This window comes from Schistocerca americana, chromosome 5 (genome assembly GCF_021461395.2).
Source record: "Schistocerca americana isolate TAMUIC-IGC-003095 chromosome 5, iqSchAmer2.1, whole genome shotgun sequence".
Taxonomy (NCBI): Eukaryota; Metazoa; Arthropoda; class Insecta; order Orthoptera; family Acrididae; genus Schistocerca; species Schistocerca americana.
The window spans coordinates 687,684,865-687,973,222 of NC_060123.1; the positions used below are offsets into that span (position 1 = coordinate 687,684,865).

Consider the following 288,358-nt stretch of genomic DNA (forward strand, 5'->3'; position numbering starts at 1 on the left):
CCGAGCACTGGTGGCAAGCGGCGTGAACGCAGCTCTTGTGAGGCAAACTGAGGAGATACTTGATTCAGAAGTTGAGGCTCCAGTCTTGGAAACTGACATACAGCGGGAGAGCAGTGTGCTGACCACATGCCCCTCCATATCCGCCTGCAGTGACGGCTGCGGTCTGAGGATGACATGGCGGCCGGTCGGCACCGTTGGGCCTTCAGGGCATGTTCGGAAGGAGAGAGTTTCCTCTGGTATATCCCCCAGTTCCCCTACCCTCCCCCACTTGGAAACTGGCGGGAAAAAGACTCAGTCTGTCCTGGAGAGAAAGGATCTCATGACAGGAAATTCAAATCAACGTCAGTTACATAGCAAAAGATATACTATGTAGTTATAAAATTAAATTCACAGGGGTTGGATCTCTCTTTTATTTGGTGCGGAAAGCTCATCATTCTCTGCTGTTTTGGAAAATGCAGGACATGTAAAATACACCAAAAAGAAGTAATTAAATAAATCGCTTCATTTTCAATCAAACAATGAATATAGTCACGAAATCGATGTCAACATAACTCGACGCACGTAATTATACTGTTAGCCGGCCGGGGTGGCCGAGCGCTTCTAGGCGCTGCAGTCTGGAACCGCGCGACCACTACGGTCGCAGGTTCGAATTCTACCTCGGGCATAGATGTGTGTGATGTCCTTAGGTTAGTTCAGTTTAAGTGGTTCTAAGTTGTAGGGGACTGATGACCTCAGAAGTTAAGTCCCATAGTGCTCAGAGCCATTTGAACCATTACACTGTGAAAGGTGGCTACACTGAGCCACTGCGCCAGAGATTGCGCCAAAGAGTATTATTAAGCCGCCTCCACAGTGCTTGGGGAGAGCTCGTAGTAGACAGTGCTTGTCGAGGACTCGTGGTAGTCTGTGCTTGTTAAGAACTCGTAGCAGGGAGTGCTTGCTGAGATGTGATACTGAAGAGTCTTGTTGAGATGTGGTAGTAGAGAGTCGGTGCGGAGATATATTGTAAGGATTAGAGTGATTTTCATCAATATAAATGAGGTAACAAACTCCGTTTCTTTTTTTTTCTCATTATTTCAGTGTCCTAAATAATGCGTCATTACAGGTTCAGTCAACAAAGCATCTGGCGTGTGTTCTTGTATTAGAGTGTAATTCTGGTTTTCTTACGCAATTATAGTATTTTTTCATTACATCAGTATAAATGATATTTAAAAATTCTTGTCTTGTTGAACAAGAACCGTGCCAGATGTGCGTTCCGTCATACTTCCACATACAGAACAGTTATAATTGTGCTTTGGTTTCGTAGGTTTCATAGTTGCTGGGGACTTAATTAATTAATTGTGTTAACGAAAATTTTCATTTCATTCTTTGTTGTTGTTCTTTGCAGTCAGATAGCGTAATAATACTAGTCAGGGCCAACCGTTTACGAGACACAGCGTAATCGGACATACAGCTACTAAAAATATTTGCATTTTATTTAATTAAGCCCCCATGCACGTGGCGACCGCTGCTTCGGATCGTCCCTTGGAATTCTTCTGATTGTAAAAATAGTAGACAGTAGTATTGTTGTAGTAATTTGTAGTTTAGTAATTGTAGTCTATATTGCATGTGTAGATTTGGTAATTGTCATTCTTCTAATGGTATTTTTTTTCAGAATTTAGTTTTGCTGTCTTGTATACGCGTTTGACAATTTAGTGCAATTATTTCAATTGTTCGTTAATCGTGTTTGAGGGCAATATTTCGTGTGAATGGTATTGTTGAAGATAAGGAGTCATTGTGTATAATTTTCGTACAGTGACGAGTTTTGTATATTTTGTAAATGATTACGCGATCGATGAAAAAGGCAAAAATGATGGATAGTGAGAATGACGAAATTGTTAACATGGCGAACTCACCGACAGAGGAAAACAGTATCATGAATAATGAAGTGGAAAACAATTTAATAAGTCGGGAAGATAGGCCGGAACCATTTCAAAATTTTTCTCAATTAGAAAATTCACAGAATACGAGATTAACGATAGAAGATTCTGGAATAGTATCGAACTCAGATAGCTTTACAGCTATGACGAAGGAAACTGGTTTCGCGGGAAATGTTAGGGGTGAAAAGAATTTTGAAACAGTTAATATGGAGCAGTTGATGTGTGTAATATTAACTTTGGGATCTGAATTAAAAACAGTGACAACACGGTTAGACTTACAAATGGGAACAATGGAGCAGTTAGGATCTGAATTAAAAACAGTGGGATCACAGATACGATCTGAATTTAAAACAGAGATGGGAACTTTACGATCTGAATTAAAAACTGATATGGGAACAATGGAAACACGCTTTGGATCTGAATTAAAAACAGAGATGGGAACTTTGGAAACACAGTTAGATTCACGAATAGGGACATGTTTCAAAAATATGAAAGATGAATTAAAGAAAGAAATCAGAGAAGAAGTACAACCGATTTTGAATGCTCACAATAATAGATTAGTTGCAGTAGAGATTAGACAAAGGGAACAGGATAGAGAACAGGAAGAAAGAGATCGCGTGATAGTATAAAAATTTTCAGAGTTAAATTTACAACGTGCAAAAGATAAGGAAGAAATATTTGAGAGAATCGAGGAATTCGTACCAAATGACAGATTAAATAACCTAACACAACAGTATGAACAGTTAACTACTAAATGTGTTAATACTGAAACGAGAGTCGCGACACTTACGGAAGACGTAAATAAACAGAAAGAACAAATAGGTGATTTATCGGAAAGAGTTGAGGAGACAAATTGACAAATCTTAGTTTAAATAGGGACAGAGATTCAGATGATACAGCACCATTGCCATTTGCAGAAACCGAAGAATACCAGAACATAAATATACATGTTGAAAATCAGGGAAAATTTAATGAACGCGTTAAAAGGGAAGTTGAGGCATTACGAAAGCAAGTCAAACAAATTGAAGGCGAAATCGTAGGAAAAGACAGCAGATAAAATTTAGAATCACGGATAGCAGAGGGCTTTGAAGAAAATAATTTGTTTCATTTACGGGATGCGACAAGAGAGCGCCAGGCGCGCGAACTTGACAATAATCGTCATTGGGACTGGGACAGACGCGGTAGGTCTTTGTCGCCACGAGGCGAAAACTTTGACTATAAACACTTTTTGACTGTTCGGAAATTTAAGATCTTCCGTAACTCTAAGAATGACATACATCCATGTTCATGGTTAGATCAATTTACGTACGCACTTCCGCCAAGTTTGCCACTAAGTCACAAACTGGAAATTATGTGCGGCTATTAAAGTCCTCAGGGGATTCACTACTCTAAGTGAATATGTGCCGTAGCGAGCACAGGGCCCCGAGCTGTAGTGGTGCTATTTCTCTTTTAGTTTTCTGCACCGCTGCCTACTCTTTTACTATTCTTTGCATCTGTCAAACCAACTCTTCGACTATCAATCTATCTAGAGAGTAAGTAAACATTAACCGGATATGACTAATTTACCCAAAAGTGATTTCGGAAATTACCGTTTGGACTTACTGTATCGTAGTTTAAACGAAATTTTACCTGTTTATCTTCATGACAATATTACTTCATATGTTGACGATATTCTTATTGCTAAACATTCTTGGAGTGAGCACAACAAAATTTTGGATTCATTATTACGTATCTTTGCAAGAGTTGGCATTACTGTGAACTTGGAAAAATCTGAATTTGGTCGTTCACAGGTGAAATTTCTACAGAAGGTATTCTTCCTGATCCAGAGAAATTAGACGCTATTCGTAGTTATGCTGTTCCTACCACAAAACGTGATGTTCGTAGTTTCCTTGGTGTCTGTAATTTTCTTAGACGCTTTGTTAGATTGGACAATTTGGCCACACCTCGTTTATGTGAACTATCTGGAAAGAATTCTAATTGGTGTTGGGACGAGGAAGCTCAGTCAGAATTTGAACAACTTCGTGATGCTTTAGTTGCTGCTCCACTTCTTTCACATCCGGATTTATCTAAAGATTTTTGTTTGGTGACGGACTCATCATACAAGGGCCTAGGTGCACATTTATTTCAAGAGACAGAAAAAAACGGCGTTGTAGTACAGAAAACTATTGCATTTGGAAGTCGTGTTCTCTCTAAATCAGAAAAGAATTATTCGATTACGGAACTTGAAGCTTTGGCGGTTGTTTGGGCTTTCACAAAATTTCGCACATTTTTGTATGGCAGACATACTAAGGTTTATACCGATCATCGAGCTCTGGAATTTCTTATGTCAACAAAATTAACTCACGGCAGATTGTCACGATGGGCGTTGTACCTACAGGAGTTTGATTTTAGTATTGTTTACATACAGGGTTCTTCAAATATTGTTGCTGATGCTTTATCACGTGCACCTATGGGTTTGAAACAAAGTGCTGAAGAGGACTGCAAAGAAAACAATTATTGTTTGATGTACGAGGGCAGTTCAATAAGTAATGCAACACATTTTTTTTCTCGGTCAATTTTGGTTGAAAAAACCGGAAATTTCTTGTGGAATATTTTCAAACATTCCCGCTTCGTCTCGTATAGTTTCATTGACTTCCGACAGGTGGCAGCGCTGTACGGAGCTGCTAAAATGGCGTCTGTAACGGATTAGCGTTGCAAACAACGGGCAGTGATCGAGTTTCTTTTGGCGGAAAACCAGGGCATCTCAGATATTCATAGGCGCTTGCAGAATGTCTACGGTGATCTGGCAGTGGACAAAAGCACGGTGAGTCGTTGGGCAAAGCGTGTGTCATCATCACCGCAAGGGCAAGCAAGACTGTCTGATCTCCCGCGTGCGGGCCGGCCGTGCACAGCTGTGACTCCTGCAATGGCGGAGCGTGCGAACACACTCGTTCGAGATGATCGACGGATCACCATCAAACAACTCAGTGCTCAACTTGACATCTCTGTTGGTAATGCTGTCACAATTGTTCACCAGTTGGGATATTCAAAGGTTTGTTCCCGCTGGGTCCCTCGTTGTCTAACCGAACACCATAAAGAGCAAAGGAGAACCATCTGTGCGGAATTGCTTGCTCGTCATGTGGCTGAGGGTGACAATTTCTTGTCAAAGATTGTTACAGGCGATGAAACATGGGTTCATCACTTCGAACCTGAAACAAAACGGCAATCAATGGAGTGGCGCCACATCCACTCCCCTACCAAGAAAAAGTTTAAAGCCATACCCTCAGCCGGTAAAGTCATGGTTACAGTCTTCTGGGACGCTGAAGCGGCTATTCTGTTCGATGTCCTTCCCCATGGTCAAACGATCAACTCTGAAGTGTATTGTGCTACTCTTCAGAAATTGAAGAAACGACTTCAGCGTGTTCGTAGGCACAAAAATCTGAACGAACTTCTCCTTCTTCATGACATCGCAAGACCTCACACAAGTCTTCGCACCCGAGAGGAGCTCACAAAACTTCAGTGGACTGTTCTTCCTCATGCACCCTACAGCCCAGATCTCGCACCGTCGGATTTCCATATGTTTGGCCCAATGAAGGACGCAATCCGTGGGTGGCACTACGCGGATGATGAAGAAGTTATTGATGCAGTACGACGTTGGCTCCGACGTCGACCAGTGGAATGGTACCGTTCAGGCATACAGGCCCTCATTTCAAGGTGGCGTAAGGCCGTAGCATTGAATGGAGATTACGTTGAAAAATAGTGTTGTGTAGCTAAAAGATTGGGGAATAACCTGGTGTATTTCAATGCTGAATAAAACAACCCCTGTTTCAGAAAAAAAATGTGTTGCATTACTTATTGAACTGCCCTCGTATATTCAAGGTGTTGCGTTTGAGAACTTTATTTCGTCTTCGCTCCAGGACATCGCTAAGGAGCAAAATAAGGATCCAATCTGGAAGGACATTAAGGAGAAGTGGAGGAGAAAGGAAAGCGTAGCGATTAGACAGCATTATTTAGTTCGCAACGACATTCTTTTTAAACGAAAATCGGTCGACAACTCTGTTTGGTTAGTTTGTATTCCTGATGAGTGGGTTAATAAGCTGATTTGGTATACGCATTTCAGTTATGCACACTTTGGACCCAGAAAATGCTTTCACAAATTACGAGAAAATTGCTACTTCAGTAATATGGAAAAACGTATTCGATCTGTTCATGCCAAATGCAAATTATGTCAAAAGGCTAAACCACCAACAATTTCTCACAGAGCACCGTTGTTTCCTATCATTCCAGCGAAATTAAAGGAGATGGCTGCAGTCGATTTGTTCGGTCCAGTGGTTCGATCTACTAATGGTTTTGCGTACATTTTCGTAGCAGTGGAGTTGACATCAAAATATGTGTGTTTTACACCTTTACGCAAAGCAACAGCTCGTTCAGTATCTAATGCTTTCATTAACCATTTTCTTAAAGAAGTTGGTCATGTTGATAAGGTTATATCAGATAATGGATCACAGTTTCGTTCTAAAATTTGGCTTCGTACTCTACGGCGTCGTAAAATCAAACCAATTTTCATTTCACTTTATCACCCTCAATCTAACGCTTCAGAAAGATGGATGAAGGAAATCAATAAATTGTGTCGTCTTTATTGTCATCAGAATCACAGAACTTGGGATCAGTATCTTCATATTTTTCAAGACATTCTGTTTGAACTCCCTAATGATTCAACTTCTTTACCGCCTATATTGATATTAAAAAACAAAGCACTGACAAATCGCATATCTGAAATCGTTCCTTTTCCGCCTTCACGGAAACTGCGGCATTCTGAAGTTGTCAACCTGGCTCTACAAAATATTGCATCTGCGGCTGCTAGAAGAGAGAAATCAGCTAAACATCCTGGTCGTTTAAAAATTTTGTCAGTTGGTCAAAAGGTGTTAATTAAGTCTCATCGTCTATCTCACAAAGGAAAAGGCTTGTGTCGCAAATTTTTTCTGCTTTATAACGGTCCATATAGAATTCGCAAAATTATTCATGATAACACTGTCGAAGTAGAAACTCTTAAATCTCGGCGCTCTAAAGGAATACATCACATATCAAACGTTAAAATTTTTGTGGAATGGTATACTTTTGAAAAATTTTTGTAGAATGACATACTTGTGAGAAACTAACAGCTACATGTAAACATGCGGAGAGTACAAGGATACCGCGCTGTGTTTTGGCGGCGACACATACTCAAAGCAACAGTCAAGTCTGCGCGCCGCACAGGGCAGTCGTTGACCGCAAACAATTGCTTCCTGCCCGCATCTCGTGGTCGTGCGGTAGCGTTCTCGCTTCCCACGCCCGGGTTCCCGGGTTCGATTCCCGGCGGGGTCAGGGATTTTCTCTGCCTCGTGATGGCTGGGTGTTGTGTGCTGTCCTTAGGTTAGGTAGGTTTAAGTAGTTCTAAGTTCTAGGGGACTGATGACCATAGATGTTAAGTCCCATAGTGCTCAGAGCCATTTGAATTGCTTCCTACGTCACGCGCCTACAGCTGATCGAGCGCTCAGTGCGAATGCACTGACAGCCGTAAACAAATACACAGCTTAATTTCTCCGACTAAATTCAGTATAAAGCTATAGTGACTTGATGAATTATGTTATTAACATTCAGTATTTTTCAGGATACGGTTGTATAAAATATTTAAGAACTTCAGGTAAATTCTGTGCGTGTTCGACGTTAAGACGACTTGCTATCGAGAAATTTTCAGGAAGAATGTAATTTCGAAGAAGAAACTAATAAACTAAAAAGGTAACTATTAATTGAGTTCATTTCTCAGGTAACATATTTCCACTTAGGTACGTACTTTAGACGTAATTTGCTGCTCGCGATTACGTGATTCATACTTTGTGCTAAATTTCATGTTCTATGAAATTACTTGTGAAGCGACGTGCTTGCGTACGTTAACTGATTTTGACAATGATTATTAATGAACTGGGTTGTAACTTGTGTATATTATGCATCGCTTGGCTGCTATGCTTTTTCACTGATGTCGTATTTTTTTATTATGTGCCTGCTGTGCTCATTTATTTAAATTATAATTGTAACCTGATTAATTGTGCTGACTGTGATTATGTATGTAAGTTATACTTTGTGATTTATCTGCTTGCGCCTTCATGTTTACTTATTAAGATTACATATGAACATTTATTTGCTTATGCTGATATGATGCTAATGACCTGTCTATTACGCAAGATATATGTTTACTGCTATGCGTATGGATTGCATATTTATACATTTCTGTTTGTCGTCACAACTACTCTTTAATTTGGTATATAGAAATGCTGATATACTGTGTATAAACATAGAGTTTAGGTCATACTATTGCATTAATTATAGATTGTTCGCTTGGCAGAGCCTCGTTGTAAGAATTGTGCTGCATCCACTTGTTGACATTCTGTTCACTACTGGTATATTTACTCGCTATTGCATGTTTTGCTTACGCTCAGTGCCTTATATTTTGAAGATAGGAAAATGAACTGCTATAATTCGACATAAACGACATTAGTACAAGAAACTTCATAGAAGTCACATGAGCTGGAGGTTTTATGAAAGCTGTATAAATGTATGCTAATAGGAAGGAAGCTAACGACATGACATACCAAAACTAGGTTTAGACCATTGACAGTCATTACACTGCATTTTTCGTGAGCAATTGAAATAGGAAGTGACACTTGACACAAAAAATACTCCACATGTTTGCTTCTGCCATAATTCTTGAAGTGGTGTACACACTGTGAAATACGAGGGCAGTTCAATAAATAATGCAACACATTTTTTTTCTGAAACAGGGGTTGTTTTATTCAGCATTGAAATACACCAGGTTATTCCCCAATCTTTTAGCTACACAACACTATTTTTCAACGTAATCTCCATTCAATGCTACGGCCTTACGCCACCTTGAAATGAGGGCCTGTATGCCTGCACGGTACCATTCCACTGGTCGATGTCGGAGCCAACGTCGTACTGCATCAATAACTTCTTCATCATCCGCGTAGTGCCTCCCACGGATTGCGTCCTTCATTGGGCCAAACATATGGAAATCCGACGGTGCGAGATCTGGGCTGTAGGGTGCATGAGGAAGAACAGTCCACTGAAGTTTTGTGAGCTCCTCTCGGGTGCGAAGACTTGTGTGAGGTCTTGCGTTGTCATGAAGAAGGAGAAGTTCGTTCAGATTTTTGTGCCTACGAACACGCTGAAGTCGTTTCTTCAATTTCTGAAGAGTAGCACAATACACTTCAGAGATGATCGTTTGACCATGGGGAAGGACTTCGAACAGAATAACCCCTTCAGCGTCCCAGAAGACTGTAACCATGACTTTACCGGCTGAGGGTATGGTTTTAAACTTTTTCTTGGTAGGGGAGTGGGTGTGGCGCCACTCCATTGATTGCCGTTTTGTTTCAGGTTCGAAGTGATGAACCCATGTTTCATCGCCTGTAACAATCTTTGACAAGAAATTGTCACCCTCAGCCACATGACGAGCAAGCAATTCCGCACAGATGGTTCTCCTTTGCTCTTTATGGTGTTCGGTTAGACAACGAGGGACCCAGCGGGAACAAACCTTTGAATATCCCAACTGGTGAACAATTGTGACAGCACTACCAACAGAGATGTCAAGTTGAGCACTGAGTTGTTTGATGGTGATCCGTCGATCATCTCGAACGAGTGTGTTCGCACGCTCCGCCATTGCAGGAGTCACAGCTGTGCACGGCCGGCCCGCACGCGGGAGATCAGACAGTCTTGCTTGACCTTGCGGCGATGATGACACATGCTTTGCCCAACGACTCACCGTGCTTTTGTCCACTGCCAGATCACCGTAGACATTCTGCAAGCGCCTATGAATATCTGAGATGCCCTGGTTTTCCGCCAAAAGAAACTCGATCACTGCCCGTTGTTTGCAACGCACATCCGTTACAGACGCCATTTTAACAGCTCCGTACAGCGCTGCCACCTGTCGGAAGTCAATGAAACTATACGAGACGAAGCGGGAATGTTTGAAAATATTCCACAAGAAATTTCCGGTTTTTTTCAACCAAAATTGGCCGAGAAAAAAAATGTGTTGCATTACTTATTGAACTGCCCTCGTATTATGATCATTCACACTCCGTAATCGTACTTAATTACTGAGAGTTATTCGAACTAAGTCTGTTAGAGGTCATGTATGCATTTCTTTGTTTATAATTCATAATGAGTAGAAGATTTGGGTCAGATGGATTACACAGAGGTTGTGTGTTGACAATGTGTCTTCGGATTGTATGGGATGAACTGAAGTTTGCACTAGGATTTTATCTGTACTTGTTCGAGGAGACTGACTAGAGGAAAGAGTTGTTATGGAAGTGAAATGATATTGACGATAAGCTTTATGTGTGTCGACGTATTGAAGAGGTATTATTGAGGTATTGAGATTATATGAAGTTGATGATTATTGGAGTTTTTGTGGACAAGAGGTAAGGTAAATAATATTGATGATAAGATTTATATGTATCGACGTAAGAGGTATTATTGAAGTATTGAGATTATGTGATGCTAATGATTATTGGCGTTTTGGTGTATAAGAGGTAAAGTAAGTGAGGAGCATTTTTTTTTTTTTGTTGGTCTTATGGAACAAGGAGGATGAAGATAGCAGACTAGAACACTAAAGTAGAAGGAAGATAGTCTATACACACACTTTGTTAAATCACTAAGCAGTATATACTTTTTTTTTTGAAGAGAGGAAGTATTTGCATATCTTGGCTCACTGACAGTTGTTCAGCAACAGTACATTTGATCTGGCTTGCCAAATATTGGTCTTGACATGATGACTATGACGTTGACTTAACTATTATTGACTGTTATACATTGCTGCCACTACTACTTGATACACATGATGAACATCAAATTTTGACAGAATTGCATTTACACAGTTAACACTATTCAATTACACAGTAGTACTTAATGTGGATGAAAGATGAGTGAGTGTGTTTTGTGTGTTTTCCTTTCCTAATCCTACCCACCTATCTCCTAAATATTATTTTATTTGTTTGTAGTGGCTTGCACTGACACCCATAAATATTATAGGTTTACTGATATTTGTGTATTTGTAATAGTTAATATGACAATTATCTGACATCATTTGTGTGTTGTTATGATTTGTATGTTTAGTGTAAAAGCATTTGTATGTGCATTCAAACTATTGTTCATGCCTGAACTGTCTGATTAGTGATAGTGAATATTATGGACTGTTACTTGTACTTTTTCTACATGATTGGTGCCACTAGGACATGTTTAATTTCTGCTAATAAACTCTGATGAACAGTGTGATCAGTGATAGTGAATATTATGGACTGCTCTCTGGAGCTACTCATCATTGCTAGGTGCAACTGATGGACTGCTTTTATTGAAATGATGTCTCTTGTTGGTGTTTGCACCTGTTGACTGTTGCTGGGTGCCACTGATGGACTGCTTCTACTGACATAATCTCACTTGTTGGTGTCTGCACCTCCTCAACTTTACTGGGTGCCACTAATGGAACTGCTTCTACTGAAATAATGTCACTTGTTGCTGTGTGTACCTGCTCAACTTTACTGGGTGCCACAGATGGAACTGCTCCTACTGAAATGATGTCACTTGTTGGTGTCTGTACCTGTTCAACATTGCTGGGTGCCACTGATGGAATTGCTTCAACTGAGAAGATGTCACTTGTTGGTGTCTGCACCTGCTCAACATTACTGGGTGCCACTGATGAACTGCTTCTACTGAAATAATGTCACTTGTTGCTGTGTGTACCTGCTCAACATTACTGGGTGCCACTGATGGACTGTTTTTTTACTGAAATAATGTGACTTGTTGCTGTGTGTACCTGCTCAACATTACTGGGTGCACAGATGGAGCTACTTCTATGGAAATGATGTCACTTGTCGGTGTCTGCACCTCCTCAACACTGCTGGGTGCCACTGTTAGAACTGTTTCTACTGAAATGATGTTACTTCTTGCTGTCTGCACCTACTCAACATTGCTGGGTGCCACTGATGGATTGCTTCTACTGAAATAATGTCACTTGTTGGTGTCTGCACCTATTCAACATTGCTGGGTGCCACTAATGAACTGCTTTTACTGAAATAATGTGACTTGTTGCTGTCTGCACCTGCTCATCATTGCTAGGTGCAACTGATGGACTGCTTCTACTGAAATAATGTCACTTGTTGCTGTGTGTACCTATTCAACACTACTGGGTGCCACTGTTAGAACTGTTTCTACTGAAATGATATTACTTCTTGCTGTCTGCACCTACTCAACATTGCTGGGTGCCACTGATGGATTGCTTCTACTGAAAAGATGTCACCTGTTGGTGTTTTTTTTTTTTTTTGTATAAACTGATTTTTTGTGTATTGTGTGAACTCTTATGTAAAGCCACATGTATGAAAGAATTTGTATTGCCTACTGTATTTTATATATTAGGTTATTGAAAGGTCAGTGCAAAGCCAAAATTTTAACTAATTATGTGATATTTAGGTATTAATATTATCTTTTATTTTTGTCTGTATTTTTGTGGACGAATTTGGTGGTATTTTCACCACCAATGCTGGCAAAAATACCATCAAATTCTGGCCTGTGGAGGAGGGGCATATGAAAGGTGGCTACACTGAGCCACTGCGCCAGAGATTGCGCCAAAGAGTATTATTAAGCCGCCTCCACTGTGCTTGGGGAGAGCTCGTAGTAGACAGTGCTTGTCGAGGACTCGTAGTAGTCAGTGCCTGTCGAGGATTCGTGGTAGTCTGTGCTTGTTAAGAACTCGTAGCAGGGAGTGCTTGCTGAGATGTGATACTGAAGAGTCTTGTTGAGATGTGGTAGTAGAGAGTCGGTGTGGAGATATATTGTAAGGATTAGAGTGATATTCATCGATACAAATGAGGTAACAAACTCCGTTTCTTTTTTTCCTCATTATTTCAGTCTCTTAAATACTGCGTCATTACAGGTTCAGTCAACAAAGCATCTGTCGTGTGTTCTTGTATTAGAGTGTAATTCTGGTTTTCTTACGCAATTATAGTATTTCTATTTTTTCATTACATCAGTATAAATTATATTTAAAAATTCTTGTCTTGTGGAAACAAGAACCGTGCCAGATGTGCGTCGAGTCATACTTCCACATACAGAACAGTTATACTTGTGCTTTGGTTTCGTAGGTTTCATAGTTGCTGGGGACTTAATTAATTAATTGTGTTAACGAAAATTTTCATTTCATTCTTTGTTGTTGTTCTTTGCAGTCAGATAGCGTAATAATACTAGTCAGGGCCAACCGTTTACGAGACACAGCGTAATCGGACATACAGCTACCAAAAATATTCTCACTATAAATAATTAAGCCCCCATGCAACTGTTAAAAATCTTCCAGTCATGTCTTTGGATAGACAATAGGGCAGATGTGCCATGAGCTGTGCCAGCCAGGACATTGCGTGCTCACGTGCCAGCTGTCTCCTGGAATTAGCACGTCTCAAGTGTCGACATCCTGTAGTGTGCAAATGCATGGCAGAATTCCGTCCAGCCAGTCCAGACGAGCAGACCATGGTGTCTCAGAATAACGTGCTCATTTTTTATGACGTTCTCGTAGCCACATCAACCCACAGCCAGAGTTTTTTCTGTGTGTGGTGACGGCCTTTGTCACCTCAAGTGGCTACTTCTATGTGTGCATGTGTGAACCAACCCATCCAAACATGTCGACCAAGGTATCGCCGAATACTGCAATCTTATTGGTTCCCACCAAATTAGTGGGCAGAGCTTGAGTCTATATAGCCTACCCCTTCCTACCGTGGCCTCATTCTGCTATCATTCACGGTCTGGTCAGTTTCATTTAATTCCTCCATCGTGTGTTACTACTCTGTTTGGTTCGTCGTCATCTTCTCTGTACCAACATGAGGTGTGCTGCAGTGCCATCAGGCAATAGCAGTGGCAACACCAGTGGCGAAAAATGCCTGAGGAAATGGGAATTACATGCTAAGCTAATCAGCAACTGTAACTTTTTATACCACTACGAGCTTCATAGTAGCTATATTAAATACATTTCATCTTATTGTTTCAGTATGAGTCCTCCAAATAGTGGATGAGTTGGAGGTGGAGAGGCTTCAGTGGCAGCAACAACAGCAACAGCATTGAAAGTAGTATATATATTCTTATATATATATATATATATATATATATATATATATATATATATATATAATATTCTGCTGTTATTTAGAAGTCAGTCTGCGAGTCTTTGCTGGTGTACATGATTTCGAACATAAAAATCGATAACTGCAACTTTTTCACTAAGAATTTCGTAGTATTGAATACAAGTACATATTCAATCAGCAGCAACATCAGCCCAATAAATAGTATACATATTTCTCTCCTCAGTAGTGATGTGTATGTGTAATATGTTGCTGCTTGACAAAAATGTTATTGTACACTATTGGCCATTAAAATTGCTACACCAAGAAGAAATGCAGATCATAAACGGGTATTCATTGGACAAATATATTATACTAGAACTGACATGTGACTACATTTTCACGCAATTTGGGTGCATAGATCCTGAGAAAACAGTACCCAGAACAACCACCTCTGGCCGTAATAACGGCTTTGATGCGCCTGGGCATTGAGTCAGAGCTTGATTGGCGTGTACACGTACAGCTGCCCATGCAGCTTCAACACGATACCACAGTTCATCAAGAGTGGTGACTGGCGTATTGTGACGAGCCAGTTGCTCGGCCACCACTGGCCAGACTTTTTCAATTGGTGAGAGATCTGGAGAATGTGCTGGCCAGGGCAGCAGTCGAACATTTTCTGTATCCAGAAAGGCCCGTACAGGACCTGCAACACGCGGTCGTGCATTATCCTGCTGGAATATAGGGTTTCGCAGGGATCGAATGAAGGGTAGAGGCACGGATCGTAACACATCTGAAATGTAACGTCCACTGTTCAAAGTGCCGTCAATGAGAACAAGAGGTGACCGAGACGTGTAACCAATGGCACCCCATACCATCACGCTGGGTGATACGCCAGTACGGCTATGACGATACACGCTTCCAATGTGCGTTCACCGCGATGTCGCCAAACACGGATGCGACCATCATGATGCTGTAAACAGAACCTGGATTCATCCGAAAAAATAACGTTTTGCCACTCGTGCACCCAGGTTCGTCGTTGAGTACACCATCGCACGCGCTTCTGTCTGTGGTGCAGCGTCAAGGGTAACCGCAGCCATTGTCTCCGAGCTGTTTGTCCATGCTGCTGCAAACGTCGTCGAACTGTTCGTGCAGATGGTTGTTTTCTTACAAACGTCCCCATCTGTAGACTCATGGATCGAGAAGTGGCTGCGCGAGCCGTGACAGCCATGCGGATAAGATGCCTGTCATCTCGATTCCTAGTGATACGAGGCCATTGGGATCCAGTACGGCGCTCCGTATTACCCTCCTGAACGCACCGATTCCATATTCTGCTAACAGTCATTGGATCACGACCAACGCGAGCAGCAATGTCGCGATACGATAAACCACAATCGCGATAGGCTGCAATCCGACCTTCATCAAAGTCGGAAATGTGATGGTACGCATTTATCCTCCTTACACGAGGCATCACAACAACGTTTCACCAGGCAACGCCGGTCAACTGCTGTTTGTGTATGAGAAATCGGTTGTACACTTTCCTCGTGTCAGCACGTTGTAGGTGTCGCCACCGGCGCAACCTTGTGTGAATGCTCTGAAAAGCTAATCATTTGCATATCAGAGCATCTTTTTCCTGTCGGTTAAATTTCGCGTATGCAGCACGTCATTTTCGTGGTGTAGCAGTTTTAATGGCCAGTAGTGTATATGTAATATGGTGCATAAATTTTGTTATATTGTAGACAATTTCTTGGCAGAATAAGAGGAACAGGGAGAGGTATGTGTTTTCTCGTAGTTTGTGTGTGTGTGTGTGTGTGTGTGTATGTATGTTTTTATTAGTAAAAAAGTTAATTTGTGGTTTTAGGTGATATCAGTGAGGTGGACAAATGCCAATTCAGGTGAGGACGAAATGCCACAGTGAGTGGAGGAGATTTGAGATAGAACTTCATTGTCATGAGGAGGCGTTGGATGATCTGAACGAGATGTTAAGGAGACAGAGCGAGATGCTAAGAAGAGAGAACGAGATAGGTGATTTATAAACATGTTCTCATTCTATTTACTAATTGTAATACTCTCCATTCTCTCTTATCTTGCAGCAGCTGCAGCTGCAGCAGCAGCTGGTGATGTATGGAATGTCATACTTAGTTTTCGTCATTCCCTCTCTCTTCGACAGCGGCTGCATGAGGGGAAAAAATCCTGCAATATGCCGTGGCGCGGGTACCGGCGGCAATGAAGCCTGCTTCGCCGAAGTGGTGCCCAGTGAGGTATACCTCGCTGGCAAGGGCTCCTCTGGTCACTGTGCGGGAAGCTGTGGCTGCTGCCGCCACCGCCACGACCACCATAGCCGCTGCTGCCCCTGCTGCGCCACATCAGCACTGTTCTGGCCTCCATGGGCCACCCTCAATCTGGCAGGCAGGTCAGGGCTGTAGCAGCAGCAGCCACTGTGGGGTTGCTCGCACAAGCCCAGTACTGCAGCATCTCCTCCTCCTCCTTTTCATCCTCACTGGTCTCGCAAGGTACAGCACATATCTCTCTGATCAACCCTGCAAGCAACTTCATCATCATCGTCATCTAGTTGTAGTAACTAGTATTAGTAACAGCAACGATCCTGTGGCTAGCGGCAGTTCCCTCTAGTGAAGGACATGAGGTCAGTGACACCATACCACAGTTAGAAAGAATACTCAGGGACTGTGACCGAGGAGCGAATCTCGTGCACTAGGATGGAGTGGGAGGGAACCGCAACCCTGTTGGGTTTCTAAGGGCATACTTTCCTGTTGTGGAAACTGAGCAGATTGTTAATGATCTGTGGTATCCCGCCATTAAATGCGGTGGAGTGCTGTGTATTGAACTGTCGTAACCCCCATAGTTGCCTCTGACGTTAAAGAGACCAGTCTTCACCAAAACGGCATGATAACGCGGAGTTCATAAAACACCATGTAGTTTCTTGAATCCACCATGAGAGCTGTACCGGCCTGGTTTTCCGAGATGGAAGTTAGGGGGTCAGCTAAAGCACTCAGCGGAATACCACGCCTGGACATCCATATGCACATCTATCATCCAGTAATCCATCAGCATCAGCACCATTATTTCCAAGACTATACCAGGAATAATGATATGTGACTACGTGCCAAGGCCAGTGAGTGTACGTGAACGAAGTGGGACACAATCATGTCATATCAACATCAGCACTTCCTGATCTCCAAGGCCATTCCAGGAACCATGACATCAGCATCATCACATCTGCCCACATGCTAAAGCCATGGAGGGAAGTGCCCCCACTCCTCAACTGCCCCCAAACAGCAGCCAAGTACGATACAATATTTGATTTTCCAAATAATTTGTCAGTTATGTTTGGATTGCTGACTGCCAAAAACTCGTGTAAGGACTGGCTCTTCAGCCACGCTGGCAAATTTCATTTGAGGCTATTCAACGTGGAATACTGGAACGGAAGATATTAAATTTCTCTACAAACAGATAAAAACTAACATTTAATTATAAAATATAAGTAACGAATTAGGAATTATTCTGTGTTGTCAATGAGTTTTACACCATCCAGTGAAATTTGAAAACACGAAAAACAACTCCTGCTTCACATCTTGCTTGCTCCAGTCAGAATCAGATTGCTTAACTATGGGAAACAAGTATTTACTGCCGTCGGCAGTTGGCTGCACTGTATAATTGAGGGACGTTTGATCGTTTCTTACTGCCACCAACAGATTTCCACACAGTTAAGAAATTCAACAAAGTCGTAATTTAATAAGGATACTGGAAACATTCTAAAACGTTTGCAAATTACGTCAGCGTGAGAAGTGCAATGTTTAGATTGCTTGTTGAGGTTAAAATACGGAAAAGCTCTGTAAGATTCAAATCATTCAATGTGACGTCACATATATCTACAATATGAAAGAAAGCATGAGTTAACTTCCACATATATAAGTGTTTGCCAAATTAGTGTCCAAAACTCTGAAGTATGTACCCCTATTTAGATTACATCATTAATAAGACTTGAATTTCAAAATGTAGACTTAATAATCTGACGTCAGAAACAAACCTGACGAGACTTGTAACTCCACAAAAAACTATGTTAACTCAAAATACTACTCTAAGCAGGCAAGCAGACAGGCTGAACGTAACTAATATACATCACAACACAAGTTATAATTAAATATTACAACATTTAAATTGTCCTTAAGCTAAAGATAATGCATTGTGGTATTCACTAGAAAAGCTGCTATGCCATTGATTGCTAATTATTGCTATTACTACAAATTACACAGGCCTGCTAAAGGCTATGTAAAATAACAGTAGTTTGCAGTCAGATCTATGGTGGCAAAACACAACAGAGTCGTAAATTAATTATTTTCCACATCTAAGACATTGAAAAATTCTAAAATGTCTATAAAATAGATAGAAAGCACACGAAGTATGAAAAATACATGAAAAAACGTTTTAAGACTCAAATCAATTACTGTAATGGTTGGGTATGTTTGCAATGTAAAAGTAAGTGTGAGTTTAAGTTTCGCATATACACTGGTTCGGCAAATTAGTTCCCAAAGTTCTAAGGTATGTACCCCAATGCTAGATTTCCATGTCTGATAACAGCTGACACATTAGGACGCGGGCCTAACAATTCAATCGGGATACAGCACATGTTGTCCTTTCGTGAGTGAGCCATCGTACTGTAATCTTACTGCGTTTTTTCACTTATATTGGCAATTATGGTTTTCAGAAGTACCGTATGTCAAAGCATGTATGACATGTGATAAATCTGCGATGAGTTTTCTGCCTTTGAAGGTGGTTTAAGACCAAAACTGGTAGCAAAATAAGCATCATTATTAAATACAGCACAATGTAATTGTGTTGACCAGCGCCTAAACAAGTGATATAAGAACCACTTGCATCCTTCTACAGTTAATATTAAAAATCGGTACATTCATATTCGCGCTCACATGTTAATATTATGGTAACAGAGTAGTTGAAAAATTTATTACTCATTGTGTAGATACTTAAGATGCCTTGTACCGGGATGAAACACATGATACATTCTGTACAGGTCTGCAGCCTATACTACTATGTTCTTTAGGCAATTAAGATGTAAAAAGTTTCCTTTAGGCACATGTCTGGATACTTTATAAAACCTATAAGGTGGTTACCAATAACATCGCCCAACAGCTGCAGATCATTAACCACTCAGTCCCATCTGTCTTATTGTATAGTATAACCTTAGGTTTCGCTGTATATGCGAGATGTCATCTCCAAGCGAGCATTACGCTCCAGCTACGAAAAACTTGATAGAACTACTGTTAATGATGCTTTACATTGCAGATTCATGAGTTACAATAGTGTCTGAATCAACGATGCATTTGCATTAATTAATGATATCATAGTATATTCTGCAAAAAAGGTCGATGAATAACAATGCAACAGGATAACGTAAAGGTACATCCCGCGATTTGTATGTGACTGAGTACCAAATCGCGATAGACAGACTGTAGCACTGACAGTATTGTGGAGACCAAAGCTTCTCCTGATTTTAATACAGCACTTCTGCAGTGTATTTAGCTTACTAAAGCCACATGCAGCACACAAGAAAAAAGGTAAAATGCAACGTAGCTACAAAATCATAGTCACTAAACAATCAAAAGTCAATAAACTTCTATAGTTCCTAACTGTGTGTATACAGAATCAAAATACAGTGACCTACTGGACTCCCTGTTACCATTAGATATGTTAACAGTAACAGAGTAATATATTACTGTATATTAAAGTGGATACTAAATCTAATTTTTGTCTAATGTTCACATTTATGCAGTAATGACAATCAACTAATGAACTACTGGTAAATCTTTACAATGTCTTAAATGCTTCATTGAACAATCTTTGACCCCCTCTCTTCAGTGCATAAGTAAATCACACACAAAAGCCTATGAGGTTAAATGGACACATATCCTATGTATACACAACTGCCATTAATGATCAAGCAATGTTCATCTGATATTGAGATTTCAATTACACAATTGCATAGCTAAGGAGATCTCTAAAAAATATACTAACACAGCTGTGTATTGCAGAATGTATTTGTTTATATTTACATGACCACCAACACATACTACTTATGTGACATAAACTGGCAGGCATACTAAACTGATATATTAACATGCACACACACACACACACACACACACACACACACACACACACACACAGTGGATCACAGTTGATCACCAAAACTTGACCTGCAAATGCTGTGGAAATGGAAAGAGCTATTGACATGCATTTTTCAGAGATTGGTTTGATAGTCAGGGGCTCACATTGTTAGACAATAAACAGATTATAACAATATTTATGAAGTAGATTTTTTGTGGAAACAAACACTTTTTTAAATTGAACTATGGCTATTGACATTAAAAAACTAAAAGCGGGTAGTTTGGAATGTCAGTGATGTTTGTTGCAGGATTCTAGTGTGAATCGTTTATGAAATATTGTATTCTGCATAGTTTCCACACTGGCACTTGTGTGCGCCATTTAACCTGCGTAGTTGCTAGGCACAATCTTATATTTGCTTATAGTTTGCTTGTGTGTTCCTTAAGTGCACTGCGACTTGCTAGTCAATGTATGACAGTTCAAACACTAGGTCGTGAGTGGACGATGGGATTTACCAATGCAGGAAAATCCAGTGCCCATGGTGTATGGAGAATGTGGCAAGAATGCAGTTCGCTCTTGTACAGAGTATGCGGGAAGATACCCCCAATACATGTCAACCATCTCCGCAATTATTTATCAACTACTTCAACCATTTCCCTAAAACTGGTAGTGTAATAGCTAGAAAACGCAAAAGAGGGAAATAAGTGACGACAGAAGAGAGGAAGTTAACGTTCTTGCTGCTGTTGCAGTTGATCTACACATTAGCTCCTGTGCAATCGAATGAGGAAGTCATGTGAGTCAGTAAAGTGTCTATGCAACCTCCTTTGACGTAGGCTCCATCAGTATCACATCTCTCTCCATCAACAGCTGCATGAAAACGATTATGAAAATAGTGTTAACTTCTGTAAATGGGCATTAAGGCAGGATACTGTAGATGTGCCATTTTTCTCGGTTAGTGATGGAGCCACATTCACCAGTCGCGGCCATGGAAACTGCCAAAACATGCAGTATTGGTCTGTTGACAATTCCCGTTGGCATTTTTAGCTGGAACGTTAGCATCCACGTAGTATGAACGTGTGATGTGGATAGTGAACCATTACCTCAAAGGCCTGTTTTTCATAAACGGAACACTGGACACACACAAGTATCGCAGCCTCCTAATAGACCATTTACCACAGATGTTAGAACATGTTCCTCCACATCGAGAGGAACCTGTGGCATCAACAGGATGACTGTCCAGCCCATAGCGCACGAAATGCTACAACATGTCTTCATGATTATATCCAAATCGTTGGATAGGACGCAGAGGACCTGTCTGTTGGCAGGCCTGTTCCCTGGATTTGACGCCTGTAGACCTTTTTCTCTGGGGAAATCCGAAATATATTGTCGACAAGGACATATTACCTACAACCGATGATAAGCAACGACTATTTGCGCAGCCTGCTCTGATGTCTCTGCTGAAATGCTAGTACGTGTGCAGCAGTCGTTCCATACCAGACTGGAAGTCTGTATTGCCGCTGCCGATGGTTGTTTTGAAAGAACCTGGTGATGGAAAGTTGTCTCGTTACTGGTCAGAATCTACGTAACTTGCGTATGCACTTGTGTTGTTCCTAAGTGTGTGCTCCCAAAGGTGTAAAAGTAACTGAGTGGGAACTTTTCAGAATACGATGTCTTAGAAACGGCTCGCACTAGAATCCTGCAACAAACACCACTGACATTCTAATACCCTACTTTTTAGTTTGGTAATGTCAATAATCTTTGTTCCACTTCAAAAAGTGTCAGTTTTTTGGCTAACAAAACGAGCTCTTGACTACCAACCCATTGCGTGAAAACTGCACATCATTAGCACTTTCCATTTCTGCAGTACTTGCAGTACAGTTGTAGGTGAATCATCGAATAGCATGGTGTAAGAGCACGGTGTTAGATCTTTGATGATTGCTAAAAGCTGCAGTCAAATCGTTTACAAGACATGAGAACTGGATATCAGTTGACAATTAACTGCCACTCGGTTATGACGGGTGGAACCCATTGCATTCAAGCACCCAGTCCGGTAATGTGTTTCCTGCACTTCCGTTCTGTGACTCCATTGGTTCTGCTAGTACTGCAAGCCCCTTGTGCTGCCATGGTTCAGACTGTTATTTGTTCATGAAACTACACTCCAAATATATGGAGCGCTATATTGGCTTTTAGGTGACATCTCGCATATACAACGACACTTAGGGTTGTACTATACGATAACATAGAAAGGATTCACTGTTTAAAGTTGATGACGTCCAACTGTCTAGGAAAATATATATAATATTATTTTTTATGCCAAATCGTAAGTGCAGCAGTGGTCAATATTTTTGCTAAATAACTTGCAGATTTTATGAAGTATCCAGATATGTGACGACGGGAAACCTTTTCGTCTTCCTTGTTTGCAGAAAATGGTACTACCAAGCTGGAGGCCACTACAGACTGGATCGCGTGTTTGGTCTCTGTGCAAGAGTGTTTAGGCATGTAAACAGTGACTTTGATCTGTCTTTTCAACTACTGTGTTATGGAATATAATTACATCACTTCGGGAATTATTGTTAATTCCTTAACGCTACTGCTGCTGCGACCACATTATTTCATCTCTGTTTTCTGTGTATTACGACGTCGATATCTTCGTCTCTGCAAACAGGTACTGTCATGCTGTCGCACTGCAGTGTTGAGGTATCATGTAATATTTCCAGCCTTTTGCTTTAAGCTTTGCTTTCTGGAAATCCAAAAATGAACGCAGTGGTTGAGAGCCTATATTAAGCGTATACACTGAAATGAAAAAAAAAAAGGTCATGGGATAGTGATATGCAGATAGACAGATTTCTATGCCATCAGTGTTTGCAAAAGTTATTGGAAAGGCTGTGTATGTAAGGATAATTGATCATTTTATATCATATCATTTGCTATCAAATGTACAGTTCGGCTTTATAAGTCGTTTAACAAGTTAAACTGGTATATTATTTTTTCTCTGTGGGGTACTGTAAGGGTTAAACAAAAGGTTTCGAACGCTTGGCATATTTTTTGATTTAACTAAGGCATTTGATTGTGTTGATCACGAAATATGGCTCCAGAAGTTGGACCATTAGAGAATACGGGGAGTAGCTCACAATTGGTTCACTTCTTTAGCAGCAGACAGCAGAAGGTCATTATTCACAATGTTGGTAATGGCTGTGATGTGGGGTCTTAGTAGGGTACAGTCAAGTGTGGGATGCTGCAGGCATCAGTGTTGGAGCCACTCCTGTTCCTTATTTATATGAATGATATGTCCTCTAGTATTAAGGGTAAGTCTAAAATATTTCTGTTTGCTGATGACACTAGCTTGGTAGTAAAGGATGCTGTATGCAACATGGGCTCGGTTTCAAATAGTGCACTACATGACCTAAGTTCATGGCTTGTAGAAAATAAAATAACGCTAAATCAGAGTGAGACTCAGTTTTTACTGTTTTTAATACACGATTCAACAAAACCTGACCTTTTAGTTTCATAGAACGGGCATAAGATTAGTGAAACTTAACAGTTCAAATTTCTAAGTGTTCAGATTGATAGTAAGCTGTCGTGGAAAGGTCACGTTCAGGATATTGTTCAAAGAGTTAATACTGCCATTTTTACTATTGAAACGGTATATGAAGTGAATGACCGTCCGACACGAAAATTAGTCTACTTTGCTTACTTTCATTCGCTTATGTCGTATGGTATTACATTTTGGGGTAACTCTTCCCATTCTAAATGGGTATTTTTGGCTCAGAAACGGGCGGTTCGGGCAATAAGTGGTGTAAGTTCATGAACCTCTTGTCGACCCCTGTTCACGAGTCTGGGTATTTTGACATTGGCCTCTCAATATATATATATTCCTTACTGTCACTTCTTGTTAACAATATCAGCTTATTCCCAAAAATAAGCAGCGTTCACTCGGTTAATACTCGGCAGAAATCAAACCTGCATTTGGATCGGACTTCCTTAACTCTTGCGCAGAAAGGTGTGTATCCATTTTCAATAAGCTACCACTCGAATTCAAAAATCTTAGCAGTAATCCACATGCTTTCAAATCTAAACTGCAAAGTTTCCTCATGGGTCACTCTTCCTATTGTGTCGAGGACTTTCCTGAAAAATTAAGCTGATTCTTGTTGTATTGTTGATTGCGTTTACTTAAACTTATGGAGTGACTTTTTTCCGGTTGATAAACATTTATTTTAATCTGTTATTACTTTTGTTTTATAATTTCATGTACCGACACGTTCCATGATCTTGGAGACTTGCTCCTCAATTTTTTCCTACGGGACTTGACGTGTAAATAAAATAAAATAAAAGATGGTAGTAGTATAACGTACACAAGGTAAAAAAGAGCAGTGCATTGGTGGAGCTGTCTTTCGTACTCTGGTAATTCATGTGAAAAGCTTCCCGTCGTGATTAGGGTTGCACGATGAGAATTACCAGACTTTGAATGTGGAACGGTAGTTGGAGCTAGACTCATGGGACATTCCATTATGGAAATCGTTAGGGAATTCACAATTCTGAGATCCACAGCGCCAAGAGCGAGCCTAGGATACCAAGTTACAGGCGTTACCTCTCACCGTGGATCACGCAGTGGCAGACGGCTTTCACGTAACGACCAGGATCAGTGGCGTTTGCGTAGAGTCTTCACTAATAACGGACAAGCAACAACACCGCGTAAGGTAACCGCAGAAATCAATGCGGGACGTACGACGAGCGTATCTGTTAGTGTGGCGAAATTCAACGTTAATGGGCTGTGCAGCAGACGACAGATGTGAGTGACTTTGGTAACAATGAGACAACGCCTGAGGCACTTCTCCTAGGCGCGTGACCATAGCGGTTGGACCCTAGACGACTGGAAAACCGTGGACTGGTCAGATGAGTCTCAATTTCAGTGGAAAGGAGCTGATGGTAGCGAGCGAGTGTGGCCTAGACCCCAAAAAAGTCATGGATCTGTGTTGTGCATGGACTGCATGTACCAAAACAACGATGGAGTTTTTATGGATCGCAATGCGTCTTCTAACTGGGTCATAGTTGTTCATAACTGATTTGAAGAACATTCTGGACAGTTCGAGCGCATGATTTGGACACCTAGGTCCCCAGATATGAATCCCTGAACATTTATGGAAAGTAATCGACTGATCAGTTTGTGCTCAAAGTCCTGCAACGGCAACACTTTCGCAGTTATGGGTGGCTGTAGAGGCAGCGTAGCTCAGTATTCCTGCAGGGGAACCCCAATAATTTGTTGAGTCTTTGATACGTCGAGTTGCTGCAGTATGCCGGGAAGAAGGAGGTCCGACATGATTCTCGGAGGTGCCCCATGACCTTTGTCACCTCAGTGTACAGGGTGATTCAAAAAGAATGCCACAACTTTAGGAATTTAAAACTCTGCAACAACAAAAGGCAGAGCTAAGCACTATCTGTCGGCGAATTAAGGGAGCTATAAAGTTTCATTTAGTTGTACATTTGTTCGCTTGAGGCGCTGTTGACTAGGCGTCAGCGTCAGTTGATGCTAAGATGGTGACCGTTCAACAGAAAGCTTTTTGTGTTATTGAGTATGGCAAAAGTGAATCGACGACAGTTGTTCAGCGTGCATTTCGAACGAAGTATGGTGTTAAACCTCCTGATAGGTGGTGTATTAAACGTTGCTATAAACAGTTTACAGAGAATGGGTGTTTGTGCAAAGGGAAAAGTTCTGGACGGCCGAGAACGAGTGATGAAAATGTAGCACGCATCCGGCAAGCATTTGTTCGCAGCCCAGGAAAATCGACTCGCAGAGCTAGCAGAGAGCTGCAAATTCCACAATCAACTGTATGGATAGTCCTACGAAAAAGGTCAAGTACCCGAGGCGATGGATCGGCCGCCAGGCAGCCCGTGACAGAGCACTTCATCACTGGCCTCCAAGAAGCCCTGATCTTACCCCCTGCGATTTTTCTTATGGGGGTATGTTACGGATATGGTGTTTCGGCCACCTCTCCCAGCCACCATTGATGATTTGAAACGAGAAATAACAGCAGCTATCCAAACTGTTACGCCTGATATGCTACAGAGAGTGTGGAACGAGTTGGAATATCGGGTTGATATATTTACGTATTTATACAGCGCTGCAACGGCAACATCGTACTCTTCACGTAGCTGACCTACTTTTAGGGTATTGTGAGCAACAACACGGGACAAATACTGTAAAAGATTTAGGAGAGTGCAAACTGCTGTTTTCAATGTAGCCTTCAGTAGGCCTGTGTCATTTATAATAATAGCAGTAATTTTCAATCAATATCATAGGTTAAATTTCAATTGCGAATAACGTATCTCTGCTGGGCCTCCTAAAATGGCGCAGAGAACAATTTAAATCCGCGAATATTTACTTTGAAGGTGTGTTGTGAGCAATATCAAGAGAAGGCTTAATTGGTATGTGGTGTCACACTCATTGATTTGCATCTTACAGCGTTTTTTTCGGTTATTAACCTCAACTTGCAATGTAAACATCGTACTTTTTGCGCTGCCTACATAATTTGCAGACATTTTAAACTTTTTCCGATATCTTAGAGGTGGGAAATAATTAATTTATTACTCTTTTGTGTTTTACCATCTAATGTGTTCTTATTGTGCATAGCCTTCAGTAGACCTGCTTTATTTGTAATAATAATACCAATAATTGGCAGTGAGTAGCTTACTTTACATTTTTCCCGCTGAATAACATGATGCATTCTCTTTGGTTCTCCTAAAACGGTGCTTGGGAACACTTTAAATGCGGAAATATTTAATTTGGGGGTGTGTTGTAACTACTGTCAAGAATTCATCAAGAGTAGGTCTAATTAGTTACATTTGGTCTGTGTATTTACCCGCTTAGCCTAGCATTTTATCTAATACGTATTTTTCTGCAATTATAAGCTTGGCCAGGTTACTTTCACGAAAATGAAATATTAATCCTACATTATCGATTGTCAACTGTTATTAGACGTGGAAGTCTAACACTGGGTTCATAATTTAGAATTTTGGACACTCATTTGGCGAACACGTTTTTACGTGGAAACGAACTCATGATTTCTTTTACATTGTAGGCGTATGTGACTTCATATTGACTGACTTGAGTCTTAGAGCTTTTTTGTGTATTGACCTCAACAAACAGTATAAACATGTCACTTTTCGGACTGCCAACGTATTTTGCAGACTTTTAGAGTTTTTTTCAATATCTTAAATGTGAAAAATAATTAATTTACGACTCCGTTGCGTTTTTTGGCAATGGAGCAAATTATTGGACGTAATAAGAAATCGTATACAAAGATCAAATATCTTCGATTAAACAATGCTGGTGGCAGTAAGCACACCTCTTCTGCAGTGCAATCACCTGTTCGTGACAGGAGCAAGCAGACTGTGCAACAGGACTTGATTTTATTTCGGGTTTTCAGTATTTTTACATTTAACAAAAATCTCATTTTCAGCTAATATTAATTCCTAATCCATAATTTATATTTTATATACAAGTGATCCTTCTTAATTGTTTAAAGAGAGACATGGTATCTACTCGTTCCAGTATACCACGGCTAGAATATTTCATGGCCTTGGCATGTGACCAGAGGCGATGATACTGACGTTGTGAATCCTGGAACGGTCTTCGAGATAAAATGCTGATACTGAAACACGGTCACTCCTCCCCCCTTCCGTTTGCGTGGTTTCCACCTTCTCAAATGGCCAGATGTCATGAATTCTGGTATGGCCTTGGACATATGGAAGTGCAGGTGCTGATGTCAGTACAATATGACACGCGAAATTGTCTCATACTTATACTGCATCAGCGTTTTAGGCAGAAACGGCAGTGCACTGCTAATATGAACTGGGTCCCTCATTCACTATCTTTCATCAAAGCTATACCAACTATGAAACCTCCAGAGATCACGTGGTTTCCTGTAGCGCCTATTGTCTCAAAACTTGGAGTTGCTTGTGTAATAAAATATACTTGTGGGAAAGTGTTCCTGTCAGAAGCACTTTCTTGGATGCTGTTAAGAATGATGATTTTACCATCAGCTGATTACCTTTTGACCAATAATTTTGTAGAATGCTTCTCCAAGTTCCATATAACTTATGCAATCTTTGGAGATTATGCTGATCCACTACGCCTTTTGTTATAAATAGAAAATATAAAGTTATACTCTCACCTCTTGGACTGCATTTCTGACTGTTTTGTAAACCAAACTGGAACGTAGCCTTCCTGGTAAGATGAAGTATAGCAATTAGTTTACGTTGCCAACGTTTAACAACAAAATAAATGAGCAATTTCTACTTCCTTGCTTCATAACGCCCTCACGTCTTCGTGTATTTTTAGTTTAATTTCTGGTGTGTGTACTTGTTGAAAACAATTTTCTACTTTGCAAGCAATTCTGCCTGCTCTGCAGCATTTTCTTTGCATGCTTCTGCTCAATTTAAGTAACAATTCATTTTTGGCTTAGCACTCATATCCCCTTTCAACAGTATGGACCCCAGTTATACTTTGATTAACGATGTCATAGAACAAGGTAAGGATAAATGGTATAAAGCATACTACGACAATCATTCCATTAGTCATCCGAGCAGGACCATTATTTTTGTGTCAAGAATTAGGCAACAGATCATTTCCGTGTATGTGGCGCTTCATCTGACCGATACTTTTCTAGCAAGTACGCTTTATTTGTTTTACTCGTAAAAGTGTTTTAATTACAGAGTACACGAGGATAGAAAATCAGTCAATCGACACTGTGAGATTTTAGACCCACTGTCAAACACCTGCATAAAGTATTTTACAGGCAATCTCATAATATTATTGGCAGTGCTCCAGAATGTCATCGGAAACTAGTTCAAATAAATTAACACAGTTATTTTGTACAGCTCTGCTAACATATCTACGACAGTCCCAAATACAGCCTATCCAAAGATGCGACGGTGGGTGGTACATTTAACTGTTATCGTGGGCTGTGGTGTGGATCGTCTCAGTTCCTCTTCTTCCCCTTTGGCACGGGGCAAGAGGCCCCCACCAAGCAGGACGATATTTTGCGAATGACGAGGTACAGTACGAGCAGCGCCGCTGCCATCGTGGCCACTACGAAGGCAGCGACGTCTAGCAGCAGGTACTGGTACCAGGCCAGGTCCAGCGCGGCGGACCTCAGGTGCGGCGCCCCCTGGTGCCTGATGACGTACTCCACCCAGTAGACCGCCTCCTCCAGCGGCGGCCGGGGGCGGTCCCGGAACAGCCGAGACAGCTGCTTGGCGCGCTCGTAATACCTGTAAAAGAGGAAAGGACAGAGCATAGTTAGAACAACATCTGACAACATAATACTTCTGAGAAATTATCCACTCCTCAGATCCTAAAAACAAATTATCGTCACTAGGTAAGAGGCAGTTACGTAATTGTGCACAGCAGGTAACGATACGCGTTCAGTATTTGAACCTTGCGATGAACCTGACGACTTTCTTTAGAGTCCTATATGTAACGAACATATAGGCAACTGGAATTCTTCAATACGAGGCAAATAAAACTGGCCGCCTATTTTCAGAAGACAGAAAATAAGACGATAAGCTGACAGATATTACTGATTCACTTTGTTCGATTTACTTTCATCTGAATATCTGACTGAAATCACCGTATATCTTTAATTCATTCATCCTAGTTTGAGTCAAGTAGTTCAGTGCCTTCACAGAAAAGTATTTGCGAAATTTTGTACCTGGCTGCACGTTCAGAGACCGTTGAAAGGAAAACAGCCCTCGTGCACTATTTTCAACAAATTAACCTGGTTTCAACACTGCTAGGAGTGCCTTCATCAGAATTTAAATCAATGAATGGTCTATATTCTATAACATGGTCACAGAATTATGACTAAAAACGTGTGATAGGGTTAAGTATGTTATAAATGACATATAAGTACTGCGAGTCTTTCACGATGATTCCGTACTTATACCATATCATACGATTTTAGTCATAATTCTGTCACCATGTTATAGAATATAGACCATTTTTTGATTTAAATTCTGAGGAAGACGCTCCTAGCAGTGTTGAAACTAGGCTAATTTGTTAAAAATAGTGACCGAGGGCTGTTTTCCTTTCACTTGTGAAAATATTTGCGGTTGCCTGTGTGGAACATCATAGTACACAGGCATGCAACTCTCTATCCGAAGTAAATTTTTGAACGTGGGTTGGACGTTCTTCAGGGTTCCAAAATATCACGTGGGGAGAAACCGGGACTGCACGGAGGGTGTGGATGGGCCACGTGTCCCCAAGGTTGTTTTCGAATATGCAGCAGAAGTCTCGATGGAAAGCTGGAAAGCCCTTTCTCACACTCCACGCGATTTCTATACTTTTGGAGCCCTGAAGAGAGACACTGGTGGCCGTGGATTAGTTTCAGACAAAGACCTGCACTGAAGAGTCAGTTTTGATTACAGCTTTTTTATTTATTTATTTAAATCTGGTTTGATCGGGATGTTCTTAGCTAACCTCTGCTTTTTTTATCGTTCGGGTGGCGCCAGACGGTGGTCGGTCGCACTCTGATACGGAACACTTTCGGATGTAGAAGTCACAAAGCAAGCACAAGAAATGCAGTCCTATGCCAGATGGTTATTGTATCCCCAGGATGTCCGGAAGGGATGGTGAACTGCCGTCAGAAAATGAATCTATCTCAGAGGACCTGCTGTTGAACGTGACTCTTTCTCCACTTACCTCAATGGTTTGTCTTCCCACAGCCTGTGTCGTTTTCTCCTCCACCATCTGCAGTCTCTTTTGGCAAACCGCATACGGAGGTCACCGCCACGTGGTAGTGTCTTGATGGGTCTACCACTGGACAACGCGCTGCTTCTGTTTCTTTGGCGGACGACGTAGTGGAGAAATTGGAATGCGTTGTGTATTCCGTGGGTTGGCGCGTTCCACCAGTTGTACCTCCCACCATCTTCATCAAAGTAACCACCACGCTTGGACTGTCTTTTGCGGTCTACCTCGGCTGTCTGCCACTGGTAGACCCCATGTCTCGGCTGTAGGAGTGCCAGAACAGACATATCGCCTATCTACGGTCTGTCATCATCACTCCTGCCATAAATAAACTGGAGATGCTCAACGATATACTTCGAGCGGCGGACTGAGAGGTGGCTCTCTTACAAGAAGTGCATATCAGTAGTTTCGTTGACCAGTTTCGGAAAATTCCTTTCGTCTCCCATGAGTCAGATACCGGTAGCGGTGTGGCGATCCTCACCCATGAAGGATTACCTGTCGGTGTCCAATATCTACTGGATACGAGGGGCATATCTTTCACACACTTCTGTGTCCGAATTATTAACAATTATGCTCTTTGAGGATTGGGAAAGAGTAGGAAATGCTCCACCTTCTTTCTGCCGGCAGTCTTACCTCTTTTTGTAGGGCGGCATGATGCGTTGGTGCTGGATGGTAATTTTAATTCCACCCTCCACCCCAAGGATCAACTGCTGCGACATTCACCTTGCACAGAGTTTGGCAGGATCGTCAGCCGTCTCCGACTTGTGGACACGTCGGAACAAGTTCAAGACGACCGCCTCAGTTTCACGCAGTACACCACACATTCGTCGCTTTTATACTTCTTGCTCGCTGGTGGTAGAAACCCAACTGACTGAGATTTGCCCCGTCACACTTTTACGATCATGAAGTGTATGTCTGCACGTTCACACTTGACCACCAGAGGATGTGGCATGGAAGGGGTATTTGGAAGCTGAATGTGGCCCTATTGGCGTCTTCCAACGGTCTGCAGCTTATCGAGGTGACTTGAGATTCATGTGGTCGCTGCGGCAGTGCTTATCCATCCTTGTTGTTTGATGGCGTATAGTACAGACTTGGCAGTTTGGAGGAGGCAATCCCTGAACTATTATTACTACCTTGAAGGGATGGTGGTGCTAGCACACAGTTATAACCATTTGTTATTGGAAACTGTTTTGATGTACCACCTTCTAGCAGACAACTGACGATGGTTCTGAGCTTTGATTCACTGATGACGATGGCAGGCAGCACCTGCTGGGGCATTGGACGTGCCCTTCACGTCCAGTACGTTATGTGGTGCACTAACAACTCCCATTCACAGCTGTTACTGAAGAAGTCTCTTGGCTCACATTCAGTGCAATACCAGAGGAGGAGGCATTGGCATTGGAGGCACCATTAACACAGGATGAAGTCCTCAATGCTATCCAATTGGGAGCTCCAAGACGGTCACCTGACACTGCCAGCATCCCTCTCGAATTTTAACGTGTTTTCCAACGTTCCTAAACGCCCACGTTATCTGTGGAGAACTGATGTTCCCCATGGTGAGGGTCCCCGATGTCTTCCTGCAAGATCCAATTGCCGCTATTCACAATCCCCATTGAGGTCCACACATCAGACACTATCGTTTCTTGACCCTGCTAAATAGCGACATGAAGATTTTTATACATCTTTCGGCAGCTTGACTCTAGAGGATGGCCATTCAAGCTGTGTCCTATTATCAGGCATAGCTAGCTTGAGCTACTGCTGCTACAGAGACCTGATTGCCTACTTCGAGATCAACATTAGCGTGCAGCTTTGGCATCCTTAACCTTCAGCAAGGCATCTGATCGAATCGATCATTCTTTTCTTACAACTGTCCTCTGTCGAGGTGGTCACACGTCTCCGGCACAGTGCGACATCCTCGCACCAGTTCCTTCACAGTGGGATAATATGTGCGACTTCAGAAAGTTTACAGTTTGTACCACCAATTCCTTCATATGCTCCATGCCTGCAAATTTAGCACAAAGTGCTTCTTCCTGCACAGAACAATGAATCCTATCATTCGTTGTAATTTTTTGCACTTTCATTATCAAGTAAACCTTAAAATTCTTTTGGCATTTTTTAATGTAATTCCATAGCAAATTTGCATTGCGTGTTGGTTATGCAACTGTATGTTGGTTGGTTGGTTGGTTCGGGGTATAAATGGACAAAACTACAGGGTCATCAGTCCCTCAACTGTATCTCATAATAGGTATAGAGAATTTTTAGACTCATCTTCTATCGTTCATGTTCATTTTTAAAGGTTTGTGACGATAGACAATTTTCTGCAAACAGCCACTGGATCTGTAAACTTCTTTTACACCACAAACAAACAGCAAAGGCAAACAAATAGCAAAGGGTAAAGAACCACGATTATACCGAACTGAAGAAAGCTGTGCCGACAGAAGAAAGTCGCGATTCAAAATGAAGCGTCGCGCTTTACTGAGTGCTGCTGAGAAGTGCCAGACAAAGCAGAGAGAGGCCGGTCGTCAGTCTGCACAGACCCGGCACATTGGGCTCGTGTGCAGTTTGGCAGGCCATGGCCAGCCCTGATCTACTGGATAACTATGGATGCCGGTCGGAGTGGCCGTTTGTGGGCGGTGGTGTTGTCTGTATCAACGTTGCCCTTCCAGACGATTGTGGTGAAATACAGGAAGACATGCAGAACGTTGACAAATGGTGCAAGGACTGGCAGTTGACTCTGAAGGTAAGTGAATGTAACTTATTGCGCATAAAAAGACGAAGAGATTCTCTAGCGCTCGATTACTCCACCAGCAATGCATCACTGGGACCAGCATGTATCATAAAAATACATAGGAGTAAGCTTTCGGAGCGATCTGAAGTGAAATGATCACATAAAACAAACTCATAGAAGAACGGATGCCAGGTTGACATTCATTGCAAGAATTTCAAACGTAGTTGTACCACTGAATAACGGGTTTACGAAATTCTCGTTCTACCGATTCTCGACTATTGTTCCTGTCTTGGAGGTTTACCAAGTTGGATTAATAGACCGAGAGCATTACTAAGATGCTCAAAAAACTCAAGTGGCAGAAGCTACAAGGGAGGAGTTGCACAGTTCGGAGAGGTTTATATTTGAAATTCCGAGACAGTGCTGCTTCCTAGCACATACATCTCGCGAAATGATGACGACGTGAAAATCATTCAACTACATGCCATACGGTGCTTTATGAACTGTCATTCTTCACAGGCAACATTCCCGACTGGAACAGGCTTTGAGCACTATGGGACTTCTGAGGTCATCAGTCCCCTAGAACTTAGAACTACTTAAACCTAACTAACCTAAGGGCATCACAAACATCCATGCCCGAGGCAGGATTCGAACCTGCAACCGTTGCGGTCGCACGGTTCCAGATTGGCAGTGGAACAGGAAAGGAGTGAAAAGTCAGTGGCAGCAGAAGTGTCATCCGTCACAGACTGCTAGGTGGCTTGGGGTGTATGGAGGTGTATGTAAATATCCAGATCTCATAATGTTATCGCATTTGCGAGGATGGTTATCGTTTAAGCCCCATTTTCTAGGCGCTGTTCGATCACTTGTCTCTCTCTGTGTTCCCTCGGTGTTACTTATCTCGACTTTCGCAACAGGAAACTCGTACAGAATTAGAAAACATTTCGTTACAGAGAAGTGTGAAGGCGTGCCAGATTGGAGGCGGCTCACCTCGGGTCGTTGAGCAGCTGGTTGAGGGCGGCGGCCAGCGTGCCTCGGCTGAGGTCTCGGTAGAGCAGCTTGAGGCCGCTGCCGCCGGCCACGACGCGGTCCGCGTTGAGGAACTGGTCGTCGAACATGGGCGTGGCGAGCATGGGCACGCCCGCCGCCACCGCCTCCTGGGTGCCCATCAGGCCGGAGTGCGTGATGAACACGCGCACGTGCGGGTGGTCTGCAAGCGGGAACACGTTCACTGACCAACTGGAGCGAGTTGCAAGGACTTTTAACAAACACTTTCTATATCTAATAACACAATGTGGTTTTATATTATAAAGTGCAATTGGAGAAGCAAGAGAATATGTTAAAAATGTCACTCCATAAAGCTTTAAGCAACTAGAACTAGGAGCAACATCCTTCACCGAAATTAATAAATCTCTAAAAAACCAGAAGCTCATGTGATGTTGATAGAATTTCAAACAGAATTACGAAAACTTCTTTACACTTCATAAATAATGTCCTTAATAAGACGTGTAATGCATCACTGGCAAAGTAAAATTTTCCAGACACCTTGAAATATTCCATTTCTAAACCTCTTCAATAGAAAGGTGGCAAGAAAGACACAGTTATCTCCCAGTTTCCTTACTGACGGCTTTTTCCAAAATATTCGGGAAAGGAATTTACACAAGAGTAGGCTAACAATTAGCAAAAAATTTACTTAGCGTATCACAGCTAAGATTCCAGGAAGGTGGCTCGACTGAGAACGCTATTTATACATTCACTCATCAAAGCCATAAATAACAAAATATCGTCGGTTCCTATTTTCTGTGCTCTTTCCAGACGTTGTTACAGAGACTACGGCCTAATATGTACTGTACTACGCAGCCACAGTTACAGCATGTGTTGAAAATGTTTACCATGTGCCTCAATACATACATGTACTCGCTGTAGCATATTCTGTCTCACACATTCACATTAAAAGTGTCAAGGGCAGCATGAATATGCTCCTCCAGTGTCTCCACAACCTCAGTGGGCTCTCCATACATGATACTTTTGAGACAGAGTATGATTGAATAAATGGTCTCTAGGATGGTAACCATGAATTTCCAGACATAAGTCCATTAGACCTTTTTTGTTCCGTACCATCTCATCGATCAATCCCTAGACTTTGTACATAGTGGAAAAAATCACCCTATATATGTCAATAGTCTTCCACTTAACATTAAACAAGAAAAACAGATACTTTTTGCAGACAATACCCCACTGGAGGAACAGCAACAGTAGAATTATTAAGTCGTTCTGAGAAAAGTAACTCTCTCCAAATTGTAAAAAAAGAAACACTATATTCAATTCTGTGCAGCCTATACAGTCATACAAAAACTGATGTAGCATATAACCAGGAGTCAGTAAATACGGTAGGATGCTCCAAAATTCTGGATTTAGATGTTGATTGCAACTTGAACTGGAAGAAATATGTTACTAACTTTTTGAAATATTAAAGTTCAGCTAATTTTGTTCTTTGCATAATTGCTAACCTCAGAAACACACTAATTAATCTTGTGACATAGCTTGTAAGGTACTGATTGTACAAAAGCGAGCACTAAGAATAATATGTGGTGTTCATCCATTGAGATCATTTAGGTATCTAAGCATTTTAACTGTGCCATATATTCCACAATTACATTCATCATAATTAATCCAACACAGTTTAAGAAGGATAGTGAGAGCCATACTGACAGCACTTTATGGAAAATGATCTTTATTATCCAGGAGTGAAGGTGTCATGGCTCAGAAAGCTGGTCGATGTCCAGCAATAAACATGTATGCCCAGCAACATAAAATGTCTGGCAGGTTGCAAAGAAATTTTTATAGCTAACCTAAAACCATATTTCCAGAAAAATGCAGTTAACTAAAAGAAGAAAAATTAAAATAAATACAAGAAAGTCATAAGTATCAATAATATTACTAGAAAAAATCTACATAATTGAGTTCCAGATTCAACACATTAATCTCCCAAATATTAATCAATTAATATCAATCAGTAACACAAAAATATTTTATCCACATGGTCCTTTCATACGAATGTGGATAAATAATCTTATGATAGAAACCGAACTGGCTCACACCAATCTGAACTCAGATCATATAAGAATCTGTCAGTATGAGCTCTTGAAAACAAATATGCTGTTATCCATAAGGTAACTTACGATTATTATCATAACTTATCGATCATGATAACACATATAAATCAATGATTTAATAATGAAGAGTTTATTTATTCTTCATGTCACCTGAAAAATATTATCATTGAATATAGAAAGACCAACCAAAAACTATATACAAGTAAAATGTTAAGCTCTATAGAGTCTCTTCGTCCTAAAGATAAATTTAAGCCTTTTTACTTTAAAGTTACATTCAAAAATTTATTATGAAGCAACTGATTTCTCATCAAGCCATTCATTCCACTGACTAATTAAGAGACTGATGATTATGCTACCTTTGCATAGTCAAAATACTGTGGATCTTTAAAAAAGTACTCAAGAAGCATGCCGAAGCTTGAAATATTATCAAAAGAACATGTTTTTTATAAACAGGTGGATATCGATTTTGCCTAGTTCCTTACAACAAGTTAAGAGCAGTGGATATTCAATACAAGTAAATACACTAATTTTATCAGTATTACAAAGCTTATTAAATTAAATCTAAAATCTTAATAAACCACATAATTAAATAATGAATCAAATTCTAAAATAATAAACTAAAGTGTAATGTGAAGGATAGATGGTTTAAACCTTTCTGTTATATTCTAAAATAAGTGAATTATAGGTTAATAAGTTTAAAGCTTATCCCTTAAAAAATAAATAAGTTAATATTTGTAATTAAAAAATTAAGTATAAACATATCTACTTTCAAAAATTAAATTTTTTCTTAATAAACTAGATATCTTAGAAAACGATTAACATATCATTTCTACAATTAACAATAATTATGACACAAAAACTATAAGTTATTTGTAAATCGTCCTAAAATGAGTCAAGCAAAATACTTGCTAAAATTTTGATAAATCTTGATACAAAAGATACAACAAATTAAATCTACTCTAACACATTTAATGTAATATTTCATAAATCACTTACATTATCAATAAACTATGATATAAAAATAATAAGACAGTATAATACAATATAATTATTTCCTTTAAATAATTAAATAAACTAAAACTCAGTACAATAAAATCTATAATCAAGACATTCTGATTTGCGCAGAAAAATTTTCAGTGCAAGTGAAGCACCTTGCTAATAAGTTATGTCTTGAATCTCTTCCTAGACACAATACATCTATTATGTTACAACCTATTTCATCTGCATTGAAGCTATCTTAAATATTCTACTAAAATAATCCATTTGAGAGCTATGGGTGATGTGTACACACCTCAGAGTCAATGTCAATTGAATTAACTAACTAACATCACTATCAAATCCACCTTCATTAACAGTATTTCACCATCAAATGCTTTATAAGCAAAAATCTATATTGGCTTTAAGTGTAATTCTACGAGTAGAAACAAAACATCCCCCCACGTGTTCATTGTGTTAATACCAATAGTGTATACATGTCCTGTAAACTTACTCATCACATATTGTTTCAATAAAAGAGGTCATTCAAATCATGTATCGAACATGCAATGAAATAACTAACTAATATATATTTAAAGGGTTGACAATGATTCATGCGCCTTGGCATATGAAGATGCAAACAGACCAAAGTTTACAATCTGCCCAGTTGCCTTATACAGTGCACAATGTCAGCCCTCAACGAAAGAAGAAGAGTATGGTGTTGCTGTTGTGGAAACATAGTAGCTTTGGTGGATGTCTGCTCAAGAATTTCGTTATCATGGAACTAATGATGAAATTCCATGGTGGTATGGAATTGTACCTATGGTTGAAAACGAAGGGGAAACCATCTTCATTGGTATCGACACACACTTAGAGCAGATCAAGAAACAACAACAAATCGTTTGTTTTGGCTGAAAGACGTCTGTAAACGACGTATCGGGTGACCAAAGCAACGATGCGGAGATACCCTTCATATTGACCTCAAGATGGCGGGTTTCCAGCCGTAAGAAGAACAAGATGGCGCCACATGAAGACTGGCAGCCAGAAGAGCGGAGTCCACCACATTGAGGGAGAAACGATGAATAAGGGGAAATCTAATTGTACACATATTTCTATAACATTCTTCTCTTTTTATTTATACACCGGGAGAGTTTCGATTCGCTATAGCACATGTCAACAACAAGAAATACTTTTTCATAAAAGTGACTTACTTGTATATGTAGCACGACACCTTGGCAACAGGAGGATAGCGTCATAGTGGTGAATGCACAGAGTGTCACAAGAAAGCCCAGATCAATCTTAAGAGCAACTACTCATTTACCGACACAACACGAAAAAACATCTGAAAGGCAAAGTTTAAATTCTGAAGCGACCTATAGAGCTAACCAAATGGGAAAGCCAGGACGCATGATATCATTGCTCCCTCACTGTACCAGGCCACACAAGCGCACGCACCATAGACACTACTGCTGTCCTTGTGGATTTCTATTCAATTGTAGAGGTCGAGTCAACAGGTGAGCCTTCTGTTGGTCGACACTGCTTGACTATAGTTCAATTCTTTTATCTTGGCGGTTCGCGCATGCCCGCCCAGGCGCGGGATATTGCTGCGTTGCCAGTTGCAAACGACTCAAGCGCCAAGAGAAGCAGCGCCATAGTATAGTAAGGAAACTTAGGTTTAGGGGGGGAGCTCGCAATTTATGAAATAAAGCCACCACGGCCGCATGAACCCTTTCTCTGCTACAGAGACGTGCTCTCCGCATTCCGCGCTGTGTGGGATTTTACACAAAACTGAATTGTGGACGTAATAAAACACAGAAAGTAAAATATATTGTCAGTGAGGCGCAATGCGCAAAAAACTTGTGTTTGTCACAACGGACAGTAAATACTTGCCAAAACATAGATCAGTTGACGAAAACATTGCGTCAGACAATCAAGTAGCTCGGCAACGTACGAGCCGAAATTCTGCTCTAAATAATACTTTTAATACTGCCGCAAAGAATATATTTCAATACGAACAGTAAAAGAGCGACTGCGGAAGAGGAGATATACAAACAAAACAGATAACATGAATATTGTATGCGTGCCTTTTCATTGTTTTTAATTGCTGTGAAAAGAAATATTGGAGGACAAAATTAGAAAAACCGAAAACTTATTATGATTATAATGAAGACACAAAGAACTAGAAATTTCAAAAAATTACATTCAAACGAATAAAATTCATGAAGTAAGGCACTTCGATACTGTTTTTAAATAAACAAAATATTGATCACCTAACAAGGTTTGAACTCAAAACCCTTCTCTTAGCAGTCAGACAGCTTAACCCTTACACTAAGGCAGCTCGTCTACAGCTTAACCATACGCTAACACAGCTCGTCTACAGCTTAACCCTTACGCTAACACAGCTCGTCTTTCATACCAATTCCTGGATCACGCGCAATATCAACAATCACTGTTGGTATGACTATGAATTATTCACGTTTCATCGAAGTACAATAGGAAATAAACAATTACCGCCGTTCTTTATTGCGAAAAAGCGGTTCGTGAGAATGATCCAAACACCTTTCCTTGCTATCGCCTGAATTAGGAGGGTTATTGCTTGTTTGGTTTAATTAATTAATAGAATATGAAGCAATTGGTATAAAGAATGCTTCTTCCAAACTTCTATAAAAGAAGTCTGCTATCAAGACATTGCTTTTGTTCATTTACTTTATTTATAACTGAACGTTTCTAAAACTGAAGACACTCGTCAATGCTCTGCACTGCAGTCAAGCTCTGGCAACGTCGTTTTCTGTTCTTTGGCTGACTGTCATAAATGACGCGCACTTTAGTCGCATTTAGACTTCCTTGAAGCACCATGTCCTGTTGGAGGGACGTTTTCTGCTGTGAGTTGCAGAGCTGTAGTGTGTACTACTGAGCCGAGACTGATGGGGTACTGAGACTGTCACCAACCAGCTGTCATCTTGAGGGTGAGCTATTTCTTCCTGGTATCTGCAGCAGGCACGATGCTGACAGCATTTCTGTCCTCAAGGGAGGCTGCAGCATTCCTCTGCATAACTACACACACTCCAAGCACAGCTGGAGGTTGCCACACCTGGGCAATGATCTTCGACTTCAACAAGAATGTTCTGGAGATCAATTAACAGAGCTGCATGCTACCGTCCTTCCTGTTGGTAGCACTACTGGGATCGTAGTCCACTTGGGACGCAAGAGTTGCCACTTCGAGCTTGCAAAGCGTGTGTGCTCCAAAAGCACGCGTAAGGTGCCGATTTACTGGGGGAAACCACTGTGTACTTCTGATTAATACATATATTCTTTATGCTTTCGAGCGTCTGACAGATCTTCGCCAATGTCCCAAGCCTGACGACTGTGGGTAACATGGATTGGCCCTCTACAGCGTATAAATGTGCTGGGCAGCATGAACAGTGTTCGCCATGCTAACGCACCGTGGTGCTTTGGATATCATCACACTGCCTCTGTTGATATCTACTCGCCTTTCTCCAAACATTTCCCGACTTTAAGTTCGCGACACGACTGGACGACCCTATCTGTCCTCTCATACTGTGCCGTTTGGCATGTCTTTGCCTATCGATAGGTTCGTGGTGGTCGAAGGGCTGCATGTCGTGCACCACTGGGAGGATGGCGACGGCAGCCAGGAAGGTCGTTACATGGGGGATTGCAGAACGATAACAAGGAAGCGAAGGCTGTGCGTGTGGCAGGATGTAATGGAACGTGTGTGTAACAAGTGAGGCTACGGAAGTCGTTCTTCTGTGACTGTCGTGGAAATTTGCAGTGGTTGCCGTGATTAAATCTGTGGAGACTTTGAGTCACCGCCTTCAGAGAGGAATGAGGACTGTACAGCATGGACGTGATGGTATATTGCTTTCCGTTAATGGGGCACGTAGGAACAACCTCTTGTTCTCTGGTAGAGAAAACCTGATACAAGGCACTGTTATGTGGTAGTGTTTGAGAGCAATTCCATGTGTAAGTGAATTGGCTGTGCTGAAATTGCATTACTCATTGCTTGTAGTCATTGTGTTTTACCGCAAACACAATGGATGGTATAGTTGGTTTTTGCCTTGTCGCCCCCTAAGTATCTCTCACATAACGATGAGACGTTATTGGTGATTGTTTACCTATCGCATTAGTAAATGTGCTGTGATGTGAGTATAAGTCCACAGTGTTGTAAAAACTAAACTGGGTTATAGTGCATTTCCCGATATCAAATCATTTTCACCTAACGCTAACCTAACGCTAACTGTGTCATTGGACATGACGTTGATTTTTCTGTATCCTGCTGGGGAGCAGGAACTATATTGTAGAGTATCTACCTGTTATCTGTGTGGACAATAAACGGAAAGGTCCGAATAAGTAACGGCAGCTAAAGTGGAACTGTACCATACGTGATAGTAGATGATCTTTACATTCTACGAGCATATTAATGTGCTTTTAAATTTATTATTGTATGAAGATGTAGTTTTGAATTTTAGTAATGCTACTGGTTGTTTCAGATTTTAGTAATGCAGTTGCTGATCTTAAGTGAAAATTTTCAATTAAGAGTGTAGGGGGCCCTATGTACAAAATTATAAAATCGTGCTGTGTGGATACAGAACGACTGGGAGTAGCTGAAAGGTTCACGCTGAAATTGTGTTGGAATAGTCCTGAGTTGGGTTCGATTTGAAGCCATATATTTCCTGTCAGTATTATGGGGTTGTTATTGTCACTATGAAATGGGGGCTAACTTATTTGTCTGCAATTAATGTTTGAATGGAGCTGACGCATCATGAACTTTGTCTTTCTGTAACAGCTTGTTGCTCATAAATTAATCCTGCTTCGTAAACTACTCGTGTTAGTTTTTCTATGAAGGAAAAATAATGTGACCAGTGGTAGTAATGGGATGGTTGTGTTTGATGGTCAACAACGGAGGTGAAGCATGTGTCGCGCTTGACTGTGCAAGTTCAGTGCGCACTAGGCATTCGTGCAAGTTGTCTACGAGTAGTGCACACTTCGTATTTGTATTCAGACGCCGAGGTCGACGTACAATGAAAGATCTAACAAAGTTTCAAAGAGGGCAGATTGTGGGGGCCCGATTAGCTGGAGCATCAGTAACCGAGACACCCAACTTATTGAAAGTTTCAAGAGCAACTTCTTCAACATTCATGACAACCTGCACAAAACATGGAAAGACATCATCGTGTCAACGTAACAGTGGGCGCAAATGAAAAGCAGATGTCAGAGATCGTCGTGCGCTAACACGAATTGTGTCAAACCATCACAAAACTACGGTAGCTAAAGTGAGTGCAGAGTTCAATAGCCATCTTCGGGACCCAGTATCTATCGACACTGTCCGCCGAGAACTCCATAAAGCGAATGTTCATGGACGAGCAGCTATACCTAAACCATTAGTGACCGAGCAGCGTAAAACATGATGTCAGAAGCATAAATCCTGGTCGGTTGATCAGTGGAAACATACCACATGGTGCGACGAGTCAATGTTTTCGTTACTTCCAACATCGGGCCGTGTTTATGTCTGGAGAGTGCTAAAAGAAGCCTACTATCCTTATTGCTTGATTCCAGTGGTTAAGCATGGAGGGGGAAGTGTGATGGTGTGGCAATCATATAATGGCATTCCGCTGGTCCCATCATTACTCTCAAAGGCCGTGTAGTTAAGTAGTTGAAGTTCCATGGCCCAGTACGCAAGTCTCGTGGGGTCGTTATGTTCTTACATGGCGTTGAGATGGCTCTCCTTGCCATCGACTCCACATTTGTAATTACAATTCCAAAAACGCTGCTACGTCAGATCGTTTCAATCATTGCAACAGGCCTGTCGAAAAATAGTAATCGTCATGTTATCTGTAAGTAAACGGTACAATAATTCTGGTACAATATTCCCTAACATTACCAGTAAATGCTACCTAGGAAACATTAATTTCTTAGATACTTCTGATGGGTTTGACATCCATACGTTATGTTGGTTCCGTCACTGTGTCTTTATTTTAATTACACTCTATTAGTGTTCTTCGAGTAATAACGGTTGATTGTACTAGATTTGACTCTTATCAGATGTAATTTTCAGATTGCCGTCACTTTCTATAGAGCTACGTCTGTTAATACTAGATTTCTTAAACCCCTTAAAAATCTATAAATTATTTCAGCACTGCCGGTATTTCAGATAAGACACACTATAGTATATTTATTCACAGTTACAAACAGTACAAAAACAAAAATAATAAGCTATTTCTAGTTATGCTTGCATTGAGACATGTTCCTTTCCTTGTATCATCCGTCTGCTGTACGAAAAATTACAGCCAAACACCTTATGTCAAAACTCTAAACGTAACGTAGTTATATTAGTTTATCCCCATTTTGATGACTGTTTTATCGGTAAAGAAACAGATATTTACACGTCCTTTGCATTCGCCGCCACACTTTAATTCTTTGGTGACACCAGTGATACTGTATAGGATAAAGCCAGTCTAGTAATGTATGTCTGTGCGTCGGTGGTCTTGCGTAATCTCTGATTATTTCGTAATATTTTGGGTCTCTATCCGTTTTATTGACTGATAATTTGAATGAAGTCGGATCCCTATCAGCGAGAGCAGCAATATAGCGCAACGATAGCTCGTAATCTCGACAGGTCCAGACGCTGCCACTGTGGAATTCGAACACGTGCTGGTGGACGCATCTCCTTCATACACGAGGCGTAACACGAGCTTCTAGCACGCAAACAATATTCAAATGGCTTTTCTGAATACGAAAACCGCTTCGTAATGTTTCCTTACGTGCAGAATGTAGACAAGGTCACTCTCACCTACTTCGTGCAGCTACTGATCATTTGCATATTCAAACATGTAGTACGCAAGGTCGTCCAGTTCGACTTTTCTTGCGTGACTCCTTTGTGGTGTAGCAACTGTCATGGCTAGTAGCGTATAGACGGAGGAAACTGGAGGTAGAGACAGAGAGAGAGAGAGAGAGAAAGAGAGAGAGAAATTTTTTTTTATTAACTATGGGACTCAACTTCTGAGCTCATTAGTCCCCTAGAACTTAGAACTAGTTAAACCTAACTAACCTAAGGACATCACACACATCCATGCCCGAGGCAGGATTCGAACCTGCGACCGTAGCGGTCTCGCGGTTCCAGACTGCAGCGCTTAGAACCGCACGGCCACTTCGGCCGGCGAGAGAGAGAAAGAGAGAGGGATATGGCGAGGGAGAGAAATAGAGAGAGGAGAGAGAGGGGGGGGAGAGGGAGGGGGGAGGGAAGGAGAGAACTGAAACAACAGGACATGATTATGAATATTAAATACATGTTAGTACAGATCTCATAATTTACCAGTTAATACTAAAATTACAGAATAAGAGAATGTTGCTGAACGTTAAACAGTGAAAAGAGTGTGTTGAATTTATCATCTTCATTCTGTCGATTTGGCTAGGGTTGTGGTTGGCAATCCGCGGTTCGCGAACCGCATGTGGCTCATTGGCCCACGGAGCGTGGCTCATTCACGAAGTACCATGTGAGGGCGTGCACCTAAAGTGCGGCTGAAACTTGGTGGCCCATGAGCAGAAGTAGATTGTCGGCTTGAGCGAGTCCATTAACTTCGTTGTAGACTTAACGTCTCGTCTAAATCTGCTTATACTTCGCCAGCAAGAGTATTTGGCATTGTTAAAACTTCACCTGCCATTGCTGACCAAGAGTGGCTGTTGTTGGTGGGCAAGAGTCGAGCTCGTGGCCGCAGATTGCGCCAACGTCCAAGGGATTTTCCGTGGTCATTTCTGTTGTGGTTCTCCTCTTGCTACCTGCAACGGTCCTTCGCTCTAGCACGGGAATCCAGGATACGTTCGCCTGAGGGTTTCTTCTTTCATGATGAGGCTGCTGTCATGTTTGTGTGTTTGCGTAACTTCCGTGAGCAAACAGGTGTGATAGCTCTTCTCTGCAGCAAGAACTTCCGTGTCGGCAAATTTTACTATGTGGTCGGTCTCAAACAGCGCGTGCTCGGCCACGGCCGATTTCTGCACCAGCCGCAAGCTGCAACGTCGCTTACGTTCGGTGATCCTGGCATTGACTGGTCGTCCAGTCAAATCAACACAGACTTTTGCACATGTACATGGCGTGCGGTATGTTCCCGGCATTTCTCCTTTGCCGATCACGGACACTCTTTTAATTTCTTGTCGGTTTATAAATAGTCTTCACGCAGTGTTTGCACAATACATGGCCGATACCCTCAGTCGCTCTGGGAATGTATGGCAGAAAGGCCGCATTCAACATATCTTTTTCCGATGTGTCACTTCGTCGAGTACTTGGTTCTGTGACTACCACACGTTGCGTAGAAAGAGTCGCTCTGGCGCGCAAGATACATATAAACTGCGACCGCGACCTACACTCCAGTCCACCACCAGCTATGGAGGGTGAAGTTTTCAGAATGCCAGCCATTCGAACTGGCAAAACGTCAGAAAAACCGTCAAACAAACGTCTGCTGAAGAACCCGTGAGGAAAGCCAACAGGCAGTTTGCTAGCGAGTGGCCACGAAAGCCTTAACACTTCGCAATTTTGTTGATGTTAGAAGTTATTTCATTCGAAGTTAATTTGTCTCTTTTTGTTTAAGATTTAGAAATTGAAACTTTGATTAACTTTCTAATCCTTTTGGGACGTCGCCTAGAAAGTAATTCCGAAATTGACATTTACTAATTCAAATCAACACTTTTAAATATGAGTGGCCGCGCGGTTTCAGGTGTCATGTCACGGACTGCGCGACCTTTCCCGCCAGAGGTTCGAGTCCTCCCTAGGGCATGGGTGTATGTGTTGTTCTTAGTATAAGTTAGTTTAAATTAGTTTAACTAGTATGTAAGTCTAGTTTGGTCCCTTAGGAATTCACACAGATTTAAACATTTTAAATATGAGTGAAACTATTCTCATCAGCTTTCAGCAATTGAGAAACAGCAAAGCCTGTCCACTCGTTACTCGCGCCTACTTAAGTTGACGATTCCCGTATGAATTCGGGCAACCTGTGCGCACTCGCACAGGTGAAGGTCAATGGCCTGGTAGCCATTAAACTATATATGAAGATAGTAACTGTTCTGGAACTGTTCACGGGAAGCGTGCAAGGGATAAGTCCCTGCAGTCGCGCTATTCATTTGTGTCCTCAGTGGCTCAGATGGATAGAGCGTCTGCCATGTAAGCAGGAGATCCCGGGTTCGTGTCCCCGTCGGGGCACACGTTTTCAGCTGTCCCCTTCAAGGTATGTCAAAAACACCTGTCGGCAGCTGATGGTTTCAATTAATTATCGTTTCCCGTTTACTTTCTACAGTAATCGTTGAAAAATATTGGTACCAGATCATGAAAATGGAATACTCATTGATGGGTATGTTGGTGGACTTAGATAACTTGACGAAGGTATTTCTCATTCACTATTTTCAAACATCCCCACGAAACATGGAGCGTGCCAAGTTGGGTGGCCTGTGCACACTGAGATGACGAAACCCGTGGGATAGAGATATGCACTTATACAGATGGAAGAAGCATCCCGTACACAGGGTGTAGAAGGCTAGTGCATTGTTATTTGCACTGAAGTGATTCATGTGAAAACGTTCCCTCGTGATGGTCGCACGATGGGGATTAACAGACGTCGAACATCGAGTGGTACTTCGAGCTAGACGACTGGGACATTCAGTTTCGGGAATCGGTACGAAATTCAATACTCCAATATCCACTGCGTCAAGAGAAAGCCGAGTGTACCAAATTTCAGGCATTACCTCTCACCACGGACAGCACGTGACCGACGGCAGCGGGGTTTCCGTAGACTTGTCCGTGAACTTACCGCAGACATCAATATGGAACGTACGACGGGCGTATACGTGAGGACAATGCGCCGAAATCTGGCATTAACCCCACCTTGGTAGCAGATGACCGACTCGAGTGCCTTTGCTAACACCAAGACTTCGGTTGCATACGGTCGCAGGTTCGAATCCTGCCCTGGGCATGGATGTGTGTGATGTCCTTAGGTTAGTTAGATTTAAGTAGTTCTAAGTTCTAGCGGAACGATGACCTCAGGTGTTAAGCCCCACAGCGTTCAGAGCCATTTGAACCATTTGAACTTGCAGCGCCTCTCTTGTGCTAGTGATCATATCGATTGGATTATAGAAGACTGAAAAATCGTGGGCTGGTCAGATGAGTCCCAAATTCAGATAATAAGAATTGGTGGTAGGGTTCGAGTGTGGCGCAGGAACCACGGAGTCATGGAGCCAAGTCGCCAAGAAGGCACTGAGCAAGATGGTGGTGGCTCCATAACGTGTGAACTCTGTTTACATGGAATGGACTGGATCCTCTGGTCCAACTGAATCTGTCATTGATTGGAAACGGTTATGTGTAGTTAATTGGAGACCATCTGTAGCGACTCACAGACTTCATGTCCCCAAACAACGATGGAATTTTTATGGAGGACTGTGCGCCATGTCACTGGGTCACTACTCTTCGAAATTGCTTGAAGAACATTGTCGACAGTTCGAGTGAATGACTTGGCCAACCCAGATCACCCCAACATGAATCCCATTGACCATTGTGGGACACAATGGAGAGGCGAGTTCGTGCACAAATTTCTGCACCGGCTATTCTTTCGTAATTGTGGACGTCTGTAGAGATAGTATGACTCAGTATTTCTGCAGGAGGGCTTACTACTTGACTTCTGTCACCGCAACCACATCTACATCTACATTTATACTCCGCAAGCGAACCAACGGTGTGTGGACGAGGGCACTTAACGTGCCACTGTCATTACCTCCCTTTCCTGTTCCAGTCGCGTATGGTTCGCGGGAAGAGCGACTGCCGGAAAGCCTCCGTGCGCTCTCGAATCTCTCTAATTTTACATTCGTGACCTCCTCGGGAGGTATAAGTAGGGGGAAGCAATATATTCGATACCTCGTCCAGAAACGCACCCTCTAGAAACTTGGAAGGCAAGCTATACCGCGATGCAGAGCGCCTCTCTTGCAGAGTCTGCCACTTGAGTTTGCTAAACATCTCCGTAACGCTATCACGCTTACCAAATAACCGTGTGACGAAATGCGCCGCTCTTCTTTGGATCTTCTCTATCTCCTCTGTCAACCCGACCTTGTACCGATCCCACACTGATGAGCAATACTCAAGTATAGATCGAACGAGTGTTTGTAAGCCACCTCCTTTGTTGATGGACTACATTTTCTAAGCACTCTCCCAATGAATCTCAACCTGGCACCCGGCTTACTAACAACTAATTTTATATGATCATTCCACTTCAAATCGTTCTGTACGCACACTCCCAGATGTTTTACAGAAGTAACTGCTACCAGTGTTTGTTCCGCTAACAGATAATCATACAATAAAGGATCCTTCTTTCTATGTATTCGCAATACATTACATTTGTCTATGTTAACGGTCAGTTGCCACTCACTGCACCAAGTGTCTATCCACTGCAGAACTTCCTGCATTTCGCTGCAATTTTCTAATGCTGCAACTTCTCTGTATACTACAGCATCATCCGCGAAAAGCCGCATGGAACTTCCGACACTATCTGCTATGTCATTTATATATATTGTGAAAAGCAATGGTCCCATAACACTCCCCTGTGGCACGCCAGAGGTTACTTTAACGTCTGTAGACGTCTCTCCATTGAGAACACCGTGCTGTGTTCTGTTTGCTAAAAACTCTTCAATCCAGCCACATAGCTGGTCTGATATTCCGTAGGCTCTCACTTTGTTTATCAGGCGACAGTGCGCAACTGTATCGAACGCCTTCCGGAAATCAAGGAAAATGGCATCTACCTGGGAGCCTGTATCTAATATTTTCTGGGTCTCATGAACAAATAAAGCGAGTTGCGTCTCACACGATCGCAGTTTCCGGAATCCATGTTGATTCCTACAGAGTAGATTCTGGGTTTCCAGAAATTACATGATACGAGAGCAAAAAACATGTTCTAAAATTCTACAACAGATCGATGTCAGAGGTATAGGCCTATAGTTTTGCGCATCTGCTCCACGACCCTTCCTCAAAACTGAAACTACCTGTGCGGTTTTCCAATCATTTGGAACCTTCCGCAGTGTGCAGCCACGACATATCTGTGGAGAGGTAGACATTCACCTGTTTCCTAAACAGGGGCAGCAGCCTTTTCAGCAGCTGTAAGGGCAACAATCTCGTTGGTTGACTGAACTAGCCTTCTAGCGAATGGTGGAAACTAACGAGAAACTTTTCAAGAGCATGCAGCTGTACTGTATGGCTAAATGTATTTGGTTCTCAGGAGGACATTGTTATCGGGAAAGATATTTTTCTGGAGTGTAGCGTTGAATGGTAGTGAAAGGTGAACGATAAGCAGTTCAGTCAAGAGACAACACAAGGTTTTGAAATGAGGTGCCACAGAAGAATGATGAAGGTTAGATGGGTATCCTAAATAACTAGTGAGGAGATACTGAACGTAACTGGGAAAAAAATCAATTTATGGCACATAATGACTATGAGTAAGGCTTTGTTGACAGAACACACCATGAGACAACAAGGAATTGTCAGTTGGTAATGAAATACCAGCAATACGCCTCATGGGCTGGGGATCGTGCGGACGCAGAAGCATCGCCTATGTGCGCGCCTCCGACGCGTTGCCCTCCAGAACTGGGGCCGGCGGCGAGTATCATACCGCTACCAGAGGTCCTGCTCTCTGGGGATCTACATGCCGATTTATTGCTGGAGCAGACGAAGTGTTCTGGACCTATGCCTATGGATTGGCTACTGCAATTGTATAATAACTGTCTAATACGACGGCAGATTCCTAAAAATTTATCTGAAACCGCGCGACCGCTATGGCCGCAGGTTCTAATCCTGCCTCGGGTATGGGTGTGTGTGTGATGTCCTTAGGTTAGTTAGGTTCAAATAGTTCTACGTTCTAGAGGACTAATGACCTCAGCTGTTAAGTTCCATAGTGCTCAGAGCCATTTGAACCATTCTTGAACTTAAAATCTGGACTCAGACCACTATCATCGCTGTACTGAAACCCGGCAAGCCAGCTTGCGCTGCCAAAGAACTTTAGCCCTATACCTTTATTGTGCTGTTTTCTTATGAAATCTTCTGAAGAATGTTGCTTAATCGTCTCAGGCCTATCACCGAACCACAACTGCTGCCACAATATTTGGCACAATGATTTTATATAGAGCAAATCCTCAATCTGACACAGAATATCGAGGATGATTTTGAGGGCATTCTGGTGGACATCTCCGCGGCTTACGATACTGTGCAGCACAATATCGTGTTGCACGAATAGTATCAATTAACGACGATATTTTGATTTTTGATACTTGTAACACCTGAAAATAGCCTAAGGCTATACCGTGAAATTTAAATTGTGGAATAAAACCTGTTTTACAATCAAATAACGGTTATATTTTTTAAAAAATCTTTCAAAAAATTCACGAAAAAAACCTGACTTTACCGACTTCCTAGTAATTCTCTTTCGAGACCGTACATTTTATGTCGAACTAGACGGCAAGAAAAGTAGATGGAGAATACAAAACAGCGTTCTGCCCCAAGGTAGCGTCATAGCACCAATGTTGTTCGATGTCTAAAAGTAAAGGCCAGCCACAATAGCTTCAACAATGCTGTTGATCTGGCGCTAATATCTCTATTCAGAAAGTGGAGAACGTTTCCGTCTGACGCCGCTAGGTGCGCGCCGATCGCGTATATTTTGGGATGTGCCTGCTCGGCAGCTCAGTCGGCGTCCATCCGTGACAGCGGGAACGTCTCTGCGAATGTGCGCTGCAAACGAAAATCCCGCCAGTTGTGAGGTGCGGTTTGCGATGTAGTCTTTGTTGGCAAAAAACCTAAAACCTATAGAAATTTATCATGAACTGTGCAAAGTCTACAGAAACAAGGTAATGGGTGATGGCCGAACCACCGTTCATGATGACAAGAGTGGACGCCCGAGCATTGTGACACGATTTTGTCGCTAAAGTTGATGATACGATTCGTGAAAACCGTCGCTTCACAATAACTTTCACTTTCTTTTCCACAAGTTTCACGGACTTTGTTGTTTGAAATTGCCACTCAGAAGCTAGGCTACCACAAATTTTGTGCACGATGGGTGCCCAAAATGCTTACAGAGTACCATAAAGAACAGCGAATGGGGGCAACGTTCACATTTCTGGAAGCCTACCACAAACATGGTGATTCATTACTGGATCGAATCGTAACCAGTGACGATACGTGAGTGAAACACGTCAATTGCGAGACAAAATTACAGTCCATGGAGTGGGGGCACACAAGATCCCCCTAAAAACCAAGAAAATGTTTGCAAACCTTGTCAGCAAGGAAGTTGATGGCGGCAGTGTTTTAGGATAGGAAAGGTGTGCTTCTTTTTGATTTTCTCGAACGTGGAGCAACTATAAATTCTGCCCGGTACTGTCAAACTTTGCACAGCCTTCGAAGAGCAGTTGAAAGCAAACGCCGAGGAAAGCTGACGTCCAAAATTTTGGTATTGCACGACAATTCCCGAACTCACACGGCAAACCGCACTAAAGAACTCCTTAATTCATTCAAATGGGAAATTTTCACTCATCCGCTCTACGGCCCCTATCTTGCACCAAGCGACTTCCACTTGTTTCCGTAGATGAAGAACTGGCTTGCAACGCAGCACTTTGATGACGACGCGCAACTCCAGGCGGGCGTGACTCACTTGCTGAAGCCTCACGCGGCAGAATTTTACGACGAAGGTCTTTCAAAGCTTGTCCACCGCTGTGACAAGTGCCTCGGATAGCTCTAATTGCTTCAAATTATATCTATATTTCCTTTGTATGTATTAATGTTATATATTTAGTCTTATTTTCTCTTTTTATCTATTTTGTATAAAACGCTATTGACACGCATAAATTAGCAAATTCAGTACGCCTAGTCACGTGCTTGAAAATAAATGCAGAAGTATAGCTCCGCGTACAGGCTATTTACCGCGGCGCAGTTCCACTCTGCAAAAACAGACATAATGTCTGCAGGGAAACCGCAATCTCTTTTTTATGCAATGTTACTTATAATCCGTCTTGATTGCAAAATATTTATTCACATGACCGGTTTCGGTGACGCAGCATGTGAAGGTTGCTGAGTATGGACAGGTTACTCCTGTAACCGAAATTTGCAGGTCTGAAGATGGTTCTAGAGGAACCGAAACCGGTCTTGTGAATAAATATTTTGAAATCAAGACGAATTATACGAAACATTGTAGTTCCACTCATCGTCAGTTCTCCGCCGATGCTGTGAGCCAACTGATGTGCCAGCTAAACCCATACTTTCAGTCAGAGACCAGTAGGACCCACGGACGCGGGACCTCGCACCTCTCTAACGTCCCCTCCAAGAAGTATCATCGGCCAGTTGCTGCCGAGTACACTCTACTTCCCTCCAGTGGGTAACTTCGTTGAATTTGTCTTTACGTCTCTTAGTGTTAATTAACTTTAGGTCATACATGAATGACTGACAAGGTGAGCTAGGGGCTTCCCTAGCTCACCTTCCGTCAGTCCCAAATTCTCAACTGAACCACACACGAAGAATGCAGCGCCCATTGCCCGTTATGCTCATCGCTTGCGTCATTTCGCCGATTCCCGTAAAGCGTCCGAGCCTGATATGCACCCGCAATGAAGAAATCGTTGGCCGTCTTTGGCTTAATTATATATATGCGTCGTCTATCTGAAAGAACAGACACTAAATATATTTAAGTAACTTTTCCAGGTGAATGCCTGATAGAAGTCTGTGAGAGTTTGGTATTAATTATTGTAAGCAAATGTTTTTTGTTTAGCTGATATCCTATTTTGTTGTAATAAACCTTCCTCTTGTGGACTTGGAACGTGTTGTTTCTCAGGCGTGAGATATACCAGAAAAAAGTGTGGAGAATAAAGCAGAGTGGATCCAAGGCATGAGATCAGAAAGCAGATTCAAATGGATGTAGGTAGCGACAGTTACGCAAAGGTGGAGGGGCTCCCGTAGGATAGAGCAGCACAAGGAACTGCATCAATCTAGTCCTCGGTCTAAAAACCACAACCAAATTTTCAAGGAAGTGGACTAAAACTGCATTCCAGCGTTTCTCATGACTGAAAAAGGTGAAGTGTATAGCAGCGTAGCAGTTTTCACCGCCTATGGGCTCGGAGTTGAGACAAGCAGAGGCGTACTGGGGACGTCGTTCTGCGGCATCCACTTGCTGGCCATCACGTTGGGCGGCAGGCGCGGCACCTTGGTTGGGTCCACCTTCCAGAGCACCCTCTGCGGCAGCTCGTCGAAGACGTCCAGCAACGCCTGGAGCTTCTCCGGCGCGAACGTGTCTGGCCGCACCATGGTGCCCAGGCTGAAGTACACCACGCCCTGCGGGCTGCCGTCCAGAAACTGCTTCAGATCCTGCAGACACGCCCCAGCCGCGAAGATGAGTGGGGAAGGCGCCGAGCTCTCGCCACAGCACAGCGGGTGTTGGCACTTTAGTGGATAGCCGGCGACTTCATATAAATTACTAATGAACAGAGTGGGTGAACTAATAAGATCCCGGAAAGTATTCCATGCGCCTCACGATAGGCAACCCAGCGTACATAATTTGCTCTGGGTTCCGGCGATGTCGGTTGGGGTGTCTGTCTTACGCTGCGTGAAATATCTCCCGGGACACTTTTGTTTTAAATACCCTGCACAAAAAAATCAATTACTATATCAAACTTACTACGTAATACATTACGTAGAGAAATGTCATTTAGCCTGTTTTGCATTTGAGTCGAAATCAAATATTTGCTTTACGAGAGTACCATCTGAATCATTTAGCATGTCACACAGTCCAATCCATTGCTTCAGTCTGACTGAATTACAATCGTAATTTCTCATTTTTATCTTTGATATAACTAACCAACATGCTACGATGTACATTTATTCTGTGCTTGAATTTTATAACGACCATTCATAAGAAATTCTTCTCTGCAACAGTCTCCACATACTTCGAGAACCTCTCTCTCTCTCTTGTGAATTTGAGTACGTTTTCTTTGCACTTGATGTAATGAATGTAGTTAAAACAAATGAATTTAATTCCTTTTAATGGCTGAGTGACTTAGGATACTTCGCCACGTTACAGGATGATACCGTGACGATGTTTCAAACTTTTAGGGATGATACAGAAGGATAAATGTATCAATCAGAAATGAGGGACGCTGGTATAGAAATGACCGGGTCGTAAGTTATAAGCGAAACTTTGTCTGATACCTCTGACAGTGGATCAGATGTAGCGATACTGTCGTTGCTAAGATTGTATGGTAGGCAACTTTCAAAGGTGGACCAAATGAAGGAAAAAGAAGTTTGGTAAGTAGGGGCTTTAAAACGCACACCTTAAAACCTTGTTCACTGGCGATACTGTGAAACATGTCTCTTCTCCTGCTAGTTTTTGTCCTCTATGTTTCTGCAGGAGGTAGTATGGACAAAAGTAAAAATTAAAAGTCTATTAACTATGGGGGTCTTAATGTATGCATTTTACTACACTTTCCTTTTTTTGTTTTGGTTCATCTCTGGAAGTTGCTTAACCTACAGTCTTAGCAACAACAGTGCCCGTACACGTATACACGATTTTCGCATATAGCTTTCGAACCGGTCATTTCCGGACCACGATTCCCTACTTCAAATTGATGCATTCAAAGCTGCTTGCTTTTAAAAAGTGAAAAGTTAAGGAATTTACAGAAATGTAAATTGAATTATGAAAATTCCAGTTAAACTACAAGTGGATTGAACAATTATCACGTTACACAACTTCCTCGCAATTAGAACAAATAAACGACTCAGAACATATACCCACACTCTGTATCGACACACCGTTGTACATCATGCTCAGCCGCATGACAGGACCTGATCCTTTCTATACCCTTTGCAATACCATAATTCCTGAGCTACTTTTCTCTTTTGGATACTAGTAGTCTCATACTGGTTTTCCACGCAGTTTGTTCCTTTAGGATGAGAAGTTTTGTTTTTTTCGTAAACACACTGTTCTGGTTTTGGCTTTGAGCCACTAATATTTTGAGGGGTTCCTTTTTCCACAAACAAATACTTCGAAACAATTACTCCCTCGGTATTTCTAACCTTGCGTCATGGTCCTGTTTTTTTGACACAGGCATAGAGTAAATAAAAAGTCTTGAAATCTTTTACAGGCTATTAGCTCCATCATTATTCATTGCCAGTGTTTTCTAAATGTTACGACAGAAGGATTCCCTCACTTTACATCAATAACTTCGTGAGGACTACCAACTACTGCATCATCACATATAGTTCCCTATTCGTTTCAAACCGGAAGGAAAATTATACTTTCATTGTTCTCAGCCTGCCTCTTACGAACAGCTCAAAGAACGTCAAAGGTATGATAGTTTTGACTCCTGTATTTGTCAGTAATTTAGGACAGCATAGTTCCAAACATCTTCAAATGGCTTGAAAAAGTACAATGGAGGTTTTCAATGCCGGTACTTGCTTTTAAGGTGATATTTCTTTTATAGGTGTTAGGACGTGGTTCAAAACATGTTTTTCTGCGTAACGTTTCGTGCTCCAATGCTGGAGAAATCCTCAGAGACTATAACGTCTCAGAAAAGAGCTACGAAGTAGAGCAAACTCAGCAAGCCGAATTGTCTGTATGCATCTACGCAACGGTCTGTTCGTGACGTCATTAGGCCGCCGCCTAAGGTCCCGGAGTGTTATGTAGCTTTATTTAATACTTAGGCCCACAACTTGTCTAACTTCAGTACTACTCTTCTGACTTATGACGACTTCAGCATCGGAATGCTTATAAAATAATTATCACAAAAAACGATTTGAAAACACTCTTGTCAAGTGTTTGAACAGCATGTCTACAATTGCTTGGTAGGCAGCAGAGCATTGTGTTCTTATCTTTAGAAACAACAACAATGTTAGCGTCCGGACGCACTTTAGCTCCCTCAAAAATTATGATGCTTTTGCGAGTGCTCTTATGTCTGGAAAAATACTCAATCCAATTGACAAACGTTGCCATTAAATCTTTTTCTGTCATCTAAAGAAAAGGCCGGTAAATTTCCACCCCATTCATCCCTACATCGCTTTCCTTTTAATACTTTCCACAACGAAGCTCTGCCTCTAAATCTGGCAGAAAATTCGAAGAGATTCAGGTCATATGTAAAGTACACCAGCGGAAAGGCGCAATCAATACCATTAATGAGCGATAACAATGGTGGCGATGTTGATGACAGTGTCACTAAAGCAGAGTTACTGAACATAGTTTTTTGACGAAGACTAAGTAAATATACCAGAATTCGGATCAAAACCAACTGTCAGCAAGAATAACTTCGAGGTAGATATCCTCGGTGTAGCAAAGCAGCTTAAATAACTTTATAATAGCAAGGCCTCCGGTCCAGACGTTATAACAGTCAGGTTCCTTGTGGAGTCTGCTATTACAATAGATCCATACTTAACAGTCATATACAGCCGCTCGCTCTTCGAAAGATCCGAACCTAAAGACTGGAAAGCTACGTAAGTCACACCAGTATCAAAGAAAGGCAATGCAAGAAATCAGCTGAACTACAGAACAGACCCATTTCGGTAACATTGAATTGCGGAAGGATTTTTGAACGTGTACTGTATCCGAACATTATGAGTTACCTCGAAGAAAACGAATTATTGACAATCAATTAACACTGACTCAGAAACTAACATTCTTGTGAGACACCACCAGCTCTTTACTCTCACGAAGTAATGAGTGCTATCGACAGGATACGCCAAATTGATTCCATATTTTTAGATTTCCAGATGGCTTTTGACACCGTTCTTCAAACGCGACTTCTAATCAAATTGCGTGCCTCTGGAGTATCCTCTCAATTGCGCGACTGGACAAGTCAGGGTTCACAGTAAATAATGGGAAATCATCGCATGAAACAGAAGTAATATCTGGGGTTCCGCAAGGAAGTGTTGTAGGTCCTGTGCTGTTTCTGATCTACGTATACGATTTAGGAGACAATCTGAGCAGCCATCTTAGACTGTTTGCAGATGATGCTGTCATTTACCGTCTTATAAAGTCATCAGATGATGAAGACAAATTGAAAAACTATTTAGACAAAAACCATTCAGCAGCCAGATCGTATTAAACACTTTTTTTCGGTTTAGTTAAGACAACTGATTTCAAAAGGCTATGCTGCCTCTTCAGGTCTGTGAGAAATTGCATACACGTGGAATATGTCTCGTAAGTTAAGATGTAACCTGACCTGTACATTTACATACCTTTAAATCTTTTTGTTGTAAAACGTGTTCATTCTACGTCCACCTCACATGTTTTACACCTAAAACAAAAAATTTAAAACATTTGATGTGGGCGTAAAACGAACATGTTTTACAACAAAAAGATTTTAAGGTACGTAAAAAATGTATAGGCCCACTTCTTGCTTTTATAATACCAATCAAAAACTTTTATATCAAATGTTACATCTTAACTTATAAGACATATTCCACATGTATGCAATACGTTACAGACCAGAAGATGGTCCGTTGAAACCGGTTGTCTTACAAAAAAAATATTTTATGCGGTCATGGCTGTTGAAAGGTTTTAAACAATTAAACAGTTCGCCCTTCAGGGCTCTCAAAATGAGAAGATTTAGACAGAGTATCTGTATAGTGCGGAAAGTCAAAATTGACTCTAAATAACGAAAAGTATGAAGTTATCCAAATGAGTACTAAATGGAATCGCCTAAATTTCGGTTGCAGGATACAACATACATATCTAAAGGCTGTATATTCAACAAAACACTTAAGGATTACAATTGTGAATAACTTAAGTTGTATCCATCACGTAGACAATGTAGTGGAGGAAGCAAACCAAAAACTGCTATTACCCGATTGAACTCTTAGAAAACGCGACAGATCTCTAGACTGCTTACGCTACACTTGTCCGTCCTCTTCTGGAGTACTGCTGTGCGGTGTGGGGTCCCAATCAGATATGATTGACGGAGGATATAGTAAAAGTTCAAATAAGGCCAGCTCGTTTTGTACCATTTGCGAAATAGGGGATAGTGTGTCCAAGAGAAGATACATAAATTGGTGTGGTAGTCATCGAAGCAAGGGTGATTCTCGTAGGAGCAGAAGCTTCTCATAAAATTTGCGGGGCTAACTTTATCCTTTATAGTGTGACAATATTTTGTTGGGGCCATCTACATGGGGAGAAATGATCATCATTATAGAATAAGAGATATCAGAGATGATGCTTGTTCGTTTTCCGGCTGGAACGGTAGAGAAATAGCTTGAAGGGTTTTTCGATGAAGCCTCTGCCAAGAACTTGATAGTGAATTGCAGAGTAACCATCTTGATGTAGATGCAGAAAGGTGATTTAGTACTATTTATTTCGCTAATTCTGAACACTGATCTTTTTTAAGTTTCCTCGATGGTTGCGAAGTTAATATGGTAGTTCTACCCGCTTTCCGTTCACGGCTACCACTCTGAATGTGATTCTATAAAGTACGTCAAGTGATTCGGAAATTCTTAGTAACAGTTCTAACCCTCGTTGCTTCCACTATGCCATCTAACGCTCTCGCTATAAAATCTTGTACCACATACGTCGCCTTTTAGCTTTCTTATTAACACCTACGACATTTTTTCTGAGACGAGGAACAAATGGTCTATTGATTCTGGCTTATTTATTTCTCTGACATATATTAGAGTCGTTAAATCTACTCTTCGTAATGATCTCTCGTCAACAGTGTGTTCACAGGAGCCAAATCTCACATAAACCACAATTAATTACGGCAGGCGACGCTATAATCTGATTCTCATAAAAATAAAAGAAGCTTATCACTCTTATTAGTACAAAAATGTATTAAACTAGCTGCCTTCCTTCGCTCCTATTAGAGACGTACTACTTTTTCTCGTTCAGTTACTGATTACTTCCAGACCAACAATAATTCCGTAAATTTAATTACAAAAATATAACGACAAGTAAACGACCCTTCAATGCGTAAATTATACGTATTAGGTTACCTACAAATTACTCCAGATATATGGAAATGTCACACCCGTCGAATCTGGTACAATGTAGCACTCAAATGCAGTAACTAAAGTGAGTTAATAGTGCCGTCGTGTACTCACTAACAAACGCTCAGTAGGTGCTGATACCTTCCATGTCCTGCTCAGACTTTCAGAAATGCAAGCAGTGTTACTTATTTAAAACTAGGCCTTATATGGTACATCTATTTTATCTGATGAACTGCGCACTAATCAGAAGATACCGAGCGAGGTGGTGTAGTGGTTAGCACACTGGACTCGCATTCGGCAGGCCGATTGCTCAAACCCGCGTTGCCGCGTTCGGCCATCCGTGATTTCCCTGAATCGCTTCAGGCAAATGCCGGGATGGCTCCTTTGAGAGGACACGACCACCAACCTTCAATAATCCTATGGGAGCGATGACCTCGCTGTGCGGTCCCATCCTCCGAATCAACCAACCAACCTAAACGTAAGACATAAATAAAGTGTAATGGAGCCACGAAGATCTTATTTGCTGTATGGTATGCCGAAATTCATCTGGTGTGTTTTCTTCGTAAAAGAAACCATTTTAGCCGTTTCCATTACATTTATCGTTGCAAGAATGCATAAGGAATACATGAAATGATGACATTTACGGATCAAAAGCGGAAGTGGTTCTGAGGTACCAGGTATCAACCCAAGCTGAGACACCCATATTAGTACGTGGTGTGACCACTGGCAGCAGTGCAGGGGCTGACTCTGGCATTCAATTGATCGTACGGATGGCGTATACTGTACTGGGATACGTTACGCCACGCCTACTCCACCTGCTCACATAGTTCTGCGAGAGCTGTCGGGTCACGAGTCGCTCGAGTATCTCGTCCCACCATATCCCACACGTTCTCGATTGGACACAAGTCCAGAGAGTCCGGAGATCGTGCTGGCAAGGGAAGTTGCAGCACGACTTGCAGAACGCGTTGAGTTTCATAGGCAGTGTGTGAGCGGACATTATCCTGTTGGAAGCCCACATCACTTTCCTGTCGCAAAAAGGGCAAAAGAACGGGTCTAACAACATTTTGCAAGTACCGAGCGCCGGTTACCGTCCCCCCAGAAACACCAAAGGGGAATGAAAGTTGTAGCTTACAGCACCCCAGACCATAAGGCCTGGGTTGGGGCCAATATGACTTGGACGCGTGCACTCTAGGAGACAGCGCTCACCAGCTCTACGTCGTACTCGCAAACGACCATCACTTGCATGCAGGCAGAATCTGCATTCATCGCTGAAGACCACTGCGCTCAATTCCATATTCCAAGTGATCCTCTGATGGCACCGGTCGAGACCTGAGCGTCTGTGCTGTGACGTGAATGGGAGACGGTCTAGAGGTGTGAGTGCCTGCAATTCCACTGTTTATAATCGGTCCGCAAGAGTTCGTGTTGACACGTATGGGTTCACAAGCCCTCCTATCTGTGCTCAGTAACTGTACGATCTGCCACTTTTGCGCTTACAATACGACGATAACCTAAATTATCCTAAGGACAAACACACACACCCATGCCCGAGGGAGGACTCGAACGTCCGCCGGAAACAGCCGCACAGCCCATGACTGCAGCGCCCTCTACCGCTCGGCTAATCCCGCGCGGCGTACCGTGTGGACGTCCAGAACCTCGTCTGTGAGTCTAAAGCCGTCTGCACACGGACCGTGCTGTCGAACGTTAACGTTGAGCGTGCCAAGTTCAACGTGCTGCTGATCGCTCAGCCACGATGCGACTTGTGCATACGGTACGTGCGCCCCAACTTGGTATACGCGATCGCAACGCACTCCAGTGGCAGTTGCGGGATGTTTCTAGTTCCTAAATCACACTGTTTACTTAGCGGGCGCGCGTAAAATTCCCACGTTAGCTCTATTGAAACGCACATTTCCTCCATCGTCCACGAAAAGGAAAGTACCATGTCCAATCAATAAGGACACAGGCTTATAAAAGTTCCATTACAAACAGTCACATACAAATTTGGACTACTTCTCCGCATAAGATAAACGTTATTTCGTCATTCCCACGTTATAGGAAAACCCCAAGGTCAGTCTTACATAATCACTGTTCCTACCTAGTAGCAGAATTTTGGCAACATGTGAATTACGAAGCGTAAAAGAAAAAGGAGCAAAATATGTTTATACAAGTAGCGCAAGCTGTCCTGTAGATTAAGCCAATCGAACAAAGTCACCCCTCAGAAAAAGGTGAACTTATATTTACATGACATCAAATATTATAGTATATACTTATATTAAACTAATAATACAGTATGAGAACCTAATAAAAACGAGAATGTTAGGAAATAAAATCTAGGCGAGTCAAGACGCGAACCACCGCTCCTACTATCATTTCAATCGAAGGCATTTTGTTCGTTATGTTTTGTCGTTCTGGACGTCACATGACATCCGGCCAAGTTCGTTTATTGTTCCTTCCACTCAGTTTTTTATTACAGAGACCAACCGGTTCTCTGACCGAACACGCTGAGCTACCGTGCCGGCAACTACTCAATACGCTAAACCAACAACACAACCCTTCTAACTAATCATGGTATGTTACCCTTGCAGAAAACCTTATCGTAGATACGTTACTAGCTGAAATTTAGTTATAACAAATTGTACCAAGGACAATGCGTTCTGTGTGGATCTTCAGTGTGTCGCTGCCTTCAAATAGCCTCATCTCATAATACGCAAGTTACAATAATTCTTTTGCCACGAATATGATGTTTCTTTTTATTTTATTGGAACGAATCACACAGTTAACAACGGGTTTTCCAGTGATTCTCAATTTGCTGGTGCTCAGAAACGGCATATATACATATAAGCTTGAAATGAATGCCAATATGGCGCCTCACAACTCTGTACTGAAGGGAGACGGCGTGCTTATGACGTAGGTGGCGTTGTGCCATCTCATTGGCCAACGCTCAGATGCACGCTCAGAATATCTGACATGCCGGATATTGCTCTGCACGTTCGGAAAGACTCCCGAACGTGCTGTTCCATCCTATGACGTCAGACACTCGCACGCTCAACGTTCGGATTCACGGTCCGTGTGCACGTGGCTTAAGAATGTTCACGTGGCCACTGATACCAGTATCGTTGCACAAGTCACGCAGTACGTCCAACGTGGTATCAAATGTAACTAAGAACCTTCATTAGAAATAATGTAAAAAGTTCTTAAAAAGTCGCCTTCCTTTATCTTTCATTTGTACTTTAAGAACTTCATCGAATTTTTTTCATTCATAGCTATTTATAAATCTTCTATCATGTTGGTTTCTTTCCAGGTGCAGGATATCTAAGTCATCACCACCTTTCCTATAAGAGGTGGCCAGTTTCCTGCGCATAGTTAGCTACTGCTCACTTATCGCAAATCGTCAGTCAAAAAGCAGGTTGCTGTTGCTTGTATCTCACCGAAAACTGTCTTGCTGTCCGTCCTACATGCTTTGCATCATATGATGTGCATTGCATTGAATACTCTTGAGACTTTGCAAATTTCTTCACACTGTCACCGCCATCGTGTTTTAGTTCATACCTATCTGATTTATTCGTGTGGAACGGTGCTTTAAAGCTGTGAGGTTTAAAAATGGTCACTATCTTTTGCGAGGCTATTCTGTAATACATCACAGTGACCATTTTCACATTTTATTCAGATCATGTCTTCTTTTCTTTCTTATTTTGTTGAGTGCAAGATGGTGGTGAGTGCATCGTTCCCATCACGTGGAAAATTTGTGGCACATGCTTTTAGCATTTATAGGAAAGTGACAACGATTGATGCTACACTTGTTAATGAGTGATGCCATTCACAAGCTCATAAAGAGGATTCTTTTCGTAGCTTAATGTACAGGGCGGTCAATGCAGAAGTACTTTACTGTAGGTGCGTTTAATACACGACACTAGAAAAGGGTAGAGTAATACGAATTAGCTACATGTAGACAGAACTGCATCAGAGTGTCGATCAATAAATAATGCTCCACAATTTTTGTATCACATCATATTTGTTATTATGAGATAAATTTTTGTGATATCAGTCATAACTTATTTACATGTACTGTTTTTCTGCCTAGTCTCCAGCAAGTTCTGTGGCATTTCGCCAGAGTTGTGTAAGACAAAGTATCGCCTGTTAGTAAAAGCTTTTGTTCTGTGTTTTCAATCATATTTTCACTGCATGAGTTGCGCTCTCATCATGTTCGAAGTGTGTCCCACGTAGAGGATCCTTAATCCTTGCAATAACAACGCAGTTTCCATAACGCGCATTACCAACAGGGTGGTGGGCGGGGTGGGGATGGGTTCATTCTGCAAACAGGCAAATTTAATTAAAAAAGGTAAAATTCGTTAATTTTTGCTAACTTATAGTAACAACATACCTTCCGAAGAGGTACTGATGTGTAAGTACGGTCCACAACGTGAAAATATCTTTTAACATGCTCCTACTAACATATCAACACACTTTGAATAACGCGTACTATCGTGGAGAGCGAGGGTAATTTATGCCCAGGCTAAAAAAATTTATAAATGCAGATTTCGTTAATGGTTGTTGACTTTCACCCACAACATATTTTTAAAGAGATACCAATGCGTAAATAAGGGCCTGAACCTGAAAAATACTGAATATGACATTCATCAGAGAAAGTGACATCTACTACTAAGACTTAAACTTTTGTGTTAAGGTTAACTGAAAATTTTAAAACATTTATGGAATCTTATAGAGTAATTCATTAGAAACAATCAATACTTTTTTGAAAATTTTCAAAAGCTGAGCATACAGTAACTTCTTCCCCCCCACTCCCCACCCCCTCCCTTTTGTAACTGCGAGGGTTAAGTGGCCCAATCTGATGGAAGTTCGATGCCGCCAGGTCTGGGCTATGGGATGAAAGAGGAAATGATATTCACATCATATTAGTGATACATTTCCAGGCTCTGAGACTTACGTGTCTGTATGCATTGCCATGTTGGAGTCATATTTCTTTAGGGTTCTCGTCATACTGAAAGTGTCGGAAACGATACTTGAGCTGTTTTAGAGACTTAACACAATCATTTACATTAATGGCTGATCCTTTTGGTTAGAATACATTAGAATGACAACGTCGCGATTCCAAAAGGCGGTCATTATGACTATGCAACAAGGGAAGCTGCCTCGAGTTTCTTCTGTTTTTGCTGACTATTGGAGGTCCAACAACAGCGACATCTTTCTGTTTCCGGCTCAGAGTGTTGACTGCAGGTTTCTTTACTTGTATAACAATGCATAACAGAAAGGCCCCAATGGCCTCAAACTGCTCCAACAGTTCAGACGAAACCACTCTTCTTTGAATCTAGTGTTCTGTTGTTAGTATTCATGGAACCCATCTGGAGCACACCTTTGAAGAGTCTCACTCTTCCTTCACGCAATTCCACTCTTCACCGGTAGCTGTAGACTTAGTTGTCGAGTTGTGATGGGCGGATCTACAAGAGTATCGACACGTACGCGACTCACTCTTCTTTGAATCTAGTGTTCTGTTGTTAGTATTCATGGAACTCATCTGGAGCACACCTTTGAAGAGTCTCACTCTTCCTTCACGCACTTCCACTCTTCACTGGTAGCTGTAAACTCAGTTGTCGAGTTGTGATGTGCAGATCTAAAAGAATATCGACAAGTACGCGACTCAACACGTCGGGAGCGATAGCTGTGGCAGAACGCCCAGAACGTGGACGATCATGGAGTTCAGTTTCTGCGCTCCCTGTCGCTTCAGCTCACTCTAACCGACGCCCAACACTGCTACAATCAACTGCATAATTACCATACACTGCACACGGACTTTTGTGGATGTTCTCCATATTTATTTTTCCGCAACCAAAAATTCAGTTATATCACGATGCTTGTAAAGAGTGTCTTGCGTAGACGGCATTTTGGTTGTTGACTAAGGCTTGTTCGAAAGTTCGCAGACGTACAGAAGATACATAAAATTAAAAGCGTCTGAAACGAAGGTTCAAATGATTCAAATGGCTCTGTGCACTATGGGATTTAACATTTGAGGTCATCAGTCCCCTAGAACTTAGAACTACTTAAACCTAACTAACCTAAGGACATCACACACATCCACGCCCGATTCAGGATTCGAACCTGCGACCGTAGCGGTCGCGCAGTTCCAGACTGAAGCGCCTGAAAACGCTCGGCCACACCGGCCAGCGAAAGGAAGGTATCCAGTACTTAGTAATGGTTGTAAAAATAAATTTGTATCATTGTTTACTGAAGGACCCTCGCATAGACACGCCTGCAGGAATTAAAAATTAAGAAAACCAGCAACTGGTAAAAACGGAGCTGTTTCACAAAGAAAGAGGGGAAGATATTTATGCCGTGTACTTAGTGCGAGGAGCCCAAATTTATACGAAATGAACGGATCCACATGTCAAAAGCCTCATCGCCAATTCATTTCAACACCCGCAGTTTTTTCTTCACATTATGTGGCACTGATCATTCCCTTGTTAGAAATATAGGCTACGCTTCTTCTTTGGTTTAAACAAGTTTTAGCACAGATGCGAAAGAGTAACGATTGAGTTGCAACATGCGTGCAGTGCAACAGCGAAACGAACACACCGATTTTGTATAGGTCAGGAAATATGTTACATCAGATCTTGTTGTTCATGAGCATACATATGTACTTGACTTATTTTACATTGTGTGTGGCCTGTCAAAAGAAACCAGCCATAGGTCTAAATAAATACACCATGTCATTTGCACACATAGGCATGCCTGGACTGCATTTTCATTTAGAATACAGCCTTTCAAGTGCACATTCCGGTATAATCGTGGCATCCGTCCCTATTAGATTTGCCATTGCTGTACTTTACTGAGCTGTGGCTGTTTTTTCTTCTGTGCCTGCCAAATGTGTTTTTCTGTGCATTTAAGGGTTCCGAGTATCTTTTCTGAAATTTCTACACGTGTGTTCAGTACTATATACTGTAGTCAACCCCCGTCTTTTGACTTTTGCTGACGTACCTGCCCCGTTGATTTTATCTATGATGGTGTTGAGTATTTTCAGTTCTTTCTGCAGTGTACTGTTTGTTCTGTACACACGAATTCCTTGTCTTCTCGTAATGTTTCCTGTTCTGTGTGTTATCTTTTTGTCAAATGTCAGCGTGTACCACGTTTACCGGTTGTTTGTGATTTCTTCATCTTCTCGGTTGTAAGGTTTTTTTGTGTGGTTTTTACTGGTGTAATACTGTAATACTGTTCTGCATGTTTGGTGCCAGCTGTGATTTAATTTTTTGCTTCAGTTTGTTTACTGTGATTATTTTGTGTCCGTTTTCTGTGGCAATCTTATTATGTATAGTTTTATTGCGTATCCTTGTGCACTTGAATTCTGTATAGTCTGTGCAGAAGGTATCTTAGGCTAGCCTGTTTGTGGGTTGTAAGGTGCTTTGACCTGTTTGAATTATCGTAATGGTTGGTGTAGGCTTTCTGTATACTGACAGCTGTTATTTGTGGTTTCTGTTTTTGTTGTAATGTCTAGGATATGTACGTACTTGTTTGTCTGTTTCGGTTTCATGGATGGGCAGTATTGATGACTGCGTAGCTGTAGAATCTGGTCATGTGTGTAATTGGTCAAGCAGATAATGCCATCATCATTGTGGTAGTGCTATATTACATTTCTACTGTACACAGCTCTCTCTCTCTCTCTCTCTCTCTATCTCTCTCTCTCTCTCACACACACACACACACACACACACACACACACACAAATGGACACACGCTTACACCACAAAAATAAAATAAAACACATAGGAACAAATTAAAATTTCACAGCCGTCAATCGTAAACAAAACAGTGGAACAAACGACTGTCAGAAGCGTCAGCATCTAGATTGTACAGTGAAACATTTGTGTGCGAGCCACAGCAACAGAACAAGAGCTATAATTCAACAGTGAGCAAGACAAAACGTAAATAAACGTTGTTAAAATGCACAATTTAATCTACAAATAAACCATTCCAAATATTTCTCCAAACCAAACCCTGACAAATTTTTACCGATATTCTCAGGTCATTCTAAATCCACTAATAACAATAAAATCTCGTTTAGCACGTACAGTAAAAACTAGCTACAGCTCAGGACAAGTCACGTATAGCAATGGAAGGCCGAAAAGAGGCATATGCCACAATTTTAATAGGGATATGTATTACAAATGTTGTATTCTAAACGAAAATCCAGCTGAGACTTCCTTAAGTTTTCGGATGACATATTGTACTAATTTAAACCTGTGGCTGATTTCCTTTGGCAGCTGCAGGGCACACACTCTCTAAAATAAATTTTACGTACCTATGTAGTTTAAGAAACAACAAGCCACATAAAATCTGTTTGTATGTATTTCAGGAACAGTGAAACGAAACAGATCACTGAGAACTCCACAACTGTTGTGACGTATGATTGGGTATAAATGCAAAATAATAATTGTACCGTTGCAAAAGGAGGACACTTTGATTCGTTACTGCATACACGAGAACAGAGCTTAAAATTCCAATTTTATAGCAAATTGAAAAAAGAGAAATGACAAACCACAGCTTCTGCTATACTGCGTAGATAAGAGATATCCACACATTATCCACATGGCAAAATACTCTCTTTTTTACGTGCCATCATTTGCTAAAACCTCGTTCTGGTATCTCAGGTCAGTAATGAGATATGAGGGGTACTATGAATATTTAATTCTGGCTTTATCACTGGCACACGCGATCGGAATTTGGTTCGCTGCATAAAATCAATTTCTCGAGAATGATGGGGGAGACATCCTCCCCAGACTAAAGAAAAATTAAATACGTCAGCTAAATGTCATGTGCAGCCACGTTGTGATGTAATGTGCACCAAATGCAAAATCATAGTGACCCCTATTTTTCATTGCAAATTTCTCTAATTTAGCGCAGTGCCTTATTTAAATGCGAAATATGATGGTAACTATGACGATTAACAAAATGTGGAGATGTAACTAACGCAAAAATCAATTTTTTTACCCAACAGTTTCTACGCTGACAGAAAAAATCACAACAGGAAGGAGTTGTACGACGTAAACGAAAGTTGGTAGGCGGGTCCCTACATCCTGAAAGATGATGTCTACTTAAATTTGGCACCAGTCGCGTAAGAGTCTCACTGGTTGCTATAGGAACGGTACTTCGTGGCACAAACTGGCGTGCCACACCTGTACAGCACCATGGATGCACGTTTCTTAATGTACCAGAATTTCGTATTTTCGATGGCTTATCTCACGCTTACATTAACCTGTGATCTTGCAACGTTAATCACTAAGATATGCTACCAAGACAACTGTGAGCGTGGTATTTTAAATTGCGATTAATGTAATGGTACATATTTAGATCAGACGGGGAGAAACTTAGCAACCTGTTCAAGAGAACACGTCAACGATTCCAGTTCAAAGTCGGTGATAAGCACACATTAGTGGGAAACTGGTAACCTTATTACCGACATCCGAAAGACTATATACAATAATGGCCATTAAAATTGCTACACCAATAAGAAATGCAGATGATAATCGGGTATTCATTGGACAAATATATTATACTAGAACTGACATTTGATTACATTTTCACGCAATTTGGATGCATAGGTCCTGAGAAATCAGTACCCAGAACAAACACCTCTGGCCGTAATAACGGTCTTCATACTCCTGGGCATTGATTCAAAAGAAGCTTGGATGGCGTGTACAGGCACAGCTGCCCATGCAGCTTCAACACGATACCACAGTTCATCAAGAGTAGTGGCTGGCGTATTGTGACGAGCCAGTTGCTCGGCCACCATTGACCAAACGTTTTCAGTTGGTGAGAGATCTGGAGAATGTGCTGGCCAAGGCAGCAGTTGAACATTTTATGTATCCGGAAAGGCCCGTACAGGACCTGCAACATGCGGTCGTGCATTATCCTGCTGAAATACAGGATTTCGCAGGGATCGAAAGAAGGGTAGAGCCACGGGTCGTAACACATCTGAAATGTAACGTCCACTGATCAAAGTGCCGTCAATGCGAACAAGAGGTGACGGAACGTGTAACCAATGGCACCCCATACCATCCAGCCGGGTGATACGCCAGTATGGCGATGACGAATACACCGCTTCCAATGTGCGTTCACTGCGATGCTGCCAAACACGGATGCGACCATCATGATGCTGTAAACAGAACCTGGATTCATCCGAAAAAATAACGTTTTGCTATTCGTGCACCCAGGTTCGTCGTTGAGAACATCATCGCAGGCGCTCCTGTGTGTGATGGAGCGACAAGGGTAACCGCAGCCATGGTCTCCGAGCAGATACTCCATGCTGCTGCAAACGTCGTCGAACTGTTCGTGCAGATGGTTGTTGTCTTACAAACGTCCCCATCGGTTGACTCAGGGATCGAGACGTGGCTGCACGAGCCGTTATAGCCATGCGGATAAGATGCCTGTCATCTCGACTGCTAGTGATACAAGCCCGTTGGATCCAGTACGGCGTTCCGTATTACCCTCCTGAACCCACCGATTGCATACTCTGCTAACAGTCATTGGATCTCGACCAACGCGAGCAGCAATGTCGCGATACGATAAACCGCAATCGCAATAGGCTACAATCCGACCTTCATCAAAGTCGGAAACGTGATGGTACGCATTTCACCTCCTTACACGCGGCATCTCAAAAACGCTTCACCTGGCAACGCAAAATGGCTCTGAGCACTATGGGACTTAATTCGAAGGCCATCAGTACCCTAGAACTTAGAACTACTTAAACCTAACTAACCTAAGGACATCACACACATCCATGCGCGAGGCAGAATTCGAACCTGCAACTGTAGCGGTCGCGCGGATCCAGACGGAAGCGCCTAGAACCGCAGGGCCACTGCGGCCGGCAGGCAACGCCGGTCAACTGCTGTTTGTGTATGAGAAATCGTTTGGAAACTTTCCTCATGTCAGCACGTTGTAGGTGTCGCCACCGGCGCCAGCCTTGTGTGAATGCTCTGAAAAGCTAATCCTTTGCATATCACAGCATCTTCTTCCTGTCGGTTAAATTTCGCGTCTGTAGCACGTCATCTTCGTGGTGTAGCAATTTTAATGGCCAGTAGTGCAGGTACTACATTTAGAAAGCAAAGGCAACACCCTGAATATTTTAGAAGAGTTCGAGATTTACCGTACTCTAAAAAGATACCCTGATTCCACATTGAATGCGCTGACACATCTGCGACACAAAGATATTTTGGAAAATTTTGAGTGTTCATTAGTCCCATAGCCCACTATTTTTTCAGATAGTTCAAATGGTTCTGAGCACTATGGGACTTAACTTCTGAGGTCATCAGTCCCCTAGAACTTAGAACAACTTAAACCTAACCAACCTAAGGACGTCACACACATCCATGCCCGAGGCAGGATTCGAACCTGCGACCGTAGCGGTCGCGCGGTTCCAGACTGTAGCGGCTAGAACCGCTCGTCCAAACGGGTGGCCACTATTTTTTATCGGAAAGAAACTTTACTTTCTCAGACTAGCCCGTTGCGTTTGTGCACTATATGGGATTGTAGTTGTGAAAGAAGGAATTTGTACTACCACTCGGGTTTTATTAATATTTTACATTTTAACTAACTACTTTCAGTATTGTATAAATTGTATTTGTGTAGCAGGGAATTTGTGTTTGCCCTCAGGTTTTATTAATACGTTGCTTTTTAATTGTGCAGTTTCCACACTTTATAATGGCATTTAAACTTTTTACCAGACTTCAAGAAGAATATAATAATTCCAATCCCAAAAAAAGCAGATGTTGACAGGTGTGATAAATACCGAACTATCAGTTTAATAAGCCACGGCTGCAAAATACTAACACGAATTCTTTACAGACGAATGGAAAAACTTGTAGAAGCCGACATCGCGGAAGATCAGTTTGGATTCCTTAGAAATGCTGTAACATGTGAGGCAGTACTGAACCTATGACTTATCTTAGAAAATAGCTTAAGGAAAAGCAAACCCACGTTTCTAGCATTTGTAGACATAGAGAAAGCTTTTGGCACTGTTGACTGGAATACTCTCTTTCAAATTCTAAAGGTGTCAGGGGTAAAATACAGGGAGCGAAAGGCTATTTACAATTTGTACAACAACCAAATGGCAGTTGAGGGGCATGAAAGGGAAGCAGTGGTTGGGAAGGGAGTGAGACAGTGTTGTAGCCTATCCCCAATGTTATTCAATCTCTATATTGAGCAAGCAGTAAAGGAAACAAAAGAAATATTCGGAGTGGGAATTAAAATCCATGGAGAAGGAATTAAAACTTTGAGGTTCTCCGATGACTTTGTAATTCTTTCAGAGACAGCAAAGGACCTGGAAGAGCAGCTGAACGGAAGGACAGTGTCTTGAAACAAGGATATAAGATGAACATCAACAAAAGCAAAACGAGGATAATGAAATGTAGTAGAATTAAGTCCGGTGATGCTGAGGGAATAAGATTAGGAAATGAGACACTTAAAGTAGTAAAGGAGTTTTGCTATTTGGGGAGCGAAATAACTAATGATGGTCGAAGTAGAGAGGATATAAAATGCAGACTGGTTATGTCAAGGAAAGAGTTCCTGAAGAAGAGAAATTTGTTACCATCGAGTAGAGACTTAAGTGTCAGGAAGGCGTTTCTGAAAGTATTTGTATGGAGTGCAGCCATGTATAGAAGTGAAACGTAGACGATAAATAGTTTGGACAAGAAGAGAATAGAAGCTTTCGAAATGTGGTGCTACAGAAGAATGCTGAAGATAAGGTGGATAGATCACGTAACTAATGAGGAGGTATTGAATAGGATTGGGGAGAAGAGAAGTTTGTGGCACAACTAGACTAGAAGAAGGGATCGGTTGGTAGGACATGTTTTGAGGCATCAAGGGGTCACAAATTTAGCATTGGAGGGCAGCGTGGAGGGTAAAATTCGTAGAGGGAGACCAAGAGATGAATACACTAAGCAGATTCAGAAGGATGTAGGTTGCAGTAGGTACTGGGAGACGAAGAAGCTTGCACAGGATAGAGTAGCATGGAGAGCTGCATCAAACCAGTCTCAGGACTGAAGACCACAACAACAACAACAACAAGCGTATGTTCCTTACTGGGACAAATCTTGTTGCATGTATTGTGCTGGGCTATGTTTCCAAGCGAAGATTGTGCTTACATGGGTGAGGTTCATCGGCCGAGAGTTCACGTCTTCTTTTCATCTACGTTTCCCGTTCCGCACAGCGTTTAAGTATTATACCGTTTCGGGCTCGGGGCATGAGTCTGTGTTTGTGTGTGTGGTTTGGGATCTTATAGACGCCAAACGGCAAGGTTATCAGCGCCCTGACATTGATTAAAACAAACGAATGTGGATAAGAACGAAAACTGTAGGACGCGCATGCACACGAGACGACCACACAATGACTATTGCACAGGCACTCTCACATGCACTAGAACCAATGAGGAGGGTAGATAGCTAATCAAGAAACTGAAACAGAGGGGAAAAAAATACAAAAGAGTTAAAAGAACAGCACAGGGAAATGTGACTGGCTGACCACTTAGGAAAAAATTTGGGTGAGCCAGCCACCCCGTTGACACATTAAAAATATCCCCCCAAAATCTTGTTAAAAACGTGGGACAATTCAAAGAACTTTAAAACGAGAAACACATTCGTTTGAGCGTGGCATAAAATTGCCTGCAGATCCGCCGGCAAATCCGCTACAGTCCGCTGGTCAGCAAATAAAATGCAGTCCAATAAAATGTGGTGCACCGTGATCTGCACGCCGCAAGCACCACACATCGGAGGGTCCTCTCGCCGGAGTAAATACCCGTGCGTCATAGGGCTCTGGCCGACTTGAAGCTGAATCTCGATTGGTGTTAGTGGGGATGGTTTTCTTAGACAGTTACCTTATATTTTAGCGACTTTTCACAACTTCTTGTCTACGCTGCCAACGTTCTAATATGATGGCCTAACTTTTTAATTGTTTAACTTAAAAATCACTTCTCTGTTAGTCAGGCTATCATTGTATGTTTGTGCCTTGAGCGTGGCCGGCCGTTGTGGCCGAGCGGTTCTAGGCGCTTCAGTCTGGAACCGCGCGATCGCTACGGTCCCAGGTTCGAATCCTGCTTCGGGCATGGGTGTGTTTGGTGTCCTGAGGTTAGTTAGGTTTAAGTAGTTCTAAGTCTAGGGGACTGATGACCTCAGATGTTAAGTCCCATAGTGCTCAGAGCCATTTGAACCATTTGAACCTTGAGCGTGTCCCCACTGGTCACTTAGAAAAGGAAGAGTCTGGCGAGCAGCTTGTCGGACCTGACATAAGCAATTTCTGGTTTGTTCGACTGGACCACACTGCTTGACCTGCGGTGGTTTTGTATCAAGCACTTTTAAATGTTTTTGTTTCCTTTTAAAGAACTCCATTTTAGGTAAGCCTGAATTATCAGTTGTATTTTAGTCAAACACATTCTTAGATTGTTTATGACCTGCCTGTTTTGAAGACTGTTTCATTACAACATTTGAAGACATTGTTAAGTAACTTCAGTTGCTTCTCTTACTGAAATTTTCAATTGAGAACAACAATTGTTGTAAATTTAAACTTACATAGCTCATGTTCCTATGAATGACATTCGGAGAGTTGAGAGCAAGTATTTGAATTAAAGCTCTAACCTTTTTGTTATTTGATCTCACTGAAATATTTGATAATATTATTGATCGATTGCCAGTAATGTCTCTTAAATGGTTCTATATAACTGCATAGTTTTTGTCTTTATGTGCCTAGGTCCTATGGACCCAATTGGTAATTTTTCTCAGGAGTGTTAATAAAAATCTGGATACAAATGATGTTCAGTCCTTAATTTGGGTGGTCCTTTCATTCCCAGGCATCCTTACACCAGTAGTGATTACCACAAACAATATCTAATACCTTCCTATTTTATACCTTAGACATATATACAGGATGTAATGGATATAATCACAGATATTTATATAAGTGGTACCTTATTATGCATACACATGAGTTTGTTGATAGTTTTTTCTCCGCAGCTAACAGCTTTCCCACTAATACATCACAAACTTTATGACCTAATGTTTTCTGCACAGTCGTAAATGTATCACAAAGAGAACTATACCTGTCAGTATCGATTAACCGTTTCACGTCTGTGCTTATACACACTTCAGCACCTGACCTGCTGCATAGGGGAAAATACGCAAAAATGGCTTGCTCTTGCCACGTGTGCTTGTAGGTACTAAGCAACCCACAAACATACTACTCCTTTTTTTTTTTTTTTTTGGTCATCAGTCTACTGACTGGTTTGATTCGGCCCACCACGAATTCCTTTCCTGTGCTAACCTCTTCATCTCAGAGTAGCACTTGCAACCTGCGTCCTCAATTATTTGCTTGACATATTCCAATCTCTTTCTTCCTCTGCAGTTTTTGCCCTCTACAGCTCCCTCTAGTACCATGGAAGTCATTCCCTCATGTCTTAGCAGATGACCTATCATTCTGTCCCTTCTCCTTATCAGTGTTTTCCACATATTCCTTTCCTCTCCGATTCTGCGTAGAACCTCCTCATTCCTTACCTTATCAGTCCACCTAATTTTCAACATTCGTCTATAGCACCACATCTCAAATGCTTCGGTTCTCTTCTGTTCCGGTTTTCCCACAGTCCATGTTTCACTACCATACAATGCTGTACTCCAGACGTACATCCTCAGAAATTTCTTCCTCAAATTAAGGCCGGTATTTGATATTAGTAGACTTCTCTTGGCCAGAAATGCCTTTTTTGCCATAGCGAGTCTGCTTTTGATGTCCTCCTTGCTCCGTCCGTCATTGGTTATTTTACTGCCTAGTTAGCAGAATTCCTTAACTTCATTGACTTCGTGACCATCAATCCTGATGTTAAGTTTATCGCTCTTCTCATTTCTACTACTTCTCATTATCTTCGTCTTTCTCCTATTTACTCTCAAACCATACTGTGTACTCATTAGACTGTTCATTCCGTTCAGCAGATCATTTAATTCTTCTTCACTTTCACTCAGGATAGCAATGTCATCAGCGAATCGTATCATTGATATCCTTTCGCCTTGTATTTTAATTCCACTCCTGAACCTTTCTTTTATTTCCATCATTGCTTCCTCGATGTACAGATTGAAGAGTAGGGGCGAAAGGCTACAGCCTTGTCTTACACCCTTCTTAATACGAGCACTTCGTTCTTGATCGTCCACTCTTACTATTCCCTCTTGGTTGTTGTACATATTGAATATGACCCGTCTCTCCCTATAGCTTACCTCTACTTTTTTCAGAATCTCGAGCAGCTTGCACCATTTTATATTGTCGAACGCTTTCTCCAGGTCGACAAATCCTATGAAAGTGTCTTGATTTTTCTTTAGCCTTGCTTCCATTATTAGCCGTAACGTCAGAATTGCCTCTCTCGTACCTTTACTTATCCTAAAGCCAAACTGATCGTCACCTAGCGCGTTCTCAATTTTCTTTTCCATTCTTCTGTATATTATTCTTGTAAGCAGCTTCGATGCATGAGCTGTTAAGCTGATTGTGCGATAATTCTCGCACTTGTCAGCTCTTGCCGTCTTCGGAATTGTGTGGATGATGCTTTTCCGAAAGTCAGATGGTATATCGCCAGACTCATATATTCTACACACCAACGTGAATAGTCGTTTTGTTGCCACTTCCCCCAATGATTTTAGAAATTCTGATGGAATGTTATCTATCCCTTCTGCCTTATTTGACCGTACGTCCTCCAAAGCTCTTTTAAATTCCGATTCTAATACTAGATCCCCTATCTCTTCTAAATCGACTCCTGTTTCTTCTTCTATCACATCAGACAAATCTTCGCACTCATAGAGGCTTTCAATGTATTCTTTCCACCTATCTGCTCTCTCCTCTGCATTTAACAGTGGAATTCCCGTTGCACTCTTAATGTTACCACCGTTGCTTTTAATGTCACCAAAGGTTGTTTTGACTTTCCTGTATGCTGAGGCTGTCCTTCCGACAATCAAATCTTTTTCGATGTCTTCACATTTTTCCTGCAGCCATTTCGTCTTAGCTTCCCTGCACTTCCTATTTATTTCATTCCTCAGCGACTTGTATTTCTGTATTCCTGATTTTCCCGGAACATGTTTGTACTTCCTCCTTTCATCAATCAACTGAAGTATTTCTTCTGTTACCCATGGTTTCTTCGCAGCTACCTTCTTTGTACCTATGTTTTCCTTCCCAACTTCTGTGATGGCCCTTTTTAGAGATGTCCATTCCTCTTCAACTGTACTGCCTACTGCGCTATTCCTTATTGCTGTATCTATAGTGTTAGAGAACTTCAAACGTATCTCGTCGTTCCTTAGTACTTCCGTATCCCACTTCTTTGCGTATTGATTCTTCCTGACCTATGTCTTGAACTTCAGCCTACTCTTCATCACTACTGTATTGTGATCTGAGTCTATATCTGCTCCTGGGTACGCCTTACAATCCAGTATCTGATTTCGGAATCTCTGTCTGACCGTGATGTAATCTAATTGAAATCTTCCCGTATCTCCCGGCCTTTTCCAAGTATACCTCCTCCTCTTGTGATTCTTGATTCTCCTAACAGATACAATCATTAGCCTGAAAGTGAAGCAAATACTGATGTAATGTTGTTCAGTGCACTGACACCAATCACCAATAGAAACATCTGCATTTATACGTGTCACACACTGTATAAGTCACTACAACTACACATACATAGAAATTTGGGGAGGAAAGTGGTACTTTTATACTGCTATTCAAGGCTGAACGTAAACAAGATTTCGCAACCTTATAATAAGTAAAGACACATGTAAGGCGATTTGTTGGAAGGCAGCAGGCGTAATTCTACAATACTACAAAATGTCTCAGAATTTATTAGTTTATGCAGTACTGTACCCTGTTGTAGGCGCTTGGGAACGCCATACTGGTAACGATGCTAACAGGAGGAGCTCGGAACTTGTGCGCGAACACGGCCATGCAGTCGACGTAGAAGATCTCAGCGATCACCAGGTCGTAGTGGTCTTGGGAGTGGACCAGCTTCTCCACCTCTGGGTGTTTGTAGACTCTGCGGCAAGAATCCAGACTGAACGGCCAGTTGTACAGGCGCCCCAATCGGGCTGGACACCATGTCCACAAGATCCATAGTGACGTAAAAAGGTAAAAAAAACATCAGTATAAAATCGCAGAAACGTAATTGTATCATTATTTTTTCAGTGTTAAGAATAAAGCCATTCGAAGAGACAAACAAAAATGCAGCAAGTGGGTCCTAAGTGAACACCAAAGCAGAGTGTTTCGTACTGGAATCCAGTTTGCATGTACGAGATATCTATTGCTCGTTTGTTCTCCCGAAGCACCTGTAGGACAAAGATTAGCCCCGAGAAAACCTGACACTACCGTGTGGGATAAAAAAGGAGATACATGAGTAGCCACCTCGGAAGCACAACTAAAGTGTATGCGGAATGAACAAAATTCGTAATAGGGCAGGCCCCCCACGTAAAACGGCTGTAATTTAGTGAAAGTGAAACAGAAACATGCTACCCAAAACGTAATTAGAAACTGTTGCATTCAGTTGTAAGAATCACATGAAGGATCTCCAGAAAGGCACACTACATGAACGCCGCTGTCAGTCGATATCTATCTCGATTCTGAATAGTCAGATGAGCGTGGTACATTACGAGCTTCATTTAAGCGTCGTCAGCTGAGATGTAATATTGGTACTTTTCGCCTCACAAGCACTAGTAAACGCTCAATAGTAAACGCCTGACGGCCTGAAGTTACAAACAATTGTAATGTAAAAGAAATGAACCGTCGCATAGCAGCGACAGAATCTATTATTCCTTATCTTTGCCGCTCCTGCGCGGCCTCTGTAAATCTCTATCCACACGCATCGATTAATGTTATAAAAAGAATTTTGTTGTTTCGAGGCAAACGAGGCCCTGAGCGCTTCACCTTTTACTGTATCTGTTCCATGAAATGCGGACGCGGACTTGCTGCGTTCCGCAATCTGTGTTTTATAATTTGTGGAAAATATTCTGTAAATGTGCTAATTGTCTTCTCAATCAGAGAACGTTTATGTTTACGTAATTAATTACGAGCACATACGATCAAGAGGACATTAATCTCAAGTATTGTGTGTTATGTGCAAAGCTTTTGTCAATACGCACCAGCTATTGTAACTGTAATATGAAAAGGTATGTAGCATTAAAGCGTGTGTTATATATGGAGTGTGATTATTTAGACAAATTATCCTTACGTATGTGGCAGGAGGAACATCATCGTTTTCCTATCGTTTCCGAATCAGTCCTTTCTAATTGTGTAGTGTTATTTTTCTTTTAAAGTCAGTAAATCTTTTGGTCGCTTAGTGTCGATCCCAGTATGACTGCATCGCGTACATGAAAACGCGCGGAAATGATAATGTTGCTTTCTACCAATCTCAAAGAAATTAATCTGCTGCTTTATGTCCAGAGAACGTCAGGTATTTAAAAATATTTATCAGTTGAAATAATCATTACGGTAACTTCTTACGATAAGACAATACAATCAGTCTTTGATTCTGTTGCCAAGTTACAAACAAAATTTCATTATACATTCAACACCATATTTCTTATAACACTACACTTGGCGCCCGAACAGGGACTGATCAAAAACCATTTCATGACTGTGTTTAAAAAAATTGAGTGCTTGTTCTAATAACTGTTTCATTTTTTCATGTGGATACAGTTCATCCGAGAAAGAGAAGTGGAATAAACCATTTAGTCGACCTGGAAGAACGAATGCAGGAAATACCAAAAAACGCGAGTATCCAGCCGTACAGCTATCAAGACAGCAAAAAGTAAGAGAAATTTTCATACGCGGTAGCCAAGCTTTCGTAGTGACGTAGCTTCTTTTGAGTTGATCAAAACTTTACCCTGTCGTTTCCCGCCTTGAAACTGCTTTATTCCATTTTTTCAATAGTCAAGTATTCGGTTGTTAAATTGAGTGAAAGTGTACTATTGTTGTTAGTGCTGCGCAAAAAAATTTACAATATGGCGGATAGCTACACTGAAAAGTGGTAAAACGTGTGTAATTTCATTTGTTTGTAATAAATATGAACCATCTTGTCTTCATGGCGTACGTGAACGTCAGTTGTTATCCGCAGCTAAAATTTCATCTGATGTCCCTGCACTACGTCACAGACAAACGACTGACGGCAGTGACAGTAGCCTCTTGACGTTTGACAAATAATTCGCGAACGTGGCTGACGGTAAACAGCGGACACAGACAAAAGCAGATAACGGCGGTGATTCGAATGGACCTTCCTACCCATTACGATCATGCACAGTAGATCCAGGTGCGGAGGCAGAAGCAGCCACGATCGAAGTTTTAGAAGCCGGTCCTAATGTGCAAACTATTCCTGTTTTTGAAAAAAGTGACCTGGCTGCAATGATCGAATCAATAATGGAAAGCAAGTTCGAAAGTCAAAGAAGGGAACATGAAAAGCAGGAAAAAATATTTAAAAAGGCCCATGAAGAAAATGAGAAGGCCGAAAGATGGCGTAATAAAGACCAGGTCCTTGCCACACACATCCATGCCTGAGGCAGGATTCGAACCTGCGACCGTAGCGGTCGCGCGGTCCCAGACTGTAGCGCCTAGAACCTAGGGGCCACCTCAGCCGGCTAGCACAAAGTGATAAGTGTATAATGAAGACAATATTGTATTATGAAAATGTTTTTCTTAATTCATCTCAAACTGATTGTGATTGATCGTGTTTGAAATAATTTCGCAATGCTTACTTATTCTTCCTTTGTTTGAGCCACTGAGTATGAACTTAATTAAAACTAAGAGCTGAGTTAAAATTGAATATGTCCTAAAAAGGTACTTGTTAACAATAAATATACAACATATAATCTGTATAAATTGACTGGTCATATGCCACTGACTTTAGTCAGAATAACATATGTTTGTCATTTTACGTTAATATGCTATGTTGAAATTGTAATGAAATTTAAACAAAGTTGTATACCCTTAGATCGAATATATATATATATATATATATATATATATATATTTATATGTATATATATTGCATATTGATAGGACTTGTTATTTTATGAGTGAAGGGAAATTTAATTCATAGACTACAAAATTGTAATCTCAATATTAGCGCTGAATACGACTTATGAAGCTTTGATATTTATGTAAAACGAAACGTGGCTTAGCCACAGCCTGGGGGATGTTTCCAGAATGAGATTTTCACTCTGCAGCGGAGTGTGCGCTGATATGAAACTTCCTGGCAGATTAAAACTGTGTAGCAGAACGAGACTCGAACTCAGGACTTTTGACTTTCGCTCTACCAACTGAGTCACCCAAGCACGACTCAAACCCCCCTCCTCATAGCTTTACTTCCGCCAGTACCTCGCCTTATGTAAAATATTCGCCAAAGATGGATTCTACGTGTAAAACGTTTTTCAGTCAGATTGCAGCAAATGTGTTAACATTTATAACAAGTCCCTTTGATTGTTAATGGTTTAATAAATATTCAGTTTGTAGCGGCTACTCATGAAATATGTTTTTCTCAGTTAAAAGACAGTATGGGCTTATAGCAAAGAACAAAACTGTCATCTCTATGACGAGTATATCATTTTCTGATTATTATAAACGTAACGTATAGCGTCACAGAATTTCCCAGTTTAATGGTTAGTTCTGAAAAAAATTGGTCATTTTTTTATCAGATCTCTCTTTAATTGCTGTTTCTAACAATAAAATCCCACGATCCTTGAATTTTCATAATTGTTTTCCATCAATTAATTTCTGTCTATATTTGAGTAAATTGTTATTGTGTGAATCTGTGCTATAGACAGAGAAAGCATTTCTTTGGTTATGCTCACTGCGGGAAGCAAGATATTGAAAGATTTAAATTAAATGGCATTTTCTACAACTATTGTTTTCGTGGGTGCGTATTTTATAGTCAGGCATGTTGTAACTTAGCTGCATTACAGTTTTGTATTAGAAGTAATTTTATTTAAAATAATTTCTGTGGGGTCATAATAGCCTGTGTTCTGTGTTTACAATAATGTATATTCAATAGCCCGAGCAGAACAAAAGGTAATGTTTATTGAACGACTTGGTAGACAGTACTGACAATAGTTGAATACAATGTTTTGACGTCGCGCGGCGTCACAACAGCAGTTAGGCCTACATTCCGTATAGATTCAGAATTACTTTCCAAATTACAATGCTTAACATGTTTCACTGGCATTTTCAAGCGCACTTCATGTTTTAGTTTGATTACAGAGAAATAATCAGTAAATGCAGAAACAAAGAGACGGAACTGACTTTTTGAGGTAAGTGCAAAAGGCCTCTCCACACGACACCGCTGAGAATCGGTTGTCTGGGCGCCACAGCATTCAAAAGGCACGGATCAGTATGCCATCACTGGCAACGTGTGCTGCTGTTCCTGTGAGCGGTTTTAATGCCGCCGCGACCAGCTTTGATGCTGCCGCCATTGTTACTACTATGCTGAAGTTACGTGCCGATTGTTCATATGGGGCGACCCGCTGCTTGGCCCTGTCAGCGGCGTCACGGAGTAGAGTTGTGTCAAGGCCGCCAAAAATTACAAACAACAATAGTGGTTTTTCAGTTCAATTTTACACGTAGTCTCATGTTAATTAAATTGTAAAGGTCTTTCTCTTTGGCTAGTAACATGGGAACTATTTAATTATTTTACGAATGTAAAAGTAAGTCATCACTTGACTACTATCGACCGTCTCTCAGACCGCTACAAATTTTTGTGTCGAGATATTTCTCACACCCCTGCAAAGTCAAATGGACTCTTCCGGGTACCTTCCTACTGGCTGTCAAGCTACACGTACCAGCATTCTTGCATTGTTGCTGCTCTTTGTTTCGCAATTATTAGCCTTGACAGGTCTCACAGACGTACCATAGTGTTTGCGTGCCGCATTTTTGTTGCATGCTACTGTTTCTCTATGGCGGGGGAAAGCTGGGCCTTCAATGCAACTTGTGTTATGTGGACGTTCAAGATCGCCCCGTTGAATCTTCGGATGAAGACTTCGATGACAGCGATAATGGCCCTGATTTTGAGGCATTTAGTGATCACGACACTAATTCAGAGGAGGAAACTGAAAGTGATGAAGATGTGACAACTGGTGACGATGGAGCTTACTTCTTCGGTAATAACAGATGTTTTCGATGGAGAAAAAGGCAGCCACCAGCTATCGTAAGAACAAGGCAACACAACATCGTCTTCGTCTTGCAGCTTCCTGGACCGTGACCGATGGCGAAAAGCCTTGGGGAAAACCCTGCTGTTGTGGAGGTATGGAAACTGTTCTTTACACCAGACATTCTACACGAAATCATTCGATGGACAAATCTGAAAGTATCTAAGCTTAGAGCACAGTATGCTAACGATCGCTTATCCTATCTACAAGATGTTGATGTTATTGAATTGAAGGCTTTAATTGGTCTATTAGTGTATTCAGCCATTTTCAAGGCCTGCAAACGAGTCTGTTTACGGCTTGTTTGCAACCGATGGAACAGGCAGAGATGTTTTCAGATGCACTGTTAGCAAAGAAATATCTCTGTTTTTATTGTCTGCATTACGATTTGATAATCCAGATGATCGGGTGGAAAGAAAGAAAATAGACAAATCAGCAGCAATTTCACAAATCTTTTTGCGTTTCATCGAAAACAGTCAACTTTGCTACTCTGTAGGTGCAACAGTGTGTGTCAATGAAATGCTTGTTCCTTTTCGTGGAAGATGTGGTTTTAGAATGCACATGCCAAACAAACCGGCAAAGTATGGCCTGAAAGTTCAGTGTTTGACTGACGCACGTACAAATTACTTGTAGAGTGCATACATTTATTCTGGAAAAGGCAGCGACGGTCACACCCTTCCCAGCCATGAGAAAGGTCACAGTGTTCTCACACAGGCTGTTCTTCGATTGGTGAAACCCATTGAAAACACAAGGCGAAATGCTACAGGTGATAACTGGTACTCATCAAGAGAACTAGTCAATGAACTTTCAAAAGAAGGTCTCACATACGTTGGTCGCTGAAAAAGAACAAAAAGGAGATCCCACAGAACTACTTACCTAACAAGAAACGTGGTGGGAAGACATCTGTTTACGGTTTTACAAAAGACATGACTCTGGTTTCCTTCGTGCCCAAGAAGTCCAAAGCTGCAATACTGATCTCTTGTATGCACCATTCCGTAAACAATGATCCTGAATCAGGAAAACCTGAGATCATCCTGTTTTATAACACATCAAAAGGTGGTGTGGACTGTCTCGACCAAAGGTGTGCAGCTTATTCGTCAAGTCGCCGGACAAGAAGATGGCCTTTGGCCATTTTCTTCACGTCAGTGGATGTTGCTTGCGGTACATCAAGCTTACGTGTTACATCAAGCTTTTCCAAAGGCAGAGTTAATGACGAGATTCAACTTCATGAAGACTCTAGCAAGAGACCTAGTTGAACCTCCTATGAAGCGTAGAATTTCTATTGGACGCTTGCCACGAGAGTTGAGTGGCACCATCAGAAGAATACTTCACTTACAAGATGAGCGTCAGACACCGAAAGAAGAATTCGAAAATCGAGAAACGTGTGCCTGTTGTCCTCCTCATTTGAAGAGGAAAACAAGGTATCCAGGTCAACAGTGTGGTGTTCCGATTTGTTTGGAGTGTTCCAGGAAGGTTTGCGTGAAGTGTTTGCAGATGGAAATGGATGGTTCAAATGGCTCTGAGCACTATGGGACTTAACATATATGGTCATCAGTCCCCTAGAACCTAGAACTACTTAAACCTAACTAACCTAAGGACAGCACACAACACCCAGCCATCACGAGGCAGAGAAAATCCCTGACCCCGCCGGGAATCGAACCCGGGAACCCGGGCGTGGGAAGCGAGAACGCTACCGCACGACCGCGAGATGCGGGCGATGGAAATGGACTAAAGTATGATTCAGTGGCACATGAGAGAAAGTATTTAGTTTTTACTTGAAATTTTAGTAGTAAAATGTGACAAAGTTTCTTCATTCATAGATTTATGAACTGAAATATTCGCTCTACATCGCAAAGATGAGAGTCGTAAACTGAAAGCTCAGTTCGCACACAATTTATCGTATGTCAAGTTGGATTTTTCCACATAGTTATATTGCGAATTTGTAATATAATCCCTCTGATGGAAATCTGTGTGTGAGTAGAGAGCTAACTATTTGCTGTTATTTTCGTAACTCATAAAATAAAAATACACTCCAGATTTCGCTTTGTTTTAATTGTCGAAGTGTTTAAAATACTGCATTGTTTGAAAAAAATTTTTCTACAAAGGCCACCTCTAAGAAGTGTAATGAATGACAGAAAGTCAAGAAACTATATATATATTCTGCAAAATTCTCGTTTGATATATAAAATATAAAAATGCGGTCTGTGACACCTCTCCATAGTAATTGTGTTCCTGTGAATGACCATAGTAGTTAAGGGTCATAGATAGTATTTATTCTATTAGTGACATTTTACATTTAGAAGAGAATTTATTTATTACCTGTATAAATAAAACTTGATTTCTTTTTCACTCACTATCGTGAAAATTTCAAATGACAAAATCTGATTGAAGAACATAACATACAGTTTTTCTCCATGGCAGTGTTAACATGGTGTGGGGAGAGGAGAGGAGGAAGATTACTGCAGCCTCAGGGTGAGGCGGGTGTCATGTTTTAACTTTATCTTGCAACTGAAACACGACGCAACGATCAGCTGCTACGGTACAAAATGCACACGGAATTAACGTTTCGTGAAGACGTGGGAAATCGGAATTGCACGAGACCTAGAAAGAGCACGAATATCTTCATCGTCATTAACCGCTAAATGCTTTGTTGAGTAATACTGAATACACGTTCATAGAGCAGGTACAAAGCAACTGTTCGAACTTTGCGGCTGGCAGCATCTGAAAACATGTCATTGTCACGAAGACTACCGACTTGTGCCAACACGTATGCAGGAGGTATACATGGACAAGGAAAAAAAAATTCCCGGGTTTCTCGGTTGAAAATATACTTTCTCCCGGCTGAAAATACATTTTTCCCCGTGTTATGTGAGAGTGTAATTTTCCTCTGCACTGTAAAACTTACCAGTCTTTTGAATGTTTATGGTTTTATACCACGACGTAGAATTTCCCTGCATTTTACAAAACGGAACTCAGGGGGGGAAACACGTTTTGGTAAGATATTTGATGTGCAGCAGCAACATGTACGCTGCATATTGTCGTGTTACGAAGATATAAATTCGAATTCCACAAAACATCGCATGTTACTTTCCAAGGCATTGAAATCGAGATTGCGAAGCGCTTTTGTAAGCCAGTCATAGCTCATGGCATGTGATCTCGCCAGCTAATGACAGCATAGGACACGTGATGTAGTCAGACAACAGCAAGATCACTCTTAAGTAGCGCGAATACACAAATAAGAAAAGTTGATGGTTTAAATTAATATACATAGTGTTGCTACAAGAAAAACAGAGGTTTCACATATAATCGTAGTCTCGAAGATTAAGACGCTGCAGGAGAAGCTAAGCTTCCCCAGGTAATGTTGATCTCTTTTGCGCGTGCTACACTTTAAGATATATCACACAAATGTGCCAGTAAAATTTTTATAACGACGTAGATGTCTGATCTTCTGGGCACGAAATTATTCTAGATGGTCGTCCTCAAAGAGTTTATTTTTAATTGAGAGTCAAACGCTCTGCGATTATAGAAATTAATCGTACATTCTCGCATATAGTTCATCTTGTGTAAAAGGAAATTTACTTCGAAAGTAACGCTTTTCAAACCACCATCCGCAATGTTTTCCCGTGCCCTGTTAGAAACTGATTAGTTTCAGTAGTTGCCAGACAGCGCCAGATAACAGGCGCCACCGCTCTTGCGCAGCTACGACGACACAGGAAGCCCGTCTAAAACATTAAATGCTCTTGCACTATGTCACAAAAGAAACAAGACATCAGAGGACACTTCAAGTTCATACGAATTTCGTGAACCATGCTAAAATGCATAATTGGGCTTAAAGTATGTCCAGATTTGGATGTAAATTTTCTTGAGTACCAGTACTGTATTATCTCATGTTTGGTTCTTTATTGTGGCATAATGACATGCGAGTTAGAAGATGGAAAACGTGCACTTGACATGCAGCGAACAGTTGAAACGAGCCAACAGTGTGAAATTAAAGACATCATTTCAAATAAATTGACTGCCTCAGCGCAAAAGATTAATAAAAGCCAAATCTCTTTAGCAAAGCGACAAAAATAACTTCATTGTTCTGCTTGACTGTCAGAAAGGTGGAAATAAAACCTGAAAATAATAACATATTTTAGCCTTCCGTAATTATGCGAACGTATTTTAATTCATTTGATAGCTCCCAGCCACAGAAATCCGTTTTGTTTTCATTTGATGTGAGATTAATAAATGAATAGGAAACAGCAAAATCACTAAACGTAAACACAGGTCACGTGGAGACTACCCACCTCCCCACCACAACTCACACTGCTCTGCGCATCAGCCCCGGATCTACGATATTTCCGAACCGGGGCAATACTAGATAGTGGCGCCTAGCCACACATCCGTAGCCAGGAGGGGGGTTGTCGTTATGAATCACTGCATAGACTTTCTAAAGCTTTGACACACTTTGCTGTTGGCAGACACTTGTTTGAGCACTATGTTTTGTTGTTGTATATGGCGGATTTCCTTTGCGACTTAAGTTTTGTTTTCGTTTTTTCTTTTCTTCCTCTTGTTAATGTTTTGTTGCTGCAGTATTATCCTGCAGACGCGGGATACAGTAATATCCTTTGTTGGAGTATTGGTTCTTACCAAAAATTTAACTGAAAATTAAAACAATGAAACATTCCCGGAATTCTAAAAAAATCCCGGGTTTTTCCCGGATCTCCCGGGTCGTATACACCCTGGTATGAAGCAGAACTATGGAGCAAAGTGACACTGGTACGGCGGCAGGGGGTATCAGCTGTTCTTTCTATTGGTGATGTTATGAAACGTCCCCTTTGAACAATTTATATATGGCTGTGCTTAACCTGACACACAATATTTTGTTAGCGCAACGCAATCTGACTTTCAAAATTCCCTGCAAAAGAATGGCCCTGACTAACATTAAACTATACCTTTCACAAATCACTTACCTCACAAAAATCTTCGCTGCTCAAGCTACTGCAATACAGCGAGCGCCACTACTGCCAGCTAAATAAAAGATTCAAACTATGGAAGGCACTAACTACTGATAGGGATAGTTAGCAAATGAAAGATATTAATTGAGAACAAACAATGTATTTACCTTGATATCATCATATATAAATATAGCAGTTCATGACAAATTTCAAAACTCCGCCATCTCTCTCCCCACATCCACCACTGCTGGCGGCTCACCTCCAACTGCGCAACGCTACGCGCTGTTCACATCCAGCTGCCTAACACTACAATGGCGAGAATTACAACAATGCAAAGCAGCCACAGACTGCACACAGCACAGCCAGTGATTTTCATATTGAGCGCTACGTAACGTTGCCAATAAGAAAACATAAACAGCCTACTTACATAGAGAAAACATAAACAGCCTACTTACAATGTTATGTTTTTGATAAGATATTATGGTTTACCTCCCCATGAACCATGGACCTTGCCTTTGGTGGGGAGGCTTGCGTGCCTCAGCGATACAGATAACCGTACCGTAGGTGCAACCACAACGGAGGGGTATCTGTTGAGAGACCAGACAAACGTGTGGTTCCTGAAGAGGGGCGGCAGCCTTTTCAGTAGTTGCAGGGGCAACAGTCTGGATGATTGACTGATCTGGCCTTGTAACACTAACCAAAACAGCCTTGCTGTGCTGGTACTGCGAACGGCTGAAAGCAAGGGGAAACTACGGCCGTAGTTTTTCCCGAGGGCATGCAGCTTTACTGTATGGTTAAATGATGATGGCGTCCTCTTCGGTAAAACATTCCGGAGGTAAAATAGTTCCCCATTCGGCTCTCCGGGCGGGGACTACTCAAGAGGATGTCGTTATCAGGAGAAAGAAAACTCTCGTTCTACGAATCGGAGCGTGAAATGTCAGATCCCTTAATCAGGCAGGTAGGTTAGAAAATTTAAAAAGGGAAATGGATAGGTTAAAGTTAGATATAGCGAGAATTAGTGCAGTTCGGTGGCAGGAGGAACAAGACTTCTGGTCAGCTGACTACAGGGTTATAAACACAAAATCAAATAGGGGTAATGCAGGAGTAGGTTTAATAACGAATAGGAAAATAGGAATGCGGGTAAGCTACTACAAACAGCATAGTGAACGCATTATTGTGGCCAAGATAGATACGAAGCCCACGCCTACAAGAGTAGTACAAATTTATATGCCTACTAGCTCTGCAGATGACGAAGAAATTGAAGAAATGTATGATGAAATAAAAGAAATTATTCAGATAGTGAAGGGAGACGAAAATTTAATAGTCATGGGTGATTGGAATTCGTCAGTAGGAAAAGGGAGAGAAGGAAACATAGTAGGTGAATATGGATTGGGGTAAGAAATTAAAGAGGAAGCCGCATGGTGGAATTTTGCACAGAGCACAACCTAATCATAGGTAACACTTGGTTCAAGAATCATAAAAGAAGATTGTATACATGGAAGAAGCCTGGAGATACTGACAGGATTCAGATAGATTATATAATGGTAAGACAGTGATTTAGGAACCAGGTTTTAAATTGTAAGACGTTTCCAGGGGCAGACGTGGACTCTAACCACAATGTATTGGTTATGAACTGTAGATTAAAACTGAAGAAACTGCAAAAAGGTGGGACTTTAAGGAGATGGGACCTGGATAAACTGACTAAACCAGAGGTTGTACAGAGTTTCAGGGAGAGCGTAAGGGAAGAATTGGCAAGATGGGGGAAAGAAATACAGTAGAAGAAGAATGGGTAGCTTTGAGGGATGAAGTGCTGAAGGCAGCAGAGAATCAAGTAGGTAAAAAGACGAGGGCTAGTGGAAATCCTTGGGTAACAGAAGAAATATTGAATTTAATTAATGAAAGGAGAAAATATAAAAATGCAGTTAAGGAAGCAGGCAGAAAGGAATACAAAAGTCTCAAAAATGATATCGACAGGAAGTGCAAAATGGCTTAGCAGGGATGGCTAGAGGACAAATGTAGGGATGTAGAGGCTTATCTCACTAGGTGTAAGATAGATACTGCCTACAGGAAAATTAAAGAGACCTTTGGAGAAAAGAGAACCGCTTGTATGAATATCAAGAGCTCTGATGGAAACCCAGTTCTAAGCAAAGAAGGGAAAGCAGAAAGGTAGAAGGAGTACATAGAGAGTCTATACAAGGGCGATGTACTTGAGGACAATACTATGGAAATGGAAGAGGATGTAGATGAAGATGAAATGGGAGATATGATACTGCGTGAAGAGTTTGACAGAGCGCTGAAAGACCTGAGCCGCAACAATGCTCAGGGAGTAGACAACATTCCATTAGAACTGTTCCTTCTGGTGGGCAAGATGTATGAGACAGGTGAAATACACTCAGACTTCAAGAACAATATAATAATTCCAATCCCAAAGAAAGCAAGTGTTGGCAGATGTGAAAATTACCGAACTATCAGTTTAATAAGTCATGGCTGCAAAATACTAACACGAATTCTTTACAGACAAATGGAAAAACTAGTAGAAGCCGACCTCGGGGAAGATCAGTTTGGATTCCGTAAAATATCGGAACATGTGAGGCAACACTGACCCTACGACTTATCTTAGAAGCCAGATTAAGGAAAGGCAAACCTATGTTCCTAGCATTTGTAGACTTAGAGAAAACTTTTGACAATGTTGACTGGAATACTCTCTTTCAAATTCTAAAGGTGGCAGGGGTAAAATACAGGGAGCGAAAAGCTATTTACAATTTGTACAGAAACCAGATGGCAGTTATAAGAGTCGAGGGACATGAAAGGGAAGCAGTGGTTGGGAAGGGAGTGAGACCGCGTTGTAGCCTTTCCCCAATGTTATTCAATCTCTATATTGAGCAAGTATTGAAGGAAACAAAAGAAAAATTCGGAGTAGGTATTAAAATCCATGGAAAAGAAATAAAAACTTTGAGGTTCGCGGATGACATTGTAATTCTGTCAGAGACAGCAAAGGACTTGGAGGAGCAGTTGATCGGAATGGATAGTGTCTTGAAAGGACTATATAACATGAACATCAACAAAATCAAAACGAGGATAATGGAATGTAGTCGAATTAAGTCGGGTGATGCTGAGGGAATTAGATTAGGAAATGAGACACTTAAAGTAGTAAAGGAGTTTTGCTATCTGGGGAGCAAAATAACTGATGATGGTCGAAGTAGGGAGGATATAAAATGTAGACTAGCAATGGCAAGGAAAACATTTCTGAAGGAGAGAAATTTGTTAACATCGAGTATAGGTTTAAGTGTCAGGAAGTCGTTTCTGAAAGTATTTGTATGGAGTGTAGCCTTGTATGGAAATGAAACATGGACGATAAATAGTTTGGACAAGAAGAGAAAAGAAGCTTTCGAAATGTGGTGCTACAGAAGAGTGCTGAAGATTAGATGGGTAGATCACATAACTAATGAGGAAGTATTGTATAGGGTTGGAGAGAAGAGAAGTTTGTGGCACATCTTGACTAGAAGAAGGGATCGGTTGGTAGGACATGTTCTGAGGCATCAAGGGATCACCAGTTTAGTATTGGAGGGCAGCGCGGAGGGTAAAAATCGTAGAGGGAGACCAAGAGATGAATACACTAAGCAGATTCAGAAGGATGTAGGTTGAAGTAGATACTGGGAGATGAAGAAGCTTGCACAGGATAGAGTAGCATGGAGAGCTGCATCAAACCAGTCTCAGGACTGAAGACCACAACAACAACAACATTATGGAATGAGATTTTCACTCTGCAGCGGAGTGTGCGCTGATATGAAACTTCCTGGCAGATTAAAACTGTGTGCCCGACCGAGACTCGAACTCGGGACCTTTGCCTTTCCCGGGCAAGTGCTCTACCATCTGAGGTACCGAAGCACGACTCACGCCCCGTCCTCACAGCTTTACTTCTGCCAGTATCTCGTCTCCTACCTTCCAAACTTTACAGAAGCTCTCCTGCGAAACCTTGCAGAACTAGCACTCCTGAAAGAAAGGATACTGCGGAGACACGGCTTAGCCACAGCCTGGGGGATGTTTCCAGAATGAGATTTTCAATTCAGGGTACCAGCCCACCAACTTTTGTCAGTTTTATGCAGAAGGAAAGCGTGATCAAGCATCGTGTTTTTCCGAATTTTCACCCACAGAAAACAGAAAATCATCCTATAGTATTCCTCCGAAATTTTTCAGGAACTTTTCGAATAGCTGGAGTGACCACCAGTGAATTCAGTTCGTTACTGGGTTTATTGTAGGAGACGCTGCCTTATGGGGAACCGAAATGGTCGTTACAAGGAGTTCAAACAGATGTTTCTAGCGAAATTCTGGAGTTCGGGGTTGCAGCAACACTTGAGAAAAGAGGTTTACAACGACGAAGTGTTTAACAGCCAGCGCGATAGCCAGAGTTGATATTGCCAGAAATATTTAGTAAAAATTAAGTTCTTCGATTCACCGATCACCGCCAAAGACGTTATTATGATCCTAAAAACAAAGCTACCAATATCGATCAGAGAAAAGTTAGTAAACGTCTCTGAGGAAGTTACTGACACCTTCCTATCAGCGTTAGACTCCTTACATCTGATTTATGAGGACGCTAGAGTTAATGTTGGCAACGCCTGCTTCAGTGCAGGCAGCCAGCACAATACAGAATACGCAGGCAACAATGGTAGCCGAGTAGAGATGAGCAAACTGAAACACGTAACTGTTTCGAAACACATGAAACAGTACAATGTAATGTTTCGATACGCTGTTTCGAAACAGTGAAACAATTTGTGTTTTGTAATCTAATAAACCTACACATTTTATCACCTTGAATGTCTACTGTATAAGTATGCCCATATAAACACAAATGAGGTGCGAGAGCACTAATCATGTCGCAGAAAGTATGAAACTATCACTTAGGCGTCTTGGCAGTTTCGTGTTTCCTGCAGCAAATGCACTGCTTTCGTGTCGCGTGACTTACATACTTTTCAATTGGCTGAGGACAGCCATAGCTGAAGACAGAAGAACCACCACGAACGGAACTGGAGGTGGGAGCAAACTGCAGAAACAACGGATATGCTACTGGGGTTCCCACATTCCATTAGTATGGGTAATATACCCATCCTGCTTATTTCCATGCACACAAAGGGAATCATTGAGGATAATAGTCACAGTCACTATAGACTCACAAATAACGCCAAATAATTCGAATAAATAACGAAATATAACAAAAAAATTTGTCTTTCAAGGTGTTTCGAACCGTTACTATACATTCACCATGCTTCCTAGTCCTTCCCGTTCACCATTACACTATCAGTGACATGTCAAACAGATGCTTGCAATTATACCTACATCAAATTTATGTGTATGTCTAATAACTGTCACTCTACGCCTTTTTCTTATTCAAAATGTTGTAGGCTTACTTGCGTTTCTTAATATGATTACAGTACATGAACAGAGAAGAATATGTTATAAAAAAGTGTAATTTAACTGAATGATTTTCACATATTTATTATTTTGAATGTGAATAGTATGCGTTGTTTTATTGTTTGCCGGCCGCGGTGGTCTAGCGGTTCTAGGCGCGCAGTCCGGAACCGCGCGACTGCTACGGTCGCAGGTTCGAATCCTGCCTCGGGTATGGATGTGTGTGATGTCCTTAGGTCAGTTAGGTTTAAGTAGTTCTAAGTTCTAGGAGACTGATGACCGCAGAAGTTAAGTCCCATAGTGCTCAGAGCCATTTGAACCATTTTTTTTTTATTGTTTGGTTAGTGTTTATAAAGCAGATGTTACGCCATTTCGGAATAGGATAGTCAGCTAGAAACGAAGCTTTATTTTCGGACATCTTAAGCTTCATGCTATAGCTTGTCAAAAAGATTTCGACACTCTTGAAAGTGTTTCACGAAGTGGTATGTTGTATTTCAGTACCTGTGCCGAGCCCGAATCTCGTCCGACACAGAGCGGAATGAAACATCACTGTTTCTATACAATCAGTCCGTTGCAAGCACAGGTGGACTGAAACAGCCTTATTTTGAAACAACGATATAGTTTCTGTGTCTGGCTCGAGATCGAGACAAGGGCGGAATGAAACACCGCTGTTTCGAAACAGTGAACCACAGCCGTTCCGAAACACTTAAACAGTTCCACGTGTCGATACACTGTATCGAAACATAGAAACAGTGCCCAAGTCTATTGCCGAGTGGAAGCGCGCCGCAGCGACAGCCAGTACCAACCCCGCAACGATTTCAAAAATAAACACAGCACGTACTCCAACAGAAAATACAAAACTAAGTACAATAACAGGCAGAGATACAATCCAATATGTAATTCGTCACCACAGCAGTACGGAAACGCACATTATAACACACAATCCCAGCAATATGGAAACACGCAACTGACCAACGGCAGTTATCGAAACAGTCAGTCTTACAGTTCACATCACCAGTGGAAAGGAAATAAATGGCCAAGGTGGAGGCCAACATACATCTTTCAACAACGGTTACACTCTACACAAGCCACAGCAAAACAATTTTCAGCCACAGAGTGTACACTTCACGCAACAAGCGAATGGATCTTCGGGAAATCTGAAACCTAAACACCAGCATAATACGCAAATTTATTATGTGCAAGCGAATACACCACAAGAACAAGACCCAATTCCGTCCGAGTTCGTGCCACACCAGTTGAGACGGAAGAAACTTTGAGAAACATGAACGAGCAGGAAAGTAAACGCCGAGCGGAAAATTAAATGCAGCACCTTTGAGCCTCCTAGAGGATGCTGCAGGTTTGAATGGAGGCACCATGTTCATTAGTTCACACTGAATTAATGCAATCAGGTATGACAAAGAGATAAAGTTACAGGATGATCTAGTAGCAGACACTAAGAGGAAAGACAATGATGACACTTGGAATTAACAAGTTCAAGCTTCCATACGAATATCAATTGCCAACATACCGGTAACAGCCATCGTAGATACAGTAGGTAATACAAATCTCTTATCTTTATGTTTATTTAAGCAAATATCTTCTGTGCGCAGAATTTTATCACTTACATTTCAAGGTTGCACCGTTTCGGGAGCAACTGGTCCACTAACACAACACGGAAATCTTCAAACTCAGCTTCAAATTAAGACAGAGTCTATTTCAGTACAAACATTTTTCTCATTGTTAAAAACCCATCAGTGCCATTCTCCTGGGCATGGAATTCTTGAGTCAGACGAAAGCTAAAATTGACATCGAATGTGGAACCTGTACTCTAGTAGTAACTCAGCAACAGGTAACAGTGAATTTGTTTTGAGAGGTAAAGTGAGGACAAAGTTTAGCGCGCATCAAATAATAGTACTACAATAGGCTAACATACAACGGTAACACATGACAGAGTTTGAAAGCGTTGATGACGATGACAATAAAGACCTAATTCCAAATCAGAATGAATTAAACGTCAAAGCTAGGGAATCCGCTGAACTGTCCGAACAACAGAAAAATGAACTCCACAATTTGTTAATAGATTACGTTCAAATATTTTCTAAGAAACATGGACTAATAAAAGGCTTTGAATATCGAAGGGAGGTGCTGTCCCATTCAACCTACTGTAAAACAATCCTTTCAATCCCATGTGAAAGACGCGAAGCTGTTAAGAGCGAGATTAGGGAAATTTTACGTTGGAATGTGTTAGTATTATCTCATTCACCTTATTCGAGTCCTTTATTGTCTGTACTGAAATCAGATGGTAGCGTAAGACTAGTCTTGGACGCAAGATTAATAAATAAAATCATAGTACTCGTAAGAATTAGACGTGACGCTCTTGAAGAGTTTCGTGGAGCTAGGAATTTGAGTACCCTTGATCTGAAAAGCAGTTACTGGCAAGTAAAACTTGCGCAGGAGTCTAGGAAGCACACTGCGTTTATATCTGCAGGCAGATCTTACCATTTCAAAGTCGTTCCGTTTGGACTAAATGTGAGCTCCGGAATTTTTATTTGAGCTCTTGACTATGTACTAGGTCCTGAACATTCTTGAAGCATCGAAAAATTGGGAACATCATGTGACAACTTTGAAAAAGATATTTCAAAGATTCATAGAGTATAAAACTTTGAGTTCTGCCTTACGGCAAGTCTTGTCATGGGGGAAGCCTCGTCAGGGAGGTCCACCGCATGAGCGTCTAGGGAACTGATTCCAGTGGTGGTTTCCCATTGCCTTCCACTGATGAGGATGAAATGATAATGAGGACAACACAACACCCAGTCCTTGAGCGAAGAAAATCCCCGGGAATCGAACCCGGGCCCCTTGGCGTGACAGACCGCCGCGTTGACCACTCAGCTATCGGGGAGGACCATAGAGTATGTTGTCACAGCAAATCTCAAGAAATCCAAGTTCGGGAAAAGCGAAATTAAACTTTTAGGACACATCATCTCACCCCTCAAGGAATTAAACCTGACCCGGAAAAATTGTGTGCAATAAAGCACTTTCCAACCACTGTTACAAAAAGGCAACAGAAAGGATTTGTCGGTCTCACGTCATTCTTCAGACGTTTTGTCTCCAATCAAGTAATGAACAATTCCGCTCTTACCAACATTTTGGAAAAGAGCTCACATTGGAATTGGACCCCGGAATGCCAGGACGGATTCCAGAAAATTAAAGACAGTCTGATTAACAGTAACATTCTCCATCATCCTCAGATGGATAAGAAATTTTGCATTACATCTGACGCTTCCTTCATGGGTATCGGCGCTTGTCTCTTTCATATTCAATTAGTAGATGGACGCCGGCAAATCCAAGTGATCAGCTTGGCGAGTCGAGTATTATCTGAATGTGAAAAGTCTTATTCAGTTACGGAGTGGGACGCTCTCGCCGTTGTATGGGCTTTAAGACGATACAATTAAGGAAGTAAAGTTAAAGTATATTCAGACCATCAAGCCTTATAATTTCTCCTCACATGCAAGTTGCAACGTCCTTACTCGATGGTGCTTATTCCTACAGGAATACGATTTTGATGTAGTATATATAAAAGCTAAAGATAGAGTTATAGCAGACGCACTGTTTCGTTCACCTGACGACTTGCCAGAAACCAGTGAACTGGTGAAACAAATGCCTAATTATAAAATTTTGTTAATGAAAGATCCAATTCACAGAAAGTATTTTCTTCAATTATGTAGGCAGATTCAGATTCTTCAAAACACAGATCCAAAATGGAGAAAGGTTAAACAAATTCTTCACGAAAATCCAGCCCACAAGTTGTCAAAGTGCTCTAAAGTTCATAACCAAGTGCTATTTCATAAGACGTCGAAGTCATCTGAAAGATGATGTGTGTGGATTACTCGAAATTTCATTAAACATCTGTGGTACACCCTCATTTCATGAGGCCACTAAGGACCAGAGAAATGCAAAAGAAAAATCTCGACTTACAGTTATGTTCTGAATCTACGTCAGGGAATCCATCAATTATTAAGGAACTGTACCATCTTTCAAAAGGCAAAATCCTTAAACATTTCCACTTCAATCCCATTAAATCCAATAATTGCTGAAAGGCCAAACCAGCCTCTTAATATCAATTTGGCAGGTCCATTACCCACCGGTATGGGAGGCGCTAAATACTTAGCAGCACAATTCTGGACAATTTTATTAAGCACATAAGACTGTACACAGTGAAATCTACCTGCGCAAATAATTCGTCGCATTGAAAGTGATTATTTCCCACGATTCGGTGTTCCCGAGTCTATCCTGTCCGATAATGCTTCAAATTTCACATTACACCAGTGGGGTGCATTACTTGCTCGCCATGGGATTAAACAAAGTTTGATATTCCGATTCCGGCCCCAATCGAATCCGACAGAAGAATATTCACAGAGTTTAACAGGTTTATTCCGAATAAGCAGTCTAAGTGGATAGACTTCGCAAGACCTTTCGAACAGATCGTAAACCATCTTCCCTAATCTATCGACCGGATTCACGCCTCATGAGTCAATGTCAAGATTAAAAGAAAGGAATGAGTGGACAGACCCTCTTCCAAAGTTACAAGACAACGGGTCGGACCTAGAAGCAAAAATCTGGCAAGTTTTAATGTCATTGACAACGTATGCTAAACTCCGAAAAAAGGAATTTGATAAGAAAGTAAACAGAGTTATCGTTTTCAGAGAAGGAGTAAAGGTATTAGTCAGAACTCATTTTAAACCATCCCTGTTGTTAAAGAAGAATCGTAAGTAGCAACACGTTTATGAAGTCGTTTTGTGATAATGAGGAAACTACACATAGGTAGCTATTTGTTATCTGACCCTGCCACGAATAAAATCAAAGGATTGTTCCACCATCATGATTTAAGAAAAATTTATAACGCCAGGAATTAAATTAATTAAGCTCTAAGAAAATTCTATGGTATTACAGACCAGGATAAACCAATGAGTGACAAGAACTAAACTGAACCGACTACGGACGTTATTTGGTGCTAAAAGGAAACCTTATGTATTAAAATAACGTGCCTGGAAAATAAAATACAGAATAGGCTGTAGACAAGTATTTATTTTAATGAACTTAATGCAAGCAGGAAAACATGTCCCTGAGACGATTTCCAATTTTAGTTGTAAGTTAGTATGGTGTACTCGAGAGGTATTGGCCTCAAGATACTAAAATGAGGAAAGAGGAAGGAGCGAACAATGCACTTCTCTCGCCAAATAGTAAAATGAAAATGATGATTATATGCTCGAAGTATTAGAAAGTGAAATTTAATCGAGGACAAATCAGTGACCTATTTTGAAAGAAAATACTCAACGTCCAGTCAAAGAAGGAAAGTAGTGTGAAAAGATTCGATTCCATGAGGTTATTCCCTAATTTAAACAACGAAGTCAATAAGGCACCACCCATTAGCACAAAGCAGTCGCTACATTTAACTTACAAGTTCCAGCACAGTGCTGTGCCAGCGATAGAATACCATCTCTTTTGAAAAAAACCAATACCTAGGATTAAGTATGAATAGATAGATAACACAGCGCAATCATTAAAAAAAAAGACCTGACGATAACCAAAAGTAAAAGAGTGATGAAATAAAAAGGAAGCTAATTATATAATTAAAAATAAGGTGAGTCCAAGCTGTAAACAAGCTGAGAAAAGAATGCATGTGTAACATTGTTTATTATGGCAACTTCACGGTACTATATAGCATCAGTGCAAACTCACAAGCTAGCAGCAAATAGATTAAGAATCTCACCCAAGCTTCACAGATCGCCACAGCAGCAGACAACAATGCTCTAGTGAGAGGCTTACATAAATATACAAATGATAATTAATACCCAAATGCATAATGCATGAACTTGACTTAGTCTAATAAATGAACAAGGAGCAGTAAGCAAGCTGCAGCAAGGTGCATGTTAAATATACATATTGAGGTGATAAAATTATTTTAAGTGTGCAATATTAATTGTTTTCTCTGTGATTATGTGAATAACGAATCCCTTTCCTAAGTGCAAATCCTCTGTGAGCCTATCCACTCCCAAGGATCACCTCGTAAAAATGCACGTGTGCTTGGCAAGTGAGGCACTACTTAAGAAAATGAGTAGGTTAGCGACGCGTAAATTGCTTTTGCATTGTGTAATGTTAAATTAATCTTCGACCCCGTTTGCCCACTATTCTTTCTCGACTGTTTGTATTTCTACACGAAAGCAAGAGGCGGATCTGTTGTTTCCAAGTCTGTCCTTGAATTTTTTTAAATACAAGCACACACGAAAGAAACTTTGAAGTAAATGTGGAACTACTCACAAGACACTAAGTAAGATGAGCATTAAAAAAGTAATCGATATTCAAAATGAATAAACAAGCGTGATAAAGATTACTATGAAAGAAATTAATTTGTAAAGGAGATTGGAATGAATTTAGTCCAAGAAAAAGAACTTTTGAAAGCTTACATGTGACCGTAGATGTAAAGGGTAAAAAGACGAACTAAGAAACAGTTGTTCTGATTCAAAGTGACCAGTTGAATTAATCCTCGATTTTAAGTGAACTCTTGTAAATACACTCCTGGAAATGGAAAAAAGAACACATTGACACCGGTGTGTCAGACCCACCATACTTGCTCCGGACACTGCGAGAGGGCTGTACAAGCAATGATCACACGCACGGCACAGCGGACACACCAGGAACCGCGGTGTTGGCCGTCGAATGGCGCTAGCTGCGCAGCATTTGTGCACCGCCGCCGTCAGTGTCAGCCAGTTTGCCGTGGCATACGGAGCTCCATCGCAGTCTTTAACACTGGTAGCAAGCCGCGACAGCGTGGACGTGAACCGTATGTGCAGTTGACGGACTTTGAGCGAGGGCGTATAGTGGGCATGCGGGAGGCCGGGTGGACGTACCGCCGAATTGCTCAACACATGGGGCGTGAGGTCTCCACAGTACATCGATGTTGTCGCCAGTGGTCGGCGGAAGGTGCACGTGCCCGTCGACCTGGGACCGGACAGCAGCGACGCACGGATGCACGCCAAGACCGTAGGATCCTACGCAGTGCCGTAGGGGATCGCACCGCCACTTCCCAGCAAATTAGGGACACTGTTGCTCCTGGGGTATCGGCGAGGACCATTCGCAACCGTCTCCATGAAGCTGGGCTACGGTCCCGCACACCGTTAGGCCGTCTTCCGCTCACGCCCCAACATCGTGCAGCCCGCCTCCAGTGGTGTCGCGACAGGCGTGAATGGAGGGACGAATGGAGACGTGTCGTCTTCAGCGATGAGAGTCACTTCTGCCTTGGTGCCAATGATGGTCGTATGCGTGTTTGGCGCCGTGCAGGTGAGCGCCACAATCGGGACTGCATACGACCGAGACACACAGGGCCAACACCAGGCATCATGGTGTGGGGAGCGATCTCCTACACTGGCCGTACACCACTGGTGATCGTCGAGGGGACACTGAATAGTGCACGGTACATCCAAACCGTCATCGAACCCATCGTTCTACCATTCCTAGACCGGCTAGGGAACTTGCTGTTCCAACAGGACAATGCACGTCCGCATGTATCCCGTGCCACCCAACGTGCTCTAGAAGGTGTAAGTCAACTACCCTGGCCAGCAAGATCTCCGGATCTGTCCCCCATTGAGTATGTTTGGGACTCGATAAAGCGTCGTCTCACGCGGTCTGCACGTCCAGCACGAACGCTGGTCCAACTGAGACGCCAGGTGGAAATGGCATGGCAAGCCGTTCCACGGGACTACATCCAGCATCTCTACGACGTCTCCATGGGAGAATAGCAGCCTGCATTGCTGCGAAAGGTGGATATACACTGTACTAGTGCCGACATTGTGCATGCTCTGTTGCCTGTGTCTATGTGCCTGTGGTTCTGTCAGTATGATCATGTGATGTATCTGACCCCAGGAATGTGTCAATAAAGTTTCCCCTTCCTGGGACAATGAATTCACGGTGTTCTTATTTCAATTTCCAGGAGTGTATTAGTACGTAAGTCAACTTGTAAACAGAGTATAATGTTATGAAGCGAGAATTTCACCAAATACAACGTTTACACAGACACTCACCACAGTGCAAGTGAAATTGTAAAGTTTGACGATTTTCAATGACAGTATTCTATTGCACAATACGTCTGTTCATCAATGTGTGCGACGACTCATGATTCGTGTCGTTCCACACATGCTGTTGCTGCGATGGCTACCACTTACCCGTGAATCCGTAACTGGATAGTGGACAGAAAGTGATGCGAGGCAGCTGCAGTGGAAGGAGCTCCCTCCAGCAATTTAAAAAGCTCGAAGCCACGATCCGACGAACAAAAGTGACGCACGGTACATCAGATGCTATATTGACGTACCGCAAGCAAGCTCCGGTAATGTGCACGTGCAGACTGAATTATAAGACAGTTCGCAACAATGGAGGCCGAAAGCCACCATGTGATGAAATAATGCAAGCGTTCAACTGCCAACAGCTGCAGCTGTGTACTACACCCTGTAGCAACAATTTCTTTGTATATACCATGAACATTCTGAGAGACTCTAAGATAGAGAAATTAGCGTAATTAGTCCAATGACTGATCATTCACAGAAATAAGTCACAATGTCACCATAGAACACTGTTGAAATGCAAACTTTGACGAAAGGTCACGATTCAAATGAAAAGAAGTACACGATAAAACGTCAAAGAATCCGATCATTTCTATATTCCATCGCATATGTACATAAAATTAGTTTTGTAAGCTATTCTAATATAAGATATTTATCTGTTTCATATGTGAAATAATTCGGAGAGCCACTCTAGAGCCCTGAAAGTGAAAGATACGGACTTCCTTGTCGAAGCCATCAGCAGTGGCCGCTCTATAATCCAAGTCTATGATAAATAGTGTATGTGCGACAGAAACAAAAGCATAATTAAATGCGACCTAGCTAATGAAGCTTGGCAAAACGACAAAGCAGTAAACTGATAAGATGATGAATATACAAGGAATACTATTAAAAATTTTATGTACCAGTTGTTATTGTAAAATTACTTTTGCAGTGACGAAAGATGAAGTGTGATAATTTTTTTCTTGTAACATTTTTAAATATGTATACCTATAGCTTTAATTTTAAGAATCATCAAGAAAGACTGAAACCATGCAGAGGCTGAAAGAAACCCGGAACAAATTCACACTGATCAACGGTCAGTAATTGCAAATTCTAACACCAGGTCTTATGTTATAGAATCAATACGAAATGAAAATTCTTTTTAATAACCTGTATGTTACACCCGAAAATTACAAATATTCCAATGGGCGTTAGTATGAAAGTAATACCTTCGGTATTCCTTCCCTCCTCATGGGAGGCAGTGTAATATTGGTAATTTGCGCCTCGCAAACATTACTATACGCTCAATAGTAAACGCATGATGGCCTGAAGCTATCAAACAATTGTAATGTAAATGAAATGAACCATCGCATAGCAGAATCTGTTATTCTTTATCTTTGCCGCTCCTGTGGGGTGGCTGTAAATTCTATGTACACGTATCGATTAATGATATGAAAAGAATTCTGTTATTGCAAGACAAATGAGGCCTTGAGCGCTTAACCTTTTACCGCTTCTATTCCATGAAAGGCAGATGCGGACTTGCTGCGTTCCGCGATCTGTCTTTTATAATTTGTGGAAATTATTCTGTAAATGTGCTAATTGTCTTCTCAATTAGAGAACTATATGTTTATGTAATTAATTACGAGGACATTAATCTCAAGTATTGCCTGTTATGTGCAAGGCTTTTGTTAATACGCACCAGCTATTGTAATTGTAATATAAAAGGTACGCAGCATTAAAAACGTGTGTTGTACATGAAGTGTGATTATTTAGACGAATTATCCTTAAGTATCGCCATCTATTTATTTATTTATTTATTTATTGTTCCGTGGGACCAAATTAAGGAGAAGCCATGGTCATGGAACGAGTCAATACATTAAATTATAACACGATAGTAGAAACAGATAAAATGAAATGTAAGAAACATATTCAGGCGACAAGTCGTAAGTTTAAATAAAGAAAATCAACAATGTAACACTGGAATTTGCTTAATTTTTCAGCTCTTCCAGGAGCTCTTCGACAGAATAGAAGGAGTGAGCCATGAGGAAACTCTTCAGTTTAGACTTAAAAGTGTTTGGGCTACTGATAATATTTTTGAGTTCTTGTGGTAGCTTATTGAAAATGGATGCAGCAGAATACTGCACTCCTTTCCGCACAAAAGTCAAGGAAGTGCATTCCACATGCCGATTTGATTTCTGCCTAGTATTAACTGAGTGAAAGCTGCTAACTCTTGGGAATAAGCTAATATTGCTAACAACAAACGACATTAAAGAAAATATATATTGTGAGGGCAATGTCAGAATTCCCAGACTATTGAATATGGGTCGACAAGTCTCGAACTTACACCACATATAGCTCGAACAGCTCGTTTTTGAGCCAAAAATACCCTTTATGAATCAGAAGAATTACCCCAAAAAATAATTCCATACGACATAAGCGCATGAAAATATGCAAAATAGACTACTTTTCCTGTTGAACTGTCACTTATTTCAGATACTGTTCTAATGGTAAATAAAGCAGCATTCAGTTTCTGAACAAGATCCTGAACACGGGCTTCCCACAACAGCTTACTATCTATCCGAATGCCTAGGAACTTGGACTGTTCCGTCTCGCTTATAATATGCCCATTCTGTGATCAAAATATCAGTTCTTGTTGAATTGTGAGTTAGGAACTGTAAAAACTGAGTCTTACTGTGATTTAGCATCAAATTATTTTCCACAAGATACAAACTTATTTCATGAACTACATTATTTGATACTGTTTCAATATCACACACAAGATCCTTCACTACCAAGCTGGTGGCATCAGCAAACAGAAATAGTTTTGAATCACCTGTAATACTAGAAGGCATATCATTTATATAAATAAGAAACAGCAGTGGCCCCAGCACCGACCCTTGGGGAACACCCCACTTAACAGTGCCCCATTGGGACTGAACATCACTACCACTCTCAATATTGCGGAGAACTACCTTCTGCTTTCTGTTCTTAAAGTAAGAGACGGACCAATTGTAAGCTACTCCCCTTACTCCATAATGGTCCAACTTCTGCAGTAATATTTTGTGGTCAACACAGTCAAATGCCTTCGTTAAATCAATGAAAACACCTAGCGTTCGAAACCTTTGATTTAATCCGTCCAAAACCTCACAGAGAAAATGGGATATAGCATTTTCAGTTGTTAAACCATTTCTAAAACCAAACTGTACATTTGACAGCAAATTATGTGAATTTAAATGATCCAGTAACCTTGTATATACAACCTTCTCGATAACTTTAGCCAACACTGATGGCATAGAAATTGGTCTGAAACTGTCAACATTATCCCTGTCTCCCTTTCTATAAAGTGGCTTCATTACCGAGTACTTTAATCGGTCAGGAAACTGACCACTCCTAAAGGAAAAGCTACAGATATGGCTAAGTACTGGGCTAACATACATAGAGCAATACTTCAGTATTCTGCAAGATACCCCGTCATATCCATGAGAGTTCTTGGTCTTTACTGATTTAATTATTAACTCAATCTCCCTCTTGCCAGTATCATGGAGGAGCATTTCAGGTAACAGTCTCGGAATACTTTTTTCTAAGAGCGCTATATGGTTTCCTGTTGGGACTAGGTTTCTGTTTAGTTCACCTGCTATATTCAGAAAGTGATTATTAAATACTGTACATATATGCGACTTATCAGTAATATGAACATTCCCTCTACGCACTGATTCTATATCCTCGACCTGTCTCTGCAGACCAGCCACTTCCTTTACGACTGACCATATGATTTTAATTTTATCCTGAGACTTGGCTATCCTATGTGCATACCACATATTTTTTGCCTTCCTAATAACATTTTAAGCACCTTATAATACTGTTTGTAATGGGCTGCTGCATTTAGATTTTTACTGTTTCTAACGTTTTGATACAATTGCCACTTTGTTCTACAAGATATTCTTATCCCTCTAGTCAACCACCCAGGCTGCCTGTTTGTGCTAGTACCCTGTTTTCAACGTTCTAACGGAAAGCAACTTTCAAAGAGCACGAGAAAAGTCTTGAGGAAAGCATTATATTTATCGTCTGCTGTATCAGCACTATAAACATCTTGCCTCTCTTGATCCTTGATAAGGTTTACAAAGGTCTCTACAGCAACTGGATCAGCTTCCCTGAAAAGTTGATTGATAACTATATTTAACATGTGTTGCGGCACAAAAATCTTTTAGAGTTAAAATTTGTTCAGCATGACCCGAAGGTCCATTCACCTTTTTGTTAACAGAATGCCCTTCTAGTAATGAGGAATGAACAAAAATGTTGTGTATGGTTGTTCTACTGTTCCCTTCCACTCTCGTTGGAAAGAATACGGTTTGCATAAGATTATATAAATTAAGGAGGTCTACCATCATCCTTTTCCTTGCACAATCACAATGACTTCAATATTAATTGTATGTCACCACATATAACTAACTTTTTGTATTTCCTATAAAGCGAACCAAGAACCTCCTCTGGCTTTAGCAAAAATGTTGTGAAATCGGAGTCTGGAGTTCTATAAACAACAACAGTTAGAAGTTTAGCTCCACTAAATTTAACCACACCTGCACAACGTTCAAACGCCTTTTCAGTGCAGTACTTTGAATCATCAATTGACTCAAATGGGATGCCGTTCTTCACATACATGGCTACTCCCCTACACCGCAAAGAGCTCCTAGAAAAGCTGCCAGCCAACGTGTATCCTGGTAAAGGAAGCCTCTGAATTATCTCCTTATTTAAGAAGTGTTCAGATATACCAACTATTTCAGATTCAGCGTTTATAAGCAGTTTACTAACTTTATCTCTAAGTATATTTTGATGAAATATACTAATTCCCTCATTACTCGGATACCTAAGCTTTGTCGAAAGTGGTTCCTTTGTTAGAGAGACTTCCCTTAAGCAGGAATACCTATCAGCTGACTTCAATCTAAAAAAGGTGCAGCTCTAACACCCACTAGTACAGGAATTTTCCCATGAGTGATCCCACCATCCCCACCTATGCTGTCACCTATAAGCTTTGCCAACCTCCCCTTGCCATGCCTGTTGAGGTGCAGGCCATGTCTAGTGAAACCCGTCCTGCTGATAGACTCCACCGACACCTCATTACTTGTATGTTGATCATTTTGTATCAGTTTATCTCCAGAACTTATGATTACACTGATGGACCGAACACAGCATTGTGGCAGGAGGTACATAATCGTTTTCCTATCATTTCTGAATCATTGCTTTTTAAATGTGTAGTGTTGTTTTTCTTTTAAAATCAGTAAACTTTTTGGTCCCTTAGTGTCGATCCGGGTATGACAACATTGCAGTCATGAAAACGCGCGGAAATGATAATGTTGCTTTCTACCAATCTCAAAAAAATTAATCTGCTGCTTTATGTCCAAAGAATGTCAGGCATTTAAAAATATTTATCAGTTGAAATAATCATTACAGTGACTTGTTACGATAAGACAATGCCATCAGTCTTTGATTCTGTTGCCAAGTTACAAACAAAATTTCATTTTATCTTCAATACTATATTTTTATTATTGGTTAAAAACAGTCTTGGTTGCAATTTTAGTTTTTTATTTTTCAACGACGCGTTTCGCCTTATTTAGGCATCTTCAGGTTATCTACATAGAAAACAGAGAACAAATACATCTATTTAAGAATCGCGATCGCGTTGTGGAGACTTGGATAACCTATAAGCATGTATAAACAGATCAACTATTGAAAGAGCAAATACCTTAATTTGGTATTTTCTAGAAGAATCCTTCAGTAAGAGTAGCCAAAGGGCATCCTAGAATATATCAGACCAACATCGCCTTCGTTAAACTCAGTAAAAACTATAAATATAAAATAGTGAAATCATTACCTTTCCTAGATGGACGCGAGAGGCACCAAGATCTGCATTACGCGTTCCCGTTCACAGGGGCGAGTAACAGAGTAAGATGGGGGCTCAGGTAGTAAGCGGAATGCACCACAGCGTTGTGTAGCACAGGTGCATTATGCTTATTAAACAGATAGGACAAAAAATATTTGTTTTTTGAATCTGAAAGTTTAATTTGCTTTTGCAAAACTTGGTTCACCTGTCCATGTTAGGCATTCTCAGTTATCAATAAAATAAAATATAATTATTTAACAATACAGAAATTATTTTGTTATTTTCGGAAAAGAACAACAGCGATAATGGTGATCATAGTGATACGGTTGTAGAGAGTTTCAACAGAGATGTTGTAAAGACTTGTGAGAAAATGAATATTTATCTACACATTCATGTACGAATCAAAACATTGCTATAGTTAAGTCATTTCATATATAAGAATTCGTTATCTTTTGTAGGCCATCAGAGTTTTGGGTGGTATCCATCGTAAAATCATGAAAATATAATGCAGACTTACGCAAAGTACATTTTATGGATACCACTTTTCGCCACACACACTTTATTTTTAATAATGTCAGCAGAAAACACATCTCAGTAACATTCTGAAATAATTTTTGAGGTAAACAATGAGTAATTCAGCGTAGATGTTGGCAACTGACCCTAAATAATGAAACGTATTAGGTCATCCACATGACTGCTACAACGAATCCGTTAAACTTCGGTTGCACGATAAATCAGTCAAATGTAAAGGCCATAAATTCAGCTAAATACGTGCGAATTAGTTAAATTGGAAAGAACATATAGAGAATGTTATGCGGAAGACGTACCAAAGCTGCGTTTCATCGGTAGAACACTTAGAAGATGCAACATATCTACTAAAGAGACTGCCTACGTTTGTCCATCCTCTTTTGGAGTGGATGCTTACTAGATTGGATTAACGGGGTCATAGAAAGTTCAAAGAAGAGCAGAACGTTTTGAATTATCGAGAAATAAGAGAGACAGTGTCACTAACATGATACAGGATTTAGGGTGGACATAATTAAAAGAAAGGTGTTTCTCGTTGCGGCGGAATCTTCTCGCGAAATTTTCATCACCAACTTTCTCCTTCCAATGCGAAAATATTTCGTTGACCCCGATGTACATAAGGTGAAACGATCATCATAATTAAATAAGGAAAATCAGAGCTCGCATGAAAGATACGTGCGATCGTTTTCCTACGCGCTGTTCGATGATATTGAAATAATAGAAAACTATTGTGAAGGCGGTTTGATGAACCCTCTGCCAGGCATTTCGGAGTGATTTGCAGAGTATCCATTTAGATGAAGATGAGGTACGAATTCGAAAATATCAACATCTGCAGCGCTATGCAGTGAAATACAATAAATTTTTCACGATCAGGTAATTCTTTCTGGCCCTTCAGCGATACAGAAGCATTCGGCAATCCGTTCATCAAATTTAGGAAATGCCGCTATGATTATCGTTGTTATTGTTGGTTCCTTCCGAAGAAAAATGATTCGCTGTAGCGATACAGGTGTGTGTTGGATTGGTAGAAAACAATCGTAAGACTGGAATGCAGTAGGGGGAGGCATACAAGGGAATGGTCCAATTCGACATATCAAAACATGCCCTGAATTTTTTATAGGGGAGGAACGTAGCGACAAACAGGCCCTGTCAAAATTGTAGCTGCTAAGACGCACTGCAAATATTTGAAAAGAACGTTGAGAATTGCCAGATTCGTGGCTCGCCAAGCAGATGGAGGAACGTACACCCTTGAGGGAGCTGTATAAGGCTGCTCAGGGGGAGGCATACAAGGGCAATATGGCGGGCGCGTGTCCTTTGTTGACGGCGAATCGATTAACAGCTGACAGGTAGCGGTTCAAATGGCTCTGAGCACTATGAGACTTAACAGCTGAGGTCATCAGTCCCCTAGAACTCAGAACTACTTACACCTAACTAACCTAAGGACATCACACACATCCGTGCCTGAGGCAGGATTCGAACCTAACAGGACGCTGCGCGATCCTAATTTGTACATTGAATTTCAGTTGTTGTTTACAGTTTCTCTGATACAATTGTCTACAGCAGGGCTTCCCAACATTTTCAGCTGGTGGACCCCTTCTTCAGTCGAAAAACCATGGCGGACCCCTACTCTGTTCCCTGTGACCCCCTCCCCCCCCACCCCCCCCACCACCGAAGTATCAATAGTCTTTGGTTTAGAGATGAATGAAAACAACTTGAAGGTCAAAAGTCGACTTATGAAATAGGTAGTGCATTGACAAAGCAGGTTTAACATTTAATGATGCCTGGGGCCGCATACGTGCCAGCGAGCGCTGTGACTGGTCGACAAAGCTCGCTCCGCGCGTGCGTAAAAGGTTTCAGCGCATCTATCGCCGTGAGCCGGCGCACAAACGACCCCCGTTTTGTTGCGAAACAGTCGATCAGAGAAGCCACATTCTCCGGCACTAAACTGTGTATGCGTTCTCACTTAGGAACCGCAAAGGCTGCTTGGGAATACGACCTGAAGTAAAAGTACACATGTTTTTCACATGAAAAATTAGTGATGAATTTGACTTTCTCATTTTTATTCATTAATTTTACTCATTATTTTACACGATTTGGCGAAGGGTGGCCGCGGACCCCCTAGAAAGAGCCGGCGGACCCCCAAGGGGTCCGCGGACCACACGTTGGGAAGCCCTGGTCTACAGTTAATGTTCACTCAAATTTGCAACACATTTAATATTCAAAATAAATACCGTTTGTTATTGTGGTAGCATAAGAACTGGAAGTAAAACTTAATTAACACATTGATGCGTCAGTTCGTAGCGTTTTTATTTTGCATGTGGTATTTAAGTTGCTATGGTTTTTTTTAAATCAATTGTCGTTTTTTAATTGTAGTCCACTGTTGCTATTTGAGTTTACACTTGTCATTTTGTTTTTGGGAGATAATGCGTTGAGCGGCGGACGCTAGAAAATAGAGTTCCAAGTGAGGAAACATTTCCGGCATTTTCCTCTGTTTGAGTTCAGTAGAGGGGCGACGGCAGCGGAGGCAGTCAGAGACATTTGCACCGTTTATGGGGATAATGCCACTTGGCACAACAAGGCACGGAGATAGTTTTCTCGTTTTAAGGAGGACCGTTTTGACATTAATGGCACTTCACAATCAAGAAGACCTTCGGGACTTTATGAAGCTCGTTTAAACGCATTAAACCACACTCGTCCACGTCAGTATCCTCGAGAGTTGGCAGATGTGATTAAAATGGCTCTGAGCACTATGGGAGTTAACTTCTGAGATCATCAGTCCCCTAAAACTTAGAACTACTTAAACCAACTAACCTAAGGACGTCACACACATCCATGTCCGAGGCAGGAGTCGAACCTGCGACCGTAGAAGTCGCGCGGTTACAGACTGTAGCGCCTAGAACCGCTCGGCCACCCCGGCCTGCCAGATGTCATGAACTGTGATCATTGCACCATTGTGCGACATATTCTTGTAGTGGGAAAAGTTTAAAAATCGGATGTATGGTTACCACCTCACACACATCAGTCAAAATGAAGAAAATCATCAGATGGACACTTGTGCATCTCTGCATGCCTACCATCTGTTGGCTCGTGAACAACACCTGTACCGTTACTGATGACCAGAAATGGTATCGTTATACTAAAGTAAGGAAAGAAAGGGATGACTGAGGCCAAACTAAGCATTAAGTCCCCATACAAAGACCTGCGCGCTTCTGCAGAAGATAAAGTTATACATCTGGTGGAACGGCGACGGTGTGGTGTACTACGAATTGCTTCCTCGAGGTGTAACCATCACTGTTGCTATTTGTTATCAATAACTCAGATGTCTTGCAAATGCAATCCAAGAACAACGAACAGGAAGACAGCGTGAAGTGATGCTACTCCACAACAATGCCCGCCCGCATTCTGCTAGACTGACGAAAAACGCAATAAAGGAGCTGGGTTGAGAAGTCATTCCGCACCCACATTATTCACCAGATCTTGTGTCCTCGGATTTTCACCTTTTCCACTCTCTGTCGGACGAAATTCAACGAACTTCCCGTACGGAAGAAAATGTGCTCCGAAAATGGCTCGACGCGTTCTTCGCCTCAAAACCACGTGATTTTTTATGTCGCGGAAACGGTAAGTCCCCCCAGTGTTGGCAGACTGTTACAAATTGTGAAGGAGAACATATGATTGATGACTAAAGTCTTTGTTATGTGTATATGTTGTGTCTATTAAACTTATGGAAAAATGCTACAAACTTATGCACCAACCCAACAATATTCATTTTGTTTAACGCTTAATATCAAGTATCGTGCAACCACGCTTTTTCTTTGTAAGCTCTGGTCACGAACTGTATAAACGCAACACAGACTTAAAAATGAATACTCGCAAAAATGAAACTCGCGAAATGTTACAAGTAAAATGTATCAGAAAGATTCACTGTACAGGGTAGCCATGAAGTCCCCTTAGCATCATTAATAACCAACATAAACTTTTAAACTTAAATAAATGACTCGAACAATAATTTTTTGAGGTGTTTGTTTGAGCTATGGATGGTGTAGAGGCTGCTCGTGTGAGGCAATGCACCGTTATCGATGGAGATTACGAGACTAGGCCCTCCGAATCGCAGTTGACATTAAAATTGCTGATTTCAAGTCTTCTTCGACCTATTTGAGGAAATTCAAGAAATCAGACACTATAGGAATTCGTAAAACAACGCAATTTTGCATCAAGTGAAAGTGTAGAGGATATGCTATTGATTCGGAGCTGACGTGAGGACAAAATCTGCACTTACCCCACCGGCCGCTGGTGGCCGAGCGGTTCTGGCGCTACAGTCTGGAACCGCGCGACCGCTACGGTCGCAGGTTCGAATCCTGCCTCGGGCATGGATGTGTGTGTTGTCCTTAGGTTACTTAGGTTTAAGTAGTTCTAAGGTCTAGGGGACTTATGACCTCAGCAGTTGAGTCCCATACTCCTCAGAGCCATTTGAACCATTTTTTGCACTTACCCCCCCCCCCCCCCCCCCCCCCCCCCCCCCCCGCCCCCAAGGTTTCATGAAAAAACTGGCAAACCGCACTTTACCATTTCGAGGTGAAGAAAAGGAGGTTGTTGTGCAACTGATTAATGCTGTATGACAATCAGACAGAACAATAACAGCTATAAGTATGGGTTTCTGCAGCTTCATATCTGTCTTCAGGCCCTCAAGACGTATTGCGACCAAAATTTATAAAAAAGGAAATGTTCAGAGGCAAAAATCTTACAGTGGATCTCTCAACACCTGGAAAATTGAGAAAGAATAGCCGCACGGAGTGGCCGCGTTGTTTGAGGCGCCATGTCACGGATTGCGCGGTCCCTCCCCCCGGAGGTTCGAGTCCTCCCTCGGGCATGGGCGTGTGTGTTGTTCTTAGAGTAAGTTAAAGTAAGTTAGTTTAAGTTGTGTGTAAGTCTAGGGACCGATGACCTCATTACTTTGGTCCCTTAGCAATTCACAGACATTTAAACGTTTGAGAAAGAATAATTTTTTACATTTCATTCGAAATTGTTTCCAACCAACCGCATAAAGTAATTTGTTGCTTTTGTTGGGCTTTCGGTCTGGACATAAAGATATCTCTGTCATTCAGAAGGACGACGAAAAGAGTTGACGCAATTTAGTGGAACACGCAATGTATCTCGTGATAAAGAAATTTTTCCACTTTGGAAAATAACTTTAAGGAAATTGTCGAACAACATAATTTCCAATAGCTCCGTGCCGTTTGAGGTTGAGCAGGAGAAGAGTACTAGCAAATATTTCAGTCGTTACTGCATTATCAGCTTAATCTATACGTTTTACGAATCGCTTCATGTACGTTCGGTAAGCACAATACACAGAGCAACGGCGAAGACCACTTCTTAATCCAACGCAATTCGGTCTAAACAACACTAGTAATTAGTGTGAAGTCCCCGAAAGCATTAATTTTTCTTTTGTCAGACGTGCCTGGTGTAAGAAAAATGTTTGTTTACGTCATTCAAACGACGCTTCCTTCTGTTGTGACAACTACAGGGAATAAACGAGGAACTAATTCTACATTATTTAAAAATTACCAAAGGAACTGTGCCACAGCAAATGTAAAATAATGTACGCATAAGAAATATTTCAGCTCCATGAATTAAAGTCACAACTGATGCAGCTTGTCTATAATGTAACATCAAACACTGCCTTGGTTTATTTTCTTCTGTCAGAATTACGTATCCAACAGTTTAACTGTCATTACTAACTCTCTCTCTCTATTTGAGTCATTTGTCTACTGAATGCTTTGACGCGGCCCACCTTGGATGAGTCTCCTGTGCCAACATTTTTATCTCACATTAGCACTTGCAATCTACGTACTCAGTTATCAGCTTGATGTATTCCAATATCTGTCTACCTCTACAGTCTTCACCCTTTACAGTTTCCTCTTGTACAGTAACACGGAAATTATTCCCACTTAATGCATTTCTTATCGTCCTGCCCTTCTTCTTGTCAGTGTTTTCCATATATTCCCTTCGCCGACGTTTCTGTGGAGAACCTCCTCAGTCCTTACCTTAACACTCCACCTAATTTTCGACATTCTTCTGCAGCACCACATCTCAAATGCTTCGATTCTCTTCTGTTCAGGTATCCCCACAGCCCATGTTTCACTACCACACGATTTCTTTCTTGAATGAAGGCCCACGTTTGACAATAGTCGTCTTATCTCGGCCAGGAATGCCCTTTCTTTCTAGTGCCAGGTTTTTTTTATGTCCTCCTTCCTCCGTTCATCATGCACTATTTTGCTCACTAGGTAGTAGAATACCTTAACTTTACATGTTTCTTGATCACCTATTCAGTAAATCTTATCATCGATACCATTTCACCTTTAATTCTACTCTTGAAAGTTTCTTTGATTTCCGTCATTGCTTCTGCTATGTACAGATCGAACAGTAGGGATGAAAGACTATATTCCAGTCTTACATGCTTTTTAATCCGTGTACTTCGTTGTTGGCCTTCTACCGTTATTGTTCCCTCCTGCCTCATGTACACATTGTATACTACATTTCTTTTGCTACAGCGTACCTCTATATTTCTCACAATTTTGAACATCTTGCGCCCCTTGACATTGTCGAACGGTTTTTCCAGGTCAACAGATCCTATGAACGTGTCCAGTCTTCTGTGTATTATTCTTGTCAGCACGTTTGATTCATAAGCTGTTTAAGCTGGTAGTAAGATCATTCTTGCCCTTTCCAGATCTTTTAGTCTTCGGAATTGTGTAGATGATGTTTTTCCGAAAGCCAGATCGTATATCGCCACTCTCATGTGTTCATTGTGAACAGTCGTTTTAGTCTCATACGTTCTACACACCATTGTGAATAGTCGATTTGCTGCGACTTCTCTCAATGATTTTAGAAATTTTGATGGTACGTTATCTATCGCTTTACCTTATTTGCTCCCAGTTCTTCCACAGTTCTTTTAAAGTCTGGTTATAATACTGGTTCCCCTAACTCTTTTCTATGGACGTCTGTTTCTCTTTCTATGACGTCATCAGACAAGTTTTCCCCGTCTCGGACGCTTTCCATGTACTCTTTCCATTCATCTGCTCTCTCCTGTGCATTTAATAGTGGAATTCTCACTGCTCTCTTAATGTTGCTTTTAATTTCACCGAAGGTTGTTTTGACTTTTCTATATGCTGAGTCAGTCCTTCCGACAATTATTTCTCTTTCGATTTGTTCACATTTTTTATGCAACCGTTTCGCCTTAGCTTCCTTGCGTTTCCGAATTATTTCATTTCTAAGTGACTTGTCTTTCTGTGTTCATGAATTTCCCTGAACTTTTTTGTACTTCCTTCTTTCATCGATCAGCTGACGTATTTCTTCTGTTACCCAAGATTTCTTCAGAGATACCTTCTTTGTATCTATGTTCTGTTTTCGAACTTTGCAAAAACCTCCACTCATACTGAAGATGCAGAAAAGTCTAAGTTTAGTCGGTGAGTCCGTAGATGGTGGTATAAGGGGCGTATAGTATAACCCGTCACGATTTTCCATCATGGTTTTGTGATAATAAGCCAGCCTGTCCTTGAACTGACTGAGTGAGTCGCCACGTAGGAATTGATCTTACCTGTTACGTGGAAATGCTCTCGTAATTTCATTTCCGGTTGCAGAGCCATGGCAACGTCGGCGGATTCAGAAAGTGCAAAACTGGTGTCTGTGTTTCACGTAATCAAGCGGAAAGAAATTTTTTTTTTGGCGAATTATTTTTACACGGAATGCCATTGCGGGGCTTTCATTTAAGAAGCACCATAGAATGAACTTGTTCACACTGATTATAAGATAACCTTTAACGGTACGAGATCATGGTCTACCGTATGACTAGATCAAAAGGGCTCCTATTGACGACTGCTGACTATGGTGCACAGTCTGTAACTTGAGCGTACAATCGCTGTGGTTCGTATGACATCGTTCATCTTCGGTTATGCCAAAGTTATTCATTTATTTATTAATATCAACGTTTCCTGTCATTGTAGAATTACTGAAAAATGTTATTTGTGGCCCGTAGACTCCTTCCCGAGTGAAAAAAGGCAACTTCTTTCAAACAACTTACGGGTATTCATCCAGGTAATATTTCCTCGGTCGCTGAAAATATTACCTGGATGAATACCCGTAAGCTTTTTTGAAAGTTGTATACGCCAGGAGAAACTCAGGTCTCACAAAGGCAACTTCTATTTGCAAATATTCCTTCCCACGCCCGGGTTCCCGGGTTCGATTCCCGGCGGGGTCAGGGATTTTCTCTGCCTCGTGATGGCTGGGTGTTGTGTGCTGTCCTTAGGTTAGTTAGGTTTAAGTAGTTCTAAGTTCTAGGGGACTTATGACCACAGCAGTTGAGTCCCATAGTGCTCAGTGCCATTTTTTTGCAAATATTCTCTAATAACATTTCCTTCATTCGCGCCTGAATAAATATACGTTCCTTTGTATCTCCTTGCTGACGTCACGAGCGAAATCTGTACCGGCACCTCATCTCATTGGGTCTGAAAGCGCCAGCTGGCCAACAGTCTTCGCTAGCCAGTGAGAGAACCTACTGCTCGCTGCTTCCACTTCTTCCGTACCAACTGCAGCGCTGATACATCCACTTCGCGTATGTGATATTGAAAACTGGAAATAAAATAAAATGCACTCTTATGTGTAAATAAGGGGTACCTTACAATTTCTGTGATTGCCCTTTTTAGAGATGTCCATTCCTCTTTAAGTGAACTGCCTACCGAGATATTGGTTCAAATGGCTCTGAGGACTATGGGACTTAACATCTGAGGTCATCAGTCCCCTAGAACTACTTAAACCTAACTAACCGCAGGACATGATACACATCCAAGACCGAGGCAGGATTCGAACCTGCGACCGTAGCAGTTACATGGGCCTAGAACCGCTCGGCCACCGCGGCCGGCTTACTGAGATGTTCATTATCGCAGTATCTATAGCCTTCGAGTACTTCGTATCTCTTCATTCCTTTGTGCTTCCATATCTGACTTCTTTATGCACGAATTGTTCCTGACTTGTCTCTTAATCTTCAGCCTACTCTTCGTCACTAGTAAATTGTGGACCGAGGACGTTTTGATTACCTATCAATGAGACAGTCTCCTTTTTCGCTCGATTTACGCAAGCATTCTTTCCTTTTTATGGACAACAAAGATCGGACACAGTCAGCCTTAGGCTGGGTGGAGACAAGGTGTACACGGCTTCTGCCACTTATAAAAAGAAAGTTTCGTTTAAAGTCGTTGTCTGCGACTATTTTTTGTTTATTTTTATTAACGAAAAAGAAAATCGGACAAACAGAGCCAGAAAATGAAGTAAACTGTGTAACAACACACCTGAAGAGGGGCCATGACGAGAATACATACGAGGAACGGTTAACTCAACCGATATCCTGACGACGAATTACAATGTTCAACATACTGGCGAATAAGTCGTGATACCGTGGCAGGCGCAAATGCTTCCAACACGCAGTGGCTATATATTGGCGGAGAGCCAGTGGGACCTTATCGCCACCTCCACCAACAGTGTAATGAACATTGTGACCTAACAACCATGCAATAATATTTCACTTTGCCATAGGAAAGTAGGAGAGTCTGGATACAGTAGGCTATCAGCTGAAAAGGCAGTCTCAACGGATCGATTTAGAAACGCTAACTGTTTTTTTAGCCAATGCCAGTTTTATTCGTGACCATGACAGATAAATCTATGTTGTAGCGTTTCTATGGCAACTGCACTACTGGCTATTAAAATTGGTACACCAAGAAGAAATACAGATGATAAACGGGTATTCATTGGACAAATATATTATACTAGAACTTACATGTGATTACATTTTCACGCAATTTGGGTGCATAGATCCTGAGAAATCAGTACCCACAACAACCACCTCTGACCGTAATAACGGCCTTGATACGCCTGGGCATTGAATCAAACAGAACTTGGATGGCGCGCACAGGTACAGCTGCCCATGCAGCTTTAACACGATACCACAGTTCATCAAGAGTAGTGACTGGCGTATTGTGACGTGCCAGTTGCTTGGCCACCATTAACCAGACGTTTTCAATTGGTGAGAGATCTGGAGAATATGCTCGCCAGGGCAGCAGTGGAACATTTACTGTATCCAGAAAGGACCTTACAGGACCTGCAACATGCGGTCGTACATTATCCTGCTGAAATGCAGGGTTTCGCAGGGATCGAATGAAGGGTAGAGCCATGGGTCGTAACACATCTGAAATGTGACGTCCACTGTTCAAAGTGCCGTCAATGTGAACAAGAGGTGACCGAGACGTGTAACTAATGCCACCCCATACCATCACGCCTGGTGATACGCCAGTATGGCGATGACGAATACACGCTTCCAACGTGCGTTCACCGCGATGTCGCCAAACACGGATGCGATCATCATGATGCTGTAAACAGAACCTGGATTCATCCGAAAAAATGACGTTTTGCCATTCGTGCACCCGGGTTCGTCGTTGAGTACACCATCGCAGACGCTCCTGTCTGTGATGGAGCGTCAAGGGTAACCGCAGCCATGGTCTCCGAGCAGATACTCCATGCTGCTGCAAACGTCGTCGAACTGTTCGTGCAGATGGTTGTTGTCTTACAAACGTCCCCATCGGTTGACTCAGGGATCGAGACGTGGCTGCACGATCCGTTATAGCCATGCGGATAAGATGCCTGTCATCTCGACTGCTAGTGATACGAGGCCGTTGGGATCCAGCACGGCGTTCCGTATTACCCTCCTGAACCCACCGATTGCATACTCTGCTAACAGTCATTGGATCTCGACCAACGCGAGCAGCAATGTCGCGATACGATAAACCGCAATCGCGATAGGCTACAATCCTACCTTTATCAAAGTCGGAAACGTGATGGTACGCATTTCTCCTCCTTACACGAGGCATCACAACAACATTTCAACAGGTAACGCCGGTCAACTGCTGTTTGTGTGTGAGAAATCGGTTGGAAACTTTCCTCATGTCAGCACGTTGTAGATGTCGCCACCGGCGCCAACCTTGTGTGAATGCTCTGAAAAGCTTATCATTTGCTTATCACAGCATATTCTTCCTGCCGGTTAAATTTCGCGTCTGCAGCACGTCATCTTCGTGGTACAGCAATTTTAATGGCTAGGAGTGTACACTTACCCGTGTCTCCCCCAAGTCCAGTACGAAACAGACAGTCATTGGTGGATAACAGGTTGTGTACCACTGGATACCACGAGTACGCCACCACCATTGGTAGAACGGGATAGGTAAGAAGAAAAGACACCGTCTTCCAAGAAGTTTGCTATGATGCCCGTTCAGCCAGCCGTACAGTCAATCCTTCTTCCGCCCAATTAAAAAAATGTGGTGTGAGACGCTGTCTCTGTAGAAAAACAGCCGCCAAATAACTGATAGCAATATAAAATTGATGGACATGTTTTATCTGGAAATTCACTCGACCAACATCGACAGACGAATCAAGACTTCCCGGCGGCAGATAGTAAAATATCCGAGACGTGAATGTGTGGACTGTGTTGTCAGATATGGTCAGCACGGAGCACGGGACAAACAACACGCCGGGTTTCCTTTGTCTGTCGGGAAAGCACACGCACGACCACGTCGTATAGTTGCCTAAAAATGTGATACTTCCATAATAAAAGACTAGACAGCTGTTTTAGTTTCATAGCCATCATCTCAGAAAGGGGAAAGATCTGATTGATATAATATTCTTTGCCCAAGACGTAGGAGTCAAGAATGCGAACTTTACGAAGCAGGTTAAGGGAGCGTGGTTCATGTTCAAGAACTGATACTTGCATCGTCACCGACTTTCAGTTAAGTGTAGCCATTTGGAGCAGAGAGCAATCAATTATGCCTCCCAGAGATTTATGTGTATCGAAGACAGTCGCCCACGGACAGCATTATCGAAACCCAGTAATTTCATCAATCGACATTTGACTATGTTGATGCGGCCACAAAAAACAAGGCAAAAGACGTCCAACATAGCAGTGAGCAATGGAATCACAGCGTGAGAACGGAGTAAAACCAGCACATCATCCGCGTACGTGCGCACCGAGATCGTCTCGACCGAGAGTGTCCATCCTTGTAACTGTGCGACGATTCTTCGGAGAAGAAGTTAAAGTGATAGAACAAACAATGACAGCGAAAGTGGACTTTCCTGAAGAAATGTCATTGGCCATTGACAGCCACAGAGGCCTGGATACCCGAAAACAAACTATGCAAGTCCCTGCAGATTGCCGTACTGTGCACATACAACAGGAAACCACGGCTAACACGGACGAACGCCTTGTCAAAATTAAAAAAATGCCGGAGCACCAGGAACAGATACCAGGAACAGACTTAACAGCGGCTACGGATATAATTAATTTCCTTGAGACAGAGAAGTTGCTGTCCATGCATCAGCACGGCTTTAGAAAGCATCGCTCCCGCGAAACGCAACTCGCCCTTTTTTCACATGATATCTTGCGAACCATGGATGAAGGGTATCAGACGGATGCCATATTCCTTGACTACCCGGAAAGCGTTTGACTCGGTGCCCCACTGCAGACTCCTAACTAAGGTACGAGCATATGGGATTGGTTCCCAAATATGTGAGTGGCTCGAAAACTCAGTAATAGAACTCAGTACTTGCCTTCGATGGCGAGTGTTCATCGGAGGTGAGGGTATCATCTGGAGTGCCCCAGGGAAGTGTGGTAGGTCCGCTGTTGTTTTCTATCTACATAAATGATCTTTTGGTTATGGTGGATAGCAATGTGCGGCTGTTTGCTGATTATGCTGTGGTGTACGGGAAGGTCTCGTCGTTGAGTGACTGTAGGAGGATACAAGATGACTTGGACAGGATTTGTGATTGGTGTAAAGAATGGCAGCTAACTCTAAATATAGATAAATGTAAATTAATGCAGATGAATAGGAAAAAGAATCCCGTATTGTTTGAATACTCCATTAGTAGTGTAGCTCTTGACACAGTCACGTCGATTAAATATTTGGGCGTAACATTGCAGAGCGATATGAAGTGGGACAAGCATGTAATGTCAGTCATGGGGAAGGCAAGTCGTCTTCGGTTCATTGGTAGAATTTTGGGAAGATGTGGTTCATCTGTAAAGGCGACCGCTTATAAAACACTAATACGACCTATTCTTGAGTACTGTTCGAGCGTTTGGGATCCCTGTCAGGTCGGATTGAGGGAGGACATAGAAGCAATTCAGAGGCGGGCTGCTAGATTTGTTACTGGTAGGTTTTATCATCACGCGAGTGTTACGGAAATGCTTCAGGCACTCGGGTGGGAGTCTGTGGAGGAATGGAGGCGTTCTTCTCGTGAATCGCTACTGAGGAAATTTACAGAACCAGCATTTGAGGCTGACTGCAGTACAATTTTACTGCCGCCAACTTACATTTCGCGGAAAGACCACAAAGATAAGAGAGATTAGGGCTTGTACAGAGGCATATAGGCAGTCATTTTTCCCTCGTTCTGTTTGGGAGTGGAACAGGGAGAGAAGATGCTAGTTGTGGTACGAGGTACCCTCCGCCACGCACCTTATGGTGGACTGCGGAGTATGTATGTAGATGTAGATGTAGATATTACGACATTTCATCTACCGTGGTCAGAACATTACGACCAAAATACTACTTTGATGGTCAGCAACAATTTTCCCCAGCAACGCAGACAGCCGTCTATTAAGCGCTCTAGCCACCGTCTTGTAATCAGAATTTAATTAGGTAATCGGACGAAATTTATCAGTTGCTGCCCGTCTAGAACTTTAAGGAATTAACACATTTTTTGCCAACTTTAAACGAGTCAGAGACAAACGTTGCTCTCAACTCTTGGTTCAAAAGCAATGTAAAAGTGGTACGCAACAAAGGCCACAAACTCACAAAAGTCGCCTTAGGCAGACCATCCAATGCCGGCGTATTGCGAGAAAGCGATCTGGCAATAATGTCATTGACAACGTCACGTTGCACAACTTCTAAAATACAGCAGCATTACGAGCAGGTATAAGTCTCCGGTCCAGAGACTCGAGAAATAAATCGGATGTCGTATGGACAGTAACGGGTACTTCATACAACCCAACATACAATTGATGTAGAGAATGCAACATGTCCTTTTGTGCCATTGTGACAATGGCGTCCTCTGTCATGAGAGACGTGATACACGCAGGTCGACGACGAGTCTAATGTAGAATCGGATGATATAGAGAAGTCAGTTCATCCGCTACCTCGGAACGTGGTCTCGATCGCACTCTTCCCCTTTCCATTTGACGCTGCGTCAACCATAAGAAGAACCCACCACTGCAAAATAGAGGCCTCTCACTCAGTTGATGCAGCAGACTTCCTTCACCACCTCATCGACAGAGTGATCATCCAAGTGCGCCACGTTCAGCATCCATCGCGATCTAAAGAATTTCACCGACTGGCGCATGTGATTTAAAGCAACAGTCATTTCCCTATGTACACTGAAGCTTGCAGCGATGACATCGACGGCCATAGAAGTAGCAGAGAAATAGGTATATTTGACAAGAGTCGGATACTTTGTAACCTCCCAACCTCAGAATGTGACGCGAATCAAGTACGAGACGAAGTGAACCATCCTTTTTCTTAACAATATGGGGCGGGTTTATGTACGGACTAACTGCCGGTTCAATAATTCCTTGGTCAAGCATAGCTTGCAATTCTTTCTTAACTTGCTCTCTGTGAATATACGGAATGGGATAATGTTTCGCTTTAAACGTGTCGTGCTGTTTAACTTGAAATTCATACATAAAACCGGACATAGTACCAGGGACGTTGTCAAAAACTGGAGCTTGCTGTAAAAGAATTGCGTGCGTTCGTCTGTATTTGCACTGCTCTGTTTAATTTTATCAGAAATCATTTGCATAACGTCATAGTCGGCTTCGTCTGGAGTATTATAGTTGTGTACGTACGTATCTGTGAACAATGTCAAATGACAGTCTATGTTACGTGATGCAGAAATGACCTCTGTCCGATTAATTGTTTGTTCTTCTGCAGATAAAGAGTGTTGAAATTCTAAAGTCAGATGTACATTTTCATCCTTTAACATTAAATAGGAATTTTGAAAGTCAATAATTGCGTCGTGTTGTACCAGAAAATTCGTACCTAAAATAACGTCTGTTGTCAATAAGGGAACAATCCAAAAATTTGAATGAAACGTATGACCTGCAATACAAAATGATAAGTGTGTCTGTAATTTTACATCTACTCCTTTACCAGATACTGCTCCTTTTACTTTAATTTTGCCTAATGGTAACGTAGGATAGGTATTCTCTTTGTTACCCTCGTTGAAAGTTTCCTCATTTATAACTGACATAGGTGATCCAGAATCGATTACTGCTGAAAATTTGGATGATCCACTCTTTATTTCAATGACAGGGTGTGAAATGGTTTTTTGAATAGCTGGTTTTTCCTGCAAAAGAGTGTCTCGGATGTCGTCAAAAGTAATAACATCTTCGTGAACAAGATTCTGTGTGTCAAAAGTATTGCTTGCGTTGCTGGAAGATGCAACCTGTATTGTATCTAGTCAAATTCTTTCTTACGTGCTATTATTTGCGGGAGGATGCTGTGGCATTTCGACTATTTGTACTGTTCTGTTATTCCGTCCTGACGCATTAGGTTCGGGCTGATACCGAATGTCTGGATCATTGATGGTAGTCTGTTGTTGCGGATGATTTTGCTGCTGGTAAGACCGACTGTTATTAAACGTACGCTGGAAATTGTGCTCATTACTTTTACGTCTGTCATAATAGTCATTTCTATACGGCGCATTGCGATATGAGTTGAAATGATGTTTTTTCTGTACGTACTGATTTCCTTGCTGCTGTGCGTTACTATTTGGTGGAGCCGACGCTATACGTGTAGGCGGCGAAACATTAAAGCTTGGTTGGCCTTGCAGACTACATTGTTTGGTAGGTATGCTAACCGGATGGCTTTGATACTGTTGCGGAGAAAAGCCTCTATTGTTACGAAAATGCTGTTGCTGATAATTTTGACGATTGCTGAAAATGTTGTACATACTGATGACTACATTTCTGTCTTTCATTAAAATTACGCTGGTAGTTCTGGAGTGTCTAATGAAAATTATCACTTTCTGTAAAACTTGCCATATCAGGTTTTCTTTACTCATTCCTAATTCTGGATAAATCGATAGTTGAAGAGCTGTTTTGATAGATATAAAGGATAGTAAAAGAGAAGGCAGCAGTGCAGAAAACTAAAGATGAAACAGCACTACTACGGCTCGGGGCCCTGTGCACGCTACGGCACATATTCATCGAAGTGTAATGAATCCCCTGAGGTCAATTACGCGCTGCATATAAATTTTAGTTTCTGCGTTACAGGCAATGCCGGTGAAAATTCAAAAACAAATTGTCGTACCGAGTCCAATTCTAGTTTCTGCATTATAGGCCAAGCTGATGAAAATACAAAAGCAAATTGTCGTATCCAGTCCAAAGCGTGAATCTGTGTTCCGTCATTATTAAATACCTTAGATTTTTTTACGGATAAAAATTGCTTACAATCAACGTTATCGTCTCTGAATGTGTGAACAGGTTCAGGATTGCATGAGAATCTGTTTGTCTGTGTCTCTTCGGAATTTAACTCACGTACTCTCTGTAAATTACCTAAATTATACTGGCTGTGTGAGTCTGACAAATGTTCGCAAAGTGGCGTATGCTGTGATTTGTTAAAGGCTGAAATATTTTTCATCTCCGTCACCTCTTACTGTAAAGACGACAATTTATTACGTAATGTATTGTTGGACGAACCTATCTCACTGATCGTCTGCTGTAAATTTTGGAATTCGGGTGTTTGATTAAACGAAACAGGTGACGTATCGTCTGATTTGGTGTCATTATTACTTTCGATAATGTCAACACGACTGGCCAATTCATCATATTTTTCAGTCAGTGCTTTTACCTGATGATCGTTTTTAGTATCACAAGCATTAATTCGTTTTTGTATTTCACGTGTGATTTTGTTCAATTTTTTAACGTCTGCTTCGATGGCATCGGGATCCTGTATTAGTTCCAACTTTTCAAGTCTGTTGGTCATTGTCTGAAAGTCTAAAGTGTGTGTATCTGTTTTTGTTTTAAGATCGGAAATTTCGTCATGTAATTCGGTGTTCAACTGTTTGATAGTATTAATTTCGTCTGATACTGTAGCAATATTGTTGTCTACGTATGTTTTTGCTTTCATAAACAATTTACGCTTATCTTCCTGTCTCTGTGCAGTAATTGTTTCCATGACTTGTTGCTTTACTTTATTCTGTTCCTGTATAAATTTACTATAACGCGTTTCACTATTTTGTAGGTGGTGATTAAAACGTTCGTCAATTTGGCTGTTCTGTTGGTCACATTTCCCCTCTACTTTTGCATCCAGTGTACGTGAAAGTTCTGCTGACATTAATTTAAACTCGTCGCATAACTGTGTTGCGTTTTCAGAGCATTGTTTAGCGACTGCACTAATTTCATCTCTAAGTAATTTAGCTGTGGCTGCACGTGTATTACTTAATTCTTGAGCCACAGATCTAATTTCTTCACTACTACTCCTAGCACAAGCCTTAATTTCCTCACGTAATTGTTCTTTAATGTCATGACATTGCACGGCAACGGCTGTAATCTGTTCACTAAGCTGTTTGGAATTGTTGTCCAGTTTTTCATTAATTTCGTTAATTTGTTGTTTGAGATTTTTACTAAGTTGTTTGTGATTGTTGTCTTGTTCTTTCTTCGACTGTTTGAAATTTTCATTAAGTTGTTTGAAGTTGTCGTCTTGTTCTTTCTTAGACTGTAGCAATACTGCCATAATCAGATCCAAGCCAAAATTAGCGATTCTATTTTCTATGCTGTGTGATGGTGTATCTACATGTGTCACATTTTGTGTAACCATTTGGTCATCCTCTGATTCTTGAATAGGTTTCCTAATCAAATGTGCACTATTGGTCGCTAAATCGTAATCAAATAAATTTGACGTACTTTGAGTACATTGTTCACCTTCGTTAGAAACAATTATTTGCTCACAATTCAAATTTTGCAAACCGGGTGTGACAAACTGAGCAGCGTTCATTGTAACGGAACGTGCCGCGTCATCAATTGTTACATTTACTGTGGACATAGTTGAATTTGTTTGCTCATCATTAGAATTAAAATTATGACTAGTGATCGGTACGCACTGATTGTCTGTAAATGGAGGACTATCATTAAGACACTGAGTGTCGCAAGTATTATCGGTCAAATTATTCGAGTCGGCTGTTTCACTTACTGTACAACGCGATGTACTGTTAACAGTTTCTCGCGGCATTTTTCACAAATCAAAAATAAGGACAAAAATGAAGCAACGACAAAGCAAAAAAAAAAAAAAAAAAAAAAAAAAATAGAACAAACGCAATTACAACAAAGAGCAATAAATTGCCGATGATCTGTGAAAGAAAAAGTGACAAATCAGTAAAAGCGTTGCGCCAGATGCAAACTACATTTAAGTAAATAAGAGCAGTTATATGACTACTTCTCAGAGATTCACAAAGAAATACGATCCTGGCCGGTTGTCGCCAAGTGTAACCTCCCCGCAAAAAATAATAATAATATAATTTTAGTGTAACCTCAGAACAAAATTGGTTCCCATTTATAACCTCCCTACAGGAATTCATTCACATTTAATGTAAGCTCGAAACAGAAAAATTCCTAAACCTCGTAATAAAAAATAAATTCCGTAACCTGGTAAATTTTGGACGACAGCAATGCTGCGTCATGGCCCTGTAAGATCATTCTGAATAAAAAAAAGGAAAAATTCTCACCTCAATAAAATTGCTGAATATATCTGCTCTTACAATAACATTTTCCGACACAGCTCTGTGCAATGCTGGCCGATAGATTGGTCATTTATGAAAGGAAGCAACTGATTTTTCTTTTGCAACAATCGGAATGATCATGGATTGGAGAAATTAATAAATTCCTTAAATTGAAATGAATGCTTGTTAGAAATTACTTTATATGACAAAGATTATTATTAAGACATTTTTAAAAGATTTACATGGGAGTTCACATAACATTACTAGATATGCGCGAGGCTGCTTTTACCTTATACAATAATACTCAGGCTCCGGCACCGCTGCACCGCGACCGGCCCAGCCAACACGATACACCAGACCAGACCAGACCAGAGCAGACTCCAGACAAGCGCAGACTAGCAACAACTTCCTGCTACAGCTGCACAGTTCCTACTGCAGTCAACACAGCTCTCTGGTCAGCGATTCTCTTATGCCTTGCATATCGCAGGCAGCGCATGAGCAGTACATCTAAATTACATCTGCTCGGACCTCTTACAACTTACAGACCCAAACATGTTACAGTTTAAAGGTAAACAAAATTTCGAGGTTGATCTACAGAATGCAACACGCATTAAAGTCAGCACCTATCAAAGTATTCTGCGGACTTTTTGTGAATAGCAAAATTATCATTATAAAACCAGGAGCGGTCCAAAGTGCGTCCTGTATCGGACGGTGCATAAAGGAGAATTAAGTTCAGGAGAAGAAAAGTACATCCTAATCCTCTACCATTATTAAGTACTTCAATTCCTTCAATGGTACTGCCCTTCCTAAAAAGCAGTCTCCGTGGGACTTTCGGGAGCAACGTTACACACTGTGCAAAAACCACGGAGAGAATCAAGTAAACTGAACTTCTTGTAAGAATACGACATCCGCACAAGAATTGTAGATAAATTTACTCAACGAAGGGAGCCGCAGGTCCGATTCCAGCATATTACCATAAAGAAAGAAATGTATAAACCTGCGTACTTTAACAACAAGAAACGAAATTCGAGCTGTTGACCAACTGAATTACGTAATCAGTGTGTGGTCAAGATCCACTGCTGAGTCCAGTGACGAATCAGATGGTCTGGAATCTTTATGTGTCTTCTTTTTACGAGTCACCGCCCCCTAAGGTTGGACGTGGTGTTTACATTGACTACCAGGCAATTCAAACATTAACCGAAGTAGGTGGCAAACGAATCCTTACAATTCATATCGACGTGTAAGACAGGTAGGATTTTATGGCCACCAGTCGCATCCTCAGTAGTAACAACAATTGGGCATTCCGACAATACCTGAATGGTTCAAAATGGATCAAATGGCTCTGAGCACTATGCGACTCAACTGCTGAGGTCATCAGTCGCCTAGAACTTAGAACTAATTAAACCTAACTAACCTAAGGACAGCACACAACACCCAGCCATCACGAGGCAGAGAAAATTCCTGACCCCGCCGGGAATCGAACCCGGGAACCCGGGAACCCGGGCGTGGGAAGCGAGAACGCTACCGCACGACCACGAGATGCGTCCTGAATGGGAGACGTCAATTTTATGGACGCCTCAATTAGCAGCTGTTGAATCATTGGAATATCAGAAGGTTAAACGATTTCCCCACCGTCGAGTGGTTCCAGAAGTGTTACCTGAAGTACGAGAGGAATACTAGGAGAAACACTAGAGACTTCAGCATGTTACTTCAAGGAGTATCTGACTCCTCACCATCCTGCGTACGTCGTCTCCTATTTTGCACTGCGGGTGCGGACAGCTTGGCAACATCAGTTTCAGAACTGTACCGCGAGGGTGAAGGCGGAAAGTCGGGAGCAGTGAACCAGGCAGCCCACTGCTGTGCCATTGTACCCAGGGAAGACGTGGCACCAACGTCGTCAGCAGTGGAACCGAGATCAGCTAACGTCAATTTCCGACGCCGTTCAGACGAAATTTCAGCATAAATACCCGTCGTTGGCAGTTAGATCTAAAATGTCCATTTTCATTGCAGAGAAAGCATGTCCCAACTTACCCACTATACGTTATATGAATGCGGTAACCACAGACCTGCAGATGGGAATGGATATCACGTTTGACTACCATCTCCGCAGAACGGATTCCGTTGAAACATTGCAGCTGGTGCTGAGTGCACCAGCGTTCGCGTCGTATAGCCCACACATCACCATAAGGGTGCAGCACATCCGTAAATAAACTGTTGTCAACTCCCGAGAGGAGATTGAACACTCGTACATTGATATAATCCATTTCCACGTCAGCAAGAAGCATCTTACTTATGGAACCATGACATTCCTTAAAAGGAACTTGAGAACCATGACGCAAAGCAACCTATTTATTTGTAGAGGACCCAAAGCTTTACAAAAAGGTATAGTTATCAGAATGAAAATAGGCATTATGAAGCTGATAAGATCTTTCGTGAATTGTTTCAACGGGGCTGCACGGAACTAGTGGATTTGCCGAAACTGAGGCTGACTGTATCTATTCTTGAAACACAAAAAAAAAAAAAAAAAATGGTTCAAATGGCTCTGAGCACTATGCGACTTAACTTCTGAGGTCATCAGTCGCCTAGAACTTAGAACTAATTAAACCTAACTAACCTAAGGACATGACACACATCCATGCCCGAGGCAGGATTCGAACCTGCGACCGTAGCGGTCGCTCGGCTCCAGACTGTAGCGCCTAGAACCGCACGGCCACTCCGGCCGGCTCTTGAAACACACTTGGAACCTACGGCGGACATTACGAGCGGACTACGCTGCTGGCAACGTACATATACGAAAACTAACGCTATGGACTAAACAACGAATCGACACACACGAAGATACAAACGAGACCGAGGGAAAGCTGTCCAGGCGCGCGCGGTGAGACGATAAACTAACAACTTTCCCGCTCGGCGCTCGAGGCGGAATGACCCTTAGACAACAGATGGAGACTGCCTGTTATTCAAAACGTTAAGTGATACGTCACATTAATTGTATAGTTTAGATGCTTCAAATTCGCTTGTGTCACTTCAGATGGTAGCACTGCGTGGCGCTACGCTCTCTTGTCGCGAGCGATTGCACAATAGGCAGGAAGGGCTTTACAAACTACAGTCTCAAGCACTTCTTCGTGCGATCGAAACGAGTAACTTCAACAATTTTTTAAAAAATACTTGCAGTGCTACTTAGCAGCTGAAACTTTATAAGTGATTGCTTTCGCTACATTCTTCGTGTCGATATGACGGACTGAACCATTCCCTTGTTAGACCCCCACTTCAGACGATTTCTCTTATCACAGCTGGTGCTCTCATGCTATATGCAACAGGCAGGTGAAAATAAACACTAGAGAAGTATATCGAGCTGGAGCAGCAATGCTACATCTATATGTAGAGTAGAATCATGTGAAATGGGGTCGAAATCAGTTGCCTTTTACGTATACGCTTCTCTTGTTTCTCCTGCTTTACACCAGAGCGAGCGAAAGCGAACACTAGCGAACGAGCATTCGCAGAAAATTCGACAGTGATCACTACTGTTCGCTTGTGTGTGCAGACGAGCGTTTACGTTAGAGGGAACGGAAGGTACCAGATATTGAGAATAACGTACATCGAGGTGACAAATGTCGTGGAATAGCGACAAGCACATATACAGATGACGGTAGTATCACATGTACAAGTTACAAAATGGCAATATATTGGCGAAGTTTTCGTTTGTAATCGGGTTATTCATGAGAAAGGCTTTAGGGTGATTAGGGTCACACGACGTAAGCTTGTAAGTAGGCTGTTCAGGTTTTTATATTGGTAACGCCACGTAGCGCTCTGTATGAAAATCACTGGCTGTGCTGTGTGCAGTCTGTGGCTGGTTGCCATTGTTGTAATATTCGCTATTGTAGTGTTGGGCAGTTGGATGTGAACAGCGCGTAGCGTTGCGGAGTTGGAGGTGAGCCGCCAGCAGTGGTGGATGTGGGGAGAGAGATGGCGGAGTTTTGAGAGCGGATGATCTGGACGTGTGTCCATCAGAGACAGTAAATTTGTAAGACTGGATTTGTTAAGCATGCCTATCAATAGTTAGTGCCTTCAGTAGTTAGAATCTTTTATTTAGCTAGCAGTATTGGCGCTCGCTGTATTGCAGTAGTTCGAGTAACGAAGATTTTTGTGAGGTAAGTGAGTCTTGAAAGGTATAGGTTATTGTTAGTCAGGGCCATTCTTTTGTAGGGATTATTGAAAGTCAGATTGCGTTGCCCTAAAAATATTGTGTGGCAGTTTAGTGTTGATCAGAATAAGTAAAGAGAGAAATGTCTGAGTACATTCAGTTCAGCTCAGCTGTTTGAAAATCAAATAACGTAAGAGGTTTATCAGCACAGTAATTCAATAATTTTTCTAAGGGGACGTTTCAAACTAACAGACTTTTAAGCCGGCCGTTGTGGACGAGCGGTTCTAGGTGCTTCAATCCGGAACCGCTCTGCTGCTACGGTCGCAGATTCGAATCCTGCCTCGGGCATGAATGTATGTGATGTGCTCAGGTTAGTTAGGTTTAAGTAGTTCTAAGATCTGACCTCAGATGTTAAGCTTAGAGCCATTTTTGAACCGACTTTTAATGCGGAATGATAGTTGGAGCTAGGTGCATGAGACATTCCATTTCGGAAATCGAAACGGAATTCAATACTGCGAGATCAACAGTGTTAAGAGTGTGCCGCCGAGAATATCACATTTCAGGCATTACCTCTCAACACAGAGAACGCACTGGCCGGCGGCCTTCACTTAACGACCGAGAAGAGCGGCGTCTGCTTAGAGCTGTCGGTACTAACAGACAAGCAAGTCTGCCAGAAATAACTGCGTAAGTCAATGTGAAACGTGCGGCAGCGCTGCTAAATTTGGCCTTAATGGGACATGGGAGCTGATGACCGAAAGGAGGGCCTCTGCTAACAGCACGATATCACCTGCAGCCCTTCTACATCTACATCTACATCCATACTCCGCAAGCCACCTGACGGTGTATGGCAGAGGGTATTTTGAGTACCTCTATCGGTTCTCCCTTCTATTCCAGTCTCGTGGAAAGAAATATTGTCGGTATGCCTCTGTGTGGGCTCTAATCTCTCTGATTTTATCCTCATGGTCTCTTCGCGAGATATACGTAGGAAGGAGCAATATACTGCTTCACTCCTCGGTGAAGGTATGTTCTCGAAACTTCAACAAAAGCCCATACCGAGCTACTGAGCGTCTCTCTTGTAGAGTCTTCCACTGGAGTTTATCTATCATCTCCGTAACACTTTCGCGATTACTAAATGATCCTGTAAGGAAGCGAACTGCTCTCCGTTGGCTCTTCTCTGTTTCTTCTATCAAACCTATCTGGTATGGATCCCACACCGGTGAGCAGTACTCAAGCAGTGGGCGAACAAGCGTACTGTAACCTACTTCCTTTGTTTTCGGATTGCATTTCCTTAGGATTCTTCTAATGAATGTCAGTCTGGCATCTGCTTTACCGACGATTAATTTTATATGGTCATTCCTGTGACATTCTCCTCGGCTTATGGCCGTAACTGTTGTACCTAGACAACTGAACAACCGTGGCCTGGTCCGATGAGTCCAGATTTGAGTTGATGGTGTGGTTCAACTGTGGCGCAGATCCCACGAAGCCAAGGTGTACAAGTTGTCAACAAGGCACTGTGCAAGCTGGGTGGCTAGCTCCATAGTGGGCTGTGTTTTCATGAAATGGTCTGGGTTGTCTGGTCCAAATGAACGGATCATTGACTGAAAATGGTTATGTTCGGCTACTTACAGACCGTTTACAGCCGTACATGTTACCAACCAACAATGTCCTGTCATCTGGCCACAACTGTTCGCAACCGGTTTGAAGAACATTCTGGAAAATTCGAGCAAATGATTTGGCCACCCAGATCGCTCGACATGAATGCCATCGAACATTAATGGGACATAACCGAGAGGTCAGTTCCTGCATCAGCATCAATTTCGCAATTATGGACAGCTACAGAGACAGCATGCCTCAATATTGCTGCAGGGGTCTTCTAACGACTTGCTGAGTAAACTCCACGTCTAGTTGCTGCACTACTCCGGGCAAAAGGAGGTCCGACAAAGGTATCTCTGCGACTTTTGTCATCTCCGTGTATAAATGCTACATTACTGTTTGTTGGCGCTAATCATCGGCACACGAGATGCAACACTATACATTTAGAGCCACATTGCAAATGGCTCTGAGCACTATGGGACTTAACATCTGAGGTCATCAGTCCCCTAGAACTTAGAACTACTTAAACCTAACTAACCTAAGTACATAACACACATCCATGCCAGAGGCAGGATTCGAACCTGCGACCCTAGCAGTCGCGCGGTTCCGGACTGAAGCGCATAGAACCGCTCGGCCACAACGGCCGGCTAGAGCCACATTGCAAAATTTTGATACTCAGAGAGGGCTGTTTTGCATGCCGACAGTACTGTTTTTGACGAAGCAAGCTAAACGAGGTAGAGAAGAAAGAATTTACGTGGCTGAATCTGTACATATGCGGTAAATGAGTGGAGGTAATGTACTTAATACTGAGTTTGAAACTCCAGCTCTCCTTTGCATGAATTCAAAAGTTAACACACATGTCGGTTAATGGTTTTCGTTGGTTCTTCCTTACAACTGAGGAGGTAATTTAAAAGAAGAATACTTATTACCGACGACCGACATAACCTGAAGAAAGGCTGGCATTTACACTCTAATACTTTGCAACTGCGGACATGTGGACATTTACGTTACTGTAGTGACTGTTAGGATTTCAATAACTGTTATATCAAAGACATCTTCAGTACCATACTTGAAGAAGTTCAAGGATTTTATTGCAGTACATACGAAGAATACAGTATCGATAAAATGTGAATAATGAAATGTGACATATACACACGGCCTGTCACACTGCCTACGTGATAAAACCTGCTATACATTCAGTCAGAGGGCAAATTGCATTATTTCGCATAACTTATTTTTATTTATGATCAGAAATATCTAACATAACAGTGACACGTCACCCACGTTATTACAGGTACCATGAGTTTAAACAAAGAGTCTTTCGTATATTTTCAACTTTAATCAGCATAATAGATACATATGGATACACCGGTTCCCGGGAGATCACCGAAGTTAAGCGCTGTTGGGCGTGGCCGGCACTTGGATGGGTGACCATCCAGCCGCCATGCGCTGTTGCCATGGTAGCGCCTTTGGTCAAGAATACCATCCAAACAACTGGGAGAGCGGTGTGCTGACCCCACGCCCCTCCTATCCGCATCCTCCTCTGAGGATGACACGGCGGTCGGATGGTCCAGGTAGGCCACTCGTGGCGTGCAGACGGAGTAATAGATACATATTCTCATTCATTAACTTTGAATAAAATTTGTTGTACAGCTCCTTTTTACTGAAATCACGTGCTAAGCTTCACTCTGTTTCCCTTTGAAGCAAGCGTATAATGAACTTACCGTCTGTCTCACATCTCCAGCTGCACACTTGAAAGCTACAGGGCAATATTCTATCAATCAGTTTTCTTTTTCTTTCCCTCTTGCGCTGTGGATCTCTTGGGCCCCGGATACACCTATGACATTTACATTTTTTTTATACGCAACATTTCGTTTTTTCAGTGCCCTGGATCCCTCACGCAACTCATGTCAACACCAGAAACAGACAAGGCAGCAGGAGAAAGCCTTCTGTGCTTCTAGTGGCGAAGTGAATAGGACGCGATCTTCCTTTGATGGTTCGTCAAAGGATCGACAAGCACCGGAAGCCGAGCAAACAAGTAGTGAACTCGAGCCGCACGCGAGCGAATGCTATTCGCTGATGTTCGGTCGGTTGTGTTAGCAATGTAGCCGACGACGTAAGAATACCCTTAATTTAGCTATCCAGATAGCCTCTACGTACGCCGCTGAATGTACCTAGAGAAATACACTCCTGGAAATGGAAAAAAGAACACATTGACACCGGTGTGTCAGACCCACCATACTTGCTCCGGACACTGCGAGAGGGCTGTACAAGCAATGATCACACGCACGGCACAGCGGACACACCAGGAACCGCGGTGTTGGCCGTCGAATGGCGCTAGCTGCGCAGCATTTGTGCACCGCCGCCGTCAGTGTCAGCCAGTTTGCCGTGGCATACGGAGCTCCATCGCAGTCTTTAACACTGGTAGCATGCCGCGACAGCGTGGACGTGAACCGTATGTGCAGTTGACGGACTTTGAGCGAGGGCGTATAGTGGGCATGCGGGAGGCCGGGTGGACGTACCGCCGAATTGCTCAACACTTGGGGCGTGAGGTCTCCACAGTACATCGATGTTGTCGCCAGTGGTCGGCGGTAGGTGCACGTGCCCGTCGACCTGGGACCGGACCGCAGCGACGCACGGATGCACGCCAAGACCGTAGGATCCTACGAAGTGCCGTAGGGGACCGCACCGACACTTCCCAGCAAATTAGGGACACTGTTGCTCCTGGGGTATCGGCGAGGACCATTCGCAACCGTCTCCATGAAGCTGGGCTACGGTCCCGCACACCGTTAGGCCGTCTTCCGCTCACGCCCCAACATCGTGCAGCCCGCCTCCAGTGGTGTCGCGACAGGCGTGAATGGAGGGACGAATGGAGACGTGTCGTCTTCAGCGATGAGAGTCGCTTCTGCCTTGGTGCCAATGATGGTCGTATGCGTGTTTGGCGCCGTGCAGGTGAGCGCCACAATCAGGACTGCATACGACCGAGGCACACAGGGCCAACACCCGGCATCATGGTGTGGGGAGCGATCTCCTACACTGGCCGTACACCACTGGTGATCGTCGAGGGGAGACTGAATAGTGCACGGTACATCCAAACCGTCATCGAACCCATCATTCTACCATTCCTAGACCGGCAAGGGAACTTGCTGTTCCAACAGAACAATGCACGTCCGCATGTATCCCGTGCCACCCAACGTGCTCTAGAAGGTGTAAGTCAACTACCCTGGCCAGCAAGATCTCCGGATCTGTCCCCCATTGAGCATGTTTGGGACTGGATGAAGCGTCGTCTCACGCGGTCTGCACGTCCAGCACGAACGCTGGTCCAACTGAGGCGCCAGGTGGAAATGGCATGGCAAGCCGTTCCACAGGACTACATCCAGCATCTCTACGATCGTCTCCATGGGAGAATAGCAGCCTGCATTGCTGCGAAAGGTGGATATACACTGTACTAGTGCCGACATTGTGCATGCTCTGTTGCCTGTGTCTATGTGCCTGTGGTTCTGTCAGTGTGATCATGTGATGTATCTGACCCCAGGAATGTGTCAATAAAGTTTCCCCTTCCTGAGACAATGAATTCACGGTGTTCTTATTTCAATTTCCAGGAGTGTATATGATTTGACGACAGATAGTTCCGGAGATATGACTTTATAAACACTGAGATGCGTGAAAAGTTGCCAAATCATTGACGACGTTTTGACTTATTACTTCGTTGCTATTAACTCTATTGAGAACACATTTCGCAAACAGTAGCCACACATAACACTGGATGTACGTGAAATATACGTCAGTGTTTAGCATATAGTACAGAACATACGACGTCGTAAATATTGAGCTGCGTGAAAAGGAAACGGCAGGGCGAAGTTCGCTAGAGATGCAGCTGAAATACGTGTACAAATACGTGTGAACGCTAAATGTAAACAAAATATGAAACCTTCTTGGCAGATTAAAACTGAGAGTCTCGAACTCTGGACATTTGTCTTTCGCGGGCAAGTGCTATATCAACTTTTATTATTTTTTTTAATCTCATTTTGTTCGTTTTCGTTCGTTGCATCTGCTCGTGGCGGATGTCGCAAGACACGCGTTTCAGTTCGTCGTTGATCCATTAACTCAGTTCTTTTATTACAGAAGGCAGCTAACCCTCTAACCGAACACGCTGACTTACCGTGCCGGCACCAACTGAGCTACCCAAGCACGACTCACGCCCGGTCCTCACAGCTTTAATTCCGCCAGTACCACGTCTCCTACCTTCCAAACTTCACAGAAGCTCACTTGCGAACCTTGCAGAACTAGCAATCCTGGAAGAAAGGATTATCATCAATATCTACGCTCCGTCTGGCTCCACGAACCGTCGGCAGCGGTCCACTTTCATCGGACATGACGTGGCGGCCATGTTTTCTGGACGCTATGATCGCCTTATCATGGGAGGCGATTTCAACTGTGTCCTCCATACGCAGGACCAAGTGCCTGGTTATCCGCCATGCCCGGCGCTACTCACCTTAATCGAAGATTTTCATCTAGTAGACGTTTGGGAGAAAATTCATGGCAATAACCCCGGTTTTACCCATTATACAGCACATTCTACGAGCAGACTGGACCGGTTTTATGTCTCTGCCCACCTTGGCAATGAAGTCGCCCAAGCTGAACGATGGCCCCTTGCATTTTCGGACCACTGCGCCGTCATTTGCTTCCTGGCTCTGCCACCTCAGTCAGTGTGGCGCGGCAGAGGTTACTGGAAGCTTAATACCTCCCTCCTTAATGATCCACACTGCCGACAATGTATTGCCACTACATGGGCGTCTTGCGAAAGACGCCTTCCGCAGTACACATCTACGTTCCATTGGTGGCTCAAATGTGCCAAACCTGCGATCAGAAAGGCCTTCCTACAATGTGGCAAGGAAGCAGCAGCATGGCATCGAGACACCACTACGCCGTCCTCCGTGAGCTCGATGCGCTCCCTCCATCACCAGACACCCATAGGGAACGACAGCGTACTAAAGCTCGTCTCCTCTCTCTTCAACGTGCACGACTGCATGGTGTCGTGGTGCGTTCCCGACGACAAGACCTCCTCCACGACGAAACCCCATCCACAATCCATGCCGCATCCGACCATAGTCGTCGACGTCGACTTTTTGTCCCCAACATCACGACCTCCGATGGTGTTCACCACACAACACAGGCGGCAGTGGTGTCTGCCTTTGCTGAACATTATCGCCAATTATGATGATCAACCGATGGCGACGCCCATTCCTGATGATCTCCGTCCTTCCCCTGATCGGACCCTCACCGTAGCGGAGTCAACGTCCATGATGTCTGCAATCACCGCAGAAGAGGTGGTAGATGCGATCAACAAAGGGGCCAAGAACAAATCACCCGGACTAGATGGTCTCCCAGTGGAGTTTTACCGGGCGTTCACTACGTTAATGCTTCCTCGCTGGACGGAAATGATTCAGGAACTCTTTACTCCGTCCTTCCCATGCCGCATCCGACCATAGTCGTCGACGTCGACTTTTTGTCCCCAACATCACGACCTCCGATGGTGTTCACCACACAATACAGGCGGCAGTGGTGTCTGCCTTTGCTGAACATTATCGCCAATTATTATGATCAACCGATGGCGACGCCCATTCCTGATGATCTCCGTCCTTCCCCTGATCGGACCCTCACCGTAGCGGAGTCAACGTCCATGATGTCTGCAATCACCGCAGAAGAGGTGGTAGATGCGATCAACAAAGGGGCCAAGAACAAATCACCCGGACTAGATGGTCTCCCAGTGGAGTTTTACCGGGCGTTCACTACGTTAATGCTTCCTCGCTGGACGGAAATGATTCAGGAACTCTTTACTCCGTCCTTCCCAATTCCACCCGAATTCGTCACTGGCATTCTTCTACCTGTGCCTAAACCGAAGGAAGGGTCTCACGTCTCTGCATATCGCCCCCTTACACTATTGAATGCAGACTATAAAATCTATGCACGCCTCTTAGCAGCGCGCATACGCACCGTCTTACCTACGGTCCTTTCACCTGAGCAGACTGCACGTGGTTGTGGAGCTACCTTACAAACAGCCCTAGGAGAATGCCGTGACCTCATTGCACTGGCGTCCGTTTGTCGCCTTCGTGCAGCACTGGTATCCGTCGATTTCACGAGTGCCTTTGATCGCGTTCGACACCCATTCTACATCTACATCTACATTTATACTCCGCAAGCCACCCAACGGAGTGTGGCGTAGGGCATTCCTCCTCATGGTGGCGACACGTATGGCGTTCCCATTGCTTTTTGTCGATGTCATTTGCCGGTTACTGCTTCCCGCGGTCTCGATGGTACAAGTCAATGGGAGGCTTGTAGGACCGATTCCTATACGCCGCTCTGTGCGTCAAGGATGCTCTGTGTCTACTTTACCATATGCCATTGCACTTGAGCCCCTCATCACTGGACTTACCTCTAAACTGCAGGGCCTCACTTTGCGCGCCTACACCTTTCACTGTAGGGCTTATGCGGACGATCTCCTCTTTCTCACCTGCTCCTCCACGGAACTCAATGACGTCATCCAATGGATCCACCAGTATGGACGTCTTTCTTGTAGCATTCTTAATGTCCGTAAATCGACTATGATGCACATTGGGCGCGGCCTCCCGGCTATGGTGCCGACCCCACTCCCAGTCAGTACCACCGTTCGTTACTTGGGTATCGAATTTACGAGCTCCACACACCGCACAGTGGCCCTGGCTTACCGGCGGTTTTTGCAGTCGATTCGGCACCACGTCCGCGGTCAAGTGCACCGTAACTTAAACCAACTCCAATGTGTGTCCTATGTCAACATGTATGTCGCCCCTAAACTGGTACACCTCACCCAGATCCTCCCAATGCCGTTACTCCTTGGCCGCCGCATCCAATCAGCCTTTGGATATTTCGTGTCAGCAGGGGCACTTTTCAAAGTCCGCTACAACACTCTAACACTGCCTCCTGCAAAAGGTGGCCTCGGACTCGTCAACGTGCGGGCACGCTCTTCTGCACTCTTCGTCCACACTCTGTTGCGGCACTGGCAGGGGCCGGTCCCGTCCTTAACACGCAGTCTCTTAGATATCCTCCGACCAGCTTCTCTCGATCCACCGATCAATGTGGCATCTATTTCTCCATTATTGTACCACGTCGCCAATTGTTTCATAGAACTCAGCTACGTTCGGGCCGATCTTCCTATCACCCGTCCTCACCGTACAAAAGATTATTATCGTTTGTTTATGCTGTCCAACCCTTGCGACCCCATGGTGCTACAGCATCCTGACATTAACTGGCGCACGGTTTGGGGGTGTGTGCATACACCCTTTTTACCGTCGTCTATGTCTGCACTCTGGTATGTTTTAGTCTATGGAAAATTCCCGACTAATAGTCGACTTTATCGCATAGGACTGGCCACCTCCCCACTCTGCCCTGACTGTCAGCTCGAAGACACCGACGAGCACCGTCTTACGTGCCCTCTGAAACGAAACATATGGCTCCTCATCCAACGAATCGTGGGCTTTTACCTCCGTGCCCCGCCAACGACGGTAACCCCGGATTTCCTGTTGTTGCCCCAGACATTTCACTACACTCTTGCTAAGCACCATACCCTAATATGGTTTCGAGGACAGGCTTTAGAAAACCTCTTTCAGAGTGGTCCGCATACAGTCCTTGACTTCTGGTACAAAGTTGTGACCGCGCATAGCACGCTCACCCGAAAACCATCTTACCGACAAACTTTTGCCGGTTTTCTCCGCAGCGTCTTCCTTGACCCCCCTCAAAGTTGAGGTGTAGCATGCCTACCTGTCACGTGATGCAACACCCTTATCCACGTTCTCATGCATTGACCAAAAACAAAAAATAACTTAGAAAAAGGAAGAAGACAGAATATGTTATATTTTGTTGTATTTAATGTTTTTCTTTTCAATATTTTTTTGTTTCACTAACAGTCATTTGTATATGTTTCAATGGTACCTTGAAGAACTCTTGCATAGTGAATATATATGTACTTTTAGTTTGTTCAATAAAAATTATTAAAAAAAACAAAAAAAAAGGAAAACAGGATATGTTATATTTTGTTGTATTTAATGTTATTCTAATAATTTGTTTACCTAACACTCATTTGTATATGTTTAACTGGTACCATGAAGAACTTTTGCTTTGTGTATATACACTCCTGGAAATGGAAAAAAGAACACATTGACACCGGTGTGTCAGACCCACCATACTTGCTCCGGACACTGCGAGAGGGCTGTACAAGCAATGATCACACGCACGGCACAGCGGTCACACCAGGAACCGCGGTGTTGGCCGTTGAATGGCGCTAGCTGCGCAGCATTTGTGCACCGCCGCCGTCAGTGTCAGCCAGTTTGCCGTGGCATACGGAGCTCCATCGCAGTCTTTAACACTGGTAGCATGCCACGACAGCGTGGACGTGAACCGTATGTGCAGTTGACGGACTTTGAGCGAGGGCGTATAGTGGGCATGCGGGAGGCCGGGTGGACGTACCGCCGAATTGCTCAACACGTGGGGCGTGAGGTCTCCACAGTACATCGATGTTGTCGCCAGTGGTCGGCGGAAGGTGCACGTGCCCGTCGACCTGGGACCGGACCGCAGCGACGCACGGATGCACGCCAAGACCGTAGGATCCTACGCAGTGCCGTAGGGGACCGCACCGCCACTTCCCAGCAAATTAGGGACACTGTTGCTCCTGGAGTATCGGCGAGGACCATTCGCAACCGTCTCCATGAAGCTGGGCTACGGTCCCGCACACCGTTAGGCCGTCTTCCGCTCACGCCCCAACATCGTGCAGCCCGCCTCCAGTGGTGTCGCGACAGGCGTGAATGGAGGGACGAATGGAGACGTGCCGTCTTCAGCGATGAGAGTCGCTTCTGCCTTGGTGCCAATGATGGTCGTATGCGTGTTTGGCGCCGTGCAGGTGAGCGCCACAATCAGGACTGCATACGACCGAGGCACACAGGGCCAACACCCGGCATCATGGTGTGGGGAGCGATCTCCTACACTGGCCGTACACCACTGGTGATCGTCGAGGGGACACTGAATAGTGCACGGTACATCCAAACCGTCATCGAATCCATCGTTCTACCATTCCTAGACCGGCAAGGGAACTTGCTGTTCCAACAGGACAATGCACGTCCGCATGTATCCCGTGCCACCCAACGTGCTCTAGAAGGTGTAAGTCAACTACCCTGGCCAGCAAGATCTCCGGATCTGTCCCCCATTGAGCATGTTTGGGACTGGATGAAGCGTCGTCTCACGCGGTCTGCACGTCCAGCACGAACGCTGGTCCAACTGAGGCGCCAGGTGGAAATGGCATGGCAAGCCGTTCCACAGGACTACATCCAGCATCTCTACGATCGTCTCCACGGGAGAATAGCAGCCTGCATTGCTGCGAAAGGTGGATATACACTGTACTAGTGCCGACATTGTGCATGCTCTGTTGCCTGTGTCTATGTGCCTGTGGTTCTGTCAGTGTGATCATGTGATGTATCTGACCCCAGGAATGTGTCAATAAAGTTTCCCCTTCCTGGGACAATGAATTCATGGTGTTCTTATTTCAATTTCCAGGAGTGTATATACATGTACTCTCCGTTTATTCAATAAAGATTTTAAAAAAAAAAGTTGGTAGAGCACTTACCCCGGAAAAGCAAAGGTCCCGAGTTCGAGTCTCGGTCTAGCACTCAGTTTTAATCTGCCAGGAAGTTTCATATCAGCGCACACTCCCCTGTAGAGTGAAAATTTCATTCTAATCGAAATATATTTGACATGTGCGTACGCAGGCAGAAAGCTCATCTCCTGGAATGATTTTAACCAGTTTGGTGCATATACTGGTTACAATTTGGAAAGAAATACTTTGGCGGTAAGAACCACCAGCTTCCTATTGGGGTGAGTGTGAGAACATGGAGAGAGTGGGAGAGAGGAGCAGATGGACAGATAGATAGGGGGAAGGAGGAAACGGACACAGACAGGGGGAGGAGGATATGTGAAATGGACAGAGAGTGGAGAGGAGGAAATAGACTGATAAAGGAAAGAGAAGGAGATGGACCGGGAAGGGGGGGAGAGAGAAGGAAATTGACAGAGATATTGGGAGGACGAGCTGAGCATAGAGAGGTGGGAGGAGATTGAATTAGAGGAAGGAGGAAGAGATGGACAGTGTGGGAAGGAGCAGGTGGACAGGGGGAGAAGCAGATTGACAGAGAGAGTGGGGGAGGAGGAAGTGGACAGAGGGGGTGAAGGAGGAGATGAACAGAGAGAGAAGAAAGGAAGAGATGGACTAATAGAAGATTGTAGTATATATTTACGTGGGCAACGCCGAGTACTCAGCTAGCGGATAATCAAAAACAACTGTAAGTGTCCACTACAGCGGGCTAAGTCACTTGTTGGCATAAGAGGGCAGACTGCTGGCGATGCTGATGTCGGTGTAGTTGGGCTGGAGCGCCTGCCGCGGGAAGTGGCTCAGCACGGTGACGTTGTGGCCCCTGGCGGCCAGCTCCGAGAACAGCTGGCCCAGCATGGAGAAGTGGCTGGGCGAGATGAGCCAGACTACGGCCAGGATGTTGGCGGCGTCGCAGACCGCAGCGTTCTGTAGCAGCAGCGGCAGCAGCAGCAGCAAGGAGACGCCGCCGAGCCTCATGGTTACGAAAGAGTGCGGCTTCTGAGACTGACAGGCAGAGTCGCCGAGTCCAGTGGTAACCTACCGCGATAAGCTCTCCCGCCTCTTTTATCGCTGTCAGTGTGATAAGCTATCTCGAGACGCAGTCGTTACGAAATCGAGAGTAAGGCAGTCTACAGTTACATTCGTGCCAACATCCTCCATCTGCGGTATATTGCGTCTCCCAGCCGGCGCTGACGAATCAGATGGTCTTGAATCTTTACGTGTCCTTTTTATGAGTCACCGCCCCCTCAGGTTGGGCGTGTTTACAATGACTACCAGACAATTCAAACATTAACCAAAGTACGTGGCAAACGAGGAACCGCGGAGGCCCACTCTGTAGGATGTGATCGTTACTATTCATATCGACATGCAAGAGAGGGCCGGCATAGTGGCCGAGCGGTTCTAGGCGCTTCAGTCTGGCACCGCGCCACTGCTACAGTCGCAGGTTCGAATGCTGCCTCGGGCATGGATGTGTGAGATGTCCTTAGGTTAGCATGGTTGAAGTGGTTCTAAGTTCTAGGGGATTGATGGCCTCAGATGTGAAGTCCCACGGTGCTCAGAGCCATTTTACGTCTCCCAGGCATATCCTGCACAACCTTTTACTTTAAATATCTTACAACCTAATCTTTGTCTTGCAACTTTGTAAGAGATCCATGACTGAGGAATTTATTGCTAGCGCATTCGAACAGATGTGACTTCGATGGATTGCTCACGCGTTGCCTGCGATATGTAAGCTATAATAGAATCGCAGACCAAAGAGCAGTGTTGGCTGCAGTAGGAGCTGAGTCAGTAGTAGTGGCAGTATCTAGTAGTCTGGTGTATGGAGTTCGCGATGCCGGTCGGGAGGAACGAAGGCGATGCGTGAGCGATGTAGTATAAGGTAAAAAACAGCCGCGCGCATGTGTAGTTTGTTAAACTAAATTTCTACTATTGTTATATCAAGTCCCATGTAAATGTTTCAAAAAATTTTTTAATAATAATCTTTTTTTATATAATTAACTTTTCGGCAGTCATTCATCTAAATTTAAAGAATTTACTAATTTCTGCAACCCATGGTCATCCCGATTATCGTAGAGAAAAATCAGTTGTTTCTTTCTATACATGACAAATCTAGCGGCCAGCATTGCACTCGGCTGAGCCAGAAAATTTCTTATAGGAGCAGATTTATACGCGTTATCCGGCGACTTCATTGAGGTAAGAATTTTCAATTTATTCAGAATGATCTTTCAGGGCCATGACGCAGCACTACTGACGTCCAAATTTACCAGTCAGTTCATTACTGAAAGGTTGTATAGGAGTCACATTTTTTATTGGTAGGTTAGTCACGTTATTATTGCGAGGTTACGGAGAGTATACTGAATGTGAAAGATATACTTATTTTTACTGTTGGGAGGTTACAACATTAAGTTTAATGTTTACTTACAATTCTGGAAGTCCTTTCTAATCATAATGTGGTACTATATTGGAGCTGAATAGGTCGCTCCAAAAAAGTCATATTGATTTTATTACTGAAATTGCTCACTTGACGCGATTCTGAATTATTTCTATTTTATTCTGCTACATATCCAGTAATGGATGTTTGCGATCTTACTTGCCCAGTCTTCTCTATGGCTTCCAGCATGGATCAAGTCGCCGGCGTTTCTAATTCCTGTCCACTGTCTGTTGTTGCGGAGCCATGATATTTCTCTCCTGCCAATTCCCCAATTCCTCTTTTGCCTTCAGTCTTCCCGTCGATTATCAGTTTAAGAAGGTGATAGTTTTCACTTCGTATCACATCGCTTAAGTAAGCTGTTTCCTTACGTTTGATTGTGGTTAGCAGTTCGCGGTCTCTTTCTACCATTCTCAAGATCCCTTCGTTTGTTTTCCTCGCTGTCCATGCAATTTTAAGTATTCTTCGATATAACCACACCTCGAATGCTTCGAACTTGTTCACGGTGTTCACTCTCAACTTCCAACTCTCTACGCCATACAAAAGCACTGACCACACATAGCTGTTCATAAATCTGACTCTGATGTTAACACCAAAGTCAGTGCTAGTGAACACTTTTGTTAAATTTCATGAATACACTGCGGGACTTCTCTATTCTTCTTCTGATTTCCATGTCCTATGACCAGTTTTCTCACAATCACGTCCCCAAGTATTTAAATCAATTCATCCTGTCTATGGGTTGATTACTATGCATCAGTTCTGCATTTTGATGCTCATCTGACTTGCGTCGCGACTACCAGAAAATTGGTCTTTTTGGTGTTTATATTGAGACCCATATTCCTGTTGTCTTCTCCCACTATAGTCAGAAGATCTTGCAGATCGTTCATGTTATCCACGACTAAGACTGTGTCATCTGCATATCTTATGTTTTTAATCCATACTCCATTTACTTTTATACCTATCTCACAATCTTCAAGTGCCTCTAAGAATATATGTTCTGAGTACAGAGGAGTGGTGAGATTACACAGCCTTGGCTAACTCCTCTACAGATTTTTTATGCTTCCATCAATAGGCCGCCAGTTCTGACCTCAGCAGTTTGATTCCAGTACAGATTTTGTATACAACGAATATCTATTCTTTCCAAGTCCAGTCTTCTCAAAATTTGTACACGTTTATGGTGTTGCACTCTGTCAAACACTTTTGTGAAGTACAGCATTATTTCCATCACATAGCAAAAATGTAAGATGAGAACAAATTTGTACATAGAATATGAAAAAATATAAGAGGCATTCACAATGTACAAAGTGCAGTATATGGAAACCTATCCAAGTTCACAGAGGGTCACAGGGTACGAGCGTTTCTAGAAGTGAATGCAACGTAAGCTGCCACACTACTAGCTATCGTGGGGAGACGGAGGGGCAAGGAAGACAAGGGTGGCCACCAGAGGACAGGGCTACATGATGCCGCCATGGGCCTCATATCTGAGTTATCATATATTAAAATATCAAACTATTTTTACAAACGTTACGCACTGTATTTTAACAATAAGAATGGTATGTACAGATATCAACTGAAAATCTCGTGACTGGTAAGCTGTACATATTCCTACGTAACAATCGTGAACAAATCTTTCGTTACACATAGTAAGGCTGCATACAGCTTACAAACCTACTGTATACAGAAAATTAAGTGGTGTCACATATTGCAAAGACGACAGTGATTCATTACTGATTGATATATATAATAGTTACAAGGTAGTTGGTTTACAAAAGTAAGCAAGAAAAAAAACACTTGATATGAACACAAGTTATTTTTAATAACAATACTTAAATTATGTTTACTTGGACAACACAGATGGTCTAGAATAACAAAGTGTAATCCACTAAATGGACCAGCTTAACTAAAAATTTATTGAGTGGGGTGAAGGTACTGGGGCATCATGGCGTGCAGGTAAGAAACAGGGAGGCATGAGAATGAAGAGTGTGGAGGAGGAGGGGATAGGAGGGAGAAACAGAAGACAGAGTTGAGTGATCGTCGAATCAAACTATTTGGCTCCAACACAGAACTGTCGTACAGTATGATACAACCATGGTCACCTGTTTCCTACGAGATTTAATATCTGAAATATATAATCATTTTAATTGACTTTTAGCCAATTTGCAGGCATGCCCTTGTAATAAAGCAATCCCAGTGAAAATATTCAGTGACAACGGTTAAACTTTCTTTCATGAATTTCAGAATTAAGCATATCCATGCACATTATAAAAATGTGCCTATGTACAGTGTAAGTAGGCTGTCTAGATCCTCAGGGGGGTACACGCTTACTTTGTGTACCATGTGTTTAGCAAGCACAAGGAGCCCTAGCTAATATGGTATTTGCTTATACAACTTTACACATCGGTACCATATTTCTCCAACACAGAATTACACAGCTATCTGATTATTTAACAGAGAAACAAAACTTTTTTTATGTCAGTGACACATATTTACGCAATTACACAGTTGGATAATTTCACACTTATGAAATCGTATTTTGTCTGTACTTTGTGAACTGTTCATATTTTTTCGGAACCATTGTGATAATATGAGAGCTTAGAATGATATATTTGGTAAGGGATCATGATTTTTGAAGTACGTTTGACTTTATTGAAGGTCTTGAAATTATTGAAAGAAGCTGCGACGATTCTGAGATGTGATTGATCTGTTATGATGTTATTATTACGATGACGATGTGTATTATGCTGTTGAGGTATGTTTATGATTAATAAGCTGAGAATCGTACTTTAAAGAGTTATGAAATGCGTGTACATGCGTGAATGTATCACAATGCCGCCGAAAATTTTTTGGACTCTCTTATATTTATAGGATTTTGTTTCTACACATTCGTAACGCAAATTCTCGACCTGTGAATTTTTTTTTTTTTATATATATGAGACTGTCACTGCTATCGTAAATATTTCGGTAAGAAAGTTAAATGGCCTTCGTGGCCATCGTGGACGCCCAACTGTGCCACCTGCCTGGAGAAAAAGCCATTAGGTAGAGAAAAAAAGAGAGACCATTAACCTCGCTATTGATATTCCTTTATAGAAAGCATCGTAAATACGACACGTTCATTACTTGGAAACATATGATTACTCGTACTTTGTGCTACTTACTGAAATGCTGATGAATTGATGGGAAATATTCTTACATCTGCATACCTGATTATGAAAGTGTCTTTCTACGAGAGTTGAGAGAATTTATGCTGACTTATGAAATGCCACATGACTACTGAATGATATTTTTATGCTTTGCTTTGTACATAGTTGCTTATTTCATTTGATATCTGGTTTCCAGGTGTGTTGCAGCATCGGTTTCGTAAAATAAAATTAAATGCATTTGCTAATGTGAACACTTTCTGTCAACAGATCTATTAAATAATAAATTTATTATCCACATTCTTCGAAAAAGGAGCACTTGGAAAGGAAGGAACAATAAGAAGGGATTAATAACAGTTACTGCACACATAATTTTCTTTTCAACTACTTGGTAATTTCTTTGGTAGAGTAAGTTATCGTAATGCATCACCCTAGTGTTAAGATGTGACATAGGTATTAAACGTGGCCATTTTTACTGTAATATTTTTTCTGCTTGAGCTTGGTCATGTTTAGATATAAGTTATGGCATTTGCTGCTGCTGTTTGCCAGGCATAATGTTACTGAATTTGACTTTGTATTACTCTGTTAAGCCAGTTTTACTACGGATTTATTTTTCTTGTTTGTTGCGCATTGTCTTATATTAGTTGTAATATTGAATTTGCTTTGCTAATTTATGCTGCTTGCTTTGGCAATTTTCATTTTTTATCATTGCTGTTTCTGTTAATTGTTTTGCTCTGCTGCATTACCTCGTCCCTTAGTTTAGCATCTAAGCTCAGTAGATTTAAGTTAGCTTAAGATGGGGTAGGCTATATAAGAGAACGAGTTGTGATGAATGGAAAGAAATCCATTGAGAAGCTATAAGAAAATGGTTTGGCCAAAAAAGTCTTTAAAGGAGGATATGAACAAAAAAAGTAGGGTTTAGGGACAACAGGTTTAGGTAGGATTTTCTTGGAATAAAATGATGAGGTAAGATAATGGAAAATAAATAATGAGGTAAGAAATATGTGAACATATAAATACAGAAAGCATGCTTGGATAGGATTTTTTTGGTGGAAACAAATGTTGAAATAAGACGAAAGATCTATGGAATGAAGTTTTGGGTTGGACTGCAGTAACAAATGTTACACTGAAAACAAACCCTGTCCTGTATTTTTGTGTTATTACACTATGTGAATTTGTGGTTTTCCTGTCTGTATGTGTCTAGCTAATAAGATTTACGTTGTAGAATTTTTCTGATAATATGTTATTTACCTTGTAAAGATGTTTAGACATTATTTATTCTGTTTTGTTTTAATGCTTATGTCATAATTCCTGTAACACTGATGTATATGTTAGTTCAATTCCTTTGTAAAGCCCATATTACCACAAATGTTATCTGTATTGTTATGTTCTTTAATGATATATTTTGTACCTTTGTTATTGTATTCTCATGTTATAATATTGTAATTGACACCAGTTCAGCGAATTAAGTAACTTGTAAGCATTCATTTCACTGCACACATTTCTGTTGGTCATAGTATATGCACAATATGTAATAAAAAAAGGACTGTTAGTGCTCCCACGTGTCAGCAAGGGACTGGTTAACAGCATTGCTGGTTCTAAGGACAATTCCAAAAGCATTGTGAGTGCACAAGTGGTGGTTTATGGACTTGCTATATTCTTCGCAAGACCCTCGGATGGTGATTGTGCACCTGCACAGTCGCATCAGTTGGCTGCTGGCCGTCTCTACAAGGACTACAGTGGGTCTGCATCTTTGATGACTCACAAATACCATTATTTCTACAAGGACTGCACGGGGTCTGCACCTTTGATGACTCACCAATACCATACTCTCTACCAGAACTGCAGTGGGTCTGCTCTTTGATGACCTACCTACCAATATTCTTCAAAACTTCGACTGACTCTGCTGTGGGTTTGCTTTGTTGTGGCCTATTACCTGTCTGCATGTCAAGAGTCAGCAATGTCTTTCCGTTGGAAGGACAACACTACTTCTTCAAGACTGCATGGAATTCCACTACTTCCATGTGCATTCTCTTTTACTGCTCAGACTTTGAGAAAAACGCTTACTGTGATGAACGATCAGGACTGTCTTTATGGACTGTGAGAAAATTTTAGCTTTTGACCAACATTGTATCAATAAGTGTTTGCATTTGATATCTTTGTTATTGCAATTATGAAAAATTTCTTCAAATCTGTACTGGCCACTGCCCAAAACAATTTGTAAAATTTTTTGTGGGGTGCATGGGGGCTATGTAAGTAGGCTGTCTAGATCCTCAGGGGGGGGGGGGGTACACGCTTACTTTGTGTACCATGTGTTTGGCAAGCACAAGGAGCCCTAGCTAATATGGTATTTGCTTATACAACTTTACACATCGGTACCATATTTCTCTAACACAGAATTACACAGCTACCTGATTATTTAACAGAGAAACAAAAATTTTTTTTACTATGTCAGTGACACATGTTTATGCAATTACACAGTTGGATAACCTTACACTTATGAAATTGTATTTTGTCTGTACTTTCTGAACTGTTCATATTTTTTTGGAACCATTGTGATACTATGAGAGCTTTTAATGATGTATTTGGTATGGGATCATGATTTTTAGAGTACATTTGAGGTAGATGACACTACTGAAATGAGCAGAGAATTTTTTTTAGGTTTTGAAATTAATGGAGGAGGCTACAACGATTTTGAGAATTGACTGAGATGTTGTGATATTATTACGATGATGATATGTATTATGCTGTTGACGTATGTTTATGATCAATAAGATGATGCTACCGTATATGAGGAATTTTATTATGCTACATATTTCTTATGATGAAATATTGAAGAAGTGTTGACGAATATGTATATATACCATAAGGTAAGGAATAATGAGTAGTGGTTAGGGACTCTGATTTGTGGAAAAGGATGTTGGAAACCAAGAATCGTACTTTAGAATTATGAAATGTGTGTACATGCGTGAATGTACCACAATGCCACTGAAAATTTTTTGGATGCTGTTGTATTTATAGGAATTTGTTTCTACAAATTTGTAACGCAAATTCTCGACCTGTGAAATATTTTATATGAGACTGTCACTGTAGCGCAAACTGCTGTCGTAAATATTTCGGTAGGAAAGTTAAGTGACCTTCACATAATGCGTGGTGGGCACCCAGCTGCGCGATAGTCGCCTGGGAAAAAGCCATTAGTGTGTGCCTTTCAGAGGCAAAGGTGGAGAAAAAAATGAGGCCATTATCCTCGCTATTGACATTCCTTTGTAGAAGGCATTGCAAATACGACATGCTCATTACTTGGAAACATATTGTACTTTGTGCTACTTACTGAAATGCTTGTGAACTGATGGGTAATATTCTAACATCTGCACACCTGATTACGACAAGTGTCTTTCTACGAGAGTTGAGAGAATTTCAACTAACTTATGAAAAGCCACATGACTATTGAATGATAATTTTATGCTTCGCTTTAGATAGTTGCTTATTTCATTTGATATCTGGTTTCCAGCTGTGTTACAACATTGGTTTTATAAAATAAAATTAAATGCGTTTGCTAATGTGAAAACTTTCTGTCAACAGATCTGTTAAATAATAATTTTATGACCCACATTCTTCAAAAAAGGAGCTCTTGGATAGGAAAGAACAATAAGAAGGGACTAGTAACAGTAGCTGCATATATAATTTTCTTTTCAAGTACATGGTAATATTTTTTTACAATAAGTTGTTGTGGTGCACCACTTTAATTACATAGACATTAAGATATGAATGGACATTTTCCTTATCTTGATTGCTGTCTTTAGTCTACAATTTTTTGTGCTTGAGCTCTGTCATGTTTAGATATAAGTTATAGCATTTGCTGCTGCTGTTTGCCAGGCATAGTGCTACTGAATTTCACTTTGTTTTACTCTGTTAAGCCAGTTTTACTACTGATTTATTTTTCTTGTTGCTGCACATTGGCTCATATTAGTTGTAATATTGCAATTGCTCTGCTAATTTAGATTGACTGCTGCTTGCTTTGCCAATTTGCATTTTTTTTTGTCATTGCTGTTTGTGTTAATTTGTTATGTGCTGCTGCATTGCCTCATCCCTTAGTGTATATATATATCTGAGCTCAGTAGATTTAAGTTAGCTTAAGAGGGGGTAGACTATATAAGAAACTAACTATGGAGAATAGGGAAAGAATGCATTGAGAAGTTATATGAAAAAGATTTGGGCCAAAATGAGTATTGTACACTGAGAAATAATTATTTTGAAAGAAATATGAATAAAATACAGAAAGCAGGCATAGATAAGACGTTTTGGGAATAATGATGAATGGAGGGAGAACTCCAAGAAGTAAAGAAAGTTTTGTTTGCAAAATACTGCAGTAAAACAAACCCTATCCTTTCCCTTTGTATTATTCCGCTATGTGTTTGTGTACCCTTGTGTATCTGTGTTCTTCCTGTTTTTATGTGTTGAGCTAATACGATTTATGTTGTAGAATTTTTCTAGTACTAAGCTACATTCACTATGATGAAGAATACTGTTGTCCTCAAATATAATTTGCATTTACAATATGTCATTTTCTTTGTAAAGATGTTTACACATTATTAATTCTGTTCTGTTTCAATTCTCATGTGTGAAATTAATATTTCGAAAACTAATCTCATTATTTTATTTATTTACTTATGTCATAATTCCTGTAACACTGATGTATATGTCTATTTCTATTCTTTTGTAAAGCCTGTATTACTACGAATGTTATCTGTACTATTATGTTCTTTAATGATGTATTTTGTAACTTTGTTATTGTATTCTTATGTTATAAAATTGTAATTGACACCAGTTCATCAAATCAGGTAAGTTGTAAGTTACATTTCACTGCACACATTTCTGTTGGCCATAGTATATGGACAATATGTGAGAAGTAGGGACTGTTAGTGTTTGCACGTGTGTTGAAAATTCAGCAAGGGACTGGTTAACAGCATTGCTGGTTCTAAGGACAATTCCAAAAACTTTGTGCGTGTACAAGTGGTGGTTGATGGACTTGCTATATTCTCCACAAGACTCTTCGATGGTGATTGTGCACCTGCACAGTCGCAACAGATGGCTGCTGGCCGTCTCTACAAGGACTGCAGTGGGTCTGCACATTTGATGACCCACCAATACCATTATTTCTACAAGGACTACAATGGGTCTGCGCCTCTGGTGGCCCACCAATACCGTAACCTCTACCAGGAACACAGTAGGTCTGCTCTGTGACAACTTACCTACCAATATTCTTCAAAACTTCGACTGACTGCTGTGGGTTTGCTCTATTGTGGCCCATTACCTGTCTTCATGTCAAGAGTCAGCACTGTCTTTCCGTTGGAAGGACAAGACTACTTCTTCAAGACTGCATGGAATTCCACTACTTCCGTGTGCATTCTCTTTTACTGCTCAGACTTTGAGAAAAACGCTGCAGTTTTACTGTGATGAACGATCAGGACTGCCTTTATGGACTGTGAGAAAATTTTAGCTTTTGACCAACATTGTATCAATAAGTGTGTTAATTTGATTTCTTTGTTATTGTAATTATGAAAAATTTTTTCAAATCTGTATTGGCCACAGCCCAAAACAACTTGTAAAATTTTTTGTGGGGAGCATGGGGGCTATGTAAGTAGGGTGTTTAGGTTTTTTTATTGGTAACGCCACGTAGCACTCTGTATGAAAATCACTGGCTGTGCTGTGTGCAGTCTGTGGCTAGTTTGCATTGTTGTCTGGCGTTGTTGTGTTGGTCGCTGGACGTTAACAGCGCGTAGCGTTGTGCAGTTGGAGGTGAGCCGCCAGCAGTGGTGGATGTGGGGAGAGAAATGGCGGAGTTTTGAAATTTTGAAGACTGGATGTCATGTACTGCTATATATATTATGACTTTTGAACACTAGTAAGGTAAATACATTGTTTGTTCTCTATCAAAATCTTTCATTTGCTAACTATGCCTATCAGTAGTTAGTGCCTTCAGTAGTTTGAATCTTTTATTTAGCTGGCAGTAGTGGCGCTCGCTGTATTGCAGTAGTTTGAGTAACGAAGATTTTTGTTAATGTTAGTCAGGGCCATTCTTTTGTAGGGATTTTTGAAAGTCAGATTGCGTTGCGCTAAAAAATATTGTGTGTCAGTTTAAACACAGTCATGTATAATATTTCTAAGGGGACGTTTCAACAGTTGTAAGGTGCAGTTCGGTTTTGCTTATACTAGAACTGAGAACAATTCTGTAAGGTGAAATGACAAGTTTAATGTTGCAATGTTTCTCACAAAATTACAGCTCTTTAAACAGTTTTCAACTCGCCAACATAATAACAGTGAAATGAATAACGCATATTACCAACATCAAAAAGTGTAATAATTTTATACACAACAATGTTAAATATTAACTCTCTGAAAGAACTTTAATCAGAAGCACAATATTATGAAAGTTTAATTGGAAGTTTCTTTACTAAATTGCTCCTACACATACGTTATGATGTTGGTCAGTACTACGAAAATCTTCCGATTCCGGTTCAAAGTTCGGTACTATTTACGACAACAATCAAGTCTACGGTATAAGGTTAGTTAAGCGACAAATCTGAGCACAAGATTACCCAAGGCCACTCGAGTTTACAGTGGACACAAGCTGGTGACCCAACAAAGTTTACACCTCGGCACACGGTACTTACCTTAAGCTGCGACGTGCTGCTGTCTGCAAAGCTGCTCTCTCCCATTGAAATTCTTACAAAATTAATCTGGCCTTTGCTGAACTTTCCAGCAGAAACTTTCCCTATGTTTCTCGTTATGTGAGGAAACACGTTCTCAGCCCTAGTCATATTATGTGGCGACATACACTCACATAGTTGTAGCATCATGCAAATTATAGTGCCCTCACAGTTCTCGCAAAAACAATTAATTAATTTGACTGGTTTTGTTTCTCCACAGTTGGAGCTAAACGCTGCTACAGCTAATTTCTAGCTGGACTGCAGCTGCTGTGAACGCAGTGTCCACACAAATTTCTTCTCTGCGTTGTACAGAGCAATAAGCGCTCCGTTCTGCACTTGACGCCAGGTTAGAGAACAGTTCCCTGAAAAATTTCTCTCTTGTCCTACTCATGGCAGAACCGACTCCCTCCACTTGGGTTCCTTTTTCACACACAGCATTTTTCGACGAATAGGAGCGTTCCTCTTATTTTGTAGAAACTCTCTCTACCAATCGCAATATTCCTTCTATCAAACTGCTTCGAAACTTCAATATTTTTCTCCTTCCTAGTGCGTTTCCGCCAATCGGACGTTTTTTGCACGTTCTGGACGCCTAAGGTACATTGAACTTTCCATGTGTGGCACTCGCTGTACGAAAATGTGTCACTGGCTTTTTTTGTATCCCGTTGGAATTCCGAAATGCACCTTTCTAAAGCTTTTTCTCTTTCCCTTGTGCAGAAGTTCCACTACTCGCTTTCTCCAGCCTGAATGACCTGGCCCGGGGTCGCTGATCTTCCTCCTGCCACCAGTTTAAGTGGTTTCCATCGTAACTCCCGCAGCACAGCTTCGCTACCCCATTTTTGGGCTGGCTTTTCAAAACTAAAAGCTACTCACGTTCCCTGTTCCACCTTCCGCTCAATGGCATGCATTGTATAGGAATGGTGTATTATTTACCGTCGATTGACTGTCATCCCTTTTTGCATTACATACCGATAGACAAATGTTCTCATAACAGCCGAATTACATTAGGTGTCATCTTCACCTTCTCATTGCAATGGTTCTATTCAGTCTCTTTCCTTTACATCGCACTTGATTTTCTGATCTTTTGTACAATTCTATTGAACTAATCAAAAAAATTTTTCTTTTAAATACATTTGATAATAATAAAATGTTATTGAAATTCAAGTAATGTGAGTATATACTTGTGAATTTACATCATTTCAGAGTTCTACTTTTTATTTTGAGACTGTTTTATTTTATTTAGCTAATTTATGTTAAATGTTGATGTATATGTAATGAAATTTAGGAAACCTTCATTTAATATTATCTTCCCCATTTTATAAAAAATGTTAGTTTTTTCTTATGCATTACTCATAATCGAAAACATGTTTAATTCTTACAATTAAACTTGATAAGCTATGTCTCAACCTATTTCATGATTTTACAGCTATAATCCTATTCCTGAACCTATTTACAGTTTCCAAAAATCTTAATTCTACACATCATGAGTTTACAAAAATTATCAACATTGACTTTCACAAACATTTAATTTCTAAACCTAATTTTACTTTAGAAAATTTGCATTGACATCCTGGAATAGAAAAATCCATTCACGTTTATTTATCCTATATATTTTTATGAACAGATTACATTCAAAATTGATTATAGTAAGTTTGCATTAACTTAAACATGTTGGAAAACGGCAATATAAGCAAGTATTATTGACTTGTCAATATGAGTAACAAAAACATAGTTAATAAAGAATTATCACTAACACATGAAAAGCCGACATTAACATATTTTTAATTCATCATCATCATCATCATCATTTAAGACTGATTATGTCTTTCAGCGTTCAGTCTGGAGCATGGCCCCCCTTATACAGTTCCTCCATGATCCCCTATTCAGTGCTAACATTGGTGCCTCTTCTGATGTCAAACCTATTACTTCAAAATCATTCTTAACCGAATCCAGGTACCTTCTCCTCGGTCTGCCCTGACTCCTCTTACCCTCTACTGCTGAATCCATGAGTCTCTTGGGTAACCTTGCTTCTCCCATGCGTGTAACATGACCCCACCATCTAAGCCTGTTCGCCCTGACTGCTACATCTATAGAGCTCATTCCCAGTTTTTCTTTGATTTCCTCATTGTGGACACCCTCCTGCCATTGTTCCCATCTACTAGTACCTGCAATCATCCTAGCTACTTTCATATCCGTAACCTCAACCTTGTTGATAAGGTAACCTGAATCCACCAAGCTTTCGCTCCCATACAACAAAGTTGGTCGAAACATTGAACGGTGCACAGATAACTTAGTCTTGGTACCGACTTCCTTCTTGCAGAAGAGAGTAGATCATAGCTGAGCGATAACTGCATTAGCTTTGCTATACCTCGCTTCCAGTTCCTTCACTATGTTGCCATCCTGTGAGTATATGCATCCTAAGTACTTGAAACCGTCCACCTGTTCTAACTTTGTTCCTCCTATTTGGCACTCAATCCGTTTATATATCTTTCCCACTGACATTACTTTCGTTTTGGAGATGCTAATCTTCATACCATAGTCCTTACATTTCTGATCTAGCTCTGAAATATTACTTTGCAAACTTTCAATCGAATCTGCCATCACAACTAAGTCATCCGCATATGCAAGACTGCTTATTTTGTGTTCACATATCTTAATCTCACCCAGCCAGTCTATTGTTTTCAACATATGATCCATAAATAATATGAACAACAGTGGAGACAGGTTGCAGCCTTGTCTTACCCCTGAAACTACTCTGAACCATGAACTCAATTTACCGTCAACTCTAACTGCTGCCTGACTATCCATGTAAAGACCTCTAATTGCTTGCAAAAGTTTGCCTCCTATTCCATAATCTTGTAGAACAGACAATAACTTCCTCCTAGGAACCCGGTCATATGCCTTTTCTAGATCTATAAAGCATAGATACAATTCCCTGGTCGACTCATAACACTTCTCCATTATTTGCCGTAAGCTAAAGATCTGGTCCTGACAGCCTCTAAGAGGCATAAACCCACACTGATTTTCATCCAATTGGTCCTCAACTAATACTCGCACTTTCCTTTCAACAATACCTCTGTAGTTGTTACAATCTTTTCTGTTTCCATGTTTAAATATTGGTGTGATTACTGCTTTTGTCCAGTGTGATGGAACCTGTCCCGACTCCCAGGCCATTTCAATTATCCTGTGTAGCCATTTAAGACCTGACATTCCACTGTATTTGATGAGTTCCGACTTAATTTCATCCACCCCAGCCACTTTATTGGACTGCAATCTATTGACTATTTTTTCCACTTCCTCAAATGTGATCCTATTTCCATCATCATTCCTATCCCATTCTACCTCGAAATCTGAAACATTACTGATCGCATTTTCACCTACATTGAGCAACTCTTCAAAATATTCCCTCCATCTGCCCAAGGCATCCACAGGATTCACCAGCAGTTTTCCTGACCTGTCCAAAATACTTGTCGTTTCCTTCTTACCTCCCTTTCGAAGACTGCTAATTACACTCCAGAATGGTTTTCCAGCAGCTTGACCCATAGTCTCCAACCTGTTTCCAAAGTCTTCCCACGATTTCTTCTTGGATGGTGCAATTATCTGTTTGGCTTTGTTTCTTTCTTCAACATAACTTTCTCTGTCTACCTGGGTTCTGGTATATAGCTATTTTTGATACGCCTTCTTTTTCCTTTTACAGGCTGCCTTGACTGTATCATTCCACCAAGCTGTTTGCTTCATCCTACTTTTACACACTACTGTTCCAAGACATTCTTTAGCCACTTCTAGTACTGTGTCCCTGTACCTTGTCCATTCCTTTTCCAATGAATGTAATTGACTACACTCAACTAACTGGTACCTTTCTGAGATCGCTGTTATGTACTTGTGCCTGATTTCCTTATTCTGAAGCTTCTCCACTCTTATCCTCCTACATATGGACCTGACCTCCTGCACTTCCGGCCTCACAATCCCAATTTCACTGCAGATTAAATAATGATCAGTGTCATCAAAGAATCCCCTGAATACACGTGTGTCCCTCACAGCCTTCCTGAATTCCTGATCTGTTATTATATAGTCAATGACAGATCTGGTTCCCCTGTCTTCCCAAGTATACCAGTGAATGTTCCTATGTTTAAAAAAGTAGTTTGTGATTACTAAGCCCATACTGGCACAGAAATCCAAGAGTTGTTTCCCGTTCCTGTTGGCCTCCATATCCTGTCCAAATTTACCCATAACCTTTTCATACCCTTCTGTTCGATTTCCAATCCTGGCGTTAAAATCACCCATGAGCAGAACACTGTCCTTGTCCTTTACTCTAACAACTACATCACTGAGTGCCTCATAAAAACTATCCATCTTATCTTGATCTGTCCCTTCACAATGCGAATATACTGACACAATCCTAATTTTCTTGCTAGACACTGTCAAATCTATCCACATCAGTCGTTCGTTTACATACCTTATTGCAACTACGCTGGGTTCCATTTCTTTCCTGATGTTAAGCCCTACACCCCATTGTGCTATTCCTGCTTTGACTCCTGACTGGTAGACCTTGTATTCTCCCACTACCTCTTCTTTCTCACCCCTTACCCGAATGTCACTAACAGCTAAAACGTCCAGCCCCATCTTACTTGCAGCCTCTGCCAGCTCTACCTTCTTCCCAGAGTAGCCCCCATTGATATTAATAGCTCCCCATCTCATTACCATTTGTTTGCCAAGTCGTATCTTAGGAGTCCCTGGTTTGTCAGTTAGAGGTGGGACTCCGGCACCTCCAAAGGTCCGAGGCATTTTGCTCTGATTGTTGCCAGCATCATATTTAAAGTACCAGGGAAGCAGGTTGCTAGCCTTACTTGCCCCGAGTCCCATTGGGTTTTACCCCTAACGGCTGAGGGACTAACCGGTGGATTTGGTAGTCTTTGCCGTATGAGCACAAAGGTGACCACGACTCAGAATATGTCCGAGATGCCCAGCCTTATTCCAAAGTAACTGGTATCCCGACTGTCGGGACCACTTACTTGGCCACTCATACGTTGCCCGTGGTTCATGAACTAGGACATGACTACAGGAACCCACACCATGAACCACATATTTTTAAATACAATAAGAATTTAAAAAAAGGTGGGAATTTAAGGAGATGGGACCTGGATAAACTAAAAGAACCGGAGGTTGTACAGAGATTCAGGGAGAGCATAAGGGAGCAATTGACAGGAATGGGGGAAATAAATACAGTAGAAGAAGAATGGGTAGCTTTGAGGGATGAAGTAGTGAAGGCAGCAGAGGATCAAGTAGGTAAAAAGACGAGGGCTAGTAGAAATCCTTGGGTAACAGAAGAAATATTGAATTTAATTGATGAAAGGAGAAAATATAAAAATGCAGTAAGTGAAACAGGCAAAAAGGAATACAAACGTCTCAAAAATGAGATCGACAGGAAGTGCAAAATGGCTAAGCAGGGATGGCTAGAGGACAAATGCAAGGATGTAGAGGCCTATCTCACTAGGGGTAAGATAGATACCGCCTACAGGAAAATTAAAGAGACCTTTGGAGATAGGAGAGCGACTTGTATGAATATCAAGAGCTCAGATGGAAACCCAGTTCTGAGCAAAGAAGGGAAAGCAGAAAGGTGGAAGGAGTATATAGAGGGTCTATACAAGGCCGATGTACTTGAGGACAATATTATGGAAATGGAAGAGGATGTAGATGAAGATGAAATGGGAGATATGATACTGTGTGAAGAGTTTGACAGAGCACTGAAAGACCTGAGTCGAAACAAGGCCCCCGGAGTAGACAATATTCCATTGGAACTACTGACGGCCGTGGGAGAGCCAGTCCTGACAAAACTCTACCATCTGGTGAGCAAGATGTATGAAACAGGCGAAATACCCTCAGACTTCAAGAAGAATATAATAATTCCAATCCCAAAGAAAGCAGGTGTTGACAGATGTGAAAATTACCGAACTATCAGCTTAATAAGTCACAGCTGCAAAATACTAACACGAATTCTTTACAGACGAATAGAAAGACTAGTAGAAGCCAACCTCGGGGAAGATCAGTTTGGATTCCGTAGAAACACTGGAACACGTGAGGCAATACTGACCTTACGACTTGTCTTAGAAGAAAGATTAAGGAAAGGCAAACCTACGTTTCTAGCATTTGTAGACTTAGAGAAAGCTTTTGACAATGTTGACAGGAATACTCTCTTTCAAATTCTGAAGGTGGCAGGGGTAAAATACAGGGAGCGAAAGGCTATTTACAATTTGTACAGAAACCAGATGGCAGTTATAAGAGTCGAGGGACATGAAAGGGAAGCAGTGGTTGGGAAGGGAGTAAGACAGGGTTGTAGCCTCTCCACGATGTTGTTCAATCTGTATATTGAGCAAGCAGTAAAGGAAACAAAAGAAAAATTCGGAGTAGGTATAAAAATTCATGGAGAAGAAATAAAAACTTTGAGGTTCGCCGATGCCATTGTAATTCTGTCAGAGACAGCCAAGGACTTGGAAGAGCAGTTGAATGGAATGGACAGTGTCTTGAAAGGAGGATATAAGATGAGCATCAACAAAAGCAGAACAAGGATAATGGAATGTAGTCTAATTAAGTCGGGTGATGCTGAGGGAATTAGATTAGGAAATGAGGCACTTAAAGTAGTAAAGGAGTTTTGCTATTTGGGGAGCAAAATAACTGATGATGGTCGAAGTAGAGAGGATATAAAATGTAGGCTGGCAATGGCAAGGAAAGCGTTTCTGAAGAAGAGAAATTTGTTAACATCCAGTATTGATTTAAGTGTCAGGAAGTCATTTCTGAAAGTATTCGTATGGAGTGTAGCCATGTATGGAAGTGAAACATGGACGATAAATAGTTTGGACAAGAAGAGAATAGAAGCTTTCGAAATGTGGTGCTACAGAAGAATGCTGAAGATTAGATTGGTAGATCACATAACTAATGAGGAAGTATTGAATACGATTGCGGAGAAGAGAAGTTTGTGGCACAACTTGACCAGAAGAAGGTATCGGTTGGTAGGACATGTTCTGAGGCATCAAGGGATCACCAATTTAGTATTGGAGGGCATCGTGGAGGGTAAAAATCGTTGAGGGAGACCAAGAGATGAATACACTAAGCAGATTCAGAAGGATGTAGGTTGCAGTAGTTACTGGGAGATGAAAAAGCTTGTACAGAATAGAGTAGCATGGAGAGCTGCATCAAACCAGTCTCAGGACTGAAGACCACAACAACAACAAGAATTTAAATTGTTTTTTTTTTCTAGGTAGTCGTGTATCACAGACAGTTCTTTCTCCTATCTGTACCATGGTTCACTTTTTCTTCAAGAGTTTCGACGTGTTTTCGCCAAACGTGGAATGACAGTCGGCTGTGTGCCTCTACGTGTCTCCGTTGAGTATGGTATGACGCTTGGTATGCACCTCGCTGCATTTCCGTTGAGTGTGACATGACTGTCGCCCGTGCCTCGCCGTGTTCCCGTCGAGTACGGAATGACGGTCGGCACAGAGAAAGATCTGAAGGTCTGAGTGTGTCGTGCGTGCATGGTAGCCTTTTTTCCGTTATGCATATGCCCACTTCCACATTCGTCGAATCATTATGCCGATTCACTGTTGGTCATTTCGTCGGTAGATTTCCATACGAGTTGTTATCTTTCATTTTTCTGGTATGCCATTTGGAGGTGTTGCAATCTGCCATAAAGAACATCGAATATTTATGCTGTTAGAACAGTTAAGTTAGGTTCTCATTAGTAGTTAAATATAATAATGGTCTTTATGGGAAGTAATTTGAAAAGGTTTCTTGATCTCTTCTGGTCCTGGCTCTTCTTTCTTCCAAATCTTCTGTGATGTGTCTTCTGTTCATTGTGCTTCTTGCTGTCTTCTTACTTGTGTCTTCGTTCTTCTCTGGACTGGGAGTTAGGATAGAAGACCTGTTTAACATCGTTATCTTTTATCCGTTATTATGGCGTCTTCTTCACAGGTGTTGCCTATTCTTCATTCTAACCCGTTGTTCATTTAGATAAGTTGAACAGTCTTCCATCCTTTTCCTGCTCCGTCCAAAATGTGTTGTCAGGGATTGTCACGCAGATATTGAATTTCGTATGGTTTTACGCTATTCTGCACACTGAGTTACAGAAACGCGTTTCTTCTTCTTCCTGTGGTAAATCTAAGCCTCCGCTCGTCCTCGCGGTAATATGTCCCCTTCGTTCCGATTCAGTGGGAATTGTTTATCCCTTCATATGCTGCTTTTAATAGCTTGCGATAGAAGTCTCAAGTGACGAACACTTTCACAAAAACCATTGTTGTTACGCTTTTGGGTGGCTTTCGTAGGAATAAAGCTCACTTCAGGGTACTTGTTGCTTGCATTCAGGCTGCGTTGTATCCCTCCAAACCTTTCCACAGAGGAGTTATCCTCTAGGAACGTCGTTTCCATCAAGGCTTCTTCATTTGTTCTCTCGTAAGCTCACGTCCCAGGCACTCACACTCATTGTTCCTTCCTCTCACGCCTAACCGCTCTCCTCAGTCTCGTCGATCTGACCCCAGACCTCATCTCCAATATGTGACAATCTTTCCTTCCTTGCATTCTTGGATTACGCTATCAACTTTACACTATCAATTTTAAAAACCTTAAGCAAATTTCTTATATGACTTTACAAAAAGTATAATTAATTCTATCAAAAATTTGCTTCCCCCTTTTTTTTCATTTGCCTTAATTCTACTTTAAGATAAAGGTCATGGCTCCCTCATTTTCATCACGATGGATAGGAAGAATGAGATTGATGTGTGAGACGGTTAGTATGTTACTACCATTTTTTTCTAACTACAGGTATAATATGTTGTTTTGAAAACTTCGTATCTTGACTCCGACTCCAGCGTCTTTTTCTCTGCAATCTCTTCTTTTTGTCCTTAGCTGTAACAGAACCTCAAAATACACTTTTTATTTTTTTGTTATTGCACTTCATAAGCCGTCGCTACTGATCTGTTGTATTGTTTTTAACTTCATACTTATCCCCTCCTTATATTTTTGCGATTGCAAACTTTTACATTCCTCTCTTCCCTCCTTATATTCTTCCATATAGAAATCTTTTCTGGGTGAACTTAACCTCCTACTGTTCTACCTCCTTCCACAAAATAACATGTTTCTTGCTTAGCTTAATATTTCAATTCTCTTTCCTAATAGTTACCTCCTAACCAATTCTTATTCTTATTTCCCTCATATTTCTATTTCAATATCAGATTGTGGTAACTTCCACAAACCCTATATGCTTCACATATTCCCCAAACTATCTCCTCTGTTATTTGTTCACCGTCCTCAACGGAACAAAATTAAAATGCCTATCTCCTTCTCCCTTAATCATCTATTTATTACCTACTTCTTCACTTCTTTTCTTCTACAAATATCTGCTTGCTCCTCCTTCACACTACGGATTTAAGAGAGAATCTACTACAATTTCGTTAAACTATCTACATGCTGATCTCTATTTTTCTCCTTACGTTCAACTCTTTCCCCAGAACACATTTCGTTTGCAGAACAGTTGTTACTTTCCTGTCTCTTCTTCATCATTATCTTCTTACCTTCTTACTAATTTATTTTATTTAATTAATCTGGATAAGTAAAGTTAAAAGTTTTATTTGTGTGCATTTTTCTCTCTTTCCTATTCTTTGATTTCAGGACATTCAATACAACTAAATTGTCTAGTGGACTCTCTTTTTATTTTGTCTAACCTCTGTATATAGGAAAGAATTTTACTTTAAACGCTGTACCCTTCCTATCACTTGGTGCTAATTTACAAAATGTCTATGTTTCACTTTAGTCACTGGTGGGACTTTACTTCTAACTAGGTATCACTATTGGTGTTATAAATGGCGCTTTATCCTCATGACATACTGTTTCTTTCTCCGTCTCGTATAAACGCGCTACATCTTCTACAGTTTGGTCATCATTATCAGTTTTTTGTCCTACTGTCTATATTCACCGTTTCTGACACCTGTTCCACGTCATCATCGGTCGATTCCCAGTCAATTGAATCGCAGCATGCTGGTGTCTGTATTCGACCTCCCCGTAAACCGACTTTAAAATCTGGCTTATCAAAACTAAGTCTATTTACATGTTTGATTATACAGTTAACTCCATTGTTCGATCGAATTGCTTGAGACTGCTCTTCGTACCGCTCATCTCGTCAATTTTGTCTTTTACCTGGATTTGGTGGCCTCACCTCGACTTCCTCTACCGGTACATTTCGCGTGTTTCGTCCCGCTGAAGCTTGATTTTCCCAGGCTTTGTGCGTTCTGGCCATTCAACTTCCAGCTGAATAACCTGGATTTTGCTGCTGAAACCCTCCAAACCTTCCGCCTTCGTTTGCACGGGGATTATATCTCGGATCATAGTTAGCACCGTAGTTTATAGGACCAAATGCCCCTTTGTAATTCCGCGGTTCCCCAAAACCATGATTGTTATTCGCCATCTGTGCGTTACCAAAACCATAGTTATTACTGTTGTCCCATGGACGATTATCACTCCTTACAGAACCATTACCTTTTCACTACGTTATTATTACCGTTGGAATTATTATTAAAACCTGATCGGTTGCTGTTATTCCCCCTACTATTGTTTTCTATGGTTGTACGTTGTTTTCTTGCGTCATCTTCACTGAATATGAATTCGAGTTATCTTAACATTGCTTTAAATGCTTGTATGTTATCTCCTGCCCTATCAATCAATGACTGCTGATAACGTAACGGTAACTGCATTGTCCACATCCGTATCATTTCCCCACCACTGTATAGATTATTTAAACACTGATTTTTCTTTGTCATATCTTCGAAAAATCTAACTGGTTTCTTTTCTCAGGAATTTTCGAACAACTCTTTCTGCAGCAACTCATACTTTATTCGGTGTTGTGTTTCTGTGGACCAGTACCGCTCCAAGAATGCAGTTTTAAATTGTTCATATGAATGACAGTTCGCCGCTACCCTTTGCATGGTTTCCGCTATTGCGCCGTCCATATGCCCACAAATGAAGTCAAGTTTATGGCTAAGCTGCTAATGCTCTGGTAAACCGATCTGAAACTGATTTATGAACGTGCGTGGATGTAAGCCGTTCGCGATTTCTTTATAATGTTGGAATTTTCTGACTGTCAAAAAGCGATCTTTGTCAAATTTTTCTCTTCCATCATACGGCGTTTTGTTACCCGTTCCTTTTAATTGTATTCTATTCTACCAAATTTTGGTCTTGAGTTGACATATTTATGTCCCATTTAGCATAGTATCTACGCAGTGGCGTGAAGTTGTCTACATCGTACCGTTCCTCGTGTGTCGGACTGAAAGACTCGTTTACATTTCCCGTTACTGTCTCCATGTTTTGCCTTTCTATTAGATTCACATTGACTTGCGGTCTGTCACCTGTTGTGCTGTAACTCGGAAATTGTGGAATTGATGCATGTGTCGTCGCAATGTATTCCGCTCTCGCGTCGCCCGCGTACTTTCGGAGGGTCGCCTGCCGCTCTGCTGAAATGCTCGCATTTACCGCTTCTCGCCGCATTGTCTGCGGTGACCGCACATCATCTACACTACTGGCAATTAAAATTGCTACACCAAGAAGAAATGCAGATGATAAGCGGGTATTCATTGGACAAATAATTATACTACAACTGACAAGTGATTAAATTTCAAGCAATTTGGGTGCATAGACCCCGAGAAATCAGTACCCAGAACAACCAACTCTGGCAGTAATAACGGCCTTGATACGCCTGGGCATTGAGTCAAACAGAGCTTAGATGGCGTGTACAGGTACAGCTGCCTATACAGCTTGAACACGATACCACAGGTCATCAAGAGTAGTGACTGGTGTATTGTGACGAGCCAGTTGCTCGGCCACCATTGGCCAGACGTTTTCAGTTGGTGAGGGATTTGGAGAATGTGCTGGTCAGGGCAGCAGTCAAACATTTTCTGTATCCAGAAAGGCCCGTTCAGTACCTGCAACATGCGGTCGTGCATTATCCAGCTGAAATGTAGGGTTTTGCAGGAATCGAATGAAGGGTAGAGCCACGGGTCGTAACACATATGAAATGTAACGCGCACTGTCCAATGTGCCGCCAATGCGAACAAGAGGTGACCGAGACGTGTAACCAATGGCACCCCATATCATCACGCCTGGTGATACGCCAGTATGGCGATGACGAATACATGCTTCCAATGTGCGTTCACCGCGATGCCGCCAAACACGAATGCGGCCATCATGATGCTGTAAACAGAACCTGGATTCATCCGAAAAAATGACGTTTTACCATTCGTGCACCCAGGTTCGTCGTTGAGTACACCATCGCAGGCGCTCGTGTCTGTGATGCAGGGTCAAGGGCAACCGCAGCCATCGTTTCCGAGCTGAAAGTCCATGCTGCTGCAAACGTCGTCGAACTTTTCGTGCCGGCCGCGGTGACCGTGCGGTTCTGGCGCTGCAGTCCGGAACCGCGGGACTGTTACGGTCGCAGGTTCGAGTCCTGCTTCGGGCATGGGTGTGTGTGATGTCCTTAGGTTAGTTAGGTTTAAGTAGTTCTAAGTTCTAGGGGGCTTATGACGTAAGATGTTGAGTCCCATAGTGCTCAGAGCCATTTGAACCATTTGAACTTTTCGTGCAGATGGTTGTTGTCTTGCAAACGTCCCCATCTGTTGCCTCAGGGATCGAGACGTGGCTGCACGATCCATTACACCATGTGGATAAGATGCCTGTCATCTCGACTGCTAGTGATAACGAGGCCGTTGGGATCCAGCACGGCGTTCCGTATTACCCTCCTGTACCTACCAATTCGATGCTCTGCTAACAGTCATTGAATCGCGACCAACGCGAGCAGCAATGTCGCGATACGATAAACCGCAATCGCGATAGGCTACAATCCGACCTTTATCAATGTTGGAAACGTGATGGCACGCATTTCTCCTCCTTACACGAGGCATCACAACAACGTTTCACCAGGCAACGCCGGCCAACTGCTGTTTGTGTATGAGAAATCGGTTGGCAACTTTCCTTATGTCAGCACGTTATAGGTGTCGCCACCGGCGCCAACCTTGTGTGAATGGTCTGAAAAGCTAATTATTTGCATATCACAGCATCTTCTTCCTGACGGTTAAATTTCGCATCTGTAGCACGTCATGTTCGTGGTGTAGCAATTTTAATGGCCAGTAGTGTACTTCGCTCGCCTGTGTTAACTGTTCTTTTCCTATTAGCTTTTGTTACTCTTCCGTAATTATGGACGCTATATCGTCTGCGGTGACCGCACATCATCTACTTCGCTCACCTGTGTTAACTGTTCTTTTCTTATTAGCTTTTGTTTCTCTTCAGTAATTATGGGCGCAACCTCCTGTGGATATACGACTGGAATTTCTTGAAGCTTTTAAGTTTCCGTTTCTGCTACGGAAGATTGCACAACTGTCTTTTTTCTTTCTCGGTTACTGTCCATCACTATGCCGGATGTCACTACCGATTCCGCCACCTCGCTACTACTTTCTGTACGATTCTCGATACACTGTTTCAGTTCTGTGCAATGGTCTTCAAACTGTTTCTGATTTATCGAGACTATGTTTTCGATGCGTGTGTCAAATCTTTTTAATGCGGCTCACGTGACACGTTTTTGTTCCACCTTACCAGACGACTTACGTGGTAACTTATCCACTCTATGATTAACGTTAGACACTGCATCCTTCACCTGGTCAACGTCAGAACGCATCTTTTTCTGGTCAGCCATTAACGCTTGTACCAGCTCGTGTGAGTCTCTCTCCTCTCTCCGGATTTCAGTAAACTGTTCATTGACTTCGGTTCGTAATTTTTGCTGATCTTCGCGGCCTTTATAGAACCCAGCGTAAGTTTCAAGTTGGAGCTTTGCCGTCTCGGTCTTTAAATCTTCTAGCCTTCATTTGTTTCCGTTTTTAAATCTGCTAACCCTGCATCTGTTGCTGTCTTTAAATTCGTTAACCTTGCATTTGTTTCAGTTTTTAAATTCTTTAAAACTGTATTTGTTTCAAATCTCAAATGTGCTAACCTGCATTTGTCTGTTTTACAACCATAGTGAGTTGCTTCAATAATGCGAAAACACTGTCTGATTCTTCGCCCTCGTCACCTATCACCATTTGATGAAAATTTTCCAGTTCCCGTCTTTCACGTGGCGTTTCCCCAACTTCCGTGTACAGTTCGAACGCACTTACACACATTCTTTCTGTTGGAAACTCCCCCGTTTGGTTCAAAATTACTATATTCGCTTCTACGTCCCGAAATTGCTCGGCCTCTGACTGTTTCCGATCCACTAGCTGTGTCATTAGTTTGTTTTTGCGCATTCGCAGACTGTGATACCAACCTTGAAACTGCTACCGTTCCCTCTGCACTATCACTACGTTCCGTTTCGTGACCTGTACACGATACCTTTTGTTTACATCGATCTCTATCCTGTCAAGATCTTGAGTGTGATCTGTCTGAGATACTCTCCGTTCTTCCGCCATTTCTGATCGCTTAGCTAACTTCTGTCTTTCTCGAACTGCACGAGCCTGCACTCTCGTCAACATCAAGTTATACGATCTTACACGTTTCCAAAACATCATAGAAAGTTTCTTAGACTACATACACAACATCAGCAATACTGTTCACTGTTTGTGGAATTTCAACCCAACTCAACAACGCCGTGAATAACTTAGCGCGCGCCAGCAAGGTCAGGCACAATCTACTTCTACTTAATGATAACTTTGCTTCTACTTGTTAATACAACTTTTCTACACTTTGGATCACACATTAACTGTACTTGTCCGTAAATGCCAGCTCGTGTAGACAACCTCATTAGAGATGATCTACAGATCAAAGTCAAACACTTCGCTGACCAACTGGGCGTTTCTGCTGGTAGCACTGACACACTCGTCCTCCATTTGGGGTACTCAAAGGTGTGGGCTGGCTTGGTTCCTCGCCACCTAACAAAAGGCCATTAAGAGCCACCGTGTGGATCAAGGCATACCGCGACAATTTGTTGACGAACATCTTCACAGGAAATGAAACATGATTTCATCATTCCGAAACAGAAAATGGCAATCCATGGAGTGCAGCCACACCATGTGTCCTCCACAGAAAAAGTTCGTAGCTACACCCTCAGCGGATAAAATTATGGCGACGGTCGAGTGGGGTTCTGAAGGGATTATTCTGTTTGATATCCTCCCTCACGGTCAACCAATAACTCTGAAGTGTATTATACTACCCTCAGGAAACTGAAGAAACGACTTCAACGTGTTCGTCGGCACAACAATGCAAAAGAACTTCTCCTTCTCCATGACAACACAAAGTTCAAATGGTTCAAATGGCTCTGAGCGCTATGGGACTTAACATCTGTGGTCATCAGTCACCTAGAACTTAGAACTACTTAAACCTAACTAACCTAAGGACATCACACACATCCATGCCCGAGGCAGGATTCGAACCTGCGACCGTAGCAGTCGCGCGGCTCGACAACACAAGGCCTCACGCAAGTCTGCGGACCCGAGAGGAGCTCACAAAGCGTCACTGGACTGTTCTTCTTCATCCTCCCACTCCTCCAAGTGTTCGGCGCAATGAAGAATGCACTCTGCGGGAAGCAGTACGTGACTGATGGGAAGGTTATTTGATGGACAGAACATTGGCTCCAACTTCGACCAGTAGAGTGGTACCATGCGAGAGTACAGGATCTCCCAGTAAACTGCTGCAAGATTGTCGCACTGAACGGAAATTATGTTCAAAAGTACGGTTTTTTAGCCAGAAACGGGAAGAATAATATGGTGTACTGGAATCCTGACTAAAAACAATTTGCTTTCAGAAAAAAATGTCGCATTTCTTATTGAACGGACCTCCTATGTAAGCGCAACTCATTCAACATCATCTCCCTCCTAATCATCCTTCACCAGTTTTTCCGTCATGGGTAAGTAAACGTCTTCAACAGTTTTCCTGCAGATGGTTCTTCTACATCTTCGCAATGGTAGATGTAAGAGCTTTTGTGTAATACCATTGGGATACGATACGTAAAGCAAGGCTCGGTGTCCTAGTCCTGCTGGGCCAGTCGCGACCGACCGGCCGCCATGTCATCTTCTCCCAACGGCGTAACAGAATGCGACACGGAGAGGCGTGCAGCCAGCACACCACTCTCTAGCCAACGTTGGCTTTCTTGACTGTCCTCTCATCAAGCAAAAACCCTGACAATACCGGTGATCGAACAGATGTCTCCCGTCCGCTCTCAACATAGCAGCCAGGCATGCTGACCAGTGAGCTACTACTGACCCTGAGCGTATTTGTGCACCACTCTACCTTTTCAAATACCTTGTTGCTGCTACCCCATTGCAATGTTGCTCTTCAAGTAACAAACAGGATCAGACTCCTCCCCCCCTCCTCTATCTCCTTATATATAGCCCTGCGTGTTCACGAAATAATCTGCCTTACAATATCTTATTCTTCAGCCACATCTCTGATTACTTTAAAAGTTCTACCCTGTTACCTATATCCCGTCGTCGTATCCCCAACATTGATTCGGTAGTGCACCTACCATCTTGCTTCAACTAATATCTAGTAATATCTTACTTTATACCTTATGACATACATACAGGAAGCAATGTGTATAAGTGCATTAGTTGTTTTTTCTCTGCATCGAACAGTCCTCCCACAAACATATCACAACCTTTATGACCTGATGTTTTCTGCACAGTCGTAACTGTACAACAAAGTGGACGATACCTGTCACTGGCCGGCCGATGTGGCCGAGCGGTTCTAAGCGCTTCAGTCTGGAACTGCGCGACCGCTACGGTCGCAGGTTCGAATCCTGCCTTGGGCATGGATGTGTGTGATGTCGTTAGTTAGGTTTAAGTAGTTCTAAGTTCTAGGGGACTGATGACCTTAGATGTTAAGTCCCATAGTGCTCAGAGCAATTTGAACCATTTTGAACCTGTCAGTACAGGCTACACATTTTGCGTCCATGTGTCCACAGTTGAACAGCTGACCTGCTGCTTAGGGCAAAATAAGCTCTTGCCACATGTACTAATGGTTCCAAAAAGCAAACTAATTCTAATATATATAATCATTACTCCGCAAATGAAGTAAATACTGATGCAATGCGTTCAGTACACCGTCCTCAGTCATCATTAGAAAAAATATCTGCACTTACTCAGATGAGCAAAAACATTATGGTCATCTGCTAATAGCTTTTTTCGTCCGTCTGTGCAACGAAATACATAGCCGATTCTGCGTATCATAGATGCGACTGTTCGTTGGTAGGTTTGTGGAGCTGTGTGTCATTAAATGCCTATGTAGAAGTCAAGTAATTGGCGTAAATAACGGCCCGCTGATTTGCGTACGCGGTGATGGGACCTGACAGCGACCCAGGTGGGTTTCATAGGATTTACATCACGCGAATTTGGTCATTGAGGCATCAACGTCTGTTCGCATAATGGAGCTCAAAGAACTGCAGCACGGTTCTGTCTCCGAGACACAGACAGTTATACTACCAAAAGATGACATCACCGTCAGGGAAGACATCAAGCATGGAGGGACGAAGGTGGTTCGCAGCTGCCTGGAAAATGTCTCCCATAGCGTAATACTGGCCCCACCAGCCATCGTCTATGGCGCTCTGCACGTTTCGATCCGCCGTTCACCTCGATGACGATGTTTGTGCAGACTATCATAGACGTAGTGTAGCAAAAATGTGGGTCACCCGAAGAGCCGACACGTTTTCATCGATCGAAGGTCGAATCCAGATGGTCTCGTGCCCATTGCAGTCGTAATTGACGATGTCATTGGGTCACCATGTGAACATGTTGGGGTCATCTGATGAGGAGCTCCATGTTCTGCAATCTACAACAAACGGTGAAACTTCCTGGCACATTAAATCTGTGTGCCCGACCGAGACTCGAACTCGGGACCTTTGCCTTTCGCAGGAGAGCTTCTGTAATGTTTGGAAGGTAGGAGACGAGGTACTGGCAGAAGTAAAGCTGTGAGTACCGGGCGTGAGTCGTGCTTCGGTAGCTCAGTTGGTAGAGCACTTGCCCGCGAAAGGCAAAGGTCCCGAGTTCTAGTTTCGGTCGGGCACACAGTTTTAATCTGCCAGGAAGTTTCATATCAGCGCACACTCCGCTGCAGAGTGAAAATCTCATTCTGGATACAACAAACGGTGTCTTCCGAAACACTTGTGTGTGCACCAGCGTTGTGCTCTTTCGGTAGAGATGCCACTGATCACCATCTACCCTACTTTACAGAGCATTCAAATCTCTGAATCCCAGGTTCTATGAAGAGTCGTGGATGTTCAACCATTTAGCGCCTAATGGCAGTTTTGCTGCTCTTCTACCTCTTTCATCTGATGCTCATGACAGCAGACTTGAACATTGGACCCTTTGTCGTTTTCGAGATACGCGATCACAGGCTCTGTGTAATAATAACCTACTCTTTGTCAAAGCCGCTTATCTAAATGGGTTTCCCCGTTTGCAGCCCGTGTCTTCACCAGAGTGATCCCCCGTCCGTGTCCGCCCAGCTTAGACACTTTTGTTACCGTGTCCGATGCCCGCAATGCCACGAGGCGGCACCCCGCGGTCCCCCGGGGCAGTGGTCATAATGTTTTGGTAACCAAATAAAACACCGTCACAGGCCTACTCCTGAAAAGAAATCGATCAGTCGTGTCTCAGAGATGGAGGGAAGCAGCACACTTGTGTTGCCATTGCTTCCAATCATTTTCTTGTCAATTACGTCTTTTATAGACTAATGACAGATGTATGGCGTCTTGCTGGAAATTTAGCTGGTTGGAGAGAGATTAAGATATATTGTAAATCTAAACTCTCATACTCCCATGAATGACTTTTCGAGAGTTGAGAGCAAGAATCTGAATTAACACTTTAATCTTTTTTTTTTTTGTTTTTTTTTTACCCTACTGAAATATTTTACAACATTGTTGATCTATTATCAATAATTGCTCTTAAATTGTTCTATCTCACTGCATAGTTTTAATGTGTCAAGGATCTGTTGACCTAACTGGTAAAGTTATTTTTCCTGCGGAGTGTCGATAAAAATCTTGCTACAAATGATTTTCAGTCCTTATTTTGTCCAGTCCTTCCTCTCCCAGGCAACCTTACACCAGCAGTGCATACCACAAGTAATATCTAACACGTTCTTATTTTATACCTTAGGGTGTAGCGAGTATAAGTGGAGATGCTTTTATATATGGTACCTTAATATGCATATTCATCAGTGTGGTTGTAGTTTTTTCTCTGTACTGAACAGTCTGCCCACAGACACATCACAAAGTTTACGACCTGATGATTTCTGCTCAGTCGTAACTGTGCCACTAAGTGAAATACGTCTGCCACTATCGATTAACTGTTTCACGCCTGTGCTTCAACACTTCAACACCTGACCTGCTACACACGGGGAAATAAATATTAATGGCTTGCTCTTACCACGTGTACTTGGAAGTACCAAGCAACCTAAAAACATACCATTCCTAGCAGATATAATTACTAGTATGAAAGTGAAGTAAATGCTGATGTAATGTTCAGTACACTGACCTCAGTTACCAGTAGAAACATCCTCATTTATACCCATTACACCCCGTACAAAGCAGTTAAGCGACACATACGTAGAAATTTGGGAGAGGGAAGTGGTACATTTATACCACTATTTCCAGACTGTATGGAAAAAAAACTTCAGAAACGTATGATAAGTTAACTAAAGACAGATGTAAGGCCACTTGTTCGAAAATAGCAGGCGTAATTCTATACTACTGGATCATGTCTCAGAATTTTATCAGCTCATGCAGTACTGTACCCTGTCGTAGGCGGTTGAGAAGGCCATGCTGGTAACTATGCTAACAAGAGAAGCGCGGAACTTGTGCACGAACATGGCCATGCAGTCTGCCATCACCAGGTCGTAGCGAGTGGACCAGCTTCTCCACTTCTGGGTGTTCGTAGACGGTGCGGCACGCATCCACAGAGAACTGCCAGTTGTACAAGAGCCCAATCGGGCTGGAGGCCATCTCCACAAGGTCCATAGTCATCTAAAACGGAATAAAACGTCAGTATAAAATCGCAGAAACTTCATTACATCCTTATTTCTTTTAGAGTTCAGAATAAATCCATTCGAAGTGACAAACAAAAATGCAGTCCGTGTGTTCCAAGTGGCCACCAAAGCAGAGTGTTTTGTACTGGAACCGAACTTGCATGTACGAGATATCTATCGCCAGTTTTTTCTCCCCAAGAACATAGAGGACAATGATTACGTCTCATGTAGGAGAAAAAAAATACATGAGTATCCACCACGACAGACCATCTAAAATGTAGAGGGTATGAACAAAATTCGTAATCTGGCAGATCCTCCACGTAACACTGCTGTAATTTGTGAAAGAGAAACAGAAACGTACTATCCAAGTGATGCGCTGAGTTGTAAGAATCACATGCAGGATCTCAGGGAACGCACGAAAGCTGCTGTCAGTCCATTCTGAAGAGGCAGATGACTCTGGTACATTACGAGCTTTGTTTTTAAGTCCAATGCTCTATGAGATGATGCACTGCAGAAGAGATTCTTTTTAATTATCAGTCTTCTGATTGTTTTGATGCTACCCAGTACGAAATCTTCTCCTGTGTCAACCTTTTTCATCTCAGAGTAGCACATGCAGTCTACATCGTCAATTACTTGCTGGATGTATTCCAGTCTCTGCCTTCCTCTACATTTTTTACGCTCTACAGCTCTCTCTCTTATCATGGAAGTTATTTCCAGATGTCGTAACGGATGTCCTTTCATCCTGTCCTGTCATCTTAGCAGTGTTTTCCATACTCTTCTTTACTCGCCGATCCTGCGGATAACCACCTCATTCGTTACCTTATCAGTTACTCAATTTTCAGCCTTCTTCTGTAGAACCGCATCTCAAATGCTTCGATTTTCTTCTGTTCCGGTTTTCTCGCAGTCCATTTTTCATTACCATACAATGCTGTGCTGCAAACGTTCTTTCTCAGAAATTTCTTCCTCAAATTAAAGGTTTTGTTCGATACCAGTAGACTTCTCTTGGCCAGGATCACCCTGTTCGTTGTTACAAGATTGCTTTTTATGTTCTCCTTGCTCTGTCCATCATTGATTTTTTTTTTTGACCAGATGAGTATCCCTTAACTTCGTCTTCTTCGTTATCTCCCTATTTTCATTTCTGCTACTTCTCATTACTTTCGTCTTTCGTCATTTTCACTAAATCCATATTCTGTACTCATTAGACTGATCATTCCATTCAACAGTTCCTGTGATTCTTCTACACTATTCGTCGGCCAATCATGTCACTGATGACCTTTCACTATGAATTTTAATCCCAGTCTTGATTACTTCAGTCATTACTTCTTCAATGTATAGATTGAACAGTAGGGGTGAAGGGCTACATCATTCTCTTACACCATTTTTGATCCGAGCACTTCGCTCTTGGTCTTCCAGACTTACCGTTCTCTCTTGATTCTTGTACATATGTATGTTATCCATCTTTCCCTTTAACCAACCCTAATTTTTCTAAGAATTTTTAATATCTTGCATTCTTTTGACATTGTTGAGTGATTTTTCCAAGTCGACAGATCCTATGCAGGTGTCATAATATTTTTTCAGTCTTGCTTCCATTTCCAACCACAACGTCAGAACTGCCTCTCTCGTGCCTTTACGTTTCCTAAAGTCAAACTGATCGTCATCTAACGCCTCCTCATTGGTCCTTCCCATTCTTCTCGATATTATTCTCGCCAGTGATTGTGCGATAATTCTCGCACTTGCCAGCTCCTACTATCTTCGGGATAGAGTGAATGATATTTTTCTGGAACTCTGATGGTATATCGCCAGTCTCACACATTCTAGAGACCACATCTACATCTACATCTACATTTATACTCCGCAAGCCACCCAACGGTGTGTGGCGGAGGGCACTTTACGTGCCACTGTCATTACCTCCCTTTCCTGTTCCAGTCGCGTATGGTTCGCGGGAAGAACGACTGTCTGAAGGCCTCCGTGCGCGCTCTAATCTCTCTAATTTTACATTCATGATCTCCTCGGGAGGTATAAGTAGGGGGAAGCAATATATTCGATACCTCATCCAGAAACGCACCCTCTCGAAACCTGGCGAGCTAGCTACACCGCGATGCAGAGCGCCTCTCTTGCAGAGTCTGCCACTTGAGTTTATTAAACATCTCCGTAACGCTATCACGGTTACCAAATAACCCTGTGACGAAACGCGCCGCTCTTCTTTGGATCTTCTCTATCTCCTCCGTCAAACCGATCTGGTACGGATCCCACACTGATGAGCAATACTCAAGTATAGGTCGAACGAGTGTTTTGTAAGCCACCTCCTTTGTTGATTGACTACATTTTCTAAGCACTCTCCCAATCAATCTCAACCTGGTACCCGCCTTACCAACAATTAATTTTATATGATAATTCCACTTCAAATCGTTCCGCACGCATACTCCCAGATATTTTACAGAAGTAACTGCTACCAGTGTTTGTTCCGCTATCATATAATCATACAATAAAGGATCCTTCTTTCTATGTATTCGCAATACATTACATTTGTCTATGTTAAGGGACAGTTGCCACTCCCTGCACCAAGTGCCTATCCGCTGCAGATCTTCCTGCATTTCGCTACAATTTTCTAATGCTGCAACTTCTCTGTATACTACAGCATCATCCCCGAAAAGCCGCATGGAACTTCCGACACTATTTACTAGGTCATTTATATATATTGTGAAAAGCAATGGTCCCATAACACTCCCCCGTGGCACGCCAAAGGTTACTTTAACGTCTGTAGACGTCTCTCCATTGATAACAACATGCAGTGTTCTGTTCGCTAAAAACTCTTCAATCCACCCACACAGCTAGTCTGATATTCCGTAGGCTCTTACTTTGTTTATCAGGCGAAAGTGCGGAACTGTATCGAACGCCTTCCGGAAGTCAAGAAAAATAGCATCTACCTGGGAGCCTGTATCTAATATTTTCTGGGTCTCATGAACAAATAAAGCGAGTTGGGTCTCACACGATCGCTGTTTGCGGAATCCTTGTTGATTCCTACATAGTAGATTCTGGGTTTCCAAAAACGACATGATACTCGAGCAAAAAACGTGTTATAAAATTCTACAAGAGATCGACGTCAGAGATATAGGTCTATAGTTTTGCGCATCTGCTCGACGACCCTTCTTGAAGACTGGGACTGCCTGTGCTCTTTTCCAATCATTTGGAACCCTCCGTTCCTCTAGAGACTTGCGGTACACGGCTGTTAGAAGGGGGGCAAGTTCTTTCGCGTACTCTGTGTAGAATCGAATTGGTATCCCGTCAGGTCCAGTGGACTTTCCTCTGTTGAGTGATTCCAGTTGCTTTTCTATTCCTTGGACACTTATTTCGATGTCAGCCATTTTTTCGTTTGTGCGAGGATTTAGAGAAGGAACTGCAGTGCGGTCTTCCTCTGTGAAACAGCTTTGGAAAAAGGTGTTTAGTATTTCAGCTTTACGCGTGTCATCCTCTGTTTCAATGCCATCATCATCCCGGAGTGTCTGGATATGCTGTTTCGAGCCACTTACTGATTTAACGTGAGACCAGAACTTCCTAGGATTTTCTGTCAAGTCGGTACATAGAATTTTACTTTCGAATTCACTGAACGCTTCACACATAGCCCTCCTTACGCTAACTTTGACATCGTTTAGCTTCTGTTCGTCTGAGAGGTTTTGGCTGCGTTTAAACTTGGAGTGACGCTCTCTTTGCTTTCGCAGTAGTTTCCTAACTTTGTTGTTGTACCACGGTGGGTTTTTCCCGTCCCTCACAGTTTTACTCGGCACGTACCTGTCTAAAACGCATTTTACGATTGCCTTGAACTTTTTCCATAAACACTCTTTAACATTGTCAGTGTCGGAACAGAAATTTTCGTTTTGATCTGTTAGGTAGTCTGAAATCTGCCTTCTATTACTCTTGCTAAACAGATAAACCTTCCTCCCTTTTTTTATATTCCTATTAACTTCCATATTCAGGGATGCTGCAACGGCCTTATGATCACTGATTCCCTGTTCTGTACATACAGAGTCGAAAAGTTCGGGTCTGTTTGTTATCAGTAGGTCCAAGATGTTATCTCCACGAGTCGGTTCTCTGTTTAATTGCTCGAGGTAATTTTCGGATAGTGCACTCAGTATAATGTCACTCGATGCTCTGTCCCTACCACCCGTCCTAAACATATGAATGTCCCAGTCTATATCAACGTGAATAGTCGTTATGTTGTCACTCCCCCCCCCCCCCCCCCCCACCCTATGATTTTAGAAGTTTCGATGGAGTGATATCTATCCTCTTTGCCCGATTTGATTTTACGTTGTCCAAAGCTCTTTTAAATTCTGATTCTAATACCGGATCCTCTATCTCTTCCATGTCGAATCCTGTTTCTTCTTCAATCTCGACGTCAGGCATGCCTCCCTCTCAAAGAGGCCACTGTAATCTTTTCTCCCGACCCCCTTCTCCTCCGCATTCAACAGCGGAATTCCCATTGCATTGTTAAGAAGAGGCTACGAGCAATTTAGACAAACAGGAAAATAATAAATGCACCATTCCAATTGCATAGCTGCACGTATTCAGTTCCATTTTTTTTTAATTCTGTCAGAGCGGTAGTCACTTAGTTTTCTTACATTACATTTTACGGTTGAGAAATAGGCTATATTACGCTTTATTGTCTCACAACAAAACAACGGAAGACAAACTAAAATGAAACAAGGCAGTTCTTAAAACAATAGGCGATAATTTCAAACAAATGACAGCAGCAATATTATGCTGAAATGAACTAAATTATGCGGAAGTGTCTGTGAGAGGAATTGAATTTAACTACTTGGGAATGTTTTAACGGGATATGAGAAGATGCAATGAACATTTAGCAAGAGAAACTACTATTAACATTCAAAATAATAAAAAAATTAAAACTTAAGGTTAATAATGCTGTTAGGTTTGCCAACATTCATACTCGGTTGGTACTTCAATTAAGTTTATTAAACGGATAGGACAAAAACTATTCGTTTTTTGGTTCTGAAAGTTTATTTTGTTTTTACAAAACTTGGTTCACCTATTCATATAAGGAAGGCATCCTTTGAGATCAATAAAATAAAATATAATTATTTAACAGTACATAAATTATTTTGTTTTTTCGGAAACGGACAATGTCAATAATGGTTATCGTAGTGGAACATTTGTAGAGAGCTGCAATGAGATGTAGCAAGGACTCATGAGAATATGAATATTTGTCGACGCGTTCATGTGTGTACTAAAAACTGTAAAAGTTAAGTCATTACACATATAATACTTCGTTATCTTTTGTAGGCTGCCGGTTTTGGGGTAGTATGTATCATAAAATCATGAGAAACAAAATGAAGACTTTCACGAAGCACATTTTATGACGTCATTCTTCGACACGCACACTTTATTTTTAATAATGTTAGCGGAAACACACCTCATTAACATTCTGAAATAATTTTTGACGTAAGCCAGGCGTATTTCACCATAGATACGAATTCGGAAATGTCGACAGTTGCAGTGCTGTGGAGTGAAGAGCAATACAGTTTGTCGTGAGACGATAATTTTTTCTGGCCCTTTAACAATGGCATTCTGTAGTCGGTTCATCAATTTATGTGGAACCACAACGATTCTCGTTATTATTGTTGGTCCCATCCGAAGAAAAATGATTCTCCATAGCGTTGCATGTGTTTTGTTTGGGAGGTAGAAAACAATGATGAGACTGGAATGTAGGTGGAATTAGACTTACAAAGGAATAGTCAAAATCGAGCTGTCGAAACTTGCACTGATTCTTTTTTTTTTTTTTTTTTTTTTTTTTTTTTTTTTTAATACCGGAAGAAAGACCGTGTCAAAAATTTAGCTGCTAAGACACAATACAAGTATTTGAAAGGAACGTTGAAAATTGCCAAATTCGTAGCTCTGCAGGCTGCTGGAGGAATGTGCACTTCTACCGGAGCTGTAGAAGACTGCACAGGTGCAATATGGCAGGCGCATAGTCTAGGTTGACGTTGAGTCGGTGAACTCTGAGCGATCGTAATTTTCAAACCGACTTTCACTTCTCGTTGATAGTTCCTCTGACGCAACAATCCACAGTTAATCTTCACTCAGATCTGCAACACATTTAATATCCAAGATAATTATCAGTTGCTTTTGAGGTAGAATAAGCGTTAACAATGGAGGTAAAACTGAATTAATAGTGTGATGGATTAGTTTCGTAGCGTCTTCTTTTTGCATGTGGTATTCTGATTCCTATTGGTTCATTTATCAATTGACATTTTTAGTTGTAGTTTACTGTTGCTATTAAAGTCTCATATTTCATCTTGTCATTTGGAGATAATGACTTGAACTGCAGACGCTATAAAATGGAGTTACCACTAAGGATGACAGCTGCGGAGGCAGTCAGAAACATTTGCGTCCTGTATGGGGAAAATCCTCCCTCCCCCATGAACCATGGACCTAGCCGTTGGTGGGAGGCTTGCGTGCCTCAACGATACAGATAGCCGTACCGTAGATGCAACCACAACGCAGGGGTATCTGTTGAGAGGCCAGACAAACGTGTGGTTCCTGAAGAGGGGCAGCAGCCTTTTCAGTAGTTGCAGGGGCAACAGTCTGGATAATTGCCTGATCTGGCCTTGCAACACTAACCAAAACGGCCTTGCTGTGCTGGTACTGCGAACGGCTGAAAGCAAGGGGAAACTACAGCCGTAATTTTTCCCGAGGGCAAACAGCTTTACTGTATGGTTAAATGATGATGGCGTCCTCTTGGGTAAAATATTCCGGAGGTAAAATAATGCCCCATTCGGATCTCCGGGCCGGGACTACTCAGGAGGACGTCGTTATCAGGAGAAAGGAAACTGGTGTTCTATGGATCGGAGCGTGGAATGTCAGATCCCTTAATCGGGCAGGCAGGTTAGAAAATTTGAAAAGGGAAATGGACAGGTTAGATATAGTGGGAATTAGTGAAGTTCGGTGGTAGAAGGAACAAGACTTCTGGGCAGGAGAAAAAAGGTTACAAAAGACTTCTGGGCAGGTGAAAAAAGGTTACAAATACAAAATCAAATAAGGATGATGCAGAAGTAGGTTTAGTAATGAATAAAAAAATAGGAACGCGGATGAAATGTATAATGCAAAAGAAGAAATTCAGATAATTAAGGGAGACAAAAATTTAATACTCATGTCGGACTGGAATTCGATACTACGAAAAGGAAGAGAAGGAAAAGTGGTAGGTGAAGGTGGACTGGGGTTAAGGAATGAAAGAGGAAACCGCCTAGTAGAATTTTGCACAGAGCCTAACTCAATAACAGCTAACACTTGAAAGTATCATGAAAGAAGGTTGTAAATGTGGGAGAGGCCTGGACACACTGGAAGGTTTGAAATAGATTATATAGTGGTAAGACAGAGATTTAGGAACCAGGTTTTAAGCTGTAAGGCATTTCCGGGAGCAGATGTGGTCTCTGACTACAATTTATTGGTTACGAGCTGTAGATTAAAACAAAAGAAACTGCAAAAAGGAAGGAATTTAAGGAGATGGGGCCTGGATAAGCTGAAAGAACCAAAGGTTGTAGAGGGTTTCAGAGAGAGCATTAGGGAACGATTGACAAGAACAGGGGAACGAAAGGAAGTAGAAGAAGAATGGATATTTTTCAGAGATGAAATAATGAAGGCAGCAGGGGATGAAGAAGTTAAAAAGACGAAGGCTAGTAGAAATCCCTGGGTAACAGAAGAGGTACTGAATTTAATTGATGAAAGGAGAAGATATAAAAAAATGCAGTGAATGAAGCAGATGAAAAGGAGTACAAGCTTCTCAAAAATGAGATCGACAGGAAGTGTTGTGGCTAAGCAGGGATCGCTAGAGGACATATGTAAGGATTTAGAGGCATATATCATAGGAGTAAGATAGATACTGCCTACAGGAAAATTAAATAGACCTTTGGAGAAAAGAGAACCACCTATATGAATATCTCAGAGCTTAGATGGAAAACTAGCCCTAAACAAAGAAGGGAAAGCAGAAAGGTGGAAGGAGTATGTAGAGGGTCTATACAAGGGCGATGTACATGAGCGCATTATTATGGAAATGGAAGAGGACATCGATGAAGATGAAATGGGAGATATGATATATGACACTACGTGAAGAATCCGACAAATCACTGAACGACATAAGTCGGAACAAAGCCCCTGGAATAGATAGCATTCCATTAAAACTACTGTTGGCCTTGGGAGAGCCAGTCATGACAAAGCGCTACCATCTGGTGAACATGATGTATGAGACAGGAGAGATACCCTCAGACTTCAAGAAGAATACAGTAATTCCAATCCCAAAGAAAGCAGATATTGACAGGTGTGAAAATTACCGAACTATCAGTTCAATAAGTCACGCCTGCAAAATATTAACACGAGTTCTTTACAGAAGAATTGAAAAACTTGTAGAAGCTGCCCTCTGGGTAGTTCAGTTTGAATTTCACAGAAATGTAGGAACACACAAGCCAATACCGAGACTACGACTTATCTTAGAAGAAAGATTAAGGAAAGGCAAACCTACGTTTCTAGCATTTGTAGACGTAGAGAAAGCTTTTCACAATGTTGACTGGAATACTCTCTTTCAGATTCTGAAGGTGGCAGGGGTAAAATACAGGGAACGACAGGGTATTTACAATTTGTACAGAAACCAGATGGTACTTATAAGAGTCAAGGGGCATGAGAGGGAAGCAGTGCTTGAGAAGGGAATGAGACAAGGTTGTAGCCTATTCCCGATGTTATTCAATCTGTATATTGAGCAAGCAGTAGAGGACACAAAAGAAAAATTTGGAGTAGGAATTAAAATCCATGGAGAAGGAATAAAAACTTTGAGGTTTGCCGATGACATTGTAATTCGGTCAGAGACAGCAAAGGACTTGGAAGAGCAGTTGAACGAAATGGACAGAGCCTTGAAAGAAGCATATAAGATGAACATCAAAAGCAAAAAGAGGATAATGGAATGTAGTCGAGTAAAATCAGGTGATACTGAATGAATTAGATTAGGATATGGGACACTTAAACTAGTAGATGAGTTTTGTTATTTGGGGAGGAAAATAACTAATGATGGTCGAAGTAGAGAGGACATAAAATGTAGACTCACTATGGCAAGAAAAGCATGTCTGAAGAAGAGAAATTTGTTAACATGGAGTGCAGATGTAAGTGTCAGGAAGTCTTCTCTGAAAGTATTTGTATGGAGAGTAGCCATGTATGGGAGTGATACGTGGACGATAAGTTGTTTAGACAAGAAGAGAATAGTAGCTTTCTAAATATGGTGCTACGGAAGAATGCTGGAGATTCGATGGGCACAGCACGTAACTAAAGAGGAGGTACTGAATAGAAGTGGTAAGAAGAGAAATTTGTGGTACAACTTGACTAGAAGAAGGAATGGGTTGGTGGGGCATATTCTGAGGCATCAAGGGATCACCAGTTTAGTATTGGAGGGAAGCGTGGAGGGTAAAATCGTAGAGGGAGACCAAGAGATCAATACACTAAGCAAATTCAGAAGGATAAGTTGCAGTAACTATTCGGAGATGAAGAGGCTTGCACAGGATAGAGTAGCATGGAGATCTGCATCAAACTAGTGACGACATGAGGATAATGCCACTGAACAGACAACAGCAAGAAAATTGTCGATTTTACATTAGTGACTCTCCACGTTCAGGAATACCTTTGGGGTTTGATGAAAATCCTTTAAACGCAGTATTCCACAATGACCCACTGTCAAAAAGTCTTTCCTGAAAGTAGTTGTTTGGAGTGTAGCCATGTATGGAAGTGAAAATGGACTATAAATAGTTTTGACAAGAGGGAATAGAAGCTTTCGAAATGTTGTGCTGCAGAAGAATGTGTACTCGATAATTGGCAGATGTTACGAACTGTGATCATTCCACCATTGTGCGACATTTTCCTACAATGGGAAAAAGTTCAAAGATCGGATGTATGGTTACCATATGCTCTAAGCCAAAATCACAAAAAATCTGCAGGTGGCCATATGTGTATCTCTGTTTGCACGTCATCAGTTGGCTCGTGGACAACACCGATCATTCCTATCCTGTGCCGTTACTGATGACGAGACTTGGTCCCTTTATGCTAACATAAGGAAAAGAAAGGAATGGTTGAGACCAAATGAAGGAGCAACTCCCCATACAAAGATCTGTGCGCATCTGCAAAAGCTGAAGTTACGCGTCTGGTGGAACAGCGGCGCTGTGGCGTATTATGAATTGCTTCCTCGAGGTGTAACCACCACTGCTGATATTTGTTGTCAACAACTGAGGCGTCGTGCAGATGCAGTCCAAGAGCAACGAACAGGAAGACTGCGTGAAGTCGTGATACTCGACGATAACGCCCGCCCGCATTCTGCGAGACTGACAAAAAAACACCATAAAGGAGCTGGGTTGAGAAGTCATTCCGGTCACCTCCTAGTCACCAGATCTTGTGCCCTCAGATTTTCACCTTTTCCACTCTCTGTCGTACAACCTTCAACGAACTTCCCATCCGGTAGAAAATGTGCTCCCAAAATGGCTCGATGAGGTCCTCGTCTCAAAACCACGTGATCTGTACAGTCGCGAAAGCGAAAAGTCACCCCAGCGTTGGAAGACTGTTATAAACTGTGAAGGAAAATACATTATTGATGACTAAAGTTTTGTGTGTCTATTAAACGTATGGAAAAATATTACAAACGTATGCAGCAACCCAACAACATCCAACGCGTTTAACGCTTATTATTAAGCATTGTGCAAACACGCTTGTTCTCTGTAAAATTTGGCCATGAACTGTGTAAATGCAAGACAGACTTAAGCGAAATAACGAATTCGCACAAAAATGAACTCGCGAAATGCGAAAGAAAATCTATCCGGAAGATTCACAGTCCAGGGTAGCCATAAAGTCCACTTAGCACCAACATAAACTTCTAAACTTAAATAAATAATTTGAACAATAGTTCCTTAGAGGACTTTGTTTCAGATATGAATGGCGTAGAGGCTGCTGGTGCGAGGCTGTGCACCATTACCGATGGAGATTACGAGACTAGGCCCTCTGAATCGGAGTTCACATGAGAAGTGCTGATTTCAAGTCTTCTTCGACGTGGCTGAGCAAATACAAGAAATCATACAGTATAGGAAGTCGCAAAACAACGAAATTTATGTCAAGTAAAAACGTAGAGGAAATGCTATTAATTCGTAGCAGACATGAACAAATGATAATGGCGTCCTCTTTGGTAAAATATTCCGGAGGTAAAATAGTCCCCCATTCGGATCTCCGGGAGGGGACTACTCAAGAGGACGTAGTTATCAGGAGAAAGAAAACTGGCGTTCTATGGATCGGAGCGTGGAATGTCAGATCCCTTAATCGGGCTGGTAGGTTAGAAAATTTAAAAAGGGAAATGGATACGTTAAACTTAGATATAGTGGGAATTAGTGAAGTTCGGTGGCAGGAGGAAAAAGAATTTTGGTCATGTGAATACAGGGTTATAAATACAAAATCAAATAGGGGTAATGCAGGAGTAGGTTTAATAATGAATTAAAAAATTGGAGTGCGGGTAAGCTACTACAAACACCATAGTGAACGCATTATTGTGGTCAAGAGAGACAAAAAGCACACCTCTACTACAGTAGTACAAGTTTATATGCCAACTAGCTCTGCAGATGACGAAGAAATTGATGAAATGTATGATGAGATAAAAGAAATTATTCAGGTAGTGAATGGAGACGAAAATTTAATAGTCATGGGTGACTGGAATTCGACAGTAGGAAAAGGAACAGAAGGAAACGCAGTAGGTGAATATGGATTGGGGCTAAGAAATGAAAGAGGAAGCCGCCTGCTAGAATTTTGCACAGAGCATAACTTAATCATAGCTAACACTTGGTTCAAGAATCATGAAAGAAGGTTGTACACATGGAAGAACGCTGGAGATACTAGAAGGTTTCAGATAGATTATATAATGGTAAGACAGAGATTTAGGAACCAGATTTTAAATTGCAAGATATTTCCAGGGGCAGATGTGGACTCTGACCACAATCTATTTGTTATGGACTGTAGATTAAAACTGAAGAAACTGCAAAAAGTTGCGAATTTAAGGAGATGGGACCTGGATAAACTGAAAGAACCAGATGTTGTACATAGTTTCAGGGAGAGCATAAGGGAACAATTGACAGGAATGGGGGAAAGAAATACAGTAGAAGAATAATGGGCAGCTTTGAGGAATGAAATAGTGAAGGCAGCAGAGGATCAAGTAGGTAAAACGACGAGGGCTAGTAGAAATCCTTGGGTAACTGAAGAGACATTGAATTTAATTGATGAAAGGAGAAAATACAAAAGTGCAGTAAGTGAAGCGGGCAAAAAGGAATACAAACGTCTCAAAAATGAGATCGACTGGAAGTGCAAAATGCCTAAGCAGGGATGGCTAGAGGACAAATTTAAGGCTGTTGAGAGTTATCTCACTAGGGGTAAGATAGATACTGCCTACAGGAAAATTAAAAAGACCTTTGGAGAAAAGAGAACCACTTGCATGAATATTAACAGCTCAGATGGAAACCCAGTACTAAGCAAAGAAGGGAAAGTAGAAAGGTGGAAGGAGTATATAGAGGGTCTATACAGGGGCGATGTTCTTGAGGACAATATTATGGAAATGGAAGAGGAGGTAGATGAAGATGAAATGGAAGATGTGATACTGCGTGAAGAGTTTCACAGAGCACTGAAAGACCTAAGTCGAAACAAGGCCCCGGGAGTAGACAACATTCCATTAGAACTACTGACAATCTTGGGAGATCTAATCCTGACAAAACTCTACCATCTGGTGAGCAAGATGTATGAGACAGGTGAAATTCCCTTAGACATCAAGAAGAATATAATAATTCCAATCCCAAAGAAAGGAGGTGTCGACAGATGTGAAAATTACCGAACTATCAGTTTAATAAGTCATGGCTGCAAAATACTAACGCGAATTCTTTACAGATGAATGGAAAAACTAGTAGAAGCCGACCTCGGGGACAATCAGTTTGGATTCCGTAGAAACGTTGGAACACGTGAGGCTATACTGACCCTACGACTTATCTTAGAAGAAAGGTTAATGAAAGGCAAACCTACGTTTCTAGCATTTGAAAACTTAGAGAAAGCTTTTGACAATGTTGACTGGAATACTCTCATTCAAATTCTGAAGGTGGCAGGGGTAAAACACAGGAAGCGAAAGGCTATTTACAATTTGTACAGAAACCAGATGGCAGTCATAAGAGTCGAGGGACATGAAGGGGAAGCAGTGGTTGGGAAGGGCGTGAGACAGGGTTGCAGCCTCTCCCCGATGCTATTCAATCTGTATATTGAGTAAGCAGTAAAGGAAACAAAAGAAAAGTTCGGAGTAGGTATTCAAATCCATCGAGAAGGAATAAAAACTTTGAAGTTTGCCGATGACATAGTAATTCGGTCAGGAACAGCAAAGGACTTGGAAGAGCAGTTGAATGGAATGGATAGCGTCTTGAAAGGAGAATATAAGATGAACATCAACAACAGCAAAACGAGGATAATGGAATGTAGTCGAACTAAGTCAGGTGATGCTGAGGGAATTAGATTAGGAAATGAGACACTTAAAGTAGTAAAGGCGTTTTGCTATTTGGGGAGCAAAATAACTGATGATGGTCGAAGTAGAGAGGATATAAAATGTAGACTGGCAACGGCAAGGAAAGCGTTTCTGAAGAAGAGATATTTGTTAACATCGAGTATAGATTTAAGTGTCAGGAAGTCGTTTCTGAAAGTATTTGTATGGAGTGTAGCCATGTATGGAAGTGAAACATGGACGATAAGTAGAGAACAGAAGCTTTCGAAATGTGGTGCTACAGAAGAATGCTGAAGATTAGATGGGTAGATAACGTAACTAATGAGGAGTTATTGAATAGATTTGGGGAGAAGAGGAGTCTGTGGCACAACTTGACCACAAGAAGGTATCAGTTGGTAGGACATGTTCTGAAACATCAAGGGATCACCAATTTAGTACTGGAGGGCAGCGTGGAGGATAAAAATCGTAGAGGGAGACCAAGAGATGAATACACTAAGCAGATTCAGAAGTATGTAGGTTGCAGTAGGTACTGGGAGATGAAGAAGTTTGCACAGGATAGAGTAGCATGGAGAGCTGCATCAAACCAGTTTCAAGACTGAAGACCACAACAACAACAACATGAACACGAAGTTTGCTGCTATCCCCGCATCTGCTGCGTCTAACACCCGTCAGTCTGGTTCCGTGGAAAAAAAAAGCGGCCAAACCGCTCTTTATCATTTCGAGATTTAAAAAAAAGCACAGATCGTTGTGCGACCGATAATGGTGTGACACATTCAAATACATCAACGGCAGTGATAAACATGGGTGGATTACTATTTCTGCAGCTTTGTAACTGTCTTCAGGGGACTCACGGTGTATTAGGACCAACATTTATGAAAAAAAAACTGTTTAGAGGCAAAAATCTTACAATGGAGCTATCAATATCTGGAAAAATGGGAAAAAATAATTTTTTACATTTCATTCGAAATAGTTTCTAACCTGCTACAGAAAGTAACTCGTTGCTTTTGTTGGGAATTCAGGAGGACGACGAAGAGAGTTGATATAATGGAGACTCTGCGTGGAACAACCATTGTATCTCGCGATAAAAAATTAAGTATGTCCGGTAAGCAGCACAGTACACTGAGCAACGGCCCGGACCACTTCTTCTTCCAACGCAGTTCTGTCTAAGCAAAACTAGTAAATACTGTGAAGTGCCTGAAAGCATTAATTTTTATTTCGTCAGATGTGCATGGTGTAAGACAAATGTTTGTTTACGTCATTTAAACGACATTTCGTTTTATTGTGACGATTATAGGGAATAAAAGAGGGGCTAATTCTATACTATTCAAACACTGTCGAAGGAACTGTGCCACAACCAATGTAAAACCATGTATGCGTAAAAAAATATTTCAGTTCGGTTAATTAAAGTCACAATTGATGCAAGTTGTTCTCTCTCTCTCTCTCTCTCTCTCTCTCTCTCCCTCTCTGAGTCATTAGTCTTCTGACCGGCCCACCTCATGTGCGTCTCCTGTGACAACATTTTCGTCTCAGAGTAGCACTTGGCAATCTACATCCTCAATTATTTACTGGATGTATTCCTATTTCGTCTTCCTCTACCGCTTTCGCCTTCCACAGCTCCATCTAGTATAGTAACTTGGAAATTATTCTCTGATGACTCAATACCTATCTTTGCATCCTGTCCCTTCTTCTTGGCAGTGTCATCCATATATTCCCTTCGTCGACGTTTCTGTGGAGAACCTCCTCAATCTTTACATTACCAGTCACCTAATTTTCAACATTCTTCTGCAGCACATCTGAAATGATTCTATTCTCTTCTCTTTCGGTTTTCCCACAGCCCGTGTTTCACTACGATACGATGATGTTCCCCAGTCGTACATTTCAATAGCTGTTGTATCAAAGATGTGTGCAGTGGCATAAGCGAAGCAGTTCAAGGATATAAGGAAGACAATATCAATAAAATATGAATAATGAAATGCAACATATACACACCATCTGCCACACAGCCTACTTGATGAAACCTGCTACATACTCTGTTAGGGGGCAAACTGCATTATTTCAGGTAAACCATTTTTATTTATCATCAGAAATCTCCAACATAACAGTGACATGTCAGCCATGTAACTACAGGTACCATGAAAGTAAACAGCGAGAATCAACAGGTCTTTCGTAATGAGATTTTCACTCTGCAGCGGAGTGTGCGCTGATATGAAAATTCCTGGCAGATTAAAACTGTGTGCCGGACCGAGACTCGAACTCGGGACCTTTGTCTTTCGCGGTCAAGTGCTCTACCAACCTTTCTCAACATTTTTTTTTTTTTTTGCCTAAGGCTAGCTTCTGTGCTATGTTTGTTCCATAAGAGATAGTTGACCGACGAAGTAAATATATACAAGTACGCAAAATCCCTTCTTTTGTGGTTGTGAAAGAGAATAGGTCCGCTACATTCTTCGGTCATTATGCGGGAGCGATTCTTATAGGAGAGCCAAGCGTATATCAGCCTGCTGGCGTCTCATGTTTGCGTCAGCAACCTAATTGTGCTTCTACACGAGGGCAAAGGGTAAATGAAATAGCCACCTTGTTGGCGTAAATTGAATGAGAAAACTTAATAAATAATTCCATTAAGAAAAAAAAAGGCCGGCCGTGGTGGTCTAGCGGTTCAAGGCGCTCAGTCCGGAACCGCTTGACAGCTGCGGTCGCAGGTTCGAATCCTGCCTCGGGCATGGATGTGTGTGATGTCCTTAGGTTAGTTAGGTTTAAGTAGTTCTAAGTTCTAGGGGACTCATGACCACAGATGTTAAGTCCCATACTGCTCAGAACCATTTGAACCATTTTTTGAAAAAAAAGGAATCCTGAGATTGAACAAAATATCGTTTTATCGTTCTTCAGCTCTGTCGCTAAGACAATGTTCGGTTCAAGAAATTTGCGTAATTTTCTTTGTATTTCTTTTGTCGTTCGAGCTTTTGATGTTCTGTCATCGGGTACATCCAATAACCTGCTTAACTCTTCGTCATAGCCGTTGAGATGTAATAGACTGTCAGTCCTTTGAGCCAGTTGGCTGACCTACTTTTAGTGTTAGGATATGGCACGTCATCAGGCAGAAGGACGTGTGTCAGTGTAATCGTGTTAGGTGACGTACGGAGTACATGTGCTAGTTTTTGCCTGAAGAGATTCCACACGTCTTTCACATAGTCACAGACGAAGCGATGTTCGTCAGTGTCGATGACAGTGCACCTGGAACAGTTTGGTGTACGTGCCAGATATATCGCGTGCAATTTGGAGTTGGTGGGGATTTTTCTATTGACTGCGAGGTACCATGTCGATCGCACATTGGATGGTAGATGGGGGTCAGATATGTTTTCCCATATGTTTTTCCAATCATAATGTCGAAACTTGTTTTCTATTCGATTGCGCAGTTTTTCCTCCAGCAAGTAGTAAACCTCCTTAACCTGATATACAGTGTGTTACAAAAAGGTACGGCCAAACATTCAGGAAACATTCCTCAGACACAAAGAAAGAAAATATGTTATGTGGACATGTGTCCGGAAACGCTTACTTTTCATGTTAGAGCTCATTTTATTACTTCTCTTCAAATCACATTAATCATGGAATGGAAACACACAGCAACAGAACGTACCAGCGTGACTTCAAACACTTTGTTACAGAAAATGTTCAAAATGTCCTCCGTTAGCGAGGATACATGCATCCACCCTCCGTCGCATGGAATCCCTGATGCGCTGATGCAGCCCTGGAGAATGGCGTATTGTATCACAGCCGTCCACAATACGAGCACGAAGGGTCTCTATATTTGGTACCGGGGTTGCGTAGACAAGAGCTTTCAAATGCCCCCATAAATGAAAGTCCAGAGGGTTGAGGTCGGGAGAGCGTGGAGACCATGGGATTGGTCCGCCTGTACCAATCCATCGGTCACCGAACCTGTCGTTGAGAAGCGTACGAACACTTAGACTGAAATGTGCAGGAGCTCCATCAGGCATGAACCACATGTTGTGTCGTACTTGTAAAGGCCCATGTTCTAGCAGCACAGGTAGAGTATCCCGTATGAAATCAGGATAACGTGCTCCATTGAGCGTAGGTGGACGAAACTAAAATGAGCTGTAACGTGGAAATTAAGCGTTTCCGGACACATGTCCACATAACATATTTTCTTTATTTGTGTGTGAGGAATGTTTCCTGAAAGTTTTGCCGTACCTTTTTGTAACACCCTGTATGTCCTTCTCCGGTATTCTATGGCGTACACAACTGTATTCCTCAAGAAAATGTTTATAGTGGTCCAGCTCGTGGGAGATGTGATGCACATCGATTGGTGGATCTCTGCTGACTGGGGTGATTTCACGTAAGAGATGAGCCACTAAGGTCCGCGGTTGCCGCTGTTTATAAGTTTTGCTAACATATAGCGCTTGCGCTTTAAGGTAGATGTCTGTCAGATATAGCCCGCCATTGCGTGTCGGTAGCGTCAAGGTATCATATGAAACCTTAAATATCTGACCTCTGCTGACAAAATAACAAAGCGCTGCTTGCATTTGGTGTGCTATGGTTCGTGGCAGAGGAAGCACTTGGGCAACATAGTTGACCTTGGAAGTTATGTAGGTATTGGCTAGTTGCACTTTTTGTATTGCATTTAAATTACTCATGCTGTGTTGTTGTATACTTGCCCGTAATGTGGCAAGTAATTTACTATAATTGAGAGCGGCCGTGCGGCGAATATTACTCGTATATTCTATTCCAAGGCTTTTTATTTTTTCCACAGTGTTGATAGGTCCAGCGGCTCTGATCTCTATACCCCCACCAAGATTCATAATACCAGATTTATTATGGTTGAGTTTAGCTCCTGACGCCAGTTTGTAGATCGCCACCAGTTCAAGTACTGTGTCCACCTCGATTTCGTCAGTCCAAGTATCCATACATCGTCCGCGCGGGCTTGACACATGAACTTCTGTCCGTGTGTACGTAGTCCACGGAGTTCCCGAGTCAGGGATACTAAGAGAGGTTCAAGGGCAATCGCGAAAAGCGTCATGGACATGGTGCAACCTTGTCTCACCGAACTCTGAATATTGATCGGGCGACTGAGTTGTCCATTGACACTGATTCTTGACGTGCTATTCGTCAGTATGTTTATCACGGAGGCTATAATTTTCTGTGGGAAGTGCATGGATGTTATACACCGGAACAGGTACGAATGATTAACTTTATCAAAAGCTTTTTCAAAGTCAAGCGACATTAGAGCACAGTGAATGTTGCAGGCTTCCGATATCGCTATAATGTCTCTGTAGTCGCATATCGTTCTATCCTTCCCCACACTTGTCTGGTAAGCTCCTGTCACTGTACGAATAACTGAATTGGACCTTTGCATCATTATACGGGCGAAGATTTTATAATCACGGTTTTGCCTCCTGGTGTTTTCGGGACTAAGACCACTGTACCTTCACAGAATTCCTTCGGAAGGTCAGTTTCGGCGTTTATTATTTCATTGCAGACGAGTGTCAATTTAGCAATTATCTGTTCACGAAAAGATTGATAAAATTCAGCGGGTAGCCCATCTGGTCCTGGTGATTTATTCTTTGGGCTCCTCGAGATGGAATCTTCGACGTCTTCGTCCGTTGTTCTTGCTGCGAGCGTATCAGCTTCTTCTGGAGTGAGTCGCTCTGTCGTCCTAGCAGTAAGACCTTGCTGCGCTGTTTCATCTGTCTGTGCATTGGCCAGCAATTCACTAAAGTGTCGATGGATCTCGTCTCGTATTGCAGCTTGATCTGTCAAGAGTCTCCCGTCTGAAGTTTTGAGTTCAGTCAAAATTATCTTTTATTCTCTTGGAGGATGTGGTACATCGATGTTGTCACTTCTCGTGCACCGTTCTGCAAACGCGTTCGTATTTTACAGCCTTCGAGATGGTGTCTCTGCAGAGTGAGCAATTTTGCTTTTATTCTGTTGATCTGCCCATGATTTGTTATGACTGTAACACAAGTCTCTCAGACAGCTGAAGTAAAAGTCTATGGTCCGCTTCCGCCACGCGACTTTTTCACGGGAGTAAGTTTTCATTGCATTTATTATTGCGGGCTTCGCGCAATTCAGCGCCGTACCGGACAAGTGGAACTTCCTTTCACATTCTGCCCAAGTGGTGTGGAAGGCGGCGTGACATCCAGGATCCGAAAGATGAGTAACGTTTAGCTTCCACTGACCTCTCGCCCTGTAAGTTCCTTGTTTCTCTAAATTTATGGTACGTATGTACGCGATATGATAGAAAATAGTGGGCCATAGCTCGGACTGTAAAACGTGTCTCCTTAAATTGGATGTTGCGTAAATCCTGTCGATACTACTGGCAGAATGGATGATGATATAGGTGAGACCTAGCTTATCACCGTGTTTTAGTTCCCAAGTATCAAGCAGATGGAAGTCTCTCACGATGTTGTCCAACTCCAGAGATTTGTTAAAATTTGGCGTCTGATTTTTGGGACTCAGCACGCAATTGAAGCCACCCGCAAAAATTGTTTGTTCAAATCTCACCGCGAAAAGGAGGGCGATGCCTCCTTGAAAAATTCGGCCCTGCTGCGCTTGTTTCCGCTTCCTGACGGGGCATATGTGTTGATGAACCCGGTGTTGTTTATCGTGACAGCGAGACCTCTACCCGTCGGCAGTCTCTCCACGTCCGTAGGTAGGATCCCCTCTTTAGTCATAATCGCTGTGCCGAGGCTGTTGTCATTGCCAGGATTGATGACGGCGTTGTAACCAGTGATGTCGTCCAGACGGATGGCCGTTACTTCTTGCAGCATTAAGCTGTCAACATCAACGGCGTACAGCAAATTTTGGAGATTCCTCAGATTGAAGGTGCTGCTAATTTTATTTATGTTCAAGGTTGCAATTCTGTACGCCTGCAAGGACGTCATGTCGAATATACCGTGGCAGGTGGGACACTGTTTGCCAGGTGAAGTGGATGGTTGCTCCACTTATAAGAAGTCGGCATCATCATCTGCTGCACGAGCGTCTTTGATGGTGGTTTGTTGCAAGGTGGACACATCTTGTCGACGGTAGGGTGCCGTCCGTCCTGAATGTTGTGGTATGTCAGCCATCTCTGCATCATGGCTTTGCTCCTCCGTGTCATCCGCCCAATCTCGCGTGCACGTAACTTCTCGCGTGTCTGTTTTTGGTACAGGTGGAGGGTCCTTCGGACTAGCTGTACCGTCGGGAATGTGGATTCCACGGTCGGGTTCAGTGTCCTTATTTCGGGTCTTCTTCTTTGTTGTTCGATCTTCCAGAAGAGTTGCTGTGTCGTCTCCGCCAGTTCTTGGCCTATCTGTTTCGCCTTTTCACGCAGGATTGGCGCGATTTCTGCTGCTCCTTGACGGGCTATTCGACGTTTCTTCCGTTTCTTTGGTGAAACAGTTGTAGGCTGCTGGTCATTATCCTCCGACGTTGCAACAATGTCCTCTTTGTGCTGCCCGACTTCTTCGAGTGGTTTACACATGCCTTCTTCTGCCGTCTCAGCCTGGTCTGGTTCTGCACGCCTGTCAGTTTCCTCGTCTTGTGAGTGTGCTGGACCTGTAGCTTCTGTGCTGCCAGTATCCATGGCTACGTTACCGTCGGGAACGTCGGCATAAGCAACTACCGCCCTGTCGAAACACACGTCTGGGGAGACGTCACTGCGAATTGCGGCGGCGTACGTCACGGGTAGCGTGGCCATCTGACTAGGCGGGTCTCGCTCCCCAGTCGGCAGCTGCGTCACACGCCGTTGAACACACTGCGCGCGGACGTGTTGGGTCGAACCACAATCCGAGCAGGTTCTCGGCTGGCCATCGTAAGTGATGATCGCTCGATATCCACCAATCCAGAGATACGATGGGATATGTTTCAGCATGTCAATCTTAACTTGCCTGACTCCATTTAATACTGGATACTTTGGCAACCTAGACCATTTTTCGGCGACATTGCTGATAATGGCGCCATAGTCTCTCAGTTTGTTGTTAATTTCCTCGGGCGTTATTTTAAACGGGAGCTAAAAAATTCGAAACGTTCTTATCCCCATTTCTGCACGCGAAACCGTGACCTGCCCTACGGATAACTTAAGGAACACAGTCGGATTGACAATCGATAGGTGGATCACTTCATCCACTTTGATCTGAAAAGTTTCTTCGATAAATGCCTCAACTTCGTAAGATTTAAGGTCGTGCGTAGTTCGGATCGAAAATCAACTTAAAATTATCTCGTCGCGTTGTCTGTTCCATTATGTCATATTAGAAATGTGATCGTGTACTATAACTAACGCAGAAAGCGCACACTCACCACACAGCGCCGGCCGCTCGCAGCGACAATGTAAACACCGCAACAGCCGCTACCCGCTTATCAGAGGGGTTGGGATGGGGGATGTGGGAGAAGGTGAAAAAACAATGAACCCGTAATTTAGCTATCCAGTATTTGAGAATGAGACGCTTGAAACAAACTTTACATTAAATTTCAAACATCTGCAAGAACTATCTGGCTGCCGACCCTCAAAAAATGATGAAGGGAAAAAAGTTTGTCTCTTACTATATTTCCTCTGTTCATGCAGTAAAACTGCCACACGAAGCATGACATTTTAATTTATTACTTCTTCCTTCTTTGCTGCAAACTTTATTCCCAACATGGTTCGCAGACAGCACCCAGATATGCCGCTGAATATATCTAAAGAAATTTATGATTTTACGACGTATAGTTCAGGACACATGACTTCGTAAGCACTGAGATGCGTGAAAAACTGCCAAATCATGCGTGACGTTTTCACTTATTACTTCGTTAGTATGAACTCTATTGACAACACATTTCGCATACAGTAGCCACACATAACACTGGATGCTCCTGAAAAACACACACATCAAGAAAAGTTTTGCATCACCCCAGTTCCACTCCTGAAGATGGACGTTGACTATGGGTATTGTATCACAGAGACAGTCCCTTTAACTGTTCAGAAATGTCACTAAACCCCGCCCATCCAAAGATGTAAATAACCATGCACGAGCAGTGCCTATTACACGGAGGGGGTCCGACAACTGATCAGAGCACCATTGGACTTAACTTCTGAGATCATCAGTCCCCTAGAACTTAGAACTACTTAAACCTAACTAACCTAAGGACATCACACACATCCATGCCCGAGCGAGGCAGGATTCGAACCTGCGACCGTAGCGGTCGTGCGCTTCCAGACTGTAGCGCCTAGAAGCGCTCGGCCACCCCGGCCGGCGCTACTAATGGATTATGGCTCGGAATAATCCTGACAGCAACGCCACCATGTTGAATAATGCTTTTCGTGCAGCCAAATGACGTCGTGTCAGGACTCAAACAGTACGCAACAGGCTGCATGATGCGCAACTTCACTCCCGACGTCCATGACGAGGTCCAGCTTTGCAACCACTACGCCATTCAGCGCAGTACAGATGGGCCCAACACATGCCGAATGGACCGCAAAGGGTTGGCATCACGTTCTCTTCAACGATGAGTGTGGCATATGCCTTCAACGAGACAATTGTCGGAGACGTGTTTGGAGGCGACCCAGCCAGACTGAACGCCTTAGACAAACCGTCCAGTGAGTGCAACAAGGTGGAGGTTCCCCGCCGTTTTGGGGTGGCATTATGTGGGGCCGACGTACGCCGCTGGTGGTCACGGAAGGCGCCGTAACAGCTATACGATACGTAAATGTCATCCTCCGACCGATAGTGCAACCACATCGGCAGCATATTGGCACTCATCTTCATGGACGATAATTGGCGCCCCCATCGTACACATCTTGTGAATGACTTCCCTTAGAACGACATCTCTCGAGTAGAGTGACCAGCTTGTGCTCCATACATGAACCCTATCGAACATGCCTGGGAGAGTTTGAAAAGGGCTGTTTATGTACAACGTGATCCACCAACCACTCTGAGGGATCTACGCCGCGCCGCCGTTAAGGAGTGGGACAATCTGGACCAACAATGCCTTGATGAGCTTGTGGATTGTGTGCCACGACGAATACAGGCATGCATCAGTGCAAGAGGACGTGCTACTGGGTATTAGAGGTACCAGTGTGTACAGCAATATGGAACACCACCTCTGAAGGTCTCGCTGTATGGTGGTAGAAGAGGCAATATGTGGTTTTCGTGAGCAACAAAAAGGGCGGAAATGATGTTTATGTTGATCTCTATTCCAATTTTCCATACAGGTTCCGGAACTCTCGGAACCGAGGTGATGCAAAACTTATTTTGATGTGTGTATATCAATCTTTAGCACATAGGTCAGGGCATGTGATGACGTAAACATTGAGCTACGTGAAAATGAAACCGCAGGCGAAACTCGCTACAGATACAGGTGAAATACGTGTACAGATATGTTGGAAATATGTTAAATGTGTGCTAAATATACCGGATGATCAAAGAGGCAGTATAAATTTGAAAACTGAATAAATGATGGAATAATGTAGATAGAGAATTACAAATTCACACACATGCTTGGAATGACATGGGGTTTTATTAGAACCAAAAAAATACAAAAGTTCAAAAAATGTCTGACAGATGGCGCTTCATCTGATCAGAATAGCAATAATTAGCATAACAAAGTAAGATAAAGCGAAGATGATGCTCTTACAGGAAATGCTCAATATGTCCACCATCATTCCTCAACAATAGCTGTAGTCGAGGAATAATGTTGGGAACAGCACCTTAAAGCATTTCCGGAGTTATGGTGAGGCACTGGCGCCGGATGTTGTCTTTCAGCATCCTTAGAGATTTCGGTCGATCACAATACACTTTCGACTTCAGGTAACCCCAAAGCCAATAATCGCACGGACTGAGGTCTGGGGACCTGGGAGGAGAAGCATGACGAAAGTACGGGCGGGTGAGCACACGCAAGAGATTTTTCACGCGTGTAGCAATATGGGGTGGAGCGCCATCCTGCATAAACTTCGTACGTTCCAGCAGGTGTTTATCAGCCAGGTTGGGGATGATGCGATTCTGTAACATATCGACGTACCTCTCACCCGTCACGGCAGCAGTTACAAAACCAGAATTACTCATTTCGTCGAAGAGAAAAGGCCCGATAACGGTAGATGTGGTAAATACAACCCATACCGTGACTTTCTCGTCGTGCAATGGAGTTTCCACGACAGTTCTAGGATTTTCGGTAGCCCAAATTCTGCAGTTGTGGGCGTTGACAGACCCTCGGAGCGTGAAATGAGCTTCGTCGGTCCACAACACGTTACTCAACCAATCGTCATCTTCCGCCATCTTTTGAAACGCCCACACCGCAAATGCCCTCCGCTTCGCTAAATCGCCAGGTAACAGTTCATTTTGCCGATGAATTTTGTACGGATAGCATCGGAGGGTACGCCTAAGTGCCAACCAAACAGTAGTGCATGGAATGCCGGTGCGACGTGCGACTGCACGAGCGCTGAGTTCCCCGTGCATAGACGAACCCGCTACAGTCTCCATTTCTTCCTGAACTGTCTCAGCAGCATTACGCCTTGTGCTAGGTCGGCCACTACGGGGTCTATCGTCTAAACAACCCGTGGCTTCGAACTTCTGAATGATTCTCGCCACAGCTGCAATTTTCAACGGACCTTCACCCGTTCGAATCCCCTTCCTATGGCGATAGGATCGTAACGCTGAACTAGCACATTCCCCATTCTGATAATACAGCTTCACTAAAAGCGCCTTTTCAGGTAAAGTCAATATACTGCGACTGCTGGCGCATCTGATTCTCATTACAGCTCCTTTTATACACGATTGTCATGCGCAGTCACTGAAGTTTTGTTGTCCAGCGCCATCTGTCGGACATTTTGTGAACTTCGTTTTTTTTCTACTAAAACCCCATGTCATTCCAAGCACGTGTCTCAAATTTTACCTCTCTATCTACATTATTCTGTGGTTTATTAAGTTTTCAAATTTGTACTGACTTTTTGATCACCTGGTATATGACATGTGCATATGCAGGCCAAAAGACCATGCCCTGGAATGATTTCAACCAAATTTGGGAAATATACTAGTTACAATTTGCAAAACAATAGTGTGGAGAGAGAAGCAGGGAGGAGGAGGCAGGCAGACAACGAGGGGGAAGGAGAATCCGACTCAGATAGGGTGGGGGAGGATGATATGTGAAATGGACAGAGAGCGGAGAGGAGGAAATAGACAGAGGAAGAAAAGAGGAGGAGATGGACAGGTGGGGGGGAGAGGAGAAGAAACTGACAGAGAGAGGGGGAGCACGAGCTGGGCATAGAGAGGTGGGAGGAGATTGAATAAGAGGAAGGAGGAAGAGATGCACAGTGTGGGAAGGAGCACGTGGACAGGGGGAGAAGCAGATTGACAGAGAGAGTGGGGGAGGAGGAAGTGGACAGAGGGGAATGAAGGAGGAGATGAACAGAGAGAGAAGAAAGGAAGAGATGAACTAATAGAAGATTGTAGTATACATTTACGTGGGCTACGCCGAGTACGCAGCTAGTAGATGCACATAAACAACTGTAAGTGTCCACTACAGCGGGCTAAGTCACTTGTCTGCATAAGAGGGCAGACTGCCGGCGATGCTGATGTCGGTGTAGTTGGGCTGGGGCGCCTGCCGCGGGAAGTGGCTCAGCACGGTGACGTTGTGGGCCCTGGCGGCCAGCTCCGAGAACAGCCGGCCCAGCATGACGAAGTGGCTGGGCGAGACGAACCAGACCGGGGCCAGGATGTTGGCGGCGTCGCTGACCGCCGCGTTCTGCAGCAGCGGCAGGGAGGGCGCTGACCCTCATGGTTGCGAGCGAGTGCGGCTTCTGAGACTGACAGGCAGTCGCCGAGTCCAGCGGTAACCTACCGAGATAAGCTCTCCCGCGTCTTACATCGTTGTCAGCGTCATAAGCTGTCCCGAGGCGAGAGTAAGTCAGTCTACCGTTACATCGCTACCAACACCCTCCCTCTGTAGCATATTTCCTCTCCTAGGAATATCCTGCAGAACCTTTTACTTGAAATACCTTACAATCTAACCGTTGCCTTTAGCTTGAAGGTTTAGTTAAAATTCTGAAACTCCTTTGTAATCATAATATAGTGCTGTATTGGAGCTGAAGAGGTCGCTCCAAAAAACCCATATTTCCGGTGATTTTATTACTCAGATTACTCACCTGAAGTGTTTCGGCTTTATTTCCATCATCAGGTATCTAAAAAATAAGGTGCCAACAAATTTGTACACAGAATATGAAAAATATACCGTCTACCGTTACATCGGTACCAACATCCTCCATCTGTAGTATATTGCGTCTCCCAGGCATATCCAGCATAACCTTTTGCTTGAAATACCTTACAATCTAACCGTTCTCTTCAGCTTTAAGGTTTACTAAAATTCTGAAACTTCGATCTAATCATAATATACTGCTGTATTGGAGATGAAGAGGTGGCGGCAAAAAACCCATATTGTCACCGAAAAATGATTTTATTACTCAAATTACTCACTTGACGTGTTTCGGCTTTATGCTCATCATCAGGTATCTAAAAAGTAAGCTGTCAACAAATTTGTACATAGAATATGAAAAATATAAGAGGCTTTAACAAAATACAAAATGCAATACATGGAAACCCACCCAACTATACCGAGGGTCACAGGGTACCTGCTTTTCTAGACGTATGTATAACATAGGCTGACAGACTACTAGTTCTCGTAGAGACACAGAGGGCAGAGGCTACACCATGGCGGCAAGGGCGCCATATCTGACTCTTCGTATACAAAAATGTCAACCTATTTTTACAAAAGTTGCAAACTGTAATGTAACTATAAGTAAGAATGTACAAATATCAACTGAAAATTTTGTGACTATTAAACTGCACATAACCATACATAACAGTCATGAACAAACGATAGGCTTCATGTAGCAGGGCTGCAGACAGCGTACAAACCAATGATATACAGAAAAATAAGCCGTGGCAAATATTGTAAAGACGACTGTGGTTCGTTACTGATTGATATCTATAATAATTACAAGGTAGCTGGTTTACACAAGTAAACAAAAAAAAAAAAGACACAAGATATACACGCAAGTGAAAGTGCTACACGAAGAGGTTGCATATTTTTAGTAACAACACTTAAATTATGTTTACGTGGACAACACGCATGGTGTAGAATAACAAAATGTAATCCACTGAAATGGCGTGCAGGTTAGAAATAGTGAGGTATGAGAATGAAGAGGGAAGAGGGTGAGGGAGAGGGGGAAAGGGAAGACGGAGTTCAGTGAGCGTCGAATCGAACTACTTGGCTCCAACACAGTACTATCGCACATTATATATAACTATAGTCGCCTGCCTCCAATGAGACTTCAAGTCCGAACTAAATAACTTTTCTAACTGACTTTTAGCAAACTTCCAGGCAAGCCAATGCGATAATGCAATCTGAGTGAAAGTACTTAGCGACATCGGTTAAACTTTCGCCGTAAATTTCGCTCGTGCATGTCAGAATGAAACGTATCCATGCATATTATAAAAACGTATGATTGTGCAGTATATGTGTATCTTGCATATCTCATCCTAAACCAACGGACCGATATCAGCCAAACTTGGTACACATATTACTCAACATCTGGAAAGAAATACTGTGGAGGTAAGAATCACCACCCTTGAGTTGTGGTGGGGATGGTAACTTGGTGGTAGAGAGAGCAGAGGGGAGGAGAAGTGGACAGGGGAAAGGGAGCAAGAGGAGGTTGCCAAAGGGGGACACGGACAAAGACGTAGGAGGAGACCGACTTGGAAGATTTAATATATTTTGTGTGGGATCTACAATTTAAAAACCTCTCTCACACCGGCCTGATTTAGCTTCACTGATCAGGATAGTAAAAACATGCGTATATTAAGGGAATTTTCATTGACAAAGCAGGCTTATCACATTCACACAGTTCAATACTGTTCTATCCTGATAAAATTGAGCTTAACTTAAATTCCATAAGGCAGTGAAACAATTTCGAAGTCTCGGTGCGACGAAAATAGTCAGTCGATCTCCTGGAAACATTTGTAACAATTATTAACTTTCGGTGATCACATGGGGAAGACCGGAGATCTGCTGGTAAGACCGTGTTAGCCTATTTATTTGAAGTAACTGGATATCTTGAGCATACAAAACGGCAGGTTCGTCCAGTGTAAATCAGACGTTCCCCACTGATCCCGTGCAACACAGCTTAGTAAGCAGACACTGTCAATAATAATCAGTTAAATAATACTCGAACACACTTACTTTAGTTTAGTTCATGTATTAAATTCCTTGTCATACAGAATCTCATCAAGATAGCGACTAGCTCAACAATACATACATATACATCCTTCTTTCACGACTAATTGGCAAGAAGTCCTTCATTCTTTTCCTAAGAGAAAACATAGATAGCAGAGAAGCTATTCCATGGAGTAAATGGACGTTCCAAGGAATAATTGGGCTTGAAACTACTTTGCATTGATAATCGGTAAGATAAGAAGAGATATTTCGAGATATGTACTGATTTATATAATTTATAAAATTTCTGAAAATATCGCGGAGAGACCGCTGCAAGAGACATTACAAAGAGCCGAGGAGACGAACTTAGAAGGGGGAAGGAGGTGATGGGCAGTGTGGGAAGCACGAAGTGGACTAACACAAGACTGGAATAAGTACATCCTTGGTCAACGCCTCGTGGCGCCTAGTTAGGTTAGTACTAGAAAAGGAGACTTGCAAAGCTAATCGATTCTTAGTGTAAAGAAGTTCGTCTTGCAGACAAACACTCGTGCAGTGCATATCTATGTCTCAACTAGCACTTAAATCAGAGCTATTACCCAGGAGAATATTAACCTGTAACTTCTAGTGATTTTCGACAACTTTTGTGAGAGCTGATCTGAAAAATAGAGCTGACAGCAGAACTGCATTCATCTACAAAGTACAATACATATAACTACTGAAACACTGAAAGACTGCCTAAATCAAGACCTGTGTGGCGCTAAGAAGCGAGTCTATAGGTTGTTTAAACAGAGTTAATAGGTAAACAGAAAAAGGAGTCAGGATAAGACCAATGATGGTAGTAAACATGATAAGCCACTTCTTCGTTCCAAGAACAAACAAAGGGAGTTTCAACGCAGTAAGCAGACGGATGTGGATACTGTTGTTAAGTCAGGCTAATGTTTGCTATTTGGGATACATAATAAACAGCTTTATACAGGCAACTACATGCAGTCTCAGATATTACACACAAGAGCATCGTTTACCAAGTTTATTCACAAAATTAACTCACGAGAGCTGTCTGCTCCATATTACTCACTGAGAGAGGTACCGTGCGCCACGAATGCTCACGGATGAATTAAGAATAATTTTGTACCATTATCCAAGCTCCCACACGAATCTGTGTTTATCAAAAAGCAGAGCTAAGTTCTCTTTCAATTTGAATAAGCACGCCGCACGAAAATTTACTATACTTAACCATGATTCGAAATACGAATGCTTCTACACGTATGGACAAGGATACGCGTCAAAAGACGGCTTAATATAAAAGTCAGCTCTGATTTTACATAACGTGTATAATGCAGCATGGTGAATACCGCAGCCAGCGTCCACACCTCACAGAACGGCATTCTGCCCCAAAGAGATCCCAACGAAGAAATATTCAGCGCCACAGTGTATTTTTCGTCTGACCACGCAATCACAAAAACAAAATTCCGTGCCCGTACGGTCGATTGGTTCGTGTTAACATATGTCTCTGAGCCTCTGCTTCCCGCGCCCGGGTTCCCGGGTTCGATTCCCGGCGGGGTCAGGGATTTTCTCTGCCTCGTGATGACTGGGTGTTGTGTGATGTCCTTAGGTTAGTTAGGTTTAAGTAGTTTTAAGTTCTAGGGGACTGATGACAATAGCTGTTAAGTCCCACAGTGCTCAGAGCCATTTGAACCATTTTTTTGAGCCTCTCAAGATACACTCAAGAGCCAAGACATCAAATGGTTCAAATGGCTCTGAGCACTATGGGACTCAACTGCTGAGGTCATTAGTCCCCTAGAACTTAGAACTAGTTAAACCTAACTAACCTAAGGACATCACAAACATCCATGCCCGAGGCAGGATTCGAACCTGCGACCGTAGCGGTCTTGCGGTTCCAGACTGCAGCGCCTTTAACCGCACGGCCACTTCGGCCAGCCCAAGATATCATGACCAACTCCTTAATAGCTTGTTTGTCCATCTTTGGAACGAATTACATCACTGATGATGCGTATCAAGAATCCTAGAGTTTGTTGGCAGATTTGCGTAGGTATGTTGCATTACGTGTCTACGCACATGTCATGTATTTCGCGTAAATAACGGGCCGCTGATTTGCGTACGCGGTGATGGTATCCAATGGCTACCCAGATAGGTTCCATAGGATTTACACCAGGCGAATTTGGTCGCCGAGACATCAACGTGAGTTCACTACAACGCTCCTCAAATCACTATAGCACGATTCTGGCTCCGAGATACGGACTATTATACTGCTGAACGATGACATCGCCAGCGGAGAAGACATCAAGCATGAAGTCATGCAAGTGGTTCGCAGCTGTCAGCATGTCTTAGATTACTACCACACGTTCTATGCAAACACACGGGAACGTCTCCTATAGCATAATACTGAATCCACAAGCTTGCGTTAATGGCGCGCTGCGCGTTTCGAGTCGCCGTTCACCTCGATGACGGGGTTTGTGGAGACGACCATCGACCTACTGTAGCGAAAATGTGATTCACCCGGAGAGCCGACGCGTTTCCATTAATCGAAGGTTAAATGATATTCTGTACGTTAATGTGACTGGTCCCGTGCCCTCTGCAATCGTAATTGACGATGTCGTTGGGTCAACATGTAAACACGTAGGGGTTGTCAGCTGTGAAGCCCGATGGTCAACAATGTACCATGAACAGTGTGCTCCGAAACAGTTGTGCGTGCACCAGCACTGTGCTTTCGGCAGAGATGCCAAGGATAACAAACTATTTCGCAGAGCAGACATGCCTCAAAGAACACATAATGATCCGTCTTCAAGAATAGGTCTGGTTGAGAACCGCATGAACCATGTCTTAAGCACGCTACTCAAATTCTGAGGTCAGTCAGCCATTGATATTGCTTGCCATGGAGAAATGATTAGTGAGGCCCTGCGTGGCTGGCGAAGAGAAAAGAACACACCTTGAACTTCCACATGTTGCCGTGAAGATGCTGTGCTTTCGCATTGGAACATGCCCAACTATTAGGTACTGACGCTTGTCTTGTGATACTGAAATGGCCGGCCGCGGTGGTCTCGCGGTTAAGGCGCTCAGTCCGGAACCGCGCGACTGCTACGGTCGCAGGTTCGAATCCTGCCTCGGGCATGGATGTGTGTGATGTCCTTAGGTTAGTTAGGTTTAAGTAGTTCTAAGTTCTAGGGGACTGATGACCACAGATGTTAAGTCCCATAGTGCTCAGAGCCATTTGAACCATTTTTTTGATACTGAAATGAGGAAATTGTAACGAAATTGTCGGAGATATGGTTAGACTGTTGCTTGCTCTTGTGGCCTTTGGTGTAATTGAACTTCGCGTGGTTTTTCAGATTTATTCACATTAGGTACTTTGCTGCTTTATACCATGTGCGCTAGATTTATGTCTTGGTTCGGTTTCGCAACCTGGTTGAAACACGTTGGTGTCAACATCGATTTTCTGTTTATTCATCTGAGTCACCAAGTAGTTTCTCCCATTGCTCTTCCACTCGTTGAATGATATTATGAACGTTAATGTGAACACAGGATTCGTTTTCTGACTTTTGTTATGTTTGGTCATGTACGAGGGTTATAAGAAAAGTAAGGAACGATCGGTCACAAAATGGAAAATACAGTGAAAATCTGATGAAGCTTTGCACAGATGCGTTGGGCACTGTGTCTAGTACGAGCGTCGATCGCATCATGTCGCTCTTTTCAGTTCTGAGCTCTCAGTGAGAACGTAAAGATTTCTAGAAATTAGAGTCTCTCGCCAAGTATGAGGGCCTGGCGAAAGATCTCGCCTGAAGCTATGCAATCCACATAACATAACTGTCATGCAGTTCATTCTACACGACTATTTTCGGCCGCACTCTGCAGTGGTAATGAAGATGCTGCTGCAGCGTTTTCGATGACAAGTGTTTGATCACCCACAATACAGCCCGTAATTGGCTACCCCTGGGGTTCATCTCTACTCAAATGAACCGCTGGCTGTGAAGACAATATTTTGACACAGACAACGAGGTGCAGTCCAGAGTAGAAAATTGTCGAAAAGCACTGGCGGCTGTCTTCTGTAAAGAGGGAGTTGAAAAGTTGGTACAACGCTACGACAGATGTCTAAGTCTGAGCTTCGACTGCGTAAAGAGGTAGCTGGAAGGCATAACTAACCGTTGCAAGTAAAACAGTTTTGATTTTCATTGTGGTTTCCATTTCGCGACCTATCGTTCCTTACTTTTCGAATAGCCCTCGTAAATTGACGTGACCTTTGAAGAGTACTTGTATGTAAGACGTAAGACTGTATTCATTCTCTGCGTAATTCCCTCTAAGACAAACAAAAGGGACGACGGAAATCGGTCAACGTGATGTACATGCACAAACACAAATTATTACGCATTGCTTCCCTTCAGGCCCTTAGACAAGTAGTTATTTGGGTTCGCACTGAGCGATAGAGATGTTGGATGTTCCCTTGAGCAACTGGCGCGTTAGATCGCCAAAATCCCGAGCTGCCTGGAGGTCCCTGCCTATAATGCTCCAGACGTCAAACATTCTCAGCTAGGGAGGTCTGACAAACTTCCTGGCCAGGACAGGGTTTGGCAAGCAAGAAGAGGAGCTGTAGAAACTCTCGCCTTGTCCGGGTTGACAATATCCTGCTGTAATTCAAGCCCGTGATGGCTTGTCATGAAGGGCAACAGAACAGGACGTACCACTCTGCTGTAAAGGTGCCGCTGATTAAAAGCACATGAGTCGTGCTACGAAATGAAATAGCACGCCATACTATCACTCCTGGACGTCGGGCCGTACAGCGAGCGACATTGGATATATCTTCGCCAGTCATTGGGGCTCACCACTGAAGTCAATTCTTCTCCAGCAAATGAGATTCCACACCGAAGACGTGCTCGGAGGCGGCCCCTCAGCTGTGGGTTACCATCCTGACTGGCCTAACAACCAGTACTGATGGTCTGAAGTGTCGTTTCATTTCAGAGGAGGACCCCTTTGATTGTCAACCACGGCAGTCTTACAGCACAGCGGTACGTCGACGATTTTCTACACCCCATTTTGTTTCCAAACGCTCCCTAGGTCACTGAATCTCTTAAATCTCTTCCCAATTGAGAATTTGGAGCATTATGGGCTGCTACTTCAAGCCAGCTTGAAATTTTCAAGTGTAACACGCCAGTTCCACGGAATTTGGCATGATATCCTCCAAGAGGAGATCCAACTGCTCTGTCAATCGATGACTATCTGAATATCTAGTTGCATAAGGGCCAAAGATGGACCAGCACGTTATTGGCTTGCTCAATTAGTAAAGTTCTCTCTCTTAAACAAATCATGCAATATTTTTGAAATTGTAATCATTTGTTTGTCTGTACATGCACATCACATCTACTGATTTCCGTCCCATTCAGATAATTCCTTCGTGGTGCGACGCTTTTTTCTGTTTTTTGTTTTTGTTTTATCTCACGACGAAAGAAAATGATATGCCTTCAGCAAAGAGAGTTTTTTAAATGCAATATTCACCCAACAAGGCGAGTTGCGTCGCATTGTAACTTCAAGGCATGTGTCTGCAGTGATGAGGATGTCTGTATTTAGATACAATACGAGTTCATTTTCAGTTTATTAGGTGATGTGGAACAATGTGTGCAAGTCCATGGTTTTCAAGTTACCTTGGTGTAGCTTATGTTAAATTCCAGTTTCATTACTCTGTTATGGTGTGAAAAAGTTCCTTGTTACTAAAGCATATACGGTAAAAGTTAGAAGTATTGCATTGTTATTCATTTATGTACCAGATTTCATTTAAAGGGGTTGTTTCAGGGCATTGCAACTGGTGTCATAGTATATTATCAACTCACAGGTAGAAGTTCAAGGGGTAACGTACGCAAAAGTGAACAAAATTATGAAAAAGTTTTTATTGGATCTTCAGGGTATTCAGATTTAAATTCCTGAATATCGCATTCCAATTCCACTCCTGAGAGTGATAAAAAAAATTAACAGAAGTTTGCACACGCCCATGCCCTACTGTTATTCGTATTTCTTCACATTATTTATTCCTGTGATGTTTTCTTCCACTTCTGTGCACTCATAATGTGGGGAATATTTCAGTGTTTGGCTGATCCAGAACTTCCATGAAAGTGCGTGCGTTGGAAAACTCAAAATCCTAATGAAAGTTACAGCTCTCTGACTGGCAAGTCATCTCCAAGACAACATTTGTTTCCACAACTGCTGAAGAAGTTGCAGTGTATGATGCATGTTTAGTTTTTAACTGTGCTAATCTTGGCAGACTACTAACTGTACAAAGGTTAGTATTTGCTCCAGTAGCTTTCAAAATGTCGTGACTAAGGAAATCGATAACAGGGGAATTGATGAAACTGATATTTTTGAAATTGATAGTTTGAAAATTAGGTTAACCTAAGAAGGCAAGTAAAGAAAAGACTGCTTGAGGATGAAGAGGATTATTCATATGGTTTGCACTAAGTCGCCTAGATAAGGTAAGGCCCAATACAAATACTGTCAAATCTTTGATTCAGGTTTTCTGTAACCTACATCTTGGCAACTTTATGTACCATTACCTCACAAACCACTGACATTACAATACTTAAATTTGACAAGCAATTAGTCAGTACTATAGTAAAACATTCTGTGGAAGGAATTTTCATTTACTACAATAGTAACGCATTAATGTAAGACAAAAGGTCTAAGATTTCCTATACTTTTGTCACAGAAAAGATCTAGCAAAAGAAAATATTAATCTTCTGTTCCATAGGTATTTTTTAGAACGGTATATCAAACTTTGTACAAAAGTAAATTAATTTTGTTATTTCAGATTTTTCAAAAATTAACGTTTGTACTCATATTGTTGAAAAAATTTAATTGTTTATAATTAAAAATGTGTAACTTCAATAAGCATGAAAACGTATGTGTGTGTCCATATAACATTCTTCAACAACTGTGGCAAGTTTAATTACCCTTCCTTTAAAACTTTGGACTTTGTAAGGTTTTCTTCAAAGTACTGCAACTTCGCATACGTCCCCATGCAAGCACGCAGAAACACACACACATAAACACACACGCACACACACACACACACACACACACACACACACACACACACACACACAAGCGACCTACGCTTCTACGGCGCTTCTCCCTTTGATACCGAATCTGTGCGCAACTTTTTGTACAGCAACAGGTTTGATGTAGAAGTTAAGTAAACACTGTCTCATAAGCTATTTGAATAATTCCTCGTTTTTAGAAATAACATAGGCAGCACTCGAGGCCACATCTTCAGTTATTTGGTGGATGCGCTCCAATTTCTGTCTTCCATTACAGTCTATACCGTCTACACCTCCCTCTAGTACCATAGAAATTATTCCCTGATGCCTTAACACATTTGTTATTATCCCGTCCCTTTTTCTTGTCAGTGTTTTCCATATTTCTTTTCGTCGTCGTTACTGCGCAGAACATCCTCATTCCTTACATAATCAGTTCACCAAATTTTCTGCATTCTTCTGTTGCACCACACCTCAGATGCTTCGATTCTCTTCTGTTTCGGTTTTCCCAGAGTCCACGCCTCACTACCATACAATACGGTGCTCCAAACGTACATTCTCAGAAATTTCTTCGTCGAAATAAAGCCTGTGTTTGACATTAAAAAAATGTTTGTGAAATCTTATGGGACTTAACTACTAAGGTCATCAGTCCCTAACCTTACACACTACTTAACCTAAATTATCCTAAGGACAAACATACACACACCCATGCCCGAGGGAGGACTCGAACCTCCGCCGGGACCAGCTGCACAGTCCATTACTGTAGCGCCTCAGACTGCTCGGCTAAGCCCGCGCGGCGTGTTTGACATTGGTAAACTTCTTTTGGCCAGTGCTGGTCTGCTTTTCTCCGTGAGTCATGGATTATTTTTTTGCCACCTAGGTAGCAGAATTCCTTAACTCTTTGTAATTTGTGATCACCAATTCTGATGTAAAGTTTCTCGCTATTTTCATTTCTACCACATATAATTACTTTCGTCTTTCTTCGGTTTACTCTCACTCCATATTCTGTTCTCATTTGTTCATTCCATTCAACAGATCCTGTAATTCTTCTTCAGTTTCACTCATAGTAGCAATAACATCAACGAATCTAATCGTTGATATCCTCCCACCTTGAATTTTAATCCCACTCTTCAACCTTTCTTTCACTTCTGTCATTGCTTCTTTGATGTATAGACTGGCCAATTGGGGCGAAAGACTACATACCTGTTTTACACCCATTTTAAATTGAGTAGTTAATTCTTTGTCATCCAGACTTACTGTTCCCTCTTGGTTCTTGTACATATTGTATATTACCCGTCTTTCTGTATAGCTTACCCCTATTTTTCTCTGAATTTCGAACATCGTGCAGCAGTTAACATTCTCGAATGCTTTTTCCCGTGAATATGTCTTCATTTTTCGACAGTCTTGCTTCCATTATCAATCACAACTACAAAACCGCCTCTCTGGTGCCTTTACCTTTCCTAACAGCAAACTGATCATCTAAACTAAGTTTACAGATTATGAATGGCTACAGGGTGAATGACACGTCAGTGTCGTTTCACTGAAAGGTTAAAGTCACCAGTTACAGGAGGGGAGGCTGTCAGTGGGGGCACAGGAGAGCTCACGCTGCCGTAATCTGTGAACATTTCATTTTCCTTTGTCTCAGGAGGTACCGGAGTCCGTCCACCCACTCACGTAGAACTCCGCTCACTCGGTGGTTTGGTCGCCCTGCTTTGCTGAGGATGCAGTCCCACTGCCCGTGGCCAAGTTGTAACAGCATCGGCGAGGCACACTACCCCAGCAGCCAACTCTACGATGACGGTCGCGCCGGACTCCAGCGACAAGTGGCACGCCACGCTGACCCACTCCCCATGACAGCAGAAGGCGGATGCTCGTGAGTGGATGTCCTTTGCAGCAGCAATGATGCGAGCCCCCTGCCTGCGTGCAGGAGGCGATCGTGCTGCTGGGAGACCTGGTGTGGCCCGCTGCTGGCTGGTTCTGAGTCCCTTTTGAACTCAGGCGGTCTGACTATGGCTCCGCCACAGACTGGAATTGAGGCCCTCCGTCGGAAGGTTCAAATGGCTGCTCGTGTAGCACAGCACTGTTGTCAAAGACAGCTGTGACACTAAGGGCACTAGAATTGCTTGACTGCCCCCTATTTTTATTCAACAGTGTTTTCTGAATGTACCTCTTCAAGTCACGTACTGAAACACATCAGGTTAGTGCTCTGCTGTCCTTCTCTGTAACGCATGGCGTGCCGCATCAGCGGCTCTCCTGAGATGCGTCCCTCTTGGTGGCCTATGAAGTGATCCACAGACTGTACTTGGTCTGTCCCCAAAGCCTGATTCATCATGGTTATATTTCGTTTGGGCAAAAATGCTAACTTTGCCACTGGCTAGAACAGCTGTGGCTGTGTGATGTTCAGTTGTGTGACTTCTGAAACTGAAGCTGGTGGATGAAAAGTCTTATTCTGTTGCATGTGGTCCCAATAATCAGTATTCCACTTCCTCTGAGTTAGCTTCTGCTAATCTTCCCCGGTCATAGCAACTTCCTACTACCGCAAGTGGAGTACGCTGAACGCAATGCGCCTCAGTATAGACTCAGCCCAGGTTTCATTATATCCCTCCATCAATCTATCTCCTTCTCCCTGGATCGATGTGTATTACCCTGGATGGAAACACAGTTATCACTCCTCTATAGCAATTTTGAAATTCTTCCCTAGAAATTTCGGCCTACCTCCTCCTATCTTCCAAGATTAAGCCACATCCCCTGAATTCCCACTTCCATAAACTTCCTCAAAGCCCCTCACTTTATCGGATATGATGGATGGTATTGTACTGATTTCTCGCATGCTTCCCCATTAACGGAAATCGAACCATAATGTATACTCATTCTTGGTCAGCCTTTAATTCCACTGATGACACGTGATAATAAAATGATAGGTTTAGCTTCCTAGGTTCCATCACCAAACATAACCCTGCTGACAGTTCTTTCTGCGCTTTTCGCAATCTCAGCAAGTATCGGCGTGGTGGTAACAAATCAGTACTGAACTTCCTGCATAAGGCGTTACGCAAAGCTTCCCGCAGACTTGTCACTACTCCCTGCATATCCCACACACTGTCAGCTACTCCTTGCAGGAGTCTCGTCAACATAGTCCTTGTATCCAGCACACTCAGGCATCCTGTAAGGTTCCCAGATTTTGGTCCACGAAGTCTTCCGATGTTTTAGCATACTCCACCACCTTTTGCGCCAACTAACGAAGTAAGCATGTTGTTCAGGACTTCCCATTCCAAACTCTCTATCTGTGTCATGTGCCATGTCACCATTGTTTTACTCTCCTTTGCCAAATTCCTTACAGTTCCCACCATGCTGTTCAGTTCCTGACATTGCTTTCATCTGCTGTTCTAAACACTGTCTTCAAAATTTTCCGACTTCCGTTCAACCAACCCTTCTTTCAACTCACCTGCAGTATAGCTTCCACCGTTGTTCCTCATGCGTGATACAATTTCTCAATTTCTTATATTCCCCTGTTACTTTCCGAAGCATTTCTTTACTTTCTGCATCCATTTAATCTCATCAAATGTCCCCTCCAAACTCCTCACTTCATTCCACATCTCCCATGTGTTCAGTACTAACCTTGATGCCCACTGGTGACTCGTCACCACCACAGCCTCCTGCCTCGAGTACAGTAATCCTCCGTCCAAGTGCTGGGCGCTGGACCTGCAAGGCGGCCACCCTGACGAGGATGACGAGATGCATCCCTGTCAAGACTCCTATTTTCGGTAACTGGAGGATGGGGATCACCATCACCCTTCCTTACTTTTGAAAAGACTATAGCCCCTATCAGGCACTAAATGCACATGAAACCGAAGAACATAACCAAATTACAATTAAATGTATCGACCATTCCATGCTAACTAACAGAAAACATTACAAATACTTCCTACCATTCTCTAGATCGTAACGCTTACGGCACCTCATGCTCTGCCCACTTACTTCTTTCTGTTTATTCCTTCACTCTATTATTTTTTTTTTTTTGCTTCCCTTTATTTCCTGGTGAAATAGCTGGAATTACATCGGAACACTCCTTAAATGGCCTCAGACGTCAGTTTATGCACAATTGTTGTTCTACGGGATAGCTGAAGTTTAATGTTGATAGGTGAGACGGTTTCTACCACCTGATATTGGTGGTGAATTTCTTGATCTCCCCTTTCGACGTATTTGCAATGGAAAGCACCACCCACTGCCCCACCCTGTACTGGAGTAAACTTGCCGTTCCTCTCACTGCCTCCTCCTGCTTTTCTAAAGCTCTTGTAATTGCCTTTTTCACTCGTTTCCATACTTCCTGAACTGTTCTTGCGAACTCGCGCACTGATTCCCCATTTCTTCCCTTTCCTATCTTTATCAGGTCAAACGGAGATGGCGTTTTATGTCCGTATGCTACCTCATATGGACTGAACCCAGTATTTGTGTGGAGTTTCTATTTGTAATTGCAGACTACACACCCAAGATATTTTTCCCAGTCTTGATGATGTGAGTTTACATAGAAACCCAGCACATTACCCATACTTCTGTGCTCACGTTCCGTCTTCCCATTTGCCTGCGGATGCAGTGCACCGGTCCTCAACTTTTTTACATTCAGCATAGTTCTTTCAACAGATCTGAAATAAAATTGATGCCCTGGTCGGTAATTACCGTTTCGCAAGATCGTGACCCAGGAGTTTCACTATTACCACTTTTCTACTTAGAGCATCCGCTCTACTGTGCTTTTTCCCTGGCTTGTGTATGACTTGACAGTCAAACTGACTCAATCTTAAAGCCCATCTTCTGAGTCTATTACATGGATCTTTTTTCCCAGTAAGCATTTCAAAACGCTGTGGTCTGTTACCACGCGAAATTGTTTTCTGTACAAATAATGCTTAAAATACATAACCCCATAAACCACGCCGTTGTCGAATAATTCCTTTCCACTACATTCAACTGTCTTGATTCATAGGTTACAAGATAACTCATTGCTATCAATTTCTTGGATAAGCTGATGCCAGAATAAACTCCTTAAAATCTCTTAAAAAAAAAGAACAGGACTCGATGTCAACACTTCCTTCAATTTGTCAAATGCTTCCTTGCAGCCCCATCCACTCAAACTTTCTCATCTTTTCGTAACAATCGTATCAATGGCTGTGCTATGTCGGCAAATCTGTTCACAAATTTTCTATAGAAATTCGAGATGCTGAGAGAGGACTAAACTTCTTTAACTGCTTTTGGTTCTGGAAAATCCCACACTAGCTGTACTAGCGTTAGGTGCGCCCGCATTCTGTCCTTATTAGTAACATGTCCCAAATATCTCACCTGTTCCAACTCAAAATGATACTTCTCCAGGCACAATGTCAAACGTGCTGATCGCAATCTCTTCAACATGTCTCTTAGGTGCCACCTATGCTGTTCCATGCTACTCGGAAACACTAAGATGTCGTCTAGGTATATGAGACATTGCCATGGTTTCAAACCCTCAACATACTGTCCCACAGCGTGAAACATTGCAGGAGCCGTCTTTAGACCCAACGGTATCCTTCTTTATTGGTAGTGGCCTGCAGTCATGAAGAATGCAGTTTTCATGTGATCCTCTGGAGCCACTTCCAACTGATGATAACCACTTTTTAGATCCATGGTCGAAAAGCACTGTCACAAGTGATCCAAACTCTCAGATATATTTGGACTGGGGTACGCATTTATTAGCGTCTTACTGTTGCGATAATGATAGTCACAGTAGGAACTGTATTTCCTTGTCCCAGCCATAGACTTTTTTGACGCAACGATGATCCCAGATCATACTACGTTCTAGTATACCGTCTCTTAACTGCTGGTTAATAAAATACCTTGGTACGTGATAGGGTTTACAGTAAACTGGTGCTTTGTTCCCCTTTGAATTATTGGTGTTGCTAGCAATGACCCTTGCTGAAAAAACAAATCCTCAAATTGCCATAACAATTCTTCCATCCACTTCTTCTCCATTCCTATCAAATGCCCATTTTTTTTACATAATGAAATTTTATCGGTGGCTCGTGGTTGCTTACTATGGGTCCAACTTATGCACCAGTCCTCCTCACCTGGAACATTTAAATTCGCTAGGTTCATAATGCTGAATGCCCCTCGTGGCAAGTCTGCATTGACAATGGTTTCCCCTAGCTGAAATAACATTCCACTAAGCTCCACAGTTCGCTATACAGTGTAAATTTTGGCATGATGCTGAAACAAGGAATCTACCCCTAGGATCATGTCATAGCCTTTGCTCACAAGTGGTGCAACCTCCACGCACTGATGATTGAACCTTCCCTATTCGAAAACTCAAATGCGCTGAACCCAACACTCTGACCTCCCCATCTCCTACTTTACACAACCTATAACATGGTGGGTTCAACTTCCTTTGACCTACCAGGCTCTTACTAGCCATGCCCTTGCGTCCAACAAAAGTTTAAGTTTCTGGGTTCCTGTAAATCCTTCCAGTGAATATTTCACCTCTGCATCATACTTGTAGGATTGAAATTAAATGGTAACTTCTTTAGATGGACCTTGAGCTACCTCTGCCATTTAACGATTGCTTAACCTTCCCACGTTAACGTCTCGATCCTCCACGTCGCTGGTTACCACCTCTACTCCTTTTTCCTTATTGCTACCGGCACTGCTTCTGTGCATATCCCATCTAACCACACTTAAACACCTTATGCTAGTGGAAAATACTGTCCACTTATCAGATACCCCCCCCCCCCCCCCCGTTGCTATGTCTGTTTTCTCATACTGAATCGCTGAGTAGCAGAATACAAGTCCCTTACTGTCTCTTCACGCATCTTTCTAGACATACTGGTTGGCAACCCCCTCAACATCCAGCGCTGTCTGCTAGGCCTTTTGTACCAGTACCTCATTTGCCTAGTCACTTTGTCCAATTATATAAGTGTGCTCATTCATTACTCTTATTCTGCAAATTTCTCCACTGTTCCCCTTGGCGCTTTGCCATCATATGCAGCCTCTCCCAAAGGTATCATGCACTATTCTGTTACTAATATCTTTGCAACAACCCTTCCTTCAACTGTTCAGACTCCATCTCCTTTCTCAAGGCGTGAGAACACCTCACATACATTTTAGCTTCACCTGTTAACTGCAACTTAGCCACATGCAACAACTGATTTTCAGACCAACCATTCATCGCAGCAGATGTCTCAAGATCCTCTACAAAAGAATGCACGTTGTAACGGCTCCATGTGAGCCGCTACATGGTTTGACACAATAGTTTTATACTCAGAACACACCTTAGTGCCCTTCCGCCACAGGGGAGGAGCAATATAAGATTTATTATTCCAAATTATGTTACATTATCATTCTTAGTATAGTATGCAAGTGTGAATGCGGGTCGTCTGTTGAAGTATGCGTGGGCTGTCTCCTGTGGATTCTGTGAATGTGAGGCTGCAGTTTAGCCAACCATTGTATTAAGTAGAGTGCGACTGCACTGGACCAGAGAGACATAAGTTCCCAGCGCGACAGCAGACCCCGTTAGGTTGACAAATAGCCGCTGAGCAGACTCCTTGATTCCTTCCGGCAACCGTGACGAGGGAAGACGGTTAGGCATTCCCTGCTGAGACTCTGGTAAGTATGGACGCTCTGCGTGGTGGCTCCTACAGTCATCTTAGTTAGGAGAGATAGTCAGATTGGAAAAGACTGCTATTTCGGTTTTGTATAACGGATGATTGGTCAGCATTCCATATAATCGTACTATTAAGAAAAGTGAGTGATTAATAAGTACTTTCATGAAATTTAGGAAACAAATGTTGTTGTTATAGAATATTTGTAACTTGATTTCTCACAGCAACGCCATATTTCCCTTACCATTCCAATTAAGTCATTCAAACTTTAAACTTAAAGTTAATTAATAAACATAAATTTATGTATAGTGATGTTTGCTCACACAAACGGTCGTAGGCGTCTTCCACAAAAGACAGGTGTCATTTTCTAATTGAGGATGCCTGCCAAGGCTTTGCGGAGAACAAGTATCATGCAACATTCTCAGATGCTCTACCAGAAAACGACTCAATCAAACCTGAAGCAGTCGGATCTATCACCTGCTGTGGTACTTGAGGCAAGGGCGCCTACTCACCCCTGGCTGCTAATTGATTACTTAAGTGCGTATTATCCGCTGTTAATTGAGATAATCGCATGATGTAAGCTAAGCTGCCCCTACAACACAAAGGACGGTTGAAACAAAAGATAGAGGTGGTGTTTCTTATTGACAAAAATGTGGAAGACATCGCAACATATGGGAACTGGAAGAGTTTGCAGCACTGTGTAGCATCTCCAAGCAGCTCTCCCAAGGTGATGACCTCTACATTTAGATTCATGTCCCACAGTGACAGGGTAGTGATGCCTCGGCGTTCCATTTTCGGAGAGACCAAGAGCATTGATTCCTCATACTGGCGGGGCATATCGCAATCAGGCATATGATCACTGTTTTGGTGTCCTAGGTGACGGTGATCATGAATGCCAAATCTTTGGACACTGCATCTTTCATTTTTTATGGCTTACAATGCATAGCCGCATGGGGAACAAGGGGTATTCTGCAGGACTTAAAACCCATAGAGCACAGATAGTATGGACCATGAGTTGTCACTCGTACCAGTGGAGGAATGGAATGATTTTCATACACCTAGCCGAGCATGTAAGTACCCTCATTCATCCACATTTTTGTCGTATTTGCCTCAGTTTTACGTATTTTCATCAATTTTCGTAATTTTATCATGTGTCCCGTAATTAAAGCACATTTTACCCAATTACTTGAGTTCCAAACCACCAGTCTGTTACATTGCATGCAAGACGTAATGAAAATACTGTTTCTAAGTGTAGAAAATAGCCAACAACAGCGAGGAGGTGCAGAGACTACGTTCCTTAGCCAAACACTTTGTAAATTCAGTGTGATTTTATTACGATAGGCCATCCTTCCCTATGTGGATGAGAGTCAAAAGTATTCTCGCATTCATGGATCCTGAGCAAAACTCTAAATGGTCTCGCCAAGTATCTTGTAGCTGTTCCTCTGCCTATAATACTGTCTCCAGTTTAATTTGGAACCAACCAGAAGTAGGAGTGCACTATACCCGCTTCGACGTCTCATTACGGAACAGAACGATCTGAGTTCCACGTAATTAGTACACTCTGATATCTTGTTTGCGGGAAGAGCATAACACCTGTTCCAAACTTGCACAGCCAACCAACACCTCTGATATAGACTGGAATCCTCGTTCCAATATCGTAACTACCGTCCCACAAAGACTTTTCTGTGCCAATCTTACTCGCATCACTCGTTCAATTACACACGATCTCTCTAGATACATGCGGGCTGAGGAGGTTGCACGCTTTATTGGTGTGTATCAGATATGAGCCTGACACATTTGAGAATGTTATGTTGATGTAACTGACGATTAAGAAGAACAAGAAACGTTTGGTTTGTGAATGATGGAGCTCCAGATGGAAGGAGTTTGAAACATCTTACATAAATCACTTGGACCAATTTGGTGGTGTTGTTACAGTATTTGAATTCCATACCAGGAAGATGCTCAAAAGAGAGAAATGACTGTCGAAAACAAACATACATTTCTAAGGCTCCAAGGTTCTGAACTTATAATGTTAAAGCAGTGTGGTTTCAAATCTATTAGTCGCATGGAATGCAACGCTGTTGATACCTCAATGTAGGAAATATATTTCCAACTCTTGACATACATTCAACCTGCAAGCCTTCTAGCCCACTCGCTACAGTAAGAAGCTTTAATATGATAAAACTACTACCTTCTACACCAAAGGGGGAAAAACATAGATTCTTTGTGATACATTGCACTATATAGCTTTCCAGAGGTGTATAGCACTCACTGTTCACCTCCAGTTACGATTCAGAAATTATGTTATGTTGGCATGAGTCTTACAAAATGACCATCAGTAACAGAAAATGCATGAAACTGCGTCACCATATGAGGAAATATACAAATGCATAGCAGCAGTGTTTGACATGAGATATTACACGCCATTCTGTAATAACACAGTCTCTTTCACACATACGATATCTGTCAAGCAAACGTATACACAGGTATTAAAGAGTCTCACAAACCCCTGACACTAACCTAGAATCACTGCAGTTATGAAACTTAAGACTCGATTTATGTCCAAGATGTGGGAGGGGAATGAGGGAAAAGGAGTCCTTCACATACATCTTCGATTGTCTAGAAGAGGCTGCCGAATAGGTTTCCAGCAGTTTGACGGACATGATTCTTCACACGTGTGCTGTAAGTCCTCTGCTGAGTGTGGTACGGAGACGATTGCTGCTAACGATCGCAGGTAGGAAGCGCTCTAAGTCACACACACAGAACATGCAGTTGTATACGAGTCGAACGCAGGTTATACCAAACAATTGATAGACACGGAGAGAACAACTGAAAAAAATAGTTAAATGCGTGATAAATGACCTGACACAACATCGCGCCTCTCTGGAATGCATCATCAGTCTACGATTAAATCGTACCTCATTACAACCCCTCTCAACCGATTACTCCACCAACTTTCCATCATTGTTTAAGGCAGGTCCATGTCAATTTTGAGGCAAATGGTTCTCTTTCCCAGGAAAGCCTCAAAGACAGCAGTCAGCTTGTATGTATCCCTATTACCTCAATAGACATACAGCAGAACGTTGTTAAAAACCATGCAGCACCCTTTACGTAAGGTGTTTGTTAGCTGAAACCGCATGATTGTGATTGGTAGAGAGAACAGAATATCACATTGTAACGCTGCCCGTTAGTGTTTAAACCACCTAAACAGTCTTGCACAGGGTCAAACATGCGATTAATTCTGTAGCTATACATTGCGGTCCCCAAGCGGGTAATACAAGGCGTGTTTTTTTAAGTAAGTACCGTTTTGAAATTTAAAAAAGACGTGCTAAGATACCTCAATAATTTTATTTTTACATGAAAGCCTGTACCTTAATCCACTTTTCTACATAATTTCCGTCAAGATTGAGGCACTTGTCAAACGCTGTACTTGTTTTTGAATATCCTCCTCACACAAGTCTTCCGCCTGGCTGTTTTGACTTCGTCATCGTATTGAAGACGCTGACCGTCCAGGTGTTTCTTCAAGTGCAGGAACATATGGTAGTCACTGGGCGAAAGATCGGGGCTGTGCGGAGGATGACCTAGAGTTTCCCATCGAAAAGATTTGATGAGATCTTTGGTCTGATTCGCCACATGCGGAAGGGCATTGTCTTGAAGCAAAACGATGCCCTTTGCTCAACTTCCATGGACTGTTGCTTTGATTCTGGTGTGACGTAGGCCACCCATGTTTCATTCCCCGTAATAATTTGGCTTAAGAAATATCACCGTCGTTGTGGTACCGCTCAAGGAAAGTCAATACACTGTCTAAACGTTTGGTTTTGTGCACATCGCCGGCCGAAGTGGCCAAGCGATTCTAGGCGCTACAGTCTGGAACCGCGCGACCGCTACGGTCGCAGGTTCGAACCATGCCTCGGGCATTGATATGTGTGATGTCCTTAGGTTAGTTAGGTTTAACTAGTTCTAAGTTCTAGGGGACTGATAATCTCAGAAGTTAAGTCCCATAGTGCTCAGAGCCATTTGAACCATTTTTTTTTTTTTTTTTTTGTGCACATCGGTCAACATTTTCGGTACCCAACGTGCGCACAATTTTCGGTAAATCAAGTGCTCGGTCACAATTCCATACAAAACACTACGAGAAACATTAGGAAAGTCATCCCGCAAGGAGGAAATCGTAAAGCGTCTGTTTTCTCTCACCTTATTATCCACTTCCTGCACCAAACTTTTATTAACGACCGAAGGACACCCACTCCGTTGTTCATCATGCACATTTGTGCTGCCATCTTTAAATGCTCTCACCCACTTTCTTACCATTCCATTACTCATAATGTTTTCTCTCTAAGCTGCACAGATCTCATGATGAATATCGATCGCTTTTAGGCCTTTAGCACTAAGAAATCTTATAACAGCCCGTACTTCACAGTCAGCGGAACTCAAGATTATCTCAGGCATCTTAAACACTCAGTACACAACGTAAACAAGGAAGAATCAGACTATACCGGCGTCAGTGCGTAGATTAAGGTACAGACTTTCATGTAAAAATAATATTATTGAGATATCTTAGCAAGTCCTTTTTAAATTTCAAAACGGTACTTACTTAAAAAACACGCCTTGCACAATGCTCTTTAGCTAAGGACTCACTTACTTACTTACTTACTGCCGGCTGGTGTGGCCGAGCGGTTCTAGGCGTTACAGTCTGGAACCGCAAGGGCCGCTACGGTCGCAGATTCGAATCCTACCTCGGGCATGGGTGTTTGTGATGTCCTTAGGTTAGTTAGGTTTAAGTAGTTGTAAGTTCTAGGCGACTGATGACCTCACATGTTGAGTCCCACAGTGCTCAGAGACATTTTGCGTCTCCCGGGCATATCCTACAGAACTTGTACGTGGTTCAGTTGGTGACATCTTAGCAACGGATGCACCTCGCGACGTAGAAACATTTACAGCTGTTGTACCCATTGAAAACAAGTTTCCACTAAGTTCAACTGTACGCTGTGAAAGAATAATTTTGGAATGGTGTTTATCGAGGAAGTCCAGTCCGAGAATCACAGAATACCCTTGACCCACAGTTGGCAACACTTCCATTTGCTCTCCCAACTCTACAGTTCCAATCTTAAAAACGAGCTGTGTTGTATCCAATGATTGCAACTCATTATTCCCTACTCCACGTAATCTATACCTAGGAGTACCTAGTCTTCTCCTACCCACGAGGCCTAGACTAGCAACAGATATGTGCCTCTGTATCAATCAAAAACTTACATCTGCTATTCCTTACAACACCCATCAAGCAACAATCCGTCTCTGTACTACTTTTCACCGTACTTCTGCTTACCGGGAATGTCTTCCGTCGGACGAAACACTCCCGTTCCCGTATAACGGTTTTTCCTGTTTATCCTCGTTACCATTCTGCTTACTACGACACTCAATCGTCTTGCGACCGTAGCTTTTACAAGCATAGCACTGCGGCTGTCTGCATTGCGCCTTCACGTGACCTTTCGAAACGTTCAAATGGCTCTGAGCACTATGGGACTCAACTGCTGTGGTCATTAGTCCCCTAGAACTTAGAACTACTTAAACCTAACTAACCTAAGGACATTACACACATCCATGCCCGAGGCAGGATTCGAACCTGCGACCGTAGCAGTCGCACGGTTCCGGACTGCGCGCCTAGAACCGCGAGACCACCGCGGCCAGCGTGACCTTTCCTCCCACATCGGTAACAATTCCTCTCCGACGCAAAGATGCGTTTATCATTGCAAACCCTGTGTTGCTTGAGGCTTTCCCGACGGACATGTTGTATATATGGTTCTCGGGCGAGACGTCGGATGTCATAGTGCAAACTCCACAATATTTCGTCAGCGCAACTGGCCGACATCTTCAGGTGCGACGAACACACTGCTAAGGCAGGATCAGGGCCCCTATTTATGCCAGTTTTAGGCAGGAAGTGCGCAATCGTGGAGGCGCCAAATTCGATGGCCAATAGCGACGATATCAGCTGGTAGCTGGAAGGACAGTAACGGCACCTACAGGATGAAGAACCAAATACTTCGGCGCACGCGCAGAGGCTGCCGCCGCTGCTCTGCGCTGTCATCGGTCGCCCCAGCGACCTCTGTCCATAAGAATAACATTGGCGGAAGTGAGTTTTCCAGCAACACAGGATAAGTAATAATACTGGACGGTGAATCTGTAAGTAATCTTGGGGCACCAACGTATAATCTCGCGAAACATCTGGCAGCGCAATTGAGCCCTTTAGTAGGAAAGTGTGAGCATCATATCCGTAACTCACAAGACTTTATTCGTCGGCTCAAGAACTAACGACTCGCACCATCAGATATACTCGTGAGTTTTGACGTAGTCTCACTTTTTACTCGAGTACCATGGCAGGAATCGTTGTTGCTCATTAGCGAGAAGCTGGATGGGGAACTTTAGACCTATTCCAACATGTGCTCACCTCGACATACTTTCTATTTAATGGACAATACTTTGAACAGACTGACGGCGTCGCAATGGGTAGTCCCTTGTCACCCATTGTGGCTAATCTTTTCATGGAAGACTTCGAGGAGAGAGCACTCCAGACGTCGGATTTGAAACCTACGTGTTTTTGGCGATATGTGGCCTCACGGCATTGCATCGCATAATGTTTTTTTTTTTGAGCATCTTAACTCGCTTCATCCCAACATCAAGTTCACGATGGAGATGGAGAAAAACGGCGAACTTCCATTCCTGGACGTGTTGGTACGGAGAAAAGAAGATGGCACATTGGGTGACGCAGTGTACCGTAAACCAACGCATACGGACTTATAGTTACAGGCCACCAGCTGTCACCATCCTTCGCAACGAAGTGGCGTACTGAGGACGTTGGTCCACAGAGCACGAGCCATATCAGACTCAGACAGCTTATCCAATGAGCTACTCCATCTGCGTACCGTTTTCCAACAAAATGGATACTCCGAACGGGAGATACGCGGTGCCTTACATCCGAAGCGGGTTACCCAACGTGAGGAAGTGGAAGAAGGCGAAGAACAAAGAGGAATAGTCATCTTGCCATACATCGGCGGTGTCTCTTCAAAAATAAGAAGATTATTGAAGAAGCATAAAGTTAAATGTGTTTTTCGTCCGCCGGCAAAACTCAGAGCTCTCTTGGGCTCATCTAAGGACAGCCTTGGCCTAAGAAGACCCCGTGTTTACGAGATTCCTTGTAGCTGTGGCATGTCGTACATCGGACAAACTTGTCGCACTGTAGAAGAGAGATGCACTGAACACCGACGCTACACTCGTCTGGAGCAACCAGAAAAGTCTGCAGTGGCCGAGCATTCTCTCAGTATAGGCCATTCTATGAATTATCAACATACAAAAATTCTCGCATCGACGAGTTCGTACTGGGACAGTGTTATTAAGGAAGCAGTGGAAATACGTAGCTCGAGGAATCTTGTAAACAGAGACACGGGCTTTCAGCTTAGTACAGCTTGGGATCCAGCACTAGCCATATTGAAGTCGCTTCGAGCAGAGAGGAATACTATTGGTCATAAGACTGAAGACGATTCGCCAGCAACATAAATATTCTGTTGACAAAAGGAGAATAATAAAGGCGCCTACGTGGACGCGCAGTTTTGCTTGCGGCTTCCGTCAGAGGTCGCTGGGGCGGCCGATGGCAGCGCAGAGTAACAGCGGCAGCCTCCGCGCTTGCGGCTTCCGACAGAGGACGCTGGGGCGGCCGATGACAGCGCAGAGCAGCGGCGACAGCCTCCGCGCGTGCGCCGAAGTATTTGGTTCTTCATCCTGTAGGTGGCGTTACTGTCCTTCCAGCTATCAGCTGATATCGTCGCTATTGGCCATCGAATTTGGCGTCTCCACGCATGCGCACATCCTGCCTATAACTGGCATGAATAGGGGGCCCTGATCCTGCCTTAGCATCTTCGGCGGTAATCCGGTAGGATACCGCCCTTCGATTGACCATTCGGTTTAATCGAAGCGTTAGGTATTGCAGGTGCCAACCAGCAGCAGCAGCAGCAGCAGCAGCGGTCCCGGTCCCGGTCCCGGTCCCGGGCCCTGTCCTTGTCCCGGTCTGCAGCAGCGGTGCAGCCGGTAGCAGCCAGCCAGTCCTCCTGCGGCAGCAGCAGCGGTCCAGCCAGCAGCAGCGGTGCAGCCAGCAGCAGCAGCAGCAGATGAGGCGTTCCTGCCCCCCGCCGTCGCCGTCGCCGTCACCGTCCTGACCCTGGTCTTCGGCCGTCTTCGTCTTCATCCGTCTTTGTCTTCGTCTGTCCCCAGTTTGTGTCCTTTCCTTTTCGATCTTTTCGTTATTGTTTCTCCCTGTCGTCATGTCCGCCCCCACCACCACTGCCACCGCTACCACCACCGCCATAGTTTATACTTCCCCTTCCGCCGCCACCACTATAACATGGTGTGCCTAGTCCCACCCCCCTCCTTCCATCCCTCCTCTTCTCACTCTCCCTTCGCCCTCGCTCTTTGTCGCTCCCTCTCCGGCTTCTTCCTCCCGCTCCTCTCGATCTGATCCTTTCCCCCCCACTCCCCCAGCCTGTCACTGCAGCTCCGGCTAGGGTGGTGGCCCGTCGGGCCACTGTCCATGCCCAGCTCTCCCCGTCGCCTTCGCCGTCACCGTCGCCGTCACCGTCGCCGTCACCGTCACCATCTCCGGCGCCGCCTGCTGCGTCCATGCCGGGACCTGTCCCTTCCCACCACCTCCCTATAGCTCCCGTACCTCATGTCACGACCCACCCTCCTGCCACCGTTAAGCGCCCTAGTGGCACCACCACCTCCTCCGCCCCCAAAAAGGCCACCCCCCCAGGGTGCCATGGATGTCTCCCCACCTGGCCCTGCTCCCTCCGCCTCCTCCTCCTCCTACCCCCCCTCTTTCTACAAATATCTCCTCTCCCGTCCCGATCCTTCCCTTCTTGAGGCCCAGAATCTCTCCCTCCTCCTCTGCCAACACTTCCCTGGTGCACCCATCTCTCTCCTCACTCCCAGACGGGATTCCGTTCTCATTTCCTCCCCCAGCCCCACCCTCCATACTGGCATCCTCTCCCGCCTCCCCATCACCCGTTTTGGCCCCAACGACTCCCTCACCCCTGCTCCTTCCCCATCTCCTACCCGCCAGCCCCAACCCCCGCGTCGCCCGCCGACCCTCACCACCGTGATCACTTGGCTCAGTCAGTCGATCACGGAGGAGGAGGTGTTGGCGGAGCTCAAGGCGCATCCCATGCTGGAGGTGCGGGCGGTCCGCCGCATTTTCAACTCGGCCGGCCCCACCCGCCATATGCGGGTTTTCTCCGAGGACGCCCCCTCCATTGACCATCTCCTGAAGGAGGGTGCCCTCCTCTTCAACCAGCGTTACAAGGTCGACCCCTCCCGTTCCCCTCCTCAATCCCTGCGCTGCCAGAGGTGTCTGCGCTATAACGCGCACCCCACAGCTGAGAGCCGCGAGGCCACCACTTGCCCGAATTGTAGGCAAGCGCACTTCCTCCGGCAGTGCCCTAACCTCCAATCCCCTCCTTCCTGCAATACCTGCAATCTCCCCCATCCCACCTACTCCCAAAAGTGTAAAGCCCGACCCCCTCCAACCACTCCTGAACTCACCGTCCCTGTCCATCCCCTGGACGCCCCCACCCCTCCTGGCAATTCCCTTCGTCCCCCCCCCCCACCGCTGAGGACGTCATCAGGTTCCTTACCATCGTCCTCCAGAATGTTCATCCCTTTCAGCGCCCTCACACCCTCCAGCAGATCTCCCTTGCTGCCCGTTCCATCTTCCAACTCAAGATGTACGCCACCTACTCCAACAACCAGGCCCATTTCACCTTCTCCCGCCTTGACACCCTCGTCTAAATCCCTATCATGGCGCGCCAGCAACCTATCCTTTTCAACAACATCCGCTCCCTACCCGCAAACAGCAACCTCTTCCTGCACACCCTTGCCACCCACCGCGTGGATGCCTTCCTCCTTAATGAAACCTTCCTCCAACCCCACCATACCGTTCACACTTCGCCCTACCTCCTCCACCGCTCCGATAATCCCCTCCCAATTGCGCGTGGCGGAGTTGCCATTGGTCACCACTGCCAGATCCCCGTTCGGCTCCAACCTCTCCTTCCCGACCCCACCGAACACCTGATCCTTAGTCTCTTCTTCCCCGGCCTTACCGTTACCTGCGCCACCATCTATGTCCGCCCCAACGCTCCTATTCCCTTCGACTTCCTCTCCCACGTCGATCGTACCTTTTCCTCCTACGTGATCGCCGCCGACCTCAACATCCATAGTCGTTCCGCTGCCCAGTTACGGCGGTGGCATCGGTTCCTCTCCACCCTTCAAGGCGACCTCGTCCCCATCCCCCAGCATACCCGTCCCGAATCCAACTCCACTCCTGATGTTATCCTCTCCTCCCCCAACCTCCTTGGCCGCATAACAGTGGATGTCCTGTAACCTATTGGTAGCGACCATCTCCCTGTCCTCCTCACCATTTCAGACGGTCGTCGCCCTCGCCCCGATCCTCGTACTGATCCTCCCCCTAAGTATGTCCACGACTATTCCCGAGCTGACTGGAATGCCTACCGGGATACCCTTTCCACCCAGGTCGATAGCCACCCTCTCACCTACCACCACCCTGACGATGTCACCCATGCCGCCTCCTTTCTCCAGCAGACCTTGTCTGAGGCCGTGGAGGCCCACGTTCCTACTGTCGCCATCCACCCCCACCATCCTACCTTACCCCCACAGGCCGTTCTCCTCCTCCATGAATCCCGTCGTCTCTACCGTGCCTTCCTCCGCACGCGTGACCCGGACACACTACGACGCCACCGGCAACTCCAGCGACACGTTCGTAATTTGCTCGCGGCTAAGAAACGCCGGGACTGGCGACAGACATGCACCCGTTTAAATGCAACCCTACCAATCAACTCGTCCAAGTTCTGGTCGGCCTTCCGTCGCCTTACCGGAACTAAACCCTCCCCCTACTATCCTCTTCTCCACGACGATCACCCCTTCCCTGACACCCTTAGTAAGGCCAATCACTTTGCCTCCTACCTCTCCGATGTTTTCTCCATCCCTGATGACCCCCGTTCGATTACTCCCTCTTCCCGGATATCCGCGATCGAACTGACACCTCTGTCCCTCCCCTCGCTCCTGGTTTCCAGTACTTCGACAACATTACACATCACTACCCAGGATCTCACTGATACACTCTGCACCAAACGCAACACCGCTCCTGGTCACGATCGTGCCACCTACCGTCACCTTCGTGAAGCTCCTGTCTCTTTCCTCTGCACCCTGGCCAGGCTCTACAGTGTAGTCCTGTCCACCGGTTACTACCCCGACCTGTGGAAAACCTCCCGTATCCTCATGTTCCTTAAACCTGGCAAACCGCCGTCCGCCGTCTCCTCCTACCGTCCCATCAGCCTTACCTCGGTCTTCAGCAAGGTCCTGGAATCTATCCTCACCCGCCGCATCCACCAGCATCTCCGCCAGCACCGCCTCCTTCCCGTCACCCAGTGTGGCTTTCGGCCATCCTTCTCTTCCTACGATCTTCTCCTTCACATCACTCATCTCCTTTCCGAACAGCTTAATTCCCGTCGCTCCGCAATCTTCCTCTCCCTTGACCTCGAATGCGCTTATGACCGCGTCTGGCATTCCGGTCTCCTCTTCAAGCTCCAAACCTTTGCCCTTCCCATTAACTACGTCCGTCTGATCGGTTCCTTTCTCTCCCGCCGTCCTTCCTATGTCACCATCCATAACACCGATTCCTACACCTTTTTCCCCTCCGCCGGTGTGCCCCAAGGCTCCGTCCTCTCCCCCCTTCTGTACCTTTTGTACACAGCGGACATGCCGCCGCCATCGCCCCCCGTCCACCTCCTCCAGTTTGCCGATGACACCGCGTTCCTCGCCCTTGCCCCCACCCTGCAACGTTCCCAACGCCTTCTCCAATCCCATCTTGACCGGTTCACCGCTTGGTGCAACCAGTGGTTGCTCAAGGTCAATCCCTCCAAAACCCAGGCGATCATTGTAGGCAAAACCACCCCTTCCTTCCGCCTCCTTGATTTCTATCTCACCGTCTATGGCCGTCCTATCGCCCTCACTCCCACCCTTAAGTACCTTGGCGTCACCCTCGACCGTCGCCTCTCCTGGACTCCCCATCTCCACACGATCCAAGCCAAGGCATGTTCCCGACTCCGTCTCCTCAAGCTCCTTTCCGGCCGCACGTGGGGTCTGGACCCCTCCACAATCCTCCACACCTATAAATCCCTCATCCGCCCTATCCTTTGTTACGCCCATCCAGCCTGGATCTCCGCCCCCCCTACCTTCTATAAATCCCTCCAAATCCTTGAACGCCATGCTCTCCGCCTAGCCTATCGCATCCGTCTCCCCTCCCCCACGCGGATCCTGTATGATCTCATCCCCTTCCCCCACCTCCTCCTTTTCCTTGAAAGGATATGGATCCTGTACACCTCGCGTATCCTTGATCCTCCTCACCCGCTCGTGTCCCCGATCCTCTCCCACCCCCGCCCGCTGCCGCGCCTGTATTCCCACGTCCCACCCGGTCTCCATCTCTCCACCCTCCTTACCCTCTCCCAAGGTGGCTTCCGCCAGCTCCCCCTCCCTGATGATGTCCTCGTCCCCTCCATCTACCCCTCTTATCAACTTTGATCCTCCCCCCACCTCCTGTGTCCTCTCCTTTAGGCACCCTCCCTCCCTCCCTTCCCTTCCCTCCTCTTTCCTTTCCCCCCTCCCTCCGCCCCTCTCCACCGGGCTTCCCCTCCCCCTTCCTCCCACCCCCTCTCTCCTTTGCCCATGGCATCTCTGCTCCCCCCTCTCCCATTCCCCTTCCCATTCCTCCTCCTCCACCTCCTCTTTTGGCAGGTCGCCGGACTCGTACACGCTCAGTGAACATTCGCGCGCCGGAGATCATCGGCGTCAGTGTTTCGTGTGTGTGCCTTCGTTTGTGTGTAGTGTTGTTCGCCGTCACGCCCCCACCGTTCACGTGCCGTCGCCATCATCCATGTTCTGTGCATCGTGTCGCCCAGTGCTAGTGATGTTTCTCGTCCAGCGTGAACGGCTCCATGTTTTTTTCGATTTTTAGTGTCTACATTTTTTTTGCCCACCGTTTTTACTTTCTACTCTGTGCCACCTTTATGTACTCCTTGTTGTAACACTCAAGGCTGAAGAGCGGCGTATTGTGCTGCTGCCAGCCCGCCTTTGTATAAGGTGTTAAAATCACAATAAAGAAAAAAAAAAAAAAACCTGCCTTAGCATCTTCGGCGGTAATCCGGTAGGATACCGCCCTTCGATTGACCATTCGGTTTAATCGAAGCATTAGGTATTGCAGGTGCCAGCCAGCAGCAGCAGCAGCAGCAGCAGCGGTCCCAGTCCCGGTCCTGGTCCCTGTCCTTGTCCCGGTCTGCAGCAGCGGTGCAGCCGGCAGCAGCCAGCCAGTCCTCCTGCGGCAGCAGCAGCGGTCCAGCCAGCAGCAGCGGCCCAGCCAGCAGCAGCAGCAGCTGAGGCGTTCCTGCCCCCCGCCGTCGCCTTCGCCGTCGCCGTCGCCGTCCTGACCCTGGTCTTCGGCCGTCTTCGTCTTCATCCGTCTTTGTCTTCATCTGTCCCCAGTTTGTGTCCTTTCCTTTTCGTTCTTTTCATTATTGTTTCTCCATGTCGTCATGTCCACCCCCACCACCACTGCCACCGCTACCACCACCGCCATAGTTTATACTTCCCCTTCCGCCGCCACCACTATAACATGGTGTGCCTAGTCCCACCCCCCTCCTTCCATCCCTCCTCTTCTCACTCTCCCTTCGCCCTCGCTCTTTGTCGCCCCCTCTCCGGCTTCTTCCTCCCGCTCCTCTCGATCTGATCCTTTCCCCCCCACTCCCCCAGCCTGTCACTGCAGCCTCCGGCTAGGGTGGTGGCCCGTCGGGCCACTGTCCATGCCCAGCTCTCCCCGTCGCCTTCGCCGTCACCGTCGCCGTCACCGTCGCCGTCATCGTCGCCGTCACCGTCACCATCTCCGGCGCCGCCTGCTGCGTCCATGCCGGGACCTGTCCCTTCCCACCACCACCCTGTAGCTCCAGTACCTCATGTCACGACCCACCCTTCTGCCGCCGTTAAGCGCCCTAGTGGCACCACCACCTCCTCCGCCCCCAAAAAGGCCCCCCCCCCCCAGGGTGCCATGGATGTCCCCCCACCTGGCCCTGCTCCCTCCGCCTCCTACTCCTCCTACCCCCCCTCTTTCTACAAATATCTCCTCTCCCGTCCCGATCCTTTCCTTCTTGAGGCCCGGAATCTCTCCCTCCTCCTCCGCCAACACTTCCGTGGTGCACCCATCTCTCTCCTCACTCCCAGATGGGATTCCGTTCTCATTTCCTCCCCCAGCCCCACCCTCCATACTGGCATCCTCTCCCGCCTCCCCATCACCCGTTTTGGCCCCAACGACTCCCTCACCCCTGCTCCTTCCCCATCTCCTACCCGCCAGCCCCAGCCCCCGCGTCGCCCGCCGACCCTCACCACCGTGATCACTTGGCTCAGTCAGTCGATCACGGAGGAGGAGGTGTTGGCGGAGCTCAAGGCGCATCCCATGCTGGAGGTGCGGGCGGTCCGCCGCATTTTCAACTCGGCCGGCCCCACCCGCCTTATGCGGGTTTTCTCCGAGGACGCCCCCTCCATTGATCATCTCCTGAAGGAGGGTGCCCTCCTCTTCAACCAGCGTTACAGGGTCGACCCCTCCTGTTCCCCTCCTCAATCCCTGCGCTGCCAGAGGTGTCTGCGCTATAACACGCACCCCACAGCTGAGTGCCACGAGGCCCCCACCTGCCCGCATTGTAGGCAAGCGCACTTCCTCCGGCAGTGCCCTAACCTCCAATCCCCTCTTTTCTGTAGTACCTGCAATCTTCCCCATCCCACCTACTCCCAAAAGTGTAAAGCCCGACCCCCTCCAACCACTCCTGAACTCACCATCCCTGTCCGTCCTCTGGACGCCCCCACCCCTCCTGGCAATTCCCTTCGTCCCCCCCCCCCTGAGGACATCATCCGGTTCCTCACCATCGTCCCCTAGAATGTCCCTCCCTTTCAGCGCCCCCACACCCTCCAACAGGTATCCCTCGCCGCCCGTTCCATTTTCCACCTCAAAATGTACACCACCTACTCCAACAACCAGGCCCATTTCACCTTCTCCCGCCTTAACACCCTCATCTAAATCCCTGTCATGGCGCGACAGCAATGTATCCTTTTCAACAACATCCGCTCCCTACTCACCAACAAGAACCTCTTTCTGCACACCCTTGCCACCCACCACGTGGATGCCTTCCTCCTTAATGAAACCTTCCTCCAACCCCACCACACCATCCACACTTCGCCCTATCTCCTCCACCGCTCCGATAATCCCCTCCTAATTGCGTGTGGCGGAGTTGCCATTGGTCACCACCGCCAGATCCCCGTTCGGCTCCAACCTCTCCTTCCCGACCCCACCGAACACCTGATCCTTAGTCTCTTCTTCCCCGGCCTTACCGTTACCTGCGCCACCATCTATGTCCGCCCCAACGCTCCTATTCCCTTCGACTTCCTCTCCCACGTCGACCGTATCTTCTCCTCCTACGTGATCGCCGCCGACCTCAACATCCATAGTTGTTCTGCTGCCCAGTTATGGCGGTGGCATTTGCTCCTCTCCACCCTTCAAGGCGACCTCGTCCCCATCCCCCAGCACACCCATCCCGAATCCAACTCCACTCCCGATGTTGTTCTCTCCTCCCCCAACCTCCTTGGTCGCATAACGGTGGATGTCCTGGAGCCTATTGGTAGTGACCATCTCCCTGTCCTCCTCAACGTTTCAGACGGACGTCGCCCCCAACCCGACCCTCGTAATGACCCTCCCCCTAAGTACACCCATGACTATTACCGTGCCGACTGGAATGCCTACCGGGATACCCTCTCCACTCAGGTCGATAGCCACCCTTTCACCTACCACCACCCCGATGATGTCACCCATGCTGCCTCCTTTCTCCAGCAGACCTTGTCTGAGGCCGTGGAGGCCCACGTCCCTACTGTCGCCATCCACCCCCACCGTCCTACCTCACCCACACAGGCCGTCCTCCTCCTCCGTGAATCCTGCCGTCTCTACCGTGCCTTCCTCCACATGCGTGACCCGGACACATTACGACGCCACCGGCAACCCCAGCGACACATTCGATATTTGCTCGCGGCTGAGAAACGCCGGGACTGGCGACAGACATGCACCCGTTTAAATACTACTCTACCTATCAACTCGTCCAAGTTCTGGTCAGCCTTCCGTCGCCTTACCGGAACTAAGCCCTTCCCCTATTATCCTCTTCTCCATGATGATCATCCCTTCCCTGACGCCCTTAGTAAGGCCAATCACTTTGCCTCCTACCTGTCCGATGTGTTTTCCATCCCCGATGATCCCCAGTTTGATTACTCCCTCTTCCCGGATGTCCGCGATCGCACTGACACCTCTGTCCCTCCCCTCGCTCCTGGTTTCCAGTACTTGGACCACATTGCACACACGGAACTCAATACCCCTATCACTACACAGGATCTCATTGCCACACTCCGCACAAAACGCAACACTGCTCCTGGTCACGGTCGTGTCACCTACTGTCGCCTTCGTGAAGCTCCTGTCTCTTTTCTCTCCACCCTGGCCAGGCTCTACAATGTAGTCCTGTCCACCGGTTACTACCCCGACCTGTAGAAAACCTCCCGTATCCTCATGTTCCTTAAACCTGGCAAACCGCCGTCCGCTGTCTCCTCCTACCGTCCCATCAGCCTTACCTCGGTCTTCAGCTAGGTCCTGGAATCTGTCCTCACCCGACGCATCCACCAGCATCTCCGCCAGCACCACCTCCTTCCCGTTACCCAGTGTCGCTTTTGGCCGTCCTTCTCTTCCGACGACCTTCTCCTTCACCTCACTCATCTTCTTTCCGAACAGCTTAATTCCCGTCACTCCGCAATCTTCCTCTCCCTGGACCTCGAACGTGCCTATGACCGCGTATGGCATTCCGGTCTCCTCTTCAAGCTCCAAACCTTCGCCCTTCCCCTTAACTACGTCCGTCTGATGGGCTCCTTTCTCCCCCGCCGTCCTTCCTATGTCACCATCCATAACACAGATTCCTACACTTTCCTCCCCTCTGCCGGTGTGCCCCAAGGCTCCGTCCTCTCCCCCCTTGTGTACCTTTTGTACACGGCGGACACGCCGCCGCCGTCAGCCCCCGTCCACCTTCTCCAGTTTGCTGATGACACCGCCTTCCTTGCCCTTGCCCCCACCCTACAGCGCTCCCAACACCTTCTCCAATCCCATCTTGACCGGTTCACCACTTGGTGCAACCAGTGGTTGCTCAAGGTCAATCCCTCCAAAACCCAGGCGATCATTGTAGGCAAAACCACCCCTTCCTTCCGCCTCCTTGATTTCTATCTCAGCATCTATTGCCGTCCTATCACCCTCACTCCCACCCTTAAGTACCTTGGCGTCACCCTCGACCGTCGCCTCCTGGACTCCCCACCTCCGGACAGTCCAAGCCAAGGCACGCTCCCGACTCAGTCTCCTCCAGCTCCTCTCCGGCCGTACGTGGGGTCTGGACCCCTCCACCATCCTCCACACCTATAAGTCCCTCATCTGCCCTATCCTTTGTTATGCCCATCCGGCTTGGATCTCCGCCCCCCCTACCTTCTATAAATCCCTCCAAATCCGTGAACGTCATGCTCTCCGCCTCGCCTATCGCATCCGTCTCCCCTCCCCCACGCGGATCCTGTACGATCTCATCCCCTTCCCCCACCTCCTCCTTTTCCTTGAAAGGATACGGATCCTGTACACCTCCCACAAACTCGATTCTCCTCACCCGCTCGTCTCCCCGATCTTCTCCCACCCCCGCCCGCTGCCGCGCCTGTATTCCCAGGTCCCGCCTGGTCTCCATCTCTCCACCCTCCTTACCCTCTCCCAAGGTGGCTTCCGCCAGCTCCCCCTCCCTGATGATGTCCTCCTCCCCTCCATCTACCCCTCCTACCAACTTTAATCCTCCCTCCCTCTTCCTGTATCTGTTCCTTTGGGCACCCTCCATCCCTCCCCCCTCTTCTCCCCACTTCTCCCCCGGGCCTCCCCTCCCCTGTCCTTCTACTCCTCCTCCCCTCTCCTCAGCCATTGGCATCTCTGTGCTCCCCTCTCCACCCTCTCCACCCGCCCTCACCCTTCTTCCCTTCTTGGCAGGTCCCCGGACCCGCACACACTACGTGGACTTTCGCGTACCGGAGATCATCGCCATCTGTGTCTCGTGTGTGGGATGTCGTTTAGTGTTTTTAGTGTCCGCCGTCACGCTTCTCCGTTCACTTGTGCCATCGGATTCATCAGTGTTATGTGCGCCATGTCGACGTGTTTTCAGTGTCTTTCTCGTCGAGTGTGAACGGCTCCGTGTTTTTTGTGTGACTGTGACCACTATTTTTTGCCCGTCACTATGTTCATTTTCATTCTCCATTCTTGTACTGTGATTGTCAACTCTATGGCTGAAGAGCGGCGTAGCATGCCGCTGCCAGCCTACCTGATTGTTCAGGTGTTAAAATAACAATAAAGTAAAAAAAAAACCTGCCTTAGCAGTGTGTTCGTCGCACCTGAAGATGTCGGTCAGTTGCGCTGACGAAATATTGTGGAGTTTGCACTATGACATCCGACGTCCCGCCCGAGAACCATATATACATTGCAAACCCTTGTTGCAGATGCGTTGCAATACGCAGTGCTGCAGCTAAATCCCCAAGATTTTCCATCCTAACCCTACCAGGAAATTCTGCAGCAATTCTCTTGAGGAATACATCGAGGGCTCTGTTTTCTGCCTCTCGTACTAATACACGATCTGCATCAGGATTACCCGATAATTCATAGGCCTGCAAATTAATTTTCCGTATCCTATCTGAAAAAGACTCCACTTTCTCATTGACCTTCTGTGTCATATTAGCTAACTTCTCCCTAAAAATTCTTGCACTATTCTGCTTACTATATCTTTGTCGTAACCCATCTGCCAATTCTTCAAGCGTTCTCGCCTTACTAAGTGTCTCATGGTACATCACGAACGTCTTGGCTTCCCCTGCAAGTCGCAAATTTGCCATACGTGACGTAGTTACGTCCGACCAATTGCTCATTGCAGCTGTTGCCAAAACATCGTTGATGAACGCTGTGACATCCTCTGTTGTTTTACCCGAGAAAGGCGTGATCAGGTTAGCTACTGAAGGATATATTTCAAGGTTGGACATTGCTACTGACTTGCACTCACTTGAACCCGTTTGCGACTCTTGTGCCGAATGCAAGGTCTCCATTTGCGTCATTAATTCTATATGACGTTACTTATGCTGCGCATTCTCTTCTAACAATTTTCAGACTTGCTCCGCCAGAGCAGCTATACTCACTTCAGTGCTATCGGATCTTGTTTCCGGCATGATTTGTGCAAATTACCAACAACTTAATCTATACTGAATTTACTCCTCAGAACAATAACTACACTAGCTGCTCAACTCCTTTGTCACAGATGAGCACTACGCACAAGAAAACAAACAAGACTCACAATGCACAACTAAACAAATTTAATTCTTCCGCCTTGTTATTGCCCAGCGACACACTCTACAATTGTGCGCTGCGTGACCAAACCGTCTACAAATTGAACATTCTACTGGTACAAACTTCGTGCATGGCTCCCCATGCCCCGTTAAATTACGCGCAGTATATCTGACTGGTACCAAGTACGTTTCCCAATTGTTTCCCTTAAACTCAGATAAATCTGCTGTTTCAGCAGGTCTCACAAAGTGCAATCCCAACAAAGAACGTGCATCCATCGTTATTAACAAAAATCGCCTCGTGCACTTACCACAAGGCTACGTAGAGTCGACAGTTCTGACCGCAACTCTGTGGTGTCAGTCCTGCAGTAGCGGTGTCGATGACTCCAGATACCAGATCTGCAGGCCAGTGCTGTAGTGGGCGGTTCGAACACTTCTGTTATTAAATCCGTAGGCGGTGGGGGCGAGGACTTCTGACACCAAATCTATAGGCGGTGGGCACGAGGACTTCTGACACCAAATCTATAGGCGGTGGGCACGAGGACTTCTGACACCAAATCTGTAGGCGGTCCGGTGGACTGGAGGTGGACTGGAGGGCGAGCGGTGACCTCTCCAGTTGTCAGGATGCTAGGAAATGACTGTGAACGCGTCAGAAACGCCAAAGAAACATTATTAATTCATGGTACCTGTAATTACGCGGGTGACGTGTCACTGTTATGTTAGATATTTCTGATCATAAATAGAAATGGATTATCCGAAATAATGCAATTTGCCCTCTAACTGAATATATTGCAAGTTTTATCACGTAGGCAGTGTGACAGGTAGTGTGTATATGTCACATTTCATTATTCTCATTTTATTGTTACAGTATTCTTCGTATGTACTGCAATAAAATCCTTGAACTTCTTCAAGTTTGTTACTGAAGATGTCTTTGATATAACAGTTGTTGAAATGCTAAACAGTCACTACAGTAACGTAAATGTCCACACGTCCACAGTTGCAAAGTATTAGAGTGTAAATGAAAGCCTTTCTTCAGGTCATCGGTAATAAGTGTTCTTCTTTCAAATTACCTCCTCAGTTGTAAGGAATAACCAACGGAAAGCATTAACCGACATGTGTGTTAACTTTTGAAATAATGCTAAGGAGAGCTGGAGTTTCAAACTCAGTGTTAAGTGCACTACCTCCACTCATTTACCGCATATGTACAAATTCAGCCACGTAAATTCTTTCTTCTCTACATCGTTTCGCTTGCTTCGTCATAAACAGTATTCTCGGCAAGCAAAACAGCCCTCTCTGAACATCAAAATTTTGCAGTGTGGCTCTAGCCGGCCACTGTGGCCGAGTGGTTCTAGGCGCTTCAGTCTGGATCCGCGCGACCGCTACGGTCGTAGGTTAGAATCCTGCCTCTGGTATGGATGTGTGTGATGTCCTTAGGTTAGTTAGGGTTAAGTAGTTCTAAGTTCTAGGGGACTGATGACCTCAGATGTTAAGTCCCACAGTGCTCAGAGCCATTTCCAATGTGGCTCTAAATGTATGGTGTTGCATCTCGTGTGCCGATGATTAGCGCCAACAAACAGTAATGTGGCATTTATACACGGAGATGACAAAAGTCACAGGGATAACTTTGTTGGACCATCTTTTGCCCGGAGTAGTGCAGCAACTAGACGTGGAGTTTACTCAGCAAGTCGTTAGAAGATCCCGGCAGAAATATTGAGGCATGCTGTCTCTGTAGCTGTCCATAATAGAGAAAGTGTTGCTGATGCAGGAACTGACCTCTCGATTGTGTCCCGTTAATGCCCGATGGGATTCATGTCGAGCGATCTGGGTGGCAAAATCATTCGCTCGAATTCTCCAGAATGTTCTTCAAACCAGTTACGAACAGTTGTGGCCCGGTGACATGACATTGTTGGTTGGTAACATGTACGGCTCAAAATGGTCTGTACGTAGCCGAACCATTTTCAGTCAATGATCCGTTCACTTTGACCAGACAACCCAGACCATTCCATGTAAGCCGGCCTGAGTGGCCCAACTGTTCTAGGCGCTACATTCTAGAGCCACGCGACCGCTACGGTCGCAGGTTCGAATCCTGCCTCGGGCATGGATGCGTGTGATGTCCTTAGGTTAGTTAGCTTTAAGTAGTTCTAAGTTCTAGGGGACTGATGACCTCAGAAGTTAAGTCCCATTGTTGTGTTTAGACAAGACAGCCTAGACACAATGAGAGGAAGCCGAAAGGCACGCGCTAAGCTAAAGCAGGATGGCGTGAGGTCTGAAACAGGATAAGTAATGAATGCTATAAAGAAAAGTACGTAGCTTCTGGAATACTTAACTTTAATCCATCCTTTTGCTACATCTGGAGATTGTGGCGATACAAGTGAGACTCTTTAGATACATGCAATGTTACTAATGGCGCCTTGCTAGGTCGTAGCCATTGACTTAGCTGAAGGCTATTCTAACTGTCTGCTCTGCAAATGAGCGAGGCTTCGTCAGTGTGCATCGCTAGCTACGTCGTCCGTACAACTGGGGCAGGTGCTAGTCCATATATCGAGACCTGCCTTGTGGTGGCGCTCGGTCTGCGATCACACAGTGGCGACACGCGGGTCCGTCATGTACTAATGGACCGCGGCCGATTTAAAACTACCACCTAGCAAGTGTGGTGTCTGGCGGTGACACCACACCCATAGTGCTCAGAGCCATTTGAACAATTTGAACTTACATACTGCGTTAGCCACACAAAATGCAGTCGGTCTTTGGCCTCACCAATTAGTCTCCTCCAGCGTCCTCGATCCATGTATTTTTCTTCAGACAGCCCCAGCGTGCTCACATCCTCTCTGACCTGATCAATTCATCGAAGTCGTGGTCTTCCCCGTGGTCATTTGCCTCTATTATCTTCCTCCACTACCTCCTGATGATCTGTCCTTCTCGACGCATTACATGTCCATACCACTTCAGTTTTCTTTCTTTGATCACTGCAACGATGTCCATCGACTTGTATAGCTCCTGCAATTGACAGTTCTTTCTTTTTCTCCATTCATCTCCATCCTTCACTGGCCCAAAAATCTGTCTGAGGATGGCATTCTCAAATGTCAGGAGTTTTCTTTCCATCTTTTGGGTGACGATCCAGGTATTCCATATGAGACTACAGGTTGTATTATTGTCTTATAGATCTTGGTCCCAGAGCAAACCTTGACCTGTTTCCTGGTTGTATTCGCGCATTAATTTCCTGGTCTATCTCGTTCCTTTCATTGAGAATAGCCCCAAGATATTTAAAGTCTTTTACCCTTTCAAAGACTCTGTCCTCCACCTTCAGGGGTCCGTAATCATTTTCTCTGATAACTACGAGGTATTTTGTCTTATCCATACTCAACTTCAAGCCTGCTCTCATTGCCTCTTCCATTAGTGTTCTTCTCATCTGAAGCAGGTCTTGCTCTTTCTCTGCTATTGTAACCACATCATCCGCATAGGCTAAGGTGTTGATCCCTCTTCCCAGGTGTATTCCTGTCCCTAGGCCTGCTACCTCTCTCAGGGCTCTCTCCAGTACCAGGATAAACAGTCCTCACCTTGAACTTCTTTGGTATGTTTCCATTTACTTTCACCATGTATGTTGTCTCCTGGGTGCATATCTGTGTCAGTTTTATGAGTTTTATGGGAACTTGAGCCCTTTCGTGTTCTTGCCATATTTAGTGTCTATTCCAGAAAAGGGGAGTGAACATTTTTGCGAAATTTTCAGCTCTTTGCTTGCACTTGTCGTATTGTATGTAAATGGTCTATAGTTGACTTTCCCTTTCTGAAACCTGCTTGCTAGAATCCCAGTACTCTCTCGTCATGTGGTGTTAGTCGCTTCATTAACTACATGCTCAAGGTCCTATAAGCTGTATATAGTAGTGGGATTCCTCTATAGTTGCTACACCTCATTGGGTCTCCTTTCTTTAGTATAGGGAAGATGACACACTCCTCCAATTCTTCTGGGATCTTTTCCTTCTTCCAAATTAAGCAGATTAAGTGGTATAGTCTCGCTTGTAGAGTAGCTCTTCCCTCCTCCCTCCTTCAGCATCTCTGCAGGTATGGCACCTATTCCTGGTGCCTTCCCCCTCTTTTATGGTAGCTCTTACCTCTTCCATGCTTGGTAGTTCATACTCCCCCAATGGTACAGTATCTCTGTTTTCTCTATATGATTCTTCTTCATTTTCTGTTGTAATATTCATGGTGTTTACAGCCACATTCAGGAGGTTTCCGAAGTTGTTTTTCCATTCCTGCGTACTTTCATTTCATCTATGATTAAAATTGTTCAAATGGTTCTGAGCAGTATGGGACTTAACTGCTGTGGTCATCAGTTCCCTAGAACTTCGAACTACTTAAATCTAACTAACCTAAGGACATCACACGCATCCATGCCCGAGGCTGGATTGGAACCTGTGGCCACAGCGGTTACGCGGTTTCAGACTGTAGCGCGTAGAACCGCACGGCCACTCCTGCCTGCCATCTATGAATATCTGTCCTTCTTGAACTCTGATCATGTCAATCCTTAGATTGTATCCTTTGTTGAAGAACCTGACTGCCCTGTAAAAGTCTCTTGTATTTCCCACTGTCTGGTCATCTTATGCCAGTTTAATTTTACTGCTTATGAACTCTCGCTTTTCTGTTCGAAGAACTTGTCTTGCTACTCTAGCTATCCCAGCCTTGTTCTTTCATGTTATCTTATGGATGTCTTTGCGAGGACAGTAGGTACTCATAATTCTCAAGTTTTTTGAAGCTGCCATATCGAATAATCTCATTCCATTGTTGTTAGAGGAATCACGCAGAGTGTGAAGGCCGGCGTAAGGTCTCAAAATATCTTATCTTCCTACTTTAGCGATGCATCACCAAGGAAACCTTCACATCATATGATGATGCATCTTCATACATCTTCTTTTTCACAGTCATCTTTATCTTCCGTAGGTGCATGGAATCAAACCAGAGTTACGTTGTAGAAGTTTCCTTTTATTCTTATCCAGCATATTCTTTCATTAACAGCCTTGAAGTCCATGATACTTCCTCTTATTCTGTTGGATACTGCAAAACCCACTCCAAACTGATGTTTACCTCCTTTATTTCCACTGTAGAAGTAGCTATACCACTTTTCTTTATGCATTCCTTCTCCAGGCCACCTCATTTCTTGCAGTGACACTATGTCTATCATGTACCTATTCAGTTTTTCATCAAGGACCTTCACCTTTCCAGGTGAGAATAGTGTTTTTACATCCCAAGAGCCACACTTCACTCTGTTTGTTCCGTGATCTCCTGGCATTAACCTTTGACTTGCTGGGGACGTTTCGATTGTTCTGTACCGAATCCGAAGCTATTGGTGTTTCGTAACAATCATCTTTTTTTCGGTGTGGGGGTGTTGGCCCCACGTCCAACCCCCAACCTGGAGGACCAGGGTGTTCCATTTAGTCTGGATCATCACCTTTGACCTATCTGGTATGGGAGACCCTACCAATAGCAAAGCTACCCCCAGCCTAGCTCTCAGGATCATTTGACCACGCAAGCCCCGCCACCACGACAAGGTAAGGACAACATGGGGGGCTTTTATAAGATGATTGCCGCTATCTTTATGGTCACACCTGGGCTTGTGATCCGACTATATAAATTTATTACTCTACACTGGGTGGTAATCCACTTTACACAATCTGTACGAGCCGTCTTATTGTTGTCCACGAAAAATGACTCTTTCCCTGGTTCCTTGTGCTTCCATCTCAACTTTCCCTCGTATTCTTCGTACATCCATATTTAAACTGGATGAAGGTGGGACATGGCTGCTATAATTTTTATTAAAAATGAAATTCCTCCAGCTGTACTTAAGATTTTATATTTACGTCCCTACTAGTTTTGACGTTGCGTCAATGCCATCTTCAGGCCCTATATAACAACACCATACATAAAACAAACAATGTGAGTCATCAGTATCCTGTGAACTAGTGTACAAAATAAATATATTATATATATATATATATATATATATATATATATATATATAATAATCTTTATATAATCTATATATAATAATAGGATGAATTCATTAAAAGTAATTACATTTCGTTCATTTTCAGTACGGTGCAATTTACCTTGACATTAATAATTTTTATGGTACAAACAAGTACAAATAATGTTAAATATACACGGTTATTTCTGTTATAGATCAATACCAGACATTAGAATAAAAATGGGGGTATATATAAGTCTAGGTGACATGCCATTATTCTTATAGATAAGAATATAGTAATAAAACAGTACTAAAATTGTGTTAAAAACGAATAATAATACCCTAAAAACTCTTCTTTGTGTGTACAGTTTAACAATCAGGAAGGAAAATATGCATTGCCAATCAGACGTGTGTAAGTTATGATTGCATTGTTTATAAGTAGCGAATGGTGGGAAAGGTGGAAAGGATTTACGTTTGCATAACACTGTGTCGTCATTACTATAAAGTAACAAAGTGAAACAGGGTATTGAAACAACATCATTCATAATGGTACGAAACACAAGTGAGGAGGAACTGGAAGAATGGTATGGAACACAGTAAATATATTAAAAGATAGTCAATGGTGTAAAATAAATGTACATGAGTCAATTCATTAATCTACTCGTTCCCTCGTGTTCATCTTACTGTACAAGAATTTTCCTGCACCAAGCACACATGTAAGTACTCCCTCATCCTCCCACAATTTCCCCGCGTTTTGGTGTATTTTCCCCGGATTTACACGTATTTTCCGTCAGTTTTCGTAATTTCAGCGATTTTATGTCAGTTCTACTCATGTGACCCTGACATCACTTTTCGCTATGTATTCTAAATTTGCTTGCAAATGTAGTACGAGAAATTAGGGCTCATACGGAGACATACAGACAGCCGTTTTCCCCTCACTCTATTTGCGAGTGTAACAGGAAGGGAAATGATTAGTAGTGGTACAAGGTACCCTCCACCATGCACCGTACGGTGACTTGTGGAGTTTCTGTGTAGACGTAGATGTAGATGTAAAATTTGTTACCATATGTGCAGATTGCTGGAATTACTCATAGTATGGTTTTCTGGTTATTGCTAAAACAAGCAAACCGAATAAGGATCGATATAGACCAAATTTCAATGAGATTCTGCATAAAATGCCATGTACCAAAACGTAACCCTGTCAGTATATTGTACGCTCTGGTCAAATTCACACAGATGCAGCATGCTCACCCCGATGGGTGCATAAGCGAAACACATGTTTATACGTCGGCAGAAAAATCGAGACCATCAACGCAAGATCAATGGAACTGGATAGTAGTGTCAAGAGAGAGGCTCTAAAAGGTCAATCCCAGCTAAATAATAGAACCTAGAGTAGTGAACAAGCAATCAACACATAGTTAACGATACTAGATGGCTTTATCAAGGTAGCAGCTAGTGAATCTCAGGTAAGGACAGAATCCAGCGAGGTGAGCAGTCAGTAAACACCTAGTTAATGGAATTCATCAACATTATCAAGGCAGTGGTTACAACAGCCGAATAGCTGCACGACAGAATCCAGCGAGGTGTGGAACATGTGGGGAGAAAAATTGAAACGGTCAATGGAAATGTCAATACTCAATTAATGGAACTGGATGGGTGTAGGCTATCAAGGGAATAGCTATAAAACTTGATTTATACAAGTCTCTGATGGGGGATGCAAATGAAAGTGTCCAATGAGATGAATCTAAAGTAGAATAGTTAAGAACAACCTATGACAACAACTAACTCCCACAGAGTAGATAAGATGCATACTATCTCGAAATGTGATCACTATGTGACAGAATGTAGAAAACACTCACACAGAGGCGCAGAGATCCATTCATCGCAAACTGTGGCTATTAAAATTGGGGCAACTGGATCATGAACAGTCTCTCTCTGAAACGTTTAGACCCACTAGGCAATGGGCAAAGAAACGCCAAATTTCAAAGAACGCACAGCCCCAAGATCGGCAAATTTTTACAGGAACTCGAAATTTAGCACGAACTTTAATGCAAGATGCTTATAGTTTCCACAATGAAACTCTGTCTCGAAATCTGGCAAAAAATCCAACGAGATTCTGGTCACATGTAAGTATACCAGCGGAAAGGCACAATCAATACCATGAATCCGCGATAAAAATGGCGACGTTATGAATGATGGTGCTACTAAAGCAGTTACTAAATAAAGTTTTGTGAAATTCCTTCACCAAAGAAGACGGAGTAAATATACCAGAATTCGAATCAAGAACAAATGCCAACATGAGCAACATAAAAGTAGGTGTCTTTGGTGTAGCGAATCAGCTTAAATCAATAAAGGCAAGGCATACAGTCCAGATTGTATACCAGTCTGTCTCCTTTCAGAGTATGCTGATACAATAGCTCCATACTTCGCAGTCATACACAACGTAAAGACTGGAAGGTGGCACAAGCCACACCAATACCCAAGATAGAAAGTAGGAATAATCCGCTGAATTGCAGACCCATATCGCTAACATCGATTTGTTGTAGGATTTTGGAACATATTTTGGGATAGAGCATTATGGGTTAACTCGAAAGAAAAACGATTTATTTACAAACAGCCAACACGGATTCAGAAAATTCCGTTCTTGTGAAATACAAATAGCTCTTTTTTGTCACAAAGTAATGAGTGCTATCCAAAGGGGATGTCAAATTGATTCCAAATTTTTAGATTTCCTGAAGACTTTTGAAACCGTTCCTCACAAACGATTTGTAATCAGTAGTATTCCTACGGAGTATCATCTCAGTTGTGCGACTGAATTAGTCACTTCATCTCAGACAGACCACAGTTCCTAGTAACTGATGGAAAATCATCGAGTAAAACAGAAGAAATCCTTCCCAAAAGAACAGTTATAGGCCCTCTGTTGTTACTAATCTACAGAACTGAATTAGGAGCCAATCTGAGCAGCCCTCTTAGATTGTATGAGATTGATGCTCTCATTTACTGTCATATAAAGTCATCAGATGATCAAAACATACTGCAAAACTGTGTGGACAAGATACCTCTATGGTGCAAAAAGTGCAGTTGACTCTAAATAATAAAAAGTGTGAAGCCATCTACATGAGTACTAAAAGGACTTCACTAAATTTCGGTTACAGGACAAAATGTACAAATCTTAAGGCTGTATATTCAGCTAAATACTTACGGATTACAATAGCAAATATTTTAAATTGAAACGACCACATACTTAACATTCTGGAGAAAGCAAACCAAAGAAGGCAGACTGCAGAACACACACAGAACAGGACTACGAAAGAGACCGCTTACACTACTCTTGTCTGACCTCTGCTGGAGTACTACTGTCCTGTGTGGGATCCATATCGGATAGGATTGATGAAGGTCATCGAAAAAGTTCAGAGAAGGGCAGCTCGTTTTGTATTATTGCGAAATAGTGGAGGCAGTGCCACGGATATGATACGTGAATTGGGGTGGCAATCGGTAAAGGAAAGGTGATTTTCATTTTGGCAGGATCTTCTCATGAAATTTGCATCACCAACTTTCTCCTCAGAGTGTGGAAATATTTGCTGGCGCCCACCTACATAGGGAAGAATGATCATCACTGTTAGAGATGAAACGGCAAAGAGATAGCTCCAAGGTGGTTCAATGAACCCCCTGCCAGGCACTTAATTGTTAATTCAGGAGTAATCATGTAGAAGTCGATGTAGGTGTAGACACATATTCTAAATTCGCATGGGACATTCCTGCGAAGACAAAGGAATGTGGCGCAGGTGTTTGAACAATTGCTGCAGACTGGTACGAATCTGTGTCCTGACAACCTGCAGACCGACCACGCAGGTCAATTTTACAGTAAGTATTTCAAATCGGTAATGGAGTGATATGGACTAAACAGCTATTCAACATTGTCCCACATGAAGGCGAGTATTTTGGAGCATGTGAACAGGACCATTAAAACCTGTAGGCGGGTGCAGTTTAATGGTTGTAGCTCATACACATAGGTAGACATTTTCCCACACAATGAATGTGTGCAGGGATAAAATGGTCAAACAGCTACTCATAAGCTACGCACTTCTATAGAGTGCCAAATGCCACAAGAGATAGGGTAAAGAACGACGCTACTGGACAGTGGATGAGTGCTAACAAGTGATTTAAAGAGATGAATCACACAAATGCCCTCCGCATATGCGACAGGAACTGTTTGGGTCTGGCAAATACCAGGGAACTTGCCATCATGGCAGTGTGAAAATGGAGTACTGAGCAGATGGTGTTGTGATATGGAGGCGTTATTCATGGTTAGGGTATGGTCCCCTTAAAGCGGTTAAGGAAACGCCAAATACAGAACTATGTGAACACACTTGAGAGGATTTTGTACTGTGTGCAGTAGAGGAACAGTTCGGACATGATGGCTGTGTGTATCAGCATGACAATGCAACATGTTTGACGTAATGGTTTGTGGACAGCAACATAGGCTGGCCTGCCCAAAACCTGGACCTGAACCCAGAGGAACACGTTTGTAGGGAATTAGAACGCCAACACTGTTCCAGACTCCAGCGTCCTACATCACTAACATCTCCGGTTTCAGTTTTTGAAGAAAAATGGGCTGCTATTCTTCCACAGACATTTAGACACCTCTCATTGAATGTGTCCCCTGCAGAGTTCAAGCCCTGTCGTACAGGCAAAGGATGATCTCACCTCATATTAATAGGTGTCCAGACATTTTTGACGCTTTTGATCAGATAGTGTAGGAGGCTTTCTTTACTATTTTATTAAGCTGTACAAGAAAAAATTAACAAAGCCAACTTATATTAGAGTGCCACATTAAAATTGCTGTGATGCAAACATATTAATCATGGCAAATATACCACCCAAACAAAATTTTTTGTAAACACAGGACCTTAACTCATTTTTCACGCTAATGAGGAAGAATTAAGTAGAAAATTCAGATTCAAATAATTACAAAGTCATTATCACAAAACTACAAACACATCCACTGTCTTTTTCACAAATGATAAGCCAGAATAATGTAAGCTCATAGCTCACCAACAAATTAAAAGTAACAATTTATGATCCTAGTTTATTAGAGTTGAAAAATCATATGCCAGTTCCAATTTTTGAACCACCAACGCATATCATTTTCTGCTCAACTTGTAGCATTCCCACCGTACTAAATTTAGCTTCTGATCACCAGATTGTAGAGTGAGCTTCAAGATGGCCTGTCTGCCACCATAGTCTTCCATTGGAAGTAATTTCATATTGATTGCAGGGTTTTCAATGTGTCACTGCAACCATTTGAAGGTAAATGACTTTGACAGTGACTGAACGACACTGCCTATAATATCAGTGCGCGTCAAAACGCTTGACGCTCCAAAGGCATTAGTGTTTAAACATTAACAGTATTTTTACCTCCGGGAAAAATAAACATGTACAGAGTCATAGTAAATACATAGTTGGGATACAATGCAATAATATTTATTTTACATTACACAATATGATTCAAAACTATTTTCGCTAATATTCCATGAGGTTTAGGGAATGTAGCCACATAACGTTGCCATCTCTGCACGATATTTCGGTTCACAACTATCAGCCATCTTTAGGTGAGTGTTTGACACTGGAAATTACCGCTCCATGACCGCTCGCTGTCACGATTAGTGCCCTCTGCCGTACATTACTCCACTACAGTGTGAAGGTCATGCGTAACGATGACATTGCATGCACGCTTTCCGTCTAACTGCTGGCTTCTGGAGCTATAACTCAGTATTGGCAGTGCGCATTCTGTAATTTTTCAGAATTTGTAATTGTAGTAGGAATGTTTCAGAACCTACAGTACATAATGAATTTCAAAGATAATGCGTACTGAGCAGCTTCTGCATTCTGAGAAATATCAAATTACGAATACAGGCATATGATTTTACCAGAAAATACTGCCAAACATGTTCCAGTATTCGATGACAAAATCAGAGTGGAGATATCTTGTAGTATAACAACTTCTGCGGTGAGTACACCACGTGTTGCTTTCCCCACAGTCCCATATTCTTTTGTTCCGAAGAGCGAGAACGGACAGACCGAAGAATACGTCTGTAGCAGCAGAGAAATGAAGCTCTCGTCAATCAATAAATTTTCGTTAGTAAAATGTCGTGCTTATGATGAAGCCACTACGAAGAATTTGAAATTGTGATTTCAATGGTCTAAGATCTAAGTACCACTTATTTTTCCACTGTCCTAGTTATCTAAAACATTGTTATACACAGGATGCAAAATTACCCATTTAAAACTGATGGAAGAAGCCGACAAATTCTTTTCGAAGAGATTATAATGTGTTAACACGGAATTCCGGCCAAGAGGTTACGAAGCAGGAAATTCAGTTTTAAACATTTCGGGTATGTATTTCAAACAGTGACTAAGTATCATTAATAAAGTAATAACGTATATCATTTTAATGAACTGTGTTACGTTTTTGCAGACTGTGCCTTCATATACTAATTTTTTTCACTGTACACCAAACAAAATAAAACTCAGTATTACAGAAGTTTCATAAAAAATAAGTAGCCAAAGTAAAAAATTAAATTTCATTCAACATGTCATTAGGGTCAAATTTTTGTCTTCCTAAAAATGTTTAAAAAATCGCCGGGTTCCAGGCGTTATCAGGCTGAAAGTCGGTATCGCTATGAATAACTTTCCTCTAGGTGTTTCTCCACGTATTACTTGGCAACTGAATCTCAGAAGGGCCTGCTCATAGCTAATGTTCCCGCAGCAAAATACGAGGGTCACTCCAAAAGAAATGCACACTATTTTTTTAAAAATCCATCTTTTATTCTACATGTTTGAAAGTTTTACAGTGTGTAGATACATCCTTTAGGAACAATATTTTCATTTCTCCACATAATTTCCATCCCTCTCAACTGCCATACGCCATCTTGGAACCAGAGCCTGTATACCTGCACGGTAAAATTCTGGACCAACCTGTTGGAGCCACCGTTTGGCAGCGTGCACAAGGGAGTCATCATGTTCAAATGTGTGTGAAATCTTATGGGACTTAACTTCTGAGCTCATCAGTCCCTAAGCTTACACACTACTTAACCTAAAGTATCCTAAGGACAAACACACACCCCCATGCCCGAGGGATGACTCGAACCTCCGCCGGGATCTGCCGCACAGTCCATGACTGCAGCGCCTCAGACCGATCTGCTAATCCCGCGCGGCGGAATCATCATCTTCAAACCTTGTTCCACAAAGAGTCTTTCAGTTTCCCAAAGAGATGATAATCACATGGAGTCAGGTCAGGACCGTAAGGTGGGTGTTTCAGTGTTGTCCATCCGAGTTTTGTGATCGCTTCCATGGTTTTTTGACCGACATATGGCCGTGCATTGTCGTGCAGCATCAAAACATCCTGCTTTTGCCGATGTGGTCGAACAGGACTCAGTCGAGCTTGAAGTTTCTTCAGTGTCGTCACATATGCATCACAATTTATGGTGGTTCCACTTGGCATGATGTCCACAAGCAAGAGTCATTCGGAATCGAAAAACACCATAGCCATAACTTTTCCAGCAGATGGTGTGGTTTTGAATTTTTTTTCCTTGGGTGAATTTGCATGATGTGACTCCATTGATTGCCTCTTCGTCTCTGCTGAAATATGATGGAGGCATGTTTCATCACCTCTCACAATGCTTCCAAGAAATTCATCTCCACCATTCTCGTACTGTTCCAAACGTTCGCTGCATACCGTTTATCTTGTTTCTTTGGGAGCCACTGTCAACATCCTGGGAACCCACCTGGCACAAACCTTTTTTTAACGCCAACACTTTCAGTATTTTGCAAGGACTTCCTTCCCCTATCCCAGCGTAACGTGACAATTCGTTCACTGTGATGCTTCTGTCAGCAGTCACCAATTCGTTAACTCACTGCACATTGTCTGGAGTGTGTGCAGTACAAGGCCTGCCGCTGCGAGGACAATCTTCAATATTGCCGCGCCCGCTTTCATCACGTAACCTGCTTGCCCACCGACTAACTGTACTGCGATCGATAGCAGCATCTCCATACACCTTTTTCAACCTCTTGTGGATGTTTCCCACCGTCTCCTTTCTACAGGGATTTTATGACAGCACGTTGCTTCTGACGAACTTCAAGTGTAGCAGCCATCTTGAAGACATGGTGTGACGGCGCCACTCACGGGAACAGGTTGAACTAAGATTGAAAACAAGGGGGAAGGATGTATCTACACACTGTAAAACTTTCACACATGCAGAATGAAAACGGTATTTTTACAAAAATAGTGTGCCTTTCTTTTCGAGCGGCCCTCGTACATTATCATACATGTCTTGTGGAGACACAATGATCGGTTGACTTACTGGGCCGCGAAAGATGAGCGTGGCAATCAAGGCCACCACGCCTTTCATGCACTGTTCAGACGGGACAACATTCAGCAGAGGGCGTTAGACATGACGGAGAGCGAGCATGCTCCGGTAATCCGTGTGCGTGTGCCCCCACGCAAGTTTGGTTAAAAAGTCAACTCTCATGGGTATGGAATGAAAGATTGAAAATAAAAACTAAATCTCTACTGAAGACGGAAGTCTGTAAACCGAAATATCGTGACACGATGTCGACGTCATCCGCTTACAATCCCGAAACGTCATGGAATACATAGTATGCAAAAGCATTGTTTTGTATTGTACGTTAACCGGGGACCTAGAAACGACGGAGAGGCCCCGTCCCCGCCGCAGCCGCAGTGGTCCACAACCCCATGACGACTACCGCAGTCCACTTCACCCCTCCGCCGCCCCACACCGTACCCAGGGTTGTTATGCGGTTTGGCCCCTGGTGGACCCCCCTGGGAACGTCTCACACCAGACCAGTGTAACCCCTATTTTAGAGACTGGCTTTATACACTGAAACAGGAAAAAAGTTCATGTAAACATACGTCCGAAAATCCTTCTTTTTCGGGTTGTTAAAGAAAGTTTTCTTTCAACAAGTTTTTCAGGTTCAAATGAACAGTTTCAGCTTACTTCTTCAACGAAGGGCTGCTTGTGAAGTATCCTGAATGCGTCAATCTATACCACCTTCCTGGGCCACTTGTCCTGTACTGGTACCGGGATCTCCTTTGACAGCCCACAGAATGTATTCTTCCTCGTCAGACGTACCAACCACTCCTGATTATTCTCGATCAATAGTCTGTGCTGCTACCCATCATGCCTCAGAAACGCAACGATAAACTTCAACACAGGCTGGATGGCCCAGTTGCCTTCAGACTAGAAATGCTGTCTGAGACATCCCGTTTAGCCTCTCGACCGTACAGAGAAGTCATGGCCGGATGCCATAGTTGAACGGAGCCCTTTAGTTAACTCACTGCATGTAGATGAATGGAACACTGAAGATGACTGAAGATGACAAATGTAAACAAGTTTCAGTGGCACCGCGCCGCCATCCAGAATACAATGGATGCAATATGTCAAAGGCTTCCATGAAAGACTGCAACACACTGTCACCTAGGATGCAATGAGCCAAAAGCCTTCTTTGAAAGAGTGATTTCAAGTAGTTACGCCGTACCTGCAAGGGGACGTACATAAATCTTCATTAATAACTAGAAAACGAACGATTTTCGGACATACGTTTATATGAACATATTTTTCTTGGTTTGATGAAGGAACCTGTCCGCAAAGTTTTTAAAAGTATTTTTGAATCACCCTGTATGCACAGCCATTACGAATATAAACAACAAAAACAATAACACATGAAATTTATTGTAAACAAACACATAAACTGTGTGTGCATGGGATATCTTGCAACAGGAACACGAAATATCACATTTAACCACTGTGTAGCTTCGACGATACAGCATCAGGAAAACAGAAAACTTAAGTCAACTTTTTGACAATATCTTTTCCGAAGCTGGTTATTAGTCACAATGAGAAAGGCGCAAAGCCAGAACTCGTGACACCCAATTCAGGTTCTTTTCAAAATAACATTCGACAATTTTGAATATTTTCTCTAGCTTATCTGTTTTGACTGCTTCATCTATCTTATTTATAGCTAACTGGTAAAGTCTTGCGCAGTACAGAAGCACATGCAAAAAAAGTCCTCACTAAATGACGTGTAGTTTCTTTTCATGGTGCACTGATTGGAAAGATATCGTTATCAACTTTGCTTTTTCATAAAGAACAGAGATAATGTATGCTGCTGGTACCGTAACACTAGAAGATGCAAATTCAGCAGCATGTCTCACTTTTCAAAAAACCGATTAGTAATTTCGGACAGACTACAGTAATTAGAACATTGGATTTAACTCTTTTGAACATGTAGCTGAATGCTGTTTTAGGCAGAAGTTTACTTGTTGTACAGAGCTGAAACGTGAAGCTGATGGAGAGTTCCGGCTGGATACTTCATACGGCTAAGAGCGACTACTTACAAAAGCGGCATGCTGGAGACAAGTTTTATTTTAAGCTGCTACTAATCACACGTGACTACATTTTATTGGACAAACACACTAACTCGAAGGAAAAAGACAGGGTAAAGTTGCTGCTCAGTTTCTGCAGAGCTTTGAAAGAAAGGTGGACATCAAAAATTGAATGGATCTGTACGAGGTGCGTTCAAGTTCTAAGGCCTCCGATTTTTTTTCTACTTAACTACTCACCCAAAATCGATGAAACTGGCGTTACTTCTCGACGTAATCGCCCTGCAGACGTACACATTTTTCACAACGCTAACGCCATGATTCCATGGCAGCGGCGAAGGCTTCTTTAGGAGTCGGTTTTGACCACTGGAAAATCGCTGAGGCAATATCAGCACTTCTGGTGAATGTGCGGCCACGGAGTGTCTTTCATTGTTGGAAAAAGCCAAAAGTCACTAGGAGCCAGGTCAGGTGAGTAGGGAGCATGAGGAATCACTTCAAAGTTGTTATCACGGAGAAACTGTTGTGTAACGTTAGCTCGATGTGCGGGTGCGTTGGCTTGGTGAAACAGCACACGCGCAGCCCTTCCCGGACGTTTTTGTTGCAGTGCAGGAAGGAATTCGTTCTTCAAAACATTTTCGTAGGATGCACCTGTTACCGTAGTGCCCTTTGGAACGCAATGGGTAAGGATTACGCACTCGCTGTCCCAGAACATGGACACCATCATTTTTTCAGCACTGGCGGTTACCCGAAATTTTTTTGGTGACGGTGAATCTGTGTGCTTCCATTGAGCTGACTGGCGCTTTGTTTCTGAATTGAAAAATGGCATCCACGTCTCATGCATTGTCACAACAGATGAAAAGAAAGTCCCATTCATGCTGTCGTTGCGCCTCAACATTGCTTGGCAACATGCCACACAGGTAGCCATGTGGTCGTCTGTCAGCATTTGTGGCACCCACCTGGATGACACTTTTCGCTTTTTCAGGTCGTCATGCACGATTGTGTGCACAGAACCCACAGAAATGCCAACTCTGCAGGCGATCTGTTCAACAGTCATTCGGCAATCCCCCAAAACAATTCTCTCCACTTTCTCGATCATGTCGTCAGACCGGCTTGTGCGAGCCCGAGGTTGTTTCGGTTTGTTGTCACACGATGTTCTGCCTTCATTAAACTGTTGCACCCACGAACGCACTTCCGACACATCCATAACTCCATCACCACATGTCTCCTTCAACTGTCGATGAATTTCAATTGGCTTCACACCACACAAATTCAGAAAACGAACGATTGCACGCTGTTCAAGTAAGGAAAACGTCACCATTTTAAGTATTTAAAACAGTTCTCATTCTCGCCGCTGACGGTAAAATTCCATCTGCCGTACGGTGCTGCCATCTCTGGGACGTATTGACAATAAACGCGGCCTCATTTTAAAACAATGCGCATGTTTCTATCTCTTTCCAGTCCGGAGAAAAAAAATCGGAGGCCTTAGAACTTGAATGCACCTCGTAAAACAGGGCATTGAGGTGAAAGGTGGCAAGCCATTTGACGTGTCCAGTTTCATTTAATATGGGAGTAACACTCTACTTAGAGGACAATAATGAAGTACAATATCATAATAATGTTTTATAAAGTGGACTGCAGCGACTGTTCATGCTGGCTTCTAAATAACTTCGAATCATAATTGCATTTAACAAGGTGCAAATCTTCTTAATCTTGTTACTTTTGGAGAGTGCATGGGAACAGGGGAGAACGCTGGATGTCAGAGAGACAAAACAACGTCCTGCATAAAGAAAAAAGTGGCCTCTGGCAACCGCACAGGGAGCCAGTCTACATTCTAATGCTTTCATAAAGAAACACAGGTTGAAGAGAAATAATAGCCCAGCGTCACGCGCAGTTTTTACTTTCAGAGGACTCTGATGCGAGGCTATCTGCTGGGCGCGAAAACACACGATTGGTAAACATGTTTGTATTGTGACGAACATGGAGCAGAACCTGTAGCTTTTTGTCAAAAAGAGGAACGAACTGGAAAATCACTGGCGTTTTAATTCGATGAGTTTTCTTGGCGGGATATCTGTGCAAGAGGTAATCATGCCTTTGGCTGGCTGAATGTTCTTATTTAGCAATTGGCCAGCATGTCCTGTTTAGTGGGAAGGCAAGAGCAGGCTACGAAAAGGAGTTCATCCGGAGAAGGGGAGGCATGCAGCAGCTGATTGGGACCCGGAGTTCATGTAGGTGGAAACAAGACCCTCACCCTGTATCACAAACGCACAGGCATGACGACGTTGCTCTGCACATCTCATGCTGATATGCATCGTGAGCACTATTACAGCACCGCGATTGTATGACAACCCTTGGTCTAAAAAACGTCTCCGAGCACTCACTGTGGTTTTCTCTCTCAAATCCAGCATTCCCTTAGTAGATGCATACATTTCTCAGTCTAATTGTCAGGCCAACAGTCACTGTATTCATTTAAACAAAAGCTCTAATCTTTTTTTTTAATGTCGCTTGTGTCCAAAGGGCCTTTTCTCGTTTGCCTTCAAGTAACGCTGAAAAACATCAAGTTTACTTGGTATAATTCATCTAGGATGTATTCAGTAATATCAGTTGAAGTTCTTTAACAGTCACATGCGCTTAATATGTGTTTGTAATTGAATGAATTAATGTGTTCAAATCAACACTTGTTCCTGAATGAGATTTTCACTGTACAGCGGAGTGTGCGCTGATACGAAACTTCCTGGCAGATTAAAACTGTGCGGTGGACCGAGACTCGAACTACGGACCTCTGCCCTTCGCTCGCAAGTGCTCTACCATATGAGCTACCCAAGTGCGACCCGCGACCCGTCCTCACAGCTTCAATTCTGCCAGTTCCTCTTCTCCTACCTTCCAAACTTGAGTACTTTCCCGCGAGAGGCAGAGATCCCGAGTTCGAGTCTCGATCCGGTACACAGTTTTAATCTGCCAGGAACTCTCAACACTTGTTTCTGTTTGCACCTTCCATTAATATCAAATTTAATACTAAGTATCTCCACTTGAAAAGGACAGAGGAAAGGAATTCAGTGGAAGAAAAATGGGTACCTTTTAGTCGCGGTTGCAAAATACTAACACGAATTATTTACAGAATTATGGAAAAACTGGTAGCAGTAGACCTCGGGAAAGATGATCTAGGATTCTGTAGAAATGTTGGAACACGTGAGGCAATACTGACCCAACGACTTCTCAGGAAAAGCAAACTTGCGTTTATAGCATTTGCGGACATAGATAAAGCTTTTGACAATGTTGACTGCAGTACTCTCTTTAAAATTCTGAACGTGGCAGGGATAATACACAGGCAGCGAAAGGCTATTTACAACTTGTACAGAAACCAGATGGCAGTTATAAGAGTTGAGGGTCACGAAAGGGAACCAGTGATTGAGAAAGGAGTGAGACAGGGTTGTAGCCTATACCCAATATTATTCAATCTGCACATTTAGCAAGCACTAAAGGAAACAAATGAAAAATTTGGAGTAGGAATTGAAGCCCAAGGAGAAAAAATTAAAACCTTTTAGGTTTGCTGATGACTTTGAAATCCTGTCAGATACAGCAAAGGACTTGGAAGAGCAGTTGAACGAAATGGACAGTGATTTGAAAGGAGGAGATAAGATGAACAACAAAAGTAAAACGAGGATAATGAAATGTAGTCGAATTAAGTCACGTGATACTGAAGGAATTAGAGTAGGAAATGAGACAAAGTAGTAGATGACTTTTGCTGTTTGGGCAACGGTATAAGATGTATAATGGCAAGAACAGCATTTCTTACGAAAAGAAATCTGTTTACATCGAGTACAGATTTAAGTGTCAGGACGTCTTTTCTGAAAGTATTTGTATGGAGTGTAGCCACATATGGAAGTGAAACATGGGTGATAAAGAGTTTAGACAAGAAGAGATTAGAAGCTTTTGAAATGTGGTGCTACAGAAGAATGCTGAAGACGGGATGGCTAAATCACATAACTAATGAGGAGGTACTGAACAGAACTGGGGAGAAGACAAATTTGTGGCACAACCTGACTAGAAGAAGGGATCGGTTGGTAGGGCACGTTCTGAGGCGTCAGGGGATCACCAATTTAGTATTAGATTGAAGAGCGGGAGGCATAAATCGTAGAGGGAGACCAAGAGATGAATACAGTAAGCAGATTCAGAAGGTTGTAGGTTGCACTAGTTACTCATAGATGAAGAGGTTTGCACAGGATAGAGTAGCATGGAGAGCTGCATGAAACCAGTCTTTAGACTGAAGGCCACAACATCATCTCCACTTTAAGGATCCACAGCTAGGGCCATAAATTCTTTATGTAACTCGTTCCGTTGTGCACAGCAATTTTAGCTTGGGTCATAAAGGTGTGTCTGGCTCTTAATTAACTTTTTGGGTCAGCGTAAACATTTGAAACACGCATGGGATTCTGCATAACCTGGTGAACCCTTGACCAGGATAGGATTTTACGGATTTTCTGGGAAACAGTCAGTAACGTTATAGTCAGGTTTGCACGAATTGATTTCGCATGACTTAGCCAAAGTAGATACATGGAACCATGATAGTTTATAATACTTGGCTGGCGCGAATAAAGAACACATGGAATTTGATTTTCAGCCTCATGTTCGTGGTTTCGTGGATTTTGTTCCATGTCTGTAAACCAGCGTTGTAAAATTAGAGATGGGTTTGATATGTGTGACATTTTTATGTGAATACGCTTTATTTTGTGTGGTAAACTTGGTAACTGCTGCAAGAAATTTCGCTTTTTTTGGGAGTGTGAAACTTTGGCGAGCGTGTTATAGGTAAGCATGTTTTATAATACTCAATATTTCGTGTCCGATTAGTGCATGAGACTAGTCTACTAGATTTCAACGAGTGTTAGGTGAACTCATGACAAGCAGATAACATGCGTCTTACTAAGTGTACTACGCACAGAGCGCCCTTTAATCGGACAAGGCAGGAATTGTGTGCTACTCTTAGAATGTAAGGCCACTCAACACAATGCGAGTGTTGCGCTTGGCTATGCATAAGAAGGAAGAAATAATCAAAGTATTGAAAGAAGCATAGAGAAGCAACAGATGACGATCGAGTATTCAGTAAATTTTACAATTGAAGAAAAATCTGGATAAAATACAGTAGCAAACATGAAGCCGAAAGGAATCCAGGGCAGTGAGTCTCTCTTGCCCTACATGTTATATGTTGTTGCATTAATCATAGACGTGAGCGTATCAGTACCAGACTTCGTGATCCTATTATACAGTTATCTCACTTGCAAGATTTCCGTATATACTACGAGATGCTCTCTTCTGAAAGAAGTTAAGCGCCTTATACCAGGTGACACGTACTTTTCAGATGAGTAGGGGGCTCAATGCAAGGAAGATAAGACAAGTCGAATTATTGGTAATAGCGACCGTACGGAAACGGAAAGGACAGTTCTTTGTCAAGGTTATGAGCTAATAAGTTGTGGCCTGAAGGAGGGTCTATTGAAGATTGAGCAGATATTCTGGGAGATGGTGAAGGTGAAGGCGAATGTGCAGTTAGTAATGGTCACGGCGAACGTAGTGAGAAAGTTAAAGAGAATTTTAGTCTCATAAAATTTCTGAAAGCAAGAAGGAAAGGACATATGAGAAAAGATACGAAGGGAAGGAAAGGACATAGGCAAAAATACGAAACTAAGTTACGAAGGAAATTCGGAAATTGACAGCTACAAACTAAGAAAATAGCTTAAGAGGTGAAGAACGAAGATCAAGAAGCCAAGAAGGTAGCGTGGAAGTGAAAGAAGATTGTCAGAAAATAGATAAGAATAGTCGTAAGGTGATAATGAAAATACGCAGTAGATTCGATAAAGTGGAGAAGCGATAATGAAAGATGGAGAAACTTGCTGATACTTCGGAAGAGTGTGTCTGCCAACTCAAAGACTACATTAAGACGAAATTAGAAGAGGCGACGAACCGATTATAGGTCAACAACCGTGTACTAATAGCAGAAGCGATACGAAAGATACATGCGGGGGCAAACAGCACACACGTAATGTCAGTGACAGAATGCATGGAGAGACAGTCACTGACTGCACTCAAACTACAGCAGGCCCAGAACAGAACGGACGCTGTTAGGGCAGGAAATTGCGGGCTGGCCCTGAATAAAAATGCGCACCAAGTGGACAGCGACAAATCAACTGTTAATGGTGCAGGAGTTAACCTTGTCGACGTCGATAAGGTAGGAAGAGTTAAACACAAAAAAAAAAGAAAACATGTCGTCAGGAAAGAAAGAGCGGGACTATGAGTACTGGATGTTCCCAATACATTCCAGAAATTCAAAGGAGATCGCACATCGATACATTCAGTGGCCTGCGTGTGACAATACGACAATTTCTTCCCTCTCAAAAGGTCGGGATGTCGTCTCCCAGTTTTTGTGATGACTCACCTTGACACAGAGGCATTAAACAGACTATTTCCAGTTGTTATGAAATGTTGGTCGTCCGAGGTATTCAGGGAGCAATTTATAACGATATACTCTCATATGCGACACAAGACGTTGTTAGGCCAGAAATGTTAAGTTTACGTGATCTCGGAGAGAAGGATTTCTGTAACCAAGTCAGTACTTGACGAGCTGGAAAGGAAAGTATGTATCTCGACGAATCATTCTCATTTACCGAAATCATATGCTTGTGCCATCACAAGCTACCAACGAAATATTGGTGGGCCTTAGTCGGTCAGAAGAAAGAAAGCGTGAGCGAATTTGCGATATGGTTGGAGGACATTTGGCTTACAGAGTGCATGGAAAGGGAAGAAAGAAGGCGAAGGCGTTTCTGTACCCATCGATGTGTATCACGAACGTTGCAAGATAAACGATTCATTCAGACAAATTATGAATGGAGTGAGCACCATCGGTAGGATACGGATATAGGGGATAGCAGGTATTAACGTAATCGAAACGGACCTATCCAAGTGGCATCGACTGGGGTATATCAGAGACACGGTATTATTGGTACAGAAGTGAGAGCAGCATTGTGTGTTTTGTTAAGGACTAGTTCATATGACGATAGGGTAAGTACCACCGGTTACGAGAATTTACCTCTCATGCTACATACACTAGGGGACAAAATTTGAGTAAATGTTATTGTGTTTAGAACTAAGTACCTTAAACTAAAGTCCGTATGAACAGGCCTTAAAGGTCCAACGGGACCGACCGACCGCCGTGTCATCTTCATCCCACAGGAATCACTGGATGAGGATATGGAATGGCATGTGGTCAGCACACCGCCCTCCCGGCCGTTGCCAGTTTTCGTGGTCGGAGAATTAAGTACAATGTGAGTACCTCAATCATGGCCATAATTTATCGTGTATGATTTCATTCTTCTGTTCCCGGGAACTTATTGTTCTACCATCCTTCCTAATTTTGAAGTAATGAACGTAGTATAAGAATGTATGTAAAAGGAACCCATAGCTGTGTTTGATGCAGTCTGGGAATCGAGAGGTATTTTGGTTAGTTCCGATGAAATGTCTCAGACATACACTTGCTTTATAATGTTGACGTACGTGTTGTTTGTTTGTTGCTTTAACAGCACACTGGTGGGAGAGGAAGCAAGCCGTATTAAGAAAAATGAATACAGAAATAGAGTTATAACAGACACAGAGTTTAGAGCGTGTTGGATTTGAATTATGGCGATGAGACTATACAGATAAATACTTCATATGGATTACAAGGAAGTATGGTGAGAATTTCAGCTTGTCTTCACCTGGAGTATTTTAAAAGCGCAGAAGAACTTGATGTGTGCACAGTAGGATACTGTTTCCTTGTTGTGAGATTTTTGTCAAGAAATAAATCTTACAGCGTATGAAGGTCTACAAGATATTGTAGAAAGAAAAGATGACCGATGACAGTTAGGTATATTAGGGTATTCACTTCTTCTCCACTTCCCTATCCATCTCCTCTTCTCCCCTCTCTTTGACCTTATTTATTGTTACTGTAAACAGAATCGTGATTTGGAATAGAAAACAAAAAGGGTGGGTAAATCGGTTGGAATCATTAGCACACGGGGCACGAGAGAGACCTTTCCAGCGTCTGGATCTGTGAGGATAGCTGCTTCAAGGACAGCATTTCGTATGGTTGTAATTTACGAACAGGTAGGATTACGAAGGTACCCATAAAGAAAACTTCCTTATCTTCTGTTAAAAATTAATGCAAAACGGAAAACAAAACCACATATTTTCGCAGCACAGGTTACAATGTTCTTTTTCGCAGCCATTTAATAGAAATTGTTTAGTGAATAACGTGGCTATTGTGACTTGTGGAAGTGCGTCTGTTAGTCAGTTAGTCGACCAGTTAGTTGTCAATTGGCCGAGAAGGGAGTTGGCTCAACGTATCTCTCCTTTAATATGCCGACCGATGTGGCCGAACAGCCCTAGGCGCTTCAGTCTGCGACCGCCACGGCCGCAGGTTCGAATCCTGCCCCGGGCATGGATTTGTGCGATGTCCTTAGATTAGTTAGGTCAGTCAGTCGATTAGTTTGCTGTCAGTTGGCCGAGAAGGGAGTCAGCTGACCGCGTCTTTCCTTTAATTTGCAGGCGGGTGTGGCAGAACGGTTCTAGGCGCTTCAGTCTGGAACCGCGCGACCGCTACGGCCGCAGGTTCGAATCCTGCCTCGGGCATGGATGTGTGTGATGTCCTTAGGTTAGTTAGGTTTAAGTAGTTCTAAGTTCTAGGGGACTGATGACCTCAGACGTTAAGTCCCATAGTGCTCAGTGCCATTTTTTTTCCTTTAATTTCTTTGAATTGTAAATAAAAAATTTCATTAAGATTATGAGTTTATTGAAATAAGTCGGAATTCGCTGACTTGTGGCACTGCGTTTTCTGTCAGTCAGTCGGTCAGTGTGTCAGTCAGTTGGTCGAGAAGGGTTTCAGCTGACCGTATCTTGTCTTTAATTTGTTTGAATTGTAAATAAACTGTTTCATTAAGATTATCAGTTTATTGAAATAAATCGGAATTCGCTGTTTTGACAATAACTGGTTGGTGTTTTTAATGCGTTCATCGGAACGATTGGTGATGACTAAAATTTTTTGTCTGGAGAGAAAACGAATAGCGCCGATGGTTTGCCGACTCTCCAGCACGCCGCTCCACATACTGCCCATGAGGAAAATATGGCAGTTCAAAGTTTATCCCACACACTACCAACAAATGACCTTACGAAGTATTAATCGTCATTGCGAATGCAAGCCGAACCGGAAATTAGACACGCTTAAACTGAAAAAGCAAGTCGCTTGGAATCAGTGATATTCTTGGAATCAGAATATCCTCGCCTTTGAACTTTCCCATGATTGTCGTTGCTTCAGTCACGTTGTTCATCAGCTTCTAAACAACTAGTCTTGTTCCAATGCATAGTTTCGGATGGTTCAGATTCCTCTGACTTTAAATTTTTATGTTCAATTCGTGTACGTCCTTATTTATCGCTGCCAAAGTGGCTCGTTAGCTCAACCAAACATGATTCTTTTAATTTGTAGGAATACTTGGCAACACTTTCGTGATAAATTCGTCTTTCAATGTTGTGAACTGAGAAGAATTAAGTGGAAACGAAATGAGATCAGTGGAAGCGTCAGCCAGAATTTTTCCGTTGCCAGTGTACAATAATTGCGTGGAAAACACTTCCGCCGGTTCGTCATTTTGTAACGCGAATCACATTCGTTGTTAACTTGTGAGTTTTCACGTATCTCCACAAAGTCGATGATTTCAAGCAAGCATTTATTTCAATAGCAGCTATTGATGTGGAAATGAACTGCAGTGTTGAGCGAAGATTGCAGGCCATCGGAATCATCGTATCTCCGAAGAGGTCCCGATTATTTCGCAAGTCTCTCAACGTTCGATCGTGTGTCCTCAATGTTCTGTGCTACATCCTATGCTCATCCCTAAGGCTTATTTTACAATTCTGTGGCACCTTCACCGTTTACGAATTTTTGGCAGTGTTTATAAAGGAACATTTGCATGCCGTGCGTGAGTTTCCTCGGAAACGCGAAATCTTAATTAAATAATCAATCTCTGACAAATAAATAAAGTCTATGGTACAACTGCAGTGCTATGCCCGCTGATAAAACAAAATACAATTACGACACTCTTATGTTTCATTAAGAAGAAGTAGGTCTTGTACAATAGCTGGTGCGGGAAGCACGTATATTTTATTAACTGGCACACCGCCATATTTGATGTTATATAAGAATATTGCGAGTTGTAATCTCACTAGGCAGTCGACTCTGTAAAGATTCTATATTTATGAAAGTAAGTTGAATTATTTAACTGTAGGCTTATTCGTTGAATATATCTGATTTAACTATCTGTGTAAACTTTTTTATGTTTAGTAGACAGTCACCTCTGGCTGGCAAATCATTCTAATATAGAGGTTTTGAGTCCGCACCTACCGCAGCAGTCTTTGGAAACGATTTAAATACGAAGTCCGATTATTTGAGTTACATTTCACGGTCAACTACGAATAACATTGCATTTACGAAAAAGCCATTGTCAAGCGTCCGATACCAAATAATTAAACGTCCACGTTTCAGATAAGCAAATATTAATTACAACCAATCACTATCATACATATACAATAATTAATATTTTATTTTATTTTTTTTATTTTATATTGGCGACTGCGTGTCGGACTTGTTATTTTGTCATTTGTTACATTGTTCTCTTTGTTTCAAGTGAAAAATCAACTTTCTGGACCTGGACGTGAATATATGAGAAATAACAAAAATCTGAAGATATTTTCCAATTCTAAAATTTTGCGGGAAGACGCAACGAAGCTTCCAGCAAAATAAGGTAAGACGCAGCATCTTTGCATTGGCAGGCTTGACCAGGCGCATAATTCAGTGCATTAGCTTTTCAGTTGATTCTGTAGTATTTCTTTCGCGCGTAGCAGTTTTCACTGATAAATTTCATTCTCAGTACTTTTCCTTAAACAATAACTTCTGCAACAATACCAATACACTAGTGTACAATATGGCTGATTTCTGTACGATACGTTGTAACATGGCCAGCAGCCATTAGGAATAATCCGATATTCAGTTTACATTTTTAAATTGACAAACAGCCATTGTTGCTACGAGCGATTCATGTTCAACTGCATTTTATTTTAAAACCAGTGTCAGACTTTATTTTCTTGAAACATATCTTACGTGTGGCATGGTCATAACTAGAAAACAATACGCAACCACGGAACAGCAAAGACATACTATTCAGACGCAATCCGACTCGGATGCGAGACAAATGTTAGAAAATGACTTTACGACAGCAACCGGTAGTGACGATTCATCAAATATTGATGCAAGTGTTAACGGAAATTTTGACAATAGGCCGTCCACCACAAATATTTCAGTCTCAGTCAGCGCCCACGTTAATACATGACGTCACGTCTAATGACGCGGCGGGGACAGAGATCTTGCGAACAGTAAACATTGCCAACATGTTACAGATGCTAATGAAACAAAACGCAGAAAATATGACAACCTTAAAGAAACAAAATGAACAGTTAAAGACACAAAATGACGAAATTAAATCTGATCTCATAGCAATCAAGACACGTAATGACACTATATGTAAACGTGTGGAACTTATAGACGCCACACTGACCAAACAGATGACTGAACTCAGTACGAAATTTTCCAAGCTTAATACGATACAAGAAAAGACTATAAATGACGTAGCACTTTTACAGACACAAGTAAAAAATCTTAATGTGTGTGAAGCTCTTACTGAACAAATTCAAGCATATCCTTCACTACATGACAACCTTGAAAAACGAATTACTGACGTGTAGAATAAATTTAACGATGTTGAACAACACCTGACTGACAGATTACAACCTGATGCCACAGCTCATTTTCAAAATATTAATAAAGAATTTCATGATTGGATAGAGAACAAAGACAAACATTTTGATAGATGCATACGTGAAAATTTACCAACAATTGTGCTCGACTCCGTAGCGGAATACATCGCTAATAACAAACAGCTGATTAGTGACGCAGTACAGTCTGTTACTGCACTAATGAAACAATTCACGGATCAACCACAGTCTGAATGTAACGAAAATATGAGTCAAAATTAACAGTTCAGAAACCAATATAAATACGAGTACCGCACACGACAAACACACAAGAACAAAACACACCACGACAACAACACATACCACGTCGTGCAAATACAAACACAAGCTATTATCATGGTAAACCACAGCAACAGTATCGTAATTACTCGCCATCTGAACATTATAGTAATTACAATGGAACAAAACCATATTATAATGCAAAGGAAGAAGAAAGCTTAATAAAACACAGGCAATTTCAGACTTTTATCCCAGAAAAATGAACCATTCATCCGGTGATTTTTCTTAAATCTTTTAGTAACGCATTTCCACGCACTTGGAGTGAACGGAAAAAGATTTCATATATTGTCGGTTACATCCAAGGCGATGCAGCTGTCTGGGCATACAGTCAAGCCGACGTATGTACCACGTGCAGTGAGTTTGAGCGTGCCTTTCTGAACAAATTCTGGTCGCAATCCGTTCTGGAGAGACTCGGAAGACAAATTTTAGAACCTGAAACTTTTAACAGTAAAAATGGTAACTTATGCAGATATTTTGAAAAATACTTGAACATGGGACATTTTTTGGACGAACCAGTCGCAACACGTGATATACTCCGTGCGTTGAAGTGCAAATTGCCTTTCAACATTAAAGAAAAACTCTTACATATTCCGGATGACGATCCAGATTATTTTTTAACAGCTTTAGATTCGGTTGACATGTTATTAGAAGATCAGCGCTTCGCGCGGCAAACAGCAGCCACAATGTTTAAATCAGTGGTATGCAAATCATGCAGGCTTGCCAACTCAATTCTGGCGCGCCGACAGTTGGATACGCGGCACAGCAAAAACAGCCAACTCACATGCCGTCTCAATACGGAAATCAAAATCAACACGCGTATTCCAATACAAACAACAGTTACAACAGTAATAACACTTCATGCGGCAATCCATAGAAAAGGCACCGCGGTAATAACTACAACAACAACGGTAACAACAGATACAAATATAACAACAAAAACACAAACAGAAACAGAAACAATAATACCTACGAGCCAAGACGTCATCAAGGCTGGACTCGTAGCGATCAATACTTTCATTCAAACACTGCTATAGCCACCAGGACAAAATAGGAGCATACTTTACGACCGACGGGTAAGTCATAATGCGCAACAGCAACAACAACCGCGAAAGTTTGGAGATCACAACAGGCAATATCCGAATGTGAATATAATAGAAGATACACATGATACACAACCTCAGTCTGTGTCAGAACCTAATACAAATGCTAATCCAACAAACTAGAAACAGTCACTTCTATGCCCCGGGTCGTGGCTGAAGAATTCTTGGGGGGCGACTTCAGTGTTAATCAGTTATTTGACACCACCATTGAACAACAAAATATTGATATGCCCAATAATTATAAACAAAAACTGTTGTTGTTGTTGTTGTTGTGGTCTTCAGTCCTGAGACTGGTTTGATGCAGCTCTCCATGCTACTCTATCCTGTGCAAGCTTCTTCATCTCCCAGTACCTACTGCAACCTACATCCTTCTGAATCTGTTTAGTGTATACATCTCTTGGTCTCCCTCTACAATTTTTACCCTCCACGCTGCCCTCTAGTACTAAATTGGTGATCCCTTGATGCCTCAGAACATGTCCTACCAACCGATCCCTTCTTCTAGTCAAGTTGTGCCACAAACTTCTCTTCTCCCCAATTCTATTCAATACCTCCTCATAAGTTATGTGATCTACCATTCTAATCTTTAGCATTCTTCTGTAGCACCACATTTCGAAAGCTTCTATTCTCTACTTGTCTAAACTACTTATCGTCCATGTTTCACTTCCATACATGGCTACACTCCATACATATACTTTCAGAAACGACTTCCTGCCACTTAAATCTATACTCGATGTTAACAAATTTCTCTTCTTCAGAAACGCTTTCCTTACCATTGCCAGTCTACATTTTATATCCTCTCTACTTCGACCATCATCAGTTATTTTGCTCCCCAAATAGCAAAACTCCGTTACTACTTTAAGTGTCTCATTTCCTAATCTTATACCCTCAGCATCACCCGACTTAATTCGACTACATTCCATTATCCTCGTTTTGCTTTTGTTGATGTTAATCTTATACCCTCCTTTGAAGACACTATCCATTCCGTTCAACTGCTCTTCCAAGTCCTTTGCTGTCTCTGACAGAATTACAATGTCATCGGCGAACCTCAAAGTTTTTATTTCTTCTCCATGAATTTTAATACCTACTCCGAATTTTTCTTTTGTTTCCTTCACTGCTTGCTCAATATACAGATTGAATAACATCGGAGAGAGGCTACAACCCCGTCTACCTGTTTTAGTTATAAGATACAACCACAATGAGAATATATCAGATGAACTTTTGCAAGGCAGTACACTATGTCGTTCAAACACAAATGAAATTATTTTAGCATCTACTACTGGTGTAGTAGGTGGGATTCCAACTACTATTATCTTAGATACAGGTGCAGCTGTGAGCGTTTTGTCTTTTAATTTCTATAAAAAGATGTGTGAATTGGAGCCTGTGTCTGAGTTTCCTGCTCAAAACTGTAAAATAACTACTGCTCTAGGTAATAAGTCATGTAGGGTTAAGAAGCAAGTTTTTGTAAACATTAAAATAGGTAATGGAACCGTACAATGTCCATTCCTGGTTGTACAAAACGTTTTGACAAATTCCATATTAGGATTAGATATTATGAGCGAGAAGGACTGCGTTATAGGTTTCTCCTAAGGTAAATGTATATTAAATGATAAAGGCAGTGCAATTATTATTGATTTGGACAGGAGAACTCTACAGCACGACAAACACTGTGCAGGGTACAAGATTCAGTTAGTACTTGACAATGACATTCAAGACACGCACACACACTCGTATGACACACAGCTAATGGACTTGAAAACTGATTGATCATAAGATAAATGAAGCTACAGCTCTCAGTGTACATGAACGTATGAAACTACAGGAAGTGTTATCCAAATATTTACAAGTTTTTATCAAACGATTAGGTGTTAGCAACACGTATGTCTACAAGATTGAAGTTAAGCCTCAGAAGATCTACTTCCACAAGACATATAACGTATCGTTATCTCAACGACTTGTTGTGTGGCAAGAACTAAAACAAATGTTAGACTGGAAAATCATTGAACCATCCACCTCACCTTACTGTAGTCCTCTACTTGTTGTCAAAAAACCAAATGGTAACATTAGGCCAGTGCTAGACGCACCAGCAATTAATGAAATAATTTTACTGGTTCACACAAAACCCGAAAATTTAGAAGAGCAATTACAGAAATTTCTAGATGCAAAATATTTTTCCACAGTAGATCTCACTAATTCATTTTGGCAAGTATCACTCCCGATTCTCGGAAATATACTGCATTTATATTCGGGGGGCGAACCTATCAGTTTTGTATTCTACCCTTCGGATTGAATGTCATTTCTGGAGTATTCATTACAGCTCTGGATACCGTGCTTGGCGATGATTTAGTTGAGACAGTCACACACTATGTAGATGATATACTGATAGCTACACAGTCTTGTAATGAACGCATTGACACACTTCAAAGAATTTTAGAAACATTTGCACAAGATGGAGTCACAGCCAACCTTAGAAAATCAAAATTTGGTTGCAGTGAGATAAAATATTTAGGACATATCTTTAATTCACAGGGCATACGTCCTGATGCCAGTAAATTAGATGCTATCAGAAACTTTCCTAGCCCTCGAACAAAAAAGCAGTTAAAATCATTCCTTGGGCTATGCTCATTTTTCAGACTTTTTTACCACAACCACTTTTGAACATTAAACATCTGTTAAATCTACTCAGAAAGAATCAAGTTTGGATCTGGTTGGAACAGTCCCAGAATGACTTTAATACAATTAAACATGCTTTAGTGAATGTAAACATATTGAGCCATTCAGATTTCAATTTAGATTTTTGTATGACTTGTGACGCTTCATGTTCTGGCTTGGGCTGTTGCCTATTTCAAGTTGTAAAGAATAAAGAAAAGGAACAGATAATAATTATTGAATGTGAGTGTACATACTCCACTACTGAGTTAGAAACACTTTCCATAGTCTAGGCATTCAAGAAATTCAATTATTATTTATTTGGCAAACATACAGTAATTTATACCGATCACCAGGCCCTGACATTTTTGTTAACTTGTAAACTTGTACATCCTAGACTATCACGATGGGCAGTTACTCTTCAGAACTACTCTTTTGAAATTAAGTACAAAGGTAAGAACAACACCATTGCCGACGCTTTGTCTAGACTTCCACAAGGTATGAATGAAACCAACAGTGACTTAGAAAACATAAATGACTACAGGATTCTCTTAATGCAAGACAAGCAGTATCACCAATATTATATTGATATTTCCAGAAACATGGCTAAATTACAAAAATCTGATCCTCACTGGTATAAGATAATAACATTACTGGTAGAAAAACACAGTCATCCTTTGACTAAGTATTACAAGTTACACAATGATGTATTATCTTATCGCCAACATCCAAATGCTACTAACTGGTGTGTACGCATTCCCAAAGAGTGTGAACATAATTTGATTTGGCACACACACTTAGTTTGGGGTCATTGTGGGACGAAAAAGTGTTTGACAAAGCTCAGCACATACTGTTATTTTAGCAATATGAGATGAAAAATTTACAGGGAACTGAAAACATGTGTCGTATGTCAAAAATCAAAACCTCAGAATTTATCCACAACAACAGATTTACATTCTATTTTACCGAGTAAACCCCTGGAAATTCTGTGTACTGACATAAGTGGACCGCATCCAGCAAGCTCTGGAGGCGTCAAATATATCTTAGCTTTTTACGATATATTTTCTAAACATGTAAAACTTTATGGTTTAAAATCCGCCACTGCAAATGCTACAATACGCTGATTCTCAAGTGATTACCTGACTCACGTGGGAAAACCTAAAGCAATTCTGTCAGATAATGCAGCCTACTACTCTGGGTACAAATGGAGAAATTTCTTGAACGACAATAACATTAAAAGTATATTTATTTCAAAATTTAGTCCACAATGTAACGTGAATGAGAGACTTTTCCGAGAACTAAACCGATTCATAAGGACTTATATTTCATCAAAACATACTAATTGGATGTCCTACCTAAATCTTTTCGAAGACTTACACAATAACTTAAATATTTACAATACAAATTACACACCTAACCAGATCATGTTCAATCAATGGATAGAACCATTACCTACGTTGTCGGACAAGGAAATCACACCTGAACAGAAAATAAGAGAAGTACTGACTACACTGACACATCACGCACAGATACGAAACAAACATCACACAAACATAATAAAAAGAAAACAAAAATTCAAGGCAGGAATGCTTGTAGTACTTCGTACTCATCATAAATCTGTAGCACTCAAGCGACGCAATGCTAAGTGGCGTCTGGTATATGAAGGACCTTATATTATTGTTAACATGCCGCATCCTGGAGAGTATCTGCTACAACATACTAGAACTAACAAAATTATTGGGCTATATGCACACCGAGATCTTAGAGTATTTCATGCTAAATAATGTCAAAGTCATATCCATAAAAACGTTGCTAAGGAACTCGCAAAACTCTATTTGCTACAACATAGATAATAAGTAGTATAGAAATTTTCATTTCAGCTGTACCAGTGACAGCTGGTACATATGTGACTGTAAGTACCACTGACTTGGTATGACACCCGACGAACCGACAGACGACATCTGTGAAATGATCTTTTACTTCGAGAAATAGATTAGACGCACATCTCTCAGCAAGAAAAACCTGTACAAGTAGCCAAGGCCACACAGACAGTATACACACACGCACGAAACGCGAGGAATCTAACAGTTTTCCTTATCTTATTATTTTGAATATTTATTGAGTAGTGAAAACGCCTGGTCTTGCCTACTGATGTAATGAATGTTGTGTCTAACCTATCTTAATTTCAGATGACATCACAAAAAACATCGATAAAAACCCAGTAAAACCGTAAAAGAGAATGTAAATATCTGTAATTCTTGTAATCAAATGTGACATAATGTAATAATTCATAGCTGTGTAATGATGATGTAAACATGTTTATGTGTAACTGTATTATGTTTATGCTAAGAAAATATGTGACGTATGTATGTATGATTACTTATGTTTTTTGAAAAATGGTATATAATGTAACTGTTACTATGTGAAAATTTGAACGATAACGAGTGTCAAAATATGAAAAACTCAAAAAAAAATTGCATAGTGAACCACTGTTCATGGACATTAACGTACATTACTAAGTCTGCAACTACGCAGAAACCTATGAGAAAGAAACTGTTAATGACATTCATCATGCATCGTACCTTTGTAAACGCGATGAACGATTTCTTTGATAAGTAACTACGAACATTTAGGTGAGCTACATTTAACAAAAAACTGAAAATGTGAAGTGCATAATTGGTGCATCGTCTAGTGACATTACTACAGTATCTAATTTCAAGATGTTAACTGGGTTAAATAGTCACAACGTGCCTCTCTAGAAAACAACACGAAGAGTAGAAGAATTTTGGTTGGAACTTCAGGGAATTGAATGTTCTCGAAATGTGACGAACACACTTACATGGACTATCCAAGGATCGACTCCAGCTATGTGCCGTCCGAGGTTCTGTAACCAAGCTTCCACGGAATACTGAAAACGAACTGCATATGGACCAATTACTCGACGGGTCACGTCCGATCTGTAATAAACAATGCTTTTTGTCACAACGAACTGCATCACAACGACTATAATGGAAATGGGAAATGGACATGCTTATGTATCCATAACGTTGTTATACGGCGATGTTACTGTGATCAAAAAACTTTACCACGACGATACTAAACTGTGAAACATTACTGTGCAGCAGATGAATATAAACTGTAATAACGACACGATGTGTATAGGTCAATGCACCTGAAACAAAAAGACATTTTTCTTTGAAGCATTTCAATGCAGTACTATGTATCTAAGAACATTCAACAGTCTAAAGTTGTATTGTATTATAACAAATATTGTAATTTCAAAACTAAGTTACTTGTCATAGAATTTACTCTTCATATGTAATCTTGGTGGAATATTTTCTTTGCGCAACGACTAAGAAACGCGCGCGCACACGAACAATATGAACTGCAATACTGTGCCGCGTGATCTAAATTTACGATATAACGCCAGTGCCGGAATCACATAGACGCTTCTCCGCATGCGCACACTCTATTTTGCCAACATAAGAACTTTTACGGCGAACGCGCGTCATTCAAATTTTGTACATAATATACTGTATAATGTATGTCATGTAAATAGTTGTAGATAACTTAGATTTTCTTGTGCCTTTAGGTGAATCGCTCGCCTGCAGGTGTGTCCTTTCGCCTCGCAATTCAGGGGTCAATATAAAGCCACATTTGCATGCCGTGCGTGAATTTCCTCGGAAACGCGAAATCTTAATTAAATAATCAGTCTCTGACAAATAAATAAAGCCTATGGCACAGAACTGCAGCGCTATGCCGTTGATAAAACAAAATACGGTTACGACACTCTTACGTTTCATTAAGAAGAAGTAGGTCTTGTACAATAGCTGGTGCGAAAGCACGTATATTTTACTGACTGGTACACCGCCATATTTGATGTTATATAAGAACACTGCGAGTTGCAATCTCACTAGGCAGTCGACTCTGTAAAGATTCTATATTTATGAAAGTAAGTTGAATTATTTAACTGTAGGCTTATTCGTTGAATATATCTGATTTAACTAACTTTGTAAACTTTTTATGTGTAGTAGACAGTCACCTCTGTACGACATATTGACATGGCTGGCAAATTATTCTAATATAGAGATTTTGAGTCCGCACCTACCGCAGCAGTCTTTGGAAACGATTTAAATACGAAGTCCGATTATTTGAGTTACATTTCACGGTCACCTACGAATAACATTGCATTTACGAAAAAGCCATTGTCAAGCGTCCGATACCAAATAATTAGACGTCCACGTTCGAGATAAGCAAATATTAATTACAATCAATCACTATCATACATATACAATAATTAATATTTTATTTTATTTTTGTATTTATTTATTTTACATGTTGCACGTCTGTTCATCTATTGTTCGAAAATTCAGTGGCAGTTTCCGAGTAAATACTGCAATCTACATCCGACTGAATCTGCGAGTTGTAATCATCTCTTGGTCTCCCTCCTACAAATGTGGCACTGGTCCCAAATGATGATACCGCGAGCGCTATTTTACTTTATGCGCAATTTGAATTACGAATGTTTTGCCAGTTACGCCAGGTGCGTCTACGAAGAAAATTCCTTCGAATCCATCGTTGACTGCAAACAACAGGTGTTATACGCGGCTTTCTGCTGCTGATTCAAAAGTGGATCTTTTGTTCGCACTGAATGACTCGAAGCATTCGATCGTATTGGAGTTTACGTTCAATTTCCCGACTGAATGCACCGACCGTGGGGTGATTCGGCGAAGGCATTCTTAACTCGCACAACATGTTGCCGGACACCATCAAAAACAAACCCTCTATAGAAATGAACGCCTCATACTGTATCTATGCTTAAAAGTCAACTTCAGGACTAGTTATTGTTGTACGCACTCAGTGCAGAACGTCTTCAGCAGTATTGCCTTTGTTCCAAAAAGGAACTGGGTTCAATAGAAAACACGTTGAAATTGTTGTTGTTGTTGTGGTCTTCAGTCCAGAGACTGGTTTGATGCAGGCCTCCATGCTACTCTATTCTGCGCAAGCTTCTTCATCTCCGAGTAACTACTGCAACCTACATCCGACTGAATCTGCTTGTTGTAATCATCTCTTGGTCTCCCTCTACAATTTTTACCCTCACACTGACCTCCAATACTAAATTGGTGATCCCTTGATGCCTCATAACATGTCCTACCAACCGACCTCTTCTTCTAGTCAAGTTGGGCCAGAAATTCCTCTTCTCCCCAATTCTATTCAGTAGCTCCTCATTACTTACATGATCTACCCATCTAAGCTTCAGCATTCTTCTGTAGCACCACATTTCAGAAGCTTCTATTCTCTTCTTTTCTAGTTATCGTCCATGTTTCACTTCCATACGTGGCTACAGTCCATACAAATACTTTCAGAAAAGACTCTCTGACACTTAAACCGATAAGTATATATATCTGCTTCCTTTTGTGAGTGTGAGTGGCTTGAGGATTTGGGAATGATAATGCCAGTTGCTCCTCTCTTTATCTCTCCTCTCTGTCTCTTTCTGCCCCCTCTCTCCCTTACACACACAGACATAGACACAGACACACACACACACACACACACACACACACACACACACAGACACACACACACAGAGAGAGAGAGAGAGAGAGAGAGAGAGAGAGAGACAGACAGACAGACAGGGAGGGGGGGAGAGAGAGAGAGAGAGAGAGAGAGAGAGAAAGAGAGAGAGAGAGAGAGAGAGAGAGAGAGAGAGAGAGAGAGAGAGAGAGAGATAGGAGAGAAACACAACAGAAATGAATGGACGTTAGTTTTTGGCATATACTAGTCAGGTTGGCAACATGTATGCAAAAAAGCCAAACAGGATGAGACACAGTGAATTCAAAAGTAGTTACATCTTAAAGTCACGGTTTTCGATCAACTGGTTATCATTAGAAACAGAAAACCTATAGTGCACCACAACAACGACAAACAAGAGGAAAAGTGCGAAGAAAAAGGTTTGGAACATAAAAACATGCTTATGTTTCGTAAACAGAGTTTTAGTGCGACCTCCAACATGTGACCAGATGAGGAGAAATGCAGATGCCAACTAAAAAAGCAAAGAAATCAATGTAATTAATTACTTCAATAAAGAACGAGATGTGAACTGTTTTACAATCTACGGATAACACATTTCAAAAAAATCTCTATCATTATAGATATCACTGATGAGCCATTAAAATGAGAAAAGGCGAAACGCATCTGGGAGAAAGAAAATAGAGAGCAGCAAGCGAATGCATTTTTTATTTACAAAACAAATATTTCTGTGCATACTGCAAAGGATGGCCACACAAACAAACTCGTTATTGACGCCATGCCCAGAATTTACATTTGCTCTACACCAGAAATTCAGAAGACATCACCTGAACGTTCATATAACCATACAACACATAAAATTCGACACCATATGCAAATGTAATAATCTTGTACCTAAATATATCCATGTGAAGATTAAAAACAGTTCACCCAGCACTCAAAAAGCAATGCATGCTGCTCAGCAAATGATGTTAAAATTCGAAATCAAATCCCTATGCTCTACAAAACTAGAACTAAATTATGATTATATAGACACAGTGCAACTTGCAAACACCATTAATAATATGACAGTTTTCTCTCATCTGGTCAACAAAATCAAATGTCACACGAAACCTGCTAAGAATGGAAACAGTTCATAGACGAAAGATTAGTCAGCTCAAAAAACTCCAATTGGAACATGCTAACTCTACACACAATCAACAAAAACAAACACACAAATCCTGCCTAAGGTTAGTCAACCTTAAAGACGCACAGATAAACAGTGAAGAAAGACAACAGTTGGAGATAGGATTAAAATACAATGTGAATTAAGAAACAGATGAAGAGTACACAGAAAACCTAATTATAGAAGCAGAAAATATATTGACACAGAAGACAGCAGTACTAACATCGTATTAACTAGAGAACTAGTAAAAAAAAGAAATCTATAATATAATAACCAATATGAAAACGCAACAACACCAACACAGAGTCTGTAAAACTCAAAAAACTTAGGAAAATAATCTCAAAATGAATATCTCATCATTTAAAAAGCAGACAAGAGGAACACCACAGCATTGTAGCGAAAGAACCATACATTGAAAAAATGCAAGAATTCACAACAAAAATAAATTTACAAAATTAAAGTCAGATCCAACAGAGAGATAGCAGGCAAAAGTAAAAAACAATCTGAAAAAATAGACATCATACTGGATAACTGCAACAAAAGAAAGCTGACACAGATTAATCACACTGTATGCGTCCTCCAAAGCCAACCAAAGATACATTTAAAATTACTGTCTGAAAATTTCAAAGAACAAGAAGACAGAACAATTAAAAACATTACACAGCTAGAACAACAAATACAAGATATAAAAATCCCAGGCACACCAAAACTCCTCTCATTTGATACAAAAAGCTTGTGTTCCAATGTAGCAGTACCTGAAACAATAGAAATTGTAGTTAAGAACCTGGAAATTCATAATCAATTCCCTGATGAACGGATTAAGGAAATACTCATATTAATAAAGCTCATAGCACAACAACATTACTTCCAATTCAAGTATGAATTTCATTTATAAGAAGACGGAATACCAGTGGGGTCCCCAATGTCACAATCCTTAGCAAATATCTTTCTAACCACATTGCACACATCATTGTCATAAAAGTACTAGCAAACGAATACAATATACTATATTGATTCATTTATTTGGATAACATCTGCTCCTTAATAGACGAAGCACAATACAAAATTGAGAAATTACATACTGACATCAACAAGGTACATAAAAATATAAAATTCACAATTGACAGGGAACAGGATAACCGAATTCACTTTCTGAATGTAACAATCAAGATATAAAACAATATGCACAAGAATGAGATTTTCACTCTGCAGCGCAGTGTGTGCTGATATGAAACTTCCTGGCAGATTAAAACTGTGTGCCCGACCGAGACTCAAACTCGGGACCTTTGCCTTTCGTGGGCAAGTGCTTTACCATCTGAGCTACCGAAGCATCCTTTCTTTCAGGAGCGCTGGTTCTGCAGGGTTCGCAGGAGAGCTTCTGTAAAGTTTGGAAGGTAGGAGACGAGATACTGGCAGAAGTAAAGCTGTGAGTACTGGGCGTGAGTCGTGCTTCGGTAGCTCAGATGGTAGAGCACTTGCCCATGAAAGGCAAAGGTTCCGAGTTCGAGTCTCGGTCGGGCACACTGTTTTAATCTGCCAGGAAGTTTCATATCAGCGCACACTTCGCTGCAGAGTGAAAATCTCATTCTGGAAACATCCCCCAGGCTGTGGCTAAGCCATGTCTCCGCAATATCCTTTCTTTCAGTAGTGCTGGTTTTGCAGGGTTCGCAGGAGAGCTTCTGTAAAGTTTGGAAGGTAGGAGACGAGATACTGGCAGAGGTAAAGCTGTGAGTACCGGGCGTGAGTCGTGCTTCGGTAGCTCAGATGGTAGAGCACTTGCCCGCGAAAGGCAAAGGTCCCGAGTTCGAGTCTCGGTCGGGCACACAGTTTTAATCTGCCAGGAAGTTTAATATGCACAAGTTTGAAATTTACTGTAAACACACAGAAACCGGCATTATCATTCCCCAGCCGTCAAACCAATCACACTCGCAAAAGCAAGCAGCACTGCGACAACCACACACCATAGACTCAACACAGTGGCACTCAACAAAGAAAACTACCAAAAAGAAATTGACTTAATAATGAAGATATTCGAAAATAATAGGTCCTATAGTAACATACACAGCTAAAGAACAAAATGAAAATTAAAATAAAAGCAGAAAGCACAAAACCACTGATAACATCACAACCGAACAAAACACAATGAGAAACACTGAGTACCATAACAGCTACACAGAATAATCAGGACAATGTAAGAGAAAACACAGGATGCCACATAATGACATACAAAGACCAACTCATACACGAAATCACCAACATTTTCAAAAGGCAGGGAATAAACATAGCATGCACAACAGACAATTTTATCCAAAAATACATCCCCAAACTGGCAAAAAACAGGTATGTAAACCAGAAAACAAGTATATATCAGTTACAGTGTAACACTTATCATGGCAGAAACATAGGACGAACACGCACAATATTTGATGTCAGATACAAGGTACACATGAGAGCCTGGAAGATGAGACAAACCATGCCGTATTTGCAGAACACCTACGAGAACATAATCACAAAACATCCACAAGAGGAGACACGAGAATAATTAGAACAGTCAATTTAAAAAAAACACTACCTACCCTTGCAAGAAAATTACCACACACACAAAACCAAATCAGAAAAGAAAACCATGCAAATGATCAGTTACATCTGTCAAACAACTCATTGTTTACACTAACCAAACTAACAGCATAACACTACAACACAGGTATATTATCGTCATAATAATAAATATAATAATAGTACCACCCAATCCCTTTCTAGTCACCTGTCCATGAACCTCTCCACAAAACATTTAGACCAACACTAAAATCAGCTAACACCAAAACTTTCAACCATTCTCTGACAACTATTACATTAATATTCAACATTCTACAGCTGACACCAACACATCCATCCCCCCTCCCCCACCAAAAAAAATTTCATGCATGTATACTCTCTCTCTCTCTCTCTTTCTCTCTCTCACTCAATCACACACATGCAACAGACAAAAACATAACAGAAATGAATAGATGTTAGTTTCCGGCATGTACTTCATTAGGTTGGCAACATGTACATAAGCATAGTGCATCACAATAACAAGGGCAATCGATATGAAAAGTGGGAAGAATAATGTTCAGAACATAAAAACTTTGCTTATGTTTCGTAAATAGAGTTGTAGTGCGACTATCAGCATGTGACCAGATGAGAGAAAACGCAAATGCCAACTAAAAACGCGGAGAACTGTAAGTAATCGCTTACTTAAATAAAAAATGAGAAGTGAATTGTTTTATAATCTACGATTAATACATATACAAATAAAACTGTATCATTATAGATCTCATGGATGATCCCTTAAGCCTTAAAGTGAAAAAAGACGATACAAGTCTGGGAGAAGTAAAATACACGGCAATCAGAGAAGGAGATATTTATTTACAAAACAAATATTTCTGTGCTTGTTGTGAAGGATGGCCATGTAAACGAACTTGTTAAAACTACAAGAAATTGCGGGTCTGCTTTGAGGCGAAACTCTTTTGTTATTCATTTAATTAATCCCAAACTAACTGCAGCAATAAATATCGCCGTCATCAACTACTTATTTGTTTCTAAAACATGAAGAATAGCAAATTTATAAAACATTTTGAACTACGAATCTGTGGTGACTATCGATAAATGAAAAGTGTGTTTTATCTGTGAACGACTTTCTTACGACTGGTCTATGCCGGTTTTCTCAAGTGCTATAACTCAATTGTGTTCTGCTGTATTATGTCCAGTTACCCGGTATTTGATAAATGTATTTGCATCAAGACGTGTGTTATTAGTGACGTACGTTATCATTACTGCATCAATGACCACGTACTGTTTTGTTCAAATGTGTGTGAAATCTTATGGGATTTAACTGCTAAGGTCATCAGTCACTAAGCTTACACACTACTTAACCTAAATTATCCTAAGGACAAACACACACACACCCATGCCCGAGGGAGGACTCGAACCTCCGCCGGGATCTGCCGCACAGTCCATGACTGCAGCGCCTCAGGCCGCTCGGCTAATCCCGCGCGGCGTACTGTTTTGTTCCAGATGTTGCTTTTCGTGTATAATTTTACAATACCTCACTTACTATACGTCATTGCATGGTTTTACGATATTTGACTCTGTTTCCAGAATATATTCTGCGTTTACTTGTTCCCCTTTTTTTGGCATACGTCATATTGCCTGCTACTGAAAGAGTCGCTGTTTGTAAACAAATACAAAAGCGTGAACTTACGTATGTCTGCGTTGTATGTTATTGAGACTCCGGTTGTGTTGTGGATACAGTTTTGGTGCGTACTGGGTATTTACGTAGTTTGCCACGTACTTACGTTCGTCAGGCGTCTTGCAGCTGCTTTCAGACACTGAGAAACAACTTTCGCAGGACGGCTTGCAGCTACCTTCAGACACTAGATAAACACCTTTCCCGCCTTCTTGTAATCTAAAACATTCCGCAGTCTTGCTGTTCACGTGTGTCGCGAGAAATGTATCGAATATTGCGAGAAAGTCTTGAAAATTGTAGCGTCAGTGCTGACGAGCTGTGTTCCTTATTCAACTCTCTCTCCCCCTCCCTCTGTCTGTCTCTGTGTGTGTGTGTGTGTGTGTGTGTGTGTGTGCGCGCGTTCTTTACTTGAGAGTGGTGAAGAGTGTGTTGTTGCAAAGTGTTGTGTTTTCGTTTACTACTTTTGTATGTAATTCTTCTTCTATTGTTAGCTTTCATTATAAACTGTAACTGTGTTCCAGCATGTGTAGATCACTTTCGATATTAGTGTGGTAGTGGTTTCTGTGAAAGCGGAGTGTGTGCTGTCGTGCTCTCATGGCTCTGTACGTATCTTGTTCCGAAATTTCTGATTCTTTGTCGTATACATCGGTCCTGACAGGAGTTACATGTGAGTTGGTACATGCGGATGTTGCTGAATTCCTCAGAGGTCCTCCTGCTGTGTCTTAGCCTTTGTTGAACTGTGTTTTCCGTTCTGAATGTTATAGAGATTCTTTGCTTTTTCATTATTTTTGAAATTCCATGTGCTATTTCATTATTGCTTGTTAGTGTGTACCATCTGTTTCTTTTTCCTCATATGGTGTGATATATGTACTTTGTCTCTAGGTTTTCAGATCCTTTGGTTGCGCTCTTGTGTGGGTGGTCACTATCGTTGTATTTCATTTTTGTTTGTTGTTGATCTTGTGTATGGCGCCCGTTTTGAAGTCGTTTTCAACAACAATTTGTTTGATTGTATTTAGTTCCTGTGTTTAGTTTTCCAGTTGGAGGGGTATTCTGCTTATCCTGTGGAGCATGTGTGTGGAACTGGCATATTCATGCACTGTAAGGTGGCTGTATGAGCTATGGATAACAGTGCTTTTGGATGTGGATTTTCAGTCGATGAAAAATTCATGTTGGATGTAGCTTGCTATAATTGTAAATCCAGAGAATTTAGTTTCTTGTTTTTGTCTATTTCCATTGTGAAGTGGATTTGTGGGTATACTGTATTGATGTTACTGTATAGCTCTGTTACCCTGTTTTGTGTTTCATCTATGAGAGTCATTAAGTCATTTTCGTATCGGTACCAGTACATTATTTTGTCCCTTCCTGTTTAACAACATTGTGTTCTCTATACCACCCAAGAAAATGTTCGCTGACGTTCCACTGATGGGGACCCTATGGGTGGCCCCTGTTGTTGGAAACAAAAATTGTTGTTGAAAGTGATTTAATTTTGTTCTGTGACTAGGCTAAGAACGGATGAGACTTTGTTTATTTGTATATCTGGGAATTTCTTGCTTTTTAGCTGTTTTCTATAATTTTTATGGTTTCTGCTGTGGATGCAAGTGTGTGCATGGATGTAATGTCAAAAGATATCAGTTCTGCTGTTGGGGAGGGACATAGATGTTCTTCATTTTCTCTATTACATCTCCTGTGCCATTGAGGCTTCTGTTGTTTATGTATGTGTGCGTTTCCTGTACAAATGGGTGCATGTCTCCCTAGTAAAAAAGATGCAGCTATTCTGAAGTCCGCCATGGGCCTGACCAGGATAAGAGGTTTGTGGACATTTAGAAGGTTTAAGTGTGGAGCTTTAGGGTTCTTTTGTGTCAGTCTTCTTGTCTGGTTCAGTGTGAGGGTGTGTGTGATGCTTTTTAAGTGTGTATTTAGGTTCCTTTGGTATCTGTGTGTTTGGTCACAGATTTGCTTGGTTATTTTATTTTTTTCAGGAAATTTTCTGTTTTCTCAACATATTCTACCTCTGTTATTAAGATTAGAGTTGTCTTTTCCCACCTTGGAGATGTGTCGATTATGTTGTTTTAGTTTTTTGTTTATAGTTTTCATATTTTTGTAAATCAGTCGTTTTTTGTATTAGGATTTATACATGGCTAGTTGTTTCTGATTATTTGTTTCATCTCCTCCGTCACTAGTGCTCTTGTTAGGCCTAGGTTGAAGTGTGGAGTGTTAGTTTTTTCATGTTGACCTATGATGTACTCAGTCTCAGTAACAAGATTTTCTTCAGTCTTATGTGTTACATGAGTCTTCAAGTAGTATTTGGGGCCTTTCTCAAGTAGCTGCTGTTCATGCTTTGTGAGTGTCATTTAGTAAAATTAAGCAAGTGTTTATTGAATGTGTGTGTTTGTGTGTGTGTGTGTGTATACACCTTAGCTTCAGAGCTGTTTTTGTGTATGGGTTTATTTAATTTTTGTTTCTGTTTATTCCAAATCTTTCGCATTGTCAACTGTGTGTGGTGATTTATTCTTTCCAGTAATGAGGAGCTGGAGATTTGGTTTGCAAAGTTTTCGGTGTAATTTGTATAAGCTCAGATTTAATTATCATTCTTTTTTTTTAAAAGATTGCTGAAGAGCTTTACTGAGAATGCTTGGCATGGTACAGAGACAGTAATTGGGTCAACTGACATTGCAGTTTCCATCCAACTGCTTTGACCCATGATGTAAAGTGTTGTGGTGTGTGACATCTCTACAACATGGTGTTTTTGATTTGGTTGTGTTTGTAATGTATTTTGTGGTGCCCTTTGGTGGTGGATGTGGACATGCTAAGTGTAATGTGTGGTATTGGGGTTCATTTGAGTTTAGGTAGATGGTGCAGTTGTAGAAATGTTTTCAGTGAGTTCTTAAGGTTGTTTTTTGTTGTTGTTTATGTGTTTGGTGTTTTGTCAGGTTTTATTAGTGTTGTTTGTTGTACAGAAAGAAGTCTCAGTCCGCAGCTCGTGGTCGTGCGGTAGCATTCTCGCTTCCCGCGCCCGGGTTCGCAGGTTCGATTCCCGGCTGGGTCAGGGATTTTCTCTGCCTCCTGATGACTGGGTGTTGTGTGATGTCCTTAGGTTAGTTAGGTTTAAGTAGTTCTAAGTTCTAGGGGACTGATGACCATAGATGTTAAGTCCCATAGTGCTCAGAGCCATTTGAACCATTTTTTGAAGTCTCATTTCTTAATTGCATTTTTGTTAAGTACTGATATGACAGTATGAGTGTATCATTATGTTCTGCAACGGGTGATGATATGATGTCTCTCATACAGTTTCTACAGATGTCAGTCTTATTGCTGAAAATGTTAGTTGTCACGTTTGTGGCAATAACATAAGGCTGATGAGAGTTCTGTCAGCTCGGACGAGGGCTTTTATATGTGGTGTTGTTGGGGCAATAATATCTGGCTGTCGATGAGATGTGGTACCTGGTGCAAGAAATCTAGGTTGGCTTGCTTATTATTTTTGTTATCGGCATTCTATAAGCTTTTCTACGCATGAGACTGGTGTGAGTGAGAGAACTGTTCTAGATTGGTTTTCTTTTTGTTGAGAGGTTTGTCCAGAGTATGTACAGTATAGGGGGGAAGTTGGGTGGACTGGGATTGGTTGTTGAAATTGATGAATCGCAGTTTGGTAAAAGTAAGTATAGGAGGGGCAGTTCCCTGGTTGGTTTGTAGATTGGTGCAGGGGAGGGGGGGTACGCAATTATTTGGGGGGGGGGGGGGGGGGTTGGTACTCCGATTGTGTTCTTAGGGTTTTGCAGGGTCTTAATAAGAGGGAACTGGTGGGTCCAATTGAGGAGGGTAGTACTATAGTGTCTGATGCATTTTCGTCTTGTAGGGGTTTGAGGAAGAGGGGTTACAATCATTTAGTAGTTAAGCATAGTATCGAGTTTAAGGATTATGACATTGGGGATAGTACTTACACAATAGAGGGATTTTGGAGGAGGGGGGGAAGGGAAGAGGTGCTCTTCTAACCTGCAATCTCATTTAGAAGAGTTTTGCTGGCGGAAGAGTGTGCCTGAGAATTATTGTATTTTTCTCATTTTTTTATGGCTGTGGGGAAGACGAATAGGCTGAGGGTGGTGAGTTGAGGCCGTTTAGTGTGTATGTGTATGTGGGGGGGATTCAGGGTGTTACGGGTACTGGTTGTATGGTTTATGTGACAGGTTGTGGGTTGGAGGGTGTTTAGAAATTATGTTAGAGAGGATAAGTTTGGTTGCAGTTTCTTTTTTTTCCTTGGGTGTGGTTGATTTTGGTTTACATTTGTGTTTTTTCTTTATTGGCAGTGCTTTTTCTTGGTGATGATGTTGGGGGAATTGAGGTTGGCTTGTGGGCAGCAGGTTGTGGATATTTCAGGACAATTTTTGTCTCTGGTATATACTTGCGTGTGGGTCTGGGTGGGTGGGTGTGCCCATCATGCTCATGTGTACACATGCAGTACAGGGGGCATGCAGGGGCATGTGCGTGTATGCCCATGCATGTGTGCATGCATGCGTGTGCTGGTCAGCCTAGGTGGTATTGCTGCAGCTTTTGTTCCTCAGTCATTTTTTTTGTTTTATTTTATAGTAATTGTGATGTATTTTCTGTTGTATATTTATGGTAAGTGTGGTGTGCGTACTGTAAGACCTTCAGTACACACACCATTACATTATTTGACTTGTCGCTGTAATGAAGTAGGTGAGTGTCAGCAATACATCTCGTGGTCTTATCGTGGCGTGTTTATCTTCTGCCATTAGGTCAGACGATAGAAATGCCACTTGCACGCTTAGAGTAGCAGATTGACGGTGACCAACTTTAAACAGAACTTGATTAATTTTCACACATATTTATTAAAATAATAACAAGCATAAAAATTACTTAACTTGGTTCTGGATGCTATTTACAATTGACAATTTGAAGCTCTTTTGGTATTCTCACATATATCTCTGATACTTGACAAAAGTGTCTATACTTTTATCTTCATGGCTATGTACAGGAATATGGTAATCTTATTGGGTGCAGACTGAAACTTGACTATGGACTGGTACAGACAAAGGTAGAACTTGTACAGACTGAGGCAGACAAATCCAGACTGGTTAATCAGAGGTCTGTACACTGGTTATAATATCTTGCACGTTCATGTATCACTGCGCGAGTGTGATCCACGAGGAGAAAAGGCTCTACGTTAGCAGCAATCTCATTGGCTGCATTACATATTAATACACAGATCGGTGGAAGCAGAATTTGGTCCATCTCTATGGCAGCGCCATCTTGTAGTGCTGAGACGGACGAGCGCTGCACCTGCGCTGTTGTGCTTAGCGGGGTGCGCTCTAGTGGGAAAGTTGTGTATGTGTTGACTATGCGGAACTATGTACACAACAGCAAGTCAGGTGTATTTCTATTAATGCAATGAATATAGGGTATTGGGGTTTTTGAGCCTGTCAGAGTTTTGGTTTCAAATTTCAGAGTTGTAGGTATTGGTTTTTTGTATTAATAGCTTGCAGTTGAGCCATAAGGTTAAGGGGAATGTCCGATTCCACTTTTTGGCTGCACGTGTTTGTTGTTTTTTCTCAATAGCTGCGGCTGAACTTCGTAGTTCAAGGGAAGAGTCTGATTCATCTGGTTATGTTCGTCTAATGCAATGTTTTCAGTTAATTTTTTTATATTCTTCTTTTGGGATAGAGTGGTGTTTTTTTAATTGTTGTATATGTAGCTTTTCCCCCTCTAAACCCCAATTCTCCACAGATACCACATCAGCTTCATTTTATTTTTGGGGCGTTATTGAGTTATTTTTATTTTTTGGCCTGTATGTTTAGTTGAAATGCCCTGCTCAACCCGCAGGACAGGACAGATAGAATAAATTGTGGAAAGGGGCCAAAATAAGGGGCAGACAGTTACACTCAAACATACAACTTTATTATTTGATGAAACATTATAAGAGCCCAAAAAAATTTTTTTAACACTCAGCTTTAATCTCTGGGTCTTAATTACCAGCTGAAAGCCACTTTAATTTAAAAACGGCTGAAGGCCAATAACTTAAAACGCAAACATAAACAGGAATTTAAAGGCAAGCCTTATCTTAAAACAGTTCTTTAATTAAGCTGAAGGAAACAGGTTGAATTCAAATCGGCTGAAGGACGAAGACTTAAAAATTCAAAAATTCTTTTTAAATGCGAAAGGACTTGTGTGAAACAGTACTTTAAACTAGGCTGAAGCCTTAAGAGTAAAACAACCCTAATTTAAAATGCAAAACTGGCTAGAAGCCATACAAGTACCAACAACAAGAACAGATTAAAAAAATAAGGCAGTCCACACAAGGGCGCAACGATGTTCGAGGGTCGGCCTGTAATTCAAACACTAACGCTTGCTTAGGTGAGACAGGGAGTCAGGTCAACCATTCACGATCCAGCGACAACCCAACCGACCGACAGTCAGCGGACCCACCGAGAAGATACTGCCACTTCACCCAACCAGGGCATAACAGGGTGTTCAACGGAACAACGTAGAAGATACTGGCGTCCACAACCAATCTTACATGGAGCTGTCAAACTTCACACCGTGCTTGACAGAAACAACACGATGAGGAAACTACAGTGCCTGAAATTTACGACAACGCCCTGGGCAGGTAACCGGAACGTAAATGGCCACAAGGCAGAAAACTACGCTGATGCACTTAAATACAAATAACCAAATACAGTGAAACTCCACCAGAGGATGGCTAGAATTTTCCACCTTGAAAACCACACTGTTGCTTGCGGGAAAATCCCAACAGCCGGCAATGAACTACAAACGACAAAATGTGAACAGTCTTGACTCGTTGATAGATTAAATCAAAACTCAACTTTCGTGTCCAGGGTCGGTAAGCCACGGACCTTGTAGCAATGGTAACAACACCACACTGTCCGACACTTTGCTGGCCCTGGAGAAACTACACCCCGCCGAGAATTCCTCACTGCTCCACGCCAACCGTCCAACTGCTCAGAGCCAATACATCGACAACATTTAAAATAACTTGTCAGTCAAAATCACACAAACTACACACAGTTTCACAAACACATGCACAAAGAACTAGACAAAGCTAACAGCACTGACTCTACAATAACAGGGACGAATCACGAGTCGGCACACACAGCCAACCCATAAGCGACTTCTGGCCAAATAGACGTCGTCCAGCAAGACGACCGACCGACGACAAACCAAAGTCGTTCCCACTCCAGTGGTATATCGGCAACCGTCGGGCAAGTCATGGCAGTCCGGACCTCACTGCTGCCACACCCCGACTGAACTTGTGCCGCGTGCCAACTCAAACACTGCCAGGTCCAAACTAACTGCATGCACATTCCAACTGACTGGTCGACGCACAATGACCGGGAAGTAATAGCAGTCCAGCAAAGATAATACAGCAGGTCTTGTATCGATAAGCGCTGCTGCTGCCACTCACGGGCAGGCAGAGCAGCAACTCACTGACACAAGTAATTGAATCTAACATAATGAGGTGGCAGTACGGCAAAAGCAGGATGCTAAATAAGAGTTGGCATGAACAAGAGCCACGCACGGCTCAGTAGTGATTTCATTCCCGCAATTTTCTATACACTGGATGTAGACGTTTCCACCATATTGATGAAATTGTGAGTCAAAGCAGATGGGTGGAATTGGATGAGTGGTTGGGATTGTGGGTCTCCCTTAATGTAAAACACTTTCGTTATTTGCTTATTGTTACCAAACAAGTTTCAGTGACAAATATCACAATCATTAGTGGTTTCTTTGATTCTCAAACATGCAGAAGTAACCATCTTATAAAACACTGTTAAACATGAACACAAGTGGACTGTTCTGTTCCAAATATTGTTTTCTGTGAATAATTTCATAATACCTCATTTACTGTATGTCACAGCATGACTTCACGATTGTTGCATATAGATGAGGGTTTTCCGTAGATGACAAATTCATGTTGGTGGTTATTTATCATTATTGTAAGATCCAGGAAATTTAGTTTCTTGTTTCTTTTCCTGTTTCACTTTTGAAGTGAATTTTTGGGTGTACTGCACT

General features: G+C 42.6%; 1 protein-coding gene across 1 annotated transcript; it reads right to left on the reverse strand.

Moving 5' to 3' along the window:
- Positions 1-29,094: 29,094 nt before the first annotated feature.
- On the reverse strand, positions 29,095-142,929 carry LOC124616638 (UDP-glycosyltransferase UGT5-like). The gene is made up of 5 exons (XM_047144965.1): positions 142,673-142,929; positions 77,593-77,761; positions 53,898-54,120; positions 34,642-34,861; positions 29,095-29,455 (listed from the first exon to the last, which is right to left on the reverse strand). Exons 1-5 carry the CDS (start codon positions 142,927-142,929, stop codon positions 29,164-29,166), a joined length of 1,161 nt encoding a protein of 386 aa, XP_047000921.1. The 3' UTR covers positions 29,095-29,163.
- Between the last annotated feature and the right edge of the window lie 145,429 nt (positions 142,930-288,358).

Coding starts and splice junctions, on each gene's coding strand:
- LOC124616638 (XM_047144965.1), bottom strand. CDS start 142,929: ATGAGGCTCGGCGGCGTCTCCTTGCTGCTGCTGCTGCCGCTGCTGCTA. Junction 77,762..142,672: donor CTGCCCTCTTATGCCAACAA/GTGACTTAGCCC, acceptor TTCTTGCCGCAG/AGTCTACAAACACCCAGAGG. Junction 34,862..53,897: donor GCCGCAGAACGACGTCCCCA/GTACGCCTCTGC, acceptor TCCCGCTTGCAG/ACCACCCGCACGTGCGCGTG.